The 243,793-nt window shown below is 42.3% G+C and overlaps 2 protein-coding genes, 2 long non-coding RNA genes, 1 other non-coding gene and 1 pseudogene across 6 annotated transcripts; 3 read left to right on the top strand and 3 right to left on the bottom strand.

The window, feature by feature from the left end:
* Positions 1-440: 440 nt before the first annotated feature.
* Positions 441-105,723, top strand: VOPP1 (VOPP1 WW domain binding protein). Of its 2 annotated transcripts, XM_038562627.1 has the most exons (5): positions 441-608; positions 55,817-55,875; positions 78,058-78,135; positions 83,165-83,301; positions 103,106-105,723. In XM_038562627.1, exons 1-5 carry the CDS (start codon positions 555-557, stop codon positions 103,294-103,296), a joined length of 519 nt encoding a protein of 172 aa, XP_038418555.1. In that variant the 5' UTR covers positions 441-554; the 3' UTR covers positions 103,297-105,723. The 2 variants fall into 2 exon arrangements, with proteins under 2 accessions (XP_038418555.1, XP_038418556.1); XM_038562628.1 differs by lacking the exons at positions 441-608; positions 55,817-55,875; positions 78,058-78,135 and adding an exon at positions 78,496-78,857.
* LOC119864157 lies at positions 73,133-77,958 on the bottom strand. The gene is made up of 3 exons (XR_005373047.1): positions 77,821-77,958; positions 75,430-77,652; positions 73,133-74,128 (listed from the first exon to the last, which is right to left on the bottom strand). It is a non-coding gene; the product is annotated as an uncharacterized LOC119864157 (long non-coding RNA).
* Positions 105,724-106,688: 965 nt separating the features above from the next.
* On the top strand, positions 106,689-135,198 carry LOC111090799. The gene is made up of 4 exons (XR_005373046.1): positions 106,689-110,236; positions 121,278-121,463; positions 133,547-133,578; positions 135,034-135,198. It is a non-coding gene; the product is annotated as an uncharacterized LOC111090799 (long non-coding RNA).
* Positions 135,199-138,862: 3,664 nt separating this feature from the next.
* Positions 138,863-141,999, top strand: LOC111091023 (annotated as a pseudogene).
* An 8,628-nt stretch (positions 142,000-150,627) lies between these two features.
* On the bottom strand, positions 150,628-197,784 carry LANCL2 (LanC like 2). Its single transcript, XM_038562626.1, has 9 exons — positions 197,566-197,784; positions 188,181-188,298; positions 166,550-166,757; positions 165,333-165,480; positions 163,877-164,023; positions 162,032-162,214; positions 154,457-154,633; positions 154,127-154,199; positions 150,628-151,720 (listed from the first exon to the last, which is right to left on the bottom strand). The coding sequence occupies exons 1-9, from the start codon at positions 197,767-197,769 to the stop codon at positions 151,617-151,619; spliced, it is 1,362 nt and encodes a 453-aa protein (XP_038418554.1). The 5' UTR covers positions 197,770-197,784; the 3' UTR covers positions 150,628-151,616.
* On the bottom strand, positions 178,074-178,179 carry LOC119864337. The gene has a single exon (XR_005373722.1). It is a non-coding gene; the product is annotated as a U6 spliceosomal RNA (small nuclear RNA).
* Positions 197,785-243,793: the final 46,009 nt, after the last annotated feature.

Below are 243,793 nucleotides of genomic sequence, written 5' to 3'. Positions count from 1 at the left end.
CGGGTCCACCGACAGCGCCCCCCAAACGGGCTCCCCCACGCGAAGACTTCGCCTCCTTCAGCGATCTTGCCGGGTCTATTCAAAGGTGACAGGGCGGGCTCCGCCGGGGCCCGAGCCACCCGCCAGCTCGTCCCCGGCTCGCCGGGCCTCGGGGCCCCCGGCTCGGCTCGGGAGGGCGGCGCGGGCTGGGAGCCGGTGCCCGCGGGCGCGCGCCCAGGAGGGCGGGGCGGGGCCGGGGGCGGGGCGCGGGGGCGGGGCGAGGGCGGAGCCGGGAGCGCGCGGGGGTGGAGCCCGGAGCCCGGAGCGCGGGGGGCGGGGCGGGGCGGGGCGGGGCCGGGGGGGGGGCGGGGCGCGGCCGGGGCTGCGCGGCGAGGGCTGCACGGCGCCACCAGGCTCCGCGCCCACCCGCCCGCCCGCCGCCCCGCGCCCCGCAGCCCCGCCGTCCGCGGCCTGAGCCCCGCCGCTGCTCCGCTGTGGCGCTCACCGCTCGGGCCCGCGCTGCTGACCTGCGCCCGCGCCCCGACAGCAGCGCACCCCGGAGAGGACCCGGAGCCATGGGCCGCCTGCCCCGGAGGGTGGCGGCGCTGCTGCTCGGGCTGCTCGTGGAGGTAGGGGCCGAGGCCGGGCCGCGCCGCCCCGGGCGCCTCGCAGCTGCGCCGCCGAGCGCGAACAATGCCGGGCTGCGCGGGTGCGGGGCGCGGACGCCCCGAGGACCACCTGTGCGGACCCGAGAGGCGGGCGGCGGCGGGCGGCGGCGGGCGGCCTCGCGGACCTGCGTGTGCGGGCGCCCGACGGCCCCTCCGGCCTGCCCCGGCTCCCGGGCCTCCCCGCCCGCGCCCCTGCCCGTCTCCCCCACGGCCCTTCCCCCGCGCTGCGGGGCTGCTCGCGGCGGCCGGGGAGACCCAGGTGTGGCCTTTGAGCCTCGCACCGCGAGCGCCGCCGAGGAGCGCGGGGTGGTGCCCGCGGGGTGGTGCCCGGGGGCCGGGGGCCGGGGGCCGGGGGCGGTGCAGGCGCGGGCGGGGCTGGAGGCTGGAGGCTGCGGGGTGGGGCGGCTCGGCGGCCGGCGGTGCAGGTGCGACCCCGCGGGCGCCGCGCCCCGGGCCCTGGGCCGCCGCCGCCCCGGGACGTGGGGTCAGGTGGAGCGCGGGCTTCAGGTCCCGGCGAGAAATCCCTCGGAGACTTGGGTGCTGGGCGCGGTTCGCTGGAGCCTGGGGGGGGACTCGCCGCGGGGGAGGGTGGGAGCGCCCCTCGTGCCCTCGCCCCCGCCCACCCCGCGCGCCCCGGGCCTGGAAGGTCGCGCCCCCGAGGTGGGGGGGGGCTCCCCGTCTTTGCTCAAGCAGGTTCTTTGCAATGTGAGCTGATAGGATCCTCTGGGGTGTGGAGTCTGGATTAGGGTTCACGCAACTCCCTGCTCAGCTGCATTGTTTTGGAGGAAATTTGCCTTAAATCAATGACATCGGAGTTAAATGGGTGGTGAACGCTGACGCCCCTTTCTGTCTTTTCCATTCCAGAGGGTTGGAGAACTCTTTAATATTGGGTGTCTGTGCTGGAAGTGACTTGGCTTTCTTAGCTGATTAAAAAATAATTATCAGGGAATGTTGGGAGGGAGCTTGTTCTTGGCACTAGGAAGGGAGGTTGATGGAAAAGCTTCTTGCGCCAGGCTGACTTTTTATTTTTGTTTATTTTGTTCTTAATATCCCTCTGGCTTGATATATGTTTTTTTGCGGGGTGCCTCTTCGCTTGCATTCTTTGCATTTGGTCAGAATTTTAAGACCTTAGAGATCACATCCCGGCCGTGACGCACCAGACAGAGCTATGGAGAAGTGAGTCTGAGACAACTGTTTACCTAAAACCCAATGCATCTGTACTTATGAATGCAAGGCCCCCTCCCAATCCCCTTTTAAAATCAGCTCTTGATAAAATTTTATATCCCACTGCCTGGCTTCCTCTAGGTCTTCAGTGTATGTGGTGCTGTGCCCTGTTATGTAGTCAAGACTGCTTCAGGGACCCAGTTCTTTCCAACGAAGCTGTTTTGTTGCATAGGAATTTATCATCTTAATAGGGTGTTCAGATCATGTCTGGAAAGTTGACACGATCTCAAAGGCACAACTGTGACAGCAGGGAAACTGAAATGACTGGGCTGGTGCTTTCACAAGTCAAATAGCTAGATAACTGGTAATTTTTGTCTTTAATGGGATCGTGTGGTGTAGCTCACTTTTACAAGATTGTCCTAAGCACCTATTTTGTTTCTGGTGGAGAGGTGTCTGAGGAATTAAGGAGATTTTTTTTTTTTTTGTATTTCATCACATGGGATTTTATCCGTGAAATAGATGCTGAGATGTTTTCATCTAAAATTGGCTGTTGTCAGAGCATCTTTGATGCTATTGAAGTCCTGAATCACATACATAAGTGGGCAATCACAGTGGCCAAGTATGTGAGGAGGCAAAGGGTTCTCTTTACGTTAAGCACATAAAACTATTGATGGGGCCCTTCGGTGGCCTCTGACGGCCACCTGCAACCCGGGATAGTTGCCTCTGTTTCTTTGTTCTGCTTGCCCCGGTTCAATTGTAGTTGTAGTGTGGTTGATTATATACTAGCTGGCAGCGGTTATTCTGTTCCAGCCCCGCAGCACTCTCTTCCCAGCCAGCACCCAGGACCGGGCAGAGAGGTTTTATTTATTCCGGCAAGAGGCCTCTGAGTAGAGGGGGAAACTAGAAACTGTTCTGAGAAGGGCTTTCCTCCCATCTCACCATCTCTTTATAGAAATTCACTTACCTAGGAGACACAAAGACTGCATATTTGTTTTTTACTTATCAGACATTTATAGAGTGCTTACCCTGTGTCAAGCACTGTTCTAAGCACTTTACAAATATTAACTGATTACAAATAGTAGCTCAGCCATTACTTTTATTCTCATTTTTATTTCAAATGGAAGATGTTATAAAGAACTTGTCCACAGTCTCACTGCTGTTAAATGTGAAGGACTTGGGACATAAACCCAGGTAGTCGGGCTCCACCTCACCATGCTGCACTGCTGGCTTTAGACATGGGAAGAATTTGCACATAGTATGTCCTGAAACCAGAGGTGGGCTTAGAGAGATATGTGTTCCATGAAACAGGTAAACTAGCAAAATATGTTCTAGGAACTCCCTCCACTTCCTTAGGGGAACCATATACTGTACTGTTCAACTGTGACACTTAGGAAAATGAAATGGGGGGCTCCTAATACCTGCCTGCATGGCAGGCACCCATCAACAGGACTGTCCTAGGAAACTTGGTTGTGTGCTCACCCTGAAACCTAGGCTGTGGATAGCACCATCCCTTTGCCATGGAGGTTTCTTGGGAGCTCATTACTGAAGTGACCTTTCCTTTCTGTTCACTCCGTTTCCTATGAATTGCATGAGAAGCTGATGAGGGCCCTTATCTCATCTTCCCCCACTCCCCTGTCACTCTGTGCCAGCTGCTTAGGTCCCAGGCACCCAGGTCATGAATGTGGTCCTAGAATCAGGTAATAAAATTCTAAAGTTCCATGCTTCTCTTCTGCTCATTGGCTCCTGTGAGGCCCTGAGAACAGGGCCTCAGGATGCCTGAATGTGCTAAGCTGTCTCCTAGTAGCCCTGGTAAAGGAATTCCCTGTGGCCTTCCCTGAGCTGCAGCAGCACCTTAGAAACCAAAAGAAAAAAAAAAGTTTCAGATCTGATCGTGCTTTAGTTGAACCTGGGGAGTAATTAGGCCCTAAGAGTATGTGCCTCCCAGGGGCTTTTTATCAGAGTGCCTCATTTTCTAGATAATGTCATTGCAGTCTCTTTCTAGAGGTCAGGTTGTTGATGCTTCTTTTTTTTTTTTTTTTAAGATTTTATTCATTTATTCATGAGAGAGAGAGAGAGACAGGCAGAGACACAGGCAGAGGGAGAAGCAGGCTCCACGCAGGGAGCCCAATGCAGGACTTGATCCTGGGACCCCAGGATCACACTCTGGGCTGAAGGCAGGCGCCAAACCGCTGAGCCACCCAGGGATCCCCCTGTTGATGCTTTTATAATATATTTAGTAGTTTTTGTTCTAAGGACTCTGAAATGAGCCTAGAAATATGTAGTGTACTATTTAATATAAGGTTTCCCAGTGCAAGTGCTGGGAGCTCTTTTGCATCTATTCACAGCGGGGACTGAACTCTACTGGGTTACTTTATTGAAGGGACTGGCATGGGTATCATTTTTATTCTCCCCTGGAACCTCAAACTGGAAACCTTTAAGTGAGGTTGTTCCATGTATTTCAAAGTTGTTCCTACAAAAGAACAGGCTAGAAAAAGGAGAGGTCTTCTCCTAGAAAGAAAAAGTTGGAAAGTGAATGAATATGGTCTTTTGAAACTAAGGAAAATAAGGGGCTTACTGTTTTCCTAAAGTCCTATGTATTTTGATGCCTGAGAATCTTGATATTAGAACCAAGTCATGTTTAAAAGTTTGTTTTTGTTGTTGTGTTTGTTTCTTGCCAAATATCTCCTGTGCCCTGGAATGCCAACAATTGTGGCAGCCCTTGGGTGCCAGTTCTCCGAAATAAACTTTTTCAACCCTCTCACTCTATAGAGCTTTTAGAATCTGAGTGACATGCAATTTGAATGAAAAAGAAGACTATAGGGAGTGTGTTATCCTTAGAGGCTCCATGGGAGGCTGGGTGCTGATGGATAAGAGTTGGCAGTGATAAATGAATCCAGTGGCAAGCACTTGCTCTGAAGTAGGGAAACCTGGCTCCAGGTATGTGAGGAGGGCCAGACTTGGGACTCTAATTTGCCCTTGCTCTCTTCTGTGTTGTGCACAGCTATAAAGGCCAACTGCGGGGAAGCGACTCTAGAAGAAACATGGGTTAGGCTAGTGGTCACTTGATTATCTAGCCATAGGATGACAAGTGATTTTCCTAGAACTCATGTTTATCATCTCGCATGTCACCCTCAATGAGCCCTATCTTGAACACCCTATGTAACATTCTAGCCCAGTTCCCCTCCCAGCCTCCTTGCTCAAACCAATTTCCTCTCTGTATCCATTACCTCTAAAATATGATGGAATTTACATTATATGGAATATTACATTAAAGGTTTGCTCCATTTTGTTCACTGAAATATCCCCAGCTCCTAGAACAGTACTTACCACAGAATAGGACTCAGTAAATATTTGAATGAGTAAAACAGATCTTTGGATAATGATCATGGGGGAAGGAGCTGAGTAGGTCCCTGGTAGGAGAGGGGAAGGTCATTGGTTAGCCATGGACTCTGAAGAATGCAACACCTGTACTAGGACTTAACTCTAATCTGTTTAACACCTGTAGTAATGGAAACTTACTGTCTCTCAAAACAGTGCATCAACTTTTTGGAGAACTTCAGTTGTTAAAGTTTTCTGTTATTTGAGGAGAAGTGTCTGCACTGTTTTTACATAGTTTTAGTTCTGCATTCTTGGGCTTTTCAGAAGAAATAGAATCACAGTGTCAACCCTTCAGTATCTGAACACAGCTATGGTAGTCCCCACTGTGTTCCCCTCGAGGTTCGTTCCCTCTGTCATTTCTCCAAAGATGTGGTTTTGAAACATCTCACCATCCTCACAGCTGCCTTTTGAGAAAACTCTGTCAAACTCAAGAAATTCTTACTGTTTGAAAATGATTGGTCCTGGAAACAGTCAGAGTGAATCTACTTAAAACAAGGACCAAAATTTTGTAGTTAATAATGGCGAAAAAATAAAGCCCAGACTATAAAAATAAATTAGTTTGATCTAAGTATTTTTATAATTATGAATCAATTTTGGGGGTGAGGGAGAGATTAATTTTTTTTAAAGATTTTATTTATTCATGAGAGACCCAGAGAGAGAGAGAGGCAGAGACACTGGCAGAGGGAGAAGCAGGCTCCCTGCAGGGAGCCTGATGTGGGACTCAATCCCGGGTCTCCAGGATCACGCCCCAGGCTACAGGCGGTTCGCCGCGCCAGTGGGCTGCCCGAGATTAATTTTTCTGACAAAAATCTATGATGAATAATAGGATAGTCTTCACTTGGCATTGGAAGTGAGAGGCATGATCCTAATGAAATTTTAAAAAGTTTTTTCCTCCATCATTATTTGCTCTAGTAATCCACCCTCTACCCCCATCTCTAGCTTCTCTTGGTCTTTTTTTATTCATGTCATTCTCCTTTGGGCATCTGTGGGTCATTATTAAGGTCTTAACTGCCAGATTCTTTTGTCCCTTCTATAACTTTCATGAGATACTGCGTTTTTTTTGGTGAGATCTGCAAGGTCATTTTGCTGTCCATTTACGTCGTATTTGTGTTGTACTCTTCTGTGATCTGTCATCAAAGATGCTGCTTGAGTTAAGTGGGCTGGGTTGTTGGTGCACTACAGTGGTGAGTATATTTTGTCATGCAGCCTTTGGCTTGCTTCCTATCTCTTCCCCATTGTGACTTATTTGAACAGTTAGGACACTCTGTTCTATAGGTACGGCTGACTGGCTCTGTCAAAACCCTAGTGTGGACCTTGTCATATGCAGATAAGATAAGCCCAGAGATTCACACTGAGTATTCTGTGACACTTCAATCTTTTTAATATGTTCTTCTGGTAAGCCACAAGTCCTCACAACAGTTGTGGAGATGTTTATTATAATTTATTATAATTTTAAAAACTGAAATTGAGGACTATATACTTATTCTAATTATATTTCACATTACATTCTTCATCTCATCTTGTTAAACTTGTCAATTTTTTAAAAAGATTTTATTTATTTATTCATGAGAGACAGAGAGAGAAAGGCAGAGACACAGGCAGAGGGAGAAGCAGGCTCCATGCGGGGAGCCCCATGTCGGACTCGATCCTGGGACTCCAGGATCACGCCCTGAGCCAAAGGCAGATGCTAAACCGCTGAGCCACCCAGGAGTCCCTAAACTTGTCAGTGTTTGGATGGTGTCTCAGTCCATTTGGGCTGCTATAACAAAATACTACCTGCTGGTACAAACAACAGAAATTTATTTCTCATGGCTCCAGAGGCTGGGAAGTCCAAGATCAAGGCTGGAGCCCCCAGTAAGGGCCCTCTTCCTGATTCATAGCCAAGCACCTTCTGACTGTGTCCTCACTTGGTGGAAGGCGCAAGAGGTCTCTGTGGGATCTCTTTTATAGGAGCACTAATCCCATTCATGAAGGCCTTGTGACCTAATCACCTCTCAGAGGCTCCACCTCCTAATACCATCACATCAGTCATTAGGGTTTCCACATATGAATTTTGAGGGGATGTGAACATTCAGACCATAGTAAATGATGGCATGACCATGGTGTTATAGAATCTCAACTCTTTTGTATATTGGCTGGAAGGCTTTGAGTAAATTACTTAAGCTTTCATTAACTTGATTGGTTCACCTATAGAAAGAGAAATGCTTTAGTGTTGAGAGAGGCCATAGGAAAATTTCCTGCTTGTAACTTAGCTCTTTGTGTAAGCTGGATCAACAGATTCTGAGCATTGTCTCTAGGCAACCCCCAGACATCTTTATTTTTTTTTTTTAACAGATGCACAGTGCTTCTGATAAGAGGAAGAGATGACAGTCTTTAGTCAGCCCAGCCAGACAGAACAGTTTGCTGCAGGTCCCTGAAGACACATGATCTCTGCTTGTTTCCCTCCCCTCTTACTTTGCTATTTGAGCTCCTACCATAGTTGAAGATGCTCAGATGATGTCTAGGAAGACTATGCTGATTGTCCCCTCAGGTATGAGTTAAGTGCCAGATCTGGGCAAGCCACTTTCAGGACCTCAGGTATTTCAGGACCCAAATTGCCTGTTTGTGGTCTGTGAACCTTTTAGATCTTAAGCTCCTAGGGGAACTTAGTTCAGAAAAGTTTAGTAGATGCAGGGGGTGGGGAATGGGATCAGGAGCTTGGATATAGAGGTTGCCTTGAGGAAAGAGAATGTGGCTTGAGTTAGGAAATGAGATGAGCAGTAGGGAAGGTGCAGATATATTTTAGGTTTAGTGGGAAGAGGTTGGGACAACTGTGATATGTTATTTTTGTTGTTGTTAAAGTAATCCGTGAAGGTGAGTTGGAAAGAATCTGAATTTAAGTAATGGCAAAAGTCTGAGAGAGCTGAGGATGGGCCACTTAGATGCCATATACCTATGCATTGAAGAGCATTGATAATTAAGATTTAGAATGAACATTTTGAATAGTCCTATGGATACAGCCAAGTGTCCTGGCTTGCCTCTGAATGACAAGGGAGCAGAGGAATGAGAAAGTAGCTGCTAGAGTTGGGATTGGTGCTAGGACCATGGCAGTATGTCAGTAGTAAGAGAGTTCTAGGGGGTTATTGTTAAAATGGCTGATTTAGGGTTAGTCTGGCAGGTGTAAAATTAGAAGGGGGTTCATGGATTGGAAAATGAAGAAAACTGGTCACATTGAATTGAGATGATGGTGTAGGGCAAATCCCCATAAATGTGAGCCTTTGGGAGAAGAAGTGAATGATAATACTGTGCTAAGAAAAAAGAACTTGCTATGAGGTATTAGTTTTTATTACAGCTGTAACAAATTGCTTAAACTTAATGGCTTAAAACAACACAAACGTATTAAAGTTCTGGAGGCCAGAAGTCAAATTGGACTCACTAAAATTAGGGTGTCAGCTGCGCTGCATTCCTACTGGAGGTTCTGGTGGAGAATTTGTTTCCTTGCCTTTTCAGTTTCTAAAGTCTACCTTCATTCCTTGACTGCTGGTCCCTTCTTCCATTTTCAAAGAATAGTACCTTCAAATTTCTCTCAGTTCTGCTTCCCTCTGTCACTTATCAAGCCTCTAGTGAATACATGGTGCTTTCCCAAATTAGCCAGGATAATCTCCCCATCTCAGGATGCTTAACCTAATCACACCTGCAAAGTCTTTTTGCCATGTAAAGTGACAGATAGGTTCAGGCATTTGTTTGTGGATATTTTTGAGGGGAGGAAGAGGCATTATTTTGCCTAAAACATAATTGAAAAAAATACTGTTTAAAATAGATATTGTAGCTAAATCACTATTAATGAAAGTTTTTATAGTCCATTACCCCATTACATGATTATTCTGTGGGAAACTAACTTGGTGCAGTCCAAAGCCTTGCTGAGATGGGCAGTGGAGTGAGTGAATGAGTGAATTTGTGCTGCAGTTCACTGCATTTTATGCTGCGCTGAAGTGAGGATCTATGAATATGTCTGTTTCCTGCTTTGTGTTATTGATGGAAAGAGTAAAAATATGTGGTGGTTACCCCTGCAGAAGCTGAGGTTCACTTACAACTTTTATGAATTGCACAAGAAGACAACAAATCACAGATAGGGAAAAGGTTTCTCCTAGTGGAATTGAGACCACAGGTTACTTGAAACTTTTTCTGTTTCCTTGCAGGAAAGGAACTTGTCTTCAAAATTATGACATCTGGGCACACTGGTCACCTGAGCTGGGTGTTAGGGGCCATCACTGTGGTGGCTGGTCAGGCTGCCATATGACCATATCTGTGGGCAATGGCTGCCCTTGAAGACTTCCTTCTGAATAGGAGTTAAACTACACCTATGAGACTAACAGGGTTGGCAGGAACTCTGAGAAGATGACAGCGTGGGAGGATCCTAAGTTCAACCCATACAACAGATACACCTGGATGATAGCCGCATTGATGTAACTAACCCAGAAAATGAACCAAAGATTGGAAGAACAGACTCCATGATTAATCATAGACAGGTCACGTTGAAAAATGGTAGAAAGGGCAGGGTCCTGGTCAATCAGGAGTCAAACTAACCAGTCAGGAGCCAAACTAACCAGTGAGCCAAGTTAACTAACTTACACTAAATGGGAGGAGGAATACCACCAGCACAGAGAAGGGAGAGGAACACACCCAATACCAGATACCCTCGACACAGGGGACCTGCACTGGGAAGATGAACCCCCGTAACATTTGGCTTTAAAAACCAGAGGGGCTTAACTTTGTGAGTTTTTACAGTCAGTGGGACTTAACACTGGGAGCTTTAAAAATCAATGGGATCTACTCTAGGAGAGCCAGAGGGGAATGGGAAACAATCCCTCCAAGATACAAGACAGAGCAGCAGTTTGAAAAGTACCTGGGGTATACAGGAAGGAGATTATTTACTAATAACAGAACTTGCACTGGAGGGGCAGGTATCTTTAGGAGACTTTTTCAAGAATAAAAGATGGCAGAGACCATTTCTCACACCTGCCCCCTGCCCGGGCTAAACACCCAGACACCTGCAAGAGCCAGCTTGAACATTCTCCATATAGCTTATTAATACCGTGTGTCCTACCCTGTGTTCTCCTTTGGGTTTGACCCATCCAACCCACCCTAACTGACAGGGATCCCACCGAAGGAGCCTGATCAGCTCTCATCCTTCAAGCAGTCCCAAAAGCGTCTGCATAGACCTTGCTAATACAACATGCCCTGCTCCCATGTTCTTCTATGGACTTGCCCCATCCAACTAAGCTCACCTGGCAGGAGTCCGTCCAGGGTAGCTCCGGGTCTATCCTGCAAGTGGACAAGCATATATCTTGCTAACTAACACCATGTGCTCTGCTTCACGTTCTCTTGCAGACCTCCCTCTGCAACCAGCCCCATGAGGCAGAAATCCATCCAGAGCAGCTCCAGAAGCTTCTCATTCTTCAAGCAGGCCCAACAGTGGCCAACACCACTCCAAAGTAACTCCTGTTAGGGGGAAAGAGGAAGATAACCACGCACACCAGTTCCACTGCAGCCCCAGCAGCGGACTGGGTGCAGACATTTGATCTGACTGCCAGCCCCACCCCCCAACAAAAACTTCACAGGAGGCAGCACAAAGAGGCCTGTAGTCACTGCAACCCCAAGACACTGTTGGGGAGCAAACATCTGGTCTGACTGCAGGCCCTGCCTACCAATGAAAGCCTTTCAGGGAATGACTCAGAGAGCACCTTGCAGTTAAGTGTGACTACAGTCCTGGCAGATGGACTGATAGCAGGCATGTGGTCTGATGGAACCACAAGCCCAGTATGGCCCCACACTGTCTCTCTAACAGTGCAGTGGCCAAACCCTGGCCACAACAGGCAAAGAGAGCCATTGTAACTCAGTGAACCAAAGGCAAACCTGACTCAACCACATGTAGGGTGCATGCAGCACACATAGGAGACACTCCTGAAGTGCCAGGCTCTAGTGAAGAAGGAGCATTGCACTACAAGGCACTACAGGACCTCTTCATAAGGCCAGTACTTTTCAGATCAAGAGACATAAATTACTTTCCTGATATGTAGAAACAAACACAGAGAGTTAGACAAAATAAGGAGAGAGGAATATATCCCAAATGAAAGAACAGGACAAAATCACAGCAAAAGGGCTAAATGAAATGGAGATAAAGCAATATTCTTCATAGAGATTTTATCTCTGCTTGGTTCTTTTTTACGTTTTCTAACACTATTTATAAGGAACTAATCAGAGATAAAGAACTTAGTAACTGAAATTAAAAATACACTGGAGGGAATAAATCCTAGACTACAAGAAGCAGAAGAATAGAGTAATGGAAAGCAATCTAGCTGAACAGCAAAAAGAAAAGAATAAAAAATGAAGCTAGGTTAAGGGAACTCAGCATCATCATCAAACTTAGTAACATTGGCATTATAGGGACCCCAGAAAGAGAAGAGAGAAAAGGGAGCAGAAACTTTATATGAAGAAATAATAGCTGAAAACTTCCCTCATCTAGAATAGGAGACAGACATCCAGATTCAGGAGGCACAGAGAGCCCCTAACAAAATCAACTCAAGGAAGTCCATACCAAGACACAGTAATTAAAATGGCAAAAAGTAGTGATAAAGAATTTTAAAAACATAAAGAAAAAAGACCTACAAGGGAAACCTTATAAAGCTATCAGCTGGTTTTTTAGCAGAAACTTTGCAAGCCTAAAAGGAGTGGCCTGCTATATTTAAAGTGCTAAAAGGAAAAAAGAAAACAAACCCCCAGTAACCCTAAATATTCTGTCTAGCAAGACTGTCATTCAGAATAGGAGAGATAGTTTCCCAAACAAAAATTAAAAGAGTTTATTACCACTAAACCAGCTCTGTAAGAAATTTTAAAAGGAATCCTTTGAGTGTAAAGGAAAGGCCATGATCTTTTTTTTTTTTTTTTTTTTGGCCATGATCTTGAGAAAGAAGTTTACAAAAGGAAAAAATTTCACGGGTGCATAAAAATATAATAAAAAGTAGATTAATTACATATAAAACCATTATGGAGGTTAAGCACAAAAGCATTAAAATCAATTATATCTATAAAAATCAGTTAAGGATTCATAAAGTTCACATACTTTTGTGTGTGAAATATCATATACATAAAATGTGAGTGGGGGCAAAGATTTAGTGGTTTTAGAATGGGATCAAACTTAATTGACCACCACCAATCTAATAAAAACTGGTGTATATATATATATATATAATGTTAAATATCAACCTAACAATAACCACAAATCAAAAACCTGTAATAGATATACAGAAAATAAAGAGAAAGGAACCCAAATATATCACTAAAGAAAGTCATCAAACCCAAGGGAAGAGCGCAAGAGAAGGGATAAAAAACTACAAAGCAGCCATAAAACAAATAATAAAATGGCAGTTAAGTACATACCTATCAATTATTTTGTATATAGACTATATACAAATACATATAAGTTAATATATTTTATAACATGTTTTATATATATACTTATATATATTTTTTATATATATAATTATGTAAATAGACTAAATGCTCCAATCAAAAGAGCAAAAAGGGAAGAGCGCAAGAGAAGGGATAAAAAACTACAAAGCAGCCATAAAACAAATAATAAAATGGCAGTTAAGTACATACCTATCAATTATTTTGTATATAGACTATATACAAATACATATAAGTTAATATATTTTATAACATGTTTTATATATATACTTATATATATTTTTTATATATATAATTATGTAAATAGACTAAATGCTCCAATCAAAAGACATAGGCTACCAAATGGATAGAAAAGCAAAACATTTGTATACTGCCTACAAGAGATTCATTTCAGACCTAAAGACATCTGCAGATTCAAAGTGAAAGGATATGAAAACATTTATCATGCAAATGGAAGTGAAGGTAGCAATGCAATACTTACACTGGACAAAACAGACTTAAAAACTGTAATAGACAAAGAAGGACACTATAATCATAAAGGGAGTAGTCTACAAGAAAATATAATAATTGTAAATATTTATGCACCAACATGGGGGTACCCAAATACATAAAGCGGCTATTAACAGCATATAGGAAGTAATTGATACAGTAATAAAATATTAGTAATACAATAATAGTAGGGGGGCTTTAATACTCCACTTATATAGATATATCATCTAAACAAAAAAGTGGCTTTGAATAACACATTGGACCAGATGGATACACACACACACACACACACACACACACACACACACACATACACACAGCATATAGATGGATATATATATATATATATACACACAGAACATTCCATCCTAAAACAGCAGAATACACATTCTTTTCAGATGCCCATGGAATTTTCTCTGGAATAGATCACATGTTAGGCCACAAAGGAAATCTCCACAAATTCAAAAAGGTTGAAGCCATACCATGTATCTTTTGCAACCACAAGGCTATGAAACTAAAAATCAACCACAAGAAAATGTGTGGAAAAAACAAATACATGGAGGTTAAATAGCATGCCATTTAAGAATGAATATGTCAGCCAAGAAATAAAAGAGGTAATCAAAAACTAGATGGAAACAAAATGAAAACACAATGATCTAAAACCTTGAGGAGGCAGCAAAAGCTATTTTAAGAAGATTATAGCAATACAGGCCTACCTCAAGGAGCAAAAAAAAAAAAAAAAAAAAAAAAAAAGTGTCAAATAAACCTAGCCTCACCCCTGAAAGAGCTGGAAAAAACAAAGCCCAAAGTTAGTAGAAGGAAGGAAATAATAAAAGATAAGAGATAAATGAAATAATGCAAAACAAAACAATAGAGCAGATCAATAAAACCAGGAACTCTTCACTGTAAAGATTAAATTGATAAATCATTATCCCAAGGAGGTGAGGGACTCAGAATAAAGGGAACCTTTACTATCCACCTAATGTCTAACACCTAACATCCACCTCACCTGGCTAAGTGGTGGATATGGTTTGAACATAGATATAATTAATAGAGTTAGGTCATCAGAAGGAAACTTGGGGTAGTGCAACCCTCTGCAATGAAATTAGCTCCTCTCTGACCTTGAACACTGAGCTTTCCTTTGCTTTCCCCTTTGGTTTTCAATGAGTGTGTTACTGCTGAAAAAGTCTCAGAGCATTAAAATAGCCATTTCTTTGTCATTAAACTTTACTAGTGTTGTCAGGGTTTGGTGTAGTCCCTTTAGCCTTTTACTATGTTTTAAGCCAGTCTGAAGTCCTTATTCTGTGGGGTCCTTGGTTGCAAGAAAGCTGAGGTGGAAGTGTGGGTGGGTGTGTGAATGTAGGAGGTGGGAGGACCGCACGGCATGTGGCACAATCTTGGTGTCTCTGTGCATGGAGATCATGGGTCTTGGGAGGCTGACCAGGGATGGTTGTCTATCAACATTAGCAAAGTATTTTTGGGGTAGCAGAGTCTACGGGCTAATTGAAATTATTTATCTTCCATGCAGGTGTAGAACATTCACATTATTTGCATGAGTTTACATTTATTTCTCTGGGGGAATTTTAAAGTAAACATAAAAACATAAAAAAATGGAAACATTTTCTTAGGTGCTTCTACTTACTTATGAGACAGTGTATTGATCCGAATGCGTTTGGCCCTGAGTTATAGGAAACTCAATTGAAGTGATACAAACTTTGAGGAAATTTATCTCTGAATATCTCAATGCTGGGGTTTCCCAGGGTTGAATTATTCAGTGGTTCAAAAGCCATCCTTAGGTTCTTTCCACTTTTCCATTCTGCCATTTTTTGAGGGTTGGTCCTGTCCTTTTGCGTGGTGGGTTTCAGCTCTTCCTCACGATATGCAAATAAATCAATCCTCCAGAGCGTCTTAGGTTGTGTATGTATTTTGCTGTCTTATGACCTAGCAGTATTTCTTACATGATCCCTATCTCTTCCCCACTTCCCAATATTTCTCAGTGGGAAATTTGTCTTTGGTTGGGGGTGATGTTATAGGGATCCTTAAGATCAGCATTTTCACATTGAAAATCAATGCAATGATTCAGATATAAATAGATGTAGAAACCCCTTTGCTAGTATGTTGAACTGTTTAAAGTACTTTTTGGAAACATCTTGTTTTTGAGTATTTTTTTAGACTTTCCATTATTTCATTTTTCCAACCTCTCTGATTTATGGAAGATGCCGGTGATACCCAAAAAACAAATAATCTAGTTAAGAAATGGGCAAAAGATAGGAATAGACATTTTTCCAAAGAAGACATACAGATGGCTAACAGACACATGAAAAGATGCATATCACTCATCATCAGGGAAATGCAGATCAAAACGACAGTGAAGGGGCTGCCCTGGTGGCTCAGCGGTTTAACGCCACCTTCAGCCCAGGGCATGATCCTAGAGACCCGGGATCGAGTCCCACGTCGGGCTCCCTGCATGGAGCCTGCTTCTCTCTCTGCCTCTCTCTCTCTCTCTCTCTCTCCTCTCTGTGTATTCTCATGAATAAATAAATAAAATCTTTAAAAACAAAACAAAACAAAAAAAAAAACAAAAAAAAAACGACAGTGAAATATCACCTCACACCTGTCAGAATGGCTAAAATTAACACAGGAAAGAACAGATGTTGGCAAGGATGTGGGGAAAGAGGAGCCCTCTTACATTGTTGGTGGGAATGCAAACTGGTTCAGCCACTCTGGAAAACAGTATGGAGGGTCCTCAAAAAATTTGTGGTTTTTTTTTTAGAGACTTTATTTATTTATTCATGAGAGGCACAGAGGCAGAGTAATAGGCAGAGGGAGAAGCAGGCTCCCCACAGGGGACTGTGGGACTTGATCCCAGGACCCGAGAATCATGACCTGAGCCAAAGGCAGATGGTCAACCACTGAGCCACTCAGGTGGTCCTCCTCAAAAAAGTTAAAATTTTAACTACTCTATGATCCAGTAGTTGTACTACTAGGCATTTATCTAAAGGATACAAAAATCTGATTTGAAGGGGTACATGCACTCCAATATTTGTAGCAGCATTATCAACAATAGCTAAACTATGGAAAGAGCCCAAATGTCCATCAACTGATGAATGGATAAGGGAGAAATGGAATATATATACAATGGAATATTACTCAGCCATCAAAAAGAATGAAATCTTGCCATTTCCAATGACACGGTTGGAGCTAGAGTGTATTATGCTAAGCAAAACAGGTCAGTCAGAGAAAGACAAATACCACGTGATTTCACTCATGTGGAATTTTAGAAACGAAATAGATGAACATGGGAAAAAGAGGGAGGCAAATAAAAAAACAGACTCTTTACTGAAGGGAACAAACCAAGGGTTGCTAGAGGGCAGGTGGGTGTGGGCCACCAACAATGTACATTTCCCTTTTCTTCACACCCTCACTGACAGTTGTCATCTCTTGTGTTTTTGACAATAGCCATCCTAACTGATGTGAGGTGACATCTCATTGTGGTTTTGATTTGCCTGTCTTTTTTAGTGATGTTGAGCATTTTTTCATGTACCTATTAGCCATTAGTATGTCTTCTTTGAAAAATGTTGATTCAGGTGCTTTGCCTATTTTTAAATTGGGTTATTTTTTTCTTTGCTATTGAATTATATGAGCTCCTTGTATATTTTACATATTAACCCCTTATTAGATAATATTTTCTGCCATTCTATAGGTTTCCTTTTCATTTTATTATTTCCTGGGCTGTGCAGACAATTTTTTAGATGTAGTCACATTTGTTTATTTTTGCTTTTGTTGCCTGTGCTTTTAGGGTCATATTAAAAAAAAAAAATCAAAACCAAGACCAATATCAAGGAACTTTTCCCCTATTTTCTAGGAGTTTTACAATTTCAGATCTCACCTTTAAGTCTAACCTTGAAATGATTTTTATCTGCTTGAATTTGTTGAGACTTGTTTTGTGAAATCACATGAATCTGTTTTGCAGAGTGTTCCTTGTGCACTTAGGAAGAATGTTCTGCTGTTGGTGGGAAGTCTGTATATGCCTGTTAGGTCCATGTGTTTTATAATGTTGTTCAGTTCTGTTGTTTCTTCAGTGATACTGTCTCTGTGATCTATCTATTGGGGAGAGTAGAATCTTCTCGTATTATTGTATTGCTGTCTATTTTTTCCTTCAGATCCGTCAGTGTTAGCTTTATCTATTTACATGCTTTGATGTTGGGTGCATGTTTATTTATAACTGTTATAGCTTCATGTTAAATTGACCCTTTTATCTTTATATGATCAACCTTCTTTGTTTCTTTGGACAGTTTGTAATTTAAAATATATTTTGTCTGATGTAAGTATAGCCACCTCTGCTCTATTGGTTACCATTTGCATGGAATATCTTTTTATTTTTTTTATTTATTTATTTTTTTAATTTTTTTTTTAATGATAGTCACACAGAGAGAGAGAGAGAGAGAGAGAGAGAGAGAGAGAGGCAGAGACATAGGCAGAGGGAGCAGCAGGCTCCATGTACCGGGAGCCCGACGTGGGATTCGATCCTGGGTCTCCAGGATCGCGCCCTGGGCCTTTAGCAGGTGCTAAACCGCTGCGCCACCCAGGGATCCCGGAATATCTTTTTATTCTACATTCCTTTATGTTGAGCATATGTGTGCCTTCAAAGCCTGAGTCTCTTGTATGCAGCATATAGTTCTTTCTTTTTTTCTTTCTTTCTTTCTTTCTTTCTGGAGTTGAGGGAGGTAGGGCGGTGAGTTATGAGGGATGAGCTGCGGCTGGAGAGGCTAGAGTGAGATATCTGCTATAAGTCCTTCAGTCCGTCATGACTTCCTCCTTCCTTCCTCCTTCCTTCCTTCCCTTCCTTCCTTCCTTCTTCTCTTTCTTTCTTCTTTCTTTCTTTCTTTCTTTCTTTCTTTCTTTCTTTCTTTCTTTCTTCTTTCTTTCTTTCTTCTTTCTTCTTTCTTTTTCAAAATCTACTCAGCCACTATGTTTTTTTGATTGGAGAATTTAATCTCCAATCAAAAAAGTTGTTATTGATAGGTAAGAACTTAATCTCCAATAACAAAAGTTGTTATTGATAGGTAAGAACTTTCTCTTGCCATTTTGTTCATTGTTTTCTGATTTTTTTGTAGTTTCTTTGTTCTTTTCCTCCTTTCTTGCAGTCTTTTGTGATTTGATGATTTTTGGGGTATGCTCTGAATCTGAATAATTTCTCTTAATCTTTTATGTATCTAGTGTAGGACTTTGCACTGTGGTTGTCAGGAGACTCACATGAAACACTTTATAGTCTATTTTAAGCCAGAAGCTTACCTGCAATTGCTACAAAAACTGTACATTTCTACCCCTCCTTTTGTGCTATTGATGTCACACTTCTTTTTATGTTGTTTATCCATTAACACACTTTGTAACTATAGTTATTTTTAGTATTTTTGTGTTTAACTTTTTACACTAGTTAAAACTTATTTACTTAATTAGCATTATGGTATTGAAGTATTCTGAGTTTGACTATATATTTACCTTTACCAGTGAGTTTTATATTTTGTGTGTTTTGTGTTACTAATTAGTATTCTTTCATTTTAACTTGAGTTTCATTTTGCAATTCTTGCAAGACAGGTTAAGTGGTGGTAATCTCCTTTAGCTTTTGTTTGTCTGAGAAAGTCTTTATCTCACCTTCATTTCTGAAGGACAGCTTTTGCTGGGAATGTTCGTCTTTATTGGCAGGCTTTTTCCTTACCACTTTGAATATATCACCCCACTCTTTCATAGCTTGCACAGTTTCTGCTGAGAAATTTGCTTATAGCCTTAAGGGGGTTCCTTTGTATGTGACAAGTCTTTTTTTCTCTTGCTGCCTTAAAAATTGTCTCTTTGCTTTTGATAATTATAGTATGTCTTCATATAATCTTTGGGTTGATCCTATTTGGGAACTTTTGAGCTTGAGGGACCTGGGAAAATCTGGGAAATTTTCAGCCATTATTCCTTTAAACAAACTCTCTTCTTTCATTTTTACTATTTTCCTTCTCCAGGTCCCATAATGTATATATTGATTCACTTGATGGCATCCTATACATCTATAGGTTTTCTTCACTCTTTTTCACTCCTTTTCTCCCTCTCTCTCTCTCTTTTTTTAAATCCAAGGTCTTTATTTATTTTTTTAAAATTTTTTAAAAGATTTTATTTATTTATTCATGATAGACATAGAGGGAGAAAGAGGCAGAGACACAGGCAGAGGGAGAAGCAGGCTCCATGCAGGAGCCTGATGTGGGACTTGATCCTGGGACTCCAGGATAACGCCCTGGGCCAAAGTCAGGCGCTAAACCGCTGAGCCACCCAGGGATCCCCCTCCTTTTTTCTCTCTGACTGAATCATTTTGAATGACCTAATTTCACAGATTCTTTCTTTTACTTGTCTACTTGATGGAGTAGTGTTGAGGTCTCTATTTCTCTTTTCATTCATTTTGTTCTTCAGTTTGAGAATTTGTTTGACTTTTTTTTCTTTCTGTTGAAATTTTCATTTTGTTCATGCATTTTCCCCCCTGATTTTGTTGAGCTATTTGTATTTTCTTCTATGTCACTGAGCTTAAGACAATTATTTTGAATTCTTTGTTGGGGAGTTTACATATTTCTATTTCTTTTGTGTTGGTTCCCGAGGCTTTATTAGTTTCCTATACTGGTGTCATGTTTGTCTGATTCTGCATAATCCATGTAATCTTGCACTGATGTCTGTGCATTTTAAGCAGTAAGGACTTCTTCCTATCTTTACAGGCTGGTTTTAACAGGTAAAGGCCTTCTCCTGCTATGTCACCAGACTGATGGGACTGCCTTCAGGATTGCAGTTGAGCAGAGTAACCTGGCTGCTACTGGGTCTGTGGTTGGGTCCAACATTGGCAGACCTATTACTAGGTACACGGGTGGGTATGGATCCTGCCTGTACCCTGGGTGGATAGGATTGATTCTGGGACCATGGTTGAGGAGGTCTAGAGCCTGTTCAAAGGGCCATTTTCAGATCTGCAGTTGGGGAGCCTCTCAGCAGGGAGGATGTCGATGGGTGTGGCTACAGCTATATCCCTGAGTATATGTCTACCAAGTCTGTGGGTGAGCAGCACCTCCTTTTGGACGAGGGTTGACGAGGGTTGGAATAGGGTCACAGGGTTATTCAGGATCTACAGTTGGGACTGAGGTTGGCAGACCAGTCACTGAGGACTCATACAGGCATGTCTCCTTTAGTTCCCTGAGTACACAATATTGCCCTCAGACTGCATAGATCAGCCCTGGAACTGAATCAGAGGGCTAACACAGGATCCATAGCTAGGAGTGAGTTCAATAGACCTGCTATCAGGGGAAAAGATGGATGTTTCTGTGGCCGTGGGCCAGCAGGAGTGACTCTAGACCTCCTTATAGTGGGGTCAGTGTCAGGTCACAGGACCACTTCAGGTGTAGTCAGGTCTAAGGTTGGCAGGTGTGGTAAGAGGGTCATGAGTAGATGTGGCTCTTCTGGGGTCCTTTGGTGGTTGGGGCTGGCTTTGGAACATGGTCAAGCTGGGCTGGAGCCAAGACCATAGGACAGTGCTGCTTTCAGTTTGTAGCTGGGGTCACTGTTGGTGAGTACTGCCTTCTCCAAGTGATGCTGCCTGGTCTTAGGCTTCAGTGGGGTTTTTTGACTTCCTACTTCCTACAAAAGGATCCCCAAATTCTTTTGTCCATGGATGGCTGCCAAGTGGTTCTTGTGTTGGGGAATGTGAGCTGGGCACCTCCTGTTCTTTTTTTTTTTGCGGGGGGCGCCTCCTGTTCTACCATCTTGCTGATGTCCTGTAAGCATTGTTTTAAGCCCTTGACATTTCATCTCTGCAACCTACAAGTTCAGTGCTTCATTAATTCCATTTTTCAGATGAGCCAAACAAAGCACAAGAAGTTAAGAGGTTGACCAAGATTTTCTAGCTAAAGCCAGTATTTTAACCCCATTAGACTACAGTCTTTGTTCTTATATACTGTGTAGCACCTCTGCCCCAAGTTTATACATCTATATCGTGATAGAATTATCTTCGGGGGGAGGAGCAAGATGGCGGAAGAGTAGGGTCCCCAAATCACCTGTCTCCACCAAACTACCTAGAAAACCTTCAAATTATCCTGAAAATCTACGAATTCGGCCTGAGAATTAAAGAGAGACCAGCTGGAATGCTACAGTGAGAAGAGTTCGCGCTTCTATCAAGGTAGGAAGACGGGGAAAAAGAAATAAAGGAACAAAGGCCTCCAAGGGGGAGGGGCCCAGGAGGAGCCGGGCTGAGGCCGGGGCGAGTGTCCCCAGGACAGGAGAGCCCCATCCCGGAGGAGCAGGAGCTGCACCGACCTTCCCGGGCGGAAAGGGGCTCGTGGGGAGGTGGAGCAGGACCCAGGAGGGCGGGGATGCCCTCGGGCTCCCCGGGACACTAACAGCAACTGCGCACCCAGGAGAGTGCGCCGAGCTCCCTAAGGGCTGCAGCGCGCACGGCGGGACCTGGCGGGACCTGGAGCGGCTCGGAGGGGCTCGGGCGGCGGCTCCGCGGAGGGGGCTGCGCGGCCCGGGAGCGCGAATCCACCAGCGCAGGCTCCGGAGCACAGGGCGCCGGGACACAGCCCAGGATCCCGCCTCCCCCGGGACAGGCAGAGGCCGGGAGGGCCCAGGACAGCAAGGACGCTCCTGCCCCAGCTGAGCACATCAGCGGCCCCGCCCCGGAGCCTCCAGGCCCTGCAGACGGAGTTCCTGCCGGAGCTGAATCCAGGTTCCCAGAGCTGCCCCGCCACTGGGGCTGTTCCTCCTGCGGCCTCACGGGGTAAACAACCCCCACCGAGCCCTGCACCAGGCAGGGGCACAGCAGCTCCCCCAACTGCTAACACCTGAAAATCAGCACAACAGGCCCCTCCCCCAGAACACCAGCTAGACGGACAACTTCCAGGAGAAGCCAAGGGACTTAAAGAACACAGAATCAGAAGATACTCCCCGGTGGTTCTTTTTTTGTTTGTTTTTGTTTTTGTTTTTGTTTTTGTTTTGTTTTGCTTTTTGATTTGTTTCCTTCCCCCACCCCCTTTTTTTTCTCCTTTCTTTTTCTTTCTCTTTTTTTTCTTTTTTTTTTTTTTTTTTTCGTGTTTTTTTTTTCTTTTTCTTCCCTTTTTTTTCTCTTTCTCTTTTCTTTCCTTCTTTCTCTCCTCTCTTTTTCTCTTTTTCCCAATACAACTTGCTTTTGGCCACTCTGCACTGAGCAAAATGACTAGAAGGAAAACCTCACCTCAAAAGAAAGAATCAGAAACAGTCCTCTCTCCCACAGAGTTACAAAATCTGGATTACAATTCAATGTCAGAAAGCCAATTCAGAAGCACTATTATACAGCTACTGGTGGCTCTAGAAAAAAGTATAAAGGACTCAAGAGACTTCATGACTGCAGAATTTAGAGCTAATCAGGCAGAAATTAAAAATCAATTGAATGAGATGCAATCCAAACTAGAAGTCCTAACGACGAGGGTTAACGAGGTGGAAGAACGAGTGAGTGACCTAGAAGACAAGTTGATAGCAAAGAGGGAAACTGAGGAAAAAAGAGACAAACAATTAAAAGACCATGAAGATAGATTAAGGGAAATAAACGACAGCCTGAGGAAGAAAAACCTACGTTTAATTGGGGTTCCCGAGGGCGCCGAAAGGGACAGAGGGCCAGAATATGTATTTGAACAAATTCTAGCTGAAAACTTTCCTAATCTGGGAAGGGAAACAGGCATTCAGATCCAGGAAATAGAGAGATCCCCCCCTAAAATCAATAAAAACCGTTCAACACCTCGACATTTAATTGTGAAGCTTGCAAATTCCAAAGATAAGGAGAAGATCCTTAAAGCAGCAAGAGACAAGAAATCCCTGACTTTTATGGGGAGGAGTATTAGGGTAACAGCAGACCTCTCCACAGAGACCTGGCAGGCCAGAAAGGGCTGGCAGGATATATTCAGGGTCCTAAATGAGAAGAACATGCAACCAAGAATACTTTATCCAGCAAGGCTCTCATTCAAAATGGAAGGAGAGATAAAGAGCTTCCAAGACAGGCAGCAACTAAAAGAATATGTGACCTCCAAACCAGCTCTGCAAGAAATTTTAAGGGGGCCTCTTAAAATTCCCCTTTAAGAAGAAGTTCAGTGGAACAGTCCACAAAAACAAAGACTGAATAGATATCATGATGACACTAAACTCATATCTCTCAATAGTAACTCTGAATGTGAACGGGCTTAATGACCCCATCAAAAGGCGCAGGGTTTCAGACTGGATAAAAAAGCAGGACCCATCTATTTGCTGTCTACAAGAGACTCATTTTAGACAGAAGGACACCTACAGCCTGAAAATAAAAGGTTGGAGAACCATTTACCATTCGAATGGTCCTCAAAAGAAAGCAGGGGTAGCCATCCTTATATCAGATAAACTAAAATTTACCCCTAAGACTGTAGTGAGAGATGAAGAGGGACACTATATCATACTTAAAGGATCTATTCAACAAGAGGACTTAACAATCCTCAATATATATGCTCCGAATGTGGGAGCTGCCAAATATATAAATCAATTATTAACCAAAGTGAAGAAATACTTAGATAATAATACACTTATACTTGGTGACTTCAATCTAGCTCTTTCTATACTCGATAGGTCTTCTAAGCAAAACATCTCCAAAGAAACGAGAGCTTTAAATGATACACTGGACCAGATGGATTTCACAGATATCTACAGAACTTTACATCCAAACTCAACTGAATACACATTCTTCTCAAGCGCACATGGAACTTTCTCCAGAATAGACCACATATTGGGTCACAAATCGGGTCTGAACCGATACCAAAAGATTGGGATTGTCCCCTGCATATTCTCGGACCATAATGCCTTGAAATTAGAACTAAATCACAACAAGAAGTTTGGAAGGACCTCAAACACATGGAGGTTAAGGACCATCCTGCTAAAAGATAAAAGGGTCAACCAGGAAATTAAGGAAGAATTAAAAAGATTCATGGAAACTAATGAGAATGAAGATACAACCGTTCAAAATCTTTGGGATGCAGCAAAAGCAGTCCTAAGGGGGAAATACATCGCAATACAAGCATCCATTCAAAAACTGGAAAGAACTCAAATACAAAAGCTAACCTTACACATAAAGGAGCTAGAGAAAAAACAGCAAATAGATCCTACACCCAAGAGAAGAAGGGAGTTAATAAAGATTCGAGCAGAACTCAACGAAATCGAGACCAGAAGAACTGTGGAACAGATCAACAGAACCAGGAGTTGGTTCTTTGAAAGAATTAATAAGATAGATAAACCATTAGCCAGCCTTATTAAAAAGAAGAGAGAGAAGACTCAAATTAATAAAATCATGAATGAGAAAGGAGAGATCACTACCAACACCAAGGAAATACAAACGATTTTAAAAACATATTATGAACAGCTATACGCCAATAAATTAGGCAATCTAGAAGAAATGGACGCATTCCTGGAAAGCCACAAACTACCAAAACTGGAACAGGAAGAAATAGAAAACCTGAACAGGCCAATAACCAGGGAGGAAATTGAAGCAGTCATCAAAAACCTCCCAAGACACAAGAGTCCAGGGCCAGATGGCTTCCCAGGAGAATTTTATCAAACGTTTAAAGAAGAAATCATACCTATTCTCCTAAAGCTGTTTGGAAAGATAGAAAGAGATGGAGTACTTCCAAATTCGTTCTATGAAGCCAGCATCACCTTAATTCCAAAGCCAGACAAAGACCCCACCAAAAAGGAGAATTACAGACCAATATCCCTGATGAACATGGATGCAAAAATTCTCAACAAGATACTGGCCAATAGGATCCAACAGTACATTAAGAAAATTATTCACCATGACCAAGTAGGATTTATCCCTGGGACACAAGGCTGGTTCAACACCCGTAAAACAATCAATGTGATTCATCATATCAGCAAGAGAAAAACCAAGAACCATATGATCCTCTCATTGGATGCAGAGAAAGCATTTGACAAAATACAGCATCCATTCCTGATTAAAACTCTTCAGAGTGTAGGGATAGAGGGAACATTCCTCGACATCTTAAAAGCCATCTATGAAAAGCCCACAGCAAATATCATTCTCAATGGGGAAGCACTGGGAGCCTTTCCCCTAAGATCAGGAACAAGACAGGGATGTCCACTCTCACCACTGCTATTCAACATAGTACTGGAAGTCCTAGCCTCAGCAATCAGACAACAAAAAGACATTAAAGGCATTCAAATTGGCAAAGAAGAAGTCAAACTCTCTCTCTTCGCCGATGACATGATACTCTACATAGAAAACCCAAAAGCCTCCACCCCAAGATTGCTAGAACTCATACAGCAATTCGGTAGCGTGGCAGGATACAAAATCAATGCCCAGAAGTCAGTGGCATTTCTATACACTAACAATGAGACTGAAGAAAGAGAAATTAAGGAGTCAATCCCATTTACAATTGCACCCAAAAGCATAAGATACCTAGGAATAAACCTCACCAAAGATGTAAAGGATCTATACCCTCAAAACTATAGAACACTTCTGAAAGAAATTGAGGAAGACACAAAGAGATGGAAAAATATTCCATGCTCATGGATTGGCAGAATTAATATTGTGAAAATGTCAATGTTACCCAGGGCAATATACACGTTTAATGCAATCCCTATCAAAATACCATGGACTTTCTTCAGAGAGTTAGAACAAATTATTTTAAGATTTGTGTGGAATCAGAAAAGACCCCGAATAGCCAGGGGAATTTTAAAAAAGAAAACCATATCTGGGGGCATCACAATGCCAGATTTCAGGTTGTACTACAAAGCTGTGGTCATCAAGACAGTGTGGTACTGGCACAAAAACAGACACATAGATCAGTGGAACAGAATAGAGAATCCAGAAGTGGACCCTGAACTTTATGGGCAACTAATATTCGATAAAGGAGGAAAGACTATCCATTGGAAGAAAGACAGTCTCTTCAATAAATGGTGCTGGGAACATTGGACATCCACATGCAGAAGAATGAAACTAGACCACTCTCTTTCACCATACACAAAGATAAACTCAAAATGGATGAAAGATCTAAATGTGAGACAAGATTCCATCAAAATCCTAGAGAAGAACACAGGCAACACCCTTTTTGAACTCGGCCATAGTAACTTCTTGCAAGATACATCCACAAAGGCAAAAGAAACAAAAGCAAAAATGAACTATTGGGACTTCATCAAGATAAGAAGCTTTTGCACAGCAAAGGATACAGTCAACAAAACTCAAAGACAACCTACAGAATGGGAGAAGATATTTGCAAATGACATATCAGATAAAGGGCTAGTTTCCAAGATCTATAAAGAACTTATTAAACTCAACACCAAAGAAACAAACAATCCAATCATGAAATGGGCAAAAGACATGAACAGAAATCTCACAGAGGAAGACATAGACATGGCCAACATGCATATGAGAAAATGCTCTGCATCACTTGCCATCAGGGAAATACAAATCAAAACTACAATGAGATACCACCTCACACCAGTGAGAATGGGGAAAATTAACAAGGCAGGAAACAACAAATGTTGGAGAGGATGCGGAGAAAAGGGAACCCTCTTACACTGTTGGTGGGAATGTGAACTGGTGCAGCCACTCTGGAAAACTGTGTGGAGGTTCCTCAAACAGTTAAAAATATACATGCCCTACGACCCAGCAATTGCACTGTTGGGGATTTACCCCAAAGATACAAATGCAATGAAACGCCGGGACACCTGCACCCCGATGTTTCTAGCAGCAATGGCCACTATAGCCAAACTGTGGAAGGAGCCTCGGTGTCCAACGAAAGATGAATGGATAAAGAAGATGTGGTTTATGTATACAATGGAATATTACTCAGCTATTAGAAATGACAAATACCCACCATTTGCTTCAACGTGGATGGAACTGGAGGGTATTATGCTGAGTGAAGTAAGTCAGTCGGAGAAGGACAAACATTATATGTTCTCATTCATTTGGGGAATATAAATAATAGTGAAAGGGAAAATAAGGGAAGGGAGAAGAAATGTGTGGGAAATATCAGAAAGGGAGACAGAACGTAAAGACTGCTAACTCTGGGAAACGAACTAGGGGTGGTAGAAGGGGAGGAGGGCGGGGGGTGGGAGTGAATGGGTGACGGGCACTGGGTGTTATTCTGTATGTTAGTAAATTGAACACCAATAAAAAAAAAAAATCAGAAAAAAAAAAAAAAAAAGAATTATCTTCTATGCAGATTCATTGTGGCGTGGCCTGGAAAAGGTTCCTGCTGGATGGCTTAGGTTTTGGACCTTTTGGTTGTTAGAGACTGAAATTCATTCTTTTTTTTAAAATTTTTTAAAGATTTATTTATATATTTATTTTATGATAGACATAGAGAGAGAGAGAGAGGCAGAGACACAGGCGGAGGGAGAAGCAGGCTCCATGCCGGGAGCCCGATGCGGGACTCGATCCCAGGACTCCAGGATCGCGCCCTGGGCTGAAGGCAGGTGCCAAACCGCTGAGCCACCCAGGGATCCCCTGAAATTCATTCTTGTTTCCTATGTGATATGTCTTTATTGTAAATAGGAAATGGAATTGTAGAAGATGGTAATTTTGGTTCATGGTATCCAGAAACAGGTAAATAAACTTAAGAACTGAAAGGTGGCTCAAAAAGCAGCATGCCTCATTGTGTTGTCTTTGTGGCCTTTGAGTTCTGTGCAAATTATCATCTTCCACTGGGTTGCAGTCCAGGGCCCAGCCTGTTCACCTGATGCTCTGTGCCACTGTCCGGCAGCTGATGACTCCAGACAGCCCACAGGGGTGCCTGGTAAGTGCAGTGGCATTCTGCTTCTAAGTGTGGATGTGTGGTCCCTGCATTGGTAAACTGAGAGGCTCCTGGCGCACAAATCCAGTATCTCATTGCCATGTGCAAATTACAAGGAAGGGAAAATCTACTAGGAAACATTTTAGAATGCACATAAAAAAGAAAAAGTCACTTTTGGTTCATCGACTACTTTGAGTATTTTAAAATTTATATTTATTTGCTCTATTTTATTTTCGTTAGCAGACCTCATTGAAAGAATTCTAGTGTGAATATTCTTTATTTCCTTAGGATTATGGTTCTTGAAAGGCCTTTGTAAGAAATTATGTGAATGAAGTTTGGTTTTCTTTTTAAAACTTATCATAAAGAATTATATTCATAGCCAAGGGCATGCTATTCAGATAAAAATAATTGACCACTGCTACTATAATTAATAATGAGGTGAAGGGCAGGGAAACTAGGAGAAGCCAATACATAAAGAGCTTTTGGTACTTTGAAGCTTAGAAAAAGGGCCATCTAGAATGATATACTGAAACAAACTGGACCATCACCCGTTAGAGCTGGATCTTTTCTGGAACCAAAAATGTGCTGGGTATTGTAGCTTACCTGTGTTTGCCACCCTAACCCCATGAGTATTGTCACTCCACTTTGTAGATGCTTAAACCAAAGTTGAGAAGTTGAGTGATTTATCAGAGATCATGCGTACAGCAAAAGGAGGTAGTAGGAGTTGCTTTTTCCAGTTTTTATGTGTGAGGAAACTGAGGCACTAAAGATTAGTGATTGTTACAAGTCAGCATTGTAACATCTGTGCAGTGTTAGCCTTCAAGGGCTGGTGCTCGGGTTGGGAGTAGGGATGGGTGGGATGTGGAGGCATTGCAGCAGCGGGGTGTGTCAACACAGCCCCCTGACTTCCCTCACTCCTGCCTCCCCTTTCCAGCTCCCATATTTTACTGCTTTCCTTCTTTTTCTTTTCTAGTACTTCTCCAAATCTGCAGACAGCTGGATGGTTTTTTTAAGACTTTTGAAAGACATATTTCTCTGTGAAACTTAAGTTTCAGATGGATTTGTCTTCCGGCTTAGAAGTGTGTTTTAATGCCATGGTTTAACTGGCAAGCAGCATGTCTTTAGGAAGATAGCCATGCACCTGCTCTTCTCTTCTCCAGCACACAGCAGAGCATCCCTTCCCCAGTGGCTCTTCCTTCTCCGTTGCCTTCCCAGACCATTCCTTTGTACTTAGATGTTGGTGTCTCCTAGATTTGGTTGAGAACTTTCTACTCTCCTCGTTCTCTGAAAGATCCTTGGGAATCTCATCCACGGCTAAATCTTCAGTGGTTGTATTTATGCTAATGTCTCCAAAATCTAGATCTGTAACCCACGAATCTCCTGCTGAACCTCTATTGATCTAGTTGTCTAATAGAAATCTCTGCCAGGGTAGCTGAGGTCTCTTAGATCCTGTATCTGAAAGCTCATCCTTTCCCCAAATGTCCCTTGTTTCTGTTTCAGTGGCCATACCACTCATCCAGGGCGCTATTCCAGTAACCTGGGGCCGTCCCAGCCCCACCCTTGTTGCATCTTCTCCAGTCTCCAAGTCCTATCGATTCTTCCAATTTCTAGAATGCTCCTCTCCCAGGCCTCTGTCTGTACACGCATCAGTCCAGCCTCTTCTGCCTGTGTACAATCCTTCTCCTTCTACTTATGTGATCTTGTGAAACTCTAATGCAGTCTGTCACTCCCTAACTAAAATCCATTAATGGACCTAAGATTCCAACCAATCTTAATTCGCAGTACCCTTCAGTGCCCTGTTAGTTCCTTAGAGTGTATGTGGTTGAGCTGTCCTGTCCTAAGCCTTTGTGACCCCATGCTCTTGCCCTAGCCAGGTGCTGTGTCCAATACTGGGGTAGCAGGCATTGCACATTTGTGTATGTTTTATCTTTTGAGAATTAACTGATCACTTAACAAATTTTGGACCCTATCTTAGCATTAAATAGATGAGAGAAGTACTTTTGTATGGGTGGTTCTCTCTGCCTCTCCTTTTTACCATTGATCACATTTCTGGATAAGCTTTTGCATTTTGGAAATGGCAAAAGTTGGGAGGGAAAGAGACCCAAGATTGTACATTTTGAACAGAGTGAGTAGCAGCCAGGGTTGCCAAGATGCAGCCCTCTAGGATGTGCCTGTCACAGTATAGTCTTTCTGAATGGCATTCCCTGGGTTGTACAATGTGCAGCCTGTGATGCTGAACAGGATCGACCTGGGAACAACCCTGCTCTGAAGCTCCAGGGTCTGGCTATCAGGCCTAGGAAAAATAGGAGTGAAGGTTTGGGTATACAGGTGCCCATATGTGTATGCAGGAGTGTGTGTGTGTCTGGGGGGGGGGATGGGTTGTAGGATTGAGAACAGGGGGGTAGAGACTTTGTAGGATTGAGAGAAGTAATCTACTTCTGCCCCCAGTGTGTTTCATTGGTTTCTTTAAGAGAAATCTATAAACCAAAACCAAAATCATTAGGCCTACAATCTAAACATTGTTTTGTAGTAGATGAACTGGAGCTTACAACCAAACCTAGTAACCCCGTTTTAGGGTCTGTATCATAGGTAAACATCCTGTGTGTCCCTGGTTGGTCTTTTATTTTCTTCGTTTTGGAAGCAGGCCCCATACAGAGATTTGTATTTGTGAAAATTCCATTAGCGCACCCTGACTCCTCCCAAGTGGTGCAAAAATAGAAATGAAAATACATCCCCATTAAATTCTGCAAAGTGGTGGAACTAATTGTGAGGAATTCCATTTAAAACTGTCCCCCAGACTTCTCCTTTTTGAATAACAGATTCTTGAATCTAGAATTTAAAAATAGGCAGTATGACAGATGAGCTGCAGGTCCTTTCTAACAGTGCCTCGCAGTAACCCAAATATTAGGAATGAGGTTATGAGATATAATTAACTTCTGTACCTATACTGTTGCTCCCTGAGTGCTTCCAAGTTTATTTTAGGAAGATTGGCAGCTGTAATTATGTTGTCAAGCATTTGTCATTTTGCTGTAGTAACAATATCGAAGCCCAGACAAAAATGCTCCACCCTGACTTGGATTAGAACAGCGCAAGGCACAGATCTTGGTTGCATGTCTTTCCTATGGTGTGAGAGCAGTTGTTGAAGTTTGCAGCTCACAGCGTGCATAGAATCTCCTTTGGATTCAAGGGTAAAGCCTAGGAAATCCTTTGTCTTGTCTCCATGGTGTCCTGTCACCTTTCTGGATTTGGCAGTCAAGCTGCTGGGGCACTGGGAGGTCTCCTGGGAGAACAGGGCTTCGTTGGCTCCACTCCCGCTTTCTCCAGCGAGTGACTGTCTCGTGTCATTGATCTAGTAGATTCAACTCCTGCTCTCTAGGAGGGGTGTTGGTCTCCATGACCTGAGATCTCCCTCTCTTGGGCGTAATGTGGTAGGAAAAGGGCACCTCTGGAGGCAGGCAGATCTGTTTTAAGCTGATTCCAGCCGTTTCTTCTTGAGCACGTCGCAGCTCTCTTGGATGTCACTTGTAATGCTGCGGCGGGAAGTCACACTTGTGTTGCAGGGTGTATGACTTCGAGATCCTGTGTAGGTGGACAGGTCTGGCAAATAATAGATACCCAACAAATGGTGGTTGCTCTCCTTAATATGTGTCATTTGCGTTTTGATAGGGCTAGCCATCGAATCTCAGCTGGGAATGAGAAGTTCTTTGCTGACCCCAGTCCCAGGGTCAGTGTGAAGAGAACAGCTTTTAAGTCAGTTTATGCTGTTCGGGAGGCGGCAACAGCTGTCGTGTGTTCCTTCTCTCATTGGTGTTTCTAAGTCCAAAAGGGGCTTGTATGGGTCCATCTTATCTGGTTCTTTAAAGGACTGCTTTCCTCCTACAGAGCATATTAGTACCAGCAGAGGGCACAGACCTTGACAACAGTGGGCCCAACCTGGCTCCTAACACTGTCCCTCCACCTCCGCACCCATTGTCCTTTCGACACTCATATTTTATTGTTTTTCTGCTTTCACTCCCCTTTTCTTCTTCAGTGTTTTCCTGTTTGCCTTCCTACTGTGTGCAAAGAGAAACACAGACCCTCTACCTCTGCCTAATTGACTCCCTCACCACTGAGTGTTTCCCTTAGGAGAAAGGAGTAAGACCTCCTTTCTATCTCTGCCTTTGTGCACTTAGACGTTCACTTGAATGGGAAAACTGACTTTTGGGATATGGCATGAGGAGTGCTCCGAATCTGAGTTGGCACCACACAATAGGAAATTCTCACCAGTACAGGTATTCAGGAAGGTGTGCTTACTGGAAACAGTGGCTTCTGATGTTCCATATCCTAATATTCTAGGGCATTACTTGGGTCTAACTAACACCCATGTTGACTCTAGAAGTGGTCAGACTGCAGCAAGCGTGGCAGTGGGCCCAGTGCCTGTAAACCCTGCAGTCTCGGGGGGTGGCCACAGCCCGTGCGGCTCTGATTGAAGAGTGGAGTCAGCTCTGGGGGAGGAGCGGGGCATGTGGGTTTTCTGTTGGTCATTTGCCAGCCACGCCAAGAGTGCTATTTTCATCCGAGAACCTACCCACTCGCTTGCGTCTGTGCTATTCCCTCCTCTGTCTTTCAGTTCTCATTTCAAGTACGGCCTTCTCCTGGAAGCTTGTCCGGATCCCTCAAGCCAGTGCAGACTCTGATTTTCAAAATTCATGATTGAAACATTGCTTTATTCATTATGAAAGTCAGAACGATGCCTTCTAATTGTGAAATAATTGGAAGAGAGAGAAAGACACAAACAAGAACAGGGTACTCAGCATTCACCATTCTTAGAGCGCAGCTATTAACGTTGCATAATGTTTTCTCTCTGGCCATTTCCTTCGCATTTTTCTCACAGTAGTTGTGGCCGCTAGGCCGTTTTGCATTCTTCTCTCATGAGCACTGCCGTTCCGTTAACAAACACTCATAAACATTTTAGTGGCCATGTAATCTTTTATGATACAGCTATTGATTGACTCATCACTTCTGATGTTGAATATTTAGCTTGCTGCCTATCTTTCTATATTTTAAGAATTCTAAGATAAACATCTGTGTGCATTTGGCATTTGTTTAAAGGAGAGATTTCTAGAAATGGCATAACCAGACCAGAGTCCATTGGTGGGTTTAAAGACATCTGATTTGTCTTGCTAGACTGGCTCCCAGAAAGTTAGGTTGTTCTGTTTGTTTGTTTTAACCAGATTTATACTTCTAGCAGTGTATGGGACCAGAGGGTCAAATATTATATCTTTGTTTATTTGGACAAAAATATGTTTTCCCCAATGTAATGAGAAATAAAGGTTTAAAATCTTCACACTTCCTTGCATTCACTGGACGTTGGCAGATTTTCTGCCTCGCAGAGAGGCTGACAGGTGTACACAACACCCTCCCCTTGCCCAGGTTTCTATGCCTCGAAGATTGGCTGTCTCAGCTGATGTTGGATCTTTGGGTCTGAGGATGGACTTACGCAATGTTAGGAAATGGAATTCTGACAGGAATTCTCGGTTACTGTAGCAAATGAAATGCTGTGTCCTTTCCCGGGCAAGGGCAATTTCTGCTACTCAGTTGTTCAGGCCCCTTGACCCTGGCCATGTGGCTCTCAGGCACCTGTGCTCTTGGGAGTTGCCCGGTCTTGATGCGGAAGGTCCAGGGACTATATTCCTGGTCAGGGCAGTCAGTCCTTGCAGTGACCATGACAAGAATAGCTCAGGAATGAGCCTTTTCCTCATTTGGAAGCAGGGTTTTTTTGTTTGTTTGTTTGTTTGTTTGTTTTCCAGAAGGGAGGGGAGTGCAGGCTTTTTAATACATAGGATTTTTAAAAAATATTTTATTTGTTTATTCATGAGAGACAGAGTGAGAGAGAGAGAGGCACAGACACAGGCAGAGGGAGAAGCAGGCTCCTCACAGGGAGCCCAGTGCGGGACTGGATCCCGGGACCCACGCCCTGAGCTGAAGGCAGATGCCCAACCACTGAGCCACTCATGCACCCCGATTTTTTTTAAAAGAGGGATTTCTTATAGAAAACTTCCACACTGTCTAGTCTGGAAAGGTGAAATGTTCTTCATAGAGTTGGGTATATGTCTGTTTAGAGTGTAGTATTTGGGGTAAAGGAAGTAGATAAAACAGTACTCAGCAACAGATGCTTCCGTAATTTGCTTTTGCTCCCAGGTAAGTTCACACTCAGGGCACAGAGGGTGACCCGGGGTGGCCCTCCTCCTCCTATTCACCCTAGGGAATGTGGAGAGTGGCACGGACACTTCCCAAGGATGGGAAAAGGGGAAAGGTCTCTAAGAACATGGCATCCTCTTTCGGTCTCAGTTGCAAGTGATGTTTGAGGGTCATTTTCTTCCACAGCTTTTGTCCAGATGAGCCCCAAGTGAGGGGCGGTAGGCACCACTTAGGGCCAACTGATTGTTAACAGATTTTTGGATTTTTCACAAGTTGGAGATCTAGATTTTTCTGTTAAGTTTCCTTATCTTAAAACTATTGTCATCTTAAAACAAAACCATGGATGTGTTTTGTTTGGCCCGCCAACTGATCTAGCGGAGAAGACCATTCCCAACCCAGTTTCTAGTAAGGGCTTGAATGATCGGCACATTTGGTTTTCTGTGCACAGGAGTCTCTGTAAAAGATATTTCCCTGGCGTTTCTCCAATTCGCATGATTCTGTAAGCTTCATGGTTCTCCCAAGAAGCTGATAAGATTTATTGGGATAAACTATAGATTCCTGTACTAAAGGATTCCTAAATGGCAGAAGAGGACAGGATTTCTGTCTGACGTTAGCCAAACGCCCCGCCTCACATCACGTCTCATATCATAGAGCACCAGGAGAGCCTCGGCGGTCACCTTGCTGCTACTCTCCAGCCCAGGTCTGACCTGGACGTTACTAGGCGTTAGGTGAGTGCCGCAGAATCCTGCCCAACCCGCTGATAATTCCTGGGGCTGTGCTGGCCCCTCGCGTGCCCCTGCAGCTGACCTGGGGGATTACGGATTGTCTGGCCTTGTGCCATGCTGGGCGGTGGGCATAATGTGGCTGCAGAGCTGACCCTTGCCTCACGGCTCTGCTCACCTGCTGAGTCACCTCTGCTCTTGCTGTTCATTCAGCTGTGCCCAGCTCCCCACGTCCTGGAGGCAGACTGAGGAGAGTGCCCAACAGTAGCTTCCAGGTATTAGAGGCTTTCTTCAGCCTCGGGAAAAGACCGTAATCCCCCCCAAGGTGGCCTGCAAGGCCCTGCCTGACCTGGCCCTTCACCCCTGCTGCAGCCTCTTCTCCCCCGCTCCTACCTTTGTTCTCTGTATTTCAATGCCACGGGTCCTGATTCAGGTTTTTGTTGTATGTGTACCCCAATAGAAACATATTTTTAAGTCCTGTTTTAATTTTGGCATAATTCTGGATTCATGGGAAACATGCAAAGCTAATAGAGGGTTCCCGTGTGTTCTTACCCAGTCTGCTAATTTAGCATCTTGCACTGCCATGCTATATTTGCAAAAAAAAATTAAAAGAGAGAGAGAGAGAGAAGGAGAGAGAGAGAGAGAGAGAGAGAGAGAGAGAGAGAGAGAGATACATTGATGTATTACGATTAATTGAGCTTCAAGCTTTATTTGAATTTCACTGTTTTCCCACTTCTGTTCTAGGATCCAATCCAGGACCCCATACTGAATTGAAGCATAATTTAGTTTTGCCAAGACTTCCTGCTTCCTGCCATCACCTTTCCCTTTTCATTAGCTTTTCATTTTGTACAACTATTCTCAGCTTATTGAACACCCTGGGGGATAATTACATATTCATTTGTGGGGTGATTTTTAAACACAAGAGTCTTAAGCCCCCCTGCCAAATTATAAATCTGTTGGCTTAGAAGGCACAGCACCCAAAACAAATGTGAATGGTGGCTTCTCAGGAGCCTTTGGAGCAGAATAGGAGCAGGTGGTGCCTGGGCACAGTTTACCCATCCCTGAGCTCTGTGGGATATGGAATCAGTGTGACTCACAAGCTGGGACTCCCACTGCAGTCATGTCTGTTGTAGTTTTTCAGTCACACCAGAGCTTAACCGTACCTGTGTTTATCTCTGGGTGAATTCAATTATGCACGCTGGCCAGAAGGGGTGGGAGGGGGCAGGAGAGAATACACTCCTCCTTCCCCAGCTGGTGTGCCTTTGTGTGCAGGCCACACATGTGTTGGTTGTATGCCTGCTTTGTGTTGGGGGTGGTGGGACACCAGGAGAGCGTCCAGGGACAGACAGGTGCTGTCCAGGAACCGCTGTGCCTTCCACATAGCAGCACCAGGGCCTGGAATGTTCCAGAAGGATACCCCTCCTGATGAGAGTATCTCTCTCCTAACCTGGTCTCAGCTGGTACCTTCTTCTTCGATAGAAGAAGGTGATCATGGGTAATATCGACTATAAGTGGCTTTTGCTGCAAGCAACAGGTTGATTTGATTTTTCTAAATTATTATTTTTATTTTTTAAGAAAGTCATATGTTAATATAAGTTGGAATAGGGCCAGGGTTTAAAACTAAAAAATAACAACTCCTTTATAATTCTGCTATGACGGTCTGCTTCTCAAAGGCAACTGTTTTTAACCTTCTTAGCTGGTTCTTTTAGTATTTGCCTTCAATTTTTTTTTTTTAAGATTTTATTTATTCAGAGAGAGAGAGAGAGAGGCAGAGACACAGGCAGGGGGAGAAGCAGGTTCCATGCAGGGAGCCCGACGTGGGACTCGATCCAGGGTCTCCAGGGTCACGCCCTGGGCTGCAGGCGGCACCAAACCGCTGCGCCACCAGCGCTGCCCAGTATTTGCCTTCGAATTTTAAAACAATATACATATATCTCACTCTTGATTCAGTGGTGTTAGACATTATTTGTTCCATTTCTCTTCCTCTCTCCACTCGGAGTGTCTGGTTATATCAATACACATACAATACATATGTTAATACACATACAACACTACATATATATAGTATATATAATATTCAATTAAGTCCATACTCAGTATCCTCCTTGATATGACTGTTTAAATGTTGCTGACTGTTGTCATGTAGGATACTAATATTTCACTTCTTTTATGTACAACTTTTTTTATTTTCCTTGAGTTCAAACTGGCCCCAGGTTTTCATTAGCTTAGTTTATCTTGAACATTTGGTGGACTTCCCAAGGTCTCCACCAGCTCTACAGAATTTAACAAAAATGTCCAGAGTTAAATATCAGATTATATCTGTCAGTCTCAGTTCTCTTCTGGGGAGACACTCCTGGAACCCGCCATGCCCCCGTGGCGATCGTGACCATTTTCCTTGGGAAGACCAAAAGGCAGATATTCATCACATTCCAATATCAGAAAGACTATTCTCTTAAGAAAGACTGTTTCTTCTCTGATTTTTGTTTTTCATCTGATGGTTCCTGCCATGTGGTGACTGACCATGCTTCCACCTGTGTGTGTTGGCCTCCGAGAGCAGAGGGTGGCCGTCTCCTCCCCCTGTACCACTCTACACTGGCAAGACCATGCCATTTTGTGTATTAATCTTATTCCAGTTTCATCATATTTCCTCCCTTTGTTCCCTTTCACTCAGCTGTCATCTTCCTAAAAATTTATTTTAAAGTCGAGACAAATTCATACATGAAAATTTTTCTTGTATTTTTAAAAACAACTTTATCATGATGTAATTCACATACCATACATTTTGCACATTTAAAATGTACAGTTCAATATATTTTAGTTTTCATAGGGTTTGCAGTCATCCCCATAATCTAAATTTAGGATACTGTTCATGTCCTGAAAGAAACCCCATACCCATTAGCAGTCACTCCCCATTCCGCTGTACCCCTCACCCAACCCTAAGCAACCATCATTCCGTTTTCTGTCTCTATAATTATGCATTCTGGACAAGTTGTATAAATTGTATCATGCAACACGTGGTCTTTTGTGATTGGCTTCTTCCCTGTTACAGCATGTATCCTACTTCATCCCAATACGTTTGAGTTGATTCCACTTTTGGTTGTTATAAATAATGCTGCTATGAACATTTGGGTATGTTATCATTTCTCTTGAGTATATACGTAGGAGTGAAATTGTTGAGTCACATGGTAACCATTTAGCCTTTGAGGACCAGCCTGACATTTTAATATTTTTTTATTTTTTAAAGATTTAATTTATTTATTCATGAGAGACACACAGAGAGAAGCAGAGACACAGGCAGAGGGAGAAGCAGGCTCTATGCAGGGAGCCCGACATGGGACTCGATCCCGGAACCTCCAGGATTATGCCCTGAGCTGAAGGCAGATGCTCAACAGCTGAGCCACCCAGGTGTCCCCAGACATTTTTTTTAAAGGAGCTATACTCCTTCATATTCTCTCCAGCAGTGTATGAGGGTTCCAATTTCTCACATCCTTGCCAACACTTGTTATTGTCTGTCTTCTCTATCACAGCCTTCCTAGTGAGCGTGGAGTGCTATCTCCCTGTGGCTTCGACTTGCTTTTCCCTAAGGTCTAAGGATGCTGAGCATCTTTTTGTGTGTTTATTGGCCATTCGTATATCTTCCTTAGAAACAATGTCTATTCATATCCTTGGCCTACTTAAAACGTAATGTCTTTACTGACGTTCATATACATAAAATTCACCTTTTTGAAGTGTACAATTCAGTGGTCTTTAATATAATCACAGAATCGTGCAAGAACTGCTACTACAGTCACTTAAAGAACATTTTTACCACTGCCCCCCACCAAAAACCCCATAGCCATTAGGAGTAATTCCTTTGTTCATTTTTAATGGATTTTCTTTTTATTGTTGAGTTTTAAGACTTCTTTGTACAAGTTCCTTATCAGTTATATGATTGGCATCTTCTCCCATTTGTGGGTTTTTTATTTTTTCATATTCTCTTTGCAGCATAACAGTTTTAAATCTTGATTTAGTCCAATTATTTATTTATTTGGCACTTTGTTTTTGGAGTTATGTTTTTTCCCTTGTATTTTTGATTGGCATTTATTTCTGTAAGTCTCCTCAGACCCTTTTTGAGACCTAAGTCAGACATAAAAATAAATAACACAAAGCTTTGTAATGATGGCTTCTGTCTCTCCAAGCACTGGTCGGTCGGGCATTCAGGGGTAAATTTGTTGATTTTGATGCCTTAATGAAGGCAAAGGTCAGGTGCTGCTACAAAGCAACCTTTTCTGAGTCTTCATTCTTCCTTGTGTGTGTGTGTGTGTGTGTGTGTGTGTGTTTAACCTCTGCTTCTGATAGGCTGGGCAGCAGGTTGAATGGAGAACAAAGCTAATCCTTGAAGCCGATGAATGACGGAACCAACGTGAAGTTGAAGTTGATGGTTGCTCCTGAGCACCATCTAGCCAGCCTCATCCAGGACGCACGGTCATTTCACTTCTGCTCCGAGGTGGGCTGAGTGAGACTAAAGACACAAGATCTACTCAGCAAACAGTTCTGGGCCAAACATAGGGACAGAATGAGAGTTCTTTATTTTATGAGCTCAGTAGAAGTTTGTCAGCTAGCCAGGGAATGTAGCCAACCTATATATCATTATTTCTGTAAGCGAATGGATCCTAAATTTTAAATCACCAATTTGGAAATAGACTTTTGAAATGCAGTCTGTTTCTAAATTGGGATGTACCTGCTTTGATACATTAGTGTTCTTTTTAGTAGCTTTTCCATCACATGGCTCTGTGTGTGTGCGCGCATGTGCAGTTTCGTGTGATATCTGTGTGATACCTGTCCATACCTTGGGTCAGCAACCATTTATTGAGCCTGCCCATGGGTGTTGTTGCCCAGGACAGTGGCCAGAAGGCAGCATACCGAGACATCTGTCCTTCGAGGCCTCACAGTCTATTGGGGTGGAACATGAACTCTACCCATGGCGGGGCCTGCTGTAAGCCTGGCTCTCACCCATGAAGGAGCTGATTATCCAGTTGTGAATCACTCAGAGCCTTTGTGTCTCTTCCTTTTGGTCATTTCACAGCTCATTAGTTTTGTTTTAAGGCTGGGTGGAGAGAGAGGCATAGGGAGAAACTCAATTCAGTTTGTTTGAAGCTTTCTTGTAAAGGGGTGACTACCGATTGAAATAGCATTCTTAAATTATCTGGGGATTTCATCTGTGTGGATTCTGCTCTTTATTTTTATAGATAATTGATTTGCTGGTTTTAATTTTTTAAACAAAATGAATGCATGCATATGGTTAAAAAAGGTTTTAGGCAGAATGTGAGGGCTTCTCTTCTCCCTATTACCTCCCCCACCCTAGGTCTTCTCTGCACAGGAGGCTCCGTTAGTCTACTTTTCAGCCCTCTGAATTTTTATTTTCTAATTTATATACTCAGATACTTTGTTGGAAGTACACGGATTATATTATACACAGTGTTCTACATCTTGTTTCTTCTTTCTTAAGAGATACATCTTAGAGATATTTATCAGTGTGTGTAAACCCACTGCATTCCCTTTAGCATTACAGAATACTCCTTTATGTGAATGATGACGACTCATTTAATCAGCTCTCTTTTGATGGACAATTAGGTAGTTTCTAGCTTCTTGCTGTTACACACAGCATCCTGTGAAACTCTTGGGCAAGTGTCTGTCTCATGCTCTTTTGCGGGTTTGCATTAATGGATTCTTAGGTTTGCCATTAAACCATGAAAGGACACAGTTTATGGTGATTCTCAGCTGGGCCATGGAATTGTGAGGATTTAGATGGTAATGTGATTTGGGTGCAGTCTGATCTGAAAGGCTCATACTCAGATTTTGAAAAAATACTTGAGCATTGGTTAGAAAAGGACTGAAATAGGGGCATCTGGTTGAGTGTCCAGCTCTTGATTTCAGCCCAGGTCTTGATATTAGGGTGATGAAATTGAGCCCTGCATCAGATTCTCTCCTTCCTCCTGCCCCTCCCCTTTCCTCTGCCCCCCACTGCCGCCCCCTGCCAAGGTCCGTACATGCTCTCTTTCTCTCTTAAAAAGAAAAGAACCCAAATATATTGGCCATTTCAGGGTGTTGAATTTATTCTTCGCATCTTTGTATTACTTTGAAGGCTGGATAAATCAGGACTGAGTTTTGTTTGGGCTTGGAGATAGATGGGAGGACCAGTGTAGCTTGGTTAGAGAAAATGCTTCCAAGTAGGAAGCAGGTAGCTAGCTGTCCAAAATGCAGACTGCATAAGAAATGGCATTTGTGAGTAGCACCCACCCATTCTGGTCTGTAGTGATAGACTTTTCAATGGCTCATGTTCTAGAAACACTTTTACAGTAAGCGGGTCCTGGAGACAGGATCTCTAGGTTAGCAGTAAGAGTCTCCAGCATATCAGCCGAAGAGGATGGTGTCTTGAAGCCCAGGAGGTCTGAGGGCAGCTGAGGGGCGAGGGGAGGCAGAAGGCAGTGGGATGTGACTGAGCTAGGCTGGGACTGATGTTTGGGTCCAGTTCTGTGAGCTTCTATGCTTACTCTGAGCTGCAGCTTCCCAAGTGGGGCCCTCTGGGCCTCCTCACTGGCTTGTGGGGAGGAGCTGGGGAGAGCAGTGAAGGACATGAGAGATCCCTGCCCTGAAGCAGGACTCCAGCCAACACCTGCTGTAGCCTTCAACGTCTACTAGTTCTTACTAAGTGGATTTGGGGAGAGTGAACTTTTGCAGGTGGTTTGAGAATTGGATTTTTGCCTTAAATGCTTTGGAATACTTTGAAGTGGGAAGAAATGGGAGCTCTTGGGAGATTATTGTTTCTTCATGTCTTGGGAAAGCAGGGGCAGCCCCATTTTTTGTGCTTTTATAAGACGTTGTATCCTCCTTATAATACGCTCAGTGAGATAGATATTATTGTCTGTATTTTAATTGATGAGGATATTACCAGTGTTTTATTTGTGATCATTCTGTAATTGGTTTCATTCGTGTGACCTAATCAATGGCAAGTAAGTGTGGCCCAACCACTGGCTGTGCTGTTTGCCCTGTGCCTGTCCTGGAAGCCAGTGCAGTGCTGAGCTGAACACTGGATATTCTCATGTGTTCAGGTGGTTGGTTAGCTGACAGTTGAATTTTCCAAAGCCTGGCTCAAAGTTTGGGCTTCAGAAAGGAGAACCTTGTAGGGAGTGTTGTATGTTATATTCCTAAAAACTCAAATGTGGTGTTACTTTGTCTGATTTATGTGCTTGACTTGCTAAAAAGCCTGATAGCTGTTGGGGCGCCTGGGTGGCTCAGTTGGTTAAGCACCTGACTCCTGATTTTGGCTCAGGTCATGATCTCAGTGTGTTGGGTTTGAGTCCAGTGTTTTACATTGGGGTTTGTGCTCAGTCGTGAGCCTCCTTGAGGATTTCTCTCCTTCTGTCCCTCTCCCTGCTTGTGTGTGCATGCATTCTCATTCTCTCTCTCTCTCTCTCTCTCTCTCTCAAATAAAAGAGTGGGTGGGTGACAGCATGAAACAGTGCACCAGGGAAAGAAAATCTGCCCTTGGAGACAGCCTCACATGGGCTGCAGTTTGGTGGCCACAAAGGAACAGCCCCTTTCTGATCAGACCAGGGGACAGCATGCACAGGGTAAACCATGCCTCCTGGCTCAGCTGCCTGTCCATTCATACAGCATTTTAGGACCAAATAAGAAGAAAATGCACATAGAAATTCTTGAACACTGAAGTACCTATAGTTTTATTAAATTTCATCAGCCATTGTCCCCACAGAGAAAACTGACATCTTATTTTTGGTAAGTTCAGGAAGTTTTCATCAAAGCCCCAAATGACGGAAACTCCAAGGAAGAGCATTCCAGGTGGAGGTAAAGAAGATCTAGACTTGTCATGGGGAGCTTGCACTCTAGAGGCAGGTAGATGGAAGGTGGCTAAGGAGGGAGCAGAGACATGAATTAGGGGGCATGGCCATGCCAAGGCAGGAGCTTTCCTGTGAGTCTAGAGCTTAATCTGCCAGTGAGGCATTTTGAGAGTTCTAAGAGAAGCTTGTTTTCTCTGAGCTCCACAACTTTTGTGTGTTTGTATGATGGAGCCCTATATAGGATAGAATTGTATTCAGAAGAAAGGAATTTGTGACCTCAAGAAAAAATGAAAGAAACTATAATGAATGAGGAGCCCTGGAGATATCAAAGACTTGATGCATTGTGCTAGGTTCTCTTGGTTGTCCAAGAGTGCCGCATAGCCACCTGAGCATTATAAAGTCTCTTGAGAAGTGAGGGAGGCGTGTACAGTGTTAGCAGCCACTCAGCCAGGGCTTCAGAGGTGTGGAGGTCGTGCGGGCTCTTGGTGCTCAGCCCCAAGCTCTGCTCTCCTGTCTCCACCTGCCTCCACCTGCCTCCACCTGCATCCTCCTTCCCTTCCTCCCCCACAGGCAAGCTTATACACTCTTTCCACTTGCCTCGTGGCCTCAATTGCCACCAAGGAGTGGGGTGCTGGAGAGGGACAGAGCTTGAGGACCACATGGGATGGGGTGGAAAGAAGAGGAGGAGTGGGCATAGCATTTGGCTGATGTGCCATGGTGGGCAGCGGTGCTGTTCTTGGAAGTAAGGAACCCAGGGGTAGGGAATAGCCAGAGGCTCTCTATTCTGGATGTTGGAGTCTCACAGTCCTGGAGGCACATGGTCAAGATGCCAGGTGGCAGCTGGAAAAAGGTCCCTGGCCTGTGTCAGAGTCCTGCACAACACAATGTTCTGGCATCTTGTTGTGGTCAAGACACCTGCAAGAGAGCCACCATGGAGAAATGTGAGGGGCATTAGGTCAGTACTGGGGCAGCTGTAGAGTGAGCTCAAAAGCAAAAACCCATTTCGTGGAAATACTGAACTTCGGGCTCAGAGTGATGGAGACGGAGATGCCTCCCATCAGGGTAAAGCTGTAGGCAGCCCCAGCTTCCCAAACACAGCTGCTCACCATGTAAGTGAGAATTGGCACATGCTGCAGCCGACGACCATCACAGGACCATGCACCTGCCAAGACAAGGGTTTAGAAAATCATGCATGAGAAATGAAGCCAAGATAAACCAGTGGAGTTTAGATATCTGAACTAGGAGACCCAGAGAATATCTGTCTGTTACATGTTTGTAGAACGTTTTTTGTCATCTGCTCTTTTGCTCCTGCATCGTGTTCCTTTTCTTTCCCCATCCCCCACTGCCCCACACAACCCACACAGAACGATTCCCATCATAGATTTTAAAAAGCAGGACACAGTGACAGCTATTAGGAAGGATAGCTGACAGCGCTAGGAGACAGAGCTATGAACAATTTGCTGATATTCTTCCAGAAATGTGTTGTTTGGGATGGAGTGCCATTGCTGTCTGCAACACTTACAACAAAGAATTGTCTTCCCTTTAGACCAGAGTTCTGTCTTCCTCCTTCCTATTTTCATTCATCCCGCACTCCCACCCCAGCCCACATCCCCAACAGGAGAAACAGTAAGGAAGAAAAATCTGGGAGGGTCACAGGTACCCAAGACAGGGCATCAAGCGGGTGATGTGAAAATGCTCAACATGTGAATTGAGTGTAGCTGCAAGTTAGAGGTGCGTAAGGCAGGTCCCTCAACCCCATACCCAGGGACTGTGTTGGGAGCATATTGCCTTTTCTTCTTTAACCTCACATATTAAGCACCCTTACATGCTTGGCAATGTGGTAGCTCGAAAGAACCGAACATGAGTTACGCTGATATGTGCCTGCCTTTGTGTTTGGGAGAATAAGGGGTGGTGAGGCCCCGTTAACACCCAACTACTGAAGCCCAGGTGTGTAAATGGTAGGGTCAGACGGTATCCACCGAGTCCTCCTTCTACATTCAGTCTTAGGAAGAAATTCCTATGTAAGTTGATACCTGAAGGATGAGTAGCTGTTAGGTGAAACTGCAGGGGGGTGCTGGGGGATTGATATGGGGCTCCCCTGGTAAATTGAAGACCCAGGGAACGACAGTGTGAACTTTCTGGGGACAAAGAACGGGCTGGAGGTACTTGGCACGACAGGAGGCATCTGTTGTACTGACTTTTGAATGTGGGTGATCCCACCAGCGTTCAGCCTCCCATTGTGTTTCGCCAAATCTCAGCTCTTTTAAGGCTCTTGTGCTCCTTACAGGTAGGATCCAGACTTTTAGCAATTTGTATGTTATCAAAGAATCCAACACAGTTTCCTTCTAAAGTGTAAGTCAAGGTATAAGTCAAATAAGCCTAAGTTAGGAAACCCTTTTTTTCTTTTTGGCATTTTGCTCTCAAGCTGCTGTGCTTATTAATCCTTCTAGGCATTTCTGTCAACAAAAGATAAGAAATTGGCATTTTCTCATTAGTTTAGTGGTTAAGTTTTTTCTTTTAAGATTTATTTATTTATTCATGAGAGAGACACACACACACACACAGAGGCAGAGACACAGGCAGAGGGAGAAGCAGGCTCCATGCAGGGAGCCCGACGTGGGACTCGATCCTGGGTCTCCAGAATCACGCCCTGGGCTGAAGGCAAGTGCTAAACCGCTGAGCCACCCAGACTGCCCCTCTAGTGGCTAAGTTTTGGATTTGCTGGCAGACTTTGACCCGACTGGAGAAGAGGGGTCTTTTTAGTCTATGTCTATTATCCATTTTGGGAGCACTGCGCGATGTGTTTGGAAAAAACTGACTTTTCAGTATTCTCAGTCACTTCCTGTGGTAGATAGCATCCAAGTAGGGTGAGCAAGTTATAGATCAGGTGGTTGCCAAGCTGATCTGTTGACTTTCTCATAACGTGGCTCTTGTCTTCTGTAGTCACATTGAAAGGAGTGACCTTCCTGGCTTAGGCCCTGAGGGAGGGTATCCAAAGTTTCCATGTTTTTGTCCAATGTTTTTTTTTAGAATTGGGCCCATAACTAAGGTTGATTGTATTCATTTGTTGCCAGCAAATAACAGTAGCTCTACTATTTCCATCTGTTATCACTGCTTTTAGACCATTCTAATTAAATCTTCCAGTCATCGGTTTTTGAATGAATGATGTTTTGTGGCATTTGGAAAATCTGTCACATAAACTTTTTGGCTGCAGCTGATACATTCGCTTTGTGCTGTTCCGTGCTAAAAAGTTGCACCTCTCAGTATTTTTAGCAGCTAAGAACAGTTTCTGAGTGTGAAAGAGGTTGGTTTGCCCCCTGGGTGGGCTTTGGGCTCCTTTGGTTTGTGATTGTTCATGGCGGGTTGGCCAAGTCTTGGCAAAGCTGCTAAGCACTCGTGTCGTTTGTTTTGCTCTTGAAGATGCAGTAAATGATAGTGCTGAGAGTTGAATGGTGCTCTAAGGTATAATTTCTAATAACTCAGAAAGTTTATTTTGGAAGGATGGAAGGGGGTCTTTCATGTGGTTTCAATCATCATTTTAGTTTTCTTCTAGGCAATGAAATGCCTAAAATAAATCTCATTCTGGCTCCCTGTGAGAGATGTGACAGGCATAACAAAGAATGGGATTGTGAATTATTGTGACATGGAAAATTGCGACATCTGTACATTTCCAGAAAACAATGTGTAGATATTAGAAACCCACAGACTTTATTCAGATCCCAACTTCTGCTTGTTTCCTGTGTTACCCTGCCAGGTTAGTTCACTTCTCTGAGACCTTCATTTACTCTCTTGTGAATACATATACTGCCTAACTCTCAGGTTGTTCTGCTGTTTAGTGAGATGTATGAAGAGTACCTGGAGGATAATAGCCATTGCGTGAATGATAGCCAGAGTGAAAAGATGCTCTCCTTCATTAGTCATGAGGGAGATGCCAGTTAAGACCACAATGGGATACCAGAACAGTATCAGAGGGTTGACACAAAAAAGACAGATAATAGTAACTGTTGGTGAGATGTAGAGGAACTAGACCCCTCACGCACTGCAGGTGGGAATGTAAGATAGCTGCCTAGGAAGACAGAGTGGAGACTCCTCAAGAAGCTAAACATTGAGTCACCATATGCTTAGCACTTCCACCCCTGGGTACGTACCCAAGAAATAAAGACATATGTTCACTGAAAGATCTGCATGCAAATATTCATAGCAGCCTTGTTCACAATAGCCCAAACAAGGAAACAACCCAGATGAATGGATAAGCAAAATGTGGAGTATCCATTCAATGGAATAGCATTCAGCACTAACAATGAGTGAACTGCTGATACAGTCAACAGCATAGATGGACAGAATTTAGACATAAAAGGCTATAAGTCGTATGATTTCATTTAATTGAACCTTGTGGAAAAAGCAAGACAAAGCTAAAGGACGATCAGTTTGCCTGGGGCTGGGGTAGGAGCTAAAATTGACTGCAGAAGGACAAGAGAGAACATTTTGGGGTAATGGAAATGTTCTAAAATGGGATTGTGGTGTTGAATGCACAAGGCATATAAAATTCTAAAAACTTGCCAAACCGTGCATTGAAAATGGGTGACTTTTATGGTTTTGATACCGTGATTTATACTAAGAAATACATATTTGGTTTTCATCCCAGTAAAGGCATCTGTTGTTATATTAATGACTTGACTTTTGGAAAGCACCTAAGGATGGGGAGGCTGGTTGCCTGGAGAACCAACCATATGATGAGAGGGTTGGAATTTTCAGGCCTACTCCTGATTCCTTGGGAGGGGAGAGGGGCTGGAGGTTGAGTGATTTACCAGTGGTCGAGGATTTAATCAATAATGCCTATGCAGTGAAGACTCCATAAAAACACAAAAGGACTGAGTTCAGAGAACTTCCAGGTTGGTGAACACATAGAGATTTAGGGAGAGTAGTGTGTTCAGAGGGTATGGAAGCTTCATGCCCCTTCCTTTTATCTTGCCCTGTGCATCTTTTCCATCTGGCTGTTCCTGAGTTATATCTTTTTATAATAAACCAGTGATCTAGTGAGTAGGATGTTTTTCTGAGTTCTGTGGGCTACTTTAGAAAATTAATGGAACCTAAGGAGGGGGTTGTGGGAACCTCTTATCCATAGCCAGTAGATCAGAAGCCCAAGTGACAACTGGTGTCTGAAGCGGGGAAGGGGCACTCTTGTAGGACTATGAGATCTAATGCAGTCTCCTGGTACATAGTGTCTGAACTGAGTTAAATTGTAGGATACCCAGCTGGTGTCACAGAGTTACTTGGTGGTGTGGGGAAAATCCCCACACACCTGGTGTCAAAAGTGTTGTGAGTATGGTTGTCCTGTGAGAGTAATGGAGAAATATAGGAGTGTAAGTTTTCCAACATAATGGTGTATAAATTAAACCTTGTATTGAGCAAGAACTTGGATCACATGACTGTCCTAGAAATTATGCATTATGTTGATAATTGTTTTAAAGAATAGCATGGTTCTCAGAACTCTTGTGTTCTAGTGACATGACTAGGAATGCCTGTGTACCTAAGTGTTTGGAGTCTGTCAGTGGATCCCATCTTTTACACTAATTTAGGACTCATATGCCCTTTGCATCGTGGTATAATGCTTGATTATTGTTAGAAGAATTTAAGGCTGAGGTAAAGAGATTTTTGCAGAGTAACCCAAAAGAAATCACACTGTCCCGGGATCCCTGGGTGGCGCAGCGGTTTGGCGCCTGCCTTTGGCCCAGGGCGCGATCCTGGAGACCCGGGATCGAGTCCCACATTGGGCTCCCGGTGCATGGAGCCTGCTTCTCCCTCTGCCTGTGTCTCTGTCTCTCTCTCTCTCTCTCTGTGACTATCATAAATAAATAAAAATTAAAAAAAAAAAAAAGGAAATCACACTGTCCCAAAATAACACTATAAATTTAGGCTTGTATTGTTCCATTTTTCCTATAAATACATATTTGTTTTTACATTGTTAAAAGTAAATGTATGTGATGTGTTTTAAAATGACCGCATAAAATGAACATTTTTTTCATGATGTTAGACTTTTTATAAATCCAGTTTTAATCGCTGGCTGTACGAGAATCGTTCCAGTACACCCTTTCTAGCCTTGTGTATTATTTTTCACAAACTTTGTTCATCTGTTACTTTTTATTTAATTTGTAGTAGGATAATGTTCACTTTTGTTAACCAATTACATTTTCCTCATTCTAAATGTTTCTTTATGCGTACTCTCCACTTCTTTATTGGGTGATAAGTGATCTGCATTTTAAGGTAAAATTTGACAGAAATTTAGAAACAAAATGTTCCATACAGAAGTTACATAGACAAAACTTGGAAACTTGGTTGCCAAAATGAGTAATGAAAAAAACCCTCTCTAATGCCACCAAAACCATAATTTATTGTCATTACTTTGGAATATATCTTTATATATTATTTCCTTTGTACTGTCTTGTATAACAACTATATGCTATCGCGGTTTTGCTATTTTATTGGCTTTATTTTTCTTAGCAAAATGCTGCCATACAATTGTATATTTTTCTAGAATCTAATGGAATATGCCAACTAGTAGATTTTTGGATGTATTATAATTTTGTTAATCAAATCTTAAGTTAGGTGCATTTCAAAGTTTTTTTGATATATATTGAAAATTGTCTTCCTGAGACATTATATTTTTAACACTATTATGTGATAATGTCTTTTCCCTCATGCCCTCATCAACAGTTGATACTAGTATTTTTTAAACAATTTGATAGCTAAAACCATAGAATTATACTTTACATTTATTTGATTACTCGTGAATTTTACCTTTTGAAATAGTTTTATTGACCTTTTGTGTTTCTTTGAAGAATTGTCATATCTGTTTTTTATTTTTTTCTTGTTGGGATTTTTTAATCTTTTTCATATTGGATTATATAAGCTATTTATTGCTTAAAGATATTAAATTTACTATATTTGAGTAGTTTCCTCTATTTTATGCCTTTTAATTTTGGTTATCGATTTATTTTCATTTCCTAGAGATAAGGATTTTTACCCACATGCATTAAGGACCTTGACTAAGCTCCCCTACCATTCTTCTGTTAAAAACTAAGGCAGATAAAGCTAACAGGGAAACTTTATTCAGGATAAGTTATAAGAATCCACAGATTTTTTCCTAGGGATATGTAACTGGGCCAGATTTGTGTCTTGTAGTCTACATGCCCCCAGAATCTTTAAGATGTTCATAGTGCTACATCTCTAATGGTTATTTGCTGGCAAAGAATAATGGCTGATTAGTTTCTTCTGTAAGACACTAGGGGATCTTTTATTTCTGTTGTTTAAAGAGTTTCTCAGCTTGCTTTCCTTTAATAAACGATGCTTGTGAGAAGCCTCATACTTATTTCTAAAAAAAATCAAGGTTCCTTGGAGATAGATGTTCCTGAAAAAGAGAATGTCTATATGCCCAAGGATTAAGTAATTAGCACTTAGGAAATTGATTAAAATTCCAATACAGGAATTTTTATTCCTGTTTTACTCCAGAATGTTTACTCCTATTTATTCTCTGAAATTCATAGACCTTGATATAATTACCTGCTACTCCCTCCATAAATTCTTGCTTGGTCTTCAGGAAGGACCGGCTGCACTCTGCCTCTGTCCCTGGTCCTGAGCACCAGCCCTGCCAGCATCCAGGAGGCTGCCTCTTTGTTCAGAGTCTGAGCTGAGTCTAACTGCCCACCATAATTTGGCTGGCACTGAATGCGGCCTAGATCCTAGGGCGTGTGTGTCAAGTTTAGTTTTGATGATGTGAAAGCAGCACCGCGGCGCAGCAGGGCATCTTTCCCCTTTGACAAAGAGAGTCATCAAACTGATCCTCCTACGGCCTTCCCACCATTTTGAAGCAAGTTGTGGACTTATTTGTACAGGACATACTAGTGAAATAGGTTAAAAAAAAAAAAAAAAAAAGAACCCTTGCTTTCCAGGTGTCTGTGGGATTAGTTCTGTTAGTGAAATGCTAGGTTGCCAGTTTGCTATTCATTTAAAGATCCTACTCCACCTCCCTCTGAACAGGAGGAGAAAGGGTGGAATTTTGATGAAATCCATAGTGTTTTGAATCCTTCACTCGTGTGTCCCAAAGTCATAGGCAGCTTCAGTTCTCTTAGAGCTGACTGTGTGTTATGTGGTGCAACCTTCTTTTACCTTGGATTAGGAAAAGGATGTGCCATTTATTAAACCCTGGCATGTGGGACCTCCTATATGTAGCACAGATAGATATAGAATAATTTATGTCAGTGTGAGGATTACTGTTGGGGATTAGCAAGGATTTGTTCTTTGGGCTTATTTAGATCCTGGCTAAATATGGATGACTATATTTAGGAGAGCTCAGCCAAATTTGTAGATATCCTAGTCCTTGAATAATAGATCAGTGGGATTTTTCCCTGACTACAGACGTCTTACAAACCTTTTCCGTCTAAATCTTAGATTACCCTCGAATGAATTGCTCTTTACAGTAGGTGTTTTCTGCATATTCTGCTTTGTAATAACAATCCTGCATATTCTGCTTTGTTAATAATTTATAAACTTCATGTTGCTGTTCTTTATGATCTCCTTGAGAAATAGATGGTCATGCTTATTATTATTACTTTCATTATACACATAGAAGGAGTATTACCTTATAAGTGGCTTGAGGACCTCCTGTTTGCCCAGAACCATAAAGCACCCTGGCTGTAGAGGGTGCCCCATCAGGAACAGAGAGCAGTGGACCTGATTTTTCCTAAAAAATATATTTTGTTTCAGTAGATGGTCAGTGCTTGAGAAAACTATGGTAGTGTCATGGTAGTAACAGTGGTAGAGTGGGTTGGCCTACTTTTAGGGTGGACATAACCCTGAAGGTGTTTTTTTTCCCTTAGTTTATATTGTTAGATTTTTTTTTAATTTTTATTTTTTAGAGAGGGGGCTTATTTGTTTTAGGGAGGTTTTGGAAAACTAAATACTTAGAATCTTTGTCCTCAAGAGGTTTGGAACTAGTGCTTCTTTGTAGATGATAGGTAATCACAGTAAAATGGGTCTTAGAAGTCATTTGTTGCAGAGAATTAAGAAAGCTTGACTCAGGGCACACACTTAGAGATAGAATTGCTGGCTGGGTGTGAGATTCAGTGAACTGTACCCTGATCTGGCCAGACATTTGCTGCTTTCAATCTCAGTTACTTTGTAAAGCCATCTTATACATTCAGCAGGGAAGGGAATCTGTCCTGTTTTACAAATGAGAAGGCTGAGGTCCAGACTGCTAGCACCATGGCCGATAAGTTCTCAGAATGAGAACCCAGCATTCTAGGTTTTGATCAATTTTTCTTCTGTGGGATGGATCCGTCCATTCCCCTTGCTTTGGGTGCTCTTTCCAGTGGACCCTAGCATAGTGCTGTCCTCATACCACCCCTCTGCTTGCTCATGAGGTCACTTCTGAGAGCCCACCATTGTCTGGGAATGCTCTGGAAGCCCCCTCCCCTTACTCATCCCTCACAAACTCCAATTTGGACCGCATGTCCAAAGCCCCAGCTCTCTGGCTCTGCCCTGATTCCTTATGCTTATGCTAAATTTATGCTAAATTTGGGGATTGGAATTGCTAGGGTTTGTTGGTAGGCTTCCACTTGGCAGAACCTGGCTCTCGCCCATGGGTGGTTTGTAGCAAGGATCTTCCTTTCCATCTCCTGCCCTGTGGAACCTAATCTTCAGTCCTCCTGTCAGGCTCTTGGATTGATGTGGAAGCTGACTTTGACACCTAGGGCTCAGTGAACAAGCATTTAGTGAAGGAAAGGCTCAACAGTGAAAATTACCAGGACTTCTTAGTCCTCATTCAGTGTTTCAGTTGATACTGAAATATGTGACACTGTGTTCTTCCTACTACCCAGCTGTAAAATGGAATAATACCCCATCTAACTTGTACGTGAAGTATAGTATGTGTTATTCAGTGTTAACATTCCTTACAAGAAAGCTGTTGTAAACGTCCAGCTACCAAAAATAATGAAGAAGTTACTTGGATATTTGCGAATTTCAAAAGCATAAACTAATTTCAAGTAATGATAAAATGAAACTGTGTTTTAGTGGTAGGCAGCTCAGTTCTAAAGGTGTTTTCTGTTTCAGGAAATGTGACCATAAAATTTTCTTAAGAGAATCCTTTGTGAAGGAACAGAGGTTGATGTTTTTCAAAATAAGGTCTTACCCGAGTAGCTTAGTGGAAAATGGTAAAAGGTGATTGTTAACTATCTGTGAACAAAAGTAACGGACAAGGAGGTGTCAGTGCTTTCCGTGAATATCCTGGCAACAGTTCCAGAAATAGAGCTGTGAGGTCAGAGGGAGAATAGGATGGAGGTGGTGTCCGTGACATCTGAGGGCGCTGGGAGGGGTGTGAAGAGAGAGTGTTCTCCCCACATTTCTTGTGAGACTCTTCGAATTTCCCAGCTACCTGCTCTGTTTGCTTGCTTCTGGCAAAGCCAGTGGCATGTGCATGTATAGTCTTTAGTAAGTCTTTTTTGGTCTGAGAAGAGGAAATTAAAAAGAAAATCCTTTTTAACTTAATATTTTCAACATGAAAAGCCTGATCCAAAAATCACACTATATGAAAAAGTACACACAGAGAAATCTCTGCTCTCTCCCAGAGGGTAAACATTTTCACTAGTTTTTACTGTACCTTTCCTATGATTCTGTTTGTAAGAAATTAAACAAATGTGCAATTTTCCTTTTCCATAAAAAGTAGCATACAGACACACACTTTTGCATATTATTCTTTTGGTTAACACTGCATCTTAGAAATTATGTCATGCTGTTTTTAAAGGACGTCATTCTTGTTGGCCACGTCATGTGGATTTCCCATGGCTTATATAATCAGCCTGCTGTGAGTGGGTATTTGTGTCATTTCCAGGATTTTGCTGTTAGAAATAATGCCATGATAGATAGCCTTGTGCATATGATGTTTCATGTTTGTGGAAAGATAATCAGTGTTTTTAATTAATTTTTTAAAGATTTTATTTATTTATTCATGAGAGACAGAGAGAGAGAGAGGGAGGCAGAGATAGGCAGAGGGAGAAGCAGGCTCCTTGGAGGGAGCCTGATGCGGGACTTGATCCCAGGACCCTGGGAACATGACCTGAGTCGAAGGCAGATGCTCAACCACTGAGCCACCCAGGTGTTCTGATAATCAGTGGTTAAAGCGAAATAACATTGATGGTTTTCCAGATACTGCCAAATTTCCTCCCCAAGAGCCATGTATGAGAGTGTCTGGGAGTTGTGCTGTCTGTAGCAATTCAGGGCTTTTATATACCCTGTTGTAGTTCTGAAGCTCATACACACTCCCATAGATCCCATGCACACATCCGTGTACGTCACGTACCCCCACAACACGGGCAGCTGGGTGTCAAGGAGGTCACGGAAGCCTACCTTTCCCAGGGTCTGTCTCCCTGTTGGTGGCAAATCTGGAAGCAGGATCCTGTGCCTTGGTCTCGTTCCCTTTCTGCCATCCTGTAGTCGTAGGACAGTTTGGGGAGAGTCGAGCGTCAAGTTCTAAGAAAGTGTGCCCGTCTCCAGTAGAAACATATCTAACATGCTACCTGGAAGAACGACCTGGTTTCTCAGCTTATAATAGGGGACTCTAGCGAACTGAATTGTAATTTAGGGCAGAGACCTGAAATTGCTCTTCCTTGCCAAAATAAATTGATTTCTTCAGCTGTCTGAACTTCATTTCTTGAACTGGGCAGGAACTAACGTAGTCTAAATTAAACTCATTTTCCATTAATAAAACTGTGTCAATTCAGGCCACCTGAGTGTGCTTCTGAGTGTCTAACGCACATTAAAAACAAACAAACAGTGTTTCACACTCTTTTCATAACCCATCTGATTTAGCTAGCGTAACACATAATATCTGCATTCACCTTTCCCTTGGCACTCTGCTCTAGAGTTGGCGTCTGCTTCTGAAACTTCCTTATAGCCGTTGGGAAGACTGTTGCAGGAGGGTATTGCCATACACCTGCTAGGGCTGGGAAAGGCAGAGGAAGGATGCCCGGGTATGGGGGTTGGGGTGGCGGTGGGAGATTGGTGAGACACTTAGCCCCTGCCTTGCCCAAAGAAAGCTTTGTTTTCTTTTCTTTTCTTTCTTTCTTTTTTTTTTTTGAAAGCTTTGTTTTCACTATGCCTTTCCCTGTTTTCCTGCTGGTTGCTTTGCAAAGCACTATAATACTTCGAAAGTATTGTTTGTACATAGGGTCCAGTGAACTGGATCACAAATGTAGGAAATTGTGAATTTAAAAAAATGATAGCACAAGCTAAAGAATTTTAGAAAAATCTTGTTCAGGTGCATAGAGTGTTTCTGCTTGGAGCAGAAACCCAGAGACCAGGGCACTTAGTCTCAGCTGTTGATGTGGGAGGTAGTTAGTGCCCCAGGGTCTCATTACACCTGTTCTGCTTTCCAGGATGTCAAGTGTCAGACTTCCTAGGGAAGCTCTGGGGAGGCTTCTGTTGTCTTTCCTTGCCCGCTTCCTCCCTGTTTCTCCTCCCCCGGAATGAGGGCATTGATGCTGGCCAGTGAAACCTGATTTACAAAGGCGGGCAGATGCAGATCCCCAGTGGGTGACTGGATTTGAATATGGACTTTGGAATATACTGAAATATAAAGATCTGGAAATACTAAAACTGGGAGAGGGGAATAGCTTTCAAAAATGAAAGGTGGAAAATGGAAATATTTGTAGTATTTTATTTTTAGTGTATTTTAGATATTTGAAGTATGGTACCATATGAGTTTTTAAAAATGGATTGTCTTTGGTTTACCTTTTTAATGAATTGGTCATGCCCTTGTATTTAGGGATATAAAAGGTTAGAAAAATGATCAGGAAGTAGATGTTTTCCTCCCTTTTAAAAAATTAAAGAAATTAACATTTCTTTAACAATCAATTAATTAATTAATTAATCAACAATTAATTATTTAATTAATTAATCCTGTTTTTAAAGAAATTAACAATCGTGGGGGTGGATCTCCCACTGATTCTTTGTCTCTCCTAACCCTCTGCGTTTCACACTTCAAGGTCTATCAACTCACCCATATTTGTGCCTTTTTGTCAGATGTTCTTAACAATACACAGATGACTTTCCATTGACAAAGTTTTTATTCCTTCTGTTTTCAGTGCACAGAGGCCAAAAAACATTGCTGGTATTTTGAAGGACTCTATCCAACATATTATATGTAAGTATTTGCATTTTTCTATTGGTTTGATTTGTGGTCACATCTTTCTCTGGGAATTATTTCTTTCAGAGGCAATAGGACTTTTTTAGGATGGGTGAAACTCAGTCCAGGGAGGCCTTCACCCTTGGTTTCACCAGCCTCTGCTCATGAATGTGCAGGTGACCTCTCTAAGGACACAGCTTGTGCGGACCACCTCCTTTGAGGACAGCGTGAAATACCAGGTGCTTTGTTCTGGGATACATATCCACTCATCCATAATTGGACAAAAGGAGCAAGATGTCTTAGGAGGGCCAGGGTGATGTTGGTTTATACACATTTTCCTAGGGAAAGGGAGAAAATGTAGTAAGAGTAGAATTTTGAACTTGAGCAGGATAGGAAAAAACCCTTACATCAATTGCTGTGTGTGTGTGTGTGTGTGTGTGTGTGTGTGTGTGTGTGTGTGTTTTGACAGTGGTCAAAAAGATCACCTGGGCCTGGGACCCTCCCTAGACAGGGGACAGTCAGCCTTTCATGGCCCTTGGCTTAGAGCAGGTTATGCTTCTTCCAGTGCCCTGGGTGCCTGCTGGTGTTACTCTGATTAAAGCATTATTGTATTTAACTCTTGTCGTTTTCTGTTTTTTTTTTTTTTTTTAATGTCTGCTGAGTTAGCCCCTGGCTATGCTGAACACCTGCCTAAGTAGTCAGATTAACTCTCCGGGTTATCAGTTATTCTTTTTATTGTGTTTTGAAGTTCTGTAGGCTTTGAGAGGAATGCTCCACTCCACACCAATTTTTTCTAGAAAGTATTATTTTTGACAGTACATTTTGTAAAACATGAGATCATTCAGTAATGTATATAATTGCATTATGGCAGAAACACTGTATATTTTATCTATAGGGAGATTGGACAGGAGATACATACTAGTAACAAGGAATGTTACTTCTTAATTGGTCAACATGTACATTTTTATTTCCTGCCATTCGTCGAGAATTTCTTTTTCTTTTTTTTCTAGATTTTATTTATTTACTCATGAGAGACACAGAGAGAGAGGCAGAGACATAGGCAGACAGAGAAGCAGGCTCCTCATAGGGAGCCCAATGTGGGACTTGACCCCCTGACCGGTTTCGCGTCCTGAGCCAAAAGCAGACGCTCAACTGCTGAGCCATCCAGGCATTCCTTTTTCTTTATTTTTTTTAAAGATTTTTATTTATTTATTTATGAGAGACACACAGAGAGAGGCAGAGACACAGGCAGAGGGAGAAGCAGGCTCCATGTGGGGAGCCTGATGTGAGACTCAATTCCGGGACTCTGGGATCACACCCTGAGCTAAAGGCAGACACGCCATCGCTGAGCCACCGAGATGTCCCTCTTGAGGAATTTCTGATCTGAAAGAGACCAGAATAGGAGGAGGATGGTCACCTGCCTGTGAATGGGGACACACTGACAAGCAGGGGTTCCCAGTGCCCCACAGTGCAGAGTTCTGGCTGAAGGCCTCTGCAGCTGCAAAAAGACAAAACCCACTTGGAAAAATTGGTTAAGCAGTTAACCAACTGAGCCACCCAGGCGCCCCTGAAAACAGATCTTTCTCAAATTGTTTTGTAGATCCGCTAATGAACCATTTCCTGTTTTTAAAATATATTTATTTATTTTAGAGAGAGAGCAGGTACATGCACACATGCAGGTGAGTGTGTGAGCGGGAGGTGGGGCAGGGGGAGAGGGAGACAGAATCCCAAGAAGATTCCCTGCTGAGTATGAAGCCCAAGTTGGGTTCAATCTCACAACCCTAAGATCGTGACCTGAGCCAAAGTCAAGAGTTGGTCTCCTAACCCACTGAGCCACCACCCAGGTGCTCCTATTTCCTGTTTTTTTTAAGGTTGGGAGTTGGAAGTCATTGCCATTCTTGTGTTTACTTGTTTGTTTAATCCTTTATTCACTTACTTATTCCCTGTATTTGGAAAGGGGTTTTTGTATGACAGAGAGCAGAGACAAGCCCTGTTCTTGTCTTTAGTGTGGTTGGTCTGCTGGTTTGGATTCCTCTCAGCTCTCTTTACCAGTGGTGAGGAGGGTTCTAAAAATTAGAAAGTATGTACGTATGTATTTTTAATTTTACTTGTTTATTCATGAGAGGCAGAGAGAAAGAGAGAGAGAGAGAGGCAGAGACACAGGCAGAGAGAGAGAAGCAGGCTCCATGCAGGGAGCCCGATGTGGGACTCGATCCCGGGTCTCCAGGATCATGCCCTGGGCCGAAGGCAGGGGCTAAACCACTGAGCCACCCAGGGATCCCCAAAAAATTAGAAAGTAAAATCACTCTATTATTAGGGTGCTGAAGCTAATATAAAAAGTGATAATAGTAATATTGAGAATTTTACTACAGCCTAGGCATTGTCCTATACCCCTTACATGAATTAATGCCATTTAACTCCACAGCCACTTGAAAACCCGAGCCATACACACTAGTCTTCGTGATCTGACCTCTGGTCTCTCTGTCCCCTTCACCTGAATCCACACCTGTGTTAATGCTCTTCTGAACCATTGCACATTCTTTCTGTTTTACCCAGCTTTCTTGAGATATAATTGATGTATAACATTGTATAAATTTAAAGTGTTGATCTGAGATATATTATAAACTACCACCATAAGCTTTAGCTGACATCTCCATTGGATCCCATAATTGCTTCTTCTTCTTTTGTGGTGAGAACACTTAGATTTACCGTCTTAGCAACTTGAAAGTCTATAATGCAGTACTGTTAGCTATAAAAACCAGGCTATACTTCACATCTCCAGAACTTACTCATCTTACTACTGGGAATTTTTGCTCTTTGACCCATGTCTCCTCAGGCTCTGGCAGCCACTATTTTACTGTCTCTGACTTTGGCTTTCTTGGATTCCACACGTAAGAGAGAGCGGACAGTGTTGTCTTCCTCCGACTTATTTCACTTACCATAATGCCCTCAAGGTACATCTGTGTTGTTGCAAATGCAAGAACTTCCCTCTTTCTTGTGGGTAAATAATATTTCATTTTGTGTGTACATCTTATTTAGGTTGCTTCCGTATCATAGCTATTGTGGATGATGCTGCAGTGAACACAGGACTGCAGGTATCTCTTCAAGATCCTATTTTCCTTTCCTTTCCATGTTTACCTAAAGGTGGGGATTGCTGGATCATATATTCTGATTTTATTTTTAACTTTTTGAGGACTCTCCTTTTTTTTTTTTAAAGATTTTATTTATTAATGAAAGACACAGAGAGAGGCAGAGACACAGGCAGAGGGAGAAGCAGGATCCATGCAGGGAGCCTAATGCGGGACTCGATCCTAGACCCTGGGATCACGCCCTGAGCCAAAGGCAGCCACTCAACCGCTGAGCCCCCCAGGCGTCCCTTGAGGACTCTGCTTACTGCTTTCCAGAGTGGCTGACCCAGTTTACAATTCCAGCAGTGCACGGGGTTCCCCTGTCTCTATATCTGGACACTTGTTATCTCTTATCTTTTTGATGATCGCCACTTTAAGAGGTGTGAAGTGATACCCCTGTTTGGTCTTGATTTGCATTTCCTCATAATGAGGAAACCTTGAGCACCTCGTCATGTCCTTGTTGGCCATTTATTTGTCTTCTTTGGATAACAGTCTATTTAGTTCTTCTGCCCTTTTTAATCAGATTATCATTATTGTTATTTTCCCTTATTGAGTCGTAGGAGTTCCTTGTATATTTGGGATCTTATCCCCTTACCTGTTAAATGGTTTACACATGTTTTCTCCCTTTCCTTGGGTTGCCTTTTCATTTTGTTGATTGTTCCTTTCGCTATGTAGTAGCTTTTTAATTTTTTTAAAAATTATTTATTTATTTATGAGAGACACAGAGAGGGGCCAGAGACACAGTCAGAGGGAGAAGCAGGCTCCCTGCAGGGAGCCCGATGAGGGACTCGATCCCGGGACCCCAGGATCACAACTTGAGTCGAAGGCAGACGCTCAACCACAGAGCCCCCCAGGCATCCCTAGTAGCTTTTTAGTTTAATGTAGTGTAGCCCTTTCTATTGATGTTTGTGCTTTTGCTATCAGATCCAAAAACTTGTTGCCAGGACAGATAGTGAGGAGCTTCTTCCCTATATTTTCTTCTATGATTTTTAGTTTATGAGGTGTTACAAGTCCTTGATCCATTCCAAGTTAATTTTTGTGAGTGATGTGTGATAGAGGTCCCATTTTATTATCCTGCATGCATTTCTTCAGCTTTCCCAGCACCATTTGTTGAAGCGACCATTCTTTCCTCACAGAGTCTTGGCTCCCTTGTCAAGTATTAATTGACTGTATATGGGAGGGGTTATGTCTGGGCTCTCTGTTCTGTTCTTTTGGTCAATGTATCTTTTCATGCTAGTACCAACTGTTTTCATTACTGTAGCTTTATGGTACACTTGAAATCAGGAAGTGTGGTACATCCAGCTTTGTTCTTTCTCAGGATTGCTTTGGCTATTCCTGGTCTCTTGTTTCATGCAAATTTTAGGACTTTTTTTTTCTATTTCTGTGAAAGATGCCATTGGAATTTTGAAGAGATTGCATTGAATATATAGATGGCTTTTTAAAAGATTTTATTTATTTATTAGAGAGAGAGGGGGAAGAGCAGAGTGAGAGAGATGACGTGGGGCTCGATCCCAAAGGATCATGACCTGAGCTGAAGGCAGATGCTTAACTGACTGAGCCACCCAGGGGCCCCTCTGGCTCCCTTTCCTTAATCACAGACTTTAAGTGCTCTAGGATCCAGAAGATCAGGGTTCAAATATTTGCTCTGTGACCTTCTTTTTAATTGAGGTGAAAGTCACATAACAAAATTCACCATTTTGCAGTGAATATTTCAGCGTCATATAGTATATTCACAGCATCATGAAGTCACTATCTAGTTCCACATGTCTGTTCCACCCATCCTTTCTTTACTAGCCTTTGACCTTCTTACTTAGCTTCTTACTTAGCTTACTTAGCTTCTTCATGAAATGTGAACGTGAATGTTGACCTGGTTGGTAATATGGGGCCTGTGTGTGGTCAGCACTGAAATCAGACATAAATACATACACGTACCCAAGGCCAGCTTGCATCTCCTCTGTGTGTACACAGGGTTGCTCCTTCTACAAACTGAGCTTGCCCTTTGACTGTACCTGCAAGGTGTTTCGTATGTGAAGGCTCTCCTCCCTGCTTTCCAGCACATTGGGAAAATGAAGAGGAGTGAGGAGAAGTGGCTTTGATAGAGTCTCCTTCACCCAAGCTCATGCTGCTCAAGGACAGATATGCTGCAGGCCAGATGGTAGCACAGAAAGATCACAAACCCAACCAGAAGCACTTGGGTCTGCGGAAGACGTGAGGAGCAGCTCCGTTGTTCCCTATTCACCTCTTTGAAACCCTATCATGGTTTCTGTCAAGGTGGCACAGATGGTGGTGCTGGTACAGGTGACTTGTATCCAGCTTGAGTCACCCTCACTGGGAGCCTGGAGGTCGAGATCTAGCTTCCAGACTAGAACCGTATGGTCTCTACACTGGAGGACCAGACTGGCCTCACCACTCATGTTCACTGCACAGGGTACCGCTCGGGGGAGGGGGTGCTGTGCTTCACTCATTCAGTCCACAGACACTTGTAGAGCGTCTGCCGACGTGTCTGTTGCTGGGAGACGGTGGCACAAGACATGGAAGGTGCTTATGCTCCGGGGAGCTGCAGTATAATAATGTGTGACTGAGCAGTTATTTTTGAAGCACCTTTGACATGAAATGTAAAACCCATGAGTTATAACAGATCTCACTTCAAAAATACATTTCTGGTTCATTCTGCCTTTCATTTCTTCTGGGTAAAGTGCTTTATATGAAATTCTCCAAAAAGGTAATTCCTTAAAGATATGTTTACCTGAGATGGTGTCCTCTTAATTCTGTGACAGGATTTTTTCCCCTGCAGGAAACATATTCCAAATGATACCTCTGTTCTGTGCCTATAACTTACCATGGAAAGAATGCATTAGGGAGAGAACATCTAGTTTGCAAACTTGTTTTAGAGACTTAACTCTTCTATTTGAAATCTAATTTCGTTTGTCTCAGCCGAAGTCCCATATGGTATTCCTACTTCTCCTGCTTCCCTTCATGTTCCTGGATTTTATTCCAGCATTAAAGTTACCAAGCTATAAGAGGCTAATTTTTAAAGATAATTAGGTTTCCATTGTAGCTACCTAGATATACAAGATTACCATCATCTGTTTGGATTTCTTCACGCTAAATTATCTTTCTCCCTTCAATTTTTAAAAAATTTCTTTTCATTTTTTTTAACCTCTGTTGAGCTGGAAGCCTGCATACAATGTATGTACAAACAAAATATTCTCCTTATTTTTGAAGAAAAAAAATCCCTTTGAAATCCAAACAGAAGAACAACACGTTTCAAATGTTTTTTTTTTTTTTTTTCCTTTTCCCCTCCCCTTCACTCTACTACCTTTCTTTCTTATCTACAGGCTGCCCTTTCAAAAGCCTTTAATTAAAACGTGCCTTTTTTGTACTTTGGTTCAGAGCTTCCTAGTATCTCCTCCTAGCAACAGTATGATTTAAAAATAGCTGGATGGTCATGTGGCCTCACCAAATGTAGTTCCTTCACTTTCATTCTCTGCTTGAATTGTTCTTCTATCAAGGACTTGCTCACTCAGCCCCCTCTGTCTACACAGCTTAGAACACCATGTGAGCAGGAGGCACTAGATAAGAAGATAAGAGAAAGACCTTGCCAAGGAGCACGTCCTGGGACACTGGCAGGCACAGGGCCACACGGATCTGAAGGAGTGCTCTTTCCTCCTTCTTTGTTTAGAGTCCAGAAAGTACTGCAATCAAAGGTGGCATTTGTCTAAATGCAGCCTCACATCCTGGAGCTCACTTTGATGTTAAGGTAGCTGCAGGAAGCACTGAGTCCCTTGTGCCTTGTCAGGTGACTGGGAGCTACTGTCCTGTCTCAGTGTACCCATTACTCCTGTGTGTGCAGAGGGCAGCCATGCAGCATAGGAGAGGTAGTTTTGGGCTCTCCTGCTCTCACCTGCTGAGCAACTTGGCAAATCACTTGGCTTGCAGGCCTTCGTTCTCCTGTTAGGAAGTAGGTATGGTAATGTGTTAACTACTATATTCGGTTGCGGTGAGGGTGGATACTCCTGTGCATGGTCACAATGAGCGTATCATCACTAATACGTAGTTGCATTATGGAAGGACACAGGTCAGGGTCCTGTGTCCATAGATGACCAGTTGGCATCCCTGACTTCACATACAGGGATTGCCACCTGCCCCCCCCCCCCCCCCCACACACACACACAGAGGGACAGGAGGACTGGATGAGTTGGCTCACTGCGGGGCATGCCCTTGGTGATTCTCAGAAGGGCCCTTCCCAGCCTGGCTCCGGTATCCAGAGGTTGGCATGGGGTGCCCTTGGTGCCTGAGTGGATGGTGCCATGGCCACAACTGACCCCTTTGTGGGTGAGGGGGGATGGGGGCCCGCAAATCAGGAGCAGTGTCTCTCCTCTCTAGAAGAAATGTCACCCTTTCTGCTGAGATTTGCAGCCTGAGGCTTGTCCCAGAGCCTCTCTTGCCCACAGCCACCATCTATGGATGAACCTATGTCTTCAAGAGCAGAGGTGGGAGATGGCTTGGGAGGCAGAAGCAAATGGAACATCTTCCAGGGCCGAGTCTGTGATGGGCACATGGATGGGGGAGTTTCCAAGTGTGAGGCCAGAGACCTCAGGGCCTTCTCCAAAGTTGACAGTGGTAAAAGAACCTCACATGGAGGGCTGGCAGGACCTCAGAGCATTGGCTCACTCTGCAGTGGCCCCCAAGATCCACCCATGCTTCCACGTCTCCCTCAGACCAAGGCAGAGCAGAGGGTTCCTTCAGTTTTCCAGACTGCAGCTGAGATAGGGCCCTCCACAATTCAGGGGAATTATGAGGGAATTGTTATAATGCAAGACCTAAAATGACAACAGCTGACGCACATTCTGTGCAGCGCCCTTTCTAAGCTTGTTATATGGTCTCCTCCAGAAAGCTCTTAATAGTGACCTCTCTTCCTTTATCTGTTTCAGCTGAGGTGCATGTATCCTGCTTCCCTTCATGTTCCTGAATTTTATTTCAGCATTAAAGTTACCAAGCTAGGGATCTCTGCATGGCTCGGTGGTTTAGTACCTGCCTTCCACCTGGGGTGTGATCCTAGGGTCCCAGGATCGAGTCCCGCATCAGGCTCCCTGCATGGAGCCTGCTTCTGCCTGTGTCTCTGCCTCTCTCTCTCTCTGTGTCTCTCATGAATAAATAATTTAAAATCTTAAAAAAAAAAGTTACCAAGCTAATAGAGGCTAATTTTTAAAGATAATTAGGTTTCCATTGTAGCTACCTAGATGTACAAAATTACCATCACCTGTTTGGATTTCTTCACGCTAAATTATCTTCGGTACCATGTTCCACCAACAGACTTATTTCCTGTTGCCAAAGTAAAACATCCATCGTCTCCTTCCTAGACTAGGAGTCCATTGAGGACTCGAGTTCTGTCTTGCTTTCTTCTCTCTTTGCTAACACAGGGCCTGAGAGAAAGCATTTGGTGCACATTTAGTAACTGAAACAAATGGTGGCCTCACCCCTGGGGAAGGCAAGAGTGAGTCACCGTTGATCTTTAGTGATGGAAGATGTTTTAGGGACTGGAAGTCAAGACCTTCTCTATTCCTACTCTGCCATTAGGTTGACGTGTGATCATGGGCAAATCTCCTGACATTTCTGGGCCTCAGTTTCCTATGCTGAGTACTCCAAGGTCTCGTCATGCTTATTCTGTGACATCCTCCAGCTGTCTGCAAAATACTATCGAGCATAGGGAATAAAAGATGAATGACCAAGTAGGCCGATGAATTGTAGAAGAAACAAGCATGCAGATGTGGGGTGGATTTTAGCTCATTAAGGGTCCACCCATCTTGCCAAATACAAAGCAACCACCTAATATTTTCTTTTAAAGGAATGAGTCATCTCTCTTCTGTAGGTCTTAGCATTGACACAACAGTAGGAGAAAGATGTTAATCGCACAGTCAGCCAGTGGGATGGATCTAGGAGCCTGTGACCATTCAGTGTTTCAGATTTTGAGGTTCCTAAGACATCTGGCTAGGTGCTGAGCTGAAGCTTTGTGAAAGTCAGGTACCTGGATGTTAATTCAGACAGTGTCTTTTTTCATGTGATTTTAAATAAGCCAGAGAAAGCTTGTGATGTAGATGTGCATATTTCCTGTTCTTTATGAGAAGAAATGAATCTAGTCATTTTGTTCCAGGAAGTTGAGGGTAGGTTAGTAGTGAGTCGGGTCTTCTTAACTAGACACCAATGATTTTGAAGTGAGATAAACTACTGGCTCTCTGGAGAGTTGGCCAGTGGGAAAGGTTTGACCCCAAAGGTCATCCTTGATTTATCTATATTTTCTTAGAATACTCAGAAAACCTTAAAACCATTCTTACATAGTTTTACAAATGAAATAACTGGCAACAGGTGAGGTTAAGCCATTTACCTGGGCCTGTAGCTTCTTTGATGGTCTTTTGCATAACTGGTCATATCTGTGTCTGCCACATGACTAGAACAGAGGTGCAGAGGATTTGAATTCTAGATGTTCCATCTACTCACTTATTTTAGCTTTGGCTTTAGATCTAAGTACCATTGAAGGAGAGAATGTGGGGAAATCTCTTGGAAGTCAACCCCCGTGAGACTCAAGGGAATCCACACCATGCCCGGCTCAAAGGGAATGGAAGGGAACACATGGATGGAAAGTGTTTTGGTCAAATACAAAAGGAAGATGGGATACGTGAAATATAATGAATGATTACATCACCAGGGCCATATGTTAATCTCTCTAACATTTATTGAGTACCTGGGGAGGGACCATGGGAAGCAAAGATGAGGGAGCCAGGACCTGCCATCCAGGAAGGAGTTCATGGTCCATGGCTTATCTGGCAGCAACATGTGCCAAGCTCTGGGACAGAGGCCATTCTTTCCAGTACTGCCCTTTCCTTGCTATTGGTTTTGACCAGGCCGTCTTCAGGCCCTACTCCCATTGGAGTGTTGAAGCTTCTTTTAAAGCATTCACATTAACCTGGTTTATTGCATCTCTCTAGGTTCATTTTTCTGTTGTGAATAATTGTGCAAGTGGATGAAATATTACTTGCAGATGTCAGATCAGCATCCCAGAAAGAGGCCTTGCAGAGCCACAGCCAGGCCAGCCTGGGCCATCTTACCTGCCTGCCAGAGTTGGAGGTGCCAAGATTAGTTCCGGGGGGCACTGAGACACAAGGCCACCTCTGATGATTAGGAGGTGCTGGTGTGCACTGTCCCTCCCTTTTCTGTTGTCAGACCCTAAGCCTATTGGAGAGTTTCCATCTCTGCCAGGTCAGCTGGACTCCATGTGCCCCGCTGTCCTCCCAGAAGCACTGGGAGTTTCAGGGATGTGCAGAGTGGAAAGGAGTGGTGGGGATAGGGAGCAGGTGTGCTTCCCTCACTGTGCTTCATCTGCATGCCCCTTTACCTAACCCTTTAGTTGTGCCATGATGAGGCAGCTGAGCATAGCCTTTGCATAGCAGCCTTGGGAGGGGTGTGTCCGGTCTAGTCTGGGGACAGACATTCTAAGGAACAATTTTTCTTCTTTCTCTGTTCTTATTGTTGGGCTTATCACGGAAGATTCTTGGTATAAGATAGAGGTATTTTCTTGCCCTCAGAGCAGGGAGAAATACTTCCCTGGTTACCCAGCCTTAAGATCGCTAGACTCCTGCTGTGGTCTGAATGTTTCTGTCCCTCCCCGCAAATTCCTATGTTGAATCCTAACTCCCAGAGGTGTTGGTATTAGGAAGTGAGGACTTTGGGAAATGGTTAGGTCATGAGAGCTGAGCCTTTGTGAATGCTTTTATAAAAGAGGCTCTAAAGAGGTCCCTTGCTCCTTCCACCATGTGACGGAGGACACAGGAAGAAGGTACCAGTTATGAATCAGAAAGAGGGCCCTCATGAGAACATGATCATTATCATTGATCTTGGACTTCCCAGTCTCCAAAGCTGTGAGAAATAAATTTATGTTGTTTATTACCCACCCAGTCCGTGGTATTTAGTTATAGCAACCCAAATGACCTAGGACAACCCTCTGTGAAACATATTGGTATTTTGATAGGAATTACATTGAATTTGTAGTTTGCTTTGTGTAGTATGGACATTCTTACACTATTAATTCTTCCAATTCATGAGTATTATATGTACTTTTAATTTTTTGTGTGTGTTGTCTTTATTTCATCAGTGTTTTATAGTTTTCAGAGTAGAGGTCTTTCACTTTCTTGGTTAAGTTTATTCCTAAATATTTTATTCTTTTTGGTGCAATTGTAAATGGAATTTTTCTTCATTTCTCTTTCTGCTACTTCATTATTAGCATACAGAAATGCAACATATCTGTGTATTAATTTTGTATCCTTCAACTTTAATGAATTTATTACTTCTAATAGTTTTTTTTCTTTGTAGAGTCATTAAGGTTTTCTATATATAACTTCTTTACTTATTCCTTACCAATTTGGATATCTTTTTTTTTTTTTTTTCCTGTCTGATTGCTGTGGCTAGGACTTTCAGTACTATGTTGAATAAAAGAGGTAAGAGTGGACATCTTCTTGCTCATCTTAGAGGAAAAGCTCTCAGTTTTTCACCATGGAGTATGATGTTAGCTGCGGAATTTTTATATATGGGCTTTATTGTGTTGAGATAGGTTTCCTCTAAATCCACTTTGTTGAGAGTTTTTATCATGAACAGATCTTGAATTTTGTCAAATGCTTTTTTCTACATGTATTGAGATGATTGTGTGGTTTTTATCCTTCATTTTGTTAATGTGGTACATCACATAGGTTCATGTGTGAATGTTGAGTCATCCTAGCATCCCTGGAATAAATCCCACTTGATCATGGTCAATGAGCCTTTTAATGTATTCTTGAGTGTGGTTTGCTAATATTTTGTTGAGTTTTTACATCTATGTTCATCAGAAATATTGGCCTGTAGTTTTCTTATTTTGCGGTGCCCTTGTCTGATTTTGGCTGACCTCGTAGAATATATTTGGAAGTTTTCCTTCCTCCTATTTTTTTGGATTAGTTTGAGGAGAATAAAATGTTTCATGGACTTTACCTGTGAATCCATCTAGCACTGAATTTTTGTTTGTTGGAAGTTTTTGATTATTGATTCAATTTCATTACCAGAATTGGTCTGTTCAGATTTTCTATTTCTTTGTAATTTCAGTTATGGAAGATTGTATGTTTCTAGGAATTTATCCATATCTTCTAGGTTGTCCAGTTTCTTAGCATATAATTTTTCATAGCAGTCTTTAATAAACCTTTGCATTTCTGTGATGTCAGTTGTTACTTCTCTTTTCTTTCTGATTTTATTACTTTTTTTTCTCGATGGGTCTTGCTAAAGGTTTGTTGATTTTATCTTTTCTAAGAACCAGTTTTTTGTTTTATTGATCTTTTCCTTTTTAATTTCTAGTTTATTTATTTATACTCTGATCTTTATTATTTCCCCCTCTTATTGATTTGGGGCTTTATTCATTTTTTTGCCTACTGTCTTTAGATGTAAAGTTCGATTGTTTGAGATTTTCCTTATGTCTTGAAGGAGACCTATATCACTATAAATTCCTCTCCTAGAACTGCCTTCACTGCATCCCAAAGACTGTGGACCATTGTATTTTCTTTTTTATTTGTCTCCGTGTATTTTTTTCTTTCCTCTTTGATTTCTTCATTGACCCCTTGGCTTTTTATTCTCTACATATTTATGTTTTTTCCATTATTTTTTCTTGTAATTGATTTCTATTTCATACTGCTGTGGTCAAAAGAAATGCACCATATGATTTCAGTATTCTTCAATTTATGGAGATTTGTGGCCTAACATGTGAGCTATCCTAGAGAATGTTCCATGTAAATAAACTTTTAAATAATTCATCAGGTAGCAAAAATGGATTTGAATAGACATAAGGCTATGCTTTTTAATATTCCACTAATATGATATATTAAAAGATAAACTGAGGCATATTAGAATTCTTAAGAGTTTATTTGAATAAACATCGATTCAAATTGGGCAGTCTCAAAGTAGTTAGGAGCACTCCACCAACAGGAGGTTGGGGCAAGGATTTTATAGAGAAGCCAAGCAACGAAATTATTTAATTGGCTGTGATTTAAGTGGTTGCACAAACAGCTGACTGTTTGTGAGTGATTGTTCTTAACCTTCAGGCATTTATAGGAATTGACTGGCTTACATAGGCCCTAAATCCACCTCAGTTTAATGGCCTCCTTATTTGATTATTTTAACAGATGTCTTATATATTTCAATACAGGTTTTGCTTGGTCGCATTATATAATACAATATATATAATTATATGTTATAATTATATAATGCAATATGTAAAATATATATATATATATAAATGGTATTGCCTATCTTATCATCCATGAATCCAAACGAGTTCTCCATATATCTGGAGATATATATATATTCTCCATATATCTGGTCCCAGGAGTTTGGAGAAAGGATTTTAGTATGCCCCACTACCCAATAAACATCTTTTTACATATTGAATCTTAATGTGGTAGAACTTATTTTTATCAGGGGATAATTTTGCAAAAATAGAATTGTGTTAGCAAAGGCTATGCTTATTTTATATTTTAATAAACATTGCCAGACTAATATCCCAAAAGTTGTCATGATATAATCAGCCAAGCATATAGAAGAGTTAAGTATTTCCAACTATCCTAGCTAGCACTGGGTGTAATATTGTAATCAAAGTATCCTTTGTAGTCTGAGTTCATTTTACCTACTGTGCTGTTCCATCTAGGGAGTCTCCTGTCTATTGTATTGTTAGTTCTGCCTAAGGCAAAACACTTATGATGTACCAGGAACCATGGCACATGGGTAGTACCTAAAGGAATGAAATAGGGTTGCTCTTAGGCTCGGGGTCCGGTGTGGAGGACAGATGCTATTAGCTGTGAATGGTAATATTGTACATGATGAGAGCTGTATGAATGGGAGCAAAGGGAGGATCATGGTGTATGGGAGAGAATGAGGGGATGGTGTTAGGGAAGACTCCACAGAGCTGACCTTGGAAAGGTGAAGAGCAGTTTTAGGGGCTTTAGTGAAGGTGTACGACATGGAAGTATGAAGATACATCATATATTTGGGGAACCACAAGGCTAGAGTTTATAGGGTGCCTGGCAGGTGGCAGGAGATAAGATGGAAAAATGAAGGTGAGGCTCACTGAGAAGAGTCTGAGTGGTTGAGACTTCCTTCTGCACAGTGCATCAGCTTGGTCTTTCAGAAAGCTGCCAGGACGGTACAGGGGTGAGGAGGTTGTTGCTGTAGTGAGGGCAAAATATGGAAGATCTGACTCTTGTAGTGTAAAGAGAGCTAAAGAACGAGTGATGGGCTAAATAATATTTCACAGAAGAATCAATGTGGGGGAAAAAGGGAGCCAGTTGCTCAGAGATCTCTAGTTGGACAGACAATGATAGAGACCATGAAAAAAGCAGATTTAGGGAGGAATTAAGCAGAAGAGGGAGGAGGGGATGTCAGGTCTATGCATGTTGAGTTTGAAGTTCTTGCAGAACATCCCAGAAGTATGGACAGTGGAGGCTTTGTTTTTGCAGCTCAGTAGAAAATCCAGAGACAGAGTGTAGATTTAAGAGTTCTGAGCATGTAAATAATAGTTAACCAACTCAAGTAAAAGTAAAGCTGAGAAAGTAAGCCAGGTGTCAGCCTTACTCAGACTGTCATGACTTTGGGCTAATGGGTACTATAATCTGTCTGTTTTCACAATTTTATTGGCACATTCATACCAGTCCATTTATATTTTCCATGCCAGTGCTATTTCAATAAGATGAAGCTTATTATCAGATTTAAATTCTGTAAGATCAAAGGAGGACTTCTATTTTACATTTTCTGTATTAATTCACTATTCTGACCAGAATTTAGTTTTTTAATCTGAAAGTTAACCTGGTGCTAGAGGGATAAGTCCTTTGTTTTTCAGGAGAGAGTTGAATAGAACTGATTTTAAGGGATCAGCAGTTTACTGAAAGGAGAAAAGAGGAGAAACCTCTATCCCAGAAACACAAGGTTAGAGTCTTTAAACTTGAAGTTAGCAAAGGTCAGCAGCAGTTTAAAGCCTTGGTCCATTTTACTTTATCTCTTCACCTCAATTCTGGGTGTCCCTACTCTGTGGCAGGAGTGATTCGAGGGCCAGATTGAACGAGCCCTTTGCCCATTATGATAAGCATTTATAGTATTCTCTCCCATGGTAAAAGTAAGGGTAAAAATTCTCTGGGTAAGTCCCATATACCATGCTAAGTACAACCAGTTCTGGTTTATTCAAGTTTGAGATGTTTTCTCTTAAAAGTTGTGTCTCTGGATCCCTGGGTGGCTCAGCGTTTTAGTGCTGCTTTCAGCCCAGGGGGTGATCCTGGAGACCCAGGGTCTCCACGTCGGGCTCCCCGCATGGAACCTGCTTCTCCCTCTGCCTGTGTCTCTGCCTCTCTCTCTGTGTGTCTCTCATGAATGAATGAATGAATGAATGAATAAAAAAAATAAATCATATATATATATATATATGGTAAAAAAGTTTGTTACCAGGGGATGCCTGGGCTGCTCTGTGGTCGAGCATCTGCCTTAGGCTCAGGTTGTGATCTGGGGTCCTGGGATTGAGTCCCACATCACGCTCCTCACAGGGAGCCTGCATCTCCCTCTGCCTTTGTCTCTGCCTCTCTCTCTGTCTCTCGTGAATAAATAAATAAAATCTTTAAGAGAAAAAAAAGCTTGTTACAGGAAGGTAGAATTAGTGATGAGTCATAGAGTTTAGGATGATAGACTCAATGTTGGGCAAGAGATGGTTGTGACTCATTGATATGCATCTGGAAGTGATGCTTCAGGGAATTAGTGGGAATCCTGAAATGTCACAAAGATCACATATGACCTTTTTTAGGAGGGAAGGAGCAGAAATACTCAGGATGTCAATATGTGTAGGAAGCAAGCAGCCCCGCACGCTTAGATTTTAAAAGGCATATGGGGAAAGACTAAAAGTGGGTTTCTGACCTGGGGCAGTTGCTCCAGTGGTCAGCTTCTCAGTGGAGGCTTCAGGAGAATCATCTAGATGAGATTAAAGGGATATTTTGTGATTGCTTGCAACTAATTAGGGTTTGCCCCTCTAATGTCCTGTGAAATCGGGCTGAGTTTTTTAAAGGGACCATAAAACTGGGAGATCTGTGACTTGACAGTGAGCCAGAGTTTCTTTCATTTTTTTTTTTTTTTAAGATTTATTTATTTATTCATTCAGAGAGAGCGAAGAGACAGAGGCAGAGGGAGAAGCAGGCTCCCCGCAGGAAGCCCGACGTGGGACTCGATCCCGGATCTCCAGGATCACACCCCGGGCTGCAGGCGGCGCTAAACTGCTGCGTCACCGGGGCTGCCCTGAGCCAGAGTTTCATGGGGACTTTTTTTTTTTTTTTTTTTTTATATGATAGTGAGAGAGAGAGAGAGAGAGAGAGAGAGGCAGAGACACAGGCAGAGGGAGAAGCAGGCTCCATGCACCGGGAGCCCGACGTGGGATTCGATCCTGGGTCTCCAGGATCGCGCTCCGGGCGAAAGGCAGGCGCTAAACCGCTGCGCCACCCAGGGATCCCTCATGGGGACTTTTAATAGCCCCTCACACAATAGCTCAGTGATAAAGACAAGGAATTCTGATATAAATAAATAGGCCAGTTAAGTGGATTTGTAACTGGTGTGAGAGCTGTACCTATACAATTATGATTAATAAAATGCTAACATGGAAGTAAGGTCTCTAATGGAGTTCAGCTTTAGCTCCATCCTCAATACTCCGATTTGAATGACAATATGGAATTGCTGTAGCAAACATACTCAAGGTTGTAAGGAGAGGTCTTGAATCCTTTATTTTCTTTCCTTTCTAAGTAAATATATAATTCAATTATTGCTTTGTTTTTATCCAGGCAGTGAACCTATCTGATTGGTCAGCATCTAAGATGGCTGATTAGAAGACCACTTAGTGGTGGGTTGGTACTGCACCTGCCAGGGTGCTCACGCTCCCCCTCCATCTGCAGACTGCTAAATTTTAGTGTACACCCCTGCCCACCTCCCAACATTCCATGCAGTTAGGCCACGACTCACTTAGCAGGGTGGATTTCTTTCTTTCTTTCTTTTTTTTTTTCTTCCTTTGATTTACTTGTTCCAGGCAGCCTGCTGGACTTTGGGAAGATCTCTGGTTCTAGATTTTGGCATTAAGGTGTGGAAAGAGTCCGCTTCATGCTCAGACCCAAGCCTTAGTCTCTACCAGGTCTTACTGTGCCATTATTGGACACTGCCATGCATGTCATCTGCTGTGGGGCTGTGGCAGACAGAAGGAGCAGGATGGGCTTGGTAGTGTTGGACATTCTTGGGTCCCAAGAAAACTTGACTTGGATTCTTCACGTAAATGACAGAAAACTAGTAGGAATCATGAATGCCTGGGTGACAGCACGAAGTTCTCCAAGCTCCAGACTGACCGACATAATGGACCAGATTTCAGACATGAAATTTAATCATGGGAATTCTTTTATTTTATTTTTAAAGATTTTATTTATTTATTCATGACAGACACAGAGAGAGGCAGAGACACAGGCAGAGGGAGAGAAGCAGGCTGCATGCAGGGAGCCCGACGCAGGACTCGATCCTGGGTCTCCAGGATCACACCCTGGGTCAAAGGCAGTGCCAAACCGCTGGGCCACCAGGGTTGCCCAGGGAATTCTTTTAGATGGTGATAGGGCTACTTATTCTGCAATGGTCCGTGTAAGGCAGGAAGGGGAGCAGTGAGGGCCAGACATGGATTCTGTATGGGGAAGAATGCCCTGTAACCATCAAAGGTGTGCACTTCAGGAGACCCTGCAGTAGGGAATGGACAGCTTCTGTGTGAGGAGGTAGAAAGGAAACTCCATCACGATGATAGTCAGAGGCTGGAGTCCTTCATGCAAGTAAGGCCTAGAGCTCTTCAAGCTCTTACAGAGAGATTTCCCAAATGTGTTGGGCAGGCCGAGGATCAAGCTGACCTCTGTTCTGTCCCCCCAGAGTTTCATGTACCTTTTAGAGTTTTCTCCAAACCTTGTGGGGCTGAGTTTAGTTTTTCCAAGAAATCCAGTTTCTCTCAGATTATTGAGGGTCTCTGATAATGTGAATTTACCTCCTGAATCTAACTCAGTCTTCTTCAGGCATCTGCTGTGTGCTTTGCTCTGTTGGGAGCAAACATGATAATAAAAGTAGTATCAGAAGCAAGTCTAGATATCAAGATACACAAGGCATAAAATGCAGGAGACTAGGCCACTGTCAAACTAAGAAACTTGGGATTCGGCAAAAAAAAATGTTGTATTGGCAGAAACTTAGAAGGGAATGGTTTGCGGAGACCTAATCCAGCAGGTAATGGAATAGATTAGCATATTTAAATAACACAATGTTGATGGGAATTTACTTAAAACTCTAACGTTGTCATTTGTGAACCATGCCCTGTTCTTTACTGAATACTAAAAAAACAAACAAAAAAAACCCAGACCCCACAAACTCCATCTCTAGACCTCCACTCTGAATACTTAACTGATATATTGTTTTTTTTTTTTTTTTTTTTTAATTTTTTATTTATTTATGATAGTCACAGAGAGAGAGAGAGAGAGAGGCAGAGACACAGGCAGAGGGAGAAGCAGGCTCCATGCACCGGGAGCCTGACGTGGGATTCGATCCCGGGTCTCCAGGATCGCGCCCTGGGCCAAAGGCAGGCGCTAAACCACTGCGCCACCCAGGGATCCCTTAACTGATATATTGTTAAAGGTTTTATTTATTTATTTATTATTTATTTATTTATTTATTTATTTATTTATTTATTTATTTATGATAGTCACAGAGAGAGAGAGAGAGAGAGAGGCAGAGACACAGGCAGAGGGAGAAGCAGGCTCCATGCACCGGAAGCCCAACGTGGGATTCGATCCCAGGTCTCCAGGATCGTGCCCTGGGCCAAAGGCAGCCGCTAAACCGCTGCGCCACCCAGGGATCCCCCTAACTCATATTTTACTTGATATACCAGATGCTGAGATGATTTTCCATGAATCAGTTTAAATTTTTTTATTTTTGATTTTTTAAATTTATTTATGATAGTCACACACACACACACACACACAGAGAGAGAGAGAGAGAGAGAGAGGCAGAGACACAGGCAGAGGGAGAAGCAGGCTCCATGCACCGGGAGCCCAATGTGGGATTCGATCCTGGGTCTCCAGGATCGCGCCCTGGGCCAAAGGCAGGCGCCAAACTGCTGCGCCACCCAGGGATCCCCCATGAATCAGTTTAAATACAAATTACCATTTCACATCATGTGAAAGAGTTAATATATCAACATCTGGCCATTCTTCTTTACTACAAAGATTCTGTGACTCCATTAACATTGAATGTGCTCTGCTCTGCTGTGTTATCCTTTTCTGCTCTTGAGATTTAGACTTGACGGCTAAGAGCACATGTCCGATGTCCGATGGCCAGACGCCCTTACCTCCTGGACAGCACCAAGTGTGACGTATGCTTACTTCTTAGCCGCCTGAAACTGCTGAGGGAGCCGTCCTGTTCTATTTGTATCTCATTGCTGCTCTAACATTTCTAACTTGTGGCAGATATGCTTCCACACATATGCTTCCTTTTACATTATGTATCCTCAGGACCTCACCACCTATCGTTTGCTGGAGGAGAGAGGCGGGGCAGTCTCATTTTATCTCTGTAATGTAGTTAATTACAAATTCACACCGCCTATTCTGACCTCATCAGAAATCTGTTTGGATCATGGGGTACAGTGAAGAACACCTGGCTCTCAGGGCACAGTTCCAGGGACCCATTGGATGTACATGCTGTTTTCACATCTTTGAAGCTGTTTGTGTCTTTCAGGATCCTAGACTTAAAATTTAGATACATTGAAGAGTAGATTTAGTGAAGAGTGGTGTTTGTTCCTTTCTACGGTAAGTCTGAGGTGGCACGCAGAATAGTATAGCTCAAGGAGGGAAATTCCATTCTGTTGTCTCTGTCCTGATTTATTCTGCATCCAACACAGTGAAGGTAAGACGCCTGGTTAGTCTTGAGCTGTCTTTAGCTGGAACGCCTGTGCCATTTCAGAGCTGGGCCCCAGGCGCCCTGATGTGTCAGATGAGGGCTTATTTAGTATGCTGGCCTGCCTGCTAATGTTTACTGCTTTCGATTCAGCTCCCTGTACACTTAACATTCCTTTTATAATCACAGCTGCTTGAAATGCCAGTAGGTATGTTCTTAGGGCTCCAATTTTTGCCAGCAGGTTCACTGGGAAAAAAAAAGTAGCAGAAAGAAAGGGGGCACAAGTTTCACTCCATGGATAATTACGTGTTCCTTCAAGAGGTTGGCACTCGTCAGCATCCACCCTGGGAGCCGGTCCAGGAGTGCAGATGAGCAACAAGTATGCTTGGAGTGAATGGGTCTTCAGCTAACCAAGGGAGCATAAAAGATGCTCTGTTTGGAGAAAAGAAAGCAGATAATCAGTTGACAACACATATTTACTGTTAGTGTTCCAAATTTGGATCCTGAAAAGTAAGAGCTGAGCACTTAGATGTTGAGTCTTGCCAACAGAGAGTAATTTGAATTAGAACTCCAAGTCATGGGCAGCCCGGGTGGCTCAGCGGTTTAGCGCTGCCTTCAGCCCAGGGCATGATCCTGGAGACCTGGGATCAAGTCCCATGTCAGGCTCCCTGCATGGAGCCTGCTTCTTCTTCAGCCTGTGTTTCTGCCTCTCTCTCACTCTCTCTCTCCTTTCTGTGTATTCTCATGAATAAATAAATAAAATCTTTAAAATAAAAAAAACAACACCAAGTCATTATACTTCTATCTTGATTCTCAGGCCAAGGGCAGTGTGAGCACGTGTGTACGTGTGTGTATGTGTGTGTGTACGTGTGTAGAATTTGAGACAAGAGGCTTGTAAGGGTTCTTGTCCTGTGTGTTTTTTCTAATCTGGGAAATAGGATGCTGCAGGGGCTTAGGTTTCAAAGTCGCAAATGCTTGCTTGTAAGTATAGCTGTGAAGGAAGCACTTAATCAAATTCAGCTCTTGAAAGATGATCCGTTCACCAGATGTTTATCCCGGTACCTGCCTTCCTTTTTTATACCAAGTTTATGCTTACCAGAGTTGGGTGGACTCCCTGAGTGTACCCTTAGCTCTGGCTGTCCTCGAGGCAGGTTTAGTTATAGTTAGGGGCGAAACCCAGAGGGAAGGACACGGGAAACATCATGGTGGCAAAGGTCGTAGAGCAATGGAGGGATTAACAGTCTCATTTCTCCGAAGGCGCAAATACCTGCCGTCTGTATTCTCCACCCCTCCACAGCCGCTTCCTGCCCTCCTTCAGGAGGTGCTCAGGAGTAGGCAGGTGAGCAGGGACATTCCCACTTGAGAAGGCCTTCGTGAGAGTTGCATCTTCTAGAAATTCATCACTGCAGGGCATCTTCTGGTAGAATTAGGAATAAAACTGCAATAGCCGCTTGACCAGAGTGACCCAGGCAGGAGTCCGGCATCGTTGGCAGCAGGAAGTGACCGCCTAGTTGGAAACTTGAAACTTGAAAGCGGCCCTGGACCCAACGGGAGGAGAAAGCAGCTCATCCAGACACGCCAGAAACTTGAGCTTGTCCGCTTTTGGAGCTCGCACCTCAGAAGCCTTGGAGAAACATCCTTGGGTTGTGACCTGGTCCACACACGTCTGCATGGGTGTCTATGTGAAGACACGAGATAACAGTTCTTAGATGTGACGCCCTGTTTTTCTTCAAGTCCGCATAAGCGTGATGGCCTTAAAACTTAGCACTTTAAAGGGGTCCTGCCCTCCCCCCCGCGTATTCTGGGGGAAAATGCAAAAATGCAGTTATGGGGAGCTGAGGCTCACCGAGGCTGAGTGACTTGCCAGAAGCCCCCCACCCTCAGGTGGCAAGACCGGGACGGACGTCGTCTGGTTCCGCTCCCCGGGCTCGCGGGGCCGCACCCCTCCTCCGAGCCTCGTCAGGGGGTCCGGGTCCCAGCCGTGGAGGCGGGTCCGCGGGGCCGCACGGTGGGGCCCGGGGGGGAGGGGGGCGTCCCGGCGGCCCCGGGCCCTGAGCAGCCTCCGCCCTCTCTGTCTCCTCAGATGCCGCCCGTACGAGGACTGCTGTGGCTCCCGGTGCTGCGTGCGGGCGCTGTCCATCCAGCGGCTGTGGTACTTCTGGTAGGTCCCGCCCCTCCCGGGGAGCGCAGGCCCCGCCTCCCGGAGCGGCGCCTCTTACGGCGCGGACCACGCGCGGACCACGGCGTCCTCCGGCCGGCTCGTGGCCGTGACCCAGCGCCGCTCCGAGGCCAGGCGGCCCGCCGGCCACCTTCCAGCCCCGCGAGGGACGGCAGAGCGGCCGGACGCCCGGACTGCGGAGCGGGGCCCGGGCCGTGGCCGACGGGGCGCACCTCCCCTCGATACCGGGGCCGCCCCCTGCCGCGCCTCTGAAACGGCCGCGAGGACGCCACGGGGTCGGGGTCAGCGCCGGCGGGGCGGGGCGGGACGGGGCCGGATGTGCCGGAAGGCGGGTGGGCGGGCACTTCCGGCGCGCAGCACCCTGCCCCGCCCCCCGGGGGACCCCGCAGCGCCCTGCTGACCTCGGGCTCCGCCGTTTCTGGCTTCCGAGGCCTCGAGGACTCTTACTAATAAGCACGTCGCAGCGGCCACGTGAAACGTTGTGTGAGGTTTTCTGTTTCCCTTCCGACCGCCGGCCCCAGGCCGCGGTTACGGAAAACACCGGTGAGCGGGCTCCGCGGCTCCGAGGCTGCCTTCGGGTCACGGCGCACCCTGGCCTGGCCGCCGCTGGGGCTGGCGTTGACCTCTCCGGCCTCCGTGTCACTACTTCCGGCCAGCCCCCGGAGCCAGGTGCCATGCTGGTGCCTAAAACTCTGTAAGAGAAGGTAATTTTTTTTTTTTTAATTTAAGCCTAAGATTTTCTAAGTGTCTCCATCTCTGGGTGCGCTTCAAGGTGGAGTGGACCAGGACGGGAGGACCAGGAGGGGCGGCACTTCAAGCTTTGCCTAGCCTCATGGATCCTTCCCACCAGTTTTCCCCCAGGGGGCCTTGCAGTACGAGGAGGCAGGACTGTCTGGGGGTAAGAATCCTGAAATAGGAAGTTATGCCACGTGGCCTGAAGCACCAGATGTTCCTCACAGTGAAACGCTCCTCAAAGTTAAAAAAATTTGTCAAGGTTTTGGTATTATGTGATTTTTTTCTTTTTTTTAATTGGGAGTCCAGGGAGTGCCTTGGTGGCTCATTCAGTGAAGCATCTGACTCTTCATTTCAGCGCAGGTCGTGATCTCGGGGTCATGAGATCCAGCCCCATGTTGGGCTCTGCACCTGCTTAGGATCCTCTCTTTCCCTCTGCCCCTACCCTCCCTCAGGGAAAAAAAAAAAAAAAAAAAAAAAATTGAGAGCCTAGGCGAAAGGTGAGGGCCTAGAAACTAAAACACCTTTTGTTAGCTTTCCCAGGAAGCTTTACCTGAACCAGCAGTCAGGTGCCTTTGAACTACTCATCAGAATCACTTGTTAGAGTTGGGGTGCATTGGTAAGATAGCACGCAGGGAGTTAGTGGGACCCCTACACAGAGACATCTCGTGAGGGCCATCAAATCAGAGGATCCAGATGCGGGAAGATGTGGTCAAGTTATAAGTGTTGAGATTCTGACAACAGGTTCTCTATAGCCAGAGAACTCCTCGAGGTATAATTTTTTTTTTTAAGATTTTATTTATTTATTCATGAGAGAGACAGAGAGAGAGAGGCAGAGGCACAGGCAGAGGGAGAAGCAGGCTCCATGCAGGGAGCCCGACATGGGACTCGATCCCAGGACTCCAGAATCATGCCCTGGGTGGAAGGCAGGCGCTAAACTGCTGAGCCACCCCAGCTGCCCTCAAGGTATAATTTTGAGGGGTGCCAGCTAAAGTCAAAGGATGCCTGGGTTCTGCTCCAAGCCCTCCTCCTCTCAGTAAACATGAAGTGTCTGGTGTGTACCAGGGTCCCGTGGAGAGGCATCTCCCGTAGTCAGGCTCCTAAAAGGCACAGATGTCTCAATAGGTAATTGTATGTAGAGAGTTTTAAACCAGTGTCCTGGAGACACAAGATGGAGCCTCTGATGCCAGAGAAGTTGGGAAGAGCTGGCAAAGCTTCTGACCTCGGGTCTCAGAGAGGGTGTTCTGTGCAAAGGACCCACATGTTGATGGGACAGAGCTAAGAAGAGCCAAAGTGGTGAGAGTGTCAGGAAACTCATGTGGGGGGGCAGGTGTTTGGGAGAGAGGCACAGGGATGGGAATATGGAGCTGGACATAGAGGGAAGGAAGGGCTGCTCTCCTGGGTCCCACCTCGTTTCTGAAGACTTCTGTCTCCTTACATAGAACAAAGGTTTAAGATGAAAATGCTTTCAAAAGGCCCTGCCAGTTCTAAAAAATTTGACTCACACGGTGTGAATGAAATCATGAGGATTAGAAAAACTAGACCAGTAGCACCTTTGGTAGAGCTGGAAAGCACACTGGGAAGGGTTAGCGAGGTGCATGAGGCCTGCTGCGGGTGCCTCCCACTCCGGAGACACAAGATGGAGCCTCTGATGCCAGAGGCATGCACCTGGGTCTGCATAGGCCTGGGAAGAAGTGCACCTGGCAGGGTTAGTGTGGTGCATGAGGCCTGCTGCAGAGCGCCGCCACTCCAGGGAGCTGAATGCACCTGGGTCTGCATAGGGACAGTGCATTCAAGGAGAGAACCAAGTGTTGGGGGGAGGGCAGGAAGGAATTGGAAAAAACAACTTGAGCTGAACAAATCAGACTACTTTCGACAATAGAAAAGGCAGAAAATTCCTGTCTTAATCCTGGAAAGCTCCCCAAACCTGCTCAGCAGTGAAAAGGAACTTGTAGAACACCATCCTCAGTACTTCAAAGAACTGCCTCTCTTCCTCTACCACTCCTGTTCCCTAACTGAGGTCCTGCTTTCTCTCTTTCAATATTACTATAAATTCATTTTGCTGCCCCCTTATCAGTTTCTCTCTTAAAATAAGTTCTTTCAGAGTAATATTTCAATGAGGAATGACTCTGATGATGACTGATACCTAAGCTGGCCATTGGTCCCCTGCCATGTGACTTTGCCCTGTCCCTGCCTTGTACTTACTTTATATCAGTCTAAAGTATGAGGTGCGATATCGTTCTTACTTGGCTAGCAAAAGAATAATTCCTTTTGATAGTGTAATCCGCATGGCAGCTTATCTCATGGAAGGGACCCATATCTCTCAGAGGTCTTGTGCATTTTCTAATCCAGGCGCCGGGTCTCTTAGGAGTAAGTGGCAAGGTTATTTGAAAAGGTAAACCTTTGTGGACAGTCAGCCTCTCTATGCTTCATATTCCTGCTCAGATACTTAGAGTTGGACCCACTGTTGAATGTACGATTATAATTGAGTCCACCAGAGGGAAATTGGTTTTAAGAGCTCGAACGGCTCCCTGTGTGATTCCAGCATCTCAGTGGTGAGATGCCAGGCCCCTGCACCGTGGAGCTCCTTTAGCTCCCCGGCCATGCTCTGGGGCCTCTCGCCTGCCTAGCTTCCTGCTGGAGCATAGATGCTGTTCTTTCCAGCCAGAACGTGCCTTGCCTCCTCTTCAACTTGCCTCTTTTCTTTCCATTCTTCAGAACTCAGCTCGGATGTTGAAGGAAAAGAAGTTTTTCTGATTGCCTCGCTATAATACCTACCCTTGTTTAAAACCTGTTGCACTGAATTGTACACTTAAAATTGGTGACAAGGGTCAATTTTATATGTATTTCACCATACACCCCCCCCTTGATTGCACCTTAATTTTTCTTTCTTAGCACTTACTAGAGTTGTAAATCACTGATTTTGTAAATTTGTTGTTTGCTGTTCTCCTCTACTAGAACTCAGGTTTAATGGGTTGAGAGGGACCTCACCATATTCTCTGTAATGCATAGCATGGTGCTGGGAGCAGAGCAGATGCTTAAAATTGTTCAGTGAATAATGAATTAGAAGACAGGTCAGAGAGCCACAATTTCTGCCCTTTCCTGAATAATTTCCTGTCCTATGCCTCTGAACTATCTTCCTACTCCACGTTCCTACTATCTTCCTACTCCACGTTCCAAGGTTGTCCAGTAAATACTGATTGACTTATCAGTGAATAAGTGTCTTCTTACACTTAACATCATACTAATAAAGTCTTTATCATCTGCCTTTTTTCTTAAATTTCATGTATGTATGGCCAGACTCCTTTAAACCATGGCACAGCCGGCTCTGCTGCATGTTCGTCTTTCACAAGGCAGTATGCTGCCCACATAGTATGGCTATACTGGCTGAGGTTCTGGAGGGTTGCATGAGTCCCATCGTAATGTCAGGTCTGAGATATGCAGGAGCTTCCCAGCCATGTCTGTGCAGGACAGACAGCTTGGCTCTTCTCAGAACGACTTCCCTTGTTTCAGGAAGAAAAGGTATGGTGCAAATGTGAGGTGGGAAGAAGCCATGCAGTCGTTTATTGAATGCCAGCAGTGTGACCATCTCTGAGAACTCCTAGATGAGCTGGACAGAGGTCCTGTCATCAAAGCATTCAGCTCTACTGTTCGTTAGATTTTAAGATCACAGTAGGGGAATGTCAGCCATACCTAGAGATTTTATATATGCAGCTTTTCTATTGACTGTGAGTATTTTTTCTAGTCCTGTAGTTTTTTCTATAATGAGGGTGTGCTCTAGGAAGGTCACCATTTAAAATTTCTTTGGGAATATTCACGTTACAATGAAGAGAAAACTGCTAGGAAGGATAAATGTGCTTGTCCTTGTTGCTTCCTGGGCAAAGAATGGAAAACGGAGGACATGGACAGTGAGGCAAAAGCCGGATTGGCCGTGGCCTTGTGTTCAAACATTGAGATTGAGGTTGAGAAGGCATCTCCTGTTTTGACTAAAATGACCGAGTTGAGGTGAGAGCTATGGACGGTAAGTGCTTGTACCAACCCTTCGAAGGCAGCTGACCATTTGGAGCTGAGAACTCTCCCTTAGCTTCTCAGTGTGAGTTCCATTCGGGGGCATCCCAGAAGTCCACCCAGGAACGTCCGGGGGGAGATGTGAGGGGAAGGCCAGCCTGAGGAGCCAGGTGCTGAGCCCCGCCCTGTGGCCCCCTGCCCTCGGGATCGCCGAGCCCCCCGGCCCCCCGATCGGCCCTGAGCACCACCTCACCACTGTGCTCTTGCTCAGGTTCCTCCTGATGATGGGCGTGCTCTTCTGCTGCGGAGCCGGCTTCTTCATCCGGAGGCGCATGTACCCCCCGCCGCTGATCGAGGAGCCTGCGTTCAACGTGTCCTACACCAGGCAGCCCCCAAACCCCGCTCCAGGTCAGCCCACCCCTCTGTCCTTGTCTCTCCTCTCTGCAGTTTTTGTGTCTCTGCAAGCATTTAAAAAGGTCCCTGCTATCGGATATGCTAAGAAGAATAAATTCAGGCCATATTTATTCAATTAAGTTCCGGTGATCAACCTTACTGTGCATTTGTGCTAATGAAAAGTGTGGATTGTATTTCTAATATGTTTACCTAATTAGTGGTGCACCTTTTATGCAGTTCATATATGCATATAGTTTGCTCTTTTTCCTTAAAAAATCATAGCATGTATAAATTTCTATGTACAAACAGCAGTGTCTCTGTCATTCATAATGCATCCGGGCTAAATATTAATGATGCTGCTAAATGGTGATTTGCTTAGATATTATGTCATTGCTGATCATTTGTTTTCTCTTGTTTTGCTTTTTATTCATTCATTCAAGAAGCATTTATTATGCAATTTACTAGGATTCTGAGTACTTATAAATAGTGCTGCTCGAGACATTTTTGTATAAGTTACATTTGGCTTAGTTAGGGAATGTTAGTTACCCAAAGTGGTGCCACAGAGTCAAGAAAACTTCGTGGTTTCCTAATTCTTACAAAATTGCTTTAACTTACCTAAAACTCTCAGGTACTATGGTAGGTGAATTCAGGCTTCCCTCAGGACACAGGCTGGCTCCCTGTTAGGGAGGTTACTTGTGAGATGTTTCCCTTCCCTTTGAGGGAACCACCTGAGGAGGAAGGGATAGAGGGGTGGTTAGGCATTGCTCGTTAGAGCTCCCGTTGTTGGGCCACCGTGTGCCGAGGCTCGGTGGCAGGCCTGCCTCCTACACACGCTGCCCTGCTGCTCCCTGTCACTGTTTCCACCTGGAGAGCTGAGGGCGGGGGTTCTCTCTATGGATCGCACACCACACCTCAAGTAGACAGTTCTAGGAGCAGTTCCTGCCGTGGTCTGTATGTCCTAGAGAAGTGCTACATACAGTATAAGGTTTATAGTTAATAGCACTGTTAACTTAAAATTTTGTGAAGAGAGTTGATCGTACATGAAGTGTTCTTATCATCATCATAATAAATATGGGGGTGATGAATAGATTTATGGCATATATTGTGATGATGTCACTGTATATATTTATTTCCAGACTTACCAAGTTGTATACATTAAATATGTTCAGCTTTGTGTAGGTCAGTCATAACTCAAAAAGGTGGTTTAATAAAAAAAAAAAATTAGGGGGATTGAGAGTAAGAAGTTTTCTCTCACCTGTTCACATGAGGACATGCTGTTCTCAAGATGCAAAGGGAGTAGAGATGGACATTTGTTGATTAGTTCTTTTACACCAGATACTCCTTAGTTGTCTTTTTTTTTTAAATCTATTATTTTTTTCAAATGTTACTAAAAGATCTGACTGGTATTTTCTGTAACATTCAGAGGTTGCTGTATGTTAAACTTTCAGAGTAGTCCCACTTTTCACATGTAAGTGGATTTTTATTCTTTCATGTTTGGAAACACTTGAATAGCTTCAAATTTACACTCTAGCACAGGATGAAGTGCAAATTTTTCGGTTGAAATTGAGGAGGGTGCAAAATTTAATTTCATCTGAATTAGCCTAAGTCAGTCCTTTGATTTTTTTTTCTTCCAAGAAAGAAACAGTAGATCAGATGTATGAGTCAAAGATTTATAAATTTCCTCCTTTTTTTCTTTAATCACTATGTTGATTTGTAGTGCGGGGAAAAGCAGTCATGTCACAGATGCAAGACGCCACGTGTCCTTTGTCCACAGTACTGGCCAGGTGTCAGTTCTGTGGTCCCTTTACTGTCAGGGTGAACATGTGGGGGGCATCTGGAGCCCCGGCTGCATGCCACATAATTCTCCTTGAATGTCTATGGCATCTCGTATTTCCAAATGACAGTGCAGCATGTCCCCCATGTGCCGTCTTTCCCCGTCCTGCCTCTTTTCTGCATGCTGGTGCTCCCTTCCTGAGGTCCTCAGCACCCTTATCAACCGCACCCAATAAGTAGGTATCAGATTCTCATTTTATCCCTGAGCTATGGCTGCTGGAAGTTTCCCAGTCACTGATGTCTTCGAGCTCTTTGTCTCCCACAGTGCCACCAGAAAGTTCTTGATGAAAAAAAAAAAATTAGAAAGCACATAGGTCATATTATTCTTTTGCTTTAAGGTTCTCTGCTCACTTTGCTACCAGCACGTCCACACTCAGCCAAGGACTCAACATCCTTTACAGCCTCATCCCTCCGCCCACGGACTTGCTTCTGCTCAGTGCCCTATGTCAGCCACTTGGTCTCTCATAGCCCTGCTGTCTCACTGGACCCCTGCATGTGCCCTCTGTCTGCTGTCTGCCTGGAAAAGGCCCCCTTAGTGAAATTGTCCCAAGCCACATCTTTGTTGCCTTTCCCTTCTGGGTGCTTTGCCAGGTTCTTTAACAGCATTGATTGTAGTGAGTTTTAATCCCTCTTATGTACTTCAGACCCTTACGGAGCCCATGATTCAGTAGGATTACATCTCCGGCACCAGATGGATTCACATCTGCCGGCTGAGTGACCTGGCCAGCCTGGGGTCAGGATTATAGGGGCCACACTCGGAGCCTGGAGCCCTGCCGTGCTTGAATTGCTCGCTCAGCCCATGTATCCGCACAGCTACTAAGGTGCAGCAGGTACATGGGACACTACCCCACAGCCTGGGTTCCAGCCCTCACTCACCCACTTGTGCAGCATTGAGTCATATGCACAACTGGGTGTGAAAGCCTATATGGTGGCACAAATGACCATATAGTCATCAAACGTGGCGAGAGCTACAGAGGCAAATTGAGGATGTGGGGAAGCCATGTATGTGGGAGGCTGTCTGGTGTACAGGTAGGTGGGACTGAATGTTTAAGTGGGGGTGAGCGGAGAAGGAACGAGGGACCAGGAAGTGGGCAGGGAGGACCCTGTGGTCTTCCTTTCACACCAGCCTTTAACATGCCCACCACGTCTCTGGAGCTCCAGTGCTCCAAACAGCTGTTGTTGATGTCCTGTGACCACAGGACCAACTGCAGGACACCACTGAAGGTGGCATAAACATAGGAGCCTCGGGCAGGGGAGTTCCAAATAAAAAAGAGTCTCTTTGTAGACAGCAGAGAAAGACTAGAAAGGCCAGTCAGCAGCTGTTGAGGGAGAAGCACAGCCTCTCAGACATCTCAGGTAGTGTGGTTTGGCCCCATTCTACCTGTGGTTGGAGGCATTCTCAGGAGTGGGGGCCGTTCATTCCCTCCAAGACCTCTCATGATGCACTGACCATTGGAGCAGCATAAGAGCCCATTCACCACTTGTTGAGAGCATTGGTTTTGGTGAATCACCATCTCTCCCATTTGTGTACTTCATACAGGCCAGTAGCAGCATGAGATAGGCAGTCTCGAAATAGACCAGAGTGTCGTATGAGAATAAGACTTGCTGGGAGCTTTGTCCCATCACTCAATAAACTTTGCTTCACTATTATTCAAAAAAAAAAAAAAGAGAGAGAGAGAGAGAAAGAATAAGGTTTGCTTTTTTGTTCCACGGGAGTCGGCAGTTTCCATAATTTCACTATAAAATCAAAGTCGGTGTCATTTGTTCACAGCGCTGAGCTTGGGAGCAACACAAGTGGTTTGATTTGATTTTTTAGAACTAGTAAAAAAAAAAAAAAATAGGGCCTGTTGGCTTTTCAGTGATTCCAGTGTAGATACCCCCCTCATCCTGTCAGTGGGATTCATCCTCTCTGCAGCTGTTTGTGGAGATCCTGTAGCTCTCAGGGCACCGTGCCCTTGGGAATGTGCAGTATAAAAAGAAGGACATGCAGAGCTTGGCACTCTACGGAGAAACTCAGTGCACTAACGTGACATAGTAGGTTCACAAGGTCACTATTATGTCCAGTGCTCAGGAAAACAGTATCTTCATGAAACACAGAATAGCGTTTGTGGATTTGCTAGGGAAATCTCTTCTGCTGACCTGGGGGAGGGCAAGTGTATTCTGGTGAGCTTTGCTTATTCATGAAGAAGAAACAGCAGAAGGTTTTAGAGAACCTATACTTGTGCACTGGGGGACAGGGAGAGGGTAGCAGCTCATAGCCTGGCATGCAGAGGGGCACACGGTGGTGTTCCAGCTGGGACCAGCAGCCCAGGCCAGTGTGGGTGAGTGAAGAGAGGCAGATCTGTACGCTGCAGAGATGCTCCTAACTGGAGGATTGTGGCAGCATCATGGTTCTAGGGGGCTGATGCAGGTTCGAGCACGACTTGGGGGAAGAGACTGACACACGAGGCGTGCAATTGAAGTTCAGAGGCAGGACTCCCAAAGAAACAAAGGCTGAAGCCCAAGGCTGCATTTAGCTCATTTGAGACTCAAGCTCGATGAGGGGGTATCACAGAAGCTGTGTTTTGGGGAACAAAAAAAGTCAAGGCACCTGAGCAGGCCAGGGTCCAGGTCCTTAGGGTTCTTAGGCACCTGGACAGCCCAAGGTCTGTGAGATCAGAGTGGTCCACTTGTTCTTCCGAGCCTAGGCACTTTCTATGCAAAATGGAATCATATGAAGCAAAGCACTGCTCGTTTTAGTTAATCTTTCTATACAGAGGTGGCCAAAATGCAACTTTACATACAGAGTTCTATAAATGCTGTAGCTCCCCAGATATTTCCACGCCATGCTGCTGGCAGGGGCCATGGATACATCCTCCTGGGTGGAGAGGAGAGATGGACTCCCTTCATTTGGAAAACATGAGCCCATGGGCAGCAGCCACTGTGTTCACACAGGAGGACGGGTGTGGCTAAGATATGGTCACGGCTGCCCTCTGAGAACTTGTAGAATGAGGGGGCGTGCAGGTGAGGACGAGGGTCAAAAGATACAAACTTCCAGTGATAAGGTAAATAAGTTCTGAGGACGTAATGCACAGCATGCTGACCATATATAAGCTGCTAAGAGGGTAGATCTTCAAAGTTCTCATCAAAAAGAAAAAAAATACGTAACTCTGCAAGGCAGTTGATGTTATTGCAGTGATCATTTTATGGTATGAATATATGTAGCAAATCATTATGTTTCTATCTTAAATTTCTACAATGCCCTGTGTCATTATACCTCGATAAAACTGGAAGAAAAAAATAACTTTTCAAACCGTGGCAGAAAACACAAAAGCCTTGGCTAAAGCGGAGCTGTGGGAGGAGAGCTGGGCTGGATTTCAGGGAGACCTGAGCGTTGTTCTCAGCTGAATGTGGTGTGCACCAGATGAAGGTAGGGAAAGGGGTTACGGCGGCCACTGAGGAATGGGTGATTCCCTGTGGCCTCTCTTCTTTCTGGGGTCTCATGTGGCCACCAGCGTGAAGGGTGGGATCAAGGCCACGTAACTGTGGCAGGAGAAGTGTAAAGCTGCGTTTAGGGAAGAGGGTGGGGGGCAACGTTTAGAGTGTGGATCCTGACTGTGTCATCACACCAACAAACAGAGAGAAATCGGAACATTTATGGTGTTCATGTGATTGGTTTCCTTTTTAAATGGTTTCCTTTAATAGTGATTAACGTGACTAACACTGATTAAAAAAAAACAAAACAAAACAGAAGAAGATGGAGCATTCCGTCCAGTATTCCACTGGGAGATGCATCCTTATTCCTGTACAGCGGCGCATTTACGGCGAGTTTGTTGACGGTTTCCTGGCAGTTTAAGGTCTCGATCTTATACTAGATCTGTCCGCTTGCAGCAACTCCAGTGGTCGGACCACATGACACCAACGGCAGGAAAATGGAAATAATGGGGAGTGTGTTTTGATAGTTGAATTGCCCTCCCAGGCAGAGCTGCAATTCGGTCTGGGGACAACCTGTTTGTTGGAGCCAGTGGAATAAACAGAATTCTTCTTCAGTGTGACGGGAGGCAGGGGTGGGGGGGCTTCAGGGACGTGGAGGTGGCGATGAGACAGCCCCGCCGCCTCTGTCCGCATCTCTAACCTCTAACCTCTGTGGCCCCGAGGTGTTCGTTTATGAACCGCGGCTGAAGGGACGTAGGTGAGCCCTGCACCTGCTGCCCGGCTGCGTGCCTGGCCCTCTGCTGCGCTGCTCGGGGGCGCCCCCTTCAGGATGAAATTATTTTAGAACCGATGGCTTTGGTGAAAGAAGGAAGGTAACTGGCAGTATTTAAGTGATGCGTTTAAAAGTCATAAATGCCAGTGTCCTAATATACTCTCACAGCTACCAGAATACTCCCTGCCAGTCCATCCCTGGGGGCAGAAGGTGACTCGCTGGCCAGATAATTAGGGCGAGCGAGGAACTGTGGTTCTGAGAGCTGTTTCGTCTAGGGAAGCCCAGGAATTCCTGCCTTAGAGCATGGAGTTCCTCCTTGCCAACCAAAAATATTTTTCCAGAAAGTTCGGTGTATCCATCTGATTTTTTCTCTGTCATTCTTACTCTGGTGATTCTCTCTAGCTTTGATGCCACCCCTTTCCTTTTCTAGGACACCTCAATCGTTATTTCTTATGATTTGCATTACTCAGTTTATCTAAAGTAGATATGTCTAGAACAGTCTGCCATCTAAAAATGGGAGTTTAATTTTTTTTCCTACCATTTGAAAATGTGAAGGTTTCCCCCCGCCCATAAAAACGTTTAATATCCTTAGCTACTACAAACAGATGACACACTCCACACAGAGTACAGTTCAAAAGGAAAGGCATTTTCTATAGCCGGCCCTGCTGGTAGGCAGTTCATGTTGTTGCCTTAATAACCACAGCATTTCCTTCTATGATCTTTGATCACTGGGGACGGAAACTTCTAGCTCATTTAGGTCTTCTGCTTATGATTCTCGGCTCAACCAATGATGGAGCAAAGACAGAGTTAGAGTCCCTTTGCTGCCCAGCCCACATTTTTTGAAACCTCTCATACTTCAGGGCAGATGACAGAAGTCTGAAGTGTGTACCTTCCATGGTTCCTAAGTGCAAAGCTGGTCAGACTGTCCCCACTCACTTCATTTGCATTTAAGATCCTTAGATTACCTTTCACGTCTGCTTCTTTGTCCAGACTTCTCCTGAGCTCATCATCATGAAATTTTCTCCTTAAATGTATTTGAAATGGCTGTTATTTGTTCTTTAAGAGCTGATGTAAGGACAGACGTGGGCCAAGCTAGACAGAGAGCTCCTTGTTGCAGAGAGGCCCCCGGAAGATGTATTGTGTACATACACCTCCTTCTGTCACTTGTCACATGTTTTAAGCACATGCACCATGTGTTAAGTGCCGTGCGTAGCCTCAGTGCATACAGTGGAGTTTAAACAGATGGCCCCTGCCTCTGGGCTCCCAAAGGACAGCAAAGCAGACTGGCAGCAGTGGTAACTCCTGACCTCTGATCAGTAGAAAAATGTGGAGGCTATAGACCCCGAAGTTAAATTATGAAGTTTGAAAGTTTTATTTTCCTATCTTGCACATTCAGGTGGCCTGCAGAACTTCACAGAAACACAACATGCATTTTTCATTGGTTCTGCTGTTTACCTTTTCTTTTGACCTTTTATAAACTTTTAATGTCCTCTAATACATTTCATCTTTTTTTGGAAGACTTTTACAGTGTTGGGGAGATACTTTAATATGTGTTTCTATCTGCTGTTTGATGTATTAATAATATTTTAACTCTTACAAAATACAAATCAAAACCATGAGGAGATCACACCTCACACCGGTCAGAATGGCTAAAACGAACAACTCGGGAAACAACAGATGTTGACGAGGATGTCTGGAGAAGGGGAACCCTCTTGCACTGTTGGTGGGAATGCAACCTGGGGCAGCCACTCTGGAAAACAGTATGGAGGGTCCTCAAAAAGTGAAAAATAGAACTACGCTATCACCAAGCCTTGTACTGCTAGGTCTTTACCCAAAGGATGCAGAAATACAGATTCGAAGGGATACATGCACCCCAGTGTTTATAGCATCATTACTAACAACAGCCAAACTATTGGAAAGAGCCCAAATGTCCACCACCTGAAGAATGGATAGAGAAGATGTGCGCGCATGCACGCGCTTTATTTCTCTCTCTCTGCCTCTGTGTATATATATATCTCTCCACAATGGAATATTACTCAGCCATCACAAGAATAAAATCTTGACATTTGCAATGTGAATGGAGCTAGAGTATATTATGCTAAGTGAAATAAGTCAGAGAAAGGCAAACACTAGATGATTTCACTCATACATGTAATTTAAGAAACAAAACAGATGAATATATGGGAAGGAAACAAAGGAGAGTGGGGGTGGACAAAACCATAAGAGACGCTTAAGGAAGGAGAACAAACGGGTTTATGGAGGAAGGTGGGTGGGGATCAGCTCAGTGAGTGATGGTATTAAGGAGGGCACCTGCTATGGTGAGCACTGATTGTTATATTTAAGTGATGAATCACTAAATTCCACTCCCCAAACCATTACTACACTATATATTAAATAACTAGAATTTAAATAAAAATCTGAAAAAATTTTTAACTTTTACATCTTTGTGAGGGAAAAGCTATCTAGTGGGAAGCCAAGCCAGATTTGAGACCCATGAAGGTAATAATTACAAAGTGAGCTTAGCAGTGGGTATGTAGCCAACCAGGGATACTTTATTAGTTCTCTTTGATTTATCATAGGCAAAAAGAAGGAGAGAAAAATCATACAAAGTCACAGTATCCTACTGGTCATCAGGTTCAAGCCCACCTTCCAGCTGATGAATAATTACTCTGTATTCTACTCCACACCGCCAAATTGGCCTCCCATCTGTCACCAGAAGCTTCAGTGAAAGAAAGCAAGCTCCAACATTATTTTTGCCACTTTTGGGCACCTCTCACCAGCATTTTTGTTCATGAGGCTTTTACAAACTGGAGAAGTGCATGTTTGTCCCCACGTTCAGTTAATAAAGGCTGGCTAAGAAGTCCGTACTGCTAATTTCCCACAAAAGGAACTCCAGTATTGAGTTTGACAGTTTATTATGCATCTGGGTAGTATCTACTCTTGGAATTAAAAGTAATATGTTGGAGCTCCTGGGTAGCCCAGTCGGTTAAGCAACCAACTCTTGATTTTGGCTCAGGTCATGATCTCAGGGTTATGGGCTCAAGCCACTCATCCGGCTCTGTGCTGAGTGTGGAGCCTGCTTAAGATTCTCTTTCTCCCTCTCCCTTTGCCCCTCCCTGCCTAAAGCAAATTAACATGTCACCATTCTAAACCAACATGGAAGATAGTAATAAACACTTTTTAAGGCACAAAAACAGACTAGATGAGAAGCATTGATGAGATGTAAAAACAAAATTCGGTAATAGTGGAGGACTGCCTGCAATACATATTACAGTGACTCCAAATGTGTTAAAACATCAAGTTGTGTTAAAAATCCAATTATATATACTGCTTCAGAGAAAGGAAAGCTGAAGAATATAACAGAGAAATAATAGGGGTGCATTAAGGGATATTTAGCAGAGAACGATCAAAGGTGATTTGATAGCCACACAGGAGAACCTTGAGCGAGAATCAGAGGTGGAGGAAGGGGAATCAGAGCTGGCTGTCACCATCTCAGTAGGAGGCAGTGGGGGTCTGGGCCCGGGCGGTGGCAGGGAGGTGGTGGCAACAGACAGGTGTGCATTCACCTGGCCTTAGAGTTGATGGGACTTAGGGAAGAGTTTGAGTGAACAGAGGGACCTAATCTCTAAGATGGGGAATAATATGTTATGAAGATCAATAGACATTTCTAACGTGTCTGGTTCTTGCTACTCGAAGTTTGACCTGGAGATGTACGTGCATCTCTGGAAGCGTGTTAGAAGTGCAGATTGTCTTGTGGCATCCCAGAGGTGCTCTGTCAGCATCTGCATTTTAACACGATTCCCAGCTGACCTGGAATGGGACCCACACAGAGGGGTCTAGATGTTTGATAAGAAAAAAGGCAGTGAGCAGTGGTGGCAATAACTAATCTCATCCAAGCTAAGCGTTAAAGCCTGTGTGAGAGGGGCGCCCAGGGCGCTCTGTTTGGGCATCTGCCTTTGGCTCAGATCGTGATCCCGGGGTCCCAGGATCGAGTCCCACATCGGGCTCCCTGCATGGAGCCTGCTTCTTCCTCTGCCTGTGTCTCTCATGACTAAATAAAGAAAATCTTAAAAAAAAAATCATAATAAAGCCTGTATGAGAACCTTTGAGATCTGCAGGACTGAAGTAGAATTTAGTCCTTATCTCTGTTGGGATGTGATCACTGTTGCTCTTTTTCTTCCTTGTGCTCTATGATTTGCTCTGTGGAATACCATTATATTCTTAGCACAACTATTCTAGCTTCTGTTTTTAAATTGTCAGTAGTGGGGAAAACTTTCCTTCACTCAAATTCTGATTTATACAGCCAGGAAAGAAAAAGTGAGTATTTTTTTTTAAATGTATATTTTATTTATTTATTCATGAGAGACACAGAGAGAGAGGCAGAGACACAGGCAGAGGGAGAAGCAGGCTCCCTGTAGGGAGCCCGATGTGGGACTGGATCCCAGGACCCTGGTATCACACCCTGAGCCGAAGGCAGACGCCCAACCGCTGAGCCCCCCAGGCATCCTAAAGTGAACACTTTTGATAGAAGATTTTATTTCCTACTAACCTTGCTCACAAAGCTTGTGGCTGCCTTTTCTTGTGGAACACTGGGGCTCCAGTATTCGTGTGTGTCTTAGCTGTATTTCAAGTCTTTAATCTCTGTAAACCCTGGCAGGTCAGCATGAAAGTATTAGGGACTAATACAGGTACTCCTTTTAACTCAACCCCTCCTTCTCCCAAAGAAGCAGTAAACCAGCCCCTCCCCCTTTTTTAAATGGATAATAAATGCAAGAGAAAGTATACAAAGTCATTTCTTCCCTGGTTCTCTTCTTTCAGCTTACCAGTATTACCAGTCTCTTGTTTATCCTTCAAGAAATAACTCATGATTTTCTGAACAGATACATATATAAAAAAGAAATCTTTTTCGTGCTGATAAAAAATAATTTTGGGGACACCTGGTTGGCTCAGTGATTGAATGTCTGCCTTTGGCTCAGGGCGTGATCCTGCAGACCTGGGATCAAGTGCCCCATCGAGCTCCCCGCAGGGAGCCTGCTTCTCCCTCTGCCTGTGTCTCTGCCTCTTTCTCTCTGTGTCTTATGAATAAATAAATAAAATCTTTAAAAAATAATAATAATTTTGTATTGTGAAGGTAAACTTAAGTTATGTATTGACTAAATTCAAGTCTATAAAACAAAAACTTAGAAATGAGAGGAAAGAACGTTGGGAACTATAGGAGTGCCCGTGCATTACTATGAATCTGATTAAGGTTAAAAATGACTGGCATATTTAAAAGAATTTTTCAAATTGTACACTACGAACAAAGTCTGAATACGTTTACAAAAGCAGAAATCACATAGCTCAGGGTGTGCTCAGTTTCATTTCTAACTTGATGCCTCCCTAGCAGATCTTGGGAATGTGACTCAGTTTCCCTAAATGGCAACTCTTTTCTTCCAGTTGCTCAGACCAGAAGCCATCTTGACATTTTCTCCCATCTGCCACCTTTTATTTAGATTATCACAGGGGCCTCCTAACTAGTCTTGCTTCCTACTTCCTTGCTCTGGTCTATTTCCAACAAAGCAGACGCAGTAACAGGTCAGAGCTTCCTAAGTGGAAGACTTAGAGCTCTCTGATCCCAGTCAGAGGTCTTCATAGCGCCAGCAAGGTCCCTCCATCTTAGGTCTCCCCCTCATACTGCTCTTCTGCTCCCAGGGACTTCTGCCGTCCTCCTGGCTCGTTCCGCTTCCCTGCACACTGGCCTCTTGCTTTCCTCACACCTTCCAGGCTACTCTGTTGGCATCTTTTGCACTGTGATTTCTTTTGCTTGAAAGGCTTTCTCTCCATCTAAACCCTCTTTGCCAGGTACACGCGGCTGCTCTTCCATCACCTGCCCCCCCGCCCGCAGGTGCATGGCTGCTCCTCTATCACCTGCGGCCCCCCCCCCCAGGTGCATGGCTGCTCCTCTGTCACCTGCCCCACCCCCAGGTGCATGGCTGCTCCTCCATCACCTGCCCCGCCCCAGGTGCGTGGCTGCTCCTCCATCACCTCCCCCCACCCCCCGCCCCAGGTAACCATGGCATGTCCTTCATCCCCCTTCCCCATATGCTCATGGTAGATTTCTTCATTTCTTTTAGGTCTTTTACCTTCTCATGAGACCCTCTCTGTGTTCACAGTGAAAAATTATATTCCCTTTCCTCCTCCCTTGTTTGCTTTTTTCCAACATCCTTGCTTTATTTTCATTTTTAACACTTAATATCAGTGAATATACTATTTTTTTTTATTATTTACTTATTGTCTCTCTTAGCTGCAAGCATTGTCAGGACAGAAATTTTGTTCTGTCCTAAGTGCCTAGAACAGTGTGGCATATAGTAGGGATTCAATATTTGTTGAGTACTCAAATGAATATAGGAATCACTGTGAATGCTAATACAAAAATATATGCAATGAATGTAAGTTGACTTCTAAGGGTACATTCATAGCCTTATTCTTGGTTAAAAGTTTAAAATATGAAAGCAAATGAACTGATCTCTCCTTAAAAGGGGTTCAGAAATCAGTAAACTCACAGAAAGCAATAAGAAGCAAATAATAAAAAATATAAATTAATTGCACAAAGCAGAATAGATTTGCAAATTTAAAAGTTAGTATTTGGGGGGATCCCTGGGTGGCGCAGCGGTTTGGCGCCTGCCTTTGGCCCAGGGCGCGATCCTGAAGACCCGGGATCGAATCCCACGTCGGGCTCCCGGTGCATGGAGCCTGCTTCTCCCTCTGTCTGTGTCTCTGCCTCTCTCTCTCTCTCTCTCTGTGACTATCATAAAAAATAATAATAATAAAAAAAATAAATAAAAAAAGTTAGTATTTGGTACAAAAGCAATAAAAGCAAATATCATTGCAGGTCCCACCCTTGATATATCTAATCAGTAAAACAGGGAAAAAATAAAATCATAAATTAAAACACTATAGGTCCAAAGAAGATGAAACATTACAAAGAAGTATTCATGAAATGGAAAGTCTTGGTAAGAGGGGAAAGTGTACATTACCAAAGATGCATCAGAACATTGAAAATTTCAGCAAACCAGGCAAGAGTTTGAAGAACTTTTCAAAGGATTCACTACCAAAATGACTCTAAATTCATATGGTATCTTTTTTTTTTTTTTATTTATGATAGTCACAGATTGAGAGAGAGAGAGGCAGAGACACAGGCAGAGGGAGAAGCAGGCTCCATGCACCGGGAGCCCGATGTGGGATTCGATCCTGGGTCTCCAGGATCGCGCCCTGGGCCAAAGGCAGGCGCCAAACCTCTGCGCCACCCAGGGATCCCCATATGGTATTTTTGAAACTTTTAAGAACCAATTCATTTTAACGATATATGAATTACACAACATATAGAAAATTATGGAAAAAAATTATGGAAATCTATATAATTTCTTTTATAAAACTGGTGTAACTTGGAAGCAACAATAGTTAACTTATACCGAATTGTGTTTAATGGGCATAAATGTAAAAGTCCTGGAAAGCTGAATTTAACAATGTGTCAAAGAAATAAGCCACCACGAGCACGCATTGATCTTCCTAAGAAAGCAGGGATCATCCAATATTAGGCAAGCTATTAACATTATAAGTTTGATCAAAAAGGATTTTGGGGGGAATATTTTCGAAATTCTCTCAAGCCTGTGGACACAGCCTGTTTCTGCCCGGCTTTCTCTCTAGTTTTCACATGTGGGATGAACTGTTCATTCTGCTACTTTGCTAAACGAGTCAGAAATCAGTCCATCTCCTCAGTTTCTCTTCTCCATGGGAGGCCAGATGGTCAACCAAGTCAGTGTTGGGTTAAGACTTATTCTTCTAGGGATCCCTGGATGGCGCAGCGGTTTAGCGCCGCCTTTGGCTCAGGGTGCAATCCTGGAGACCCGGAATCGAATCCCACGTCGGGCTCCCGGTGTGTGGAGCCTGCTTCTCCCTCTGCTTATGTCTCTGCCTCTCTCTCTCTCTGTGTGTGACTATCGTAAATAAATAAAAAATAAAAAATAAAAATAAAAATAAAAATAAAAAGACTTACTCTTCTAGCCAGATGAGCAGAGATCTAGTAGATGTGTCCGTGTGAGCTGGTGCCACCACCTACCTGGCCAGGTGCTCTGCGAGGGTCCATCCTCTTCCTCCTGCCCTTCCACCTGTGCCACAGACTTTCCTTCATGTTTCATCCCTGTATTTGCCAAGTGTTTCTACCTAAGGGTTCACGTTCCTTAGGAAATACATAATCCACCTCCTTTCCGTTCTGTTTCTTTAATATTCCCAAGGCCTCTCCATCTCCAATATTTAAATCCTATCCTAATTCCCAGCAATATCCATGAGTTGTGACTGATAACATAAAAATGCCAATTCACTTGGACACACTTGCCCATACGTCTCATTATTCTCCAGTATGAGGGGCCATGACGCACTGATGTTACAGACACAGCCCAAGGCACATCTCTGGTACAGAGACCGCAGCCCACCCTGCAGTCATCTGTGACAGGGAGTTGAGGTCATCTTTTTTTTTTTTTTTTAAAGATTTTATTTATTTATGATAGACATAGAGAGAGAGGCAGGTTCCATGCCGGGAGCCTGATGTGGGACTCGATCCCGGGGCTCCAGGACTGCGCCCTGGGCCAAAGGCAGGTGCTAAACCACCGAGCCACCCAGGGATCCCCTGAGGTCATCTTTGAATGCCTCTGCCCTCAGTAGTGATGGATGCGGTTGGTGCAGACTTGGTGGGCTGGGGCAGCCTGTTCTTCCTGTCGTATCAGAAATGGATGTGTCTCAGGAAATTGTCAAGTGTGCCCAGCACAGTATAGCAGAGGCAAAATTCAAAGCAACATCACCATTCATCCCTCTTCATTCACCTCACATATTTATGCAATATCACACGCCACGGGACTCTGAGGGTTCCAAGATGAATAATCCTATCTTCATGTGTAGACAACTCGGAAAATTACACTGTTTTGGATGCTAGGCAGACAGGGTACCTAATCCAGCCAGGAAGGGAGTGGTAGGCAGTGAGATGTAACTTCCTGGAGTTGGTGATTCTGATCTGAAACTTGAAAGGTAAAGGGGAATTAGCTAGACAAGAGGCAGGGAGGAGGGTGGTAAGGAGATGGAGGGGTGGCCTGCATGTGGAACACCCAGAAAATGTTCTCTAGTGAGGGTGGGCGGTGAGGTGAGCAGGATACAAGCACGAGGTTCTTGTTGGGAGGAGAGGATAAGGCAGGGCAATAAGAAATAAGACTGAACTAAGAACCTGATTATCGACAGTCTGTTATTCCTCATAAGGGAACTTAGCTTATAGTCCCATGAGCCAACTGGTGAGTAGGGTGCCCCAACCAAGAATGGGAATAAATACAGGAAGTCTGACTCACGAGTGGAAAGGATGAGCTGTGAGTCTGCTGCAGTGTGTTTAAGAGACCTGCCTACATTTTGAGGAGCAGCCTGGCTAGAGGAGTTGGATGTGGGGAATCAGGATATGGGGTCTGGTTAAACTGAGAACTAGGCCATAGGTAGAGTGAAAAGAGCACTGAAACTCAAGAGCTAACTCCAAATGGGGGCTAATGATAAAGACGCAGAGAGGCTGTTGGGAATTGGGACAGCCTGGGGCTGGTAACCTTTCCATCTTGCGGGCCATATGATCTTCCTCAGGCTGTCTCCACCTCTCTCTGCATTTCCACTCCATTCTCTGCTACCAGCCAGATTCTTCTGCATTTCAAGAAAAGATTGGCCCAGCTCATCCAGTCACAAGTTACTGGCCAGTCAGCATAGTTGGGTGGTGGCAGGGTCACTGTTAAGAAAGCTTGGCAGCCAGATCATTCTTTAGCGTAGGTGGGGTAGTTCTATTTAGGAGGATCGGCTATCAACTGACATCTTTAAGACACTCATACTCACCATTGCTGAATCTAGAGTTCCTTCTCGAATCATGCTAAGACTCTCAATGAAAAGAGAGATGATGGCATTAAAGATTGAAATGACTTCAGTTTTCTGAAGACAAGATCATGTGCTAGGAACAAGCGTGCAGCCCAGGTGGGAAGTCTGTGTCATGACAGTTCTAAGTCAAGCCCTTCATTTTTTAATAGAGCTCAGAATGTAGGCCCATTGTGTCACCAGTCTTCTCTTGTTTTCCCATCCCTGTCTAGCCTGAATGTCCCCCGTTGATCACCTTATCGTGAGGGACACCTGTCACAGTGGAAAAAGCCAGGGCTTTCCACCTGCGCTTCTGTGTTCAAATCCCAGTGCTTCCAAATATCAGCTGTGTGCTCTTGGCAAGTTACTCCATCTTCCTGAGCCTCAGTGTCTTCGAGAATGTGTATACAGTTCTGGGGGTGCCTGGATGGCACACTTGGTTAAGCATCTGACTCTCAGTTTCAGCTCAGGCTGTGACCTCAGGATTGTGAGATTGAGCCCTCTGTTGGGCTCCATGCTCAGTGTGGAGTCTGCTTCAGAGTCTGTCTTCCTCTCCTTCTGCCCCTCCCACTCATCCTCACTCTCTTTCTCAAATAAATAAATCTTAAGAAAAGAATGTGTACAATCCTGATACCGTTCCTGTCTCCTTCCTGTCCCCACACCACAGCCATGCAATGTGTGGATTTCCTTGTGTGTGTGTACCTGTGCAGTCCAGATGTGGAGCAGACTGGCATTACGGATGCTCACTCCATGCTTGAGGAAGCAGGAGGTGCAGCCGTGTGTGGCCGTCACTGTTCTACTCGCTTCTCCAGATCCTTTCCTCTTTGTATAGTGTAGAAAGTCTTCCTGTAACTCTAGCTTCTTCATAGAATCCTCTCTATGTTTTCTTTCTCTAACTGGACCGTCAGCCATGAACCTTCGGTCCCCAAGGGCTAGCTCTTTTCTCCCACGTTCTACCCTCATAGGGTAAAGACGTGGTGCCAGCATCCTCTTGGTGCCTGGCTCCCACCCTTCCTCATGAAGTCTTGAATCCCAGTGGGCTCTGACACTCCTTGTCACTATTTTGCTACTGTCTGTGGCCATCTCTTCTTGAACATTTGGAATCTATCTGCTCAAATAACCTACCACCTGGATTCAGTCCATATAGAGATTGTCTGCTGTGAGTGCCCCGGTCCCCATCCCCACACAACTCTGGGTTCCCTGTGCTCCTTTCGTAGCTGCTGCCTCCGTTCTCTCCGCACATGCAGCAGAATGCATAGCTATCCTCTTGTGCACCAGGCTCTTTGCTAGGTGCAAATGTTGAACCAGGCTTACGAGGTTTCTACCCTCATTGAGCTTATATTCTTCCCTAGAAATCCTTTCTCTTGCCTATATATGTGTCCTCTACCCTATAAACAATCTCAAGCATTTCCCATCCTTAAAAATGCATCTACCTCTTCCTGTATCCCTTTAGCTACCACCTATCTCCTCATCTGGTCTTCTCCTTCCTTCCCCTGAACAGATTTTTGCCCGCTGCTGTTGCTGCCTACCACTGTATTAGAGCTGTTGATAAGAAATCCCAAACACCATATCCATTGAAAATTTGCTGTTCTTAGCTTATCCTGTTTGACATTGTAGAGAACCAATCACTTCTTCCTTAAAGGTTCTCCTTTCCCTTTGCCACCATGATGCAACCCCTCCTTCACTGTCTTTCATTATTTCTCCCCAGTCTCCTTGCATTCTTCTCCGCCACCTTCCATGTGTTGTGTTCTTTTCGTGTCTTGAATGTTGGTCTTTCCTGCAGTTCCCTCCTAAGCCATCTTTTCTCTCTCCCTGCATCCTTCCTGCATGGCCTTAACCACATGTTTCTGTTCCCACTTTTACATAAGAGGCCTTAGCTCCAGCAGACCCAGTATGGAGCTTTCATTGCTCCTACCCTTACCTGCATCCTCTCCCCTACACCCCTCTTCCCCTGCACCCCCTCTTTCCCTTTTACCCTTTCTTTCTCTCTAGTATGTTGGGCCCTTTTATCAAGACCATAAACCAGGATCTTTTCTATTCAGACCTTTTCTCCATCCTCAAGTATTTCACATTGAGCTGGTCCCCAGGGCCTTTTGGTTACTCCTCTTGAATACTTCTCATTCTCTCTTTCTCTCATAGTCAAGGACTTTGATCACATATTTTCTGAACTATTACAATTGCCTGTTTTTTTAAATCTTTTTTTTTTAAAGGTTTTGTTTATTCATGAGAGACACATGGAGAAAGGCAGAGACACAGGCAAAGGGAGAAGCAGGCTCTCTGTGGGGAGCCCGATGTGGGATTCAATCCCAGGACCCCCGGATCATGCCCTGAGCTGAGGCAGACGCTCAACCAGAGCCACTCAGGCTTCCTCTTTTAAAAAAATCTTTAACTTTTCATTTATATAAAATATACAGGGATCCATATCAGAGGCTTATAAACAAATGCATCCCAAGGCAGTGGGAAGATGCATAGATATAAGCAGATGCTGTCTGCTGGGCCATACAGGTGTGAGATGAGGCAGTGGAGGATAAAGGTGGCATTTGTGGCTGATTGCTCTCCTACTGACACCTTGGACTGCATTTCTGGCCTTATGTTCCTGTTATACATTCTCTCCTTTAGCACATTTGTACATTTCCAAGATCTGGTATTTGCTAGGTTTGAGACATCTTACACAGATTGGTGGGCATCTCTCCAGGAATCCGACCTTTATTCAGTTAAACTATGGTAAGACAGATTTGAAAAAAGAAAAAAAAAAAAAGAAAAAGAAAAAAGAAAAATAAACAGCCCTAACTAATATATATATACAGGGGTGACTTCTCCAACACTCCCAGTATCTTTCGGGTTAAATGAGGCCCAACCCAAATAAACCAAGCCTACCCACAAAATTAGCCTAGCCTAGAACACACCCAAAGCTCACCGTCTTGTTTTGTTTTTTCTTGATTCTTTATATATTCAGCATTCTCCAGTGTTACCAACATGATCAGAGTAAGCTAATCTAAAAAATAGACTCTAAAACAGAAGCTCAAATAATTTTACCCATTAAAATAAGGTACAGTTAGATCTGAGACAAGGGAGCCAGCTTGTTCCCGTCAGCTTCTTTGCTCCCTGGACACCCCCCACCATGTCCTGCACCCTGGCCGGAAGCCGGGGAGCCAGCCCGCATCTTACAGCCTCACACTTGGAGAAAACTCTCCTCCGGCAGCGCCAAAAGCAAAGAGAGATTCCGTAGACGTGTCGACCCGCCGGTCTGGTGTTTGCTCCCATCGTCTCCCTGTCTGTGAGCTTGGGCGCATCTGGAAGATGGGTGGTCACCACCCTGATAGAAGGTTAGCCCAGTAGGTGGGAATGGAGACCATCCTTCAGCAATCTACTTTACAAACTGTGTTCTCAAAGAGCTTGCAGGGCTGCCAGTGATAGTTCTGGCCAAGAGGCAGGAAACTCGGGTCCTCTAACCATTGTCCCAGAAGGTGGCTGAGAATTGGCTTACCTTACTACGGCCCTGGTTGTCTTTGCTTGAAAGTGGACACGGCCCTCAGTGTTGGTAGTTTCTTCTTTCCAGAGCCTCCTTGGTGTATCATTCAGGTGTTGGGGTAGCGACATCGGAGCCCCAACCCCTGCCATTCCCGATCCTGTTACTGTCCTGTCCTGTCACTTCAAGCATCTGCACCCAAGCAGAGCACAGGCTCCGTGAGGCCCTGGACTCCCGTGTGGCTCTTGCTTGGTACCATATCCCAGACACCCTGCTGTGTCGGGGCTTTGGGCACTCAGTGCATGTCAGCTGAGTGAATGCTTGGGGTGCTCGTCTCCACACACCCTTCAGCCTGGTGGTGCTCTGGGTGTGATGGCAGTGGGTTCCTCCCCTGTGCTCACATGTGCTCATCTGTGTCTTTTCAGGAGGCCAGCAGCCGGGGCTGCCATATTACACTGATCCTGGAGGACCGGGGATGAATCCTGCCGGGAATCCCATGGCGATGGCTTTCCAGGTCCAACCCAACTCACCCCAGGGAAGCACAGCCTATCCGCCGCCCCCTTCTTACTGCAATACGCCCCCACCCCCATATGAACAGGTGGTGAAGGCCAAGTAGCAGGGGCACTGCCCAGCAGCTGCCTGTGCGACCTCACGGGGGCAGGGAGGGCACTCTTACGCCACCTCTCTGCCCCCATCAATGTTCGCTTCCAGGAATTGTCTTCTGAGCCACTAATGGCAGATTCCTCTTTGATATCTTCAAAGCAAGCACAGCTCCCTTTCAAGTTTTCTGTGGAGGACCAATATTTGAATTTACTCTGTGTCTCCTCTGTTGCTTCTGTTTCTGATGTAATCTGGGCTCTGGCAGAGTGTGGACAGCCCCGAGGGTTGACACCTTAGATCCTCGGGAGAGAGACCGAGGAGGAGGAGGCAAGGCAGGGCTGTGCGTGTGCAGGTGAGCACAGGTGAGCTCAGGTGAGCAGTGGGAGGAGACTGTTGTGGGCATAGGCAGCTTCCTCCCAAGCACCGCAGGCAGCTCACAGAATTGAGGCCCCACGGGTCCCCTCTTTGAGCCCTTCATCCCGTCAGTCTTTCTCTCCAAGACGCTGTTAGACTTTTGGTGTAGAAGAAGCCTCTCGCCACTTCCTATCTCAAAGATGAGAGCAGCTTGCCTCTGCACAGCCAGGGCTGGGAGAGTGCTGTGTACGTCAAGGAGATGAGGACCCAGAATCAGGTCAAGTTGGATGTCTACAGTTACCCGAAAATCACTAAGGAAAGTTATTTAATTTATGGGAAGTTGCTCCCTGCATCAAAATGGGACATTGCATTTTATGAACTCTTGGTCAGATGTGACAAAAATAAAATGTTTCCCCCCTTTTTAGTGAGTTTGTAGAAGCTCATGTAGAGTGTCCTCTGAGGTCAGGTTCAGAGGGTCTTCCCTGAACGTCAGCAGCTGTCTGGCCTTGGTTCCTGACCAGAGGCCTCTGCCCCCTTCCCTGAGCCAGGCCTGGCAGTGAGCTGTGATGGACACCTTCGCAGCAGAGAGGCACACCAGGCTGGGAAGTCACATCAGCCCCTTGGGAGAGCGGTGTCCCAGCAGGGGCCAGCCAGCAGTTTTGAGGCTGGGGCAGCGGCAAGCCAGGGCAGCGGTTTGTTTGATCTCAGCCGCTGTGTGTGTCAGGCTCTGAAGAGGAAAAGCTTGCTGGAAAAAAAAAAAAAAAAGACGGGAATGCAAAATCCCAGGAACTGCAGGAAGATCTCTTCAAAAAGTACTGAATAGATATCACTGACAACTTAATCAAAATTAGAAGAGAAGATGTGGTTGGAAATGCAAACCCTAGCAAAGAAACATCTCTCACCCTGGGGTCTAACAAGTAGTCACCAGGTCAGTAGGGAAGTTCCGTTCCTCTGCAGTTGATAGTAATGCTGATAGTACATTTAAGTCCAGATCGAGATCTGAGCACTTGTGTGTAGGAAGGCAACGTAGCCACAGTGGGTAGGTCCCTGTGTGTAGTGTGGGGCAGAGCGGGCAGGGCGGGCAGGGCAGGGGCTTATTTTGTAATGAACTAATTGGAGCCTCTTGAGAAATGCTTACTCATTGAACCGGAGCATCAGAACATCTGGCTGGAGTGGACAGTGAGTGTTCTCATGCCCCCAGACCAGGCCATCCACTGGGGTATCACTGTAGGGTAAGGGTCAGAAGGCAGGGCAGCGCTGCAGCAACTGCTCAGACCTACTGTCCTCGAAAGATGGTGAATCTGCAGCCTCCCAGGGAATTCCACAGGAAACGCATGGAGCCAAACAAAAACCCGGGGAGACATCGTCTACAAACACAGATGCTGCTGCTGGGGTCTTCGGCCACCCTCATGTGACCTCCCACCTCCTGCCCCTGACTGCGGTACCTCCCCATCCTTGAGTCCTTGATTCAAATGAGACAACAAAAGCACAACATTTGCTGTTTACAACCAAGGACAACAACTACGTGGGTCCAGAAGGTTCCTCTTCCTCCGGGTCATTTGTTTTGCATTTTTTACTTCAATTTCTCCCTTCACTTTTTTTTTTTTTTTTTAAATAAGCACAGTAAAAGCTGCCCCTGGAATTGGATCGGGGTGCCGTTGAATAGGCACCCAAATATCCATGACTAAATTTTATTTATCTTTTTTGATAGCAAATGATCTCAGAGACTGAATGATTTAGGTAGAGCTCAACAATTTTGTATTCCATGTTTGTGAAAAATATTTTTCCCTTGAACCTGGGCGAGAACCCCGCTACAGTGAACACGGATACTATGTGTAGAAACTCCACTTGTGGTGACATATCCTGGCCATTCTCATTTTGTCTGTGCTGACAGTGGACCGTGTCCCCCTCCTGGAGTGAGTCCAGCTCCTGGTGTGTTGAAGTCTTAGAGAGTCATTGGTTAGGAGTAAACCAGGAGCAGATATGTGCATGTTTTTTCTCTGCAACATTTGGCTCATTTCTCTTTTTGTTCTCTTTTGATAGAGTTCCATTTCCTATGTATGTAAAATAAAAAATAAATTTGGGCACATGTTCTGATCGTTTTTCTGGAAAGTGGGAAAGAGGGTGGAGGTGAGGTTTCTTTTCTTTTTTTGTGTGTGTATTTTTTTATTGGAGTTTGATTTGCCGGCATATAGCATAACACCCAGTGCTCATCCCGTCCAGTGCCCCCCTCAGTGCCCGTCACCCAGTCATCCCGTCCACCCACCCGCCTCCCCTTTCACTGCCCTTTGTTTCCCAGAGTTAGGAGTGAGGTTTCTAACGAGGAAGGTCGTGAGTTTAGCCAGGTGGGGGTGGGGTTGAGCGGGCTGCATGGTGCGCTCAGCCTCAGGGGCACCAGAAATTAGATACTGTTAAAGAATATAAGGAACGTTTGGTTCCCCAACACATTTTAAAAATATAGCAAAGGACTGTTGGTGGGAATGTGAACTGGTGCAGCCACTCTGGAAAACTGTGTGGAGGTTCCTCAAAGAGTTAAAAATAGATCTGCCCTATGACCCAGCAATTGTACTGCTGGGGATTTACCCCAAAGATACAGATGCAGTGAAACGCCGGGACACCTGCACCCCGATGTTTATAGCAGCAACGTCCACAATAGCCAAACTGTGGAAGGAGCCTCAGTGTCCATCGAAAGGTGAATGGATAGAGAAGATGTGGTCTATGTATACGATGGAATATTCCTCAGCCATTAGAAACGACAAATACCCACCATTTGCTTCAACGTGGATGGACCTGGAGGGTATTATGCTGAGTGAAGTAAGTCAATCAGAGGAGGACAAAAATTGTATGGTCTCATTCATTTGGGGAATATAAAAAATAGTGAAAGGGAATAAAGGGGAAAGGAGAGAAAATGAGTGGGAAATATCAGGGAGGGAGACAGAACATGAGAGACCCCTAACTGGGAAACAAGGGGTGGTAGGGAGGTGGGTGGGGGATGGGGGTGACTGGGTGACGGGCACTGAGGGGGGCACTTGATGGGATGAGCACTGGGTGATATGCTATGTTGGTAAATTGAACTAAAAAAAAATCTAGCAAAGGAAAAAATGACCTGAAGCAAGTATAAACACAGAGCCATTATTTAGATAAACCCACAGGCAACACCGACATTAGTTATCCAGGGGTCCTGGATCTGCTTTCTGTAGGTAGATGAGTCTTGATTTATTTTATTTATATATTTGTTTATATTTATTTATTTATTTATTTATTTAGTCTTGATTTTAAAAATGCAGCTCTTGGGTGGCTCAGTTGGTTAAGCATCTGTTTGACTCTTGCTCTTGGCTCAGGTCTTAATCTCAGGGTCATGAGCCTACTTAATAAAAATAAAGTAAGAATAAAGATGCCACTCTGTCAGGTCAGAAACTTTCTCACAGATCTATTGAAGGATAAAGCTGCCACAGTCCGGCTGCATTTTACATGAGTCACTAATCGAGATCGTATTTATAAAGAAGCATTCTTTCTTAAAGCAGGACAGGAAATAAGCCAGAGGAGGTCAAGAAGCTCGCTTGTGGTGAAGTCAGGGCCAATTTACACACTTTACCTGGACACCCCACCAGGTTATCAACTTCCCCCAGTAACTTGAAAGGTCATAACTTGAGATGGCAAACAGTGACTGAGGGCTCACGTTTATCTGTTCCTCCCAAAGTTCACCGAACTTCAAAAACTCTATAATGGCTGTCAAGGAAAAAATAAAGTACAAGAACAGAAATTCTGAGCAATTCTGAAATAGAAGATGGCAGGTAGGTTTCATTAGTAGAAAAGACTGAAGCTGAAATGTTTAGAGAAGGTGGCTGGGGAGGTGGGTGAGAGCTTTACAAAAACTCCGCGGTGAGGCCGGCAGGTGCAGAGGGCAGGTATGGGCAAGGGGCATATGCCAGGGTGTTGACCTGAGGGTGTTCTGGAGAACAGCTGTGCCAGGGTGCCATGGCCTCTTCCCCTGGCTCCCAGGTAAGGGGAGCAGCCAACTGCAGGTACCAGTGATGGTGAAGCCTGATTTCTCACAAAGGGGACTCTGCCCTGTAAGGTGTTGGGAAGTGGGCGATTAAATTATAATTTAATTTTTAAAAGTGAGTTGAGCATTTTCTAATGTGTCCAGTCAATTAAAACATTTCTAGGCTGGGCTGCATCCCTTTTCCACAGCCCCTGGGTCTTGATCCAAGGTCGTAGAGAGATCTTGTGCAAAATGGAAACTCAAGGATGTGAGAACCCATGACCCAGTCACCAGCACCACAGATGTGGAGGTTTTCTCTGGCATCAGAGGAAAGAAGCTCAGCTGAGCTTTCTCCTGACGTGGCGCTACACCAGCCTTTCCACCCAACTGGCCAAGCATCTCTCAGCTGAAATGATCCTCAGTAGTTTGAGTCCTCAACTTACAGTATTCTTTGAATGCCAAAGGTGACAGCACAGAGTAGACGTGAGGGCAAACCACACTGGCATGACCACCCATGGTGGAGAGTCTCCTGGCAAGGCTGTGGGTTCTGAAGATGGACAGCCTTGCTCCAGTCCTGAGTCTACGGTTTGTTCGCTGTGAAATGACTTAAGTTTCAATCATTCCAAGATCTCATGTCTATTTCCTCAAGTATAAAACGAGAACGTGCTGCTTACATCAGGCCTGTACCAGGCACGTTGTGGATAGTCAACAACTGTGGAAAATGCTCCGTTCCCCCATCACTCCACATTTCCTTGAGCAAGAGAAATTGAAGCACAGTGGGAGAGAAAATGAACTCGCACCTAATACTTTGCCCGTCTGTCAGCAGATGAGACCCAGGGTGTAGGGGAGGAAATCTTTGAATTCACCCTCCGTGTATTTCCCATCTTTCAGACCTTCCTAAAGGTAGACGACAAACGGGTGCTGCTCAGCAATGGGCGTTGAGCCAATCCGATCTAGGAAGGAGAAATCTTGGGCAACAATGTTTTTTCCTCGCCATGTATTTGAGGTTGATGAGCAGCCCAGGATGAGCCATGAGTCTAAGCAATATTTTGTATGTTCATACTTGGGAATTTCTTTTGCTGTCTCCCATCCCCCAATACAGCTTTTTATCATCACGTTCCTGTTTTGGCTTGGCTGCCTTGCACTATCCAAGAAGGATCCTGCTCCGTTCCTGGGCACGAAGTCCTCTTAAAAATGGTGTGGTGGGGGCAGGGATGATTATCAACCCACCTCCCTCCTTGCCATCACCCATGGAGAGGTGACGGGAGGGAGTTCTCGTGCAGGTCCCAAGAGTGTGATGAGGGAGGAGGAGCGTTGCTCTCCTGTCAGCAGTAACAGGAATGCTGGAGAGAGCTGCTTCTGTCTTTCTCTCTGGACTCTGGAAATCACAGACAGTCCTGAGGTCCTGAAACCACTTGCCACGGACCTGGTCCTCGCTGCACAAGAACAGGAGATGGACATCAAGCATACCTTTGAGAAGTGCCTGGACACCAGCCTTTACACACAATTCCTCACGTTTTATGGAAGAGAGGAATTCGCATTTTGCTTTAAAGTTTGTAAGAAGAAATGCTCTTAGATAGATATTCTAGACCAGGGCCATCCATCAGAAACATACCGTGAGCCAAGTATGTCATATTAAAATTTCAGTAAATTCTCATTAAAAAATTGAAATTTATTTTCATCATTTCAACATGTAACGATAGGAATGCTTAAATACTAACACTCTGTTTTTTCACACTGTCATCAAAATCCAGTATGAATTTTATGCTCACTAGCACAGTCTCCACTTGGAGCGGCCACATCTCCAGGGTGCAATAACTCCACAGCACTGGTGGCTGCCTTCCTGGACACTGGGGAGCAAGAGTTTGCATAAGAAAATGGTCAGCTCGTATGTTCTTTTTTGTTTGTTTGTTTTAGCTCTTATGTTCTTGCTGGTTATTTACAACATTCCAGTAAAGGTTAAAAATTAGGCTAATTATAAAAAGGTTGAAGGAAAAATTCAACCTCCTGTGACAGTTTGCAACTTGTAGTGAACCAACACATTCTCTAGGTATCTGATATTGCAGATCACCGTAACGAGACGGTTGCAAGTCAGTCTTGGGAGGTAAGAGGTTGAATTGCTTCTTGGCGCTCTGAAGGCTGCTCCTGTTGGCCTCCGTTGTAGCTGTTTCATTCCATGGGCAGTTCTGAAACAGCAGCCAGGTGCTGCTAAGGAACACCCAAAAGAAGAGACAGGTTTAGCGAGGCCCCCAGAGTGCTTCTAATGTCACGCGTCCTGGGCTGGTAGGTGGTGCCAGGACCAGCCCTGAGGTCTCCTGGCCCAAATGTATACCCAGACGCAAGTCCACCCCTCCTTTAGTCCTCACCAAGTTCCCCAAGGAAATTTGGATGTCTCTTGCAGGTTGTTATCAGCAACGGAAGGGAGAAAAGCCAACGGTTCCATCACTTCATGCTTGCCATTGTCTGCAAGAACTTTCCAGTGTGACGTTGTGGATGCACAAAGAAATCTAAGATACAGATTGCAGAAATTGTGTCCTCTAATCAGAGTGCTCATCCCTAAAAATTTGCTGGCCACTTGAGTGCCCTTGGACAAGTTTCTCCTCTCAAATATAACAAGGTTGACCTAACAGTTCTCTAGCCCCTCTTGTACCTGACTTCTATGACTAAGCCCTAGAATACAGGACGGAGGGGGCTGGTGGTGAGGGGGACAGGATCAACAGAGTCTTATGGGTGCTGAGGGCTCTAGTCTCCTGGGGCCAGGCTGGGTGGCCCCTATGCTTTGGGGGACCACCTGCCAGGACAGGCAGGCCCGGTGGGGAAAAGCCCTCTGTGCTCGCTCTTGCCTAAGTGCCTAAGGGGGTGTCTCCACCCCCTTCTCTGTGCTCCCCTGAGAAGAGGCAAAACCAGGGACCCTTCTTCTAGGTGACTCGTATCCTTCACAGACACTTGGAGGTGTAGCGGGGATACTAAATCTGCTGGTCTCGTGCCCTGAAAGCGTATCTCAACTCTGGGAAGTCTTGGGGGAAGGCATGTCCACCTTACAGCTCTCTGGCTCTCTCTGTCCCCTTCTCCAGGCCACTCCCTGCTGGCTGAGTCCCAGAACCCGCCAAGGACCCACTGGCCATGGAGATCATCTCCCTCTCCCTGCCTTCTGCTCTTGCTCCTGTTATCCTCCTCAGAAAGCCCGGCCTTGGCCACCTCTGGCAGGGGCAGGAGCAAGGGCAAGGGCAAGGGCAAGGGCACTGGCTTGCACTCTAGGAGACAGGACCCAGTGGGACAGAGGTTCTTGGCGTGCACCCTGTCCTCGAGACATTGCGGCCCCGGCAAAACTGCAATATGGCCGCAGGGCAGAGGGCAAGGCCAGTCCCTGAGTACTGCGACCCTATTATCGTCACCCCACCGCTGGGGTCCTGGAGCACCAAATGGCTACATTTCTCCCTCTGGAAAATAGAGCTCCAGAGACACACGGGTGGGGTGGGAACCAAACAGAGCACTTGGGGTCCTGCCAGGCCCACTCGGGGTGGGGGACACACAAGGGGATAGGCAGCAGGCTGCCCCCCGCCCCTGGCAGAGCTCAGGGCCCACACTCCCCAGGCCACAGCAGGGGTGAGGGTGGAAGCACGTGGGGGCAGGGAAGGGCCCAAAGAGGCACCCACAGGGAACCCTGCTTCACGCAACTTGACCCCTGCTGATATCCTTCATTCAAAAGAAGCCAAACCCATGGATTTTTTTCTTACCCTAATTATAAAAGTAATATGTGCTCACAACAGAAAATGTAATGTAGACTGAACAGAAAGCACTAAAGGAAAGGAACCTCACAGGCAACGGTCCCAAGATAACAGTTGGGTGCATCTCCAGGCTTTCTAGCTCTTGCTTTAAGGACACACACGGGAATAAAATAGGAATCTTTTGTACCCTGTTTTCCTGCAACATTTTTTTTTTCATGGCATTAAAACATTTCCCTACTTCTTCCCTGTAAAGATTAAATCGTAGCCTACCATATGGCTGCCACACAGTTTACTTCTGCTCTGTCCTCTGTGATCTAACTTTCAGGTTGTTCCATTTTGTTGTTCATTGTTTTTTTAATTTAAATTTTAGTGAGTGAACATAGAGCACGATATTGGTTTCTGGAGTGGAATTCAGTGATTTATCACTTAGATATAACACCTAGTGCTCATCATCACAAGTGCCCTCTTTCATGCCCATCACTCATCTAGCCCACCCCCCACCCACCTCCCTACATCAACCCTCAATTAGTTTTCGATCATTAAGAGTCTCTCATGGGGACTCCTGGGTGGCTCAGAGGTTGAGCATCTGCCTTCAGCCTGGGGGGCGTGATCTTGGAGTCCCAGGATCGAGTCCCACGTGGGGCTCCCTGCATGGAGCCTGCTTCCCCCTCTGCCTTTGTCTCTGCCTTTCTCTGTGTCTCTCATGAATAAATAAAAAAATCTTAAAAAAAATAAAGGGTCTCTCATGGTTTGTTTTCCTCTCTCCTTTTTTCCTTTTCCTGCTTCCCTTATGTTTACCTGTTTTTGTTTCTTAAATGATTGAAATCATATGGTATTTGTTTTTCTCTGACTTACTGCACTAAGCATAATACACCCTAGCTGCTTCATCCACATTGCTGCAAATGCCAAGATGTCATTTTATTGATGGCTGAATAATATATATATACACAGATCACCTCTTCTTTATCCATTCCTCAGTAGATGGACATGTGGGCTCTCTCCATAGTTTGGCTGTTGTTGACAATGCTGACAAACATCAGAGTGCATGTACCCCTTCGAATCTGTATTTTTGTATCCTTTGGGTTCATACCTTGTAGCACAATTGCTGGTTCATAGGGCAGTCCTATTTTTTAACATTCTGAGGAACCTCCACCGTGTTCTCCAGAGTGGCTGCACCGGTTGACAGTCCCATGACAAGAGGAAGAGGGTTCCTCTTTCTCCACATCCTCAGCAACACCTGTTATCCCTTGGATTGTTCATTTTAGCCATTCTGATGGGAACGAGGTGGTACCTTCTCATGGTTTTGATTTATATGCCCTGATGATGAGTGATGTTGAGCATCTTTCCAAATGTCTGTTAGCCATTCGATGTCTTCTTTGGAAAAGTGTGTATTTGTGTCTTCTGCCCATGTCTTGATTGGATTATTTGTTTTTGGGAGTTGAGTTTGATAAGTTCTTTATATATTTTGGAAACTAATCCTTTATCAGATAACTCATTTGCAAGTATTTTCTCCCATTATGTGGGCTGCCTTTTAGTTTTGTTCATTGTTTCCTTCTCCGTGCAAATTTTAACTGCATGGAGTCCCGATAGTTCACCTTTGCTGCTGTTTTCCTGGCTTCTGGAGACATGTCCAGTAAGAAGTTGCTGTGGCTGGGGTCAAAGAGGTTTCTGCCTGTGTTCTCCTCTAGGATTTTGATGGATTCCTGTCTCATATTTAGGTCATTCATCTTTTTTAAGTTTATTTTTGAGTATGGTGGAAGAGAATGATCCAGTTTCATTCTTCTGCATGTCACTGTCCAGTTTTCCCAACATCATTTGTGGGAAAGATTGTCTTTTTTCCATTGGAGATTATTCCCTACTTTGTCAAAGATTAGCTGACCATGTAGTTGTGGGTCCATTTTAGGTTTTCTAGTATGTTCCATTGATCAATGTGTCTAGTTTTGTGCCAGTACTATACTGTCTTGATGACTATAGCTTTGTAATATAGCGTGAAATCTGGAATCATAATGCCTCCAGTTTTGTTTTTCTTTTTCAGAACTGCTTTGGCTATTTGGAGTCTTTTGTGATTCCATATACAAGTTTTAGGATGGTTTGTTCTAGCTCTGTGAAGAATGCTGGTGATATTTTATTTAATAGGGATTGCATTAAATATGTAGATTGCTTTGGGTAGCACAAATATTTTAGCAATATTTGTTCTTCCAATCCATGAACATGGAATGCTTTTCCATTTCTTTGTGTCCTCTTCAATTTCTTTCATAAATGATCTATAGTTTTCAGAGTACAGATCTTTTACCACTTTAGTTAGGTTTATGCCTAGGTATCTTATTTTTTGGTGCAATTGCACATGGGATCGATTTCTTGATTTCTTTGTTATTGGTGTATAGAAATGCAACAGATTTCCGCAAATTTTATATCCCACAACCTTGGTGAATTTATGTATTCATTCTAGAAATTTTTGGGTGGAGTCTTTGGGTTTTCTACAATAGTCTATCATGTCATCTGCAAATAGGGAAAGTTTGATGTCTTCCTTGCCAATTTGGATTCCTCTTATTTCTGTTTGTTGTCTGATTGCTGAGTCTAGGATTGCTGGTACTATGTTAAGTACTAATGGTGAGAGTGGACATCCCTGTCTTATTCCTGACCATAGAGTAAAGGCTCTCAGTTTTTCCCCACTGAGGATGATATTAGTGGTGGGTCTTTCATGCATGGCCTTTATGATGTTGAGGTATGTTCCATCTATCTCTACTCTATTGAGGTATTTTTTTTTTTAATCAAGAAAGGATATTGTATTTTGTCAAATGCTTTTTCTGCATCTACTGAGAGGATCATATGGTTCTTATCCTTTCTTGTACTAATGTGATGTGTCATATTGATTGATTTGTGAATATTGACTTACCCCTAAAGCCAAGGAATAAATACCACTTGATCATGGTAAACAATTCTTTAAATGTACTGTCTAATTCAATTTGCTAGTATTTTACTGAGAATTTTTGCAACCATGTTCATCAGGGATATTAGTCTGTAATTCTCCTTTTTAGTGGAGTCTTTGTCTAGTTTTGGGATCAAGGTAGTTCTGGCTTCTCAGAATGAGTTTGGGAGCTTTCATTCTATTTCTATTTTGGGACCAGTTTCACAAGAATGGGTATTAACTCTTCTTTAATGTCTGGTAGAAGCCCCCTGGGAATCCATCTGGCCATGGACTTTTGTTGTTGGGAGACTTTTGATGACTGATTTAATTTCTTTGCTGGTTTTGATCTGTTCAAATTTTCTATTTCTTCCTGTTCCAGATTTGGTAGTTTGTAGGTTTCTAGGGCTTTGTCCATTTCTTCCAGGTTGCCCAGTGTGTTGACATATAATTTTTCATAGTGTTACAATTGTTTTTATTTCTGTGGTGTTGATTATGATCTCTCTTCTTTCATTCATGATTTTATGTATTTACATCCTTTCTCTTTTCTTTTTGATAAGCCTCCTTGGGGCTTATCAATTTTATTAACTCTTTCAAAGAACTAGCTCTTAGTTTTCTTAAATTGTTCTACTGAGGTTTCTGTTTGTTTGTTTCTATATCATTTATTTCTGTGTAATCTTTATTATTTCCCTTCTGCTGGCTTTAGGCTTAATTTTCTTTTTTTTTTAATTTTTATTTATTTATGATAGTCACACACACACACAGAGAGAGAGAGAGAGAGAGAGGAAGAGACATAGGCAGAGGGAGAAGCAGGCTCCATGCACCGGGAGCCCGACGTGGGATTCGATCCCAGGTCTCCAGGATCACGCCCTGGGCCAAAGGCAGGCGCCAAACCGCTGCGCCACCCAAGGATCCCTAGGCTTAATTTTCTATTCCTTTTCTAGCTCCTTTGGGTGTAAGGTTAGTTTTGGTATTCGAGACTATTCTTATTTCTTGAGGTTGGCCTGTATTGCAATATACTTCCCTCATAGAACCACCTTTGCTGCATCCCAAAGATGTCTGTCATTTTCTCATTTTCATTTTGTTTCCATGTATTTTTTTAAATTTCTTCTCTAATTTCCTGGTTAACCCACTCATTCTTTAGTAGGATGTTCTTTAACCTTCACATATTTGAGGTCTTCCCATTTTTTTTCTTGTGGTTGACTTGCAGTTTCATAGCATTGTGGTCTGAATATATGTATGGTGTGATCCTGTTTTTTTTCGTACTTGTTGACTTTTAGTTTGTGACTCAGTATGTGATCTATTCTCAAGAATGTTCCATGTGCATGGGAAAACAATGTGTGTTCTACTACTTTAGGATGAAATGTTCTAAATATATGTTAAGTCCTTCTCGTCCAGGGTGTCATTCAAAGCCATTGTGTCCTTGTTGATTTTCTGCTTAGATGATCTGTCCATTGCTATAAGTGGGGTATATAAGTCCCCTAGTATTGTTGTATTATTATCAAAGGGTTTCTTTATGTTTAGTATTAATTGATTTATATATTTTGGTGCTCCCAAGATGGGGGAATAAATCTTTACAATTGTTAGATCGTCTTGATGCATAGGCCCCTTCAGTATGATATAAGGTCCTTCTTCATCTCTTGTTACAGTCTTTGCTTTAAAATCTAGTTTATCTGATATAAGTATGGATACTCTAGCTTTATTTTGATGTCCATTTAGCATGATAGATGGTTCTCCATTTCTCACTTTCAGTCTGCAGGTGTCTTTAAGTCTAAAATGAGTATCCAATAGGCAGCATATAGATGGATCTTGTTTTTCTATCCAGTCTGATACTCTGTCTTTTGATTGACACAATTAGTGTATTTACATTCAGAGTGATCACTGAAAGATATGAATTTAGTGTAATTGTGTTACCTGTAGAGTTGGTGTTTCTGGTGATGTTCTCTGGTCCTTGCTAGTCCTTGTTGCTTTTTTTCTCCAAAGAGTGCCCCTTAAAATTTCTTGCAGTGCTGATTTAGTGGTCACAAACTCCTTTAGTTTTTGTCTGGGAAACTTTTTTTTTTTTTTTTAAGATTTGTTTATTTGAAAGAGAGAGACACAGAGAGAGAGAGCAAGGGGAGGGACAGAAGGAGAGGAAGAGAAAGAACTTCAAGCAGACTCCCTGCTGAGTGTGGAGCCTGACACAGGGCTCCATCCTATGACCTGAGACCTGAGCAGAAATCAAGAGTCAGATGCTCAACTGACTGAGCCACCCAGGCACCCCGTCTGGGAAACAAACTCTCCTTCTATTCTGAATGACAACCTTGCTGAATAAAAAATTCTTGGCTGCATATTTTTTCCCATTTGGCAGGTTGAATATTTCCTTCCACTTTCTAATGGCCTGCTATGTTTCTGTGGACAGATCTGCTGTGAACCTGATTTGTCTTCCCTTGTAGGTTAAGGACTTTCTTTTTTTCCCTTGCTGTTTCAGTATTCTTGTCTATATTTTGTGAATTTGACTATGATATACCTTGGCAATGGCTGGATTTTGTTGAATTTAATGGGAATTCTCTGTGCTTGGATTTTAATGTCTGTGCCCTTCCCTAGATTAGGGAAGTTTTCAGCTATAAGTTGTTTGAATTAACCTTCTGCCCCTGTATCTCTCTCTTCATTTCCTAGGACAACAATGATATGAATGTTATTAATGTTATTAATGTTTTAACAAGTCACTGAGTTCCCTAAACATTTTATTATTAATTTATCCTTTACCTTTCTTTCCCTCTTTTTTTCAACTTTATTATCTTTTGTTTCTTTTTTTAAAATTTATTTATTCATGAGAGATACAGAGAGAGAGAGAGAGAGAGAGGCAGAGAGATAGGCAGAGGGAGAAACAGGCTCCCTGCAGGGAACCCAATGTGGGACTCGATCCCAGAATCCTGAGATCATGCTCTGAGCTGAAGGTAGACGCTCAACCCCTGAACCACTCAAGCATCCAAACGTCATTATTTTTCTTAATTTTATCTTCTATATCACTGATTTACTGCTCTGATTTATCTATCCTCATTTTTATGACCTCCATTTGGGATTGCATCTCGGTTACAGCATTTGCATCTCAGTTATAGCATTTTAAATTTTGGCCTAGATTTGACTAGATTTTAGTTCTTTTATCTCTGCAGTAGAGATTCTCTAGTGTCTTGTATACTTTTTTGAAGCCCAGCTAGTATCCTTATAATCATTATTTTAAATTCTAGTTCAGACATCTTACTTTATCTGTATTGATTAAATCCCTGGCCACGAGTTCTACTTCCAGCTCTTCTTTTGAGGTGGATTTCTCTGTCTCACCATTTTGTCCAGAAAAGAAGAAAGAAAAAAAAAAAGCCAAAAAAGCAAGGAAAAAACCCCAACAAAACCTAGAACCTAGGTGTGTTTTTGATCTGCTTGTTAAAAATATCTAGATCCCAAAGAAAAAGAGAAAAAAGGAAAAAAAGCGGGAAAAACCTGAAAATAAAAATATTAAAAAATATTAAAAAGTATATATATATTTAAAATTAATAATAAAATGTTTAAAAGGGGGATTTAAAAAATAAGAAAGTAAATGAAAAAATAATTATAAAAAATTAAGAATAAAAGTAAAAAGAAAGCCAGGTCCTATTTCCCCTAGAACTGAAGCTTTGCAGCACTCTATGATCGGTAGACTTTGTGGCAAGGAGCTGTTTGTGCTCATCTCCTGGGGTAGGAGCCTGCTATGATGATTCTCAGGCTGACTTGTTTCGGTGGAAATGTGCCTCCAGGGCACACAGGGGTGGAGCTCGGTGTAAGCAGTTCTGGCCTTCACTAGGTGGTGCTATTTAGCTCCCTAAAGGCTTTCAGTACTGCTGGGCCGGATGAATATGTTGACACCATGCTCTCCAGCCGGGGAGTTGAAAGTTTCCCCCCCACTCTTCAGTGAGCCCTCACAGAAGAACAACCAATCACCCTTCTTGTGTTCCTGGTTTCCACCTGAACCTTGCATTCACCTGCCTGTGTCTGAGCCTTTTTTTTTTTTTTTTAAATCTTAGGAGCATGATTGCGTTTCAAAACTCCAAATTTTAGGGACTCCCTGTGGGTCAGACCTGTTCTACTCCTCAGGGGGAGAGTCTTGCCACACTTTTGCTGCTTGCCAGCTGGTCCCAGAAAAGCAATTGCACAACCACACAGCAGTTTGCAGTTTATGGCAAAACAAAACAGAAAGTTGGTACCAAGACCTTTGATTCTCAGCTGCCTTCCCACTCTTATGTCTGGGAACAGTGTAACAGGTTGGTGCCATCCTCAGGCCACACTGTGACTCTTGGAATTCCGCCACCTTCACCACCTGAGCACCTTGAGGCCAAGCATGACGCCCATTGGAGCAGACTTTTAAAAGTTAAGATTTTGTGTTCTGTGCCTATACTACTTTGAGGTGGCCTTGTAAGCAGACTCTCTCCCTGCCACCGTATCCACAGCTATATCTCCCCCAAGTCACCTCTCCACACCTCCTACCTCCAAAATGTGGTCACTTTCCTACTTGTAGACTTGTAGTTTTTTTTCTCTCAGACCTCCAAGTGATTTCTTGGGTGTTTAGCATGGTTTGATAACTTGCTGTATTCGATGAATGAGACAAGCTTGAGGTCCCCCTACTTCTCTGCCACCCTCATTCCTCCTCTGTTTTTCATTTTTAAATAACAAAATATTGTACACATTCAGAAGAATGAGTGTAACTTAGCATGAGATGTTGTGGTAGATGCTAGCTAGATGCCAGCCAGTTCCTCTTCAGCTGGGCCCACGTCTCCCAGACCTTGGCAGCCAGGTGGGGCCAAGCTGGTTGTGGAGTGAGGACGCAGGTAACCCAGCCTAAAGGCTCTCCTTCCCTTTCTGGAGCCTGGATTCAGAGTCTCACACTGTGGACAACGGCAGAATCTGGGTCCCAGGATGACTGTGGAGCTGAGATCTACAAACTGCCAGTAAAGTGGCTCCAGTGAAAATCAGTCTATATTGTGATAAAGGCTCACAATTTGTTAGCATAACAATGATGCAGACTAAATACAATAATAACATGAACACACCACATTGGCTTCCCACTCAAGAAAACTAAGGTCCCTGTGAACCTTGACCCCATTGGATCCCCTACCATTATCCTGCATTTTATGTTAAAATCCCCTTACTTTTCTTTATAATTTTTCCATATGGGTGTTTTGTTTCCTTTTTAAATTTATGATATTAATATAGTTCTCCAACTTGTTTTTTTGCATAAGTTGTTCATTTTTCTCTATTGTGAATAATACTTCGCTGAGCATGCTTATTACTAATTTTTATATGCATCGACATTTATTTTTTTGAATTGCTAAGTCACAGTATATATAGATTTTTAGGGCTTTTGATACACATTAACTTTAGAAAGACTACTGATTTATTCCACCAGCCTTTGCCAACACTGTATATAATCATTAGTCTATATAAAATTACCAATTTGAAGGGGTAATTTTTTTTGTTCCAGTTTGCATTATTTTATCACATGCATTCCTCGCCAACTGTGGGGAACATTTTCTTGAGGGGTGTGTGATTGGCAAGACCAAGAGTGGCAAGATTAAGCTCTCATAGAAAAGAGAAGGCAGGGATCCCTGGGTGGCGCAGAGGTTTAGCGCCTGCCTTTGGCCCAGGGCGCGATCCTGGAGAGCCGGGATCGAATCCCATATCGGGCTCCTGGTGCATGGAGCCTGCTTCTCCCTCTGCCTATGTCTCTGCACCTCTCTCTCTCTCTCTCTCTCTCTCTCTGTGTGACTATCATAAATAAATAAAAATTAAAAAAAAAAAGAAAAGAGAAGGCTAGGAAGAATATGAAATAGCATTAAATATTTATGAAATATATGTGAAATATAGCATTGGACGTGTATAGTATTAAATGTATAGATACATGACATACAGCACTAAATATATATTAAGGGTGGAATGCATAGAAATCTTTTAAGATATCCGCTTACCAAACATGTGTGAATACCAGCAGGCATCTCTTCTTCTGAAAGGCCTTCTTCAATTCATTATTCAAGTAGCAACATCTTGCTCTCCTCTGTTCTTGAGGATACACAGATTCTGTCTCTTCTTAAAGTGTTCAGATCAACATCAGTTTTCATCACCGTTCTTTGTAGTCATGAGCTTTGTAGTCAAAACATTTCCGCCTTATTCACTGGGTGATCTTGCGAGAAGTGTTTTGCCACTCTGAGCATCAGCTTTCTTATCTGACCCATGAGGCAAGGAACACCTCCTACTACCATTCCCTTGCCTATCTGTTCTATCGAAGCTGGAAGAGCTGCCCATCATAGTCATTTTCCCATCATATTCATATGACTGATCATGTGATACAGTTTTAGCCAATGAAAGATACTGTACATGTCTACTCTGGGGCTTCTGGGATAGACTGGACTTTTCTCATGAATGAGACTGAAGTCACCGGCACTACCACATACTAGTTCATTCAGCTTTCATCATTGATGTGATTTCTAAAGCTGCATCAGCTACTCTAGGACCAAGATGGAAAGAATCACCAAGATAATCACAGAGGTACCTGCTTTCACATCACTGAATTGCTGAACCAGTGAACCATTTTTTTATTACCTGAAAAAATAAATTCCTGTTATTCAGACTTTCTGTTCATACTGCATCTCATGGGTGGGTGTGAGAATTATGGAAAGTAATTTTTTAAAAAAGACTAAAATACAGTGCCTAACACTGTATTTTTATGTTTTTAAATACAGTGTCTAACACTAAAAGGTGTTTTTATGATTATTAGTTATAGGGTTAGCAATACTAACTGATCTCAGCTTCCACATGATATTCTCAACTCTGATGTATGAATCTGGCTGGTAGTAAGAAGACATTTTTCTAAGGCCATTTCTTTGCCTCAAACTAGCATCAGTTGACCTAGGACAAGTTTTGAGCCTCTGTGGGCTTCAGTTTCCTCAGACGTTTGTGAAAATGATGTTGAAATTTCCTTTCAGATCTAAAATTCTTTTATTCTCTTTTATTTTCCTTAGAAACCTTTTCCATCACAGGATATAGGATCCAGGCTGATGGGACCAGAGAAGGATGCATAGAGTGGGGGAGAGTCTGATATTTCTAATAACATGTACACAATTTATGTGTACCTTCCTGGAGTTTAAAAGTTAGGATGCTTAGCTCTGGAAGAAGTCAGAAGCATTGGAGCTGCTCTTGGAGAAAAGGTAGGCAAACAGTCTAGGAATGTACAATGTCAAAATAGTTGTCTAAAGAGTACCTGGGACATAGTGGGGAGGTTATTTGCTCATCTCAAAGTATGTCTCAGAGAGATAGCATTCCCAGAGAGATCCCTCTGGGAGCAAAGAAATTGGCAGGTGACATTTCCCTCCCTAGACCCTCAGCATAAATACAAAGCCACCTGTCAGAACCAACACAACATGGATACTCACTACCTCACTAGCATACACCAAGCCAAGTCACTCCTACTCCTGTGGAGCTACACCTCCCAGTCACATTTGCCTCAGTCCCAGGCCAGAGGACCCTCTGCCCCAGATGACCACCAAACCAATGCTCACACTGTGTCTCCCCACTCATAAGCTTTGCAGAACCTCAGTTCTGGTAGCAGTGGCAACAAAATTCATTTCATAAACACACCAGAGCACACCTAGTTAAAGCATGACCCATTCAGGCCAGGCACCAGACATTGCCCATGACAGTCAGAGAGCCTCTGCAAATGTCTGGCCTAAGGATAAAGTGCCCAGGATACAACAGCAGAGTGCATGCAGCACACATTGGAGACACTCCTGGAAATGCCAGGCCCTGGAGAACAGGGGAACTACATGGCAAGTCACTACAGGACCTCTTCTTCATAAGATTGTTAGCCTCAAAAACAGAAGTAACTGACTTTCCTAAAACACAGAGACTTAAATAAGATGAAAAGACAGACCAGATGAGGGAAAAAAACAAGACCGCAGCCAGAGAACTAAGTGAAACAAATGAAAGAAACATGTCTGATAAAGAATTTAAAGTAATGATCATAAGAATACTCACTGGACTTGAGAAGAGAGGGGAAAACATGAGTCAGACCCTTAATACAGAGATAAAGAATAACATAGCAGAGATAAAGGACACAATAAATGAAATCAGAAACATGCTTGATGAAAGGAGCAGCAGGCTGAAACAAACAGGAATGAATTAATATCTAGAAGAGTATGGAAGTAAGATGATCAAAAGAGAGAAAAGAATTATGCAAAATGAAAATTGACTTAGGGAACTCAGTGACTGAAAATTTAATGACACTCATATAGTGCAGAAGAGAAAGAAATGAGAGCAGAACATTTATTTGAAGAAACAATAGGTGAAAACTTCCAGAATCTGGGAAAAGAAACAGACATCCAGATCCAGGAGGAACAGAGATCTCCCATCAAAATCAACAAAAAGCAGACCCACACCAAGACTTATTGTAATTAAATTGGCAAAATATAGTGATAAAGAAAAATTTTAAAAGCAGTGAGACACACACACACACACACACACACACACACACACGAGTAACTTACAAGGGAAAACGCATAAAACAAGTAGGGGATTATTCAACAGACTTTGCAACCTAGAAGGGAGACACATGATATATTCAAAGTGTTGAATGGGAAAAATCTGCAGCCTAGAATACTCTATGTAGCAAGGCTATCATCTAGAATAGAAGGAGAGATAAAGAATTTCCAAAAAACTGAAGGAGTTCATGACCATTAAACCAGCCCTGCAAGAAATATTTAAAGGGACACTTTGAGTGGAAGGAAAAGACCAAAAGTGACAGCATAGAGAAAGGAAATACAAAAGCAGTAAAGATGAATATATCTATTAAAAGTCAGTCAAGGGATGCCTGGTGGCTCAGGGGAGTCTGCCTTTGGATCAGGGTGTGAACCTGGGGTCCTGGGATTGAGTCCCACATCAGGCTCCCCGCAGGGAACCTGCTTATTCCTCTGCCTATGTCTCTGCCTCTCTCTCTGTGTGTCTCATAAATAAATAAATAAAATCTTAAAAAAAAGAAAAGTCAGTCAAGAACCTAACAAAATGAAAGGATATAAAATATAATAGCATATACCTAAAACATGAGGAGAGGTGTAAAGAATGGGTTCGAATTTAAATGACCATAAACTTAATGTGGATGGTTACATGCAGATGGGGTTATATACAAACCTAATGGTAACCACAAATCAAAAAAGACTAATACATATGCAAAGAATAAAGATAAAGAAATCCAAACATATCACTAAAGAAATGAGCAAACCAAGAAAGAGAGAAAGACAAAAAAGGGTTAGAGGAAATCTTCAGAAACAACCACAAAACAAATAAAAAAAATGACAATAAATATATATCTGTCAATAATTACTTTGAATGTAGATGGACTAAACACTCCAATCGAAAGACATAAGTTGACAGATGAGATCAAAAAAATAAAAGCAAGACCCATATTTATGCTGCCTACAAGAGGCTCGTTTTAGATCAGAAGAAATTGGAAAATTTAAAGTGAGGAGATGGAGAAACAGCTATCATGCAGGCGGATATCAAAAGAAATCGGGCACTGAGGTGTGCAATAGCACTGGGTGTTATTCTATGTGTTGGCAAATCGAACACCAATAAAAAATAAATTTATAAAAAAAGAAATCAAGAATTGTAATACTTATATGGGACAAGATAGACTTAAAGATTGTAATAGGAGATGGGGTGGAAGTAAGACAACAGAGTAGTAGCAGGACCATGGGCTTGCCTCGTCCTTCCAACACGGGGAGATCAACATCCAACCACCTTGAATAACTACAAATTAAAGTTTAAGGATTGAGGATTAAGAAAGTCTGCACAGTTGGAGAATGTGGCAGATGCGATGTTCAAAGATGTGAACTGAGGGAGAGGAAAGCCATGCGGCTGCAAAGGAGAGGAAACCCTTTTGGCAGAGCAAAGTCAGGGAGAAAGAGAAAGTGGGGGAGAGCACAGGGGGCAGGGATCACATAATGGGCCACGCTGAGGAGATCCCCTGGGTCACACTGGGAGAGATCACTCCCCTTCCCAGAGTACATTTGGAAAAGCATCTTCTGCTTCTCCAAGGACAAGAGACCAGCTGGGAACCATTGAATGGTGTTCAACAGTAGGATCAGAGATGCACATAGAAGGAAGAAAACCTCTCAGCTTTTGACGGTGAGCCGCAGTAGGCCTAAATTTCTGTGTGTGCACCGAGTGGCTGCTTTTCTGCAGCAGAACTGAGCAGAGAGCAGACACAAGGGCAGATTGCAGACCACCTGGCTGCTGCGTTTCAAGGTTTCCCACAATAAACTCAAGCCTCTGAGACTGCTTTTCTGGGACAGAACGGAGTAGGGGCCTGAGGAGGGCCCGACAGCCTATAACGCAGCTCCAGCTTTCGCCGAGCATTACAATAATCTCTAGCCTCCTCCTTGACACTATGCAACTGCTTTTTCGGGGACTGGATGGGACGGTGCAGGCCCCAGGGCTCTCCTCCAGGGCAAGGGAGTGGGCCCACACTTTGCCAGGTCCATTCAAATCTGGAGTTTTGAGAATGCCAGGTGGCTCGGTTAGTTAAGCATCATGAACCCACAGTCCCGAGACTGAGCCCTGCGTTGGGCTCCCTGCTCAGTGGGGAGTATGATTCTCCCTCGGCACCCTCTTCTGCTCATGTTCTCTCTCTCACTCACCCTCTCTCTCAAATAAATAAAATCTTTACAAATTTTTTTAAATTAAAAACAAAAAACAAAAAACAAAAATACTTGGAGTTTTGAATCTCTGCCACTAGCCTGAGATAAAGTACAAAACATCTGTGGCTCCAGGAGTGCTGACAGCCCAGGAATAGACAGGTTAAGGGCAAAGAACTGATGACAGCCCAGGGCACAGGAGATTGCTTTTCTGAGGGCCTCCGAAACATTGGTAGCCAGGAGTTTTCCTCCCCAGGGACAAAAAGGCAGAGTGATGACACATTTTTCCTCCTCCCTGTCCCCCTGCCCCAGAACAGTCAGACTTCAGAGAGAAACACAGCATGTCCAGTGGAGTCTGGAGTTCCCTATGCTAAAACCTGCCCCTCCCCCCCTCCCTCCCCCGCACCTGGCAGGGGCATCTTTAAAGGAGTCAGTAACCTTGTAAGCCAGCTCAGCAGGCTTCTCCCTCAGAAGAAACTCAGGGGCAGCTGGGTGCCTCAGCAGTTGAGCATCTGCTTTTGACTCAGGGCGTGATCCCGGGGTCCTGGGATTGAGTCCTACATTGGGCTCCCCTCAGGGAGCCTGCTTCTCCCTCTGCCTGTGTCTCTGCCCCTCTCTCTCTATGTCTATCATGAATAAAAATAAATAAATCAAAAATAAATTTAAAAAAGAATAAATAAAATTTAAAAAAAGACCAACACAGGCCCCCACATCTACCAAGTCTCCTGTTAAAGAATGCTCCAAGACACTAGCTTCCTGTGGGAATAGGGGAAGATGGTGTTTTCTTTTTGTATTTTCCTCCTCTTCTAAATTTTAAATATTTCTATTTTATATTTTCCATGTTTGGGGATCCCTGGGTGGCTCAGCAGTTTGGCGCCTGCCTTCGGCCCAGGGCGTGATCCTGGAGTCCCGGGATCGAGTCCCGCATCGGGCTTCTGGCGTGGAGCCTGCTTCTCCCTCCTCCTGTGTCTCTGCCTCTCTCTCTCTCTGTCTGTCATGAATAAATAAATAAAATCTTTTAAAAAATATATTTTCCATGTTTTATCTTTTATATGTATTTTTATCTTATATATATATATATATATTTGTTCTTTTTTTTTTCTTTTCTCTTCATCCTTTTTCTTGGTATCAGGCTTATAAATTTTTGTTCATTTGTTGGTTTTTTAATTTCCTTTTTTTTTTTTTGGATCAGGCTTCTTATTTTTTTTTCTCTTTTCTTCTTTCCTTACTCTTTTATTCCTTCTTTCTTTCTTGTTCTTTGGAATCAGGCTTATAGTTTTTGTCTGTTTGTTTGCACTTTTGTTCCTTTTCCATTTCCCTCATCTTGGATCAGGCTTTCCCCCCCTTCTTTTCTTTTTTCTTTTACAGGCCTATATTTACAAACAAATCAAAGCACACCTAGTTAAAGGTCCAAACACTTCCCAACTCCAAGCAAGGAGGAACTCTGTAGAAGATGGACCAGTGGGAAAGAGCAGCCAAAATGCAACAGCATGGTGTACACAGCTTACACTACAAACACTTCCTGAAGTTTGTTGTCATTGTTGTTGTTTTTATTGTTTTTTTCTTTTTTCCTTTCTTTTCTGGAAAAATGACAAGATGGAGAAATTCACCCCCAAAAGAAAGAGCAGGCAGTAATAGTACTCATAGCCAGGGATTCAATCAATACGGATATAAGAAAGATATCTGAACTAAAATTTAAAACAACTTTAAAGATACTAGCTGGGCTTGAATAAAAGCATAGAAGACACTAGAGAATCCCTTACTGTAGCAATAAAAGAAGTAAATCTAGTCAGGCAGAAATTAAAAATGCTATTACCAAGATGCAGCCCCAAATGGAGGCCATAAAAATGAGGATGAATGAAGCAGAAGAAAGAATCAGTGATATAGAAGATACAATGATGGAAACAGGTAGCTAAAAGAAGAGAGAAAAAAACTACTAGATCACAAAGGGAGACTTACAGAACTCACTGATTCCATAGAGCAAAGTATAATCTAGATTATAAAGGTCCCAGAAGATGAGGAGTAGGGGAGAGGGGCAAAAGGTTTATTTGAACAAATTATAGGTGAGAACTTCTCTAATATGGGGAAAGAAACAGGCATTCAGGTCCAGAAGGTCAGAGAACTCTTCTCAAAGTCAATAAAGATAGGTCAGCAACTCAACATATAACAATGAAGATTGTAAATTTCAAAAATAAAGAGAAAACCCTGAAAGCAGCTCAGGACAAGAGGTCCTTAACTTACAAGGATAGACACAAAGGCCTGGCAGCAGACCTGTCTGAAGAGACCTGGCAGGCCAGAAAGGACTGGCATGGTATATTCAATGTGCTAAATGGGAAAAATATGCAGCCAAGAATACTTTATCCAGCAAGGCTGTCATTCAGAATAGAAGGAGAGATAAAGAGTTTCCAGGACAAACAAAAACTAAGGAATTTGTGAACACCAAGCCAAGAAATATTAATGGGGATCCTTTGAGCAGAGAGAGTACCCAAAAGTAACAAAGAAAGGAAAGGAACAGAGACAATCTACAGGAACTGTGACTATACAGGAAATACAATGGCACTAAATACATATCTTTCAATAGTTACTCTGAATGTAAATGGACTAAATGCTCCAGTCAAAAGACACAGGATATGAAAATGGACCCATCAACATGCTGCTTACAAGAGATTCATTTTAGACCCAAAGACACCTCCTGATTAAAAGTGGGGAGAAGGGGAGAGAAGAGATGAAGAAGGATACTATATCATAATAATGGGGTCTATTCAACAAGAAGATCTAACAATTGTAAATATTTATGTCTCTAACATTGAGGAGGCCAAATACATAAATCAGTTAAAAATAAAATTAAAAGAGCTCATTGTTAATAATACAGTAATAGCAAGGGACTTTAACACCCCACTCACAGCAATGGACAGATAATCTAAGCGGAAGATTAACAAGAAAACAAGGGCTTTGAATGACACACAGGCCTAGATGGATTTAACAGATATATTCAGAGCATTTCATCCTAAAGCAACAGAATACACATTCTTCTCAAGTCTATTCTCCAGAATAGACCACATACTGGGTCACAAATCAGGTCTCAGGCACCTGGGTGGCTCAGTGGTTACATGTCTGCCTTTGGCTCAGGTCGTGATCTTGGGGTCCTGGGATTGAGTCCCACATTGGGCTCCCCGCAGGGAGCCTGCTTCTCTCCTGCCTATGTCTCTGCCTCTTTCTGTGTGTCTCAAATAAAATAATAAATAAATAAATAAATAAATAAATAAATAAATAAATAAATAAAACCGTTTTAAAAAAATCAAGTCTCCACTAGTACCAAAAAATTGGAATTATTCCCTGCATATTTTCAGACAACAATTCTTTGAAACTTGAACTCAATCATAAGAAGAAATTTGAAAGGACCACAAATACATGGATATTAAAGACCATCCAACTAAAGAATGAATGGGTCAACCTAGAAATTAAAGAGTTGAAAAAATACATGGAAGCAAGTGAAAATGAGAACACAACAGTCCAAAATCTTTGGGATGTAGCAAAGATAGTCCTAAGAGGGAAGTATATAGAAATACAGGCCTTACTTAAGAAACAAGAAAAGTCTCAAACACACAACCTACACTTACACTTAAAAGAGCTGGGGAAAGAGCAAATGAAGCCTAAAGCCAGCAGAAAAAGGGAAATAATTAAATTAGAGCAGAAATCAATCAAAAGAAAAGAAAAACAGATCAACAAAACTAGAAGCTGGTTCTTTGAAAGAATTAATAAGATCGATAAACCCCCAGCCAGACTTATCAAAAAGAAACCCCAAACACCCAAGTAAATAGAATCATGAATGAAAGAGAAGAGGTCATAACCAACAATGAAGAAATACAAATAATTATGAGAATATTATGAGCAATTATATGCCAACAAATTAGTCAATCTGGAAGAAATTCTAGAAACATATACATTAACATAACTGAAAGAAGAAGAAATAGAAAACCTGAACATATGTATAACCAGCAAAGAAATTGAATCAGTAATCAGTAATCAAAAATCAAAAATCTTCCAACAAACAAGAGTCCAAGGCTGGATGGCTCCCCAGCGGAATTCTACCAAACATTTAAAGAAGAACCAGTACTTCTCTTCTGAAACTATTTCAAAAAATAGAAATAGAAACCTCAAAACTCATTCTATGAGCATTACCTTGATCCCCCAAACAAGACAAAGACCCCATCAAAAAGGAGAATTACAGATCAATATCCATGATGAACATGGTTGCAAAAATTCTCAACAAAATACTAGGAAATATGATCCTACAGTACTTTAAAAGGATTATCACCATGGCCAAGTAGGATTTATTCCTGAGCTGCAAGGATGGGTCAATATTTGCAAATTAATCAACATGATACATCACATTAATAAAAGAAAGGACAAGAGCCATATGATCTTCTCAGTAGATGCAGAAAAAGCATTTGAAAAAATGTAGTATCCTTTATTGATAAAAATTCTCCACTGTGTAAGGACAGAGATAGTATACCTCATTATTATAAAAGGCATACACAAAAGACTTACAATGACTAAGAGCTTTACCCCTAATGTCAGGAACACAACATGGATGCCCACTCTCACCATGGTTGGAAGTCCAAGCCTCAGCAATCAGACAACAACAACAACAACAACAACAACAACAAAATGGCATCCAAATCAGCAAATAAGTCAAACTTTCACTCTTCACAGATGACATGATACTTTCTGTAGAAAATCCGAAAGACTCCACCAAAAAATTGCTAGAACTGATACAGGTATTCAGCAAAGTGGCAAGATATAAAATCAATACACAGAAGTCTGTTGCATTTCTGTACACTAACAATGAAGCAGCAAAAAGATAAATCAAGGAATCAATCCCATTTACAATTGCACCAAAAAAACAAAAGAGACCTAGGAATGAACTAACCAAAGAGGTCAGAGATCTGTCCTCTGAAAACTATAGAACACTTACGAAAGAAATTGAAGAAGACACAAAGAAATTGAAAAACATTTCATGCTCATGGATTAGAAGAAAAAATGTTGCTAAAATGACTATGCTACCCAAAGCAATTTACACATTCAATGCAATCCCTATCAAACTAACAGCAGCATTTCTTTTAAAAGATTTTATCTATTCATGAGAGACACAGAGAGAGGCAGAGACATAGGCAGAGTGAGAAGCAGGCTCCTTAAGGGGAGCCTGATGTGGGACTCGATCCCAGGACCCAGTACCGTGCCCTGAACCAAAGACAGATGCTCAAATGCTGAGCCACTCAGGTGTCCCACACCAGCATTTTTCACAGAGGTGAAACAGTTCTAAAATTTGTATGGACCAGAGAGATCCTGAATAGCCAAAGTAGTGTTGTAAAAGAAAACCATAGTTGGAATCATCACAACACCAGACTTCAAGTTGTATTACAAAGTTATAGTCATCAAGAGAGTATGGTACTGGCACAAAGACAGGGATCAATGGAACAGAACAGAGAGCCCAGAAGTGGACCCTCTACCGTATGGTCAACTAATCTTTGACAAAGCAGGAAAGAAGATCCAATGGAAAGAAGACAGTGTCTTCAGGAAATGGTGTTGGGAAAATTCAGTTACATGCAGAAGAATGAAACTGGGCTACTTTCTTACACCACACACAAAGATAAACTCAAAATGGATGAAACACCTAAATATGAGACAGGAATCCATCAAAATCCTAGAGGAGAACACAGGCAGCAACCTCTTTGGCCTCAGCCACAGTAACTTCATCCTAGACACATCTCCAGAGACAAGAGAAACAAAAGCAGATGAACTATTGCACGTCATCAGGATAAATAGTCTTTGCACAGTGAGCGAAACAATCAACAAAAATAAAAGACAACTTACAAAATGGAATGGGAAAGGATATCTGACATATCAGATAAAGGGCTCATATCCAAAGTCTAAGAACTTGAACTCAATACCCAAAAAAATATAAAAAATCAAGTCAAGAAATGGGCAGAAGACATGAATAGACATTTCTCCAAAGAAAACATACAAATGGCCAACAGACACATGGAAAAAATGCTCAACATCACTCATCATCAGGGAAATACAAATCAAAACCACAATGAGATACCACCTCACACCAGTCAGAATGACTAGCATTAACAACTCAAGTAACAACAGATGTTGGCAAGGATGCAGAGAAAGTGGAACCTTCTTACACTGTTGGTGGGAATGCAAACTGGTGCAGCCACTCTGGAAAACAGTGTGGAGGTTCCTCAAATTTTAAAAATAGAACTACTCTAAGACCCAGCAATTGCACTACCAGGTATTTATCCAAAGGATACAAAACTAGTGATGTGAAGGTGTACATGCACCCTCTTGTTTGTAGCAGCAATGTCCACAGTAACCAAACTATGGAAAGAGCCCAGATGTCCATCAACAAATGAATGGATAGAGAAGATGTGGGATATTTATTCAATGGAATATTACTCAACCATCAAAAGGAATGAAATATTGCCATTTGCAATGATGCACTGAGGTATTATGGTATACATAATACCACAAATGGGTATTATCTTAAGCAAAATAAGTCAGAGAAAGACAAATACCATATGATTTCACTCACGTGTAGTTTAAGAAACAAACAAACAAAAATAGCAAAGGAAGAAAAAAACAAATTAAGAAAAATACTTTTTTTGGCATATTTTTTATTTAAATTCAATTAGCCAACATAAAGTACATACTTAGTTTCAGATGTAGAAATAGACTCTTGGGACGCCTGGGTGGCTCAGCAGTTGAGCATCTGCCTTCAGCTCAGGGTGTGATCCCAGAGTCCTGGGATCAAGTCCTGTATCAGGTTCCCTGCAGGGAGCCTGCTTCTTTCTCCTCCTGTGTCTCTGCCTCTCTCTGTGTATGTCTCTCATGAATAAATAAATAAAATCTTAAAAAAAAAAAAAGAAACAGACTCTTGATTGTGGAGAACTGATGGCTACCAAAGGGGAGTGGGGAGGGTGGATGGGTTAAATAGGTGATGAGAATTAAGGAGTTCACTTATTGTGATGAGCACAGGATGATTTATGGAATTTTTGAGTTACTATATTATACATCCAAACCTAATATTACACTTTATACTAACTGGAATTAAAACAGAAACTTAAAAAAAGAAGTAGTCATGCCAAAAATGTTTATTCTGTATATAACTCTCAAGTGTAGTGTTATCCAATAGAATATTCTACGATGGTGGAAATGTACTGTATTTGCACTAATACAGTAGGTACTAGCTACGTGTGGCTATTGGGCACTTGAAATGAGGCCAGTGAGATGGAGGAACTGGATTTTTTAAAAAAGATTTTATTTATTTATGAGAGACATAGAGAGAGAGGCAGAGACACAGGCAGAGGGAGAAGCAGGCTCCATGCAGGGAGCCTGATGTGGTACTTGATCCCAGGACTCCAGGATCACACCCTGGGCTGAAGGCAGGCTCTAAACCACTGAGCCACCCAAGGATCCCCAGGAACTAGATTTTTAAATTAAAGTTAATCTTCATAAAGCAATTTAATGTCAAATATTTATATGTGGCTACCATTTTGGAAATGTAGCTCTAGGCTTCCAAGTTACAGGAAGTGGGAGATGGCAAAACATGTTAAATGACACCATGGGGAATTAGACTAATCCGCAGGGGGAAGTTTTTCTAAGACACTGGAGTCTTCAGAAAGTCAATGTCATAAAAACAAATTTAAAAAAAACAACACATGTAGGGATGAAGAGATGAACAAAACATATGGCATTCACCTGGGTTGGATCTTGATTTAAAAAAAGACCCAACAATACAATCTTAAAAGACAGATGCAACATAGTATTATAAAATCATTGCTAGTTTTCTCAGATATGATATTGAATTGTAATTATGTGTCAGGGTATTATTTTTAGAAGATGCATGATGAGTAAAGGGTCGTATGGTCTACAACTCACTTTAAATGATGCAGGAGATATATGAGTATGTATGCGTAAAGAGAGCTAGAGAAACCTAAAGCAGACACAACAATCTTTTTAATAGTCCGGGCATGCATGATATCTCTTCTAAAAGAGTAGAAAATGTACCTATTAAACTGACTGACTTACAAGATTTCCATGTAGCATCTTCAAGATGCTGTCTGGCTTCCTCTTACTCTAAAGTACAGGCATACTTCATTTTATTATACTTTGCGTTATTGCACTCTGCAGATATTGCATTTTTTACAAATTGTTTTATTTTATTTTTTTATTTTTTACAAACTGAAGGTCATGTCAAGTTAGTCTATTGGCACGATTTTCCCAGCAGCATTTGCTCAGTATATATCTCTGTGTCATATTTTGGTAATTCTCAGAATGTTTCAAACTTTTAAATTATTATTATATTTGCTTTGGTGGCTTCTGATCAGGAATTGACCTGCTAAAAGCTGAAATGATGGCTAATATTTTTTAATAATAAAGTATTTTAATTAAGATATATACATTATTTTTTCAAACATAAAGCTATTGCATAGTTAATAGACTTCAGTATAGTGTAATTATAATTTTTATATGTACTGGGATATCAAAACATTCATTTGATTCACTTTATTGTGGTATTTGCTTTATTGAAGGGGTCTGGAGCTGGATCAGCAATATCTCCAAGGTATGTCTACAAAATATATATGAGCTAAGAAAGAAGCTAAAGAGAGGACTATTAAATATAAAGGGGTCATGACTTGCTGGTTTTGAAAATTCTCAGACCTCTATATGGCAAATAATGTTAAAATTAAGAAATGGCTTCCAAGCAGAGCTTTATCTCAGAAAACTATGGTGTAAGGAAGGCAGAGTGTAGCTATAAAATATTTTGTTAAGAATTGTGTTAAAAGAAACTTCTAGGGTCAAACCTCAGACAGTTGTTCAGATAAACAAAAGAGCTAAGAACCTGAAGGTCATTGTGTTTAAAAACCTAGCAGAAGCCAATGTTGTAGTGGGATGAGCATTTAGGAGACCTGGGGAAGGGATGAATATATTTTTCAAGTGGAGAAATGTGTATCATGTAGCCAGCCTCCAAACTGGCCCTCAGTGATCCCAGTTTCCTGATATTTGTGTCCTGGTCTAATCCCCCCACACTGAATACAATACAGTGGATGTGATGGTATGTGACATCTGATGTCTGGCCATAAATGAATGGCCTTGGCTCTCTTAGATCCTTGCTCTGGGAGAGCATTTGCCATGTCATTTAGGCTCTCAAGCAGCTCTATGAGGAGGCCCACATGGAGAGTACACTCTGTTGGATACTGTTCCCTCCAAATTTATGTTCTTTCTAGACCCAGATATGACTTTATTTGGAAATAGGGTCATGTAATCAGTTAAGATGATGTCATACTGGAGCAGGATTGGCCCATGATCCAATATGACTAGTGTCCTTATATGAGTTAAAAAAGGGCCACAGACTAGGATGCCTGGGTAGCTCAGTCGGGTAAGCATCCGATTCTTGATTTTGGCTCAGGTCATGATCTGAGCCCCGTCTTAGGCTCTGTGCTGAGACTGTGGAGCCTGCTTAAGATCCTCTCCCTCAAAATAAAATAAGATGAAAACAGAGAGGGATGCAAACCCTAAGAGACCCTTAAGTATAGGAAACAAACTGTTTTTGGAAGGGAGGTGGGTAGGGTGATGGGGTAATTGGGTGATGGGCATTAAGGAGAGCACTGAGTATTGTATGCAACTGATGAATCACTGAGTTCTATTTCTGAAACTAATAATATAGTGTAGGTTAATTAAATTGAATTTAAATTAGAACTTTTTAAGAAAGATTCTTTCTCCCTCTGCCCTCCCCCCCGCCCCAGCTTGCATGCACACACATGTTATCTCTCTCTAGGTGTAAAACAAAAAAGGGACAGACACACACAGTGTAGAACAAAGGTAAAGACAGAGGCAGAGATTGGAGTGATGAATCTGCAAGGCCAAGAGTGCCAAGGATGGCTGGCAACAGCAGAAGCCAGGAGAAAGGCAGGGACCAGATCCTATAGATCCTCCAGAGGGAGCATGGCCCTGAAGACACTGGTGCTTCAGATTTCTAGCCTCCGGAACTGTGAGAGAACAAATCTATTGTTTTAAGCCACCCAGATTGTGGATGCTCCGGGAAATGAATACAGAAAGTAACTGAGGCCTCCTGCCAGCACAGCACCAAATTGCCAGTCAAGTGGGCGAGCCATCTTGGAAATGCTCCTCCAGCTTCAGGCAACATCTAACTGCAACCTCACGAGAGACCTAAGCCAGAATTGCTCAGGTAAGTTAATCTTGAATTTCTCTTCTATGGACATAAATATAATACATTTTTTGTTCTTTTAACCCACTAAATTTTGGGGTATCAGTAATACTGCAAAGATCTTGGGGGAAGGCCATACCTTTAAATGAATAATAAATAAGTTCACTTATTTGATATATTTACTAAATTAGGTGCTCTGGTCTAGAGCTTTTTTTTTTTTAATTTTTTATTTATTTATGATAGTCACAGAGAGAGAGAGAGAGAGAGAGAGAGAAGCAGAGACATAGGCAGAGGGAGAAGCAGGCTCCATGCACCGGGACCCTGATGTGGGATTCGATCCTGGGTCTCCAGGATCGTGCCCTGGGCCAAAGGCAGGCGCCAAACCGCTGCACCACCCAGGGATCCCTGGTCTAGAGCTTTGATGATGGTTTGGACGCTTGGCCCGAGTAAGCAACTGAAACTAGAGATTATCAGAAAGAGTGGTTTGGAAAATGGCATTACTTAAATTGCTTTAAGAGTGGTTGAAAGACCGTAATTCCATTCCATTACTGTCTGTCCACTAGGCTTTAGCTATTGTGCTGTCTCTGTACTGCTCATATTAACGGGTTCTCTTCCTTCACTGCCCTCACCCTTCAGCAAGAATGGAAATTAGTTCCATTTTCATCCTTGACCTTGAAATGTCTGATGCTACTCCCATAAATTTGAGTCTGGTTGAACACTGAGCTGCTCTCCTGATCCTAAGCTGCCTCATAGCTAGTAAAATGTGGCTCAGAAGCCTGCACACAGACTTTTGTAAGGCCTGAATGGGGTAATTGAATGCAATGATGCTTATTAAGTGCTTCACACAGTGTCTGGCTCAATACGTGATCGATATTATTACTATACATTAGAAATAAAATGCACTCAAGTGATTAAACCCATTAAATGTATGAATGCCTAGGAGAAAGGATGTGAAGAATCCCTATTGCTATACCCCTTGAGTGGGCCATTGGGAACATTACCAATGACTCAGAATGGGCTAGTTTAAAATTAAATACTACATCTCTTTGGAAGAGCTAGCCATATGTAGGATATGTGTGTGCTGAAGCTGCAGCATCTAGGGGGAGGAGCAAGAGCGCCCTGAAGAAAGATCTCGTGATTACCAGAAGCAAGGAAATGGGGCTGGAATGGAAAAAGAATGATAAAAGCTACCTGGCTTACTTCTGGGGTAGCAGAGGCAACCCGTTCCATTATTACAAACTTCTTTCCTTAGAGAATCACCCCTAATTCAGCTCTAAAGGTGACATTGATTTTGCAAACATTTTTTCTGTGTCAGCTGCTCTGCTCAGATTATTTAATTGCCCCCTAACAACCCCATAAGGAAACACTGAATGCGGCCAAGCCCAGACTAGAACCCAGAGTCTGACATTAGAGACTATTCCTATCTCAGTGCCTGTAAATGTTGATGAGCTACTGAATAAAATGTACCTCCATCTCCCCAAGGCACCTTAATGTTACAGCTTCTCTCTGGGTGTGGAATGCAGGAATTTCAGGTGTCAGCATCCTGTGTATGGTTGACTAGTTTTCAAAGCAGGGGAGGTTGAGTGCGGAAGGAAGGAGGGTGGCTTGCTTTGCAGCTGTCCTGCAGGCCCATTGCAGCTCCCATTTCCTTTCTCTTCCCACCTGCCCTACCCACCCAGCTTCTGCTCTTGTTGACCTTCAGGGTCTCTTCTTTCAGAAATGGCTAATATTTGTGATGATAAAACGATTGAGAAACTCTGGTGTTTTGTAAACACTTGACATTCTTCATTTATGAATTTTCCCATTTGACAAAAATAGTAGGCTTTCCATATGGAACAAAATCACAAAACTAAGATGTTAGCAAGACAATTGAAACCAGAGTGGCCTGGGGCATGCAGGGTAGGAAACAGCGCCCATACTTCACTAGTCCCTGTTTGAACACAAGACAGTGATGCTGACAATTAAGTAGAGGGATGTTTAAATTCTGCTCAATTTGTGATGATTGTGGTTGCTGGGCAGTGCTTAGTATAGTTTAGAAAGAGTCCCAGGAAAATTATGGAGACAAAAACTATTGAGGGATCAAAACCACTGGGCCATTCCTGGCCCCTCAAGCCAGGAAAGTGAAGCTGCAGGGTTGAGGGGCACACTTGGGCTCCCTCCCAAAGTCTACTGGAAAGCAGCCATGCCCTCTCTCCACCCCCAGTGTATTTTCACAAAGAGCATGAGATCAAGAGGGGAAGAAACAGCCACACATTTGGGGAAGCCGAAAAGCAAATGGATGAATGATTAAAGACTGAGCAGAGGAAGGCCAATGGGAGGAAGGAGGGGCAAAGTGAGCCCAGAGCCCCCAGCAAGGAGAGCAAGAGACACCTGGCCAGTCACCCAGACCCCACTCAAGGCTTTGGGACTGACAGCTCCAGGCCCTCTGGATGGCAGTGAGGAGGTTGAGTCTAGTTGGTTTTGACCCCAGTCAGTTTTCTAGATGCCTCCTCCATCTACCCAGTGGCATCACAGCCTCCTCCCCAACTCTAGCACAAAGTTGGAAGCTTCTTTTCTTTTTCTTTTTTTTTTAAAGATTTTATTATTTATTTATTTATTTATTTATTTATTTATTTATTTATTTATTTATGAGAGACACAGAGAGAGAGAGAGAGAGAGGGGCAGAGACACAGGCAGAGGAAGAAGCAGGCTCTGTGCAGGGAGTTTGAAGTGGGACTCCATCCCGGGTCTCCAGGATCAGGCCCTGGGCTGAAGAGGGTGCTAAACCGCTGATCCACCTGGCTGCCCAGAAGCTTCTTTCCAAAAAAAAAAAAAAAAAGTTCTGTCTTTGGCCCAGAGGACACTGGATCTAATTGAAGGTCGGACTATCTGATGAAGATAGCCACTCAGCTCACTGTCCCTACTTCCTTCTGCCACCTGCTGGCAGGAGGTGGGGTCATCTTAGCAGGGATTGAGGAGCCCCAGAAACTGAACTCAGCAGTTCCCCGACTGAGAGGATGATGAGATCGTACCACATGGACCAGAATTTCCATCAGTTTCAGTCTCTTGTCATAACTCAGTAGTTTTGGAGTTGATGGGGTTAAGATGGCACAGTAGTAGGGAGACCCAATGCTTGCTTTGTCCCTCAAACACAGCTGGATAAATATCAGATCATTCTGAACACCCAAGAAATCAGTCTGAGGACTGAGAGAACAAACTGCACAACTAGAGTGAGAAAAGAGACCACATTGTGGAAAACAGGATGTGAGGAGACTCATGATTTGGGGAAGAAAAGGATCATGGGTGCTATAGTGGGGAGAGAGCCCTGATTATTTAGAGAGGAGAGAGAGAGACCGAGATAGCAAGCACAGTGCACAGGGGATTGCACAAGAAAAATAATTCCCCAAAACCCTTGACTGGGAAAGCGAGGGGTTGATTATCACACATTTTTACCACCAGTGGAGCTCAAAGACTGAAGCTTTAGAAGTCTCTGCCACGGCCAGTGGTGTTCCTACAGAGAAAGAGGACAGAAGCCTGGGAACAGACAGCATGGTCTCTGGATCCCCTGGGTCACACTGGAAGGATAGTGCCTTTCTTGGAGTGCATTTGGAGGTGTGGCACTGCCTCTCAAGAGATGAGAGTGGTGGGTGCCATTCATTAGCACAGGGGCAGAGCCACCTGCTGAGGGCAGCTAGCCTGGATGCCTGAGTTTTGCTATACTTTAAGCTCCAACCTCCTGTGTATTGGTATGACTACCCTTCTGGGACAAATTGGCACCAGCTCCAGCATGGTGAGACACCCCCCGCCCCCAGAGGATCACAAGTCCATGCTGCCCTGGGTCCCTAAAATTTGGAGTTTTGAAACTCAGCCTGTATGCCTGAGATAAGACACAAGTGCAGTGCACTGCCAGGCAGGTATGTGGCCCAGACAGAGATGGGGTTAAGGCAGGGATCTGAGGGATGCCTGGGACACATGAGCAGAGATTGCTTGCTCTTCTGTGAGAGCTTTCTGCATGGTGCAGGGTGCAAAATCCTCACTCTGGGGACAAGGGAGCAGGCTGGCACCATTTTTCTCCCCTGCCCATCAGCAGACAGACTTCAGTGAGTAACACAGCACCCAGAGTGGAGGCTTGAGCCTCTTACACCAAGCCATGCCCCCTAAACTCTGCAAGAGCTTTGGTACTAGGGCAAGTTTGCCTGAGAGCTAGAGCAGGAGTGGCCCCCAGCACAAACACCCTACATGCCCCATGTCTACTGATCATAGGGGTGACCAGGTGGCTCAGTTGTTTAAGCATCTGACTCTTGATTTCAGCTCAAGACATGATCTCAGAGTTTTGAGATCAAGCCCTTCATCAGGCTCCATGCTCAGCAGGGAGTCTCCTTGAAAATCTCTCTCTCCCTCTCTCTCTCACCCACCACCTGCTCTCTCTCTCTCTCTCTCTCTCTCCAAGATAAATAAATACGTCATCAAAAAGAAAAAGTCTACCAAGTGTAGACTGCTGCAAAGCTTCAGCTCTAGTGGAAATAGGCCCTGGCTTCTTTTAACAAGCAGACCACAGCACACCTAATTAAAACTTGGCACACACTGGACAAGGTCCAAACACCCCCCACTGCAGGCAAGGAGAAACTCTGCAGAGGACTAACCTGAGGGAAAGAGCAGTCAAAACACAGCAGAGTACACACAGCATATACTAGAAAGACTTCCTGAAGGCCCTAGACAGTATATGACCTCTTTTAATATAACTTCCAGATGCAGGAAACATAACAGGCTTTCCTAACCCAGAGAAGCAGAGACTTACATAAAATGCTAAGATGGAAGAGTTCATCCCCAAAGAAAGAACAAGAGGTCATGGCCAGGGATCTAACTGAAACAAATACAAGTAAATATGCCTTATCCAGACTTTAAAACAAAAATCGTAAGGATTCTAGCTGGGCTTGAGAAAAGCATAGAGGACACCAGGGAATCCCTTATCATAGAGACAAAAGACCTAAAAACTAGTCAGGCCGAAATTTTTAAAAATGCTATAACTGAGATGCAAAATTGACTGAATGAAATGACCATGGGATGGAAAAAGCAGAGGAGTGTGTAAGTGATATAGAAGATAAAATTCTGGAAAATAATGAAGGTGAAAAGAAGAGGAAAAGAAAAATATTGGATCACAAGTGTAGGCTTAGGAAACTCAGTTACTCCATAAAGCATAATAATATTGGTATCATAGAAGTCCCTGAAGAAGAGAGGGAAAAGGGCGGGGAAAGGTTTATTTGAGCAAATTATAGCTGAAAATTTCCTAATCTGGGGAAGGACATAGACATCCAATCCAGGAAGCACAGAGAACTCCCATCAAAATCAACAAAAGCAGGCCAACACTAAGACACATCACAGTAAAATTTGCAAAAATACAAAGATAAGAAAAAAAATCCTAAAAACAGCAAGGGAAAAGAAATCCCTAACTTACAAGGAAAGACAAATTAAGTTAGCAGCAGATCTATCCACAGAAACTTGGCAGGCCAGAAGAAAATGGCGTGATATATTCAACGTGCTGAAGGGGAAAATAGTAGCCAAGAATTCTCTATCCAGCAAGGCTGTTGTTCAGAATAAAGAGAAAGAGTTTCCCACACAAACAAAAATTAAGGAGTTCATGACCTACCACTAAACCAGACCTACAAGAATAATTAAAGTGGACTCTTTGAAAGATCAAAAGTGATAGAAAGAAACAGAAAATCTTCAGAAACAATGACTTTACAGTTAGTACAATGGCACTAAATTCATGTCATATCTATCAATAATCACTCCTACTGTAAATGGACTAAATGTTCCAATCAAAAGGCATAGGGTGTCAGAATGGGTAGAAAAACAAGATCCATCTATATGCTGCTTATGAGAGGGTCATTTTAGACCTAAAGACACCTGCAGATTGAAAGTGAGTGAATGGAGAAACATTTATCATGCTAGTGGGCATCAAAAGAAAGCCAGAGTAGCCATACCTATTATCAGGCAAACTAGATTTTAAACCAAACTAGATTTTATAACAAGAGGTGAAGAAGGGCACTATATCATAATAAAAGTGTCTAGAAGATCTAACACTTGTAAATATTTATGCCCCCAACTTGGGAGCACCAAAATATATAAATCAGTTAATAACAAACATAGAGAAACTCATTGATAATAATACAGTAATAATAGGGGATTTGAACACTCCACTCACAGCATGGAAAGATGATCAAGGCAGAAAACCAACAAGGACAAAAGTCCACACTCTTGTCCCACAGCCTGCATGTGTGCCACCGGGGGCCACTGTCCTTGCGGCTGTGGCCTCTTGCTCTGTGTAAGCCTTCTCTCTGCGCCTGCTGGCCGGCAGGGAGCCGGTGAGCCTGGGTTCCCTGTGGGGTGAGGTGCTCACTGACAATGTGGTGCCAGATGAAGGAAAGCAGTGCCTGGACCCAGGGCCTGGTCAAACTTGGCTTCCCAGGCAACCAGTTCCAACATCAGGAATGCCAGGAAGGAGGAGATCTTGAATTCCCTCAAGTACATCCCACCCCCACACAGGTGGTAGTTGGAGCCCGCCTTTACACTTTTTGAGAAGTGTGAGGTGAACAGAGTACACACACACACCCTCTTCACCTCTCTCTGCCCCCAGTGAAAACACCACTATGCTCATGACCCCTCAAGTTCATCACTTGGTCTAGGATATGGCACAACAATGTTGCTTGGAATTTTGAGAAGTTCCCGGTGGGCCCAAATGGTGTGCTTGTGAACGGATAAAGCCCCTGCTTTCCAACCATTAATACTGAGCCTGATGTCAAAGCCCTGCTGTCCCAGGGGCCCAGCTGTGCCTAAGCAACCCGCCTATTTCTGCTGCTTGGCAGTCACAGCACCACCCTCTGGGGATTTCACCCATGATAGTGTTTCCTGGAAATCTGCTTGGAGGAATGCCCAATTTCCAAGAAAATCCCCTGAGATGAGAGCTTCTTGTCCATCCCAGTACCCTCTCCCCAAGCCAAGTCGTCTCTCTAAAAAACTGTTGGATGTCAGGAAAAAAAAAAGAAAAGAAAAGAAAATCAACAAGGAAATGAGAGCTTTGAATGACACACTGGCCCAGATGGACTTAACAGATATATTCAGAGCATTTCATCCTAAAGCAGCAGAATGCACATTCTTTTAGAGTGCACATGGAACATTCTCCAGGATAGATAACATACTGGTCACAGGTCAGGTCATAACCGGTACAAAAAGATTGAGATCATACCATGCGTATTTTCAGACCACAACACTATGAAACTTGAGGTCAATGAAAAGAATAAATTAGGAAAGAACACAAATACATGGAGGTTAAAATAACATCATACTTAAGAATGAATGGGTTAGCCAGGAAATAAAGAAGAGATTAAAAAAATATATATATACATGGAAACTGGGATGCCTGGGTGGCTCAGCGGTTTAGCGCCACCTTCAGCCCAGGACGTGATCCCGCAGTCCCAGGATCGAGTCCCATGTCGGGATCCCTGCAGGGAGCCTGCTTCTCCCTCTGCCTGTGTCTCTGCCTCTCTGTGTGTGTGTGTCTCTCATGAAAAAATAAATAAAATCTTAAAAAAAATACATGGAAACAAATGAGAATGAAAACACAATAGTCCAAAATGTAGCAAAAGCAGTCGTAAGAGGGAAGCATATAGCAATCCAGGCCTTCCTGAAGAAGCAAGAAAAGTATCAATCAAATACACAACCTACCCTGACACCTATAGGAGCTAGAAAGGGAGCAGCAAATGAAGCTTAAAGCCAGCAGAAGAAGGGAGATAATAAAGACTAGAGCAGAAATAAACTATATAGAAATAAAAAGAAAACAGAATAGATCAATAAAACTAGGAGTAGGTTCTTTGAAAAAATTAATAAAATTGATAAAGTCCTAGGCAGACATAACAAAAGAGGGAGGGAGGGAGGGAGAGAGAGAGAGAGAGAGAGAACCCAAATACTTAAAATCATGAATGAAAGAGGTAAGATCACAACCAACACCACAGAAATACAAACAATTATAAGGGAATATTATGCCAAGAAACTGGGCAATCTGGAAGAAATGGATAAAGTCCTAGAACATACAAACTACTAAAACTGAAACTGAAAGAAATAGAAAACTTTAACAGATCAGTCACCAGTAAAGAAATGGAATCAGCCATCAAAAATCTCCCAGCAAACAACTCTGGGCAGCTCTCTGCTGCATATAATCAGAGGACCCTAAAATTTGAAAGGTAAAAACGAAAGCCAACCAATAGAAAAAAGCAACTCAGCTCAACTAAACTAAAAAGCAGGCTGAATGTGGCAGGAGAAAAACTCCCAGGCCACGGACCGGGGCTCACGAGCCTGTGGCCCTGGGGTGGGGGTGGGGGTGACACGGAGTCCTTGCAGGCATCCTGACTCTGCACCCGAGGAACAGGGCACGATCAGCAGTGTATTTCCTGAAGTGTGGGGTGCCTCGGTCAGCAGCACTGGTGTCGCCCTGGGGCTTGTCAGCAAATTCTCGGACTCCACTCAGGCCTAGTGAATCAGGCACTAGCCCAGCGATCTGTGTGTTAACCGGTCGGTCGCCTCGTGATTTCTGAGCACGTGGCTATTTGGGAGCCACTGATGCCTGTGCCACTCCCCTGGGGAATGTCCCCTTTCTCTCCCCTCGTCCCATCCCAACACTACTGCCTCCTCTATCGTCCCCTCGGCAGATGCCGCCTCATTCCCTACTTCGCTGAGAAGACTGAAGAAGTCGGAAGAGGACTTCCACAGCTGCCACCACCTGCCACCCATGCACCAGCACCTGTGCTCCCCGTGGCCAAGCTCCTGTCCACAGCTTACCTGCGCTCAGGCACTGGCTCCCACCTCGTCCACCTCCTGAGGACATCACTCCAGTGCTGCCCCCGGTCTGTCCAGGGGCACTTTAAAAAAAAAAAATCTACTCAATTGTTCACACTCATCTACTTACAAACATGCTATTATTTTTCTGAACTTAAAAGTTTTTTCTTGATCTTATTTCTCTCACCAACTATGGCCCCATTTCTTTCTTTTACAACAAAACTTCTTTATTTATCTTAATTTTATTTATTTATGAGAGAGAGAGAGAGAGAGAGAGAGAGACAGAATGAGCCCAAGCAGGGGGGAGAGGGAGAAGCAGGCACCCCACTGAGCAGGGAGCCCAACACAGGGCTCGACCCCAGGACCCTGAGATCATGACCTGAGCTGAAGGCAGACGCTTGACCGACTGAGCCACCCAGGCGCACCTACAATAAAACTTCTTCAAAGTACTGTCTACACTGCTGACAAATTCACCAGTGGCCTCTAACTAACGAGTTATGACTATGATCAATTCTTAGCCCTTCTCTTATCAGAAGCACGTGGCTCAGTTGCCCTTTTCCTTCAGCACGCACATCCGTTTTCCTCACCACTTCCGGGAAACACGCTCCCTATCCCAGTGACTGCTGCTTCTCACCGTCTTTGGCTGGTTCTTTCTCTTCTCCCAACTTACTGCTGGTGTGGCCCAAGCTCTTTGGCCTCTTATCCTCTTCCCCAGTCTCTATCCTCCCTTCCTGGGGGAGCTCATCCAGCCCTGTGGCTTTCGGGTAACACTGACCTGACTCCAAAGGGACAGCTCCATCCTGGATTTCTCGCTGAACTCCAGACTTTCCAAGTTTGTCACCTCTAGCTCAATACGCTTAAGATGGAGCCCTCCTCTTCCTGCCTGGCCTCCTCCACCCCTGGGCTTCTGGCCACGCCCCACCTCTGCTTCAGGTTGCTCACCGTGATCACCTCACTTCGGAGCTGTCTTTGTCTGCTCTTTCTACTCTGCCGCTGATTAGAGGGGATACAGGGAGCTCTACCGAGCCTTGCTGCAGGATACATCTGGATTCTGGCCACTTCTCACCAACTCCACTGCTCCCCACCATGACGGGGGGAGCCACCGTCACCATTTCTTTCTTGGACTGGCTGCTGATTTCCCTGCGGCTACCCTGCAGCCTCCCGAATGACCCCTTTAAAGCACAGACCAGATAATGTCCTTCCTTCGCTCAAAACTCCACAGTGGCCCTCTGCCTCGCCTGGAGCGAGAGCCGTACTCCCAGGAACGGCCTTCCTGGCCCAGCCCTCCTGTCCTCTCTCACCTTCCTCCTCACTCTTGCAGCCAGGCCTTCTTGTGTTTCCATGAACATGGGCCGCATGCTCCCACCTGAGGGCCTTTGCACGGGGAAGCCTGTCTGCGTGCCCTCCCACCAACGTTCATCTGGCCGACTTCTTCACTTGCTTCATGTCTTGGCTCAAATGTCACACTCTCTAGTCTTACTCTGATCATCCTGTTTAAAATAGTAACATCTTCTCTCTACCACTGTCAATCCCAATTATTCTGCTTTATCTTTTTTCCATATTATTACCTTAACATGAGACAATTTGCTTATTTGTGTTCATTGTTTATCTCTCTTTGCTATACCTCAAACTCCGCAAGGTAGGCATCTTTGCTTTGTTCACTGATGGATTCCAAGTGCTGAGAGTAGCGTGTCTGGGGTTGAATAAGCTCTTAATGACTATTTGTTGGGATGCCTGGGTGGCTTAGCGGTTGGACATCTGCCTTCAGCCCAGGGTGTGATCCTGGAGACGCCGGATGGAGTCCTACATGGGGCTCCCTGCATGGAGCCTGCTTCTCCCTCTGCCTGCGTCTCTTTCTCTCCCTCTGTGTTTTTCATGAATAAATGAATAAAATCTTAAAAAAAAATTACTATTTGTTGAATAAGTTAACATCCTCAGAGAAATAAGAAGACAGTACATATATAAGGTACCTTAAGTACAAGGAAACTCCTGGACATGAAGAAAGGAAATACTCAATGGAAGAAGTGGAAAATAGAGTTGAAATCTCTTGGAAAGTAAAGCAAAAGGACAAGGGGGTGTGAAAGGGAAAAAAAAAAAGCTAGAGACCATCATAGGAGGTTTAAAACCCAAATAACAGGTGTTCAAGAAGAAGACAAGGACATCAGAGGAGGAAAAAACATTAAGAAATAAGAAAAGTTCCTAGAATTGAAAGACACACGTTTCCAGGCTGCAGGGACCTACCAAGAGCCCAGGACCTGCTCATTATTGTGACAGAGAGAAGACAAAATCTGCACCTTGCAAAATGATTATGTACAAAACACAAGATCACGCATAAAGAAAACAGGATTACAGTGGCTATGAAATTCTCAGAGGCAACGCTGGAAACTAGAAGACAGTGCAGCAATGCCTTGAAATTTCAGCAGGAAAGTGATTTCCTGTCCAGAATTCTATAAATAATGTGTGATTTCAGTGTCAGAGCAGAACAAGGACATCTCTCAGGCACGCAAGGTCTCAGAACATTTAGCCCAGGTGCCAAGAGGGAGTGTGGACCTCCCTCCTGCCCCTGGTGAGACTCAGGCCTCCTTGGGGCCGGGAAAGCAGGCCTTGTTCCTTCTCCCCCTCCCCCCTCCCTGTTCCCCATGGCTGATACAGAATTTGAGAACTTCCTCTGTGAAGATATGGTTTGAAAGGCCAGCCTATCCCTTCTGGGGACTGTGGGGAGTATTTATTTGGTTATAACGTGTGATGGCATTGCTCAGGACACATTTTATTCTCTTATGGGCAATACTTTAAAGACTGGTGTGAACTCCCCATTGACATGTGATGGGCACTGCTCTGGTGGATGATCCTGTGAAGGCCACCACGGCCAACCGGGGACAGAACGGAAAGATCTCCGTGGGTCACTAAACAAAGTATAGGCCAGAGAAGTGGAAGACCCAACCTCTCTCAAATCTCAGAGGTTTTTTTGTAGGCCTGAGATTGTGGCTTGGTTACTCCTTGCTCCTATGGTACCTCCTCCCCTTGGAAGACCTTGGGGCAGGGAGGTGTGCACTGCACGCGCACGCACACACACATGCACGCGCATAGCTGGCCGGAAGCTCCAGGCTGCCAGGGGCAGCAGTGATACTGCATTGTCATGAAGCGCGGGATTCTGGAGCTGCACAGATCTGGGTTTCATTCCACTACCTCGGGGAGTGAGCCTGTTTCCTCACGTAAAGCTACTACAGCTTCCTTTCCCCCCACAGAGCACTTACATGTGGCCACGTTCTCAACTTAGCTCATTTTAACCCTCCCACCAACCAAATGAAGCGGTCCTGATTATTGCCCTGATTTCCTGGGGAAAAAACACAAGAAACAACCTTGAGGCTCAGGAAATTTGTCTGAGTTCACACAAGTGATTGAATCAGAGGTAAACACAGGCGTTCAGGTTCGTAACCTCCACTACCTAAGCCCCTTGATGGTGGGGCTTGGCCTCTTCTTCACGCCAGAGGGCGTTACACTGCAAGGCTGGGTGGGCACTTACCTGGAATCTTCACCCGGGAGGCCTACTGCCCCCGCCCCACCATTCGGAGGAGCTCTGTGGTGTCCCGCAAAGTGGGGGGCCTCCCGTGCATCTGACCGGTCAAGGCTACTGACTCCCGACAGGTGTTCAGCAAGCTGGACTGTGAACTCAGAGGACTGTGCCCACGAGTGTCCATCAGGTCACTCTCGGCACCTGGCACAATGCCTGGCACCCTGGAGGTGTGCGACAAACCTGTGCTGAACGAAGGATTCAAGCCTCCCATCTCCAAGTAGCATTTGTGTACAGATCCCCAGCCCTCTGGGATCACTGCTGCTTCCAGTGACCTGACTCCAGGGAGTCAGTCTTGGTGAAACGGGGCCTCGAAGGAGCCTGCAACCTTGCTCTGATAGGGAAGGGCAATGATGCGACACTGACTTCCGGGGCCATGTGCCAGATGACTAGCAGGCTGATGGGCATCAGGAGGGGACAGTGATTTTGAATACTGACATCTGCTCTCCTTAAGTCAACGTGCTATGGAAAAATTGAGAACTGTGGGTGGCATCTTCCACTGTGATTGGGGTTGTCCGATGCCCTTGCCGGGCCAATCTTCCACAGCGTCCCTGTTTCGAAGCCCAGCTTGCGGACATACTTTACTCCAGAATCTGAGTTCTTACCCTTTGGAGTCCAAGACCATGTTGAAGCTCTGAAGAAACTAGGAACGCTCTCTCCGGGTAAATATTCATAGGCAGATGCATATAAACCGTCACACACAATCCAGTGGGCTCCTGGCTCCCCCAAACTACCGTGGCCCCATCCCCACGACAACCCAGCTGCAGGCTGGACTTGAGGCCCATGAAAGGGCCCCTCCAAGCTGCAGCAGAGCCGGGGATGGAGGAAGGGCCGTCTGTCAAAATGTTTAGGGAACCTGGACTCAGGTCGGATCACTGCTTTTGTGAATTCGGCAAATGAAGAAATAGATGCTAACAGCAGTACAGTTACACGGAGTCCCCCCACACCCCCGGCCTGGAGGTGGAGGGCAGGAGGCTGGAGCCGAGGACAGGACAGAGAAAGGGGCCCTGCTGCTCCTGTCCTCGTCACATGCTGCTGCTCAAGGGCTCGCCCAGGTTTCAATTCTTACTTTTGGGGGGCGGGGGGCACCTAGGGGAGGGGTAGTGGGTGCAAGTCGGAGTAGGACCACTGGCGAGAACTGTCCGTGTCTGTCCTCCATCCCAGTGCTAACCCTGGGCCAGGCTGCCCGCCTTCCCACAGTGCTGTGTGCCACCTCCAGTGGCGTGGTCGCCGCGTGTCACCAGAAGGCCCATACTCTGCACCAGCTGAGCCTGTGCTGCTCTTACCATCACTGTCCAGCTTTCAGGGATCCTTGGGGTTCACAGGGGCTGCACCTGCAGAGACCTTCAGTTACGGTTCCACTGAACGATCAGGACGTCGTAAGGATGGCAGCTGCCCTGCGTTTAAGTGGAGAATGAAATCTTCGCAACCGTGACGGATGCCCCTGAACAAACCTCACTCACATGCGCACAGAGGTGAGAACAAACGAGGAGCCCGCAAGTCATCATCGCAAAACTCTTTACTAACAAGACCAAAGAACCCCACACACTTTTTTGTGGCCATTGGCCTTTTTTTTTCTTTCAAATTTTAAAATGGGATTGTGCATACATTTATTTTTTAAATTAAGACACATTTTGGAGGTCACAGACAAGTCAAGGGATCACTGTGAGAGGTTTCGAGATCTGAATTCCAAACACTTAGAACCGTGAGCCTAGCCGTCTGCTCCTTGAAGGAGCTGCCGTTTTCTGCCCTGCCTTCGGGGACAGACGCTGGGCCTGTCCTGCCGCAGCCACGGGGCAGGCGCTAGGAAGCGGGCCTCGGTACATTCGTCAGAAGGAAGCCTAATGCTTACTTGTCATATGTGGTGAGAGGCTCAGGGAAGTGGGTCACCTGCTGTTTCCGGTCTGGAGATACCTGTCCAGGATCAGGGCTTCCGCGCTCCAGATGGGGCAGGCCGTACGGGGCGTGTCGGGGCGCACCCCTGTGTAGTCCCACCGGCTTCCCCTGTGGAAGGAATGAGGTGGGGCAAAGCTCTCAGCTGCAGCCCCGAGGCAGGCAAGGCCTTGGAGGCGTGTGCGTGGTTTGGGTGAGGCGGGTGCGGAGGGAGGGAGCAGTGCTGTTTGGCTGGGCTGTGGGGTCGGGTGAGCACTCCTGCCTGACAGCCCCCCTCAACGCATTCAGGACGACGGGGGTGGGCTGCCCGACGGGGGTGGGCTGCCAGAGAAGCACAGGAGCAGGCCCCGGGGCTGGCTAACACGTGACCATGAGCGTTTATGCTCTGGAAGCCATCAGCCTACCTTGAGAGAAGGCAATCATCTTAGGAACAGTGTCTGGGGGCCCCCTGGGGGCCCAGCGGTTGAGCGGCTGCCCGCTGCCTTTGCCCAGGGCGTGACCCCGGGAGCCCAGGACTGGGTCCCGCATCGGGCTCCCTGTAGGGAGCCCGCGTCTCTGCCTTTCTCTGTGGGTCTCTCATGAATAAATAAAATCCTTAAAAAATAAAAAAACAAAAACAAAAACCCCAGTGTCTGCAGTGAAGGGATCCGTGAGGCATCATTTAGAGATGGAAGGTCACGTTAGGGTGCCGGCCCCACAGACAGGGCTCAGCAGCAGCCTACGGATTGCATACGCGTGAGATTTGTCTTTTACATCGATTTTCTTGCTCCTTTATGATAGGAGTGGAAACAAGGGCTGACACATGATTAGACCGTCCCTCCTAGACAGGGACCACGCAGCCAGAGAAGCCTGTCTAGGCTCCTAGGACCCATGCCTTAGCTCCCAAGAGGAAAAGTACATGGAAAGTCCTAGGCCACTCGTATCGTGATGACAAAATTTTCTAAAAAGTGAAATCCCCATGAGGGTGTGCTTACACAAATTAATGTCCATCTTTTTACATAAAACATGTCAGACCCACAACTTTCTGGGTTCACGTTTTCCCTATGTATAAATGCAGACTAATCCCGTTTTGGCTTAATAGGTTTCAACAAACGTGAGATTTCAATCACCCAAAAGTAGACCAAAAAAACGACTGTATTCCTCCCAAATTTATAGTGTGACAACTCAGGAAACTTTGCAGTAAGTTTAATTGTAAGGACATGGGAACAGTTGACTATCTGCTTATCGCCACCTGGAATTGCATCCACTGAACTTAATAATGTTATGATGTTGATAAAATTGAGGTGCCGTCAATTTTAATACCATAAACCAAATGTAGAATTCCAAAGCTTCATCACTGCTGCTTGACTTACAATGTGGCCATGAAAGGGCTTCCCTTGAATGTTCTCTGCCACCAAGCCCACTGCCCAGGGTGCTGGGACCAAAGGAGCCCCAGGAGCCCCATACAGGGGCCCGACACTTGTGCTGAGGACAGGGAGCCCCGGGAGAGCTGCCCTGCATGCCCGGTGGCCTCGTAAAAACACTGAGGGTGAACACAAGACACAAAGTGGGAGCGTTCAGCTACCCTGTGCAACGGCTCAACCCGCACCCCCAGCCATTCCAGCAAAAGCCCTCTTATCTGTTCTGTTTCTTTTCAGCGTTTGGAACGGTCTCTGCCTCGTGCTTGTCTGAACGGTACTCACAGGAGCGCTGACAAAGTATCACCAGGACATCACCTTCAAGAAGCTTTCTGACACGTAAGAGAGACACCATTGACTAGTCCCTGCCAATACACAAGACACCTCACTTTAGGTATTATGTACAGAGAAGGGGTTGCTGCCGTGCTCTCGCGTACGGCCAGCTCAGGGCTCATGGCAAGAGCAGGGCTTTCTGTTTGGAACAACTTACACCTACAGACAACAAACACCAAGAAACATGCAAATGCTGCGGAAGGCTGGGTGTGAAGAATTCGTATTTTACACCAGTGAGGGGGACACTGCTACAAAACGTTGATGGGATGGTTTCTGTCGTCCATGCTCGAACACGAGGGTCTCTGCAACACAGGGGCCCGGGAAGGTGTGTGCTTCTCCTTTTTTCCTTCTTCAGGATTCACAGTTGGTTCTGTGTCAGGCACTGAGCAATCTGGCTTCTGGTCCGAACAGGTGTCTTAGGGGTCACTTTATATCTTTCTGTCCCTCTGCGGAGGAGCAAGTTCAAAGGCCGGGAACCGTGAGGTCTCTGGTGCCAGGATGTCGGAGAGAAAGTGAATGGCACCGGCCATGCCTGCAACGTAAATGTGGATCCTCTTACTAAAGGGCACATGGGGAGGGTCGGAAACACACTGACCTTTAATCATTTCCTGTACCAGGGGCTGTGACGCTGATGGAAAAGGCGCTGAGGGGGATCCCTGGGTGGCGCAGCGGTTTGGCGCCTGCCTTTGGCCCAGGGCGCGATCCTGGAGACCCGGGATCGAATCCCACATCAGGCTCCCGGTGCATGGAGCCTGCTTCTCCCTCTGCCTGTGTCTCTGCCTCTCTCTCTCTCTCTCTCTCTGTGACTATCATAAATAAAAATTTAAAAAAAAAAAAGATACAATTGTTTCCCTTAACTATCATTGTTTTAAAAAAAAAAAAAAAAGAAAAGGCGCTGAGGACTTTACGAATGACTTCATAAAAAAAACAAACAAGCAGAAAATGGAACGAAGAAATTCTGATATTAGCACCCAGCAGATAACAGTAAGTTTTCTTCCCTGTCTTATTTTTTTAAAAAAATCTGGGCTTTAATCTCCTAACAGAATGGCTCCCTAAATAGTTATGGGTGCTGCTATCCCTATTTCAACAAGAAACTTTCCTTTCTCAAAGCTTTATTCTTAGTCCATACAAAAGGCTGCATTTTGTATCTTCTTTAGATTTTAAGAATGCTACTTTAATTTTTGAGAAAGTTTGAGTTTTCATTTCAGTATAGTTAACATACACCGTTAGCTCCAGGTACAATTCAGTGATGCGACACTTCATACATTACTCAGCGCTTGTCAAGTGGACCCTTCATCCCCAGCACCTGTTTCCCCTCCTCCTGCCCCTCCCTCTGGTGACCAGCAGTGTGTTCTCTATAGTTACGAGTCTGTTTCTTGGTTTGTTTTTCTTTTTTCCCTTTGTTTTTTCTGTTTCTTAAATTCCACATAGGAGTGAAATCACATGGTGTCTTTCTCTGACTGACTTACTCTGCTTCAGCAGAATTCACTTAGCTCCATCTATGTTGTTACAAATGTTAAGATTTCATTCTTTTTATGGTTGAATAGTATTCCATTATTCACACACTCACACACACGAATGCTACTTTAAAATAAACTTGGTTTTTGGGGTGCCTGGGTGGCTCAATAGGTTAAGCATCTGACTTCAGCACAGGTCATGGTCTCAGAGTCCAGGGATCAAGCCCTGTGTTGAGCTGTGTTCAGTGGGGACTCTGCTTGTCTCTGCCCCTCCTCCTGCTCACGTGCTCATTCTCTCAAATAAATAAAATCTTAAAAAAAAAAAAAAAAAAGAAAGAAAATGAACTTTGTTTTCATCAGAATCCCCATTCCAGGTCACTGCAGTCTGCATTAAGATCAGGCTTTAAACTGACCTACAGGAGGGTGGGCGAGGAAGCCTGTGAGCCGGCTCCAGCCTACAGGCCTCTCATCTCCCTTTTCAATCAGAACAATTCTTCCCTTACTGGATTTTTATTTATACTTTTTCTTTTCTTTTTCTTTAAAAAAAAACACTTGAAAAAAAATTTTTAAGACTTAATTTATTTATTAATGAGAGACAGAGAGAGAAGGCAGAGACACAGGCAGAGAGAGAAACAGGCTCCATGCAGGGAGCCCGACATGGGACTCGATCCTGGGTCTCCAGGGTCATGCCCTGGGCTGAAGGTGGCACTAAACCGCTGAGCCACCCGGGCGGCCCTATACTTTTTCTTTTGATGTAAAATTTACATGCAACGAGACACACAAGTCTTCAGGGGACTCCTCTGAGTTTTGACAAATACATACACTTGTGTAAACCAAAGTCCTCTCAAGAGATATGGAATATTTCCATCACCTCCCCCAAGAAGTTCCTGTGTGTCCTCTGTAGCCTACCTCTGTCGCCATCCCCAGCATGGATTAGTCTGGCTTGTTTCAGAATGTCCTTCGAATGGAACCCCATGATACACAGCCTGTTGTGTCTGGCTTCTGCCCTCAATGATTTTGCAATTCATTCATATTTTGTGTGTGTCACTAGCTGTTTTCCTATATTTGGGTTGTTCCCAAAGTTCCCTATACCTTTTTGTTTGAAGAAAAGGTTCTAGTAGCTTAAGAAATCTGAAAACCACTGACTTATTAGAACCTATTAGAAATAGACAATGACTCATGACACCCTAGAGTGGTCCATGCTGAAATAACCTTTGTTTTCTTCTTTGGTGGGGTGGAGCATGCATCCTTCACGAAAAGATTTAGAAATATTTGAAGGGCACTAACAGGTGCACAATATAGGTAAGGCAGAGAGACTCAATATAGTTTTAGCAATAAACTATTTTGTTCACAGTTATTTTACAGTTGTGGAGTTATTACTCAAGTAAGAGCAGACGTAATCGACCCGGTGCCGAGAGACACAGAAGGACCAAATTCACTCAGGCAGAGAGTTAAACAGTGAGTTTTCTGCTCACTCTTACCTTCAAAGAGAGAATAGGGTCTGTCAGGAATGCGGCACCCGTGTGCTCCATATTCTAGACACCACTCTGCAAACTAAGAAGAAACATATTTAAGAGCAGAGATTTCACTTGGTGAAGAGGCAACAACGAATTCACCAAGAACCCAAGGAAGAAGATTCCTGAGCACCAGAGAGGGATCAACATGCCAAGACAGGCCAGGGGTATGGCTATCCTAGAGACACAGGGGAGACCATGGAGGTGGGAAAAACAGGTTAAGAGGAGAGAAGCTGTATTTTTGGATTTTGTGCATGCTCTGGAGTATTCAAAAGTTGCTGGATAAAGACTCCTTACTTTGCAAGCTCGGTAGAGATACTTTTTATCCTGCGTGAGATGGTACAGGGACAGGAAAGAGTAGCCATTCCCAGCTGTCCCGTGGCAGATCCCATAGCCCTTCCGAAGCAAACCTCGCTGCCAAATGACATCGCTACACTCCATGGCATCTTTCAAGTATTTCTCCTCCTTAAAGACCTGGGCAATGAAAAAGCAAAGCAGTGTTAAAAAGAGGTTTTTAGGGACTTCAGGGACACCTGGGTGGCTCAGTGGATGAGCATCTGCCTTTGGCTCAGGGTGTGATCCCAGAGTCCCGGGATCGAGTCCCATGTCGGGCTCCCTGCAGGGAGCCTGCTTCTCCCTCTGCCTGTGTCTTTGCCTCTCTCTGTGTCTCATGAAAAAATACAATCTTTAAAAAAAAAAAAAAAAGAGGTTTTCAGTGATGAGTTAGCAAATAGTTTCTCTTTCTGGTGAGTAAATGATACATTAAGAAACCTGAAATAGTTCTGGGGGCAAAACAAAAACTACCAGGAACATCACAGTACAGCACCTCACAATCTGCCCATCTCTTCTCCTTGTTCTCTTTGTTCGAGGTTTTGCAAAAGCAATTCTAAAATTCAGTTAAAAAATTAAAACAAGGGCACCTGGGTGGCTCAGTCAGTTGAGCGTCTGCCTTCGGCTAAGGTCATGATCTGGGGCCTGGGGTCAAGCCCCACATCAGGCTCCCCGCCCAGGGGAGAATCTGCTTCTCCCTCTGCTTACTGCTCTGCCTGCTTGTGCGCTCTTGTTCTCTCTTTCTTTGTCAAATAAAAAAATAAAATCTTAAAAAAAAAAAATGAAAACAAGAGCTACCAGAAACTCTTTGATTAAGAGGTTACGTCACAAATAACCATTCTGTGCTTCCTAGAGCAATATAACCTGTAGTGCTAAAACCTCTGCTTCTGGTCAACTTCTGAAGTCAACTGAGGGATTGATGATTCTGCAATATCCTGTCACCTAGGTCAAGAATCCTCCATATCCTGGGGCAGCTACATTATCCGTAAGACCCTGAGGGCCTGGCACTCTCCACGTTGGGAGTTGTGTCATAATCCATCCCAGGGAAACCTGCACGACGCCTCCTGCAGTTCCTGGAGCAGACTTGCTGGGCTGCAGGACTCACTGGCACTGCCTCCACTCCGTGGTTTACATGCAGAGACACAAATGAGCTCAGTGAAGACAACTGCCTGGCAGGAGGAAGCGGTTTTCGCCTCCTCAAATTACCTTTTAAATTTTCTTCTCTTTCTCCTCACATTTCATTTATTCTGTGTCTCTAGTCCTTCCTTCAGAATCTATCAGTAATCTCCACTTGCTTCGCTCATTCCATGCTAGTCAGTTTTGGACAATGAATTTGAGGCAAAAAGGTCACCAGAGATGATCTCCTTGGGGGTAGCAAACAGGATTCATCTACCTGTGACTGATTAGTAGTGGCCAAAAAAAAGAAAAAAAAAGGGATGAACTATGTGAATCAGTGTCTGCAGAGGGCAGGAGAAGGGGAAAGAGAGAGACATTTGCGTTTTACCCACTATTCCTGATGCAGAATCTATTCACCAGGGTGGGAAGCAACACTCTAACTCATGAAAGCAACTGAGATGGGGACTCTGGGGTCAGAGCGCCTGAGTTTGAATCTCAGCTCTGTCACCTTTTAACTATGTGGCCTGGCCCTGGACAAGTCGCTCAAGCTATTATGTCTCAGTGTTCTCAACTATAAGAGGATACTACTAGTTCTTCATCTCAGTGGCTTGTTACGAATATTGATGACATCAAATCAATCAAATGGGGGAAAATAAACATCTTTTCAATAAACAATGTAGGAACAATCAGATATCCTGATTAAAAAAAAAAGAATCTCTCTTCTTACCTCACATATAACAACCTAATATATAAAATATACATATAATATACAAAACTTATTCAGAGTTCTGAATCTAAAACCTTGCAGTGTGAAGAATATTAACTGTATAACCTGGGGGTGAGTAAAATTTTGTGACATATAAAGGGAAATCTCACTAAGATGGAGGTGGGAGGTTAGAAGGGAAAGCCCGCCACTCTAGTTAGTTCCATAAAGACTTGTCAATTATAGACCCCAACAGAAGAGGAAACAGAACAGAATCACTGATTATAGGCCCCAATAGGGAAAAAGGTCTACTGAATCTCCTACTAGTCGATTTGACTACCCCTGCAACTCTGCCAATGAGAAACTGTCATGACCCCGAACTCCTTTTTTCCAATGGACTTACATTCAAAACAACCTCTCCCCCCTTTTTCCTTCTCCATAAAATACTGTTTGTCTCCTTTGTTTGTTGGATTGGCCTATGGTTTTGTCACAGCTTGTATATCCCAAATGTACTTCTCTGCTATTCTCAAAGAAGCCCGTTTTGCTGGTAAAATAACTGGCTGTTTTATTTTTTAGGTTAACAGCTTCTTAGACAAGATAATGAAAGAAATTACCATTAAAAACTTGATAAAACATAGACTTTATCAGAATTAAGAACTCTACTCATCAAAAGATACCATAAAGATTATGATTAGCCAAAACATATATGCAAAACAAGTATCTGACAAAGACTTATAACCAGGACATATGAAAGACTCTCACAACTTAATAATAAAAAGATAAAAGAAAGAATAAAACAACATGGGTAAAAGAAATGAACAAACGTTCAACAAAGGAAGATATATGAATGACTCACAAACATAAGCAAAATTACTACCCATTAAAAAGTACAATGAAATATCCACCAGAATAAAATTAAAAAGCCTTTCAGTATCAAGTGCTGCCAAAGATACGAACTTTCTTACATTGCTGATGGAATGTAAAAGGTACAACAACTGTTACTTTTTAAAAAGTAAAAGCAGTTTCTTACAGTTCCTCTCTGATCCAGCAATTCCACTCCTAGTTTTTGGTCCAAAAAAAAATGAAAATGCACGTCTACAAAAAGATCTATACACAACAATGTTCATAGCAGCTTATTTGTTAGAGTAAAAAATGGGAAACAACTGGAAAACAAATTGCTAGAGTGTGGTAGATTTATATAAAAGTGATGCTTAAACTTAGGAAGGCATCAAATCTGGAGGAAGAGGGGAAGAAAGTATAATTTGAAAGAATCTCTCCAGCTGATCCTGATACGCACTCCTAGAAAGACAGTCCATGCTTCAAATAATCAACTTACAAATGAGCTTTGGGAACACAGTTTATATGAAAACGTTTTCTGACATATGGTCAACAGTTAACCATCAGGGAGCATTTCTAATACAGCTCTCCTCTGGGGTTTTCAGCTTGGCCGTGTAGGTATAGGCGTGGGGAAGGCATGGTGGCTTCAGACATTAGCACAGAATCAAAAGATTACATCAGTAGCACTGTGGTTTGACAGACATGGTTCTCCTGGGCAGTAGGTTTGTAAATACCTTCCCAAACACAATTTTCACTTGACCAATGTTAGCATTTGTTTATAGTGCCTGAAGCCACAAAACCTGCTAATGCCAGAGGGCCCATAGTGTGCAGTTAGAAGAAGGTAGAATTTGTTATCATTACCTGTAGTTTACTGTCAGATAATCAAGAACTGCTCAGCAAAATAGCTTCCAGCCATACAGTCCGCAATGGACCTTGTTAGAAAATCATTTGCAATTGATAAAAGTCCTAATATAGCATAGACTATTATTAAAACCTTGACATTTTTTTTCAAGGATCATTTAAAATCCCATATAATTTTAAATTAACAAATAATATATGTTCATACAAAGTAGAGTACACCTAACTACACGAATGATTAGCTATAGGAAGGGAAAACAAATTAAGTGAACCTAGACTCAATTTGCAGTTTTCTTTGTGAAGGATATTAGCATTCTTCCAAATACCTGAAAACCTATGCTTTCATAAACATTCTTGAAGTACTCATGAGTTCACATGCCAGCAAGAGAAACTGTTGAAAACTTATTACATAAAATGTAAGCACTTTGTAATTCTGAGAGAGCTTCAATGAATGCAGATGCTTGTAATTTGAGTTAACAATACCTGAGAGTTGGGACGCCTGGATGGCTCAGTGGTTGAGTGTCTGCCTTGAGCTCAGGACGTGATCCCGGGGTCCTGGGATAGAGTCCCGCATCGGGCTCCTTGCAGGGAGCCTGCTTCTCCCTCTGCCTGTGTCCCTGCCTCTTTCTGTCTCTCTCATGAATAAATAAAATCTTTAAAAAAACATAAAAAACCTCAATAACTTGAGAGAAAAAGGAGCCTTGAGCTGTGTTTCTCTAGCTTTGCATTTCCAATCCTCCACCCACCAACCCTGCCCTGTCTCTGCCCGTACCACCCTCTGCCTTGGTCAAACACGAATCTCACACTTCACTCACACCTCTGATTGTAAAACTACGCCATATATGCCTTTTCATTTTTTTAAAAGACTTTATTCATTCATTCATGAGAGACACAGAGAGAGAGGCAGAGACACAGGCAGAGGGAGAAGCCGGCTCCATGCAGGGAGCCTGATGTGGGACTCGATCCCGGGGCCTCAGGATCACACCCCGGGCTGAAGGCAGGCACCAAACCACTGAGCCACCCAGGGATCCCCCATATATGCATTTCCAAATTAAAATCGATGCCTTCTGCCCCCAGAGATTCTGGTGTTCCTTGCCTTCCTCATGTTTGAGAATCTGGATGTAAATGGACAGAACTGAGCTTCATTGGTCTTAGTATGTCTTTGTTTCATGCTTTCTAGGAGAGAACTTTCTGTTTTGGAGTAAGCAGAGCAGGGACAGAGGTTCAAATGATGTTCTGAGCCAAAGCTGGACAGGTAGCAGCTGGTCTGAGACATCTGTGGCATTGCTAATAGCAGAGCTCTGCTATGTTTGCTCCCGGTGTGACTAGCAGTGGTAGAAACAGATGGCAGTGCTGGTCAGCAGGGCTAGTAGAAATGGACCTCCTTACACTGATGGCCCCACTGGAAGCCCCGGCTCCTGATTACCTGCTTACCACTGGCTCAGGGGTAGGGGTGGGGGAGACCCCCAGAAGGCAAGACTATTAGTCATGCAGGGTGCCTCCTTGTATTGCTTATCCTCTTCAGTGTGAAAGACAAAAACGAGTCTGACAAAAGTTTTTACTTTTTATCAGTTATACAATCTTTTTTGAGTATCAAAGGGTCCTTTTTTTGTCAGCAGTACATTCCTATTATGGTTGGATATGTATGATATTATAGATTTATCTCTGTCGCTGAAATTACAACAATGACTCTAAAGCCTCTAAAAAGGGAGGCAGCAATTTGAACAGAATTCTCTTAATTTAAAAACTGAGGTGCTGTTAAGAAGATGAATCATAAAGTTCTTCTGATTTGCAAAGAGTTTATTTCACTGTGTTTTGCTCTGACTGAATATCATAACTTACTGAGTTATTTTCTTAAATGCTCATGCCTTTTATATTTCAATACTTTAGGTGTTACTGTTGTGGGGGGGGGGTGAAAAATTCTAAAAAATTAGCCTAAATCATGAGTGGTAATTCCCCACAATTTTTCTAAATAATTTATTATGGTTAGTCACAAAGGGAAAATAAAATTGATTCAGAAACTTTTGTTATTTCCAAGTAGAAATATGAATTCTGCTTCATTAATTCTGTTTATTTCTACAAAACAAAGAGACTTTGCCAAGACTAATCATTCATTGTGGTTACTGTTAGGTACTACTGGGCAGAGGACTTGAAAAGACATTCTTGCAAAGAAAACCTACAGATGGCTAACAGGCAATGAGAAGACATTCCACGTCACTAATCACCAGGGAAATACAAATCAAAACTATAATGAAGTATCATCTCACACCTGTCAGAATGGCTAAACTCAGAAAGACAAGAAATCATAAGTGTTGGAGAGGATATGGAGAAAAAGAAACCCTTGTGCACGATTGATGGGAACGTAAATTGGTTCAGCCACTGTGGAAAACAGTATGGAGGTTCCTCAAAAATTTAAAAATAGAGATAAGCATGTGGTCCAATAATTCCACTACTGGGTACTGACCCAAAGAAAACATAAACACTAATTCAAAAAGATATATGCACCTCTGTTTACTGCAGCATTATTTATAATAGCTGAGATATGGAAGCGACTTAAATTTCCATTGACAGATGAATGGATAAAATGTGGTGTGTGTGTTTATATATATATTACTCAGCCATAAAAAAAGATGAGATCATGCTATTTGGGAAAACATGGATGGACCAAGTGGATATTATGCTAAGTGAAATAAGTCAGACTGAGAAAGGGGCAAATAGCATTAAGACTTCCCCCATATGTATTACCTAAAAAAGAAAAATGAATAAACAAACAAAAAGCAGAATCATACCTGTAAATACAGAGAACAAATTGATGGTTTTGGGAGATGGGTAAAATAGGTGAAGGGGAGTGGGCGACACCGGCTTCCAGTTGTGGAATGAGTAAGTTACGGGAATAAAAGACATAGTGTAAGGAATGTAGTCAATGACACTGTGATAGCCTTGCATGGTGACAGACGGTGGCTACATTTGGGAGCACAGCATAACATAGAAGTTTGTGGAATCACTACACCGTATGCCTGAAATTAATAAAACATTGTGTGTTTAAAAATTTTTTTAAAGATTTTATTCATTTGGGAGCTGGAGTATACAAGTGGGGTGGGGGAACGGCAGAGGGAGGGGTTGAGAAGCAGACTCCCTGCTGAGCACAGAGCCCAAGGATCATGAACTGAGTTGAAGGCCAACACTTAACTGACTGAGCCACCCCAGGTGGGCTCAAATAAGAAATTTAAAAAATAAAATGTGGTAGTTTTCTAAAAAAACTTGCTTGAAAACATGTTTTCATGTTTTACACATTCATTTCTTTTTCCAAGAAAGGATAAAAAAACTTAAATGTTACAGACTATAACAATAAGCCGTTTATAATTTCAACTATGTAAAATGTTAAGAAAACACTTAAAAACATGTGAAAAAAAACTAAGAAGCATTGTTTGCTTTCAACTTACAAGGTTAATTCTTAGTCCAGGAGAAAAATCAAAGTATTCTTAATATTGTGTCTAAATATTATCTTGAGACTACCAAAATTAATCAGTAAAGGTACTGCCTATTTTTCTATAACCCTTCATATGTGTAAAACTTTAAACATCACACTTATCCCTTATGAGTGATTTTATAACAATTTTAAACCCTAATTTAAAAGGCCTTGAATAAGCATCATCATCCAATAATAAAGTCTTGACTCAAGCAAGAAAATAAAATGATCTGAAGTCAAAAAAGCATTTGGTTATAAGAATGCCTCTGCCTTATCGGACAGTCATACTCTGAATAAAATCATCACTATGCTGTCACCCAGGTTTTCTTTTACACATGAATATAATTCCCACTAACACACACACACATACACTTACACTTACAGCTCCAACCACAGGGGTGATAAAGCGAAACAGGGAGACTTTGTTCTGTAAAAACATGAATTCTAAAAGGTTTTTAGTTTGCAATCAAATGTGCTGGCCAGGATCAAACTGCAAACCTAGTAGAGGAAAAAGTGGATTTCTAAACATTAAATGCTTATGATACGTGGAAGTTCTGACCTTGTAAGCTTGCATAAGCATGTGGATGACACCTGGGGCACCGTGACACCAGTGGACCAAGCGATCTGTTTCGTTGCTTAATGATGACGGATAATTCCCAGATCGGAATCTTTTGTGGCGCACATAATCAATACTAGGCTTCACCATTTCTGTCAAGGTTTCTTGGTCCACTTTTGCTGCTGGCTTTAAATAAATAAATAAAAACAGAACAATGAATTTATTTTTTCTTAAGTTTTTTTTTTAAGCCTTTGTATTATAGTTAATATAACAAAGCATCAATTACCTGGGCTACTTGAGAAGCATATAAAATTCAAATTAATTCAATTATCTGGGTATTTAAGACTTGGGCAGGTCTTTTTTTGTTTCAGCTTTTTTTGATGCTGGAGACAGAGACTGAAGGGCATCTGCTGGAGAACTGCCTTGCTCAGCGCAGGTCAGGAATTGCTCCGTCCCACTGCCAGGAGGCTGCACTGTGGACGGGCCCTAAGTGCTCAGCAGGGAAGAAGCTCGAATGAGCCAGCTCCAGCACACCACTGTCTAGTGGTCGCTACAAGAAAACTGACACTGATTTATATAGAGAATCTTGACTAAATAATACTTCCACGTTCTTCACTTTAAAAACAGATAAACGGGACAAACTCACTGGCGTTTCTCTCAGGGAAACCCCTAATATCTAACAAAATTAATCTCAACACCTACATCTAAACTAGGTTACGTCTCACTGGTGTGGTTTCCGTATGGTTATGTTCCCCTAACATTATCATTTAAAAAGAAAGTTTCGAAAGCTAGTGGTAAAACATTTTCCTGGGGAAATAGAAAACACACACAAACCAACTTTCCAGAATAATAATGCTATTTCTAAATGAGATAAGGAATTCTAGTTACTTTGGAAACGTGTTAGAAAATTATGGAAACGTGTTAGGAAATTATGCTAAGTGAAATAAGTCAGAGTGAGAAAGGGGCAAATAGCATTAAGACTTCCCCCTATATAAAAAAAATGTCACAAATTGGAATATATTGTTTTACTGTCTACAACAATAAACAAAGACAACTAAGTACCAGAAAAGGGCACATTAGTCCTGTTTAGATATGAATTTCCTTTACTGACAGAATAGGTTTAAGAAGGGAACTTGAAATAAAAATTTTAAAAAAGGAATATATGAGTTTTTAGTAAAAAAAGATCTAAATTCTAATCCATGCTTCTTGACCAGCTTTGTGAGTCTGAACATTAATGAACTACTCTGTTATGGGTGTGGCAGATAAAGAAAGGTATAATTGAAAAAAAAAGTAGGTTACACGTGTACACAGCAGGGGAGGGAACCGCAGGCCACAAGGCTGGAAGCAGAGTGATGCAGTATTCGGGGTGGAGTCTCTTTCTGCCGCACAGAACAGCAAAGACTCAACCCAGTAGATGTCAAGTATGATTAAGAGACGAGTATACACACAATAATAAACTAGTAAAAATTTAGAATACAACTGATAGCAAGTTGGGGGTACCTGGATACGGAAAGTCTCTGCCCCTGTCTGGATTCTGGAGGCCCTTGTGCTCCCTGAAGGTTCCCCTCTATCCAGAGAGTAACTACTTCAATGAGCAGAAAAACATGGACAAAGAAAAATGTAGGCAACAGATACCTAACCCAGTACAAAGCTGCATGCGGAATGTGCTCTGAGCACCTCCCTGCTTGGGGTTCATGAAGCAGAGCTAAGCATCTATGATTCAATGTAGAATCCTTAGTTTATTCCAACCTGCTTGACTTACACTAGAATTTCAGTCCCCATTTCCTCTTTGGTCAAACACTTCATGCCGCAGTCACTATATTAGTATTTCAGAGCATTCGTACTTACCTGCATTAACATGTAGTAGATTCCAGCCATGCCATGGGCTGCTCCTACATACTGCTTCCTGTGCCACTGATACAGCAGCGGACAGCGCTCAGCCTTCCTTTCTTCCCTTGACAGAGTCTTGCCTGATTCAATAATAGCACAGACCACCTATGGAGATAATGAGACCGTGTCAATCAAGACACGATCCTGCTTTCATCTAATACTAACAATTCTGTATAGATTACCTAATTTAAAAATCCTTAAAGTAGCCAGTAGCCACCACTGTTATCGTTAGTTTACAAACTAATAAATAAAGGCAGAGAGAAATCAGAAGACAATCTCGGAGTAGAAAAAGAAATTAGGAAGTCAAATTAAAAGTTCTTTGTATGAACAGTTTACTGGAATCTAGAAAAACTTCCTTATAAAAATCAGACTGAGTTGCCTTGTCACTGCAACGCTTCCTCCAAGACTGGCCGTACATCTTCTAGGAGAGGCTGGAGGAACTGGCCTTATTTATGAAAGGCTAATGAAATGAGGTCTATTGAGGAAAGCGGATTTTAGTTAAATCAAAAGAATATCATATCTGTAATGACTATGTAGCAAAGACACAAATTGTTTCCTCCTATCGTTTCTCCCTTCATACTTCGGTAACCACGCTCCAAGTTCTAGCTGGGCATCGGGCCTCTTCGCTACAAACAGACACAGTCCTTTGACTAAGTTCTGGAAGTAGGATGTGAGCAGAAGCGAAGCAGACAACTAACTTCTGGATCACAGCCTTAAAAAAGAAGATGCTTATCCTCTACTACCCCCTCCCCCCCAGTCTTGAGCCGAAGGGTGCTCAATTAGCTTTAGTCTTGCAGATAAGGGCATGCCCCTAGGATATGGGAGAGAATGAGAGAAGAACCCAGATCCTTAGCCATATTCACTGGGACGGCCTACCAATTCAGATACTTTATGAAAGAGAACTAAATATTCAATCTTTTTGAAGCTGCTGTTGTTTGGTTCTAGTTAAAATGGGTGAATTATCAGGCTAACAGGACAGATTTTTATTTTTTATTATTTTATTTTATTTTTTTTGAGGACAGATTTTTAAAGAACATTCCTAGAAAGGAAAAAAAAAGGAGCTATTTATTGATTTTATGAGCTGCCTTAAGAAATCACTCGTTCTGGGGCAGTCCCGGTGGCGCAGCGGTTTAGGGCCGCCTGCAGCCCAGGGCGTGGCGTGATCCTGGAGACCCTAAATCAAGTCCCACGTCAGGCTCTCTGCATGGAGCCTGCTTCTCCCTCTGCCTGTGTCTCTGCCTCTCATTTTCTCTCTGTGTTTCTATGAATAAATAAATAAAATCTTAAAAAAAAAAAAGAAAGAAATCACTCGTTCCTATCTAGATGCAGAGTCCAGCCACTAACATAGCTCTGTGCTAACAGACGGGTTGGAATGATAGGGATGGCCCCACAGTTGGCGGCAGCCCCACAGTACCTCTTTAATAGCTGACTCACACACGGTGCCTGGACCGATCTCCGTGTTCAGGTAGAGTAAGGCATACAGATAACCTGCCCGTCCATAAAGCAGCTCATCAGGAAGGTCTGAATCGCGGCACACGATGGTTCTCTGGAGCTGCAAAAGTCTACCCAACAAGAAAAATTCTGTTTTCCCAGAGAATGTCTGAAATACCTCTTCCTAAAGCTGTTGGTAACCTAACACTTTAGAAATTACCTATTATTTGTTTTTAATTTAGAACTGATTTCGAGAAATACAAACAAAACCCAAACAACAAAAACCTATGACACTAATTTCTTTCTCAGATGTCACATTAATAACAATACACCCACCCTCTGTTCAAAATATCTATCTTTATATCAGTTTAAACCATGTAAGAGACGATATTCAATTTTGAAACCCAGAATTAGAAGGAAGTGATTTAAAATTTAAAAGAAAATAGTACTAAAATGTAGTCAATGCTTGGGAAATAGCTCGAGTCGCTCTGTCTTCCAGGCAACATCAACTGAGCAGCATGTGCCAGATACTCCGCCAAACCAAGGGAGTAGGCCCTGATTTCTACCCCTTAAAAAAAGAATGTAAACCAATAGGTGCAATAAAAATTTTATACTTTCTAATTGTTCCAAAACAATAGAACCTAAAAATAACTTGGTTATGGTACTGAATCTAAGGCATATGAGTTAATTTTCACGTGACGAAGACAACCAAAAGTTACTTAGGGAAAAGATTAGAGTAACACGAAGAAACATGTTTATTTGTCCCAAAATTAAGGCCGACACAAGCTTGGATAGAAAGGGAGGCATAGGGGATCCCTGGGTGGTGCAGTGGTTTGGCGCCTGCCTTTGGCCCAGGGCACGATCCTGGGGACCCGGGATCGAGTCCCACGTCGGGCTCCCGGTGAATGGAGCCTGCTTCTCCCTCTGCCTGTGTCTCTGCCTCTCTCTCTCTCTCTCTCTGTGACTATCATAGATAAGTGAAAATTTAAAAAAAAAAAAAAAAAAAAAAAAAAAAAAAAGAAAGGGAGGCATATGATCTTATCATTATGTTTAAGGTTAATATACAAACCTCTTCACTTCCCAGAAAGACCTGTTTGCAACAGCAGATGAATTAAAAAATAATTTCCTTTTTCAATGTCTTTCTACATAAGACCTTGAATGGAGAATTTAGACAAAATACTTCCAGTTTTAAAAACTCACTTTGTGATGCATTCCTGGGACTCGCAATCGCTTTTGAGTTTATGATATACCACAGCTCCTACAGCAAGGGGTCCAGCATCTCCACAGAGGAAAGTGACCCTGCGGCCGTTCAGATTCCGAAGTGTTCTCTTCACGTAATCCAGGGATCGGAGCAGGTAGGTCTGGTCGCATGTAACCCGGTACAACTGTAGGTACAAAAGAGCTATGCCTGCAAAATTCCCCCACCCCCAAAGAAAAGCATTATTACCTTTCTTTTTCACTTTCAGGGCATTATTTTATGATCCTATGAAAAACTTAACCTAAACCCTATGTTTCTGAAGGAGCACCATCAAATAAATTACATATGGTACAACTTTTAAAAACAGAAGAAAAAAAAAGAAAAAAAAACCCTCAGGGTAGAGAAAGCTTAAACCATTTAAATTAAATCCATCACCTTGCCAACAGCTCTGATACAGTGACTCAGTACTTCCTAGACAAGGTAAAACTTAACACTTCCCACGCATCCCCATTTTCTGTACATTCAGTTCAAGATTTTATTCCTTCTCTGGATTGTAAACTAACTTGGATCCTTTTCCTTTTACTTCTCATATAATCATTTCCTCCTATCTTATCCAAGTTAAATAATTACTTTCTAAGTTTTACACCCTCTTTCTAATTTTTATATATTTCTCACAATTTTTCAATTTTTTTTAGTGACTAACCTATCCAAATGACCAACCAACCAGTGAGTCAACTCACTGCCTATGGAAATGCCATATGAGGCAGAGCAGGATAACAAACACACAAGGCAGTTTATCACCTATGCAACCTTCCTATCTTAAAGATTTTATTTATTATTTAGGGAGAGAAAAGACTCCGAAGACTCCGAGCTGAGTGTGAGCCCAACAGGGGGCTTTGATCTCAAGACCCTAAGATCATGACCTGAGCTGAAACCAAGCGCCGGAGGCTTAACTGACTGAGCCATCTAGGCACCCCGCAACCTCCCTATTTTGAAGAACAAATCCGGACACGTAAGTGAACCAGAGAGATCTTTTTCCAAAAATCTACAGAGGATGACCTATATGGCTTCTGAAAGAAGCCTATTATTCTTGGACTCCAGTTACTATGATGGTTACATAAAAAAAAATCCATCTGTATAAATATAAACTTAATAAAACATAAAGTATTGAAGGAAATGTTATGATGGTGAGAAGCGCAAACAGAACGTTTATTCATGTTTGAATTGGGATTCTCTAATATTATGTTGTCTAATATCCTACTCTCACTTCTATTATTTTTCATTTTGCTTTTTATTTTGTTTTGTTTAATTTGAGTATAATTGGCACACATTAGTTTCACATGTACAACATAGCATGTTGTACAACTGGTGAACAAGTCACCATCTATGTTCTGCTATGCGTTTTGCTTTTTAAATTTCTCTAAATAGGTAGCTTCTTTTTTCATTAATTCTCCATTTCAGGGTATCCTCTTTCCCTTTCAGATGCTTAACATCTCTCTCTCTCTCTCTCCATACATTCAGAAAGTCCTTTTCGCATTATGCATTTCCTGGAAGTTGTTAAGTAAGACAGATATAAAAGTACGTGTTGTAAAGCCTTGGAAAAGTATCCTTCCATATGAATTACTTATGGGCTCCTGTATTTGTTTTTGTATTCAAAATATTCAAATTATATACATATAGAAAGCAAGTCAGGGGTGCCTAGGTGGCTCAGTTGGTTAAGCAGCTGCCTTCAGCTTAGGTCATGATCCCAGGGTCATGCCCACTGTGGGGAGCCTGCTTTTCACTCTGCTTCTCCTCCTTGCTCCTGCTCTCTCAAATAAGTAAATAAAAATTAAAAAGTTTAAAAAAAGTAAGTTAAATACCTACAAATTTCAAATGTAGTCATTATAAAAGGTTTACAAATAGGTACTTCATGATTGACTCAGAAATCCCTAAAAAATAGAATGATGATGTGGACAGCCTATGAACCTTAAAACCTATCATTATGTATGTATCAAATCTTAAATATTTTAATTACTACATTAATTTTATAGAGGGAGGAAAGGCAGAAGGGAAGATAAGGAATCTTAAGCAGGCTCCATATCCAGCACAGGGCCCAATGTGAGGCTTGATCTCATAACCCCGAGACCATGACCTGAGCCAAAAACAAGAGTTGGACACTTAACTGACTGAACCATTCAGGCGCCCTATTTATTTTTTTAATGTTTTACAGTCAGGTCTTTTTTTTTTTTTTTAATTAATTAGTTTGTAAGTAATCTCCACACTCAACATGGGGCTCGAACTCTCAATCCTGAGATCAAGAGTCACATGCTCTTACAACTGAGCCAGCAAGATGCTCCAATGCTCAAGTATTTTAAAGCAAATGATAGGCAAAAATTTTTTTGAAAGATTTTATTTATTCATGAGAGACACACACAAAGAGAGGCAGAGACACAGGCAGAGGGAGAAGCAGGCTCCATGCAGGGAGTCTGACGGAGGACTCGATCTCAGGTCTTTAGGATCAGGCCCTGGGCCGAAGGCAGCGCTAAACCGTTGGGCCACTGGGGCTGCCCCGGCAAAATATTTTTAAAAAAACTCATCCTAACATTTCACCTTTAAATACTTCAGTATGATTATCTAAAATATATAAACCTGTTTCTAGAAGTCAAAATAGCACTATAACTATCGAGTGAATAACTGATAAGTGAAACTGAGCTGTGATTTTTTCTTTTTTAAGGAAATCTTTGTCAGTTTTGGTACCACTATCATCCTTGCTTCATAAAAATAACAGGAACTATTCCTTATTTTCCTAACCTCTGAAACGGTTTATTTATTTTTTTAAAGATTTTATTTATTCACAAGAGACAGAGAGAGAGAGAGAGAGTCAGAGATATAGAGAGAGGGAGAAACAGGCTCCCTGTGGGGAGCCTGATGAGGGATTCAATCCCAGAACCCTGGAATCATTCCCTGAGCCAAAGGCAACCACTCAACCACTAAGCCACCAAGACGTCCCTGCCTGAAACAGTTTAAAAGTAGCAAAGAAAAAAAGTAACACTGAGAGTTCCTGTTGTCAATTATTATTAAATTTTTTTTTAAATTCAGTGTAGTTAAGGTACAGTGTTATATTTGTTTCAGGTATACAAAACAGTGAGTCAACAATTTTATACATTACTCAGTGCTCATCACATGTGCACTCCTTAATCTCTATCACCTGTTTCACCTACCCTCCCCCACTTCCCTTCTGGACATATCATCTTTATTCAACAGTCAATGGACATTTGGGCTCTTTCCAAAGTTTGGCTATTGTTGATATAGTGCTGCTACCAACATTGGGGTGTGTGTACTCCTTCAAATCTGTATTTTTGTATCGTTTGGGTAAATACCTAGTAGTACAATGGCTGGATCATAGGATAGCTCTATTTTTAACTTTTTGAGTATGGAGGACCCTCCATACTGTTTTCCAGAGTGGCTGCAACAGTTTGCATTCCCATCAACAGTGTAAGAAGATTCCCCTTTCTCTATATCCTTGCTAACATCTATTGTTCCCTGAGTTATTTTAGCCATTCTGACCGCTGGGAGGTGGTATCTCATTGTGGTTCTGATTTGTATTTCCCTGATGTCGAGTGATGTTGAGCATTTTTACATGGGTCTGTTGGCCATCTGGATGTCTGCTGTGGAGAAATGTCTCTTCATGTCTTCCACCCATTTTTAATTGGATAATTTATTTGGTGTTGAGTTGCATAAGTTCTTGATAAATTCTATTATCCCTTTACAAGTAAGTTGTTTGCAAATATCTCCCACTCAGTACATTGTCTTTTAGTTTTGCTGTTTCCTTTGCCTGTAAAAGCTTTTTATTTTGATGTAGTCCCACAAAAAAAAAGTGGCACAAGCATTTCCTGTTCTTTTAAAGAAATTGTCTCTTTTCATTAGTTTATTATTTGTTTTCCCCTAGTTTTACTGAGGTATAATTGACAAAATTGTAGATATATGTGTACAAAAGGGCGCTTTGATAGACTTATTCATGAAAACATTACCACAATCAGGCTGACACGTCTATTACTTCACATATCATTTTTTAAATGTGTGTGATGCGACCACCTAAGATCTACTCTCTTAGGGCAGTTCAGCAGTTTAGCGCCGTCTTCAGCCCGGGGTGTGATCCTGGACTTCTGGGGTCGAGTCCCACGTCCGGCTCCGTGCATGGAGCCTGCTTCTCCCTCTACCGGTGTCTCTGCCTCTCTCTCTCTCTCATGAATAAATAAAATCTTAAAAAAAAAAAAAAAGATCTACTCTCTTAGCAAATTTTAAGTATACAATACAGTATTATGTACTATAGTCACAATGCTGTACATTAGATCTAAAGAACTGGTATATCTTGTAACTGAAGGCTTGTACTCTATCTCTCCCATTTTCCCCACTCCACAACCCCTGGTAACCATCATTCAACTCTGTTTCTACGAGTTCAATTTTGTTTTTGTTTTTAAAATTCATATTTTTGTGAGATCATAGTCTGGTTTATTGCACATAGCATAATGTCCTCTAGACCCATTTTTGTTGTCACCAATGACAGGATTTTTTTGTTTATTATTCATGTAAACATAGATAGAAATATATAAAAATACCACAACTTCCTTATTCATTCAACCATCATTGAATATTAAGGTTGTTTCCATACCTTGGCTATTGTGAATAATGCTGCAATGAACACAGGGGTGCATATATCTTTGTAAGTTAAGTTTTACTTCTTTGGAAAAAACCCAGAAGTGGAATTGCTGTATCATCTGGTAGTTCTATTTTAAACTTTTTACGTTTACATTTCCACCAAGAGTGTACTAGGGTTCCCCTTTCTCCGCATCCTTGCCAACATTGGCCATCTCTTCTATTTTTGATAAAAACCACCCTAGGGGATCCCTGGGTAGCTCAGCGGTTTAGCCCCTGCCTTTGGCCTGGGGCATGATCCTGGAGTCCTGGGATGGAGTCCCACATCGGGCTCCCTGCATGGAGCCTGCTTCTCCCTCTGCCTGTGTCTCTGCCTCTCTCTCACACATCTCTGTGTTTCTAATGAATAGATAAATAAAATCTTAAAAAAAAAAACAAACACCCTAACAGGATTAAGGTGATATCTCATTACGGTCTTGATTTGCATTTCTTGATTAGTTAGTGATGTTGAATATCTTTTCATGTATGTGTTAGCCATATGTATGCCTTCTTTGGGAAAATATCCAACTGGGTTGTTGGATATTTCTTACATATTTTGGATACTGACCTTTGAGCATAAATGTTTTGCAAATATGTTTTGCCTTCTTTGGGAAAATATCCACTCACGTTGTTGGATATTTCTCATATATTTTGGATACTGACCCTTTAGCATAAATATGTTTTGCAAGTATTTTCTCCCATTCTATTTCTACCTTTTTTGTTAACTGCTTTCTTGCTGTTCAGAACTTTTTAGTTTGATGTAGTCTCCCCTTGACTACTTTTTCTTTTGTTGCCTATGCTTTTGGTGTCATATACAAATAATCATTGCTAAAACCCAGGTCAAGGAGCTTTACCTCTATGTATTCTTTTAGGAGTTTCATTGTTTCAGATGTTACATTTCAAGTCTCTGATCCATTTTGAGTTAATTTTTGAGAGTGGTGTAGGATAGGGGTCCAGTTTTATTCTTTTGCATGTAACTCTCCAATTTTCCCAAAATGATTTGGTGAAGAGATGACTTTTTCCCCACTGTGTGTTCTAATTGCCTTTGTCAAGGATTATTAACCATTTATGCATGGATTTATTTCTGGGCTCTCTATTCTGTCCCATTTCAGCTATTTTTCTGTTTTCATCCCACTACCATATTGTTTTGATTACTATACCTTTGCCATATATTCTGAAATCAGAATTGTGATGTCTCCAGCTTTGTTCTTTCTCAAGACTACTATTCTACTCTGGTTCTTTTGTAGTTTCATGCAAATTTTAGGATTTTTTTTCAATTTCTGTGAAAAATATCATAATTTTAAAACATTTTTATTTGAATTCAGTTCATTACCATATTATGTATTATTGGTTTCAGAGGTAGAGGTCAATGATTCCGTCTTATATAATACCTAATGCTAATTATATCACATGCCCTCCTTAATGCCCATCACCCAGTTACCCTGTCCCCCTCACCCATCTCCCCTCCAGCAACCCTCAGTTCGTTTCCTATGATTAAGAATCTTATGGTTTCTCTGATTTTGTCTTGTTTCATTTTTTCTTCTCTTCCCCTATGATCCTCTGTTTTGTTTCTTAAATTCCACATCAGAGTGAGATCCATATGATAAATTGTCTTTCTCTGATTGAATTTTCACTTAGCATAATATCCTCTAGTTCCATCCATGTCATTGCAAATGGCAAGATTGATTGATTGATTTCTTTCTTTCTTCTCTTTTTTTGTTTAATGGCTGGTAGTAGTCCATTGTGTATATATATATACCACATCTTCTTTATCTATTCATCTGTTGATGGACATCTGGGCTCTTTCTATAGTTTGGCTGTTGTGGACACTGCTGCTATAAACAGTGGGGTACAGGTGCCCTTCTGATCACTGTATTTGTATCTTTGGGGTAAATATCCAGTAGTGCAATTGCTGGGTTATAGGGTAGCCCTATATTCAACTTCTTGAGGAACCTCCAAACTGTTCTCCAGAGTGGCTGAACCAGCTTGCATTCCCACCAAGAATGTACAGGGTTCCCCTTTCTCCACATCCTTGCCAACATCCGTTGTTACCTGACTTGTTAATTTTAGTCATTCTGACTGCTGTGAGGTGGTGTCCCATTGTGGTTTAGACTTATATTTCCCTGATGCCAAGTGATGTTGAGCATCTTTTCACGTGTCTGCTGACGATTTGTATGACTTCTTTGGAGAAATATCTGTTCATGTCTTCTGTCCATTTCTTAACTGGATTATTTGTTTTTTGGGTGTTGGGTTTGATAGGTTCTTTATAGATTCTGGATACTAGCCCTTTATCTGATGTGTCACTTGCAAATATTTTCTCCCATTCTATAGGCTGCCTTTTGGTTTTGTTAACTTTCCTTTGCTGTGGAAAAGCCTTTTTCTCTTGATGAAGTCCCAATGGTTCATTTTTGCCTTTGTTTCCCTTGCCTTTGGAGACATGTCCAGCAAGAAGCTGCTGAGGGTGAGGTCGAAGAGGTTGCCTCCTGTGTTCTCCTCTAGGATTTTGATGAATTCCTATCTCATATTTAGATCTTTCATCCATTTTGAGTCTATTTTTGTGTATGCTGTGAGGAAATGGTCCAGGTTCATTCTTCTGCATGTGGCTGTTCAATTTTCCCAACACCATTTGCTAAAAAGACTTCTTCCATTGAATATTCTTTCCTGCTTTGTCGAAGATTTGTGGAACATGGCATTGAGGGTCCATTTCTGAGTTCTCTCTTCTGTTCCATTAATCTATGTGTCTGTTTTTGTGCCAGTAGTATACTGTCTTGGTGATTATAGCTTTGTAATAGAGCTTGAAGTCTGGAATTGTGATGCTACCAGTTTTGGTTTTCTTTTTTAATATTCTTTTGGCTATTCAGGATCCTTTCTGGTTCCATACAAATTTTAGGATTATTTTTTCCAACTTTGTGAAATAAGTGGATGGAATTTTGATAGGTATTGCACTGAACATAAAGATTGCTGTAGGTAGCACAGACATTTTAACAATATTTGTTCTTCCGATCCATAAGCATGGAATGCTTTTCCATTTCTTTGTGTCCTCCTCAATTTCCTTCAGGAGTATTCTACAGTTTTCTGAGTACAGATCTTTTGCCTCTTTGGTTAGATTATTCCTAGGTATCTTATGGTTTTGGATGCAATTGCAAATGGGACTGATTCCTTAATTTCTCTTTCTTCTGTCTCATTGTTAGTGTACAGAAATGAAACTGATTTCTCTGCATTGATTTTATACCCTGCCACTTTGCTTAATTGCTGCATGAATTCTAGCAATTCTGAGGTTGAGTCTTTTGGGTATTCCACATAGAGTATCGCGTCATCTGCAAAAAGTGAGAATTTGACCTCTGCCAATTCGGATGCCTTTTATTTCTTTTTATTGTCTGATTGCTGAGGCTAGGACTTCTAGTACTATGTTGGACAACAGTGGTGAAAGTGGACATCCCTGCTCTGTTTCTGCTTAGGGGAAAAGCTCTCAGGTTTTCCCCATTGACAATGATATTTGCTGTGGGCTTTTTGTACATGGCTTTTATGATATAGAGATATGTTCCCTCTATCCCTATACTGTGAAGGGTTTTAATCAAGAAAGGATGTCGTACTTTGTCAAATGCCTTTTCAACGAGGTCTTTCATCTCATTGATTAAATTTATTCCTAAGGATTTTTCTTTGATGCTATAATAAATGGAATTTTCTTTTTAGTTTCTTTCTCCAGTAGTTTATTCTTAGTCTACAGAAACACAACTGATTTTTGCATATTCATTTTGTACCGAATTTGTTCATCACTTCTAACAACTTTTTGTTAGGATCTTTAGGGTGTTCTCTTATATAAGATCATGTTACCCTGCAAACAGAAAAATTTCACTTTTTCTTTCTGATTTTCTTTTCTTTTTCTTGCCTAATTACTCTGGGTGCATGTATATATTTGTTATTTCTTCTTGATGAAGTAACTTTGGGGGGGGAAATGCCTGCTGTCCACCCTGCTAAGGATTCTGAGGCTTTATCACAGCTTCCCTACAAATATGCCTACTCCGAACTTCTTGTTCCCTCTTAGGGGTGAATTCTTAGAACTGTATGCCTTCTCGTAATTCCATAAAGCCAGGCTATTTGCGGAGTCTCCTGTTTGCTCTCGCTAAGGAGTGCTGAATGCTCAAGTTTGTATGCTGTCTTCCAGTTCTACAGGGTTGAGCTGGCTTTCTACTTAATTCTCAGTAACTGTCCACAAAGACTTGCACTCATTGCTCTCAGAGGCACATGCAACTATGGGGTGGAGTATCCTGTGGGTAAGGAGAATAATGCTAGAAATGCTTGTGGTCAGCTAGAGGGATTCAAAGGCCAAGTGTCCCCAGCAGCTTGTGGTCAGGTTTCCTAATGGAGTCTGTGAAGTGGTAAGACCTGTGTAACTTGAGTTTGAGGACTGGTGGTTAAGTGTAACAGCACAGAATCTCCCTGCCCCTCAGTCATGTAGATCATCCCCGTATTTTGAAAGAGTAGGAAAGAAGCGGGTGTCTTTGACAACATCCTTTATAGCTGGGGAAGTTGGAAACTCACTCACATGCTCTCACTTTACCCTGTGGGAAAAACTGCAGGCCATGTTTGTCTCTTTTGGCACAGAGCTGTGCCATCTTGGAGATGCAGTGACATAGGTGAAATGAAACTTTTCTGCTTACCCTCTTCACTCTTTCCAATCTCAGATTTTTTTTGTCCTCCCAATGGTGTGCTGAACTTCTCTACTGGATTCCTGGGTCCCATAAAGGTACTCACAAAAACTTATCAAAATCAGTGTTCTTTGGGGGGAAAGATGGTAGATTGCTGAATTGCTGATGCCATTCTCCTTGGATTAACTGTTCTTTCAAGGTTTGATAAAATTTCCCAGTGAAATTTTAAGGGTAGATCTTTAACAATATTCTCAAGTTTTTATTTGGAAGTTTGTCTATTTTGATATTCCATCTCTTCTAGGGTGAGGTTTGGTAGATTATGTATTCACAAAGAATTATTCATTTTATTTACATTGTAAAATAAATTTATATACAGTGAAATGGAGTGTGGCTTCTAAATTTCCTGTTTCAATAGTTTCTGCATCTCATTAATAGTGTTTCTGTGCCTTCCTCCCCTATCTGCAAACTTCTGTTTGGAACTTAATTACATAATTAAAAATAATCAATGTCACTATAAGCTTATGCTGGTTTCCCCAATCATATCTTGGCTATGGATTCCTCTGCTGTGGGACTGGAATAGTACTTTTCTTTTCTTTTTTTTTTCTTTTTTTCTTTTTTTTGGCAGAAAGGGCCAGATAGCAACTTTATATTAAAGTCCCCATTCAGGGCAGCCTGGGTGGCTCAGTGGTTTAGTGCCGCCTTCAGCCTGGGGCATGATCTTGGGGTCCTAGGGCTGAGTCTCACGTCGGGCTCCCTGAATGGAGCCTGCTTTTCCCTCTGCCTGTGTCTCTGCCTCTCTCATGAATAAATAAATAAAATCTTTAAAAAAATATAGAGTCCCCATTCAGTCTCATTGCATGCTCTTCTGTTTATTTCAAAATTCTTTTTTTTTTTTTTTTAATTTTTTATTTTATTTTATTTATTTATGATAGTCACAGAGAGAGAAGGAGAGAGAGGCAGAGACAGGCAGAGGGAGAAGCAGGCTCCATGCACCGGGAGCCCGACATGGGATTCGATCCCGGGTCTCCAGGATCACGCCCTGGGCCAAAGGCAGGCGCCAAACCGCTGCGCCACCCAGGGATCCCTATTTCAAAATTCTTAATATAAATATATGCTAGCAGTGAGAGCTCTGGTTGCTCCACATTTTCACGAGGAATTGGTATTGTCAGTGTTTTGGATTTTGTCAATTCCCTAACAACATACGATGTTGACTACTTTGCATCTGTATTATCTTCTTTGGTGAGGGTCTTTTCAGGTATGTTGTTCATTTTGTAATGGGGTTTTTTATTCTTATTGAATTTTAAGAGTTCTTTGTATATGTTCCATAAAACAGATAAGTCTTTGCAAGTATTTTTCTTTTAAAAAATGGTATTTATTTATTTGAGACAGAGCACGAGCAAGAAAGAGAAAGAAAGCATGAGCAGGGAAGAGAGACAGAGAGAGGGAGAAGCAGGCTCCCCACTGAGCAGGGAGCTCAATGTGGGGCTTGATCCCAGGATCTGGGATCATGATCTGAGCCAAAGACAGATGCTTAACCGACTGAGCCACCCAGGAGCCCTACAAACATTTTCTTCTAATCTGTGACTTATCTTCCCATTCTCTTGACCTTATCTTTCACAGAGCAGTTTTTAATTTTAACATAGGCCAGATTACCATTTATTTCTTTGACTAATCATGCCTTTGGTGTCATATGTAAAAAGTCATTACCATACCTAAGGGCATCTAGGCTTTCTTCTAGGTTATCTTCTAGTTACATAGTTTTCCATTTTATATCTAGGCCTATGATCCACTTTATTACTTTTGAGAGGTGTCTAAATTAATTTTATTGCATGTGCATGCCCAGTTTTCCAGCATCACTTGTTAAAAATAACTATCTTCCATTGTATTGCTTAACTCCATTGTCAAAAACCAATGGAGCATCTATAGCAGACTAGATTTAAGTGAGTCTATTTCTGGGCTCTCTATTCTATTCTCTCCATCTATTGGTCTATTCTTGCACCAGTCCCACACTGTTTTGATTACCACAATTTTATAATATAATTATTATACACACATGTGGACAAGCAGGGGGAGCAGCAGTGGGGGAGGGAGAAGCAGATTCCCCGCTGAGCAGGGAGCCTGACCTGGAGCTTGATCCCAGGACCTGAGCCAAAGGCAGATGCCTAACTTACAGGTGCCCCTGTGTTGTGTTTTGTTTTGTTTTTTAATGGAACATTTCATGATTTGTGTGTCATCCTTGCAGAGGGACCATGCTAATCTTCTCTGTATACTTCCAATTTTAGTATATGTGCTGCCAAAACAAGCATAAATGGTATTGTGTTTTTAATTTCAAATCAAACTTACTCATTGCTGTTACATAGAAAAGTGACTTACTTTCCTGCTTATTAACTGATATTTTTGTTATTTCTGATTTTCGACATAGAAATATCATGTCATCCACAAAGACAGTTTTATTTCTTCCTTCCCAATCTATATAACTTAAAAGCAAAAGACAAAAAAGTCTTTACTTACAAGGGAAAACCCATAAGGCTAATAGGAGACTGTTCAACAGAAACATGGCAAGCCAGAGAGGAGTGGAATGATACATTCCAAGTGTTGAAGGGAAAAATACGCAAGGAGCTCGACACGGGACTCAATCAGGAGATCAGGCCCTGGGCTAAAGGCAGTGCTAAACCGCTGAGCCACCCCGGCTGCCCCTAGACCCTTTTAACAGTAAGACCAAAACACACCCAGGATCTAGTTTTTTTGTTTCTGTTTTATCTTTTTTCTTTCTTTTTCTTTCTTCTTTATTTTATGGACAAAACGACAAGATGGATAAATTCACTCCAAAGGAAAGAAAGTAGAACTCATGGCCAAGGGCTTAATCAATAAAGATATTAGTAAGATGTCTGAACTAGAATTTAAAACAATGATTATGGGATGCCTCGGTGGCTAGTGGTTGAGCATCTGCCTTTGCCCCAGGGTGTGATCCTAGAGTCCAGGGATTGAGTCCCATATCGGGCTCCCTGCATGGAGCCCGCTTCTCCCTCTGCCTGTGTCTCTGCCTCTCTCTGTGTGTCTCTCATGAATAAATAAATAAAATCTTAAAAATAAATAAATAAAAATTTAAAAACCCAATGATTATAAGGATACTAGCTAGGCTTGAAAAAAGCATAGAAGACACTAGAGAATCCTTTATTACAGACATAAAAGAACTAAAATCTAGTCAGGTCGAAATTAAAAATGCTATAACCAGGCTGCAATCCCAAATGGAGGTCATAAAAATGAGGATGGATGAAGCACAGGAATAATACTGATATAGATGATAAAATTATGAAAAATAATGAAGCTGAAAAAACAGGGAAAGAAAGGTAGTGGACCACGAAAGTAGACTTAGGGAACTCAGCAGCGGATAAAAATGTAGTAACATTTGTATGATAGTAGTCCCAGAAGATGAAGAGAGAGAAAAGGGGGCAGAATGTTTATTCAAACAATTGATAGCTGAAAACTTCCCTGAGGGAATGACACCGATATCAAAATCCAAGAAGCACAGAAAACTCCCATGAAATTCAACAAAAGCTGACCATCAACAAGGCATATCATAGTCAAATTCACAAAATACACAAACAAGGAAAGAATCCTGGAAGCAACAAGGGAAAAATAAGTCCTCTATCTACAAGGGGAGACGGATCAGGTTCATAGCAAATCTATCCACAAACAGGAGTGGATGTAAATGTACAACGTACCGAATGGGAAAAATATGCAGCCAAGAAGTCCTTATCCAGCAAGGCTATCATTCAGAATGGAAGGAGAGATAAAGACTTTTTCCCAGACAATCAAAAACTAATGGAGTTTGTGATCTCTAAAACAGCCCTGCAAGGAATTTTAAGGGGAATTCTTTTGAGTGGAAAAAAACAAAACAAAAACAAAAACAAAAACAAGAAAAACTAGAAAGGATGTAAAATATCACCAGAAACACCAACTTCACAGGTAACACAACACAATGGCACTAAATTCATCTTCCAATAATCACTCTGAATGTAGTAAATGGACTAAATACTCCAATCAAAAGACACAGGACATCAGAATGAATAATAAAAAAAGATCTCTTTATAAGCTGCCTACAAGAGACTTATTTTAGAACTAAAGAATCCTGCAGATGGAAAGTGAGATGGAGAAATCATCTATCATGCTAAAGGATATCAGAAGGAAGCTGGGAGTGGACAAACAAAAAGAAATAAAAGGCATCCAAATTGCAAGGAAGGATAAAACTTCCACTCTTTGCCGATGACATGATGTTCCATGTAGAAAATCCGAAAAACACCACCAAAAAATTGCTAGACTACGTGAATGCATCAAAGTTGTAGAACATGAAGTCAATATGCAGAAATCTACTGTATTTCTATACATCAATAATTAAGAAGCAGAAAAAAATCAAAGAATCATCCCATTTGCCCTGAAAACAATAAGAACCTAGGAACAAACCTAACTAAAGAGATGAAAGATATGTACTCTGAAAAATGATAGATTGCTTATGAAACAAATTGAGGAGGACACAAAGAATGGAAAAGGTTTCCATGCTCATGTATTGGAAGAACAAACACTTTTAACCTGTCTGTGCTACCCAAAACAATCTACACATTTAATGCAATCCCTATCAAAATACCATCAGCATTTTTCAGAGAGCTAGCAAACAGTGCTGAAATGGATGTGGAACCAGAAAAGGGCCCTGAATAGCCAAAGCAATTCTTAAAAAGAAAAACAAAACTAGAGGCATCATGTATTCCAGATTTCAAACTATACTACAATGCTGTAGTCATTAAGACAGTACGGTACTGGCACAAAAACAGATACATAGATCAATGGGACAGAAGGGATCAGCTGGCTAGAGATGGGTGCTGGGTATTAAAGAGGGCAATTGTTGTGATGATCGCTGGCTGTTGTATATAAATGATGAATCACTGAAATCTACTCTAGAAACCAATATTGCACTCTATGTTAACTAAAATTGAAATTAAAAAAAAAAGAGAAAGGGACTATATAATCATATATAAGGGGGACAATCCAATAAGAAGATATAACAATTGTAAATATTTATAAACTCAATATGGGAGCACTCAAATATATAAAACAATTAATAATAAACATAAAGGAGCTAATTGATAATAATACAATAATAGTAGGAAACTTTAACACCACACATACATCAATGGACAGATGATCTAAACAGAAAATCAAACAGAATTCAATGGCTTTGAATGATGCACTGGGCCAGATGGATTTAACAGATATATTCAGAACACTGCATCCTAAATCAGAATACTCTGGTGCACACAGAACAGTCTCCAGAACAGATCATGCATTAGGTCACACAATAAGCTTCAAGAAACACAAAAAGACTGAAGTCATACTATGCCCCTTTTCTCACCACAACACTATGATATTAGAAGTGAACCACAAGAAACTATCTGCAATGGCCATAAATACACAGAAGTTAAACATGCTGCTAAGCAATGAATAAGTGAACCAGAAAATCAAAGAAGATATTTAAAAATACATGGAATCAAATGAAAGTGAAAGCAAAACAGTCCAAGACCGTTGGGATACAGCAAAAGCTGTCCTAAGAGAGAAGTATATGGCAATATAAGTTTACCTTAAAAAGGTAGAAAAACCTCAAAGAAACAACCTAACTTAACTGAAGGAAGTAGGAAAAGAACAACAAACAAAGCCTAAAGCCAGCAGAAGGAAGGAAATAATAAAGATTTGAGCAGAAATAAATGATATAGAAATTCAAGAAACCAATAGGACAGATCAATGAAACCAGGAGCTGGTTCTTAGAAAATATTAATAAAATTGATAAACCCCAAGCCAGACTTATCAAAAAGAAAAGAGAAAAGACCCATATTAATAAAATCAGAAATGAGACAGGAGAAACAACAATGAATACCATAGAAATACAAACCATTTTGAAAAACAGACAATCTGGAAGAAATGGATGAATTTCCAGAAACATATAAACTACCAAAACTCAAACAGGAGGAAATAGAACAATTTGAACAGACCAATAACCGGCAAAGAAGTTGAATCAGTAATCAAAAATCTAAAAAGACTAGGACCAGATGGTTTCAAAGGAGAATTCTACTAAACTTTTAAAGAAAAGTTAATACTTATTTTTCTCAAACTATTCCAAACAATAGAAATGGAAGGAAAACTTCCAACTTCATTCTATGAGGCCAGCAATACCCTGCTACCAAAACCAGATAAGGATTCCACTACAATAGAGAACTACAGGCCAATATCCCTGATGAATATGGATGCAAAAATTCTCAATAGAATAATAGCCAACTTAATCCAACCAAACATTAAAAAAATCATTCATCATCATCAAGTGGTATTTATTCCTGGGTTGTAAGGTAGTTGAATATTCACAAACCAATCAGCATGATAACATCACATTAATAAAAGAAAGGATAAGAACCGTAAGATCCTCTTAATAGATGCAAAAAAAGCATTTGACAAAGTACAGCCATTCATGATAAAAACTCTCCAGACAACAGGTTTAGAGGAAACATATCTCAATGTAATAAAGGCCATCTATGGAAAACCTATCGCAAACATCATCCATAATGGGGAAAAACTGAGAACTTCCTCTTAATGATCAGGAATAAGGCAAAGATGTCCACTCTCACCACTGTTATTTAACAAGAGTACTGGAAGTCCTTGCCACTGCAATGGACAACAAAAAGAAATAAAAGGCATCCAAATCGGCAAGGGAGAAGTCAAACTTTCCCTGTTTTTATTTTATTTTTTTTTAAGATTTTATTTATTTATTCATGAAAGACACAGAGAGAGAGACAGAGACAGAAGCAGGCTCCATGCAGAGAGCCGGACACGGGCCTCGATCCCAGGTCTCCAGGATCACACCCTGGGCTGAAGGTGGCGCTAAATCGCTGAGCCACCCAAGGGATTCCCACTTTCCCTGTTTTTAGATGACACGATAATCTAGATAGAAAATCTGAAAGACCACCAAAAATTTGCTTGAACTGATACATGAATTAAGTAAAGTCGCAGGACACAAAATCAATGTACAGAAATCTGTTGCATTTCAATACACCAGTAATGAAGCAGCAAAAAGAGAAATTAAGGAATGAATCCCATTTACAATTGCACCAAACAATATCAAGGAATAAACTTAACCAATGTACTCTGAAGACTATAAAACACTGATGAAAGAAACCATGATGCAAAGAAATGGAAAGACAGTCCATGCTCATAGATTGGAAGAACAAATATTGTAAAAATGTCGATACTACCCAAAGCAATCTATATACACATTTAATGCAATTCCTCTCAAAATAGCAACAGTTTTTTTTTTTTTTTCAGAGCTAGAAAAACAATCCGTCAATTTGAATGGAATCAGGAAAGACACCAAATAGCCAAAGTAACTTTAAAAAGGAAAAACAAAGCTGGAGGCCTCACAATTCTGGACTTCTACTTATATTACAAAGCTGTAGTCATCAAAGCATGTAGTACTGGCACAAAAACAGATACACAGATCAATGGAACAGAATGTAAAACCAAGAAATAAACTCACAGCGGTCAATTAATCTTCAACAAAGCAGGAAAGAATATCCAATGGGGAAAAGACCATTTGTTCAACAAATCATGCTTGAAGAACTGGACAGCAATATGCAAAAGAATGAAACCAAAATAAATAATAGAATAAATGCAAAAGATGCAAAAGAATAAATGCAAAATGAATGAAAGACCTATATGTGAGAGCTGAAACCATAAGAATCCTGGAAGAGAACATAGGCAGTAACTTGTGTGACATTAGCCATAGCACCTTCTTTCTAGATATGTTTCCTGAAGCAAGGACAAAAGCAAAAATTAACTATCGGGACTATATCAAAATAAAAAGCTTCTGCACAGCAAAAGAAACAACCAACAAAACTAAAAGGCAACCTATGGAATGGGAAAAGATACTTGCAAATGAAATACCTGATAAAGGGTTAGTATTCAAAATATATAAAGAACTTATAAAACTTAACATCCAAAAACAAATAATCTAATTAAAACATGGGCAGAAGACACGAACAGACATTTCTCCAAAGAAGACATGCCAGACGGCCGACAGGCACAGGAAAAGATGCTCTATGTCACTTATCATCAGGCAAATGCAAAACAAAACTACAAGATATCACCTCACATCTATCAGAATGGATAAAATTAACAACACAAGAACAACAGATATTGGCAAGGATGCGGAGAAAGGGGAACCCTCTTGCACTGTTGGTGGGAATGCAAAGTGGTGCAACCACTTTGGAAAACGGTATGGAGGTTCCTCAAACCTAGAATTATCCTATGATCCACAACTGCACTACTAGGTATTCACCCAAAGGATACAGGAACACTAATACAAAGGGATATGTGCACCCCAATGTTGATAGCAGTATTATCTACAACAGCCAAAACATGAAGACAGCCCGTGTCCATCCACTGAGGAACAGAAGGTGTGGAGTACATATGTATAATGGAATATTACCCAGCCATAAGAAAGAATGAAATCTTACCACTTGCATTGACATGGATGGAGCTAAAGATATCATGCTAACCAAAATAAGTCAGAGAAAGACAAATACTATATGATTTCACTCACGTGCAATTTAAGAAAAAAAAAACAAGCAAAGTGGAAAAAAAAGAGAGGAGGGCAAACAAAGAAATACTCTTAATTATGAAGAACAAACTGATGGTTACCAGTAGGAAAGTCGGTGGGGGTGTTGGTTAAACAGGCGATGGGGATTACGGAGTGAACTGCTTGTGATGAGCACTGGGTGTTTATGGAAATGTTGAATCACTATACTGTATACTTGAAAATAATATTACACTAACTGGAATTTATTAAATAGAGACTTAATAAGAAAAAACATTTCCATCTTTCTAGTTACATTATTAATGTATTCTTACATGTTTACTTTTTTCACTAAAACCCTTAGCATATTAATAATAGTATTTGAAAGTTCCTGGTTTGATAATTGCAACATTCCTGCCATAGTTGATTCTGGGTCTGATGTTTACTTAGTCACTTCAAACTGTTTTAATTCTTTCTTTCTTTCTTTCTTTTTTTTTTTTTTTTTTTGCCTTTTCGTATTCCTTGTAAATTTTTATTGCAAGCTGGACATAATGTACTGGTAAAAGAAACTTCAGTAACCAGTCCTTTAGTAACGTGGCGGTGAGGAATAGGGAAGTAGCAGCATCCTATGGTCCTATGATTAGGTCTCATCTCAGTCTTTTGGTGAAGCTGTGCCCCTGGACGATGACCTTTTACTAGTGCTTCTCAGTGTTTTCCTCCCTGTAGGTTGGACAGATAGTAGTTACAAGGGGCTGGAGTTGGGTTTTCCCCAGACCCAGCCAGAGCAGGGTGGAGTCAGGTATTTCCCTCCCCGCAGGGATGTCTGGCTTCAATAAAATTCCACTAGGTTAGGCTCTGGTAAAACAGTTTTTCCTGAGGGTGGGTCTGGTGAAGAAAAACAGAATGCTCTGGCATATTCTAAAGGATGCCTTTCCAGCCCCCTCCAGAAGCACAAAGGGATTCTCCCCAGTATCAACAGTGAGAACCTGAGAGAACTTCTTGCAAAAGTAAAGAAGCGTCCTTATAACTGGGTATACCTAGAGGCATTTTATTCTCCTGCTTGTTCACACTCAGCCTCTAGCAATTCATCAATTAACCTTTAAATCTCTTATCCCCATGCTGGTTCCCACGGACGTTCCTTCTTGGGGATCTCTGCTCCAGGAAATTGTGATTTTCTCCAGTAAACTCCTGTGTTTTCTTTCTTCTAGTATCAGTTCTTTCTTCAGCCCCTTGTCACTTGGAATTCATTTTTGAAGTGATTTTACCTTTTCCTTCAATTTCTTAGTTCTTTCAATTCCCATTTCACATCATCTTACTGTCTTGCCATTTCCTTTCTGGGCTCCTTTACTTCTGTTTTGTGATTCAACTGCTTAATTAAGTTCCAAAATAAATGTTGGAAATGCTGCAATTCTTCCCCACATTGTAATGGCATCTTCCTGGTGATTTTTCTTCTTCCATTGCCGAAATGTGATATTCTGTTTTCTTCTAATATTATGTATACAATTGAATTTTTTCTTAAGTTTGAATTAGGTGAGTTTTTCTGAATTAACTATCAATAGGAAGACTCTCTAAAAAAGGGAAAGTGTTAGGATAGCTTTCTTAGTTTTTTTCATCTCAAAGGCATCCTTTTCTTACTAAGTGACAGTTTATTTGTGTATGGTGACTTGTGGTGACCAGATTTCCTTTGGTTCTCATAACCTTACTTGTTTCTCGAGGGCTCCTACCACTGATGTTTCCTTCCTGATTATCCTCTTAGCCAGTGCCATAAGGGATGTAGTTCCTGCCGCATACAATAATCCCCTTTTGTAGAAGGATGCTGTTTAAAAAAATTCTATGACCTCTTTTCCCTGAATGCTCTCCAAATCTTTTTTCTCTGCCTCTCTTGTCCACTTTACGTTCAGATATGCCCTCAAAAATTCCCCGAGTGTGTGTGTCATCCTTCTGAGAATAATTATTTATTGACTTGGGAGAGGGGGAATTGCAGAATACATTTTGCTACCTATGGGTCACTTGGTGGCTTTCCACAGTGTTTTGGATTTTATTTGTTTTTTTATTATTATTTGGTATATTCTCTATCTCACAATTTTGCCAAAAAAAAAGTTGTGAGTGCTTCATTCATTCTTCTTGTATTGATTGCATGGTTTTAGGAAGAAAGGTAGGTGTGGGTGTAAGTAGATTCCATAGTGTTACCTGAATTCCAAAGCCCTAAATATTATTTTTAACCATTCACACAAAACACCTCCATGCTGGCTCTATCACTGATTCCAAAAGATGACAACAAATGGGGATTTTTAAGAAATACTGATTCTTGGACTCCTCTGCCAGAGATCCTCATGTAGTTATTCTGGGATGGCTGCTGATAATATGTTGTTTATTATAAAGCCCTCTGAGTGTTTCTGATGCACAGCTAATTTAGGACCTAATAATAATCATGGATTTAAATCCCCTATTTCAACAAGAAATGTTTTAAGTAAAATACTTTTTAGGGGAAATCTATGCTAATAATATCTATGTTATTTTTAATAATATCCATCCTGGGGTACCTAGGTGGTTCAGTCAGACTGAGCATCAGTCTTCGGCTCAAGTCATGATCTCTGGGTCCTGGGATCCAGCCCCATGTCCTGCTCCCTGGTCACTGGGGAATCTGCTTGTCCCTTTCTCTCTCCCTCTGGTTCTTCCCCCTAGCTTGTGTATTCTTTCTCTCTCTCAAATAAATAAAATCTTAATAAATACATAAATATGTCCCTCTTTGCTTTTAACTTCAAGTTAGCTAAAATTATCTAAATTTACATTTAAGATAAATTTCTTTGGCTCTTTAAGTTGAACTAGATCTATGTCTTTCTGGGTTTAATAGTTGGGAAAATTTAATTCTAATGTCTTTATGTAAATGCTGTATTCATAACAGGGAAATACAAATAAAACATCACAGAAATAAATATAAAAATGAAACAAAAAAAGATCAAGGCTGTCATGTTTGGTTGTACACTGTGAAAGCAGGTACCAGTTCTCAGTGATTCTAACATGAAAACTTATGTCTATGCTGTTGATTGACTAAACCATAAAAACTTAACAAGGGCTATATATTGATATGTAAATTGTTAATAACGGTAATCATCCTGCAGTCTAATCTCTCAGAAGAAGGTCTTTTATTTCTTTTATACTCCCTAAATAGTTATTACAATGTTCTGGTTACATGATAAAATAATAAGAGTAAAGATTAGTTATGGAAATCTAATTCTGAAATTAAGGTTTTTGACATAGGGTACGACAAGTTGCTTATTCAATTATCACTAAATTCAACATCTTTATGCGTACAAATGAGTCAAATGAGTACAAGCAATAGGTTAAACAGTTTATGCATAAAAGAGAAGTCATATCCTACAACTTGTTGCAAAGATCAAAGTAATAAAGGCAAACAAAAAACTGACCCCAGGGCAAGTTTCTCTTATTATGCATTTTCAGAGATACCCATATATTGGGCCAAATAAATAATGCTATAAAAATATATATACTTAATATCAAACTTCAAGCAGAAAAGATTTCCTTATAAATAAAACTCCGAAGCATCTTGTCACTGAAGAAGTTCAAGATTTCATTTAAAGAATATAAAATCTCACCATTTTAAAAGAAGAAAAATTTTAAATTCTTATAATCACAAAATAGAGCATACCAATTATTTGTATCCCACATTCTTACCTGTCCAACCAGTATAAGCAGAGCAATCATGGGGATCAGCTGTTTTTAGCCCTTCCTCCATTTGCTGTAGAAGATCTTTGATTTTGGTCTGGATTCGCTTTGTGAAATTCTGAACAATCTGAGAACCAAAAGAACATAGATATTTAAATTGCATAACAATATGGCAATACTGTAATGAATACTTTAATAATCTAAATTGTTGGGCAAAAAAAATAAATAAATAAATAAAATAAATTGTTGGGCAACCCAGGTGGCTCAGCGGTTTAGCACCGCCTTTGGCCCAGGGCATGGTCTTGGGGATCCAGGATCCAGTCCCACATTGGGCTCCTGCATGGGGCCTGCTTCTCCCTCTGCCTGTGTCTCTGCCTCTCTGTGTCTCTCATGAATAAATAAATAAAATCTTTAAAAAAAATAATCTAAGTTGTCAGAATATAAGAGAGAAAAATTGTATTAACTGGCCCACTTCAATCTTTTATAGGTTAGAAGGTGTCTACCTTGCTTTTATATGGTAAGTTTTTAAATAAGATAATGCCCTATATAGACTATAAGGCATTGGCAGGATTACAAAAAATTAGTTATAGAAACCAAAGTAAAAAACCATTTAAAAAAGATGGATTTGACTACACAAACATGTTAACTTCTATAATTTAAAGAATGTGAGAAAGATGACTTAAAAATTAATGACAAGGGGGAAATATCTGCAATATTAAACATTTTAAGTAAAAAAAAAAAAAAAAAGACCACAATACCAAAATAGACCTAAAATTATTGATGTACCTTAAAAAAAAAGAAAAAAATCAAGTAACATGCAAAAAAGGTTAACTTAGCAATTAATGATATGCAAATAAATAAAAGTACCATAGTTTGCATTATTAGAATAATAATAAAAAAATTTAAAAATATCAAGTCCCAAGGCTGCTAAGAGCTAAGGAAACAAGTATTCTTATTTACTGGTAGTCTTTCTCAAGAGCAATTTAGCAATATCCTTAAATAAGTAGTTGATAGTGGTCAGATTTTTATGTATTTGATTTTTTAGAAATCTGCTGCCAATGAGCACTGGGTGTTATATGTTGGCAAACTGAATTTAAATTTTAAAAAATGTAAAAAAAAAATCTGCTGCCAGAGAAACTGCTAAAGTATCCATGACTATGATCACAGAATTTTCTATTTATCCCTTTAATGTCTATATTTTGCTTTCCTGTATTTTGTAGTTCTGTTATTAGCACAAATTTATGACTGAAGCGTTTTACTGATGGACTCACTTGTTAAAATGAAATTTTCTCTGTAGTCTCATAGGGGGACATGTTTTTGTGTTACTGCACAGCTAGAGCTGTCAGGGAAGATTTTACTGAAATTTGGGATTTTAAACTAAAAGCAAGTATTAGAAATTAAGTTACAATTGTATATGCTGTAAGAAGTCCAGAGAGGTTTACTGAACCCAGGAGGTACGTGTTTATGTTTCAGGGGGATGAAGCTCTAGAACAGGGAGACGTTTCAGAGTTGCAAAACTGAAGACAAACAGGCTTATATTTTTCATAGAGAGATTTATTTACATTCCAAAGACTCAGAGTATAATATTTCCAATGAAACTCTCCCAGAAGGAAAAGGGAAGACAATTTTCTCTTTTCCATTTGTAAGAAGCAGAGAGAAGTTAATTTTCTTCATTATTTGCCTACAACACATAGACTTTGTGTATGGAGGACATTTGACCTGGGTGCATTGTGTTGTCCCACAGGGAAGACCTGAAGCACATGGAGCCACTTACAGGTAGGTTATGGTCTGTCTGATAAATAATAAATCTCTGAACCAGAAACTTCTTGTGTACATTCAGGAAAAAATTAATAGATAAACATTAAAGACCTAAACCAGGGTGACATCAGCATCACTGCAGCATTAAGATTAGGTATCCCTTGTTTTTGTCCTCCCTTTAACAATAAAAATCAGGCATCCATCTACAAATAGAAGTGCTTTTGCGTGAGTTGTCGAACCCAACACGTTACACCAAGGGACCTGTGGCAGGTCTAGCCCACCAGTCTATCTGGAAATAAGCAGAGATTCTGGTACTGGCTGTGGAACCTACAGGAGACTGGACTAGCTGTTTCCCCTGCCCCCTACCACCCTACCCCAGCAGTGATCTGAGAGCACATACAGAACCATGAGCTGAGCAATCAATTTCAGATCAGAAAACCTTTGGGGAAGTGCAGATTTTCAAAGGAAAAGTTCAGTCTATTAAAGAGCAAAAAATGAGTTTGTATACATTAAATTGGGTAAGACCTTGTCTTTATTAGCATCATCTCTTCCCTAAGGTGGAACATTATAGGATTAAATAGATGGCCTACTGTTACCTCCATGGGGAAAAGGGAGAGAGCCCTTGAATGAATGCCCAGTTTTCAAATCTCTGCAGGACTCTGCTTGAAGAGACTCATTTTTTTTTTTTTTTCCTCATGGCATCCAGAACATTACTGAGAGAGAGTTCCATGACTAGGGAAAAGAGGAAATTTGGGGCAGTGGCATACAAGATTCCCAGAGCAGAGGGCACAAAAGATTACAGTTCTTGCAAATGTGTTCTGGAGTCCATCAGGTTAATGAAAAATCAAGGAAACATGGCATAGCCAGAAGATCACAATAATCTTCCACTAACCACACCCAAACACATGAAAATGTATGATTTATCCAATAACGAATTCAAAATGGCTGCTTAAGGAAATTTAGAGCTACAAGAAAATATAGAAAGGACAGAGGGGAGGCAAGAAGGTGGGAAGAGTAGGGGACCTTGCTTCATCTGGTACCTTAAATTTAGCTAAATAACTATCAAATAATTCTGAACACCTATGAATTCAACCTGAGATGTAAGAAAAGAATCGCTGGAATTTTACAAATAGAAAAGTGACACTTTTTGCAAGGTAGGAAGTGCGAAGAAGTGAATCTGAGGGGATATCAAGAAATAACTGACAGGGAAAGGGAGGGAACCTCCATAAGCCGGCTACCAGAAAGTGATGCAGCTGAGGAACATGAAATCAGAAACTTTTAGAAGTCTGCTCCAGTGAGAGACATCCCAGCCTAAAAGGTGCTCAGGTGGTGAAGTGGGGCAGGATCCTAGGTAGGACAGTGTGGTCTCAGGATCCCTGGGGTCTCAGAAAGAATGGGGGTGCCTAAGCTGGCAGAGATCCCAAGCATTGAAACAGGGAAACCAGTTAGGGTCAGCAAGTAGGGGTGGGGAGGGGGGCCCTCTCAGCTCAGTTTGCCATAAACTGTGAACCAAGGCATGACTGAGCGACAGCTCTCCCTCTGAGAGCCCTGCAAAGAACAGAAACACTGCCACCCTTCACCTTCCCCCGGGGAGGATCAGTGTGGGCATGCACCAGAAGTGAAGACTGCTTATCCCTGAGGGTTTACTGAAGAAAGGGGACCATGATCTCTCAGCTCTGGGGCTGGAGATCAGGCCTGGCCGTTTTTATTTTCATCCTCTAAAGAGGCTCAGAAAGTCTTCAGGGAACAAGAGCCACATAGAACAACCAGTAGCAACTCACACAGAGCCTGGCCCCCTGGCAAGGGGCGGTGCAACTCTGCCCAGGCAGATACCTGAGAATCAGCACAGCAGGTCCCTCCCCGAGAAGACCAGCTGGAACAACAGGGAATATCAAGTTTACAGAGCACACAAGACTGTAAACTCCAGCGCTTGGGGAAAATACTGTATAGAATTTGAAGATTTTTCTCATTTATTTATCTTTCAGATTAAAATTTTCCTTTTTCTCCTTATCAACTAGTTTATCAATTCTTTGTTTTTAAGTCTTAACTTTCATTTTTTTACATTTACATTTTATAGATTTATTTTTTGGCTTCCTTTCACTGTATTCAACTTTATTTTTGTATATATGTAAGTTTGCATTTTTTACAATTTTGGGACTTAATGTCTTCTAACACACGGACCAAAATAAACCCAGGACCAAGTGGATCACCCTGTTTTGTCCACCTTTCTTATTTCTTTTTCCTTTCTTTTTGGCTTCTGACCTCTTTGGATTTGTCTAGTGTGTATTTCACTTGAGTCATGGTTGATAATTTTTATTTTGTCTTGTTGTTCATCCATTCCTCTCTAGGCAAAATGACTGGAAGGAGGAATTCACAACAAAAGAAAGAACCAGAGGTAATACTCTCTGCCACAGATCTAACTGATATGGATATAAGAAAATGTCAGAGATGGAATGCAGGATAGCAATTATAAAGTTACGAGCTGGGCTTGAAAAAAGCATAAAAGACACCAGAGAATCTCTTAGTACAGAAATAAAACCTAATCAGGTCGAAATTAAAAATGCTTTGAGATGCAGTCTGAATTGGATGCTTTAACAGCTAGAGTAAATGAAGCAGAATAGAAAATAGGTGACATAAAAGACAAGTTGATGGAAAGGCAGGAAGCTGAAGAAAAGAGGAAAAAGTAACTGATAGACCATGGGAAGAGGCTTCAAGAAATCAGTGATACCATAAGATGAAACAGTATTAGCATTATTGGGGTCCTCGAGGAAAAAGAGAGAGAAGGACAGAAGGTATATTTAAGCAAATCACAGCTGAGAACTTCCCTAATCTGGGAAAGGAAACAGGCATTCAAGTCCAAGAGGTAGAAAAGACCCCTCCTAAAAAATCAATAAAAACAGATCAATACCCCAATATATAATAAGGAAGCTTGCAAATTTCAGACCTAGAGAAAATCCTAAAAGCAACTCATGGCAAGAGGTTCTGAACCTACAGGGGTAAAAACATTAGGCTGACAGAAGGCCTATCCACAGAGACCTGGCAGGTCTGAAAGGGCTGGCATGATATATTCAGGGCACTAAATGAGAAAAATATGTAATGAAGAATACTTTATCCAGCAAGGCTATCATTCAGAATAGAAAGAGATAAAGAACTTGCAGGACAAGCAGAAATTAAAAGAATTTGTGACCATTATACCAGCTCTGCATGATGTATTAAAGGGGATCCTATAAGAGAAGAAAGAGCCCAAAAATAACACGGACCAGAAATAAACAGAAACAATCTGCAGAAACAGGGACTTTACAGGCAACACCATGGCACTAAATGCATATCCTTCAATAGTTACTCTGAATGTAAATGGGCTAAATGCTTCAATCAAAAGACACGGGGTATCACACTGAATTAAAAAAGCAAGACCCATCCAAATGCTGTCCATGAGAGATTCATTTTACACAAAAAGACACCTACAGATTTAAAGTGAGGAGGTAGAGAACCATTAATCATGCTAACAGACCTTAAAAGACAGCTAGGGTAGCAATCCTTATAAAAGAAAATTAGCTTTTAAACCAAAGACTATAGTAAGGGATGAAGAGGGACACTATATCATACTTAAACGGTCTATCTAACAAGATCTAACAATTGTAAATATTTATGGTCCTATGTTGGGATGGGTCAGTTACATCAACCAATTAACGACTAAATCAAAGAAACACATTAATAACAATACAATAATAGTAGGGGACTTCAACACCTCACTCACAGCAATGGACAGGTTATTTAAGCAGCAAGGAAACAAGGAGTTTAAATAACACACTGGACCAGACGGACTGCACAGATATATTCCATCCTAAAGCAACAGAATACCCATTGTTCTTGAGTACACCTGGAACATTCTCCAGAATAGATAACATACTGGTCACAAATCAGGTCTCAACCAATATCAGAAGACTGGTACTATTCCATGCATAGTTTCAAACCATAATGTTTTGAAACTTGAACTCAATAAGAAGAGGAAATTTGGAGGAATTTTGGAAGAAATTCAAATACTTGGAGATTAAAGAGCATCTTACTAAAGAATGAATAGGTCAATCAGGAAAGACGTCCTTCACCCAAACCCCTGTCAGTAAGTGCCCCTGAATAAAACTCTATAAACTGTATAAAGTCACCTGCTTTGTTTCCCAGTCTCAAAGTCTCTTCTCCAGTTGGGAGATACTTTACTGTCCCTCTCTCACCTTCTAACACAACACAAAGAGAGAAAAGATTATATATAACCTACAAAGGAACCTCCAGTAGGATATTAGTGAATTTCTCAGCAGAAATCTTAACAGGCTAGGAGACTAGGATGATACGTGCCAAGTGCTGAAACTCTGAGACACTGATTACTGAACATATGTTTATCTTTCGGCTTCTTATTACAAAGGAACTAAAGATACTTGGGGTCCATTGGTAAATAGGTTTGCCACATTGAAAAATTTACAATGAGGAAGAATTTACTTCTAGAAATTGTGAAATGTATTCATTAAATAACAAATTCACAGAATGTTTGTGGAACAGAATCCATAATTGTCTACTTCTTAGTTTTCACTAGAAATTAATGTCCCTATGGGTTAAGAATTCTTATCGATACATGTCATTAAGACTAATAGAACAAGGCTAAAAGGAAACAATTGTATTAAAAGTAGGCTAAGAAAAAGCACAATGTATTTTTTTTAATAAGGAAAGATATGAAAAATAGGTTTTTTGTTAAAGAAAACCAGTCTGTGTGTGTCCTAAAGTAAAATGACAGGTTGTTCCAGAATAAGAAAGAGGTAAAACCTGAATGGATGAGAAGGCTGTGGAAAAGGAGTCTTGGGAAAGGAATTTTTTGTGTGATCAAGTGGGCTAGGGCTGGAATGAATTTAAGTCTTTAAAGAAGGAGTCTAAATATCAAAAATACACATGCAAAATTAGAATTTGGTTTTCTCCCTGTTAAAAGGACATGCTTTCCTTGGACTGTTGGGTCTACAGAAAGGATGTGAAAGGTCTGTTTTTATGTTTTAAGTAATCGGTCCAGAAAGCAAAGACTCTGTGTCTTACCAAAGTAATTTTTTGTGCTTAATGTTTATCTGTAGCAGGACTTTGATTACTTGCAAGAATTGAGTCTTCAATATTACAAGAGTGAAGTTTTGTTCCCCACTAGGTTACCTTCTGGATTTGCCTTTAAAATCGTCTGTTGTCCTTTGGTTATGTGAACCACTAAGTATTATTTCATAATGATCTGTGATCCTATTAATCTATGTTCAAAATTTCTGACATTTTGATAACTTTCAAAACCAAGTTCTAAATGGTGTCTTTGACATCAAAACAACTTAGATTTCTCTGAGGGTCCCTGGAAAATCTCAAAGGATTTGTCTCTCACCTTGTAGGAGAGGTAAAAGTAGATATTTTTATTTGTTATGTTAAATTACATGGGAAGCACTGACAAATAAATGATGATAAACCTTTTTAGGGTAGGTAAGGGCCAAGGGGAGGCAGCCCCAAAATGGGCCACTTTGGCATGATGAACATTTTGAGTTAAAAGTAACCAAAACTCAAAACTCAAGGGGTGGCTGGGTGGCTGGGTGGCTCAGGTTTTGATCCCAGGGCCCTGGAATGCAGCCCCACCCTGGGCTCCCTGCTCAGCAGGCAGTCTGCTGCTGCTACTTCTCCCCCAGCTTCCTCCACCCTGCCATGCTCTCTAATAAAAAAGAAAAAAAAAAAAAAAGTAAGCAAAACCCAGCAGATACAGGAAAAGCTCTGCCTCCCTCACAATTGCCTACATTTTCATTGGAAAGGAGAGCCCATGGGGATCCCCTGGGTGGCTCATCGGTTTAGTGCCTGCCTTCAGCCTGGGGTGTGATCCTGGAGTCCCCGGATCGAATCCCACATTGGGCTCCCAGCATGGAGCCTGCTTCTCCCTCTGCCTGAACAAATAAAATAAAAATAAAAATAAAGGAAAGGAGACCCCATAACAGGAAGAGAGCTATGACGAGACCTCCCACCCTTTTACCTAAGGAACTTATCTGCCTAATAGGGCAACTTTGTTTTTCCAAACATCTCCTTTAGCTTTCTGGCAATGGCTTTTCTTCCCCTTGGTGTCCTCAGACAATCCCCCCCTCCCCCAACCTCTGCTTATCTCATATAAGCTTCCGTTGCCTCACCGCCTTTGGAATGTCCTGTCTGCATGGATTCCCTGTAAGTACACCTGTGAAATTTGATTTCTCTCCTGTTAATCTCATGTCAATTTGATTCTAAATCCAGCTCGAAGGACCACAGGGCGACGGAAGGTCTTCCTCCCCAACAGGTGTAGGTGTAGGGATATACGGACCAGTACGTCCAATTACCCTAAACTGCCTCACAGCACGGAAATAATCACATTTCTTTATCAAATGAGTTCTCGTCCCATCTTTTAACCATGGTCACTTTTTCAGTCTTTCGTCATTTACAGTCATGGATTTACTCTGATGCTTTTGCAACCGTGCTTCGTCTCCGGAGAAGGTCTGAGGGTACAAAGCCTAACCAGTCGTCCAGAACACAGATTGTACAGGACTTTAAGATCGTAAAACGTAACTAGGTAAGATTTTCCAGAACTAATGGGAAAAAAAAAAAACAAAACAAAAACCAGTATGCAGACAGAACAAGAATTAACAACACGGAACCAAATGAATGGAGGATGATTATATACATATATATTTTTTTCCAGGCCGCCCAAGTGGCCCAGCGGTTAAGCCCAGAGCGTGACCCCAGGGTCCCGGGATCGAGTCCCACGTCGGGCTCCCTGCGTGGAGCCTGCTTCTCCCTCTGCCTGTGTGTCTCATGAATAAATAAATAAAATCATAAATAAATAAGTAAGTAAATAAGTAAATAAATAAATAAATATATTTTTTCCTTTGCGACTTTTTTCTTTGAAACAGTGCTGATTCCTTTTTTTTTTTTTTAATTTTATTTTTTCCTCTCCAGATTTAAGAAAACCTCTTTCTTTACTCATAAGCTACTTGTGACTGCCGGTAAAAGTACAAAATACATAGCGAAGCGGGGAGAACTAGGACTAGGAACACCAAAAAAAAAAAAAAAAAAAAAAGACTTGGAACATCGACGTTAGTGGAAAAAAAACAAAAACAAAAACAAAAACCGAGCCCCCTGCAACCTAGCAGGTGATCGTGTGCTCTTACCGGACCCGGGCCGTCGCGCGGACGGCCCCGGAGTGCCTCGGGCCCCACCCAGGGAGCTTCTGCTCCGACATCCCGCGGCCTCGTCGTCGGCGCCCACGGCCGCTCCGCACCACCCGGCTGACGGGGCGCCCGTCCGCGGCCGCGACGCCGGAGGCCGCGCCCCCCAGGCCCGCGCGCCCCCGGCGCCCCCCAGCCCCGCGCGCATCTCGACGGCAGCAGCGGCAGGCAGGCGGCGGCCGGAGGGACGCGGCGGACGCCACCCAGCCCGCCTCGGGGAGGAAGGCCCCGCGGGTGCCGGGCGCCGGGCTCCGGGCTCCGGGCTCCGGGCGCCGGGCGCGGGGCGCGGGGCGCGGGCTGCTGACGTCACGCGCCTCGGGGGCGGGGCCGGCGGACGCGACCATCGGCAGCCCCCCCCGCGCGGCCCGAGGCCCCGCCACCCGCCGACTCACCTTTCCGTCGTCGCGAAAAGGGAGGCCGAGCTCGTCGGTCGCGGGCGGGGGGCGAGCGCAGCCCGCGTCCTCGGCCCCTCCGGTGGCGGGCCCCGCGGAGGCGGCGGCCTCGTAGTCCGGGAACGGGTTGCCGAACGCCCGCTCCTCCATCTCCGCCTCGCCGCCCAGATGGAACTTGAGTCTCCTGGACATGGTCTCGCCCATCTCAGCCGCGCGCCGCTTCCCCGGCCCCGGGGCCGCGCGGTACGGCGGGCGCGCGGGGACAAACCTCCCGCCGCCGCGCTCCGGCCCGAGCCCCGCGCCGGCCGCCGGGGAGCCCGCGCTCGGCGGGGCGGGCGCTCCCGCCTCGGAGGCCGCCAGCTGCGGGGGCGCCTCTGCGGGGGGCCGGCGTCGCGGCGGGGGCCCGGCACATCTGGCGGCGGCCCGCGCGCCCCCCGCCCCCGCCGCTGCCCCCGCCCCCGCCGCTGCCCCGCCCGCTGCGGCTCCGGGGGCTCCGGGGGCTCCCGGGGCGCCGAGCCCGCCCTGCGCTAGCAGCCGCCGAGCGATCCGCCGCGTCCTCGGGCCCGGGCGCCGGCCGCGCGAGCAGCAGCCGCAGCAGCCCTTGGATGGATGGCGGGGGGGGGGTGGGAGTCTAGGAGAAAAAAATTACCCTAAAGGAAAGACTGTCAAAGCCGCCCACGACACTGCAAGGATAGTGCCTCCCGGGGGCAGGGGGGAAACACTGCGTCCTGTTCATCCCGGGTGGGGGGGTCGGAGGAGGAGCCACAGGCCGCTCCCCCCCCCCCCCCCGCCACGTCTCGTTTCAGCCCCTTGGTTTCAATAGACGGATCCTCGGTAGCGGGAGGTGAACGTGGAAGCATCATCGACCTCAAAGATTCCCGCAACCTTGATCGCGGGGGGGGAGCGTCACCTGCCTCGTGAAAGGACTCAGCAAACAGACCTTGCGGTTTACGTAACTGTGGACCGAGCCCATGCAATGATTTCTTTCTCCTGGAGGGGAATATCCTCCCCCCTTCCTCCCCCCCAACCACCACCACCCCTCCCCATTTAAATATCCGATGCAATAACAAATAGATAACAAGAAGATAGTTTATGCCCTACGGGTTACAAGTCCGTGCGGGAGAAAGGTCAGGGTTACGGTATAGGAGGATAAAGATTTTTTTTTTTAATGGAACCAAGCAGTATATACCTTAGTATAATGAAGAGGGATGCGATGGAGGAAAACACTGTCCAACAGGAAAGGACACTGGCTCCCCCCCTCCCCCAGCTGCACAAGGCCCTGCAGGTGAAACACCCCCTGCAGATGGGAGGGAGGACCAGGGGCGAGTACAGTGTAGGAGGAAATCATTCCAATGGGGTTTTTTAAGCAGAAGGATCCTGGGAGTTCAAGGAAACTGTCGTCTAATAAAAGTGTGCCTGGGGGATCCCTGGGGGGCTCAGCGGTTTAGCGCCTGCCTTTGGCCCAGTTGGCCCAGGGCGTGACCCCAGGGTCCTCGGATCGAGTCCCGTGGCCGGCTCCCGACGTGGAGCCTGCTTCTCCCTCTGCCTGTGTTTCTGCCTCTCTCTCTCTCTCTCTCTCTCTCTCTATGTCTATCATGAATAAATAAATAAATCTAAAAAAAAAAAGTGTGTGTGTACAGCTGCATCCCTGTCCACTTTGTGCTCCATCTCCCTGTCCTGGGGTCCCATCCCTGAGTAAGGGAAATCTTGCTACTCCCGATTTTCATGCTTTCACCTGAAGTGAATGTAGTCCTCTAACTACTGATGCCCACTTGCCTTGGGGACCATAACCCTCCCACCTCAGGGACTTCATAGAGAAGATCATCCACGGCACATGTTCCCCGAGGCCTGTGTCATTTAGACCAGAAGGCCACAGGCAGGTGTGGCAGAAACGGCCACTGCTGGCTTTGCTGTGGTAAGGCTGGTGACCTTTGCTCTCTCTCACCTATTTGCTGTCAGGTGAAAAGAGTTTTTCTTGACTCTTCTTCGTAGAATTCGGTGCTTACCTGGGGACAACCGTTGGCAAGTCCACAAACTAACCCCAAGGACGACCAATATATATTCAAGGACCCAAAAATTCAAAGGCAGTTTAAGGAACTGGCGTGTCTTCTTAAATATTGTCTGAGCTGCAGGTCTGCTGTTAGCGGAGATTTCACTTACGCTATTTTGCAGAGTTGTGACAGTCCTTCCTTCATGCTCCTGTTTTTCCTGGAGGCTTTTTAAAAATAACAGGAGGTGTGGGGACTCATTTTGCTGCCCTTCCAAGCTGCGGGACTGTCTTCCTCTGGTGGCCACGCTTTGGTAGCACGGACTTGGAGCAGTGCCTTGAAATGATGACTTTTACTTGCTTAAGGCCAAACCAGATTCTTAGGGTGTCCTTCCCCACTCATCTAGGTAAGTGAGCGGGGACAGTGCAAGGATTAATGTCAAAAACGAACAGCTAGGAGTGGTGAGGACAACTGGCAATTACGAGCAAAAGAATCTAGCAGAGAGGGGAACATCTGTTCACCTGGCTGATCCTTGGACAGCGCTCAAGGCTGGGAACTCTGAGAGGGCCCAGGGAGTGAGTCTTCCTCCTGCAGGAGACAGGTTTTCCTGGGAAGGTGAGCAGGGCTGCAGGACAGAAACTTCCAGGGCAGCGTGGATGTTGGCAGAGGGCCAGGTGAAGGAGATCTATTGGGTACAAGTAAAGTCCCAAGGTTTTGTTTGCTTGCCTTTTGATTAATTAAATAGCTTTTTAATTTATTCTTCACTTGTGTGTCATAGGACAAGCTTTTATTTATTTTTTTGAAAACTTTTATTTATTCCTGAGAGACACACACACAGAGAGAGAGAGAGAGGCAGAGACACAGGCAGAGGGAGAAGCAGGCTCCATGCAGGGAGCCCCACGTGGGACTCCATCCCAGGTCTCCAGGATCATGCTCTGGGCTACAGGCAGTGCTAAACCGCTGAACCACCCGGGCTGCTCAGGACATGCTTTTAGATTTGTCTGTGTTCCTAAGTCACTGACTGAGTCCTCCAGTCCTATATGTGTTGGCCAGCACTGCCCAAGCCTCCGTGGAAGACCTTTCCTTTGGGAAGTACAAGGGGAAGCCCCAGTAAAGTCCCTTCTTCTTACACTGCAGTTCCCTTTTGAGGTTGCCCTACACTTTGTCCATCCATCAGCATCCAGGTCATTGGCTCGTTGGGGAAGAAACAGGCTTGCCCAGGGGTACAGAGGAGAGATTTGCTTTACCCTCATTCTCTCTGATACGTAAGATGGCACCTTCCAGCTGCAAGCCTTATATGTGCTACAGCTTTAGTTTAAGACAAATTTGATCCCTTAAGCCAGTAACTGGTGCTCAAAGTATCATCAGAGGCCTTTTGGGGCAGCTTTTCCTGATTTTTAATTTTGAGAGCAATTTAATATGTTAACTTCAACATACAACTATATTCTGATATCATTATTTGAAATATAAGGAAATAGATCCTCACAGAACCAACCAACAGGCCACGAGGTTTTGTCCTTTTCCTTTTCTTTCAATTTAAACACATTTGTACTATGATGTAAACAAACAAGGTAAATGCCGTGAATGTGAAAGCTGCAGTTTTCACTCTACCCCATCTAGAACCCAGGGGAGTGCGTTAGAAGTGGTAGTCATCAGGATAGCGTAAAGAATATAGTCCATAATATTGTAATAACTGTATGGTGACAGATGGTAGCTGTATTTATCAGGCTAAGTGTTACATAATGTATACAATTGTCAAATCACTGTTCTGTGCACATGAAACTAACATAGCATGTCAACTATACTTAAATAACAACAACAACAACAAAAAAACCCCCACAAAATCGATTAGGTAATATCATGAAAAATTGGTTTACGGTATCAAAACTGCCTAATTAAATTTCTTTTTTCTTAATTATCAGAAGTCTCATATTTTCTCCTGTTTCTTCATTGTATTTTATTTGAAATCCATCACCGAATGGGAAATTTTTGGATCATCAATAATCGTAGCACACATTGGGGCTGTCTTTCTGGGTGTGAAGGTTTACTGTAGATTTGCTGCAATGATCTTTAACATAAAATCTTTGTGAATTAGATAAGCAATTGCAGCTCTTTTAGCAGCACTGGTGACTCCTGAGATCCACTCAGCTGGTACTCTGGAAGTCAGATTCACTGCTTGCAAGGGTGCACACAGGACACTGAACACAAGTAGGCTTAGGTAGACAGTGGAGACAAGATGTGAGAAGAGCTCCCATGCATTCTTTGCTTTTTTTCACTACCATTCTCCATGAGTGTACAGTGGGTTTTCTAAAGGCAACATGACATAAGATGTCATAGCAAGCAGATTTGATAGAGAAGCAAATATGAGGATTTAACTATCTTCTCTTTGCCAGGTATAGAAAAAATTCGTAAAAAATGTAAAACAATGCCACTTGTGCTGTTTTTTTTGGTTTAAAAAATAGCTATCTTTCATAAAATATGTTGTTCACATTAACCTATAGCATGTAATTTGTTATGTTGCCAAATTTAAAAATAATTAAAATTTTTCAGTACTTCCAAATTGGTACATATTAATAGATATTGTCCATACAAAAATTCTTTAGGATTCTCAATATATTTTAAATGTAAAGGGATTCTGAGGCCAAAAGTTTAAGAATTACTGCTTTCAAACCTATGGAATGAGAGAAGATATTTGCAAATGACATGTCAGATAAAGGGCTAGTGTTCAAAATCTATAAAGAACTTATTAAATTCAATACCCCCAAACCAAAAAATCCAATTAAGAAATGGGAAGAAAGCATGAACAGACATTTCTCCAAAGAAGATGTACAAATGGCCAACAGATATATGAAAAAATCCTCCACTTCACTTGGCATCAGAGAAATACAAATCAAAACCACAATGAAATACCACCTCACACCTGTCAGAATGGCTAAAATTAACAACACAGGAAACAACAGATGTTGACGAGGATGTGGAGAAAGGGAAAGCCTCTTCCACTTTTGGTGAGAATGCAAATTGGTCCAGCCACTCTGGAAAACAGTATGGAGGTTCCTTGAAAAGTAGAGCTACCCTATGACACAGCAGTAGCACTACTGGGTATTGATTCAAAGGATACAAAAGTAGTGATTTGAAGGATCACATGCACACCAATGTTTATAGCAGCAATGTCCACAATAGCCAAATTTGGAAAGAGCTGAGATGTCCATTGACAGATGAATGGGCAAAGGTGTGGTTATATGTACATATACCATAGAATATTACTCAGCCATCAAAAAGAATGAAATCTTGCTGTTTGCAATAACATGGATGGAAGTAGAGGGTATTATGCTTAGCAAAATATATCAGTCAGAGAAAGACGAATACCATGTGATTTCACTTATAGGTGGAATTTGAGACAAAACGAATGAACATAGGGGAAGGAAAGGAAAAATAAGAGGGATGCCTGGGTTGGTCAGTGGTTTAGTGTCTGCCTTTGGCTCAGGCATCCAAAGGGATCCTGGGGTCCTGAGATCTAGTCTCGCATCGGGGTCCCCACAGGGAGCCTGCTTCTCCCTCTGCCTGTGTCTCTGCCTCTCTCTGTGTCTCTGAAGAATAAATAAATAAAATCTTAAAAAAGACAAAAGGAAAGAAAAAGAGGGAGGAAGGGAGGCAAACCATAAGAGACTCTCAACTCTAGAAAACAAACTGAGGCTCCCTGTAGGGGTGAAGGGTGGGAGGATGGGGTAATTGGATGATGAGCAGTAAGGAGGGTACTTGATGTAAAGAGCACTGGGTGTTATATGCAACTGAGGAATCATCAAATTCTACCCCTGGAACTAATAATACACTTGAAAAAAAAAAAAAGGAATTGCTGTCTTCAGCAAGCTGTTCCATTAGGCACACTTCATTTCAGAGATACAGCGGATACTGCAAAGTATACCTGGCAAAGAGCACTTTCCTCACCTGCTGTTGTCTGGTGTCATTTTTACGGTGTCTCCCAATGGCAGCTCACTTATTTTGATATCATTTATATAATTATTTGCTTTATGGAACTCAATTTATGACTGAAAGGTGATGATCAAAGAAAGGCTAAGTGTCTTTTCACACATGTCAAAGGAGAGTTAGAGGATAATGACCCAAATTTTGTGCCTCGTCGTGGAAGTTTCAATAGATTTAAAGCTTGTGCTGAAATTCAGAATGTAAGTTGAATGCTGGTGCTTACACTATACTAGTAGAACCCAAAAGCATTTTAGATTTTAATCAAGTTTAGGTTCTGTAAGCATTCCCAGGAAGAGTTGATGGCGCACTGGAGACCACCTGTTTCTGCTTTTGTCCCTTGGTGGCTGTCAACATGAGTTCTCTGCGACACTGTGCCTGGTCTAGTGGGGTCTGCTGAAGAGGTTCTTAACAGAGGAGGGCTTGGTCATCCCTTCATTTGATTTCTATAGGAAATCTAGTTTCTCTAAGAATTAGTGAGGATTTAACTTGTTTCAGACTGAGGGACAGACAGGAAGGCAGAAAGGAACCAGAAGTTGCTTAGATCCCAGGAAAGGCTATGAGGGAGCAAGAGGCATTGGTAAGGAGCAAGCGCACACGTTCTGCAGGACTCGGTCTGGGCACTGCATCTCATGCGGGCTTCTGTGGAACATGAGGTCAGGACCTAAGGTGGAATGAGGAGCTGAACTTAGAACACTGTGCTTATGAAATGCTGGTAACTAGATTTCATATGGGAGACTTATACTAAAGGTTTGTGGTGACGCTATCATCTCTATCCTAGTCTCTTGCCGAGCATGTGTCTGTGGGGCACCTCTCCTCTGCTGTCCTTCTGGAACCTGGCCTTAGGAGAAAGGCCATACTGAGAATGCTTTCCAGGCAAGGCCTACAAAGGCCAGGCTTTCTAGGCAAGCTCATCTTGAGTGCTCCTAAATATAAGAGACATAAGGATTTACTCAGATAAGAATGTAAAGATACAGCAGGGATCTCACTGCTGGAGTTCAGGTATCTCTGAGAAGGTCTGGGGACTTGCAGGCAGCCCCAACACGATGCTGTTTGCAAGAGTTTATCTTCTCTTTACCCTCTGAGAGCCAGATATAACCATCTGGCCCAGGAACAAAACTTCAGTTGTTTGCAGGCAGGGTGTGATTCTGAGAACAATGTGGGATTGGGGCTTGTCCTCAGCTCAACCCGTGATGGGTGGTAGAAAAAGAGAAAGTCACATCGAAGGGAAAATGGGCTCTAGCAATCCTGTGCATTTCCAACTGCATTTTCTCCTTCTTGCTGCAGACCAGACATATAGCCAGTCAGGTGGCAGACACAGTGTGATGCCCTGCAAGGTAGAGGCAGCACTCTTGGGAGCTGATTTATTCATGAACATGGGAGACATACTATGACAACTCCCATATATTTGGGAAGGGTCAGTTTGCAGTTAATGAGCCAGTGAAATATGAATAACTACTGTTCATGTGACCTTATTCACAAGATGGGGGGATCTACCCTACGTGGAACACAGAGCAATCACAGAGGTAAGGTCTTTCTGGGAAAAAATACAGTATTTTTTTGTTAACGAATATGGTGAAATAACTTCTCTACTCAGATGGTTGCTCTGCCTCTATATAGAAAATTTTTTCCTTAGCTCTTCTCCATGCAAGAAACAGGCCTCTCCTGATGCAGGCTGAACCTCATTTGAGACAGCCCTCCCCACCATTTCATTTATGAAGAAAAAGTTGACTAACTAGTTAACCCCCTGACTTCCTAAGCAGATAATGACATGGAAAGCTCTGCCTCCTACCCTACACATTGCATTCCATTTATATGAACTACTCAGGATAGACTAATCTATAAAGACAGAAAATGGCTTAGTGGTTGTGTGGGACTTAGGCAAGTGGAGATTAGGAAGTGATGGTTAGGAGGTACAAGGCGTCTTTTTGTGACAGTGAAAATATTTTCAAATTGGTTGTGGTGATAGTTGCACAGCTTTGTGATGTACTAAAAACCGCTGAGTCATACACTTTCAATGAGTGAATGATATGGCATATGCATTACATCTCAATAAAGCCGTTACACACCAAATACAATGGAGGGACTGATAGCCAATTCCTAGTAGCAGAGTGCTATGATCCCACTGTCCAAAATTATAGGTAAAAAAGGACTGTTCTAACTTGCACTGTGTGGGGTAGGGAGACTCAAGACACCTGGGCTCCATGTTGGGACACAGGTTTGTTATTGATCATGCCCAAAGAGAAGGCTGTGAGAGTAGGCATTACGTGGCATCATTCAAAGTGCTCTGATGTGGCCCACATGAGATTTAGCAGGGTGATGGATAACATAATACCTCCCTAGGCCCTTCCTCGGAATTTTCTAAGTTCCTCTTCCATCCTAGGATTGGTGAAGGCTGGCAGTGCCATCTGGGTGGGGAGACCCAAGCCCTGACAAAACATACAAGGGGCCACTCTCATTTCTTTTCTTCAGAGCCCTTGCCCCTGCAGGGTAAAGACCAGATGCCCCTTGAGCTCCAGGAGTAGTAGCTGTGGTGTTTTCCTAGGGTCCCCATGCCTGACCCAGATTCTAAAAGAGTGTCCTAGAGAGTGATGAGACCACAAGAATGATGCTGATACACTGATGTGGGTGATTCAAATTTTTTATGTAAATTGTGACCCTGTAAAACACACCCTAAAGGTATACCCTCCCCAACCTCAGAAATAAGGTTAGCGGAGAAGGAGGAATGTCATGGGGCTCTGTCACAGACAATACATGCAGTCAGCTGATCTTCAACAAGGGTGTCAAGAATATACAATTTCTCTTCCAGAAACGGTGCGGAAACATGATAGCCACATGCAAAATCTTGTACCGTACACAAAAATCAACTCAAAATGATTGATGACTCAAACATAAGACCCAAACTGTAAAACTCTTCAAAGAGAACAGGTAAAGAGCTTCATGACATTGATCTTGGCAAGGATTTCACCAATGTGACACCCAAAACAGGCAAAAATATCAAAAATAAGCAACTAAGGCTGTATCAAACTTAAAAGCTTCTGTACAGCAAAAGAAACAATCACCACGTAAAAAGGCAAACTATGGAATGGGAGAAAAATATTAGCAAACCATAAATCTGATAAGGGATTAATTTCTAAAATATACAAGGAACTCCCACAACTCAACAGTAAAAAATTAATAACTTTTATTTTTTATTTTTATTAAAGATTTTATTTATTTACTCATGAAAGACACACACAGAGAGAGGCAGAGACACAGGCAGAGGGAGAAGCAGACTTCACGCAGGGAGCCTGATGTGGGACTCGATCCTGGGGACTCCAGGATCACATCCTGGGCTGAAGGCAGGCGCTAAACCGCTGAGCCACCCAGGGATCCCAATAACTCTATTTTTAAAATGGACTAAGAACTTGAATAAAATAGTCAAATTCATAAAATCAAAAAGTGAAATGGTGGTTGCCAGGGACTGAGGGAAGAGGGAAATGGAGAGTTAATAATGAACAGGCATCATGTTTTAGTCAAACAAAACGAATAAGCTCTAGAGAGCTCCTGCACCACTTTGTACCTGTAGCCAAAAGTAATACATTGTACACTTAAAAATTTGTCCATAAGGTAGAGCTTGTTAAGTGCTTTTTTCACAATGAAATAAAAACAACAGGGATCCCTGGTGGCGCAGCGGTTTGGCGCCTGCCTTTGGCCCAGGGCGTGATCCTGGAGACCCGGGATCGAATCCCACATCGGGCTCCCGGTGCATGGAGCCTGCTTCTCCCTCTGCCTGTGTCTCTGCCTCTCTCTCTCTCTCTCTGTAACTATCATAAATAAATAAAAATTAAAAAAAAAAACACAACAAACACACGGTATGTAGTTCAGTTACGTCTCCCCTATAATTTGTGTTGTTAGCATGTTTACATCGTCTACATATGTTATAAACATCACAATGAAATGTTGATCTTCAAAAATACATCTTTAAAAGAAATTAATAAAAAAATTCAAATTCTGTTTCCTCTGCAGTGAGCAGCAGCTGAAATGTCTATCATTTTCATTTTCAGCTGTTAATTTTTTACTGGGCTCACTGGAGTCTCCCTAGGCATATGTAGTTTAGCAAATCAGCCAAGACTTTGGGCTGAGTTTACAATCAGATTTTGAGGTTTATCTCTTCTGTCTATCTGTCATCCAAGATCCTTCAGGCCAGAAGCTGCATAACTGCAAATCTCTTACCTATTGGGCTTCCCAATTTCCAAAGAAAAATTACGCTACAGCTTCTGCATGCTTTGGGTCCTACTCCAATGCCTATACACATTTAAAAAGACAATTTTAAATTTTGTGCTCAGATTTTATAACAGTTAAAGAGTTGTAGTTTAGCAAAATCATTCCATTATAGCAGCCAGAACTGTTAAACATTCTATAGCATGATTTTACTGGCTGCATAAGATGCCACTGTAATGCCTACCTGAATTTATTTTACCAATCCACTGTTATTAGACATTCAGTTGTTCCTGTTTGTTTAATAAGTAATAAATAACAAGAAAATGTTAATGACTACCCAGGTCGCCACCAAAGTGATCATGTAGCAATACCACGGCATTGTCCAACTTTGGGCGAGGCCACTCACACTGTTTTATACTTGAACATCCCCTGGAGCACCACTTAGAATGTGCTTGGCACACTGTGCTGTGGCTATATCCAGAAGTCCCCAGGGCCCTGCCAGAGAAAAGGAAGATATGAAACTCTTGGGGATCCCAGTGAAGTTGTGAGTTGAAGTCTTGGAACTAAATAATACCTTTGTTGTTAATCCTGAAATTACCAGGCATGCCCTTGTTTGGCTGTCTAGGTCCTGTGCTGCTGCGGAAAGCATGGATTACATATGGTATCAGACTCACTGGATCCTTTCTTCTGTTACTCATACCTGCTTTGTGCTTAGGTTCTTTGGTCTCTCTGAATCTTTTTTTTTTTTTTTCTCTGAATCTTTTCACCTTGTGTGACCCTTCAGCCCATTCCTTCTCCATTGTTCCCAGTACTCAGCTCCAGGAGTTAGTGTGGATCTGTGTAAGCATAAAGAGTGGCACCTTGACAACAGGGCATTTTTGAAGACTTGCCTAGAAGAGAACATTCTTTATTGCCAATTTACATTTAGGAATTCTCTTGCTGGGTAGTGCTTGGCTTAGAAAAGAAAGCATTATCACCAAAAAAATGACATAATGAGAGTTTATTTGCTGACCTGGATATTTTAAAGATTCTTATTTTGATTGAAAGACTTAGAATATAATGAGACTTTAAGCATTGCATTTACTTTTCTTTATATTCCTTTCTAGAATAGTCTCTTGATTGACAATTTATATATAAGGCTACACAACTAAGATAATAAAAGGAAGGAAGGAAGAAAGGAAGGTAGGAAGGAAGGAAGAAGGGGATGAGGGAGGGAGAGGGGAGAAGGGAAAAAACAAAAGGATGGAGGGAAATGATGAACATTGGGGGTGTTGCGTGTAGATGATGAATCACTGATTTCTATACCTGAAACTGATATTACACTGTTTGTTAACTGGATTTAAATAAAAACTGAAGAAAAAAAGGAGGATGGAGGGAAGAAATGAAAGGAAAGTATGTGGATGTTTCAAATGAATTAGCTCCTTCTGGGTAAGGTCAATTGAGGAACCATAAACCAAATCTTTTCAAATGATGGTTAATATTATATTCCTACAAGTGACTAAATTTTAGAATGTTAATCCTACTATAGACACAGTTTTGAATCTTCCATCTCTCCATCTGTCAGAGAAAGAATTGGCAAGGGTAGGGCTGACTCACATGATGGCAACTTGTTCTAGTCTTGTATTATTTCCCTGGTCATAGGAATATCATGGGCATTCTATGTGCTTGAGCAGAAAGTCTCTCTATGCTCTTTTGTTATTATTTTTAGTAAACTCTACATACCCAGAATTCATATCACCACTGGAGATTCAGTTCTTAAAAGGAATTGAGGATTAACTAAGATTGTTTCCATCTGTTGAATTCCAAATGTGGAATTCATCCTCCTCCCAGTACCTGGTTAACAAAGACAGAGAGATAGCCCAATATAACCCAACATGATTAAAAGGTAAAAAAATTATAGATTGGCTATCATGGATCTCATTAATGTAAAGTTTATTGTTACCACTACCAAACATAACAACTCACAATTACCTTTGTGGAAACATGATTAGGAAGACAGGAAGATTGAGCCTACTAGTATGATTTTGACTTGATTTCTGGGATCCTCTTAATAAGTAACACTGAGATGTCTCCAGATGGACATGTATCCTACATGTCCTCCTCAGGTTCAGCATCAATGTGTCAGTGAAATGCATACAATACATAAAATGCAATAACTTTTTTCAAAGCAATCTACAGATTTAATGCAATCCCTATCAAAATATCACCAGCATTTTTCACAGAGCTAGAATAAGCAATCCTAAAATTTGTGTGAAACCACAAAAGACCTCGAATAGCCAAAGCAATCTTGAAAAAGAAAAACAAAGCTAGTGGCAGCACAATTCTGGACTTCAAGCTATATTACAAAGCTGCGATCATCAAGATAGTATGGTACTGGCACAAAAACAGACACATAGATCAATGGAACAGAATAGAAAACCCAGAAATGGGCCCACAACTATATGGTAAACCAATCTTAACAAAGCAGGGAAGAAGATCCAAAGGAAAAAAGAGTCTTGAACAAATGGTGTTGGGAAAACTGGAGAGTGATGTGCTTCAGAAGAATGAAACCAGACCACTTTCTAATACCATACACAAAAATAAATTCAAAATGGATGAAAGACCCAAATTGTGATAGGAAACCATTAAAATCCTAGAGGAGAACACAGGCAGAAACCTCTTTGAGTTGGCTGTAGCAACTCTTACTAGACACATCTCCAAAGGCAAGGGGGAAAAAAAGCCAAAATGAACTATTGGGACTTTATCAAGATAAAACCTTCTGCACAGCAAAGAAAACAATCAACAAAACTAAAAAGCAACCTACAAAATGGGAGAAGATATTTGCAAATGACATATCTGATAAAGGGTTAATATCCAAAATCTTATCAAACTCCAACACCCAAAAAACGAATAATCCAGTTAAGAAATGGGCAAAAGACATGCATAGACATTTTTCCAAAGAAAACTTCCAGATGGCTAACAGACATATGTAAACATCTCCCATCATCAGGAAAATACAAATCAAAACTATGATGATGAGATACCACCTCACACTTGTCAGAATTATTAAAATTAACAGCACAGGAAACAATAGGGGTTGGTGAAGATGCTGATAAAGGGGGACCCTCTTCCACTGTTGGTGGGAAAACAAACTAGTGCAGCTACTCTAGAAAACAGTATTGAGGTTCCTCAATAAACTAAAAATAAAACTACCTTATGACACAGCAATTACACTACCAGGTATTTATCCAAAGGATACAAAAATTCTGATTCGAAGGGGCACATAAACCCTGATATTTATAGCAGCATTATCAACAATAGCCAAACTATGGAAAGAGCCTAAATGTCTATCAACTGATGAATGGATAAAGAAGGTGTGGTTTATATATATGTATATATATCCCCAATAGAATATTATCAGCATCAAAAAGAATGAAATCTTGCCACCTGCAGCAACATGGATGGAGCTAGAAGGTATTATGCAAAGAGAAATAAGTCAGAGGAAGACAAATACTGTGTGATTTCGCTCATACAGAATTTAAGAAACAAAACAGATGAATAGAGGGGAAGAAGATTTAAAAAAAAAGAGAGGGAGGCAAACCATAAAACAGACTATTAACTATACAGAACAAACTGAGGGCTGATGGAAGGGAGGTGGGCAAGGGATGGACTACATGGGTGACAAGTGTCAAGAAGGGCACTGGTTGTGATGAGCTCTAGGTGTTAAATGCAAATGATGAATAACTAAATTCTATTCCCAAAATGAATATTGCACTCTATATTAACTAACTAGAATTTAAAGAGACTCTTGAAACATTAAAAAAATCCAATACCTTAAATAGGGCTCAGGTGGAATCACTGAGTGTGGACTCTGGAGCTAGACTGCCTGGTTTGAACAGCATCTCTGTTCCTTACTAGCAGTAAAAATAATCTTGGGCAAGGTATTTAAACTCTCTGTGCCTAAGTTTTCTCATCTGTAAAATAATGATAGCAATAGTAAGGATCAAATGAGATAAGGCATTTGAAACCTGATAGGGTGCTTAGTATACAGTAAATGCTCAATAAATGGTCGAGATTGATATTATGAATCTATTACTATGCAGCGTATTTTTTCAAACTCTTTGATCACTTTCAGACATTAAAGCAATCCAGATGTTAGGGTGGTCCTATTATATTGCTGTTCAGGCTCTGTTTAGGAAGTTTTTGCCACCTCAAAGCCATGAGGGTATTTTCATGTTATATCACCTGGGAGCTTTATTCTTAAACCTTTCACATTTATGTCTGTAACCTACTTGAAATTATTAATGTCTGTACTATCATTAGGAACTATTTTTGATTTTTTCCCGTTTGGATATGAAACTGACCCACATTTTTGCCTTTACTCACTGTTCTATACTGCCAATTTTGTCAGAAGTCAAGTATGCATGCATGTGTAAGTTTGTTCTTGGTCTCTATTCTTCACTTTGGTTTAATTGCCTATCTTTTCCCCAATTCTGTTTTAATTATTCTCACTTTGTCTTAGAGTCAGGTAGAAAAGTTCTTCGTTCTTCAAGATTGTTTTGGTATCGCAAATGTCTAGGTCATATGAAATTCCAAACACATTTCAAACTCTCCTTGTCAATTAAAACAAATAAACTTCTAGGATTTTGATTGGTATTTTTGCTATTGCATAGACTAGTTTGGGTAGATTGACATTTTAATAATTCTGAGTCTCAAGTCCATCACATACATATATGTGCTTTATTTAGATCTTTTAAATTTTCTGTTAATACTACTCTGTGACTCTGTATAGAGATCTTATGTTTGTTTCATTAGATTTATTCCCAGGCATTGGCTTTTTAGATGATATTGTTTTTATTTTTTTATTGAGGTGCAATTAGTTGTACATTATATTAGATTCATGTGTACAACATGATTCAGTATTTGTATGTGTAGTGAAATGATCATTACAATAAATCTGCTTACCATCTGTCACCATACATGTTACAAAAGTTTCTTCTTGTGTTGAGAACTTATAAGAAGACATCACTAGGAGTGTAAAGTTAAGCCATAGGCTATAGTATATAGGCTATAGTACATTAAACTGATAGAGGGTGTGTATCTAGAATATAGAAAGAACTTCTATTTTTTTGAAAAAGGCAATATAGTGGATAAAATACACACAAGCATTAATTTTTACCTCCTTGTTTTTTTTATGTATATAATGTCATTGTTTTGCTTCCTTTTATTTTGCAAATCCCTTGGCTGATGTATAGATTTAATTGATTTTACTGTTTTTGTGCTTTAATCTCTATACTAGTTTTATATGAATAACCCTCTACTTTTATTATATTTGTATTTAACTATGAAATTTTTTCCCTTCCTAATTTTCTTACTCCTGATTATGGCCCTTCCTTTCCATTCAATGAATTTTCTTTAGTGTTTCTTGTAAGGCTGGTTTAGTAGTGATGAACTCCTTTAACTTTTGTTTGTCTGGGAAATTGTTCTGTCTTTCTATTCTGAATGATAGCTTTGCTGGATAGAGTACTCTTGGTTGCAGGTTTTTATCCTTCAGCACTTTGAATATATCATGCCACTCTTTTCTGGCCTATAAAATTTCTGCTGAAAAATCAATTTCCCTTGCATGGAACTATTTTCTTTTCTCTTGTTACTTTTAAATTTCACTTTCAATTACTACATTTGTCATTTTATTTTATTTTTAAAAGATTTTATTTATTTATTCATAAGAGACACACAGAGAGAGGCAGAGACCTAGGCAGAGGGAGAAGCAGGTTCCCCACAGGGAGCCGGATGTGGGACTTGATCTCAGGATCCCGGGATCTTGACTTGAGCTAAAGGCAAATGCTCAACTACCGAGCCCCAAGGTGCCCCTACTTTTTATTTTAATGTGTGTGTGTGTGTGTGTGTGTGTGTGTATACCTTCTTGGGTTGATTTTGTTGGAGGCACTCTGTGGCTCTTGGATCTAGATATCTGTTTTCTGACCCAGATTAGGGAAGTTTCTAGCTATTATTTCTTCAAATAAATTTTCTGTCCCCTTACTCTCTCTTCTCCTTCTGAGAGTCATATAATGTGAATGTTATTATGCTTGATGATGTTGTTGAGTTTCCTGTATCTATCCTCACTTTTTTAATTATTCTTTTTTCTTTTTGCTGTCCAGCTTGTTTTCCATTACTAAGTCTTCCAGCTCATTGATCTGTTTTTTTTTTGCCTCCTCTAGTCCACTGATGATTCCTTCTAGTGTGTTTTTATTGTTTTAATTTTATAAAAAATATTTCTATAAAAAAAGAGAGAATATGCATGAATGGCAGGGGGAAGGGCAGAGGGAGAAGGAGAAGTAGGCTCCCTGCTGAGTGGGGAGCCCAAAGTGAGGTTCAATTCTAGGACCCTGGGATCATGATTTGAGCTGAAGGCAAATGCTTAACCAACTGAGCTACCCAGGCACTCTGTAGTGTATCTTTAATTCCAATTATTGAGTTCTTCATCTCTGATCGGTTCTTTTTAATTTGTTTTTTACAGATTTATTTATTTATTATAAGGAGAGAGAGAACACATACAGATGAGAGGGTTAGAGGAAAAGGGAGAGAACCTCAAGGAGACTCCCTGTTGAGTGTGGAGTCTAATGAGGGGGCTCTATCTCATGACCCTGAGATCATGACCTGAGCCAAAACTCAAGAGTTGGACGCTCAACCAACTGAGCCCCCCAGGTGCCCTAATATATTTTCTCTCTTTTGTAGGTCTCACTGGGATGCACCATTTTCCCCCTCAAGTCCAGTAAGTATCTTTATGACAATTACTTTGAATTCTCTATAAAGCATATTGCTTATCTCCATTTTATTTAGTTCATTTGTCCTTTTCTTTCATTTCTGACTATTCCTCTTTCTCCTTATTTTGTCTAACTCTTTGTATTTGTTGTTATGTATTAGGAAAGCCAGTTATATTTCCTGATCTTTAAGGTAGTGGCTTTATAAAGAGTCCTGTTGTGCCTTATAGCACAATGTCCCCTGTTCACCCAGAACTAGATATTTCAGGGATGCCTCCTATGTGGATTGTATGCACCCTAATGTTGTGGCTGGGCTTCATTTGTTTTTTGTTCAATCAGCTGCCATAGCCCATTTTGCCTGTGGTGGGCAAGGTTTGGTCCCTGTGCTGTGGAAGGACCAGTCTATAGCCATCACGGGCTTGCAGTTAAGCAGTATTAGCAGTCATACCAGATTCCTGTCCTCAGACCCTTTGCTGAGGTTACCCAGTGCTCAGAACTACAGGGCACCCTCCCTGTTTTGTCCTTTGAGAAGCCTTAGTTGGTGGGTAGGATCTGAAGACAAACCAGAAAATTACCTCCAATCCATCTGCTCAGACTGCAATGATCTTGAACTTCAGGGTTCTCTCCCTGTGCTATCTCTGGAGAGGCTTTTGTTGGTGGGCAAGGCTGACAGGTCAGATGCCTGCCCCTACATAGTCTCTGGGGCTGCAGACTTAGTGATCAGTAGGACACTCTCTGTACTGCCAGTTATAAGGTTTGCCTCTTGGGGCTACAGTGAAATTAGTGTGTGTAGTTATCTTCCCCTTTCTCCAGGGCAGAAGTCACTTTGGAGTGGTGCTGGTCCTGCTACAACTACTTGCAGAATGAGACAAGGAAGGAGCTACTTGAAAGGTACTCCTGCTGGGTGAAACTGGTTGGATAGGGTTGGATCCACAGGACAAAGTAGTACTGGGTCATATGGTGTTAACAAGTGAGGTGGAGAGTGTTTGCACTGGCTTCCGCAGGTATCCTGCTATCTAATTTGGGGATTCAGGGAGGGTAATGGTGCCCGTAGATCTTTTGTTCTTGAAATCTTAAAGGTCCTTGCATCTCTAATACCTCTTCTGATATTAGTAAATAAATCTTCAAGTATACTCTGGAAACTTTTCAAACTGCTACTTCTGTGCTATATCTCAATGAATAGTTTTTTATGCTGTCTCTCTAAGCATGGCAACTCAAGTTCCTGTCATTTGTAGGCTCTTCCAGAGCCAAGCCTGCTGATTTTTTTAAAAAAACATTTTATTGAGGGGCACCTGGGTGGCTCAATTGAGTGTCTGCCTTTGGCTCAAGTCATGATCCCGGGGTCTTGCATTGGGCTCCCTGCAGGCTCCCTGCCTGTGTCTCTGCCTCTCTCTCTGTGTCTCTCATGAATAAATAAATAAAATCTTAAAAAAATTATTTATTTACTTAATAAGTTTAAATAAATAATAAATGCCTTCACCATCATTTAGCTACTATTATCTTTTTAAAATATACATCTACATATATATATATCCTGATTTTTAACATACATTTCATCATTAGCATTTTCCCAAGCTATGCTATAATCTGCCAAAATGTGATCTTAGTGGTTGTGTAATATTCCATCTGATGAAAACATCTTAACTTTTTATTTTTTTTAAATTTTTTTATTTTTTAAGATTTTATTTATTTATTTATGATAGACATAGAGAGAGAAAGGCAGGTGCCAAACCGCTGAGCCACCCAGGGATCCCCAACATCTTAACTTTTTAAGTAGGCTCCTATTTTTAGACTAATTTATATTCAGTATTTCCATGTTATTACTAATATTTGGAGAATATTCTTATTTTTAAGACTATTCTCTCTGTATATCAAATTATTCCACTACAACTATTCCTGGATGTACAATCAGTGGATCAAATGATTAAAAAAAAATTTAACTCTTAAATTATTTTCCCAAAAGATTTTCTTCAAGAAATGACTTGGATTTTATTCAAACGCAGAGAAAAGGAGAGAAAAACACCCAATGCTCTCTACATCATAGAATATTAAGTAACATTTGTACCCTGAAAAAATGGTTAGAGTGGATATAAGGAAATGCTCAAGTAAACCATTAAAAGAAAAATCAGTGTAAACATTACAACAAATTCTCCATAAAGTGGCTTTATTTTAGAATCCCTTCCACTCCTTTAAACTACTTTCTCGGACAAGTTTTCCACTGTCCCCAGGTGAACCCTGCATTTCATGGCTTATCTGCTCATTTATATCTGATCAAGAGCCTTCAGGTCACTGCAAAACACAGCCTCAATGGCATCCACTTTCAGTAAAATCATAAGCTAGATACTCCATGAACCCACTTGCTTGAAAAATACTAAAAATCCTATATAAATTTATGTTCACACTCCTTAAAAATTTCTTTGAGATGATAGGAAAGTTAGGCATTGTCAGACCAGTGTCCATTATAAGAACAGACATCATTGCACCCAGTTTATGTGGCAAGGTTATTTGCTAAACCTGGAGAACTTGAGCTTTGTTTTTCACAGTCTAGTGGGGCATGAGCAGAACCACACACGGAACAACTCCAGTCATATCATGGAAAGGGAAAGAAAACCCCAGAGCCTGATCAGGTGTCAGATCCTTTCCCATAAAGCTAGACTTCTAATGCCTCCACTCTTAGTGTGAAGTACGTGTGTGTGTGTGTCTCCAAGACCAAGGCTAAAGAGATTTCAAATAATTGGAATAAAACAGATTTCATTAACTGACCACAGTGCAGTCAATAAATAGTTAATAAATTAATAACAAAAAGAAAACTCCAAAATTTCATCTATCTAGAATCATAATGAAAATTAGGAAATAGTATGACCTGAATGGTAATGAAAAATTACATATAAAGACTTGTGAAATGCATCTAAAGCATTTTTAGAGGAAAATTACATACATTTAAAAGGAAGAAAACCTCAAACTTAGTAAAATCAGCCCTCAAATGGGCAAGAAAACAACTGTGTAAAATCATTATAGTGTGAATTAAATGTAAAAAAAAATCTGTTTTTCCATCAGAAAAAATTATATGATCTCTCAGAAGGCTGTTGCTTTAGATTTGGAATTTCTCAGTAAAATTGAATGGTAGGTTCTTTCAGAAAATGTAAAACAAAGTGACCTAGTACATAACCAATTCCCCCTGTTCACAGAGTCAAAGCCTCAAGAAACGTCAAAAAGCCCTTAAAATTACTTTATTCCTGAAAAATTTTCCTCAAGAAATGATCAAAGATTAAAACGTTTTCAACAGTGGAAATGAGTAGTTAGCTAAAGCTGCCTTGTTATAAAATATTTGGTGAACAACTGGCCTACATTCTAATTGAAAAAATGAAAGTATCTGTGATGCAAAATGATCATCCGTCTTTAAAATAGCCATGGTTACGTAATCTGAAAGCCTGCTTCCTTCTCCTTTATCCTCCGTTCACTCCAGTCCTTTTTTATTTTATTTTATTATTTTATTTTATTTTATTTTATTTTATTTTATTTTTATTTTTTTATTGGAGTTCAATTTGCCAACATATAACATAACACTCAGTGCTCATCCCGCCAAGTGCCCCCCTCAGTGCCCATCACCCAGTCACCCCAACCCCCCGCCCACCTCCCTTTCCACTACCCCTTGTTCATTTCCCAGAGTTAGGTGTCTGTAATGTTTTGTCACCCTCACTGATATTTTCACTCATTTTCTCACTCCAGTCCTTCTGCACTGGTCCCCACCTCCCTCCAATACACTTGAGAAAGAAGGTTAGTTCTGAGTTTGCTCCTGAATTTTCCTCAGCTGTCATGGCCTCTGCATGTAACATGCTTCTTCCACCATTTCCTGCCAATGTGCTGGATGCCTCCCAAAGCCAGCGCTACCTGTGACTCTGTCTAGCCTCATCAGGAGGGTGGGCGTGGAAGACTGTGTTCACCTACATGCTCTACTCTTCCATTTGTTCTAATTCCCTAATTCCTTTTTTTTTCCTTTTAAAATTGTTAAACTTGCCCTCTCATTCCTATTTTATTTTATTTTTCTATCACCCTATCACCATTTCAAAATACTATACATTCCTGTTTTTAGGTCTGTACATTGGAAATAGCTTAGAAGCAATAAACACATGTAAGACCCTAATCATAGTTTCTAAATCCCATTGCTCCAAAAAGGGAAACAGGGATCCCTGGGTGGCTCAGTGGTTTGGCGCCTGCCTTCCGCCCAGGGCGTGATCCTAGAGACCCGGGATCAAATCCCACATCGGGCTCCCTGCATGTACCCTCTTCTCCCTCTGCCTGTCTCTGCCTCTCTCTCTCTGTGTCTCTTATGAATAAATAAATAAAATCTTTAAAAAATAAAACAAACAAACAAAACCCAAAAAGGAACCAAGACTCCTTGAACAAATGTCTGACAGTAGGTCTGGGGGGTCTGAAGTAAGCCTAAATATCATCTTATTTTATCAGAAATCAAGGAAGTGTTTAAAGATGGGTATATCAGGCCAAAAGGACACAGAATTTACTTTTCTGTTTTTATTGTATTCCTCAATGACATTCACAATAATTTTTAAAATGGTCTGGAAGAGGCTCCCACTGTCCAAAAATTGGTCAGTTTGCCAAAAAGAATAATGAAATAATGAGTTATAACAGAGGAAAGTATTACATGAATCCACACAATATTCAAACAAAAAAAGAAGGAGAAAAAGTAGAATATGGAAAGCTCTAATTAACAAATGCCAGCAAAGGAATAAGAGAATTTATTTTATTTTTTAAAGGTTTATTTATTTATTTATTTATTTATTTATTTATTTATTTATGAGAGAGAGCCTTAACACTGGGCTCAGTCCCAAACCCTGAGATCATGAACTGAGCTGAAGGCAAATGTTTAACCAACTGAGATATCCAGGTGCCCCAAGAATGAAAGAATTTATACAGTATCAAGGTGGTAATTGATTTAAACAATAATTATTAGAGAGATGATAAAACTGTGAGACAAATATTGTGAGGACAAGATATTATACACAAAATACATCACCCCACAGATTATTTACAGATTACATAATTATTACTAATTATATCAATAAAATATAGTTTCGGAATTGAAGAATGGTTGATTCCTTATCCAAATGATTTAATTTAACACACCAGTGGTGGGAAAATCTGATGCTGAGGAATTCCTCATGTGATGCAATAAGAAATAGACTATATCTCCTAGGTTGTACTTTCATCAAAAATATTTGGCTTAAAACTTTGGGGAAACCATCAGACAAATGCAGAAGTTCATTTAGAAGTTAATTTATTTGACAGCTATCCTGAATTCTTTGGAAACAGTCAATTATCATTAAAAACAAACAAACAAATAAACCAGAAAACACATGGGGAAAGTTCTACACTAAAAGAAACTAACATTTAGCCAGGTTCAATGTGACTTAATTGGATACAGGAAAAAAGCTTTAAATGACACTCTTTAGACAATTGGGTAATTTGAATAGGGTTTCTCTCTTAGAAGCTATTCTTGAATTATCTTTGTAGCTATGAGAATGGTTGTAGGTCATGTAGGAGAATGTCATTCTCAAGAGAAGCATGCTGGGTGAAGTGACAGTGTCTAGAGCTTACTTTCAAATCATTTAGAAGTTTTATATTATATAACTATAATTTATTACATAAATTATAAAAATTATATATAAACCACATATAAAATATGTTTCTATCATATAAATTATTACTATATTTGTATAATATAAAATATACCCCTGTACACACATACAAATAAATACAGCTAATGAAAATGTGACAAAATATGAAAAGTAAATGAAGTCAGATAACTATTATGTAAATGTTTGATGCTAGCAAGAGAATATTTAAATATTGAGCACTGCTGGGAAATACAATCAATCTCATTGTTCTTGAGAAAATAAAGTAGAAGATAAACTTACCTTAAGAAATTCTCTTAAAAAAAAAAAAAGAAAAAAAGAAAAGATTCTCTTAGTTCCCAGCCTAGCTCCCTGTCCTAAGAAATTGGCTTCCCTCAATAAACCTTTATAGTGTAAACTTCCACTTTAGAGAAACTCCATCCTTAACTCTAGAATTTGCTTATGTCTTGGGCTCATCAGATTTCCATCTTCAGTGTCTCCCAGGCTTTCTGCCTCAGGGCTTTCTATGAAGGCCAAAGAGGACCCTTGGCCCATGCTCCAGAACAAAAGTGTTAAAGTCCCTGGAGGCAACCCTTACCTCATGGAACATGGAAACGCATGGACACATGCCTCAGTCTTCCTGAGGCATTTTTGAAACATGTTCTACTTAGTTCCTCAAAGGCCTCCTGGATGGATTGAGCCCCACTTGCCTATAGCAACTGAGGCTCAAAAATACACCCTTTATTGACATTTCTCCCTTCCCTGTCTGCCCACTGTTGCACATCTGCTTCCTGAGATCATCTTTCTAAATAAACTAACTGCACCTAAAAGACCCTGTATGTGGGGGAACCCAGATTAAATTATCTACTCCAGGAGTTGGTGTCACCCTAGGATCTATTTTCTCACACACTACTATATTCCTATTGTGCGATAACCACATCAGCATGTTTTCTAAGTCTGTTTAATTAAATTATAGCAATATCAAGTTGCAAGGGAGGACCTTTCAGCAGAACATTGCTAAAACACATGAGCTTTGAGGATGCAGAGAAAGGGGAACCCTCTTACACTGTTGATGGAACTGCAAACTGGTGCAGCTACCCTGGAGAACAGTATAGACATTCCTCAAAAAGTGAAAAAGAGAACTACCCTATAATCCAGTAATTGCACTACTAGGTATTTACCCAAAGGATACAAAAAACATCATTCAAAGGTATCTACGTGTACTCTGATGTTTACGTGTATTCTTAACAATAGTTAAATTATAGAAAGAACTCAAATGTCCATCGACTGATGAATGGATAAAGACCCACGCACAGACACAGACACAGACACACACACACACACACACACACACACACACACACACAGTGGAATATTATTCAGCCATCAAAAAGAATGAATCTTGCCATTTCCAATGATGCGGATGGAGCTAGAGTCAGCCAGAGAAAGACAAATACCATATGATCTCACCCATATGTGGAATTTAAGAAATGAAACAGATGAACAAAGAAGAAAAAAAAGAGAAAGGCAAACAGAAAAACAGACTTAAGTATACAGAACACACTGAGTGATGCTGGAGGGGCAGTGGGTGGGGGTGATGGGTTAAACAAGTGATGGGGATTAAAGAGTGCACTGGTTGTGATGAGCACTGGTTGCTATATGTAAGTGATGAATCACTAAATTCTATACCTGAAGCTAATATTACACTGTATGTTAACTAACTGGAATTTAAATAAACACCTGAAACTAAAGAAAAACAAAGAATGTAAGTTAGGACAAATTTTTTGAAAAAGAAAACATTAAGCACATGGGCTTTGGTACTTAAGTCCAAGCCCTTTAAAATTTTTCTATTAAGTGAAAGCCTTCCTGTCATTCTCAGTTGACTAATAGAAAATGATTTGCTTAAATACATGCACACACACACACACACACACAATACATAATCTTCCAAAGACAAACATTAATTTTCAGAGACTTTATTCATATTAGAGAAGATAAATCATTTCCTAAATACAAATAATCTGCAAAGACCCATGCTCACAATGTTTCAAAGTGTCAGTGCCCTTGATCATCCTCCTGCTTTCCTACTACACTCAGAAGCTTACAGTCCTAAGAAGCAGGGCCCGTTACCATAAATGTTTAAACAACAGAACATTTTGCTCATTGAATGGCATATTTGAAATTACTGTTTATATCATTCAGGATTTGGTGCAGAAGACAGAAATCACTCCAAGTACTTTAATGAGTCAGAGATTTAATTCAGGAATTAGGTACTTAGAAAGTTGTTGGGAAGAGGCCTCCTGGAATGATGGCTGGAAAAAATCAGTCTTGAATTAAAAAAAAAAAAAAAAAAAGATCAGTTCTCAGCACTCTGAAGGGTGTTACTTCTGAGGCTGTCACTAAGGCTATGCCCCACTGCTTCTGCTGCTGCCCTAATGCCTCTTAAACCAGGAAGCTGAAGAATGGCTATCCAGAGAATTTAACAGGGATTAGGAGTCATATTTACAGTGCCAATGCAAGATTGTGTGTAGCAGCTGCATTTATATGCACTCAAGACTGGAAATAACCCAAATATCCATCAATAGGAGAATGAATCAATAAATTGTGGTTTATGCATGAGATAGAACACCACTCAGCAAAAAGAAGGAATAAAATACTGGTAAATATAACTTAGATGAATCTCAGACAGCACAGAGCCAAAGAAGTCAGACACAGTGGAGAATAATGTTGATTTTATTTATTTGAAGTTAAAAACAGGTCAAAGAAATTCTGTTTATAGAGGCCAGAGGAGTGGTTACTTCTGGAGTTTTCTGTATGTCAGGGTGTGAGGACAGAGTGGACACAGCAGGTCTGCTGCACTCAATTCTTCTCTCTGAGAACTCCTGGAATCCTGATGATGACTCTTGGCCACACTCTGAGAACTACCCTTCTGGAATGGTCACACAGTCACTGCTTACTGATGCCATCTTCTATGACCAAGGCAGTGGGGGCAGAATGTTCCAGGCTGTCAGCAATGTCTGACATGAGCACCATGTTTCCTGTGCACCCAGGGCAGGCTATCCCAAGATGGGCCACTTTGGCATAAAGATTATTTTGTCTTAAAAGTAAGTAGAACCCAGCAGATGCAGGAAAAGCTCTCTGCCTCCTCCACAACTGCCTAAATTTACATTGGAAAGGAGAGCCTATAACAGGAGGAGAGCTATTAACAGAGACCCTCCTTTTTTTTTTTTTTTTTTTTTTTTAAGATTTTATTTACTTGTCTGACACAGAGAGACAGGGTGAGGAGGGGGAGGGCAAAGGCAAAGGGACAAGCAGATTCCCCACAGAGCACAGAGCTCAATGGATCCAGAGCCCAATCCCAGAACCTGAGCCAAAGTCAGGTTCTTGACCAACTGAGCCACCCAAAGGCCCCTAGAGACCCTTCTTTACCTAAGGAACTCATCTGCATGATAGGCAACCTTATTTTTACAAACATTTCCTTTTACCTTCTTGCTAATGAGCTTTCTACCCCTCTGTATCCTCAGATCCTATCACTTTCCTTAACTCATGTCTACATGGAATCTTCCTAGATACACCTAGTAAATCTGATTTTCTCCTGTTAATCTACCTCTTGTCAATTTGATTCTAAGTCCAGCTAAGCACCCTAAGGGGAGAGGAAGTTCTTCCTGATAGCCCTTGTATCTGATCTGAGGCCCTTGGTTTCTATCAGAGCTGGTCATGTAACAGGCACATGTCTACGTGACTAGCTTCCTATAACGACTCTAGACAGCAAAATTCAAGTAAGCTTGCTTGGGCAGAGATTCATGTGTTTGTGGTTTGCAGTTGGAGAACAAGCAGCAAAGAGAGGATTTGGAAGCCTGTGCCTGACCTCTAGCTTTCTTGCAGTGGAATTTTTGCTGTAATAAACTTTAACCATGATTATGACTTTATGTTGAATCAGTTGAGTCCTTCCAGCAAAACATCTAAGTAGCGAGTGGTACCTCAAAATAGAGGTAGAGGGAGCCTACTTGGATGCTGGTATAAGGATACATATAAATCTAAAAAATGGAATTTTTTTGGCACAAGAAGTGAAGAGACTCCCCCTACCTCCACTTTCCTTAGAACATTTACTTTAGGATACTGGTAATTTCTTTTCTGTCCTTTTAAAGGCATATGTAAAAAAACTAAATAACCTTTTCACCAGCTTTACAACCAAAGGATGCTTTTGTAAAAGGCTTGGGAGCTCTTTGGAACCTGAACATCAAGAAAGATTCCACGGGAAGGTATAGCCTAACTTAAGTGGGCATCTTCCCTAAGTTACAAACCTATCTTCTGTTGATGCAGGAAACAAAGGCAGAAGAAAAATTATTAAATTTCTTTACTACTTTCAGCCCATTTGCAAGTCCTTGAAACAGGCAGTTTCCTCTAGGGACTCAACTGCCTGGAAGTTGACACTTCGCTAAGGGCAAAAGGCAATTAGCATGATCACCAGGATCCTGTAACTCTCCTTTAACATATAAAGATTCCTTTGAAAACTTCATTTATCTCCTCTCCCCTCCAAGATATATGTTGGCAATCATCTTTCAAGCATATGACCCAGTGACATACATCTGAAGGGTCTCATGAGTAAGGTTTTATTAGACAGTAAAGAATGACCTTTTCCCAACAATAGCTATCCCCCTGAAAGGTCCTGGAAACCTTGCTTCCAAACTTCCTTAGAGACTTAAGCTATTCCTAACCCTCTCCCAACTTGAAAGTTTATTGGACAACTCCTCGTGACCCCAGTGCAGCTCTTTCTGCCCACAAGTCCTGTCCTTGTACTTAATAAAATCACCTTTTTTGCATAAAAGGTGTCTCAATAATGCATTCTTGGCCATCGGCTCTGGACTTCACCAACATTCCAAAACTAGATCATTTGGCAACCCATTCGGGACCCCTCTCACTCTAGAGAGCTCTCTTTCCATTCTCAGCTTCACTTAATAAACTATTACTTCAACCTTTTGTGTCTGCAAGATTCATTCTTTGGGGCAGCCCAGGTGGCTCAGCGGTTTATCGCCGCCTTCAGCCCAGGGCCTGATCCTGGAGACCCGGGATCAAGTCCCACATCCGGCTTCGTGCATGGAGCCTGCTCCTCCTTCTGCCTGTGTCTCTGCCTCTCTCTCTCTCTGCGTGTGTGTGTCAAAAATAAGTAAAATTTAAAAAAAGATTCATTCTTTGACTCCATGAGACAAGAATCTTGCAATACTGCAACACTGTCATAAAAACAAGAGAAGTTTTCTTTTTCCTTTGGATAAAAGCAATTAATAAACACAGTGGCTATACCAATTACCAGGCGAATATAGGATGAACTGTGTGTGAAAAATGCTATAAAGTCTTCTTACTTGAAGACTAGTTATCATTTATCTTGAGAACAAATATGCAATGGAGTATATCTGCCTGATTATATAAAAGGATGGGATTTCCTTGTCTTTGCAATCTATTTAGTGGCTAGCTTGTATACACATCATATCCTAGTTTCATGCTTATTCAATAATAAAACTGTTTACTTTCACTTCTAATCTCATGAAGAGGTTTTCTGAATTGCCAAGAGATTCCATTTTTATTTATATTTCCCCAATATTGGAAATGTTCTGTATCTTTGATGTAGGGAAGTTGTTAGGGTTTGAAGCTGAGGGCCAAGAAAGAATTCTGGATATCTGTTTGATGCAAATAGGTTATTTTATTTGCCCTTAGCAAGCATCCATCCAGGCAGTTGAGTCCCTAGAGGAATGTCATTCTGCTTGTTTTAAGGACTTGTCAAGGGGCTATAAATGCAAGGAAATTCAATTTTTCTTTGCCTTTGTTTTCCACATCATCTTGATCTAGGTGGTGGTTACATGAGCATATAAATATGTAAAAATTCTTTAGACTTTGTGTAGTATAGGTAAATTACACCCCAATTTAAAAAGAAAAAGAAAGAATATTGGGGAAAGATGGGATCATTAGAAGTACCATGAATCTGTCTCCCCACCTAAACAACTATTACACAGGCAAAACCAATTTGATGTAATATTTTGGAACTCTAGAGCCTATTGAAGACTTGCAACTTCCAGGAAAAGCTTTGGATAATAAGTTGTGAATTTTGGTGAATTTCAGCTCTTAACACAATACCATCTATCCATCCCCTTTACCCCTATAGCAGGCAGCCACACACATGTTCCAGGAGCAGCTTGACTCAGTCTGCAGGAGCAAGAGCTGTCAAAAATTATCCTGTCCTCCAAATATTAGGGATCTGTGCTCTTATCACAGATGGATTCTTCCAATCACAGAGGTTCAGAAAAAAAGGAGTATTGTTACTGCACATACCCTAATTGCTGCCAGTCCCTCCCCTCTGGATGAAATGCTTTCCAAGGGAATTTAAAAGGCTGCTGCCTTTTTCGTTCCCTTCATTTTTTCTTTTTCTTCTTTGGAGAGCCAGTCATTGAAAACTAGCATATTCAAAAGCAACCACACAGACAGCAAAAACTAGAAAGCCACCATGCATTCCTAGGTGAAAGTAGAGGTTCAGAAAAGATCTAAGAAGATGTTAAATTTATGCTTAAGACCATAGTTTGTACAGAGACAGCCTATAATAAATACACAAACAAAAACAATAACAAAATTCAGCAAACCAGGGGAATAAGAAGACTGATTTTAAGAGTTACCACATTGCTAGATTCGAGTGTCCAGTGTTTAACAAAAAAAAAATCACAAGCCATATGAAGAAACAGGAAAATATGGCCCACTCAAAGGAAAAATAAATCAATAGAAACTGTCCCTGAAAAAGATCTAATGGCATACACAGTAGACAAAGACTTTAAAGTAGGTCTCCTAAACATGCTCAAAGAAGTAAAGTAAACAAGTATGGAGAAAGTAAACAAACAAACAAACAAAAAACAGCATGTGAACAAAATAGAAATATCAATTGAGTAATAGAAAGCTTTAAAAGAAACAAAAACAATTCTAGACCTTAAAGGTGCAATAACTGAAATGAAAAACTCACTACATGGATTCAAAGGCAGATTTGAACATTCTGAGAAAAGGGTCAGCAAACTTGAAGATAAAACAATGGCAATTATCTAATATGAGGAACAGAAAGAAAAAAAGATAAAAAAAAAAAATAAGTGAATCAGGGACACCTGAGTGGCTCAGCCGTTGAGCATCTGCCCTCAGCTCAGGGCATGATCCCAGGGGGTCCTGGGATGGAGTCCTGCATCAGACTCTCTGCAAGGAGCCTGCTTCTCCCTTTGCCTATGTCTCTGCCTCTTTCTCTGTGTCTCTTGTGAATAAATATAGAAAATCTTAAAAAAAAAATAAGTGAACCAGGCCTAAAAGTTTTTTGGACTGAATCTTAAAAGCAGCATGAGAGAAATGAATCATCACATGAAAGGAATCCTCAATAAGATCAAAAGCATATTTCTCATTAGAAGCTTTGGAGGCCAGAATTCAGTGGACCAATACATTCAAAGTGCTAAAAAAATAAAAGATAAAAACTGTCAACCAAGAATCCTATATCTGACAAAACTACCTTTAAAGGTGAGGGAGAAATTAAGACATTTCCAGATAAACAAAAGCTGAAGGAATTCATGACCAGCAGATCTGCCCTGAAGGAAATACTCAAGGGAATCATGCAAGATGAAACAAAAGTAGACAGTAGCTTGAAGCCATATGGAGAAATAAACAACTGAATAAAGGTAAATGCCTTAGCAAGTATAAAGCTAGCGTTATTGTAACAATGGTTTATAACCATTTTTGGTTTCTACATGATTTAAGAGACTAATACAATAAAAAAAGCAATTTGTACAAAAGCTAGCATTACTATAACATTGGTTTGCAACAACCCATCTTGTTTTCTACATATTTTTTTAAAGATTTTTTATTTACTTATTCATGAGAGACACAGAGAGAGAGAGAGAGAGAGAGAGAGAGAGAGAGAAAGGCAGAGACACAGGCAGAGGGAGAAGCAGGCTCTATGCAAGGAGCCTGACGTGGGACTCAATCCTGGGTCTCCAGGATCACACCCTGGGCTGCAGGCAGCACTAAACCGCTGAGCCACCAGGGCTAAGGAATTAATACATTTAAAAGAATTACTAGTTTATGTTTTGGGGCACACAATGTAAAGATGTAATTTTGTGACATCAACAATCAAAATAAGTGGGAACATATCTGTAAAGAAGCAGAGTTTTTGCAAGTTCTTGGAGTTAAGATGGTATAATTAGAGTGTTATAATGTTAGGCTACTAAATGTAATCCCCATGGTAACCACAAAGAATATAGCTGTAGAATATTCATAAAAGAAAATGAAAAAGACTTGTAAACATTTCACAACAAAAAAAAGTGAACTGAATACAAAAGACGATAGTAGTGTAGGAAGTGAGGGTCAAAAATACTGTAAGGCACATAGAAAACAAATAGCAAAATGACAGAAATAAGTACCTTTCTATTAGTAATTCTTTATATGTAAATGGACTAAACTTTCTAATTAAAAGACAGAAACTGACAGAATGGGTAAAAACATGATTCAACTACAAGTTGTCTACAAGAAATTCACTTTATATCCAAAGGCACAAAGAGGTTGAAAATGAAAGGATGCGCAGAGATCGCCCACATAAATAGTAACCAAAGGAGGGCAGGCATAGCTCTGCTGATATCAGACAAAATAGAATTTAAATCAAAAAAGTTTATGAGACAAAGAAAGAAATCATGCATTAATAAAGGTTTAAGACAGCAAGAAGATATAACAATTATAAACAATTATGCACCCAGTGACAGACCCTGAAAATATATGAAACAAAAACTGACAGAATCAAAAGGAAAAATTAGTAGCTCTACAATAATAGTGAAAGATTTAAGATCCTACTTACAATAACGAATAGAACAACCAGAGAGATATAAATAAGGAAATGGAGGACTTGAACAACACAATAAACCAATGTCTGTAGTAGAACACAGACCCAACAACAGCAGCATAAACATTCTTCTCAAGGGTATATAGTACATTTTCCAAGATTTACCATATGTCAGGTCACAAGTGAAGTCTTAATATATTTTTAAGAAGTAGATATCACACAAGGTGTATGCTCTGATCACAGCAATATCAAGATAGAAATCAAAACCAGAATAAGAACTGAAAAATTCGCAAAACTGTGGAAATTAAGTAACACACTTTTAAACAACTAATGGATCAGAGAAGAAATCATAAGGGAGATTAAAAAATACTTAGAGATGAATGAACACAAAAACACAATACATCAAAATCTAGGGATGCTGCAAAAGCAGTGCTAAGGGGGACATTTATAGCTATAAACACTTACACTAAAAAATAACAATAGAGGAGGAGGGGCAAGACGGCGGAAGAGTAGGGTCTCCAAATCACCTGTCTCCACCAAATTACCAAGAAAACCTTCAAATTATCCTGAAAATCTATGAATTCGGCCTGAGATTTAAAGAGAGACCAGCTGGAATGCTCCAGTGAGAAGAGTTCGCGCTTCTATCAAGGTAGGAAGACGGGGAAAAAGAAGTAAAGAAACAAAGGCCTCCAAGGGGGAGGGGCCCCGCGAGGAGCCGGGCTGAGGCCGGGGCGAGTGTCCCCAGGACAGGAGAGCCCCGTCCCGGAGGAGCAGGAGCTGCACCGACCTTCCCGGGAGGAAAGGGGCTCGCGGGGAGGTGGAGCAGGACCCAGGAGGGCGGGGATGCCCTCGGGCTCCCCGGGACAGTAACAGACACCTGCGCCCCGGGAGATGCGCCGAGCTCCCTAAGGGCTGCAGCGCGCACGGCGGGACCCGGAGCAGCTCGGGGGGCTCGGGGGCGGCTCCGCAGAGGGGGCTGCGGGGCGGGAGCAGCTCGGGGGGGGCTCGGGGGAGGAAGAGGCTCCGTGCGGAGGGGGCTGCGGGGCGGGAGCAGCTCGGGGGGCTCGGGGGCGGCTCCGCGGAGGGGGCTGCGGGGCGGGAGCAGCTCGGGGGGCTCGGAGGCGGCTCCGCGGAGGGGGCTGCGGGGGGGAGCAGCTCGGAGGGCTCGGGCAGAGGAAGAGGCTCTGCGGAGGGGGCTGCGCGGTTCCAGGAGCAGCTCAGGGGGGCTCGGGCGGAGGAAGAGGCTCCGCGGAGGGGGCTGCGGGGCGGGAGCCCGAATCCACCAGCGCAGTCCCCAGCACAGGGCGCCAGGACACAGGCCAGGATCCGGCCTCCCCCGGGACAGGCAGAGGCCGGGAGGGCCCAGGACAGCGAGGACGCTCCTGCCCCAGCTGAGCAGATCAGCGGCCCCGCCCGGAGCATCCAGGCCCTGCAGACGGAGAGCTCCAGAGCTACTGCGGGGGCTGACTCCAGGGCTCCAGAGCTGCCCCGCCACTAGGGCTGTTGCTCCTGCGGCCTCACGGAGTAAACAACCCCCCACTGAGCCCTGCACCAGGCAGGGGCACAGCAGCTCCCCCAAGTGCTAACACCTGAAAATCAGCACAGCAGGCCCCTCCCCCAGAAGACCAGCTAGACGGACAAGTTCCAGGGGAAGTCAAGGGACTTAAAGTACACAGAATCAGAAGATACTCCCCTGTGTTTTTGTTGTTGTTCTTTTGTTTTGTTTTGTTTCGGTTTGTTTTGCTTTTTGATTTGTTTCCTTCCCCCACCCTTTTGTTTCCTTTCTTTCTTTTTCTTTCTCTTTTTCTTCTTTTTTTTTCTTCCTTTTTTCCCCCTCTTTTTCTTTTCTTTCCTTCTTTCTCTCCTCTCTTTTTCTCCTTTTCCCAATACAACTTGCTTTTGGCCACTCTGCACTGAGCAAAATGACTAGAAGGAAAACCTCACCTCAAAAGAAAGAATCAGAAACAGTCCTCTCTCCCACAGAGTTACAAAATCTGGATTACAATTCAATGTCAGAAAGCCAATTCAGAAGCACTATTATACAGCTACTGGTGGCTCTAGAAAAAAGCATAAAGGACTCAAGGGACTTCATGACTGCAGAATTTAGAGCTAATCAGGCAGAAATTAAAAATCAATTGAATGAGATGCAATCCAAACTAGAAGTCCTAACGACGAGGGTTAATGAGGTGGAAGAACGAGTGAGTGACATAGAAGACAAGTTGATGGCAAAGAGGGAAACTGAGGAAAAAAGAGACAAACAATTAAAAGACCATGAAGATAGATTAAGGGAAATAAACGACAGCCTGAGGAAGAAAAACTTAGGTTTAATTGGGGTTCCCGAGGGCGCCGAAAGGGCCAGAGGGCCAGAATATGTATTTGAACAAATTCTAGCTGAAAACTTTCCTAATCTGGGAAGGGAAACAGGCATTCAGATCCAGGAAATAGAAAGATCCCCCCCTAAAATCAATAAAAACCGTTCAACACCTCGACATTTCATAGTAAGCTTGCAAATTCCAAAGATAAAGAGAAGATCCTTAAAGCAGCAAGAGACAAGAAATCCCTGACTTTTATGGGGAGGAGTATTAGGGTAACAGCAGACCTCTCCACAGAGACCTGGCAGGCCAGAGAGGGCTGGCAGGATATATTCAGGGTCCTAAATGAGAAGAACATGCAACCAAGAATACTTTATCCTGCAAGGCTCTCATTCAAAATGGAAGGAGAGATAAAGAGCTTCCAAGACAGGCAGCAACTGAAAGAATATGTGACCTCCAAACCAGCTCTGCAAGAAATATTAAGGGGGACTCTTAAAATTCCCCTTTAAGAAGAAGTTCAGTGGAACAATCCACAAAAACAAGGACTGAATAGATATCATGACACTAAACTCATATCTCTCAATAGTAACTCTGAATGTGAACGGGCTTAATGACCCCATCAAAAGGCACAGGGTTTCAGACTGGATAAAAAAGCAGGACCCATCAATTTGCTGTCTACAAGAGACTCATTTTAGACAGAAGGACACCTACAGCCTGAAAATAAAAGGTTGGAGAACCATTTACCATTCGAATGGTCCTCAGAAGAAAGCAGGGGTAGCCATCCTTATATCAGATAAACTAAAATTTACCCCTAAGACTGTAGTGAGAGATGAAGAGGGACACTATATCATACTTAAAGGATCTATTCAACAAGAGGACTTAACAATCCTCAATATATATGCCCCGAATGTGGGAGCTGCCAAATATATAAGTCAATTAATAACCAAAGTGAAGAAATACTTAGATAATAATACACTTATACTTGGTGACTTCAATCTAGCTCTTTCTATACTCGATAGGTCTTCTAAGCACAACATCTCCAAAGAAACGAGAACTTTAAATGATACACTGGACCAGATGGATTTCACAGATATCTACAGAACTTTACATCCAAACTCAACTGAATACACATTCTTCTCAAGCGCACATGGAACTTTCTCCAGAATAGACCACATATTGGGTCACAAATCGGGTCTGAACCGATACCAAAAGATTGGGATCGTCCCCTGCATATTCTCAGACCATAATGCCTTGAAATTAGAACTAAATCACAACAAGAAGTTTGGAAGGACCTCAAACACGTGGAGGTTAAGGACCATCCTGCTAAAAGATAAAAGGGTCAACCAGGAAATTAAGGAAGAATTAAAAAGATTCATGGAAACTAATGAGAATGAAGATACAACCGTTCAAAATCTTTGGGATGCAGCAAAAGCAGTCCTAAGGGGGAAATACATCGCAATACAAGCATAGATTCAAAAACTGGAAAGAACTCAAATACAAAAGCTAACCTTACACATAAAGGAGCTAGAGAAAAAACAGCAAATAGATCCTACACTCAAGAGAAGAAGGGAGTTAATAAAGATTCGAGCAGAACTCAACGAAATTGAGACCAGAAGAACTGTGGAACAGATCAACAGAACCAGGAGTTGGTTCTTTGAAAGAATTAATAAGATAGATAAACCATTAGCCAGCCTTATTAAAAAGAAGAGAGAGAAGACTCAAATTAATAAAATCATGAATGAGAAAGGAGAGATCACTACCAACACCAAGGAAATACAAACGATTTTAAAAACATATTATGAACAGCTATACGCCAATAAATTAGGCAATCTAGAAGAAATGGACGCATTCCTGGAAAGCCACAAACTACCAAAACTGGAACAGGAAGAAATAGAAAACCTGAACAGGCCAATAACCAGGGAGGAAATTGAAGCAGTCATCAAAAACCTCCCAAGACACAAGAGTCCAGGGCCAGATGGCTTCCCAGGGGAATTCTATCAAACGTTTAAAGAAGAAACCATACCTATTCTCCTAAAGCTGTTTGGAAAGTTAGAAAGAGATGGAGTACTTCCAAATTCGTTCTATGAGGCCAGCATCACCTTAATTCCAAAACCAGACAAAGACCCCACCAAAAAGGAGAATTACAGACCAATATCCCTGATGAACATGGATGCAAAAATTCTCAACAAGATACTGGCCAATAGGATCCAACAGTACATTAAGAAAATTATTCACCATGACCAAGTAGGATTTATCTCCGGGACGCAAGGCTGGTTCAATACCCGTAAAACAATCAATGTGATTCATCATATCAGCAAGAGAAAAACCAAGAACCATATGATCCTCTCATTAGATGCAGAGAAAGCATTTGACAAAATACAGCATCCATTCCTGATCAAAACTCTTCAGAGTGTAGGGATAGAGGGAACATTCCTCAACATTTTAAAAGCCATCTACGAAAAGCCCACAGCAAATATCATTCTCAATGGGGAAGCACTGGGAGCCTTTCCCCTAAGATCAGGAACAAGACAGGGATGTCCACTCTCACCACTGCTGTTCAACATAGTACTGGAAGTCCTAGCCTCAGCAATCAGACAACAAAAAGACATTAAAGGCATTCAAATTGGCAAAGAAGAAGTCAAACTCTCCCTCTTCGCCGATGACATGATACTCTACATAGAAAACCCAAAAGTCTCCACCCCAAGATTGCTAGAACTCATACAGCAATTTGGCGGCGTGGCAGGATACAAAATCAATGCCCAGAAATCAGTGGCATTTCTATACACTAACAATGAGACTGAAGAAAGAGAAATTAAGGAGTCAATCCCATTTACAATTGCACCCAAAAGCATAAGATACCTAGGAATAAACCTAACCAAAGATGTAAAGGATCTATACCCTAAAAACTATAGAACACTTCTGAAAGAAATTGAGGAAGACACAAAGAGATGGAAAAATATTCCATGCTCACGGATTGGCAGAATTAATATTGTGAAAATGTCAATGTTACCCAGGGCAATGTACACGTTTAATGCAATCCCTATCAAAATACCATGGACTTTCTGCAGAGAGTTAGAACAAATTATATTAAGATTTGTGTGGAATCAGAAAAGACCCCGAATAGCCAGGGGAATTTTAAAAAAGAAAACCATATCTGGGGGCATCACAGTGCCAGATTTCAGGTTGTACTACAAAGCTGTGGTCATCAAGACAGTGTGGTACTGGCACAAAAACAGACACATAGATCAATGGAACAGAATAGAGAACCCAGAAGTGGACCCTGAACTTTATGGTCAACTAATATTCAATAGAGGAGGAAAGACTATCCATTGGAAGAAAGACAGTCTCTTCAATAAATGGTGCTGGGAAAATTGGACATCCACATGCAGAAGAATGAAACTAGACCACTCTCTTTCACCAGACACAAAGATAAACTCAAAATGGATGAAAGATCTAAATGTGAGACAAGATTCCATCAAAATCCTAGAGAAGAACACAGGCAACACCCTTTTTGAACTCGGCCACAGTAACTTCTTGCAAGATACATCCACGAAGGCAAAAGAAACAAAAGCAAAAATGAACTATTGGGACTTCATCAAGATAAGAAGCTTTTGCACAGCAAAGGATACAGTCAACAAAACTCAAAGACAACCTACAGAATGGGAGAAGATATTTGCAAATGACATATCAGATAAAGGGCTAGTTTCCAAGATCTATAAAGAACTTATTAAACTCAACACCAAAGAAACAAACAATCCAATCATGAAATGGGCAAAAGACATGAAGAGAAATCTCACAGAGGAAGACACAGACATGGCCAACATGCACATGAGAAAATGCTCTGCATCACTTGCCATCAGGGAAATACAAATCAAAACCACAATGAGATCCCACCTCACACCAGTGAGAATGGGGAAAATTAACAAGGCAGGAAACTACAAATGTTGGAGAGGATGCAGAGAAAAGGGAACCCTCTTACACTGTTGGTGGGAATGTGACCTGGTGCAGCCACTCTGGAAAACTGTGTGGAGGTTCCTCAAAGAGTTAAAAATAGACCTGCCCTATGACCCAGCAATTGCACTGTTGGGGATTTACCCCAAAGATACAGATGCAATGTAATGCAGGGACACCTGCACCCCGATGTTTCTAGCAGCAATGGCCACGATAGCCAAACTGTGGAAGGAGCCTCGGTGTCCAACGAAAGATGAATGGATAAAGAAGATGTGGTTTATGTATACAATGGAATATTACTCAGCTATTAGAAATGACAAATACCCACCATTTGCTTCAACGTGGATGGAACTGGAGGGTGTTATGCTGAGTGAAGTAAGTCAATCGGAGAAGGACAAACATTATATGTTCTATTCATTTGGGGAATATAAATAATAGTGAAAGGGAATATAAGGGAAGGGAGAAGAAATGTGTGGGAAATATCAGAAAGGGAGACAGAACATAAAGACTGCTAACTCTGGGAAACGACTAGGGGTGGTAGAAGGGGAGGAGGGCAGGGGGTGGGAGTGAATGGGTGATGGGCAATGGGGGTTATTCTGTATGTTGGTAAATTGAACACCAATAAAAATAAATTAAAAAAATAATAATAAAAAAATAAATAAATAAAAAATAAACAACAACAACAATGGTCTGGATCAAGATGGTGATGTCATAGGATCCTGAACTCCCTTCCTCCTACAGACATATTGAGTCTAAAGTTACATATTAAAAAAACTTCTCAGAAACAACAACAACAACAACAATCTCAACTAACTGAACAACTTCTACATATCAAGCAAATGAGAAAAAAATGCACCTCATACTGGGTAGCAGACGCTGAGACACAACCTTGTCATAAATCCCAAGCCTGGTGCAGCAGCCCACAATTGGGGAACTTAAAACCCCAAGATTTTACCTGAGGAGTGAAGGGTTTGAACTCCACATTGAACACTCCAAATTCTAAGACCTGCAACTGAAAGACAGGCTTCAAAACATCTAGCTTTGAAAACCAAAGGGTTCATGTCTATGAGACCCACGAGGCTATAGAAAACTGAGAAACAGTTCTCACAGGGTTTCTGCGCATGAGCTTCCCCACTCCCAGGGCCCAGGGCAGAGGCAACTGGCTAAAAAGCACCCAGCTCTTCTGCAAAAGGGTGCTTTTGCTTAACTTAAAGCTTATTTGCTTAACTTAAAGCATCAACCTGAGGGCAGGCATTTAATTTCACACACACTTAGGGGCGGAGGCTGGCCATTACCAGCTTTGTGTTCTCCCTCTGCTTCGCTCCAGCTTGCTGATATTGCCCAAAAAGGAACACATACCCTTCTCTGGCCCCTTGATTTGGGCAGCTGCCTCCCAGCAGACACCTCTGGATCACCTGGCTCTGGTGTCAAGCAAAGCTGTAACATATGGAGAAAAAGGTCTTAACTGGCTACGAACCCTCAGGGCACACAGGAGGCAACTGACTGAGGAGCCCAGTCCTTTTGTGAAAGGGGTCTCAGCTCATCTTCGCAGCTATGGTTTTTAGAAGCAGGCTTCTCACTAAATCTACATCTCCCTAGGACTGACTGTAATCCTCTCCAGAGACCTTGGAGCCTGGGTGCTATCTTCATCCTCTCCCCCTGCTGTGCTCCAGAGCATGTGTATCTTCAAGGGAAGTTTTACATGCATCCGGGCTCCTGGTTTTTATGTCTGGTGCACCAATTTTTGTGTCTACCACCTAGAGGACACTCTGATTGGCTGGCTTTGGTGGCCAACAGGGCTTGTGTTTCTCAGTTTCATGGGGCTGTACCAGTTAGGGAAACAGTTTTTGCCCAGCCACTAACCTCAGGGCAGTGCAAACAGACCAGAAAACAACCTCAGTTATCTTGTGAAAAAGAGGCTATTTGCTTGTTCTGGATCTTTGGTCTGAGGGTCAGTTTAGCTCACACCTAAGAGTCTAGTCTAGTGGGCTCTCTGGGGACAGAGGCCAGTGTAGGCCATTTTTGTGTTTGCCCTCTGCCTTGCCTCAGGTTTCTGGTATCTATCAGGAAGCAGTCTGTACCCTCACCTATCACCCTGATCTTTGTGCTGCTGCCAAGGGGACACCTCTAGATCACCTGGTTCTGTGGCCTGTAGAACTTATGTTTGCTGTCCCATGAGACACTATATATTTGCATACTTTAAAAACTGCTGTGTGAGAATTGAAGCTTATAATCAGCCTAATCTAGATGCTGACTAAAATCATCTGCTTTAAGGTACTCACAGATCTTGCACACTCTTACATACTGGAGGCCATGAAAAGTAAATTAGGCTGCTTGGACAATAACAAATATTTGTGACAATTATACATTAGGGTAGGATTGAGAAATATGGTTCATCTCCTAAATAAGGTCATTCCTTCAAGATTGAAAGAGGAGGCTGTTTTATGTATTGCTTAGAAACCAACACAGAGAGTCAAGCAAAATAAAGAAACAGCAATAGGTTTCAAACAAAAGAACAAGGTGAAACCTCAAAGACTTTAATGAAATGGAGATAAGTAATTTATCTGATAAAGAGTTCCAAATAATGCTGCTGGAGCTAGGGAAAAGATGTCACAAACATACTGAGGACTATAGAAAATATTTTAAAAAATTTTAAAAATAGAAGTTACATAGCTGATGAATTTAATAACTGAACTAAAGATAAGATAGAAGACTTCAACAGCAGAGGAAGGATCTAAATGAAACAGAGGGAAGGATCACTAAATTTGAGTACAGAGCAGTAAAACTCACCCAATCAGAGCAGGAAAAAAAAAAAAAAAAAGAACATAGAGAGTACAGATAATATAAGGAATTTATGGGACATTTGCATGATAGAGGTCCCATAAGGAAAAGAGCAGAAAATTATTTGAAGAGATAATGACAGGAAAATTCCCTAACCTAGGAAAGGAAACAGACATCAGTTCCAGGAAGTTCACAGAGTTCTAAAAAACATGGACCCAAAGAGACCCAAACCAGGATACAATCATAAAGCAAAAACCTACAGTAGACACATGAAAATTAAAGATAATGTAATCTAAACATGCCAATAGAGAAAATTATCAAATCAGAAAGGAAGAGAGCAAGAGAAGAAAGTGGCTGAATGAATAAAAAAAAAAATGAGACTAACCTATATGCTTCCTATAAGGAACTCACTTCAGACTTAAGGAACACACAGCCAAGACACAGAAGCAACCTAAGTGGCAATCAACGAATGAATGGATAAAGACAATGTGGTGCACACACACACACACACACGGTATATATATATGTATATATGTATGTATGTATATATATATATACATATAAATATACCGTGTGTGTGTATACACACATGCACACACAATAAAATATTATTGTGGCTTTAAAAGGAAGAAAACTTGCCCGTTTGGGACAATATAGATGAGACTCAAGGGCATTATGCTAAGTGAAATAAGTAAATAAAGTGAGACAAATACCATATAATCTCATTTATGTGGAACCTAAAACAAAAGCAAAACCCAAGCTGATAGAAAAAGGAACCCTCTTGCACTGTTCATGGGAATGCAGACTAGTGCAGCAACTGTAGAAAACATTATAGAGTTTCCTCAAAAAGTTAAAATAGAACCACCCCATAATCTAGTAATTGCACCACTAGGTATTTACAAAAACACTAATTCAAAGGGATAATTGTGCCCTTATGATTATAGCAGCATTATTTACAATAGCCAAATTATTGAAGAAGCCCTAGTGTCCATCAATAGATGAATGATCAAAGAAGATTCATATATAATGGAATCTAATTCAGTCATTAAAAATAAATAAATGTTGCCATTTGCAATGACATAGATGAAGCTAGAGAGTATACTACTAAAAGAAATGTCAGAGAAAGACAAATACCATATTATTTCACTTGTAGTTAGAATTTAAGAAACAACACAAATAAGCAAAGGGGAAAAAAGAGAGAGGAAGAGAGAGGGAGAGAGAAGCCAGAAACAGATTCTCAACTATTGAAAATAAACTGATGGTTACCAGGGGGGAGGTAGGCGGGTGAAACAGGCAATGGGGACTGTGATGAGCACCTGGTGATGTATGGAATTGTGGAGTTGCTATATTGTACACTTGAAACTAATATAACACTGTATGTTAACTATACAGTGGAATTAAATAAAATTAAAAAACAAAACATTAAAATCCAAAAAGTTCAGGTTATAAACAGAGGAAAAAAATCCATGGGAACCAAAACCAAAAAACCAAGCTCAGATTTAAAGAACAGATTGGTAGTTGTCAAAGGCAGGGGCTGGTGAGTGGGTGAAATAGATAAAAGGGGTCAAAAGTTTCAAAATTTTAGTTATGAAATTAAGAAGTCATGAGGATGTAGTGTACAGCATGGTGACTGTAGCTAATAATATTCTGTCACATATTTGAGTTTCTGGGAGAATAGATCTTAAAAGTTTTCATCACAAGAAAAAAATTGTAACTAGATATGGTGATGGATGTTAACTAGACTTGTGGTAATATTTCACATCCTCTACAAGTATTGAATCATTATGTTGTACACCTGCAATGAGTATAGTGTTATAAGTCAATTATATCTCAATAAAAAAGAAGAAACAAAACAAAAACAACGTCAAGTCAAAAATACAACACCAATCCTCTAACACCTCCAAAAAATTAAACGGGAGGAAATACTCATTCTACAAGGCCAGCATTAGGGTGATACCAAGCCAGACGAAGACACTACAAGAAGACGACAGACCAATAACTCTTTAAGCATTGATGAACAGATCTTCAACAAAATAGTAGCAAACAGAATTAAGCAGAATTAATTAAAAACAATCAGTCGCTATGATCAATTGGAACTTAACTTCTGTAATGCAAAGATGATTCAACCTACAACTGATGACTGTAAGATGTATATCAAAATGGGAGGAATAAATCCTACACGTGTTTATCTTCATTGATGCAGGAAAAGCATTTGACAAAATTTAACATGCTTCATCGTAAAAACACTCTACATACTAGGAATAGAAGGAAACAACCTTAACATAATAAAAGTCATATATATAAAAAACCCACACTGTACATCATACCTGATGGTGAAAGAGGAAACGTTTTTCTACTATGATTAGGAGCAAGGGGAAGATGCCTACTTTTGCCACTTTCATTCAACCTTAGTACTGGAAGTTCTAACCAGAGCTACAGGCATTGATCAATGATTAGATAGATGATAGGTAGATGATAGATAGATAGATAGATAGATAGATAGATAGATAGATGATAGATAAAATAATGGCATCCAATTAATTATACATTAACTCAAGTGTGAACCACTTGGGTGGAAATAGAAATAAAATCACATCTATTTTATGGCTACAAAGAACAGAAGATCTCACTGTCACATTAAAGACAAAGTGCCACATTCTGGTGGCCTGTGGATTTGCATACCAAAGATATCCAAGGCCCCTTTAACCGGAAACTACCCTTCCTGAGAGGACAGGACCAGTGGCACTGACGGTGACTAACCTTCCCCAGAAGATATAAATTTGCTGAATCGCCCTCTTTCTGGAGGAAAGGGCTGACCTTAAGTCTCAGGGGTCACTGATGGGTTGCCCTCAGCCTCTAAACACTTGTGGGCCTAAGCCTCCAGCACCTGACCACACCAGCTCCATCTTCACTGAGAGAGAGTTGAAGTGGACGCCTCTGGATCCAGACATACACAAGAACAACATTAGGACACGTTCAAGACCATTCTGAGTTGCAGTTTGAGGTGACAGACTTTGAGGTGTCTGTCTTCAGACATAACTTTTCAGTCAATCTATACTTATCAATTAAAGGGTTAAACTATACCATCAGAGAGAAGTAATAGGTTGACATATTCACACTAGATGGAAATCACTCAGGTAAATAAGTACACTGATGGATGAATGCATCAGCTTTTATCTCTTACTGAATTAGACGAACATGATTTTAAAGCTGAAAAAAAAAAAAACAGGCAGTCTTTTCAAAGGACTTGGTCTGTGCCAATCTGATTTCTACTCCAGGGATGTCAAATTTGAGACTGAAAAATCTGACAGCTTCTCTGGGAAATAAGACTAAGTTTAATTTATCCTTTGGGGCCGAAGTGGCCATTTTTATACATTTGCAAGAGGAAGAAATAGAAAACTCAGGCGGGAGGACAGAGACACAGAAGGAAGCAAACAGAGGCAAGTCAATCCTTAAGAGAGGGGATAGAGAGCAACCCTGCTTTGCCTCTCTATCCCTGGTTGCCTTCCCAGTTTTCTTCTCTGGTTCCCTATGAGTTAGTTCCACGTGTGTTTCCCCTTCCTTACATCTCTATGAGATTTCTGTTTATTAACCCCACCCTCCTCTACATGCTTACTGTGACTGGGTCTCTGATGCTATCAGTAGGGTCTTCAAATAAATATGCTCACGGATTGGATTTGGGTCCTCTTATGAATTTATTGATGGCCTCCAATGATCCAAGCAATCAAGGAGAGAATGTCAGCAAGGTCACTCATTAGCTTAGGGACATTCTCCCAGACACCAAAGTAACATCTGTACCCAGTGCAACTCAGAGTGACTTGTGAATCACTGAGGTTGCAAATGTTTAACTCATGAGCACCAGGATTTCAGCATCTTTGTATGTGCATGTCTGTGCGCACATGTATGTATGTATGTATGTATGTATGTATGTACTAAATTCAGTGTTCCGGTAATCACTTAATAGGATTATGATCCATTCTGATATTTTATTTCTAGAACTGTTGATATGTGTTATTATTACATTTGCCAAAACAACTGCTCTATTCTTCAAGAACAAAAAGCAGATGGGCCACAATTGACAATTCTATATGATGAATGTTTTTAGAACCTGGATTGATTAAGAAAATGTGTACCTGTAATTTACTTAAAATGTGTCTATGATTTTACTATGAAGTTGCATAGAATGTCATATGATAGGTTTACCTATGTGTATGTTGTCCTGGAGAGAACTTGGGAGAGCAGGAACAGAAGAGAAGAGCAATAGCCAGGAGCAAACTTCTTGGAGGTGTCCCCCCATGCATTCCTCCTACCGTGGAAAAAGCTAAACATACAGGATCGTCTTTCAGGCACAGGATGTCCACATGCTAGCTTGGTTTACTCTGGCACCTTTTTTTTAACACTTATGCTGAAATATTATGTATCACAGCACAAAATAATGAGAAATATCATCACGGGAAATTCTTCCTTATATTGGGGATCAGGAACTCTCCTCTATAAACTCCATTCTTGGCAATTTACTAAGAATAGTGGAAACAACATGGTATCCACCTGCCCCCCCTACTCTTGGTTATCTTGGAAAAATTCCCTCTACCTCTTGTGTTATGCTTTGTAAATCAAATCCAGAGGAAAATAAAATCACAAAATACTTTATTCTTGCATCTGACTTTTTTGGCTCAAAGTCAGTGGAGACCCTGAGCAGATGTCCCATTAAGCCCTAAGACAATGGCTTCATAGCTGTCTGTCTGTGAAGACTTACACCCTGGCTTAGGTGAATGATCACTTGACAATTGTTTTAATAGTATGATTGTGGATGAAGAAAACCCCACTAGCTACTGTTTTATATTAAATGTTCAAGCAACTTGAAGTTCAAGCAACAAGCATGATAGGTTTACCTATGTGTAACCTGTTTTCTTGACCACTCGTCTCAGAAAGGACAATAGAGCGAAGGGGGATGAACCTTCCTTCTCCTTGGTAACAAAACCAACATTTATTGGAACCTCAGGCATCCCTCCTTCTGTCGTCTTGTTTCCTGATAAAGCAAGAGGAGATGGAGCTGGGGGTGTGGGTGTAGGATCCACAGACTATTCTTGTTGCCTAAAGAGTGTTTCAGAATTCTTAGATTCCTACTGATTATGGGCTCCTGAAATTTGCTGCCAGCACTGCTTGAAAACCGTCTGATACCTGCTGTGTGTGCTGAATTACTGCTGCTGCCCTCTCTCAGGGTCCTCCCATTCTGACAACATTGCTTGCCTTAGCAGAACACCAATATCCTAATACTCCAGCACTATCTCCTTGCCACATCACCTGATTAGAGATCTGCTCAGTTACCACACAGGCTGAGTTATGACAGCTCTATTCCTTCAGAAACATTTTTTATTTTAGAATTCTGAAGAGTATAGTTAACATAATTCTTGTATCACGTTAGCTAATACTGTTGAGTCAGAGGTTTATCAGTGGCCAGAGGGGACAAAGTGTGATTTCCTCAGCTTGCCAAGTGCTGACCAATCTGTTTATTTCATTGCTGTGGCCAAGCTTTCTGCCATTACAGTATGTTCATCTGAGTAATTTTGATCTATATTGGTTGACAAAAGGCATTCAGATGATGTTGCAATGGGCGCCTACAGGTGCAAATGTTAGGCCACTTGAAATGCAAGTTAGGATGTAAGTTTCATGGCATCTTTAAGGAATTACCGGAGTAAAATCTGGCATGTAGGATTACTGGAAGTTAACCTTTTTTAAAAGTATGGGTGACTTACAGTGTTACATTAGTTTTCAGTGTATACCATGGTGATTCAAT

Source organism: Canis lupus, chromosome 18, assembly GCF_011100685.1.
Source record: "Canis lupus familiaris isolate Mischka breed German Shepherd chromosome 18, alternate assembly UU_Cfam_GSD_1.0, whole genome shotgun sequence".
In the NCBI taxonomy this organism is placed as follows: domain Eukaryota; kingdom Metazoa; phylum Chordata; class Mammalia; order Carnivora; family Canidae; genus Canis; species Canis lupus.
Note: the sequence above shows the minus strand (reverse complement) of the source record. Positions and strands in the feature narration are given on the sequence as shown.

Coding starts and splice junctions, on each gene's coding strand:
- VOPP1 (XM_038562627.1), top strand. CDS start 555: ATGGGCCGCCTGCCCCGGAGGGTGGCGGCGCTGCTGCTCGGGCTGCTC. Junction 609..55,816: donor TGCTCGGGCTGCTCGTGGAG/GTAGGGGCCGAG, acceptor TTCTGTTTTCAG/TGCACAGAGGCCAAAAAACA. Junction 83,302..103,105: donor GCCCCCAAACCCCGCTCCAG/GTCAGCCCACCC, acceptor GTGTCTTTTCAG/GAGGCCAGCAGCCGGGGCTG.
- LANCL2 (XM_038562626.1), bottom strand. CDS start 197,769: ATGGGCGAGACCATGTCCAGGAGACTCAAGTTCCATCTGGGCGGCGAG. Junction 164,024..165,332: donor GTGAGTCAGCTATTAAAGAG/GTACTGTGGGGC, acceptor TTATCTCCATAG/GTGGTCTGTGCTATTATTGA. Junction 154,200..154,456: donor ATCTCTACCGAGCTTGCAAA/GTAAGGAGTCTT, acceptor GTTTCTTCTTAG/TTTGCAGAGTGGTGTCTAGA.